The sequence below is a fragment of the Schistocerca piceifrons genome, chromosome 8, assembly GCF_021461385.2.
Source record: "Schistocerca piceifrons isolate TAMUIC-IGC-003096 chromosome 8, iqSchPice1.1, whole genome shotgun sequence".
NCBI classification, from domain to species: domain Eukaryota; kingdom Metazoa; phylum Arthropoda; class Insecta; order Orthoptera; family Acrididae; genus Schistocerca; species Schistocerca piceifrons.
In genome coordinates, this window is record NC_060145.1 from 467,520,311 (window position 1) to 467,808,668 (window position 288,358).

The window sequence follows — 288,358 nt, forward strand, 5'->3', positions numbered from 1 at the left end:
CCAGTATCATCATAAACTAATACAAAAGTAATTAAATTCCACCAAAAAAAAATCAATCTTACTGACCCAAATGCACTAACACTTACTCTGACAACAAGAAATACTATGCCCACGCAAAACATCTACAATGTGGCTTTTGACACTTCATACTTCAAACACAAACAGAAAAGAAAGAAGAGGTCCAACACTCAAAAGAATGATTTTGACAGCACTCACCACACCTTCTGACTGTACTGCAAGCAGTGGGCTCGAACGTCATACTGGACAGATGAAGTCCGCTATTCTAACACCAAATATTGTGGGTGGGTGCCAGGAGGGCCGTATTAAAACTTAGCAATAACTTTCCAAATGATTTATTTCCTTCCACTACAGTGCTTCGTTCACCTAGGTCTGTGTCACAGGGCCCTGCAATGCTGAGGAAGCACCCCAATGGTCTGTGCAACGCAACTGTGTGTCGTGCCGGCCTTGGCCGGCCCGCAGAGGTCCAATGATGTCAGGATGGATGTGCCAGCAGCCGACTCAGCTGCCACCATTCCCGTTGACTCTGTGCTGCTCCACTGGGAGCCACAGGTTGGCCCTGGTGCTGCTTCTTCTTCACTGGTGTAGCTGAGAAAATGGCGGCAATTACCGCCTCTGATACGGCGTCTGAATCTGCGACCATCGGCTCAGAAGTCTCCGACGTGCGTCGGGAGCTGAGACGACTGCCTGGCTGGCTGTGGACTCCGCGTCAGTCTCAGAGAGTTGGGCCAATGACCCTCCGTGGACTGGGACGCTGGTGAACCATTTGTTGCTGTGTGTAGCCTGTGGTGTGACACACCATGCCATCCAGGAGAGCTGCCTTACTTGAATGAATCTCGTTAGAAAACGACACCTGTTTATACTCGGCTGTGTACCTCTGTTTTGCCAAGAGCGTCACTTCACGTCACTTATGAATAACACTTAGGTTGGCCAGTGGCCCTCTTCTGCCTGTGGCTTGCGCCATGGTAACTGCTGCGTGCACCCTCTCCTTCAGTTCTATGCCCCTGTGGCCTCTACTTGCCTTCACAACTGCTGGTATGCGTAGCTTACTGCAATCCGACCTGCACCTGGTTGTAACTCATGCTTTGAACATCGCACAAAACTAACTTTCCCTATCCTAAATGGTGGTGTCACTACTGAAGCAACACCATACCATGGTTTATAAGGCTTGTGCACTACTGAACATGGATATCGTTAGCGATACTTGTGTGTATCTGTAGAACCAAGATAGCGTTCTATGGATTGCGACAGTAACATAGGAGTTGTAATCGAGTTTTGAATAGCTGGTCGGTTTTAAAACGATTTCGTCTCTCTTCCTAAGCCACTCTGGCGCTACAGTCTGGAACCGCACGACCGCTACGGTCGCAGGTTCGAATCCTGCCTCGGGCATGGATGTGTGCGATGTCCTTCGGTTACTTACGTTTAAGTAGTTCTGAGTTCTAGGGGACTGATGACCTCAGAAGTTAAGTCCCATAGTGCTCAGAGCCATTTTGAGCCTAAGGCACACTGGTACCACTTGCAGGACCAACAAATGAGACATGACTATCCATTCCATCAGCATACAGCTATTGGTAAGGTCTTATGCATAGTAGGTGATGTGTGATCGGCAGGCCCATAAAGTATGTGTTGGGGTGCAAAGTTCTGTGGTCAGTTTTCCAACATTTGCAAAGAAAGTCACTATGTCACATCGTAACGGAGGTATGGATATGATGTGGAGAATTGCGATGTCAGTGCATCGATAACCATAAGGAGGATGAAACTTTTTGTTTGGAAAACTGTGTCTGGTCATTAGGAGGATTTAGGTATTGATATTTGCAGAGCCACAGTGTCGTTTGTCACCAGATTAGGAGTGCATTCGTCATATTTAATTGTAATTACAGTGATAAATATGTGTCTCGTTTCGAGTGAGGGGTGCATGGTGGAGGTAGTCAGTGGCCGGTACGAATTGACATTTCCGGTTTATGGTAAGAGCCGTGACTGAGCCTCTCGGTCTGGATAGGCTGAGGTACGAACACTTAGCTGACCTAACTCTGTCGCCCTCCAGATGGGTGAATAGCGAACTATTAGTGTGTGTTCAAATGGTTCAAATGGCTCTGAGCACTATGGGACTTAACATCTGAGGTCATCAGTCCCCTAGAACTTAGAACTACTTAAACCTAACTAACCTAAGGACATCACGCACATCCATGCCCGAGGCAGGATTCGAACCTGCGACCGTAGCGATCACGCGGTTCCAGATTAAAGCGTCTAGAACCGCTCGGCCACACCGGCCGGCTAATAGTATATGTTGGGTGGTCTTTGTGATCGCGTGTGTTACAAGTATTCTCCGATTTTTATGTGTAAATTTGAGCAAATTCAGTATAGAGAGTGTTTTACGCTGGAATATTATCCCTTTCCATGTAAACTGACAGGCTGACTGCTCGTATGACCATTCTACACATTTTCCAAATTTATTTGGTTGAGAAAACATTGATTGTTGAAACCGATGATAGTGGCTAACGGGCAAAATTTTTAACAATCAAGGAAGTAAGGAGCCACTAGATCGGGCGAGGAAGCGGGACCAAGTGCTGGTAGAAGTAACACAACACCTTACTTCTAATGCATTTATTAAAACTAGCTAAAATACAACATACAATCTGCCAAGATAATGAATATTGGGAGAATCAAACCTTAAGAAACTAGTTCATCAACAATTTAACATTGTACCACGCAACACAGTACTGCGTATGCCTTAAGGGCTGCAATCGCAAAGAAAGCCTGAAGAGCCAATTTAGCAAGAATACATACAACGTGTTCAGCCTGAAGGGATGTGCAACTTCCAAGTAAGGGGCCTGGAGAGCCAAATTTACAAGGTAAGAAAATCTTAAAAATATCAACTGGAAAATAACAAGTGCTTATTAACAACTCCACTTTGAGGGCCAGGTAATAAATGTAATTAGTCAAACAAATTCTGCAATAAGTAAGTAATGGCCAGGAATTTATCAGTAAGCCGGCCTTGAGGGCCCCAGTACACTAACAAGGGAGGTTAAGTATTGATTTCAAAGCCTTAAGGGCTGTAGAGCTTCCAAAAGGGGGCCTGAAGGGCCAATTCATGAAAGTGCTTAATAAACAGCTCAGCCTGGAGGGCTGGCCGACGGTTAAGGTTAGGCAATTTCTCAAAAATAGAAGGCAAATCAACAAATTTATCAGTAATCGAGCCTTAAGGGCCACAGTACATTTAGAATCCACATTGAGCATTAAGAACTATCATACAGCGAAGCAATTCCCTAACACTTAGCAACCTTAAATAAATCAATTGATACTATCCAGCTTAAATCCTAGGGGCAACAAAACATGGATATACTTCTAAAATGGTAAACTTGCATAAAATTTAAATTTAAAAATGCAAACAATCGCACACCAGCATGACCAGCAAATTTACAAAAGTCTAACCACAGTGGCTGAGTATGAAATACAAGCAGCTCCAAGGCTACCAATCAGTCAACGTGCCCCAATTTCATGATTTACAATCTTCAGGTAGTACGAAACAGGAAAAATACAAGGCGAGCCCCAAAGAGGAATTAAATGATGCCCTTCAATTACAAATAATTAGACCGCAAGCGTATAGCTGCCACATTTCACAAACTGGCGTAAAAGCCACCAGCTCAATCGACACTGTTCATATAGGCAAACATACAAATAAAATTCTCTATGCCGGCCGAAGTGGCCGTGCGGTTCTAGGCGCTGCAGTCTGGAACCGCGAGACCGCTTCGGTCGCAGGTTCGAATCCTGCCTCGGGAATGGGTGTGTGTGATGTCCTTAGGTTAGTTAGGTTTAACTAGTTCTAAGTTGTAGGGGACTAATGACGTCAGAAGTTGAGTCCCATAGTGCTCAGAGCCATTTGAGCCAAAATTCTCTAATCCTGTAAAACTTTCAGTCTAAAATTGGGCTGATAATAACATACGGTATTAAAACAATCTTTAAGATAAACACATGCACCAACAACTTTTAAGGTGTGCACAGCCACGTACTTCACAAATTTCTTTTCTTTCTCTCACATACATAGAACACGTAGGCTTGGAACTGACTACCAAATTGGTCACAACAATCAATAGATCACCACCAATACATCAGTACCTAATTAGACAGTCTCCTAGTGTGACATGACTAACAGTTCACATTCACAGCCTTTGACTCAACATGTTCTACTATCCTGGTTGTACAGCATCGACCATGCCTGGAGGGGCTACTGCAAATTTTAACCAAGCAATTCACGCTCACGTCGACGCCTAACCGAGAAACCAGCCCAGCAGTACAAACTCCGCAAACGCAGTGCAGAACTAACATTCAACCTTTTCCTTCATAGGTTGAGAACCGGCGAGCTAAACCGGTGGATGGAAAACACACAATGTCAAGAGAAACACATATGATTGTAAGCATTAAAAACTTAATTGACTATGTAAAATGCAAAGCTGATCTGCTATCTGTTATATCATTGACATTAATATTCCTTAAAAGTAGGAGTTTTCTCTCTCACGTAATGTTTTTTTTTTTTTTTTTTTTTTTTTTTTTTTTTTTTTTTTGTTCAGCACATCCCGCATAATGACCTTGCTAAAGTTTAAGGATTCTAGAGATGGAGTTGGAACACTTTATCTTCAGAATTATACTATGCAAACTATTGGTAGCATACTGCTTTGTGGTCGTTATATATAACTATCGAGTAAATGGTATGGTACTCTGCCAACCTTGTGAAAAAGCATGAACCAGAAACCACGGCATCATGCAGGCCAGATTGTAAACAGTACCGTTATCTGATGACTTTGTGCCAGGGAAACGGGCCCAGTTCTTCTACACCACTTCAGAGAGTGACTGCTGTTCACAGACGGTGTCCTGATACGCATCAGGCCGGTGCATATGGGGGCAGCTGCCTCTTGAGAATTGGGCGCACTGGATCACTGACTGACCTCACAGGAAATATATAGTGTTGCGACTATGTATGGTGCAAGTGATTTTTTTTTAGGATCTGTCTGTCTTGTATGTGTGTCTGGTGGTCGAAAGCTATATGCAGGAACCAGAATCGATGATTTTGAATGGTATAGGATAAGGATTATGTATACTACATCGATATGGTATGGCTGGAGGTCGGTTTCACACCAAAAAATTCAAGCTTCCCTCAACAGCAGGAGAGCAGTGTAATTGAGAAAGTGTCCTTGGCGATATTTTCTGTATTTCACGAGCTGTAGTCCACTTTTGTTGGGTTTAATTGTCAGCGCAGTATGACTCCTGTATTTTTTGGATCTGTTGTGGGGTCAGGGCTCGAACCCGGGACTGCAGATTGCAGATCTGAGGCCAGGACGCACCATGCCGTGTTTTGTCAGGAGGCCGAGCAAGTTCAAGAGAGTCAACAGCCAGTGCAGAGTGATACAGCGGTACTCGGCAACATTCGTTTATTCGGATAATTTATAGTCCTTGAGGGGTGAAGTGAAGTGTCAGCATGCCGCCCACGCGCTGTCCCGCAAGTCTAGCCGGCTCATCAGACTCCTGATATGCCGACACTGTGAACAAGACCGCATCGCAGGAAGTCGGCCGCGCTCTCCCAGTCGCCGCCTGCCGATGTTCTATGACTTGCGCCGTGCTGCCCGGGATTCCGGAGACTGCTACAGTCCCTGGTCCTTGCTGCCCTCCACCCTGTTTGGCCTGCTCTGTCCAACCATGGTATGAAGGTGTGTCTACTGGCCACCCGTGGCCCTCGGGTTACCGCTGCTCCCAGGACAGGACCGAACTCCAACCTGCGCCCTCTTGGATGCTGTGCCGCAACTCGCTGCTAGTAGTTCTTGTCGGATGGAAACAACCGCCGCCGTCTCTGGGACTGTTGCAGTGCTGCTGCGCCTCCAACAGCGTACGCCTCATCAGGACGCCGGTATGCCAGGTGGGAAGCGAATGTGGCCTGTAGACTCGAGTGGAACCGAACCCCTCCTGGACCCACTACAGCCCGCTGTCACTGCCCTCTTTCAGGCAGACCATGCGATCTCCAAGTTCGAGGCTGCCGTTCCATCCAGCGCCGGTGTTGTGTTCCCAGAGGAGGAATATAGCCCGAACAAGTACATAGAAAACGGAATACAAGTTTATGCAGTATACTTATAACATTGCTGCCAGACTGGTCCCTATAAGGGAAGACCAGCACAAGTCCGTCCCGACGCTCGACTGACTTGGCACACTCTATCCCAAGCTAAAATTGTCCATCTATTTGTACCAGTTTTTCACTCACATCTAACGTAGTATCAGAGAGAGACAGAAACTATGGAAGGGATAAATTCCATAGTGCCCCACCTAATACATCGCAATAACTTAAAGCAAAGCCGCAGTTTTCTGCCTCGTTGTTGCTCCACTGAAAACAAATTGTGCATGCAATAATGACGTTGCAGCTCTGCGCCTGTGAGTGCCATATGTACCTTGCCTCGCCCGCTGGCTGTTGACTGTTACCACACTATGCCAGCAGCCCCAGATTTCACCACCCAATTGTGCCTTCATTGAATTTTGACAAAATTTCTCTTTCCTTCGACTAAGACTCATACTAGCGCAGCACACCTCCCTCCTTTCAACAAGATTCGTCCAGAATCGAGATATAACAGGCGTGGTCTGTGGCAGGATACATATGCTTTGTTCCCAAAACTAACATTCTAGAGACTAAAACTAACGAGGACATCAAAACATTAACTCTACACCTGCATATTGTTTACACTGGTTACCCATGCCGGAGACAACTGATGTGTTGGCACCTCCCCTACTAGTGCACGTTTCCACGTTCTTCACGAAGCTCTACTGAAGAAAAAGAGGAAAACGGCACACCCTGCGGCTGAAATTCTCACTGTCATTATTCTGTCGCTCTGATGCAGTTGTAACGTTAGAACGTGTTCCAGTACTTTATTAACTTTGATAGATCCTTCCTGTATTTTAATAAAGGAATGCCACGTTTCCATAAACTCTGGATTTAACTGGAGTTTAAATATGTCAGATTCTGGACCAGCTAATATCTCTAGAACCCCTTCTGGATAAAACAACGTTCCATGTGGCAAAGTTAAAGCTGTTTCACCCGTACGTGATGCTGGAAGACGGAAATCCTCCCCCACAATCTCACAAACTGTACCATTTATAATTATTCCACTTTCCTGCAGTTTCAACCTCCTTATTATATCCCCTCTCTGATTGGTACAACAAGCGACCATCACCCATATAGGCGTAAATACCGGATATAACCAAAGCCTCCCTAGCTTCTGGAAGTAGGAATGTGTCCGTAGCAACTCTTTAACACAACCTGAGCCATTCGTAATCCCCAGAAACAATCCAAAATCGCATGTACTACTATCCGTAAAAACTGGTCGATTACGGCAAATCATCACTCATGCCTGTGTACAGTGCTCCAGCTCTGACAGTGGTAGTACTCCGTGAGTTTCTCTGTTCGCCGAAATAAAAAGTACGTCTCGCGTCCTAATCTGCACCCATTTACCGATCTCCTTCTATTTCAATGGATATGGATGAACAGTGTAACACTCAAAATGTGAGTCAACTCCGACTACTGAAAAATTGACATCGATGTAAAATCGCGCCCCATCCATCCTCACCTGTACTAGTGACACATGAAAGAATATTGGTATAGTGGCTCGTGTTAGCTCCACTACATGGTGGAAATTGCCTCTTCGCTAATTGTAATCCTCTAAAAAGATCGTCTGGCGAGATTAACACTGAACTAAGATGCCCGTTTACCATATGATATACTACTTCCTGTAATATCGTAACTTCTATACGTGCGTCACTTAATCGGTCAGCTAATGTCCTGAGCAACCTGGCAATAGCCAACTTACCATCCAATATGTTTAATCATTTATCCAGCACCTCCAAATCGCTATTTATAACTTCCCGTGTCTCTCCCACGTATCGAGTCAACTCCTCCGCTAAGGTTCATACGAGCTTCGTGTTATTCAAAATTTTCGTCTCTAGGTTTAACAAGCGTGTTGTGTGCCACTCTACGGTTCCTCTAACCTCACTGACCGCTTGTTCCACTTGCATTATTGATTGATTCAATACTCGGACATAATCGTCATTTGCTGTACTGAGCACCGTTTTCAATATGCTTCCCCCTGCATTTATCCATCCCCTCTTGCGCCTGGTTACCGCCTGTGGCACACTCTCCACTAAACGAGACAATTGCTCCCTAAGTTTACTATTAGTCAACTGTAATTCTTTATACTCCTCTTCTAGTTCTTTTAATATGTGATTCCTTTCCCCATTGGTATACAATTCCGAGAATGATTCCTGTAATTTTCGTACTTCATTCCTGGTCTTCCATACCTGCATCGTTGTTTGGTGCGACCACTTACGACATTTTACTAATACATCTGGCTGCTGTGAATACAGTACCCCTGACTGCAGGTCAACTGCATCCGTTGATGTCAGGCTCCACGACTGTGACCACAGATCAGCATCCCCATGGCTGTCATCCAGCACGTCCACATATGTTCTGACCCTGAACATGCTTGTACCACCCCTTTTCCACTACAAGTTACTACAACATCATACAACATCCTCCAAAATTCCCGATAGTTCATTCTGCCCCTATCAAATTCTCTGAACAAAAAAGATAGTCTCTCCCATACAATGACAAAAAGCTAAAGCAACAAACAAGAAAAACGCATCTATTATCGGACCCACCAAAATGCGAGAAAAATAGAGAGGAAAATGCAAATTATCCCTTGATACAGAAACACAAAATGTAAACATGCCATACAGTATTACACATACAATAATTTACTCCCTCTGTCACCGTAAGGCATACGAAACGTTATGCGTTCACTGTTGTTCTTCCGCCGAGACCTTCTTCTTCCGCTTGCTTTGCCTAGCCCCTGAAATTGGGTCACTTCCTTGTAACTGAGGTAATCCATCCACCATTCCTTTCAAAGGATTTACTCTATTCACATCGATAATGTATGTTTTTGTTGGCAGCTGCACTTTAGCATTCACGGGCTAAGTCATCTCCACGACCTGGTATGGTCCGTGGTACTTCGACAAGAATTTTTTCGTCTTCCCCTTAGGTGTATATGGATTCGTGATTAATGCCCGTTGATCTACCCTGTACTGTGGTAAAGGTCCGAACCGCCTATTCGGTTCTTCCTGCCTCTATAACGCTTTCGTATTGGCCTTCTGTACCCTCTTCCAGACTTCCACATTGTCCATGCAAATTCCCTCACTGCGTACCCTTTAGTTCCCGATTTAGGACATAGAACATCAAATGGCGATGGCATCTTTGTTCCATAGACCACCTCTAACGGTGACATCTCGACCCCCGAATTTATTTTTGTGTTATAGCTTCATTCAAATGGCTCTGAGCACTATGAGGCTTAACATCTGAGGTAATCAGTCCCCGAGAACTTAGAGGTACTTAAACCTAACTAACCTAAGGACATCATACACATCCATGCCTGAGGCAGTATTCGAATCTGCTACCGTAGCGGTCGCGCGGTTCCAGACTGAAGCGCCTAGAACCGCTCGGCCACAGAGGCCGGCAGTGTTATAATTCGATACCACGTATGGAAAGTATACGTCCCCAGTTATCATGGTTTCCATTCACATAATAACTTAGCGTGTTCGAAATTGTCCTATGTACTGGCTCCGTTCTTCCATTCACCTGCGGATGAAATGTATTGGTCCCTAATTACTTAATTCTCAATAGACGACACAACTGTGACATTAATTCGGACGTGAAGTTCGTTCCCTGATCCATAATTATGGTTTCAGGCATCCCCAACTTCAATAACCAGTTAGTGACTAAAGCTCGTGCTACCGTCCTTGTCTGTTGGTCTGGGATTGCGACCATAGCTAGAAACCGACAAAAGTGGTCAATTACAGTTCAAATGTAATAGTTCCCTGCCATTGTTTTGTTGAACGGCAAACAAATATCTGGCCCGATAAACTCGAATGGTTTCGAAGCCTCTGGTAACTGTTGCAATGGAAATCTTGCACGCGCCACATCCGCTCGCTGCGTACATGGGACAACACTTGCTTTGTGTTGTTACACATCCCTTCTCCGAGTGCGCCACCAAAGTCGTTCTGCTACTCGTCTTTGCATTACTCGACGACGATCTTGACCCGAAAGTACATGATTGTGGGCCTCCTTTAAGACTTCCTCTCTCAAACTCTGTGGTACCACTACCTGCGGTCAACACCTGGTAACTCTACACAACAAATCTCTCTCTACAATGAAACGTGGTTGAGGTCTAAGACCCTCGCACTCTTCATCCTCTGCTTGTGCCCTTTACCATTCCATGACACTCTTACCCATTACTTCTAACGCGTCTAATTTGCAACTTAATGCATCTGCAATCCCGTGTTTCTTCTCTGGCTTATGAATTACTTCAAATTCAGTTAATTTCAGTGTCCATCGTGTTAACCAACTGGAAGGATCCTTGAGTTCCAGTAACCATCTCAATGCTGCATGTTCCAGTAACCATCTCAATGCTGCATGATCCGTCACGAACTTAAACTTCCTACCGTAAAGGTAACAACGAGACTACGTTACTCCATATATTACAGCCAACGTCTCCTTTTCCGTTGAGGAATAATTCCGCTCTGCCCTGTTTAATTGTCTTGAAGCATACGCCACCGGATGCTCATGTCCATTCACCATTTGCCCCAAAACACATCCTACTGCGCCATTTGAAGCGTCACCAGAAACTAATCTCATCTTTAATACATCGAAAGCTTCCTGACATCCATCTGTCCATTGAAATTTAACCCCTTGCCTTAAAATTTCCTTAATAGCTTTGTTAATGGCTTGGCTATTTTAGCAAAATCTTTCACAAATTTACAATAATATGAACATAACCCAATATACGATTGTAATTGCTTCGTAGTGCGTGGTGTCCGAAAATTTTTACTGCCTCTGTTAACCGAGGATCGGCTTGAACCCCATGTTGACTGATTACATGGCCTAAATATTTGACCTGCGTCTGCGCAAAATTACGTTTTCTAAACTTAATGTTAACTGTGCCGACCACAGTCTTCTAAAGACTTCTCTTAAACGAGATTCATGTTCTGGTATATTCTTCGAAAATGCTATAAGGTCACCTAAGTAAACCATACATGTCTTTGGTTTCAATTCCCTTAAAATACCATCTAATAATCACTGAAAAGTTGCTGGTGCATTCTCCAACCCGAACGGCATACGTTTATACTGATAGTGTTCCCCAGGAACACTAAAAGCTGTCTTTGCCCTATCCTCTGGCGCTACTTCAAACTGATGGTATCCACTCCGTAAATCCATCGTTGTAAAATACTTACATTGTCCCAGACTGTCCAATGCGTCCGTGATATTCAGAATCGGATATGCATCCGAAATGGTTTTCGCATTCAGAAACGTATAATAACAACAAAACCTATATTTCCCTGTGCCATCCACCAGCTTCTTAGGTACGTAAACTTGAATATGAACTATCGCTATGCTCTATAATATCAACCCATAGTTGTCTCTCATAACAGCATTCAGTTTATGAATCCTGTCTCAGAAAAACTCCATAGTCTCATTTTTCCATTTATCTAACTCACTTAATTTTTCACGAAAAAAAACTGGTACTCTTTTGTTTTCGGTACCTCTGGCGTAACCCAGCCTCAAGCTGTGAAAATGTCCCCACATTGTTCAACGTTTCTTGATGCAATATGGACGACTTGGCATCCTCTATCAAGTGTAACTTCGCCACTTTCAACATTACATCATCAGACCACTCATTGGCCTTACCCATTGTCATTATACCAACACTTTCTCTGTTGCTTTACCTGAAAAGGGGTTAATCAATGCCACGATTGCTGGGATGAATGGTCTATGACACACCATGACCTTTAATTTACTTTCATCTGAAGTTCCTTCCCCTACTTGCAATGCTTCAAGTCTGCCTGCTAATTCCTCATATTTTTCCTTGTCCCTTATCCTCGCATCTGATAATACCCGAATTTGCTCTGTTAGAGCGGCTACAGCTTCCGCTGTAGTCACTGCCATAGCCTCCGCTGCTGACAGTGTTCCATCATTCTTGCTTATCACTCCACTGTTACCATTAATTTCACTCTGCTACTCCTTAAACTTAGTTCTTGTGGCGATTCATCGTCCATCTATATTCTGAACAATTGTGCTCAAAATGACCAAATCTCTTATAAATAAAACAACTCTTTGGCACCAACTTCGGACACAGTAATCTCTGATATCTAAGGTACCAAAAATTACATCACTATGGCACTATGTTATCATGTCCCACATTTCCCCTGAATCCAGATAAATCTACAGGCTCCCCCGGCCTTACAAAAGACACCTTTAAAGCGTCGATCCCACTTCATACTTAACCCTTCCTAACACAAGAAAGTGACACAAAAACAATAAATCAGACGTCACTCACCCATCCACATCATGCTCGTCCACAGATGAACAGTCCTGCTTTCCTCCCTATACTGGTATGGACGAACACCTTCCTAACGACAAGACGGAACAAGAAGAGCCCGACACCCATCACGAATGCAAACAGACACCTCAACTACCCCTCTACAAAGGCACACCTCAACGCTACTTGCTCGACATAAGATGAGGGAGTGGAAATCCGGTACCAGCGTTGTAACAGACACCACATCTACACCACTGTTGAGGGGTCAGGGCGTTGAACCCAGGACTCCAGATGGCAGAGCTGAATCCAGGACCCACACGCTATATTTTGTCAGGAGGCCAAGCAAGTTCAAGAATGTCAAGGGACAGTGCAGAGTGATACAGCGGTATTCGGTAGTGTTGGCGTGCCCTCTGTATGCTGTCCCACGAGTCCAGCCTGCTCAGCAGACTCCTGGTGTGCCGACGCCACTGCTCCTGTTAACAAGGCAGCCCCGCTGGAAGTCGGCCGCGCCCTTCCGGTCGCCGCCTGCTGATGCATTGCGACTTGTGCTACGCTGCTGTCTGCGATTCCAGAGACTGCTACAGTCCCTGTTCCTCGCCACCCTCCACCCTGTTTGGCCTGCTCTGTCCGACCATGGGACAAACGTGGGTGTACTCATCACCCGTGGTCCTCAGGAAGCTGCTGCTCTCAGGATAGGACTGGACTTGAACCCGAGCCCTCTTGGATGCTGTGCCGCAACTCACCGCTAGTGGTGCTTGCTGGATGGCAACACCTGCCCCCGTCTGTGGCACTGTTGCAGCACTGCCACGCCTCCCGTAGCGTACGCCTCACCTGGACACCGATATGCTAGGTAGGAAGTGAACGTGGCCCATGGACTCGAGTGGAAACGAGTCTCTCCTGGACCGACTGCACGCCTCTGTCACCGCCCTCCTTCAGGCAGACCGTGCGATCTCCAAGTTCCAGGCTGCCGTTCCGTCCTGCCCCAGTGTTGTGTCCCCAGAGGCTGAGTATAGCTTGAACAAGTACACTGAAAACAGAAAAGAAGTTTATGCAGAATATTTATAACGTTGCTGCCACATTGGGCCCTATAAGCAAAGACCAGCACAGGTCCATCCTGACGCCCGATTGGCTTGGCACACTCTATCCTAAGCTATAATTGACGATCTATTTATATTAGTTTTACCCTCGCTTCTGACGTTGTGTCAGAGAGAGACAGAAGCTATGGCAGGGATTAATTCCCACACGTCAGCTACTAACAAATAGCCTCACCTCATGCATCGCAATAACTTAAAGCAACGCTGCAGTTTTCTGTCTCATTGTTGCTCCACTCAAAACAAGTTGTGTGTGCAATACTGCTGTCGCAGCTCCGCGCCTGCGAGTTCCATGTTTACCGTGCCTGGCCCGCTGGTTGTTGACTGTTACCACACTCTGCCAGCGGCCCCAGATTTCATTGCCCAACTGTTCGTTCATTGGATTTGGACAAACTTTCCCTTACCTTCGACTAGAACTGATACTAGTGCAAGCAGATGTTTACAAAGTAGTTTCCCACTGAAATTCTCGTAATTAGTCCTTTTCCAGAAAGTGGCTGACAGCAGTCCCAAACAGGCAGCAACCATTTGTCAAGTAATTTCAGTAAGAACCAATCAGAATGTCCCATTCACAGAAAGATGTCTGATAGTTGCAAGATATGCTTTGTGGAGGTACCTCTACAGACTGGTTTTCCGGCCGCGGTGGTCTAGCGGTTTTAGGCGCTCAGTCCGGAACCGCGCGACTGCTACAGTCGCAGGTTCGAATCCTGCCTCGAGCATGGATGTGTGTGATGTCCTTAGGTTAGTTAGGTTTAAGTAGTTCTAAGTTCTAGGGGACTGGTGACCACAGCTGTTAAGTCCCATAGTTCTCAGAGCCATTTGAACCATTTGAGACTGGTTTGAATGGAACAGGTGCAAGGTATCTATGGAGGATTCCAAGATGGCTGACAGTCATATGATGTCTTCTTTGTTCAGGTGTTCATAGACAAGTCTAAGCAGAGAAGCAGAGCAGCCTTATGTGTTTTGGACAGGTCGGATGCTGTCCCCCACCGGCCATTGTGGCTTCTGAACATCTCCAGGCCATCAGCTACAGGGCATCGAAAATTTATCAGATGTTCATTTTTCTTGTCAGTAGGACATTGGTTCGAATTCTGTCTGTGTGCTTTTTAACGGTCTGTAGTGGGTTTCGAAATTTTGCCAAATGTGCTTAGACATCAGTGTACTTCGAAAAATAAGGGAGATATAAAAGGATTAACCTCGCAGACTTCAGCAGCAAATATAAACTAAGCCCACTCATCGTTTCAGGAGAATGATGAACATGACTGTAGCTTTAGGAATTCCTTCTCTTTCTGCCTTCAATCAAGCAACTAAAACTCGAAAGTAGTGAGCGTCCTATTTGGAGTTTCAGATATATTTTTATGACTTCCCAATATCGTCGTTGTGCTGTGTAAAGTCGGGTATTGCAGCTGATATCGACTGCAGGATTGGGAAATTAATTCGCAACTGACAAATCATATTTTTGTTTACATAGCTTAGAAGCAAATATTCATATAATTGCACAGTCTGGAGATGGTTGCAGCTCCAACTACAATTCTTACAGTGCTTTATGTTCAATTGTGTTTCGAGTAGTAATTTTATAACTCATTCAATTTGTGAAGCAAACTGTTTAATTAATCAAGAATGAGATTTTCACTCTGCAGCGGAGTGTGCGCTGATATGAAACTTCCTGGCAGATTAAAAGTGTGTGCCGGACCGAGACTCGAACTCGCGACCTTTGCCTTTCGCGGGCAGGTGCTCTACCAACTGAGCTACCCAAGCACGACTCCGAGTTCGAGTCTCGGTATGGCACACAGTTTTAATCTGCCAGAAAGTTTCATATCAGCTCACACTCCGCTGCAGAGTGAAAGTCTCACTCTGGAAACATCCCCCAGGCTGTGGCTAAGCCATGTCTCCGCAATATCCTTTCTTTCAGGAGTGCTAATTCTGCAGGGTTCGCAGGAGAGCTTCTGTAAAGTTTGGAAGGTAGGAGACGATATAGTGGCAGAAGTATAGCTGTGAGGACGGGGCGTGAGTAGTGCTTGGGTAGCTCAGTTGGTAGAGCACCTCCTGGAGAAAGGCAAATGTCCCAAGTTCGAGTCACACAGTTTTAATCTGCCAGGAAGTTTCATGTTTAATTAATATTTCCTGTGGCATGCCTTCTGAAGCAGCAGCATTTGCATATTTTTATGACATCTTCAAGATATGTATGTGACAATATTTTGAACACTGCTTAAGCAACAGATTTAATATCTCTGGAACCAGTTCATGTTTAATGACAAGGGGCATTTGTGTGCCACAGTGGAAGAAAGTGCACCAGGGAGACGGAAGACTAAGGTATATATCCACGCAACAGGAAATGCTTAGCCCAGACCTGTGGCTGCCAAGTGCCAGTGCTGCAAGCTCAGTGCATGGCTCCAGTGGATAGAGTATGTGTGAGAAAGCTTTTCTGGTGTATTTACCATAATATTTGATAGTGTAATTAAGTGGTTCGTTTTGCTATTGGAATAAAAATGTGCTGCAATTGTTTAACGTTATCTAAGTTGTTTAATCATCAGTGTCAGTTTCGATGTGTATTGTGATTTCAGAAATAAATAAATATTATTTTTGAAAAATTTGTTTAAATAATTCCTTATGCACACTATATTAGCCTGCCATTGTGAGGCCTTCACAGAACAGCAGCTCAAAACAGAAAGCGATTTTCCTACTATTTTTTCCCTAGACTGCCCACTTGGACTATGTCATGGAAGGGAACGGGAGGATAGGGGGAGAGCAGTAGTAGGGTAGGGAGGGGTAGTTCCTTGCGGGGTATCCATGTGCTGGCAGGGTAGAACCCATGATGTCAGAAGGGGTTTAATTAATTTGATATCATAAGTGGGCCAGAACCCACTTTATCCCACTACTGTCGTTTACTCCCAGTGCCTTGTTTCGACTTATGTCTTTCAGTGCTCCATCAAATTCTTTTTGGCGTATCATGTCTCCCATACCATCTTCATCTATGTTGTCTTCCAATTCTGTAATGCTGCCTTCTGTACACTCCTTCCACGTTTGAGCTTTCCCTTCCTTATTTAGGAATGGTTTTCCATCTGAGCTCTTTATATTCTTACAGCTGCTTCTCTTTTCTGCAAAGGCCTCTTTAAATTTGATTTTCTTGCCGCGTTCTTGGCGATTTTCGGCCACCGTATACTTGCCACACTGTCCCAGACGAATGTAGCGCTTATGTTCCCATATGAGCATTGCTGTCAGTCTCGCTTAAGTATAATTCCCCACACTGTCATTCCATCTTATATACACCTGCAGTGTGTAAAGCTTCTCTCTTGTCCTTCGTGAATCCTAACACATCCTGCCTGTTGTGGTAGACAGGCTGGACACCAACCAGTGAAGGAATTAATCAATCCAGTCAGTGATACCCTTCATTTATATAAAAAGGCACATGGCAGTTAGGATCGGTTTATGGTTATAGCGTTTTGTGGTCTTGTGTAATGTTTTCAGTATCGCTTAGGCGCTGGACACAGATGACTAAAGAACTGAGTCCTTCGGCCCTGGGTGGTGGTCGGACTGGGCTGGGAAATACCTGTCCGTATGTGTAGGCTTCCGGTATACTCTGCGTCCTAGTGTGCCCTCTGCTGTCCTGTATACATCCACGTTCAGGAACAGAATTACGCCATTTTTTTCCTCCCTCGAGCGTGAACTGTATCATCCCATGCATTTTATCCCTTTCGTGGTTGCTGGGACACATATGTCCCACTAATTTTGGACCTTATTTAAAACACTGGGAAGCGAGTTGCATATTTCTGCTCAGTCCTGCCATCTGTTGTCAGCTCTTCTGAACTCGGAAAAAAATTGAGGCACTGGAATTCTCAGTCTAAAGAAGGCTGTGACTGTTGCAGTGCTTTGTGGCGTGAGTTTCCGCGCCAAAACTTCAATTTCTTGTGTCTCGAGACAGTTTTCGACGTATTCTGACTACTAAAAATGCCCGAAGTAAGTATTTTTGCTATTTTCAATTTCTTAGATATTTAAAAATGACAACTACACTTTCTAAAACGTATTTTACTTCAAAAATATTTCTTTTTAGCGTAGCCAAAAACTGAGGTAGGCCTTTTCTGTTTCCTCTGACGGTACCACAGCTATAAAGCCCCCGTTTTCTCAGTTCCTTCATTAGTCTAAATGCTGAAAAGAAATTATCAAAAACCACAGTTCTATTGGAATTAAAAATGGTTTACAGAGTCCCAGCACTACTCTTTCACACATTTGGCAATCTGTCAATTCCCCTCTACTGGCAGCAGATTTACCTGTGTAGACATCAAAATTTGAAATAAAACCTGTGTTTGCATCTTCTTACAGGTTTCATTGGCATGTACTGTTTCAGGCTTGTTCTTCCTTTGAATGCAACCATTGACTCATCAACTGCAAGTGAAGTAGAAGGGAGATATACTTTGAAACAGTTTTTGTTTAGGGCTGAGATAAGTGGTCTGATTTTGTACAACTTGTCATAACCAGGATCGTCTGTTGCTGGCCGAAACAAATTATCATTGCAGTGAAGGTTCTCTATTATTTTCTTATAGCGAGCAAGTGTCATAACATTCGATACTGCATTTACATTTAGATATGGGTCTGAGCTCCAGTAACTGGCTGCTTCAGGTAATTGATGAATACCCATTACTATGATCATACTCAGAAAAGCTTTCAGTTCCTGAACTGTTGCTGTCTGACTTCACTTATTGTCATTTTGTCATTTGGTGATGCTGATTGGAGCTGCAAACGCTAGAAAATGGAGTGCCAAGCGCAGAATTCGGAACATTTCCGACATGTTGTTCTGTTTGAGTTCAATAGAGGGATGACAGCAGTGGAGAGGCCATAAATATTTGCACCGTCAATGGGGATAAGGTCACTTGTCAGAGCACGGCAACATAATGGTTTTCTTATCATTAAGGACGTTCAAAAATGGCTCTGAGCACTATGGGACTTAACATCTGAGGTCATCACTCCCCTAGAACGTAGAACTATTTAAACCTAACTAACCTAAGAACATCACACACATTCACGCCCGAGGCAGGATTCGAACCTGCGACCGTAGCAGTCATGCGGTTCCGGACTGAAGCGCCTAGAACCGCACGGCAACCGCGGCCGGCATTAAGGAGGATCGTTTCGATATTAGTGATACTCCACGTCCAGGAACACCTTCAGGATTTGACGAAGATCGTTTAAACACATTAACCCCCAAAACCAAGAGCTGGCAGATGTGATGAAATGTGTTCACCTGACCATCGTGCAACGTTCCAGAATTCAAAAGCAAAATCCGGTCCAGATGGTATTCCAGTCAGGTTCCTGTCAGAGTATGGAGACACAATAGCGCCTTTCTTAGCAGTCATATACAACCGCTCACTAGACGAAAGCTCTGTTCCTAAGGACTGGAAAGTAGCACAGACCACACCAATATTCAAGAAAGGAAATAGGAGTAACTCATTGACTTACAGACCCATATGACAGACCTCAATTCGCAGTAGGATTTTGAAGCATATATTATACTCGAACATTATGAATCACCTAGAAAAAAACGACATTGATCATAACCAACACGGATTCAGAAAATCTTGTTCAACACAGCAAGCTCTTTATTCCCATAAAGTAATGAGTGCTGTCAACAACGGATCTCAGATGGAGTCCATATTCTCACGTTTCCAGAAGGCTTTTGATACCGTTCCTCACAAGCGACTGTTAATTAACTTCCGTGCATATGGAGTATGGTCTCAGTTGTGTGACTGGATTCGTGGTTTCCTCTCAGTGAGGTCACAGTTCGTAGTGATAAACGGTGAATCATCGAGTGGAACAGAAGTGACCTCTGGTGTTCCGCAAGGTAGTGTCATAGGCCCTCTGGTATTCCTGATTTACATGAATGATCTAGGCGATAATCTGAGCAGCCCCCTTAGATCGTTTGCAGATGACACTGTAATTTACCGTATAGTAAAATCATCAGACGACCAATTCCAATTACAAAATAATCTAGAGAGAATTTTGTATGGTGCGAAAAATGGCAATTGGCACTAAGTAAAGAAAACTGCGAGGTCATCCGCATGGGTACTAAAAGAAATCCGATAAATTTTGGGTATACGATAAATCGCACAAATCTAAGGGCTGTCAGTTCGACTAAACACCCAGGAATTACAATTACGAGCAACTTAAACTGGGAAGACGTCATGGATAATATTGTGAGGAAGGCGAAACAAAGACTGCGCTTTGTTGGCAGAACACCTAGAAGATGCGACAAACCCTAAAATGACAGCCTACATTACACTTGTTCGTCCTCTGCTGGAATATTGCTGCGCTGTGTGGGATCCTTATCAGGTAGGGCTGACGGAAGATATCGAAAAAGTGAAAAGAAGGGCACCTCGTTTCGTGTTATCGCGCAAAAGGGGTGAGAGTGTCACGTATATGATAAGTGAGTTGGGGTGGCAGTCACTGAAACAAAGGCGCTTTTCTTTGCGGCGAGATCTATTTACGAAATTTCAATCATCAACTTTCTCTTCCGAATACGAAAATATTTTGTTGACACCCACCTACGTTTTTTTTTTTTTTTTGTGGTGCTGAAGTCTGATCAACTTCGTTGATTTTTACTTCTGTAGGGAATGGAAGGGGTAAAAATTTTCTCTTTATTTATTTATCCTTCTTTCAGCTTTAGTTTGGGCACACAGAAGGGTCCTTTAACTCGCTGCTTTTGGTGTGTGTTTGAAAACATGTGTGTAGAAGTGCTAAAGAACGATATGTCCTTAAATTATGGAGAATTACGTAGGGATATCATTTACGGAGGCTCAAATACTATCGCCTTCGGTACTTTATATTTGTGGTTGCGTAATGGTTCTACCACACCTACTGTGGTGAGTTGTGGTGTACTGTCACGTATCATGTCCAACTTCCGAAATAAGGTTCGTGCCTTCTCCTTGACCTTGTCTGAGAGGTAAGATTCGCTTAAGGCTCGATGAATGTCATGATTTCGGATCCACCATTGGGCTCCTGTGATCCATCGTAGGCATCCGCTTTGTACAACCTGTAGCTTCTTGTAGTTAGTGGCACACGTAGTACCCCAAGAGGTCGATCCATACAAAATAGATGGTTCGACTGTGGCATGGTACAACTGGAGTTTCGTGTGTTGGCTGAGGTATGAGCTCTTCAGAAATGGGAGGAGAGCTCCCAGCATTTTGAGGCCAGACGTCTTCTTCTCCATAATATGATGACTATACAACAGTTTGGCGTCCAGATGCACTCCCAGGTATTTTACAGTTGTTGCCCAGGGGAGTGGCTGGTCTGATATCCGTAGGCGTGCATTGACGATGGGTCTCCGACGTGTGAAGACAATAACTTTGGTTTTCTCTGCATTGACCGTTATTTTGTTCATGTGGGTCCAGTGGTCCACTAAATCTAGTTGGCGCTGCATCCGTGTGACGAGGTGTTCCATTCTGGTGCCTGCAGTCAGGAGCGCTGTGTCGTCGGCATAGAAACTGGCAGTAACATGTGGCACCGTCGGGAGTTCGTTAATATATAAATTAAACAGCAGTGGAGATATGACCGATCCTTGTGGAAGTCCTTCAAAGACATGCCGTGTTGTTGAATTCTTGTCGTCAATGCGAACATATAATCTGCGATCCTGAAGAAAATTATCGAGAAGTTTTAAGTAGCAGTCTGGTAGGGGAGTGGTACGTCGGAGCTTGACGATCAAGTTGCGTCGCCATACTTTATCGTAAGCCTTCTCTATATCGAGAAATACTCCAATAGTATGTCGTTTCTTGCTGAAATTGTCTTGGATAGATTCCGTGATGCGCAGTAGTTGTAACTCAGTCGATAGCTTCGCCTGGAAGCCAAACTGCTCCGGTCGGATGATGATGTGTGCCACAAGGGTGTCCAGCATGCGTTTCAGTAGGACACGTTCCAGGACCTTTCCCAGCGTCGACAGTAAACTTATGGGTCTGTAGCTGTCAGGGTGTGAGAGATCCTTGCCCGGTTTTGGTATTGGCACTATTCTGGCAATCTTCCATGCCTCTGGGAAGTATCCAGTCCTGAGGCAGCTGTTCACTATCCGGGTGAGAAGCACAACAGGCTTTCTCGGGAGGTGTTTCAGTTCCGTATTGCTGATTCTATCTGCTCCAGGTGAGGTGTGTTTGCTATACTTGATAATCCTCCGAATTTCCTCCGGCGTTGTCAGCCGGGGCGTAGTGTTGATCGGGGCGTCCCGAATAGCTTCCCATTCCGCCGCTGTGTCCTCCTCTGCACGGTAGAGTGCATCATCTCCATCCTCCGTGGGGGGCGTAGTCATCTGTTGTTGGTATGTATCCGCATACAGCTCCGACTGCGCCAGTGAGTCGTACAAGAGGCCATGGGGTCCTCGAATTGCGCTTTTGGGGGGCTGTTGCTGTCTGAGACTTTTAACTATTCGCCATTCATCTTTGGTGCGTAATAGAAAGTTGTCCATTTTGAGTTCCCACGTGTGTTGCTTCCAGTCCTGAACCTTCCGCCGGAGTTCTCGGGTTAGTCTGTGAGTCTCCCGTCTATCATCCGGATGGCGGTAACGGACCCATCGTTTCCGAAATCGATTGCGCCTTGTCTTAAGTTCCTGCAGTGGTGGTGGAAACTCGTCATAATTGACTTCTGGTTGCAGGTGCTCCATGAGTGCTCGTTGTTTCGCATTGTTAATCTTCTTCGTGAGTACTGCGACTGCCACATCAATCGCTTCTCTGGTAGTAACAACCTGGGTTGGTCGCACATTGTTGTTGAGGTACGCTTGGAACTGCTGCCAGTCGTAAGTTCTTGTCGTCGGCAGTGGGAGTTGTAAAGTAGCCCTCTCTATGAGTCCTAACACCGGTCTGTGGTCAAACGAAAGATCATCCAGCGTCCGCAGTTGGAGATTCGGGTTGATGTTCTTGATTATGGCGATGTCTAGAACATCAGGGTCTTGTGTCTGGACGTAAGGTATCCTCGTCGGTTCCCGTGGTCCATGGACGGAAACATGTAAATTCTCAGCCAGTGCAAACAACATATGTACTTTTGGGTTAGTCTTACGGGAATTCCAGGCAACATGTTTACTATTAAGATCCCCTCCAAGGAGGATCTTGTGGTAACCCTCTGTAACGGTGTAATGATCTTCGGGGTGGAGAGGCTTCTTTGGGCTAAGGTAAGCCGCAATACAGGTAATGTTTCCGGGCGTCGTGTGGATTGTTACTGCCGAGGCCTCTAAAGTCTGGAGTTGGGTAAACGTTCTTGGTGGTGACGAATGCATTTTTTGATCAGAACTGCGGTCCCACCACCCTGTTGGTCCCGTCTGTCCGTCCGGTAGATGTGCATGTTCCTCAAGCGGAGATGTGTTTCGGAGACAAATGCTACGTCTATCTTGTGGCGATGTAAGAAGTCCGTGAATTCTATTTTCTTCAGTTTCAGGCCGTTGGCATTCTAAATGCAGAAGTTAAGATTCCTCGTGTGATGCCGTCTATCCGGGATTACAAAAATCAGTTGGTGGTCACATGTGCTTGCTCGTTATGAATCGGTTCGAGAACAGCACCGACTATCCCAATTCTGTATCGTTACTGGTGATGAGAAATGGTGTCTTTTTGCTAACATGAGGAAAAGAAATGAATTGTTGAGCCCAAATAAGGAAGCACCTCCCCGTACAAAGACCTGTGCGGAACCACGAAAGATAATGCTATGAATGTGGTGGAACAGCGGCGGCGTGGTGCACTAAGAGTTCCTCCCCGAGGTGTAACCGTCACTGCTGACATCTACTGTCAACAACTGAGACGTCTTGCAGACGGAATCCAGTAACAACGACCAGGAACACTGCGGGAAGTGATGCTTCTCCACGATAAATCCCGGCTGTCCGCCGATTCCGTAACATCGGCAGGAAACGCTATACAGGAGTTGGGTTTGAAAGTCATTCCGCACCCACCTTATGCATCTGATATTGCGCCCTCAGATTTTCCCCTTTCGCGCTCCATCTAAATACCTTCAAGGAACCTCTTTTCCGGGTGAAAATGCGCTCCGAGCGTGGCTCGGGGAGTTCTTCACTCAAAACCATGTGATCATTACAGTCGCGGAATCGAAACGTTCCCCCAGCATTGGAAAGCTGTTGTAAACAGTGAAGGAGAATATGTCATTGGTGACAAAAGTGTCTGTTATATGTATCTGTTATGTTTATTAAACTTGTGGAGAAAAGCTGTGAACTTATGTAGCAACCTAATACATGCAGATTAAGCTATTTACACAGAGTAAATTAAAACAATTACACTAGTTTGTTATGATATGTACAGTGTGGCACCTAGGACCTGGAGGGCAGCGGGCTGGGGGTAGGTTAGCAGAAACGTGCAGACTAGCGAGGCGGGGTCTGCGGGCTGGGTGCTGTGAAGTTTCGCACGCTTGTTTACTTTAAACGTTCCTGCGAAACTTTGATTAAATGACATGAAAATTGAAATATCTGTGCATGCTGTAGGGCGAATCTAGAGCCATGAAGGCAGTCTGCCTGGGGGTGGAGGGGTTTGAACCTAAGACCCTAGTGGTAAAGATCAGGGGGACAGGGCGGTTTTGAACCTTAGCGCATAGGCGAAATTACATGCTGTGGGTTGAGCGCAGAAGCTTTCGGCCCAGCAGCTTCATCATTGCTGTAAAGTAACTAGTGACGTCATATGCCCTTTCGTAACACTTGTTTAAATGTGAAAATATGTCAAGCTTGTTCCAGAAAGAACAAACACACCCTGCTTTCAGACAGTATGTTCATTCAGCAACGCAGCAAGTGACTAAACTTTGAGCTTTCTGACTTCTTAAATTTTATTCTTGCGTGGAACGGCGAGGACGTCCATGCCAAGAAACCGCATCAGTCGGTCATTCCATATCAATTCCCTAGGTCTCGCTGCTCGACAATCACGTATTTCGGCGAAAACGTATGTGAGCTTTCGCACGTGTCCCTGATGAAGACTGGTAAAGCTTAACGTTCGTCGCGAAAATACTGGGTGAGATATAGTCACTTGTTTGAGTGAATGCACGACTTCGCACAGACCGAGCGTGAATTTCTAGCGACTTGGGCTGTTGCATCTCGGGCATTATTTCCTTCTTCTTCGTAGTCTTCCCGTCACCTCTGATGTTTTTCTGTCGCAAGATTCCACTTGTTACTGCCTCTCTCGTTTCAGAAGGGCGCCTGTGAAGTTTTTCTACCTTTTGGTCTTCGAACGTACATCTGACAACGGCAACTCCCCATCGCACGCCAACTCATATTTAGTGGCAAGATGGTCCAGTGGATAGCGTGTTCAAAATTGAACACGGATAGAGTAGGAAAACAGGAAGAAGGTGTACTGGACCGTGAAAAAAGAAGCAAAATTGAAATAGTGAACGGTGCAATCTTAAGACGTGCAAAATCGAGCGACTGGGAGGAGCCACAGCGTCGTGACTATGTGGTCACGTTGTTGGACTACAACGCGGGATATCTGTGGTCAAATCTCTCTCGCGACCTTTTTCTTTTTCACAAAATTATGAACTGCTCATTCGCTCACAGACTGTTCTCCTTCTGTACACTTGTCAATTCTCATTCTATACACTGGTCATAGAACATGAGTCATCAGGAAAAATATACTACCATCGCAAACAAATGTGATGAATAGTGCGAGCAGATGAGATCCCACGTAAATCTCTCACAGATATGAAAACAACGAATAAATGGGTGTGAACTATAAAGGAATTCAAGAGTCAAAACTTCCAGAGCGTTGAAAACAAACGTTTTGGTATAGCGGAAGGGAAACTGTGTCATTGTGAAACTGCTGCGTTCATTTGTTGCAGCGTATGTGACAAACTATCATGTCTTCATCCTGTCATTGGGAGCCATCACATTCACTTTCAAAGGAACACTTCCTCTGCCAAGGATACATATCCCAATCACACACCAGGCGTGCATCGGTAAGAGATTCCTGTTATATCACACACGTGCTGTCATTAATGCCGTGTATCACACACCAGAAGTGTTTTCCGATCGAGCACTCAGTTGAGTTGCCGCCTTGCCATAAAAAGTTTGCAGATTCCATTCGAGAGCCACTTCTTTCCGACTGCTGATAGAGCATTTGTGTGGAATCAAACTTTATTATAAGTCCCTTCGTTGCTCTTCGCTTTTGAAAGTGGCTGTTACACCACGGCACAGACACAAATCTGAATACAGCGATCAGACATGTCAATGATCGGACAGAGCGCTCATAATTTTGAGGGGGAAAAATGGACACGAGAAAGATTTTAACGCAGATATTCCACTTGTCCAACACCGTGACAACATCAACACGGTGCCATGGTTCTTTCAATTCTCTCGATTTGCACATCTTGTGCTTCGACCGTTCACTGTTTGTATTTTGCTTCTTTTTCCACAGTTCATTGTACCTTATTTTTGTTTTCATTCTTCATCAGTGTAAAGTTTTCGCCGGCTTGTCCACTGCGCCATCTTTGCAACAAGTTTGAAGGTAGGCGATGTGGTGTTTCCCTTGTGAGGACTCAGCACTTCGGGATTGTTCAACATAAAACCTACGAAACACGCAAGAAATCCTATGTACCAACAGAACATCAAAGGCCAAATGTGGCAAAAATTATCGGATGACTCGATGCTACCCAATCCTGTAATGCAGACGGTGGCAAGTGACAAGGAAAAAGTTGGCCAAACCTCCCGTATACGGAGCTTTAGCATTCATATACATCACAAAACGCACCGTACTAGCGTAACACTTACTAAATCTAGGAAAAAGTGTACGAATACTGGGCAGACTGGGTGTTCTAGTGGCGCTGTGCGTCCAATCCGGAGACAGCCTCCTCGAGTGCGGTCACAGCGCACAACAGTTTGTTCACTTCCCATCGCTCACTCACATTGTACCGTGAATTCCTCTCAACGACGCTTCGCTACCATCGCCAACGCTAAACGCTACTGGGTTATTTTCCCTCAGAATCGAAAATAGTAGGCACAGTATTTAAGTAAGTACTAAGTTAGACAAAAAAGGGAGTAAAAGTACATCCTCTTCAGTCAGATATTTCACATTCACTACACTTAATTTCACGAGAAACCCAGTGAAGTTTCCGCTACAGTTGAAAGATTACATAGATGCAATAATTCCATTCAGGGTGAACATTAAGACAAATGACAAACTGGAGGGACATATCTGATTGAAACAGGAAAAAAAGGTCCTATAAACATGTGTCTTTAAATGGCCGATGTGTGTGTGTGTGTGTGTGTGTGTGTGTGTGTGTGTGTGTGTGTACAACGACAGCAAATTGTCACAGTACAGAGCTTTATTCCATCCACGTCACAACAGATGTTCCAAGTGGCTTCCGTTGGATGCAGTGTACGCGTTCAGACGTCGCGTCATTGATTGCCCCACCCTCTCGCACTCTGTCTGAATAGCGTCACAGGTGTCGTGAATTTTCTGTTGAAAGGTCTTCACATCAGGAACTGGTTCAGCACACACAATGCTGTTCGGGTGCCTCCAGAAGTGAAAAATCCAGGGCGTTCCAGTGGACTGATATAGTAGGCCATGCTGCAGGACCTCCGTGTACTATCCGTCCAGGGAAGATATCGTTGATGTGTTGGCGAACTGTATTGTGGAAGTCGGGTGGTGCTCCGTCATGCAGAAACTACGTAACGCGTCGTATTGCCAAAGGCACATACTCAAGCAGCCCTGCCAGATATATCGCAGTAAATCCAGGTATGTTCGTCGGTCGACGCGTTGTGGAACAATGACAGGTCCAAGTATATGGCCACCATGAATCCCTGCCTACACATTGATGATGAACCGATGCTGTTGGGATGCCTCAGCCATTCGCCGAGGATTATCTGTAGCCCACAGGCGACGATTACGTAGATCGATGATGCCAGTTCTGATAAATGTTGCTTCGTCGGTAAAGAGGAATGATGACAGAAATCTCATAATTGTGATAGCGTGGGGAAAAACCTACGACAAACTCTTTCTCTAGAGGGGAATCCGCTGTTGATAATCCACGCACTCTTTATAGGTGCTAAGTATAGTAGCGGTTATCATGCGGGATTCGCATTATCGCTTTCTGTCTTCACGTTGGCGGGCCATTTGTCTGAAGCTTGTTTTAGGGTTCGCCTCAATATTCTGCAGAACCCGGCCCTGCAAATCTGTTGTACGCACAATCCGCCGCTTTTCTGCACGTTCGTCTGTATGAAGAGACCCATGATTACACAAACGCCCAAAAAGGGCTTGAAAGCTCTCGACCGGACCATTTCCATCTGTTTGGCCGTACACAAATATCACCTCGGCTTGTTACCGTCATGAATACCAGACAAAACTGCAGCTTACTGTACGATGCATCAGTCACACAGATTGCAACACGCAAGGAACATCATGTGAACTTTCATTTGTAGGGCTATCCACTGTAATGGACACGTGTTCATAGGACCTTTTTTCCTCCATTTCGAGTGAGGAATCCGTCCCTGCACTTTGTCGGTTACGTTAATGTTCACCTTGTATATGAATACCTATGTGATCAAAGAGGTGCGGTAGGTGCCAACGGGTTGCAGAATATTAGATTTGGGAGGAAATTTAAAGTGACTATGAGATGACGAAACTCATGGTTGTGCAATACGGACACGAAGTACGTGTAGAACAGTTGAAAAACTGATAGGATTTGACTCTGAGGAAGATGATTTTAGTTTTCCGGAGCGGTGTAAGGAAACGTGAGATATACCGACGTTACGACTTATCTCAGAAGATATATAGAAGAAAAGAAAAGCTAAATTTACAACACTCACAGATTTAAACAAATTTTTTACTGTGCTTACTGCAACACAAGCTATGAAATTCTGGAGAAAGTAGGGATAAAGCACAGGAAACGAAAAAATTTCTATGACTTGTACAGAATCTAGACTGAAGCTATAGGATTTGAAGAAAATGAAAATGAAGCAGTAACTGAGAAGGGAGTGAGACAGAGTTGTAGCCTGCCACTGGTAGTATTCAGTTTGCACTTTGAGCAGGCAGTGTAGGAAATTAAGAACAAAAATTTGGAAGTTTCAGGCTTGCCGATGGAACTGAAATTATGTAAGTAAGTGAATGGAAGAGCAGAAGAACGGAACGGGTAGTGTCTTGCAAACAGGTTATAAGATGAAAAGAGCAAAAATAATAGTGGACTGTACCCGAGCTACACTAGGCGATACTGAAGGAATTAGATCAGCAAATGAGACACTAAAGGTGGTAAATAAGTTTTTCTGTTTGTTAGCAAAATAACTGATGATTGACGAAAAAGAGATTGTATAAAATTCAGACTGACAACAACAAGGAAAGCGTGTCAGAAAAAAAGAGCACAAAATTAAGTGTTACGAAGTAGTTTTTGAAGTTATTTGTATGGAGCGTTACGTTGTCCGTAAGTGAAGCGAGAACAAGGAACGATTCAGGTTAGAGGAGAATATAAGCTTTTGAAATGTGTTACAACGGAAGGATGTTGAGACCTACTTGGGCAGATTGAGCTGCCGAAGAAGGGATACTGTACAGAATTCATGAAAGGAGAAGTGTGGTCCATAACTCGACTAAGAGAAGGGATCGGTTGGAATGGCACATGCTAAAGCATCCAGGATACTTTCCGCATGTTAATACCGTGACTGGTAAATTTGACGTCAATTCATCGGCAGGGATAACACATTCGGCTTGAGTGATGTAACCGGAACTGCTCGGATTGCTAATAAGCGCAGGAGGTCGACGTTCCGACGAGTACTGACGCCACTGCCGCGAAGCCTGTCGTACGCCGTACGTCGCCGCTTTGCCCTCACAGAACGTAAGTCACATCTTGGCTTCACCGCATTTTTTCCTTTCCTTTACTTTTTTAGGGGTCCTACCCAAGACCTTTGCACTCAGCTACATAAAACAAATCGTGTAACTGCAACAAATCATAAATATACGTACTTAACAATTTCAGTGAAAGCAACAAGAAAGACTCAGACTTGACGATGTGCAGAAGAATGTGTAGTTGTGTTACAACCGGGGCCGCTATAGACGAAAAATGACGTCCCCTCTTTTTTACCATCATCGGTTTCCACCCACCCCCTGCGCCACCACCATCGTACAATGGCACAACAATTAAAATCTCCTATTATACTTTTAATCATTAAACTAATATGACCAAACGACCTCATCTTCTGGCGACAGTCATCAGTTCAACTGACGCATGAGAAATGATCAGCAGAGACAGAACGAGAAAGAGGGACTGAGGGTGGTATGGTATCAAGTCACAACGTGATCGTAGGCCAGTTTACTTCCGTTTTGTACTCAGTAGCTGCTACTTTACTTTTTAGGTAGGTAGGGGCAATGTGTTTACTTTCGTCAAAGTAAGTGACGATTTATTAAGTAACAGTTCTGTAGCTCTTGAAATCAACGCTGTGTTTTAATTTTCCATCTTTTTTTCTCCTCATTTGCTCAACTTTTCGCTGTTTGATTTGAAAATAATTTTTTCAGCCTTTTGCCGCCCCTAAAATGTTTTCTTCGTAGGCGGCCGCCTAGTCTTGTCTCTTTGTAGTAACTGTCCTGGTTACAGCTGACTAGAGTTTCCAAGTGCAGCAGAGAATAAACTTGCGTTAAATGTATACAACTCTGGTATGTAGAGAGTCTAGAAGGTTAATCACCTAACACATGCTCTGCAGTATTCTCGTACCTGAGAGGCACTATCGATAACTGTTTCGACAGAACTCAATTGTAGCCAAAGGCGCGTATTTGTAGCCAATACACAGATTTTTGAGACGTTGGACGAAGTGCAGTTTTTTACAATTACAAATTTGTAAATGGGACAGTGCCTGTTGACATTAAAATCCTAAAAGTAGCATAAATGTGAATGTCGATGGTTTTTGTTGTGGCAAGCTAGTGCAAGTAGTTCACGAGTTATCTTACTGTAAACAATGCTAACACTGACAGCTGTTTGTTCCATGCTATTTCTTGGATGCCAGCCGGCGATGTTATGTTCTTTTACATTGTGTTATGTTTACACAGTGAATGCATTGCGACGACCCTGTCACTTATTGTGTGATAGTGGACGTAGCAGCACGTGCTTGGCAGATGGTATTTCCCAGTGCGAAAATAGCGGACATGCTCGTGGCTTGTGGTGAACTTAGGAAGTATGAGGTTAGTACGCGTACCGCGGACGCAGAAAGAAATCCCAATAGACAGAAACCTCTTCAACTTCTTCACACAGTTACAGATGATATGAAACGGCGTATTAGTGCTGAAATGCTAGAACGTGTGCATCAATCATTGCATGGCAGACCGCAAGCCCGTACTGACACTGGTGGTAGTCATTTTCAGCACAATTTTTGAGGTTGCTATGGTTCCTTACATGTCAGACCCGACAGAGGTACTGCATTCACCTTTCCTTTTGTCTTTCGTTTGTCCTAGGCCATAATTTAACAACACGACACATCCGGAGATTTGTGTACGGCTGCACATACTCGCCTATGAGAAATTCACATTCGTTTTTGTTACAACGTGAAACAAATGTCATTGTTTAAAATGTTCCTACTACGATACATCGTAAACTTCTTGCACTAGGTTCTTGCAATAAACAGCACTGACGTTCTAATGTAGTCTACTCTGAATTTGGTATCGTCACTAGGTATTGATACCTGGAAATAGTTGTACCTCTTCTAAATAAATATACCTTTGTAACTTATAGCACGCTGCATACGGGCTTCATAGTTGTGCCCCTGCCTACCATTCCAACGTGCGAGATCGGCATATAAATGACGTCTTCGACTATCGAGATATTTGCGGTTCATATGCTTCATCCTATAAGTTAAACTGTGTCGGTCCCAATTGTAGCCTTGTTGTACATAATAAACACAATGAAAAATCTCTAACATATTTGAGCGTCAACCATTACTGAACAGTACTGGTATTATAAAAAAATAAGTAAATTATTATTTGCAGTGCTGCATGACTTGTGTGAATCCATAGATAAATGGCGGAAATGATATTTATAATTTTGTTCCTGTAAAAAATTTTCTATATTACTGAAGTGACATAGCACCACCTTCGACCTTCACAATTTCGTTTATCACGGATATCAAACGGGGGTAGTCGACGTGTTGGTCGTGTAAGGTTGTTTGGTGTAAAAGCTCTGCAACAGGGAGCGAATATCTTCTCAAACAGTTTTAAGTTATAGGTCGTCATAGACTGGTGCGATTCTAACGAATCATTGAACAGTTAAGGCTGTTCACAGTGCCTTTGTTATGGTAACGTTTTCGAACAGAACGTGTCCCCATGGTGGTTAGTTGTACTTTCGATTCATGTAGGCATCATATTCTGATTGTTAAAGAATACGAGGCAGCTAACACACCCTTTGCTTCCTTCGCTGTTTCTGTTATGTGTTCCTCAAACGTAAGCGATTTTCTCCAAGTGAACTCCGTGGTATTTGGCAGACGCGGTTCACGGAATATTTCGACTGATCAATCGCGAAGTTGCTGGCTAAATTCTGTCTTATTGTCGTATGAATAGCCACATAACTTTTGTTAGCATTTATTTTGACCTGCTGTTGCTTAATCGTTTTTCAGTCTATATCATAGCCGTTTGGAATTCGTAGTCAGTGTTAATTGCATTGTCGTCTGCTTGATACATCACTGTATCGTCGTCGAATATGAACTGTGGTATTTAAACAGATAAATATTAAACACTATCGGTCGCAAAATGGAAGCCTGTGCAGCTCCAGCACAATGGGCTTCGCCACATTACTTACTGTATGCTGTTTGCACTCCAGTATTATTCTTGGAACTAGGAACCTTCGTTACAACAGTTGCAACTTGTCGTAACTTTTTTGGTAAGGTGCTAGATTTCCGAACGCCAACAGAAATCGATAATGCGTAAATCGTTATAGGCGCTAAAAGCTGGCTAAAGCCGGAACAGCCGAAATTTTTTTGAAGGACTGAACGGTGTTGAGAAGGGATAGGATAAATACAGTTGGTGTTTGTTGCTGTTGGACGTAGTTTATCTTCTAGCCAAATTGAAATAGATAGTTCCTATGAGTTAGTACACGCAGAGGTCATTCTTGGCAAGCGGAATAAAGTGGTAGTTAGGTCCATTTACTGACCCCCCAACTAAGACGATACAATTTCTGAAAGATTCAAAGAGAACTTGAGTCTAATTTCCCTCATACAATTGTAGTTAGTGGTGACGTCAGTTTACTCTCAATAAGTTGGCAAAATACATGCATAAGTCCGGAGGTAAACGTTAAGCATAATTTGAAGTTACGCTAAACGCATTCTCTGCTAATTATTTCCAGAAATTAGTTGATGAGGCCACTCAGATAGTAAACGGTTGTGAAAACACAGACGACCTCATAGCAACAAATTATCATGAGCTCATAACGGGCATCAAAACGAATACAGGGGTTAACGAACATAAGGTTGTCGTAGCAAGACTGAAAACCGTAACTCCCAAATCCATAAACAATAAACGAATAATATACCTGTTCAAGAATCAGATAAAAATCCGCTTTACGCTTTCATGGGGAACAATCTCCACTCGTTCCGAATTAATAATGTAAGCTTACACGAAATATGGCCTCAACTCAAAGAAATTGTATCGACAAGAATTGAGAGATTTATACCAAAACAAATGACTGAGTTGATCCCCCACGGTACACGAAACAGTTTAAAAAACTGTTACAGAAACAATGAAAAAAGCAGGCCTAATTCAAACGGACGCAAAATCCCCAAGACTGATGATGTTTTACGGAAGCTCGAAATTTAGGGCGGACTTCAGTGCGAGATGCTTCTAATAGTTCCCACAGCGAAACCCTGTCTCGAAGCGTGGCAGAAAATCCAAAGAGTGTCTCGTCCTATGCAAAATATACTACCGGCAAGACACAATCAATGCCTTTTTTGCGCAATGGGAATGCTATCGATGACAATGCTGCTATAACAGAGTTACTAAATACAGTCTTCTAAAATTTCTTCACTAAAGAAGACACAGTAAATATTCCAGAATTCGAATGAAGAACAGCTGCCAACGTGAGTAACCTGAAAACAGGTATCCTTGAAGCAGTGAAGCAGCTTAAATCATATAATAAAAGCAAGTCTTCCGGTGCAGAATGTATACCAATTAGGCTCTTATCAGCGTATGCTGATGCAGTAACTCCATATTTAACAGTCATATACAGCCGCTAGAGACCAAGGACCTGTACCCAAAGGTTGGAAAGTTGCGCAGGTAGCACCAATATTCAGGAAAAGCAATACCATCTATATGCAGCAGGATTTTGCAACATATACTGTGTTTGAAGATTATGAAGTACCTCGAAGAGAACGGTCTATTAACACACAGTCAACAGGTTCAAATGGCTCTGAGCACTATGCGACTTAACTTCTGAGGTCATCAGTCGCTTAGAACTTAGAACTACTTAAACCTAACTAACCTAAGGACATCACACACATCCATGCCCGAGGCAGGATTCGAACCTGCGACCGTAGCGAACGCTCGGCTCCATACTGTAGCGCTTAGAACCGCACGACCACTCTGGCCGGCACAGTCAACATGGAATTAGAAAACATATTTCTTGTGCAGCACAACTAGCTCTTTTTGCACACGAAATGATGAGTACTACCCACAAGAGATTTCAAATTTATTCCGTATTTGTAGATTTCCAGTAGGCTTGACTCCGTACCTCACAAACAGCTTCTAATCAAATTGCGAATGGATTCGTGATTTCCTGTCAGAAGGGTCACACTTCGTGGTAATTGACGGAAAGTCCACGAGTAAAACAGATGTGATTTCTGGCGTTCCGAAAGGTGGTGTTACAGGACCTCTTCTGTCCCTCATCTGTGTAAACGATTTAGGAGACAATCTGGGCAGACTTTTTAGGTTTTTTGAAGATGAAGCTGTCACTGATTCTCGAGCCTAGTCATCAGAAGAACGAAACCAATTGCAAAACAATTGTGTTAAGATATATATATATGGTGAAAAAACTGGCGATTGACGCTAAGTAATGTAAAGTGTGATGTCATCCACATGAGTGCTAAAAGGAACCCGTTAAACTTAAATTGGAACAACTTAAATTGGAACAACTTAATTTGGAAGAAAGCATAGGAAATGTTGTTGGGGGACGGTGAACCAGAAACTGCATTTTATTGGCAAAACACTTAGAAGATAAAGCAGATCAACTAAAGAAACTGTCAACACTACGTTTGGCCGTCTTACTTTGGAGTACCGCTGCGAGGTATGGGATTCTTACCAGTTCACGAGATTAACGGAGTATATCGAGAAAGTTCAAAGAAGGTCAGAACGTTTTCTATTATCGAGAAATAGGAGTGGGAGTCACGGACATGATACAGGATTTGGGTGAAAATCATTAAAATAATGCGTTTTTAGTTGCGGCGAAGTCTTCTCACTAAATTTCAATCATCAAATTTCTCCTCCGCATGCGAAAATATTTTGCTGACGCCTACCTACATAGGAAGAAACGATCATCATAATAAAATAAGGGAAATTAGAGCTCTTGCGGAAAGATATAAGTGTTCGTTTTTTCTCCGCAGTATTCGAGAATTGTTGTGAAGATGGTTCGATGAGCTCTCTGCCGAGCACTTAAGTGTTATTTGCAGGGTAGCCGTGTAAATGTAGATGCAGGTAACAATGTGTATTGTTTATGGTAGATGGTACCACTTCATTTACAGACTTCTAAACATAGAGATATGTAGGAGTAATCTGCCCGTTCAGGTGAAGGCTTACAAGCAATTTTCGTACGTAATAAACAGCCTACGGGGTCCCAAAACAGTGTACGATAAAATTATATCGCAAGCATCAGCATTTACGCGAACATTCAACGAATTGCGTTAAGCCTAGAGCTTAAAGACCAAGTCGTGTATAATTTCTTCACACTTAAGCGATATACATAAGTACAACCAATAGTCCTAAACTTTATAAGCAAATGGTTCTGGATTCTAGTTTCATTATGTGCAACTTTCTTAACGTATACTTGTTTTCAACACACATATTCTTTAAACTACTACAGCAACATTCACATACTTTCAAATCAAGCCAATTGCCCTAATAGGCTTGTAGCCGTAAGGTCATTAACAACCTAAGATTACACGACATCATACTCAGTGCATAATTACTGTACGGAGTTCACGATTTAAACTGCAGTGCCGATGTGAAAGTCGTCATTCATGTACGTTGCGACATTTGAAGGGTTCAGGACATATTTGTTTATTTCAATAATAATCAACTTATCATTTGTTAATGAGGAAACATATCGTTCCATTATACAGGGTGCTCCATTTACCTTGGCCACCACAAATACCTGTTTTTCCAGATGAAAATTACTTAACGTTTCAAATAAATATTCTTTAGCCGTCTTGGGGATATCAATCAGCATGACTGCCTTCGTTATAGCTTTATTTCTTTCATAGATGTGAACAGCGGTATGACTGTTTTAAATGACACCCTGTATTTTTTATTTCGTAATTCATTTCCTGTTCTAAAGACCTATTCAAAAATGTATTACAGTGTACCATTCACTGAAACACAACGTTATCGATTACATAGCACAACATTGACTTTCACTCCGGGATCACAAACTCGTCCATTTTCTGGAGTTGTCAAAAAAAAAAAAAAAAAAAAAAAAAAAAAAAGAGAAAAAAAAGAAGGTTCAAGTGGGTCTGAGCACTATGGGACTTAACTTCTGAGGTCATAAGACCCCTAGAACGTAGAACTACTTAAACTTAACTTATCTAAGGACATCACACACATCCATGCCAGAGGCAGGATTCAAACCTGCGACCGATGTGGTCGCGCGGTTCCAGACAGTACGCCCCTAGAACCGCTCGGACACACCGGCCGGCTGGAGTTGTCTGATAACAAATGAAAAGCAAGTGAAAACATAACACAAAATTGACTTTGACTCTCCTGTACCATTGTCCAGGAGCAGAACATTCAAACGCGCTCGAAGTGGTGACCCTGGACACCGATACACTAGCGCAATCGTTGGATGAAAGAAGTATTTACTGCTTCCACTGTTGCCTGCTGAAGAGGATTACAAGCAAGCACGATATGTTCCTGCGTGTCCTCTGGAGTTGTTGGAATATCGAGATAGACAACGTCTTTAATGCATCCCCAAAGAAAAAGTCCAGAGAATTTAAACCAGGGGACCTAGCAGGCCAAGTAACTGTTCCTTCTAGGCAAATCCATCTGACAGGATACCTTCGGTTCAGAACAAGACGTGCACGCAAGGCATTATGTGCTCTACATCCATCGTGTTGATATCACATAAGCATTCTGGTTCTTAGCGGCCCTCATCCAGAAGAGGAGTTCGTCTGTCGAAGTTGGCATACGTTGTGCCGTTTAGCCTACCATTAATGGAATAAGGGCCAATAATTGTAGTACCAAGCATCCCATACCAGACGTTAACTCTCCACTGACGCTGATGTCCCACTTGTCTTGCATCGTGGGATGTCGCTGGACCAATAATGCATGTTCCTTGTATTTACCTGTCCTTTGTTTGAGAGGATCTTTCGTCGGTAAGTAGAACATTGGAGAACAAGTTCGGGTTGGCGAAGATTTGCTGCTGTGGCCACTGACACAACTGTACACGATTCTGGAAATCATTTCCACGCAATTGTTGATGTATGTGTACGTGGTGAGGATGGAACCAGTGACGCGTAAGAATACGATGTACACTGGTTTTAGGAACGCCAATCTTGTGTTCAAGCTGTCGTGTGCTCCCATGTGGATTCATAGCCACGGATGGGAGAACATTTGCTTCGGCAGCTTCGTTTGTGCGAGTGTTACGACGATTGCGTTGTCATGGGTTGAAACTTCCCGTTTTACGAAGCGTCGCAATAAGACGAGAAAACATCCGTCGGGAAGGTGGGTTCTTGTCAGAATATCACTCTCTGTACAATTCCGCTGCCCGGGGCAGCTTTTCGCCTACCTTGAACAACAACAATAAAAGAAACGTTTGTAGGAAAGACAGCCTTTACTGTATGACTACTCCACACAACAGTATTAAAAAGGACTAAGCTACTGTACTAAATGTACCAATACATAAAAATCATTATTGCAATTACTGTTCTACTAACCTACATTCCCCATAGATGAGTAGCATTTCTACCTTCTCTTCGTTGGTGTACGTTCTATTCACACAGCTCTTCAACTGACGATGGATGACGGAATGACGTGTGTGCATTCTACTTACGTTTACATTTGTCCTCTCTCAGCGTCAGCACGTTGATATGTTCCATTACTCCTAGTACCTGCACTAAGCGCTGGGTTCGTCAACGTCCATGTTATGTTATGTAATTAATAACGTTGTGTTTGAGTGAATGGTGCACTATGATATATTTTTAAACAGGTCTTTAGGAGAGGAAATTAATTACCGATTAAATAAAGCAGGGTGCCATTTAAAAAAGTCATACCGCTGTACATATCTTTGTAAAAAAACAAAGCTACAACGAAGCCAATCATCTGATTGATGTCCCCTTACGGCTGAAGAACATTTGCTAGAAACATTTTGTAATTTCCATCTGGACAAACAGTTATTTAGGGTGCTCAGGACAAATGGGACACCTTGTATATAAAGCTTTCTCAACATCAACCACCGGCCGCTATGGCCGAGCGGCTCTACGGGCTTCAGTTCAGTGCGACCACGCGGCTGCTACGGTCGCAGGTTCGGATCCTGCCTCGGGCATGGATGTGTGTGATATCCTTAGGTTAGTTAGGTTTATGTAGTTCTAAGTCTGCGGGACTGATGACCGCAGATGTTAAGTCCAATTGTGCTCTGAGCCATTTGAACCATTCGACATCAACCAATCATTGACTCGGTGTAGACCACTACCTTACCCACGCGAAATTTCCTATCACAGATCGATAAACATACACTTTACATATTATTAACGCGCACACTGACGAGAGATCGATCAAAATAAGGGCTAAATACATCGGAAACTGACAATATTTCGACTGAGACAGGCGTCGCGTATCAAAACCAATCCTATGTACAACGCAATAAAGAACTTACTTTTTGTACAACGGCTACATCTCAAATACAGATAGAACGAAATGTACGATATAGACGGAAGTACAACTAATAATCCTGGGCTGCTATGGAGCATCAAGACAGATGCAGGAGCTAGTGATCACAAGATCGTTGTAACGAGACTGTATACCATAACATCCAAATCCACCAAAAATAAACTGAATATATATCTATTTAAGAAAAGTATATAAAAATTTGTTTGATTCCTTCCTAGTACTCGTTCTCCACTCCTTACAAACCAGGTGTGGTTTAAATTAAAAGAAATAGTGTGGAAGGGAACTTAATAAATTAATACAAGATAGTGCTCATTCCCTAAGGCACACAGATCAGAACACTGTTGCAGGATCAACCTAAGAACCATGTGAAATTTAAAAGAACGCAAAATCTTCCAGATCAGCCGTGTTTTACTGAAGCTCTAAACTTAGCACGGACTTCAATATGAGATACTTTTAATAGTTTCCACAACGAAACTTTGTTTGACGGTAAATCCAAAGAGATTCTGATCGTATGTAAAGGTGCAGAAGTGGCAAGACACAGTCAATACTTTCACCGCGTGATAGCAATGGTGATGTTAGTTACAGTCAGTACTTTTCCTGTGTGATGTTAGTAATGGCACTAGAGTGGAGTTGTTAAATACGGTTTTTCGTAATTCCTTCACCCATGAGGACTAAGTAAATATTGTAAAATTCGATTCAACAACAACTGTCAACCACTTAGAAATAGATATCTAGGTATTGCAAAGCAGCTTAAATCATCTAAAAAAGGAATATCTTCCACTCCACATTCAATGCCAAATCACGCAAGATTTCCTTTTCACAGATCCAGAAACCTATACCTTTTTGACATTATTAACACCCACACAGATCGACGACCGATCAAAATATGATGAACAAAACAAAATTCGATGTCAGCTTTGCAACGCGAGAAAACAAGCTGTATCCTGGCAAATTTCTGGGGGTCCCCTTTTGTCTAAAACACTCATTCATGTTGGAAATCCAGCCTTCGCTAAACAATTGACAATGGGCCTGGTCCCACGAGGTCACGAATAAAGAGCACTGAACGCAAACAGTTATCCAAGGTCTGCTGTTACGCAGACAGGCATCAAAGCGTAGTAGTTTCCTTGTGCAAGAATAAAACACTTAACGGTTCACTCCTCCGCAGAAAACAAGAGTTACTTCTGTTGCTCGGCATATAAACACACGGAATAAAGTCAACGTTAGGAAAAACCGGCAATCAAGGGAAATAAGCTTACTACATTCAAATATCATATCAAAATATAACCAACACTAATTTAAAATGTAAATTAAATCTTGACAGGACACACCAAACATCATGCCTTCCACAAACCCACGAGCAGTTTGCTCTCTAATACATGCTGCATAGGTTAACCATAGTATCACCAAACAACTAGAACTATAATAAGTATCTAAACTGATAGTGGAATGTCACACTTTGTTTTGTACGATTCTTGAAGCCTGAACAGAATGGAAATACATCCACGTTCATCTCTAAAATCAACACTGTTCTGTTGTACTGCGAGGTATCTGATACTATATGCTAGAATATAGATGTAATAATTACACCAAACGATGCCACTAATGATAAACTTGCTCCAAGTCTTCAAGCATTTGTGTAACTGTTGTTAATACAGAACCAGCATTTGACCGTGAGGACTATCGACAACGCTCACCTTTGCACAAAATTGTAGTTTGCTTCAAGAGATGGGCTGCTATTCCTTCCACACAGACACATTGCTGTTCTCGTTAAATGAGCACCTTTCGTCACTCATGCGCCATGTCTCAGACTCGTCATTTAGTGGCTGTAGGAGCAGTTTTGTAATAATAAATTTACTATCAAAGATTAGTTTTCAAATACAAGTTTAAATGTTTCATTGCAGTCGAATTGTGGAATTGGCGGATCACGTGTTTTAGTTAAATAGACGTTGTAATGACACTCTGCTGGTAATGACGTTGGATACAATGGTTTGGACTGGAGTTGACGTTGTAACTCATCAGAGAGGTGCTGCGATGGGTTCAGGTTGGGGCTCTGGACAGGCCAGTCAGTTTCAGGAATGTTATTCTCCGTCCTATCGCACACGACACAACTTGATTCACCACTTCAAATTTCCAGTCATTCACTGTCTGGTGGCATCGAACTTTGTACTATCTCAGGTGACGATTAGCACTGAGATCACTGGGCAACACAGACCAAACCATTTTTCTGTTAAAGCTTTTATACTGACAACAGAATACTCCACGCTTCTTTTATCGTAACGTCGCCTCTCCTGTCATATTATAGTTCCGTATTACATAGGAGACGTCTAGATGTTTTGATACACACTGTCATTTTCTGGAATCAGAATACTGTTATGGTATATAGAAGCAATACGACCAGGAACTCCAATATAAAATGGCTTGTGTTAAAATTGTGGCACTAATGGATCAGATGCACGGGGTATTACAGCAGCTCTGTGTGGACACCTATTACCATATGCATCTAAATCTGGACATAATAAAAAATTTCGTTAGGATTGTAGTAAGTGGTGATGTTTGACTACATAACATCCAACCATGATCTCTACAAGCAAGAAGACTAGCAAGGAATTAATTTTCTGTACACTTACAAGTTTGCTATGGAAATGAAGTCGTAGGGGAACGATGTGCGTAAAAAATATGCAAAACATTTTGCATTAACTTGGGACAATTTTTTATAATTTTATTTGTTGCTTACCTGTAACCATAAACACCACTTTAAATCCTAAATGAGTCTCCTGCACGAATCCATGCTTAACAGACTATATTCAATCATTTACAGAAATAATCAACTGATTTGGAGCCAGATTCTCTGTTACAAAATTGCCTCAATTCGACGTATTTATATAAAAAGGCACATGGCAGTTAGGATCGGTTTATGGTTATAGCGTTTTGTGGTCTTGTGTAATGTTTTCAGTATCGCTTAGGCGCTGGACACAGATGACTAAAGAACTGAGTCCTTCGGCCCTGGGTGGTGGTCGGACTGGGCTGGGAAATACCTGTCCGTATGTGTAGGCTTCCGGTATACTCTGCGTCCTAGTGTGCCCTCTGCTGTCCTGTATACATCCACGTTCAGGAACAGAATTACGCCATTTTTTTCCTCCCTCGAGCGTGAACTGTATCATCCCATGCATTTTATCCCTTTCGTGGTTGCTGGGACACATATGTCCCACTAATTTTGGACCTTATTTAAAACACTGGGAAGCGAGTTGCATATTTCTGCTCAGTCCTGCCATCTGTTGTCAGCTCTTCTGAACTCGGAAAAAAATTGAGGCACTGGAATTCTCAGTCTAAAGAAGGCTGTGACTGTTGCAGTGCTTTGTGGCGTGGGTTTCCGCGCCAAAACTTCAATTTCTTGTGTCTCGAGACAGTTTTCGACGTATTCTGACTACTAAAAATGCCCGAAGTAAGTATTTTTGCTATTTTCAATTTCTTAGATATTTAAAAATGACAACTACCTTTTCTAAAACGTATTTTACTTCAAAAATATTTCTTTTTAGCGTAGCCAAAAACTGAGGTAGGCCTTTTCTGTTTCCTCTGACGGTACCACAGCTATAAAGCCCCCGTTTTCTCAGTTCCTTCATTAGTCTAAATGCTGAAAAGAAATTATCAAAAACCACAGTTCTATTGGAATTAAAAATGGTTTACAGAGTCCCAGCACTACTCTTTCACACATTTGGCAATCTGTCAATTCCCCTCTACTGGCAGCAGATTTACCTGTGTAGACATCAAAATTTGAAATAAAACCTGTGTTTGCATCTTCTTACAGGTTTCATTGGCATGTACTGTTTCAGGCTTGTTCTTCCTTTGAATGCAACCATTGACTCATCAACTGCAAGTGAAGTAGAAGGGAGATATACTTTGAAACAGTTTTTGTTTAGGGCTGAGATAAGTGGTCTGATTTTGTACAACTTGTCATAACCAGGATCGTCTGTTGCTGGCCGAAACAAATTATCATTGCAGTGAAGGTTCTCTATTATTTTCTTATAGCGAGCAAGTGTCATAACATTCGACACTGCATTTACATTTAGATATGGGTCTGAGCTCCAGTAACTGGCTGCTTCAGGTAATTGATGAATACCCATTACTATGATCATACTCAGAAAAGCTTTCAGTTCCTGAACTGTTGCTGTCTGACTTCACTTATTGTCATTTTGTCATTTGGTGATGCTGATTGGAGCTGCAAACGCTAGAAAATGGAGTGCCAAGCGCAGAATTCGGAACATTTCCGACATGTTGTTCTGTTTGAGTTCAATAGAGGGATGACAGCAGTGGAGAGGCCATAAATATTTGCACCGTCAATGGGGATAAGGTCACTTGTCAGAGCACGGCAACATAATGGTTTTCTTATCATTAAGGACGTTCAAAAATGGCTCTGAGCACTATGGGACTTAACATCTGAGGTCATCACTCCCCTAGAACGTAGAACTATTTAAACCTAACTAACCTAAGAACATCACACACATTCACGCCCGAGGCAGGATTCGAACCTGCGACCGTAGCAGTCATGCGGTTCCGGACTGAAGCGCCTAGAACCGCACGGCAACCGCGGCCGGCATTAAGGAGGATCGTTTCGATATTAGTGATACTCCACGTCCAGGAACACCTTCAGGATTTGACGAAGATCGTTTAAACACAGTAACCCCCAAAACCAAGAGCTGGCAGATGTGATGAAATGTGTTCACCTGACCATCGTGCAACGTTCCAGAATTCAAAAGCAAAATCCGGTCCAGATGGTATTCCAGTCAGGTTCCTGTCAGAGTATGGAGACACAATAGCGCCTTTCTTAGCAGTCATATACAACCGCTCACTAGACGAAAGCTCTGTTCCTAAGGACTGGAAAGTAGCACAGACCACACCAATATTCAAGAAAGGAAATAGGAGTAACTCATTGACTTACAGACCCATATGACAGACCTCAATTCGCAGTAGGATTTTGAAGCATATATTATACTCGAACATTATGAATCACCTAGAAAAAAACGACATTGATCATAACCAACACGGATTCAGAAAATCTTGTTCAACACAGCAAGCTCTTTATTCCCATAAAGTAATGAGTGCTGTCAACAACGGATCTCAGATGGAGTCCATATTCTCACGTTTCCAGAAGGCTTTTGATACCGTTCCTCACAAGCGACTGTTAATTAACTTCCGTGCATATGGAGTATGGTCTCAGTTGTGTGACTGGATTCGTGGTTTCCTCTCAGTGAGGTCACAGTTCGTAGTGATAAACGGTGAATCATCGAGTGGAACAGAAGTGACCTCTGGTGTTCCGCAAGGTAGTGTCATAGGCCCTCTGGTATTCCTGATTTACATGAATGATCTAGGCGATAATCTGAGCAGCCCCCTTAGATCGTTTGCAGATGACACTGTAATTTACCGTATAGTAAAATCATCAGACGACCAATTCCAATTACAAAATAATATAGAGAGAATTTTGTATGGTGCGAAAAATGGCAATTGGCACTAAGTAAAGAAAACTGCGAGGTCATCCGCATGGGTACTAAAAGAAATCCGATAAATTTTGGGTATACGATAAATCGCACAAATCTAAGGGCTGTCAGTTCGACTAAACACCCAGGAATTACAATTACGAGCAACTTAAACTGGGAAGACGTCATGGATAATATTGTGAGGAAGGCGAAACAAAGACTGCGCTTTGTTGGCAGAACACCTAGAAGATGCGACAAACCCTAAAATGACAGCCTACATTACACTTGTTCGTCCTCTGCTGGAATATTGCTGCGCTGTGTGGGATCCTTATCAGGTAGGGCTGACGGAAGATATCGAAAAAGTGAAAAGAAGGGCACCTCGTTTCGTGTTATCGCGCAAAAGGGGTGAGAGTGTCACGTATATGATAAGTGAGTTGGGGTGGCAGTCACTGAAACAAAGGCGCTTTTCTTTGCGGCGAGATCTATTTACGAAATTTCAATCATCAACTTTCTCTTCCGAATACGAAAATATTTTGTTGACACCCACCTACGTTTTTTTTTTTTTTTGTGGTGCTGAAGTCTGATCAACTTCGTTGATTTTTACTTCTGTAGGGAATGGAAGGGGTAAAAATTTTCTCTTTATTTATTTATCCTTCTTTCAGCTTTAGTTTGGGCACACAGAAGGGTCCTTTAACTCGCTGCTTTTGGTGTGTGTTTGAAAACATGTGTGTAGAAGTGCTAAAGAACGATATGTCCTTAAATTATGGAGAATTACGTAGGGATATCATTTACGGAGGCTCAAATACTATCGCCTTCGGTACTTTATATTTGTGGTTGCGTAATGGTTCTACCACACCTACTGTGGTGAGTTGTGGTGTACTGTCACGTATCATGTCCAACTTCCGAAATAAGGTTCGTGCCTTCTCCTTGACCTTGTCTGAGAGGTAAGATTCGCTTAAGGCTCGATGAATGTCATGATTTCGGATCCACCATTGGGCTCCTGTGATCCATCGTAGGCATCCGCTTTGTACAACCTGTAGCTTCTTGTAGTTAGTGGCACACGTAGTACCCCAAGAGGTCGATCCATACAAAATAGATGGTTCGACTGTGGCATGGTACAACTGGAGTTTCGTGTGTTGGCTGAGGTATGAGCTCTTCAGAAATGGGAGGAGAGCTCCCAGCATTTTGAGGCCAGACGTCTTCTTCTCCATAATATGATGACTATACAACAGTTTGGCGTCCAGATGCACTCCCAGGTATTTTACAGTTGTTGCCCAGGAGAGTGGCTGGTCTGATATCCGTAGGCGTGCATTGACGATGGGTCTCCGACGTGTGAAGACAATAACTTTGGTTTTCTCTGCATTGACCGTTATTTTGTTCATGTGGGTCCAGTGGTCCACTAAATCTAGTTGGCGCTGCATCCGTGTGACGAGGTGTTCCATTCTGGTGCCTGCAGTCAGGAGCGCTGTGTCGTCGGCATAGAAACTGGCAGTAACATGTGGCACCGTCGGGAGTTCGTTAATATATAAATTAAACAGCAGTGGAGATATGACCGATCCTTGTGGAAGTCCTTCAAAGACATGCCGTGTTGTTGAATTCTTGTCGTCAATGCGAACATATAATCTGCGATCCTGAAGAAAATTATCTAGAAGTTTTAAGTAGCAGTCTGGTAGGGGAGTGGTACGTCGGAGCTTGACGATCAACTTGCGTCGCCATACTTTATCGTAAGCCTTCTCTATATCGAGAAATACTCCAATAGTATGTCGTTTCTTGCTGAAATTGTCTTGGATAGATTCCGTGTTGCGCAGTAGTTGTAACTCAGTCGATAGCTTCGCCTGGAAGCCAAACTGCTCCGGTCGGATGATGATGTGTGCCACAAGGGTGTCCAGCATGCGTTTCAGTAGAACACGTTCCAGGACCTTTCCCAGCGTCGACAGTAAACTTATGGGTCTGTAGCTGTCAGGGTGTGAGAGATCCTTGCCCGGTTTTGGTATTGGCACTATTCTGGCAATCTTCCATGCCTCTGGGAAGTATCCAGTCCTGAGGCAGTTGTTCACTATCCGGGTGAGAAGCACAACAGCCTTTCTCGGGAGGTGTTTCAATTCCGTATTGCTGATTCTACCTGCTCCAGGTGAGGTGTGTTTGCTATACTTGATAATCCTCCGAATTTCCTCCGGCGTTGTCAGCCGGGGCATAGTGTTGATCGGGGCGTCCCGAATAGCTTCCCATTCCGCCGCTGTGTCCTCCTCTGCACGGTAGAGTGCATCATCTCCATCCTCCGTGGGGGGCGTAGTCATCTGTTGTTGGTATGTATCCGCATACAGCTCCGACTGCGCCAGTGAGTCGTACAAGAGGCCATGGGGTCCTCGAATTGCGCTTTTGGGGGGCTGTTGCTGTCTGAGACTTTTAACTATTCGCCATTCATCTTTGGTGCGTAATAGAAAGTTGTCCATTTTGAGTTCCCACGTGTGTTGCTTCCAGTCCTGAACCTTCCGCCGGAGTTCTCGGGTTAGTCTGTGAGTCTCCCGTCTATCATCCGGATGGCGGTAACGGACCCATCGTTTCTGAAATCGATTGCGCCTTGTCTTAAGTTCCTGCAGTGGTGGTGGAAACTCGTCATAATTGACTTCTGGTTGCAGGTGCTCCATGAGTGCTCGTTGTTTCGCATTGTTAATCTTCTTCGTGAGTACTGCGACTGCCACATCAATCGCTTCTCTGGTAGTAACAACCTGGGTTGGTCGCACATTGTTGTTGAGGTACGCTTGGAACTGCTGCCAGTCGTAAGTTCTTGTCGTCGGCAGTGGGAGTTGTAAAGTAGCCCTCTCTATGAGTCCTAACACCGGTCTGTGGTCAAACGAAAGATCATCCAGCGTCCGCAGTTGGAGATTCGGGTTGATGTTCTTGATTATGGCGATGTCTAGAACATCAGGGTCTTGTGTCTGGACGTAAGGTATCCTCGTCGGTTCCCGTGGTCCATGGACGGAAACATGTAAATTCTCAGCCAGTGCAAACAACATATGTACTTTTGGGTTAGTCTTACGGGAATTCCAGGCAACATGTTTACTATTAAGATCCCCTCCAAGGAGGATCTTGTCGTAACCCTCTGTAACGGTGTAAAGATCTTCGGGGTGGAGAGGCTTCTTTGGGCTAAGGTAAGCCGCAATACAGGTAATGTTTCCGAGCGTCGTGTGGATTGTTACTGCCGAGGCCTCTAAAGTCTGGAGTTGGGTAAACGTTCTTGGTGGTGACGAATGCATTTTTTGATCAGAACTGCGGTCCCACCACCCCGTTGGTCCCGTCTGTCCGTCCGGAAGATGTGCATGTTCCTCAAGCGGAGGTCGGTTGACTCGCGGAGATGTGTTTCGGAGACAAATGCTACGTCTATCTTGTGGCGATGTAAGAAGTCCGTGAATTCTATTTTCTTCAGTTTCAGGCCGTTGGCATTCTAAATGCAGAAGTTAAGATTCCTCGTGTGATGCCATCTATCCGGGATTACAAAAATCAGTTGGTGGTCACATGTGCTTGCTCGTTATGAATCGGTTCGAGAACAGCACCGACTATCCCAATTCTGTATCGTTACTGGTGATGAGAAATGGTGTCTTTTTGCTAACATGAGGAAAAGAAATGAATTGTTGAGCCCAAATAAGGAAGCACCTCCCCGTACAAAGACCTGTGCGGAACCACGAAAGATAATGTTATGAATGTGGTGGAACAGCGGCGGCGTGGTGCACTAAGAGTTCCTCCCCGAGGTGTAACCGTCACTGCTGACATCTACTGTCAACAACTGAGACGTCTTGCAGACGGAATCCAGTAACAACGACCAGGAACACTGCGGGAAGTGATGCTTCTCCACGATAAATCCCGGCTGTCCGCCGATTCCGTAACATCGGCAGGAAACGCTATACAGGAGTTGGGTTTGAAAGTCATTCCGCACCCACCTTATGCAGCTGATATTGCGCCCTCAGATTTTCCCCTTTCGCGCTCCATCTAAATACCTTCAAGGAACCTCTTTTCCGGGTGAAAATGCGCTCCGAGCGTGGCTCGGGGAGTTCTTCACTCAAAACCATGTGATCATTACAGTCGCGGAATCGAAACGTTCCCCCAGCATTGGAAAGCTGTTGTAAACAGTGAAGGAGAATATGTCATTGGTGACAAAAGTGTCTGTTATATGTATCTGTTATGTTTATTAAACTTGTGGAGAAAAGCTGTGAACTTATGTAGCAACCTAATACATGCAGATTAAGCTATTTACACAGAGTAAATTAAAACAATTACACTAGTTTGTTATGATATGTACGGTGTGGCACCTAGGACCTGGAGGGCAGCGGGCTGGGGGTAGGTTAGCAGAAACGTGCAGACTAGCGAGGCGGGGTCTGCGGGCTGGGTGCTGTGAAGTTTCGCACGCTTGTTTACTTTAAACGTTCCTGCGAAACTTTGATTAAATGACATGAAAATTGAAATATCTGTGCATGCTGTAGGGCGAATCTAGAGCCATGAAGGCAGTCTGCCTGGGGGTGGAGGGGTTTGAACCTAAGACCCTAGTGGTAAAGATCAGGGGGACAGGGCGGTTTTGAACCTTAGCGCATAGGCGAAATTACATGCTGTGGGTTGAGCGCAGAAGCTTTCGGCCCAGCAGCTTCATCATTGCTGTAAAGTAACTAGTGACGTCATATGCCCTTTCGTAACACTTGTTTAAATGTGAAAATATGTCAAGCTTGTTCCAGAAAGAACAAACACACCCTGCTTTCAGACAGTATGTTCATTCAGCAACGCAGCAAGTGACTAAACTTTGAGCTTTCTGACTTCTTAAATTTTATTCTTGCGTGGAACGGCGAGGACGTCCATGCCAAGAAACCGCATCAGTCGGTCATTCCATATCAATTCCCTAGGTCTCGCTGCTCGACAATCACGTATTTCGGCGAAAACGTATGTGAGCTTTCGCACGTGTCCCTGATGAAGACTGGTAAAGCTTAACGTTCGTCGCGAAAATACTGGGTGAGATATAGTCACTTGTTTGAGTGAATGCACGACTTCGCACAGACCGAGCGTGAATTTCTAGCGACTTGGGCTGTTGCATCTCGGGCATTATTTCCTTCTTCTTCGTAGTCTTCCCGTCACCTCTGATGTTTTTCTGTCGCAAGATTCCACTTGTTACTGCCTCTCTCGTTTCAGAAGGGCGCCTGTGAAGTTTTTCTACCTTTTGGTCTTCGAACGTACATCTGACAACGGCAACTCCCCATCGCACGCCAACTCATATTTAGTGGCAAGATGGTCCAGTGGATAGCGTGTTCAAAATTGAACACGGATAGAGTAGGAAAACAGGAAGAAGGTGTACTGGACCGTGAAAAAAGAAGCAAAATTGAAACAGTGAACGGTGCAATCTTAAGACGTGCAAAATCGAGCGACTGGGAGGAGTCACGGCGTCGTGACTATGTGGTCACGTTGTTGGACTACAACGCGGGATATCTGTGGTCAAATCTCTCTCGCGACCTTTTTCTTTTTCACAAAATTATGAACTGCTCATTCGCTCACAGACTGTTCTCCTTCTGTACACTTGTCAATTCTCATTCTATACACTGGTCATAGAACATGAGTCATCAGGAAAAATATACTACCATCGCAAACAAATGTGATGAATAGTGCGAGCAGATGAGATCCCACGTAAATCTCTCACAGATATGAAAACAACGAATAAATGGGTGTGAACTATAAAGGAATTCAAGAGTCAAAACTTCCAGAGCGTTGAAAACAAAGGTTTTGGTATAGCGGAAGGGAAACTGTGTCATTGTGAAACTGCTGCGTTCATTTGTTGCAGCGTATGTGACAAACTATCATGTTTTCATCCTGTCATTGGGAGCCATCACATTCACTTTCAAAGGAACACTTCCTCTGCCAAGGATACATATCCCAATCACACACCAGGCGTGCATCGGTAAGAGATTCCTGTTATATCACACACGTGCTGTCATTAATGCCGTGTATCACACACCAGAAGTGTTTTCCGATCGAGCACTCAGTTGAGTTGCCGCCTTGCCATAAAAAGTTTGCAGATTCCATTCGAGAGCCACTTCTTTCCGACTGCTGATAGAGCATTTGTGTGGAATCAAACTTTATTATAAGTCCCTTCGTTGCTCTTCGCTTTTGAAAGTGGCTGTTACACCACGGCACAGACACAAATCTGAATACAGCGATCAGACATGTCAATGATCGGACAGAGCGCTCATAATTTTGAGGGGGAAAAATGGACACGAGAAAGATTTTAACGCAGATATTCCACTTGTCCAACACCGTGACAACATCAACACGGTGCCATGGTTCTTTCAATTCTCTCGATTTGCACATCTTGTGCTTCGACCGTTCACTGTTTGTATTTTGCTTCTTTTTCCACAGTTCATTGTACCTTATTTTTGTTTTCATTCTTCATCAGTGTAAAGTTTTCGCCGGCTTGTCCACTGCGCCATCTTTGCAACAAGTTTGAAGGTAGGCGATGTAGTGTTTCCCTTGTGAGGACTCAGCACTTCGGGATTGTTCAACATAAAACCTACGAAACACACAAGAAATCCTATGTACCAACAGAACATCAAAGGCCAAATATGGCAAAAATTATCGGATGACTCGATGCTACCCAATCCTGTAATGCAGACGGTGGCAAGTGGCAAGGAAAAAGTTGGCCAAACCTCCCGTATACGGAGCTTTAGCATTCATATACATCACAAAACGCACCGTACTAGCGTAACACTTACTAAATCTAGGAAAAAGTGTACGAATACTGGGCAGACTGGGTGTTCTAGTGGCGCTGTGCGTCCAATCCGGAGACAGCCTCCTCGAGTGCGGTCACAGCGCACAACAGTTTGTTCACTTCCCATCGCTCACTCACATTGTACCGTGAATTCCTCTCAACGACGCTTCGCTACCATCGCCAACGCTAAACGCTACTGGGTTATTTTCCCTCAGAATCGAAAATAGTAGGCACAGTATTTAAGTAAGTACTAAGTTAGACAAAAAAGGGAGTAAAAGTACATCCTCTTCAGTCAGATATTTCACATTCACTACACTTAATTTCACGAGAAACCCAGTGAAGTTTCCGCTACAGTTGAAAGATTACATAGATGCAATAATTCCATTCAGGGTGAACATTAAGACAAATGACAAACTGGAGGGACATATCTGATTGAAACAGGAAAAAAAGGTCCTATAAACATGTGTCTTTAAATGGCCGATGTGTGTGTGTGTGTGTGTGTGTGTGTGTGTGTGTGTGTGTGTGTACAACGACAGCAAATTGTCACAGTACAGAGCTTTATTCCATCCACGTCACAACAGATGTTCCAAGTGGCTTCCGTTGGATGCAGTGTACGCGTTCAGACGTCGCGTCATTGATTGCCCCACCCTCTCGCACTCTGTCTGAATAGCGTCACAGGTGTCGTGAATTTTCTGTTGAAAGGTCTTCACATCAGGAACTGGTTCAGCACACACAATGCTGTTCGGGTGCCTCCAGAAGTGAAAAATCCAGGGCGTTCCAGTGGACTGATATAGTAGGCCATGCTGCAGGACCTCCGTGTACTATCCGTCCAGGGAAGATATCGTTGATGTGTTGGCGAACTGTATTGTGGAAGTCGGGTGGTGCTCCGTCATGCAGAAACTACGTAACGCGTCGTATTGCCAAAGGCACATACTCAAGCAGCCCTGCCAGATATATCGCAGTAAATCCAGGTATGTTCGTCGGTCGACGCGTTGTGGAACAATGACAGGTCCAAGTATATGGCCACCATGAATCCCTGCCTACACATTGATGATGAACCGATGCTGTTGGGATGCCTCAGCCATTCGCCGAGGATTATCTGTAGCCCACAGGCGACGATTACGTAGATCGATGATGCCAGTTCTGATAAATGTTGCTTCGTCGGTAAAGAGGAATGATGACAGAAATCTCATAATTGTGATAGCCTGGGGAAAAACCTACGACAAACTCTTTCTCTAGAGGGGAATCCGCTGTTGATAATCCACGCACTCTTTATAAGTGCTAAGTATAGTAGCGGTTATCATGCGGGATTCGCATTATCGCTTTCTGTCTTCACGTTGGCGGGCCATTTGTCTGAAGCTTGTTTTAGGGTTCGCCTCAATATTCTGCAGAACCCGGCCCTGCAAATCTGTTGTACGCACAATCCGCCGCTTTTCTGCACGTTCGTCTGTATGAAGAGACCCATGATTACACAAACGCCCAAAAAGGGCTTGAAAGCCCTCGACCGGACCATTTCCATCTGTTTGGCCGTACACAAATATCACCTCGGCTTGTTACCGTCATGAATACCAGACAAAACTGCAGCTTACTGTACGATGCATCAGTCACGTAGATTGCAACACGCAAGGAACATCATGTGAACTTTCATTTGTAGGGCTATCCACTGTAATGGACACGTGTTCATAGGACCTTTTTTCCTCCATTTCGAGTGAGGAATCCGTCCCTGCACTTTGTCGGTTACGTTAATATTCACCTTGTATATGAATACCTATGTGATCAAAGAGGTGCGGTAGGTGCCAACGGGTTGCAGAATATTAGATTTGGGAGGAAATTTAAAGTGACTATGAGATGACGAAACTCATGGTTGTGCAATACGGACACGAAGTACGTGTAGAACAGTTGAAAAACTGATAGGATTTGACTCTGGGGAAGATGATTTTAGTTTTCCGGAGCGGTGTAAGGAAACGTGAGATATACCGACGTTACGACTTATCTCAGAAGATATATAGAAGAAAAGAAAAGCTAAATTTACAACACTCACAGATTTAAACAAATTTTTTACAGTGCTTACTGCAACACAAGCTATGAAATACTGGAGAAAGTAGGGATAAAGCACAGGAAACGAAAAAATTTCTATGACTTGTACAGAATCTAGACTGAAGCTATAGGATTTGAAGAAAATGAAAGTGAAGCAGTAACTGAGAAGGGAGTGAGACAGAGTTGTAGCCTGCCACTGGTAGTATTCAGTCTGCACTTTGAGCAGGGAGTGTAGGAAATTAAGAACAAAAATTTGGAAGTTTGAGGCTTGCCGATGGAACTGAAATTATGTAAGTAAGTGAATGGAAGAGCAGAAGAACGGAACGGGTAGTGTCTTGCAAACAGGTTATAAGATGAAAAGAGTAGATATAATAGTGGACTGTACCCGAGCTACACTAGGCTATACTGAAGGAATTAGATCAGCAAATGAGGCACTAAAGGTGGTAAATAAGTTTTTCTGTTTGTTAGCAAAATAACTGATGATTGACGAAAAAGAGATTGTATAAAATTCAGACTGACAACAACAAGGAAAGCGTGTCAGAAAAAAAGAGCACAAAATTAAGTGTTACGAAGTAGTTTTTGAAGTTATTTGTATGGAGCGTTACGTTGTCCGTAAGTGAAGCGAGAACAAGGAACGATTCAGGTTAGAGGAGAATATAAGCTTTTGAAATGTGTTATAACGGAAGGATGTTGAAACCTACTTGGGCAGATTGAGCTGCCGAAGAAGGGATACTGTACAGAATTCATGAAAGGAGAAGTGTGGTCCATAACTCGACTAAGAGAAGGGATCGGTTGGAATGGCACATGCTAAAGCATCCAGGATACTTTCCGCATGTTAATACCATGACTGGTAAATTTGACGTCAATTCATCGGCAGGGATAACACATTTGGCTTGAGTGATGTAACCGAAACTGCCCGGACTGCTAATAAGCGCAGGAGGTCGACGTTCCGACGAGTACTGACGCCACTGCCGCGAAGCCTGTCGTACCCTGCACGTCGCCGCTTTGCCCTCACAGAACGTAAGTCACATCTTGGCTTCACCGCATTTTTTCCTTTCCTTTACTTTTTTAGGGGTCCTACCCAAGACCTTTGCACTCAGCTACATAAAACAAATCGTGTAACTGCAACAAATCATAAATATACGTACTTAACAATTTCAGTGAAAGCAACAAGAAAGACTCAGACTTGACGATGTGCAGAAGAATGTGTAGTTGTGTTACAACCGGGGCCGTTATTAGATATTTTGCCGCTATAGACGAAAAATGACGTCCCCTCTTTTTTACCATCATCGGTTTCCACCCACCCCCTGCGCCACCACCATCGTACAATGGCAAAACAATTAACATCTCCTATTATACTTTTAATCATTAAACTAATATGACCAAACGACCTCATCTTCTGGCGACAGTCATCAGTTCAACTGACGCATGAGAAATGATCAGCAGAGACAGAACGAGAAAGAGGGTCTGAGGGTGGTATGGTATCAAGTCACAACGTGATCGTAGGCCAGTTTACTTCCGTTTTGTACTCAGTAGCTGCTACTTTACTTTTTAGGTAGGTAGGGGCAATGTGTTTACTTTCGTCAAAGTAAGTGACGATTTATTAAGTAACAGTTCTGTAGCTCTTGAAATCAACGCTGTGTTTTAATTTTCCATCTTTTTTTCTCCTCATTTGCTCAACTTTTCGCTGTTTGATTTGAAAATAATTTTTTCAGCCTTTTGCCGCCCCTAAAATGTTTTCTTCGTAGGCGGCCGCCTAGTCTTGTCTCTTTGTAGTAACTGTCCTGGTTACAGCTGACTAGAGTTTCCAAGTGCAGCAGAGAATAAACTTGCGTTAAATGTATACAACTCTGGTATGTAGAGAGTCTAGAAGGTTAATCACCTAACACATGCTCTGCAGTATTCTCGTACCTGAGAGGCACTATCGATAACTGTTTCGACAGAACTCAATTGTAGCCAAAGGCGCGTATTTGTAGCCAATACACAGATTTTTGAGACGTTGGACGAAGTGCAGTTTTTTACAATTACAAATTTGTAAATGGGACAGTGCCTGTTGACATTAAAATCCTAAAAGTAGCATAAATGTGAATGTCGATGGTTTTTGTTGTGGCAAGCTAGTGCAAGTAGTTCACGAGTTATCTTACTGTAAACAATGCTAACACTGACAGCTGTTTGTTCCATGCTATTTCTTGGATGCCAGCCGGCGATGTTATGTTCTTTTACATTGTGTTATGTTTACACAGTGAATGCATTGCGACGACCCTGTCACTTATTGTGTGATAGTGGACGTAGCAGCACGTGCTTGGCAGATGGTATTTCCCAGTGCGAAAATAGCGGACATGCTCGTGGCTTGTGGTGAACTTAGGAAGTATGAGGTTAGTACGCGTACCGCGGACGCAGAAAGAAATCCCAATAGACAGAAACCTCTTCAACTTCTTCACACAGTTACAGATGATATGAAACGGCGTATTAGTGCTGAAATGCTAGAACGTGTGCATCAATCATTGCATGGCAGACCGCAAGCCCGTACTGACACTGGTGGTAGCCATTTTCAGCACAATTTTTGAGGTTGCTATGGTTCCTTACATGTCAGACCCGACAGAGGTACTGCATTCACCTTTCCTTTTGTCTTTCGTTTGTCCTAGGCCATAATTTAACAACACGACACATCCGGAGATTTGTGTACGGCTGCACATACTCGCCTATGAGAAATTCACATTCGTTTTTGTTACAACGTGAAACAAATGTCATTGTTTAAAATGTTCCTACTACGATACATCGTAAACTTCTTGCACTAGGTTCTTGCAATAAACAGCACTGACGTTCTAATGTAGTCTACTCTGAATTTGGTATCGTCACTAGGTATTGATACCTGGAAATAGTTGTACCTCTTCTAAATAAATATACCTTTGTAACTTATAGCACGCTGCATACGGGCTTCATAGTTGTGCCCCTGCCTACCATTCCAACGTGCGAGATCGGCATATAAATGACGTCTTCGACTATCGAGATATTTGCGGTTCATATGCTTCATCCTATAAGTTAAACTGTGTCGGTCCCAATTGTAGCCTTGTTGTACATAATAAACACAATGAAAAATCTCTAACATATTTGAGCGTCAACCATTACTGAACAGTGCTGGTATTATAAAAAAATAAGTAAATTATTATTTGCAGTGCTGCATGACTTGTGTGAATCCAAAGATAAATGGCGGAAATGATATTTATAATTTTGTTCCTGTAAAAAATTTTCTATATTACTGAAGTGACATAGCACCACCTTCGACCTTCACAATTTCGTTTATCACGGATATCAAACGAGGGTAGTCGACGTGTTGGTCGTGTAAGGTTGTTTGGTGTAAAAGCTCTGCAACAGGGAGCGAATATCTTCTCAAACAGTTTTAAGTTATAGGTCGTCATAGACTGGTGCGATTCTAACGAATCATTGAACAGTTAAGGCTGTTCACAGTGCCTTTGTTATGGTAACGTTTTCGAACAGAACGTGTCCCCATGGTGGTTAGTTGTACTTTCGATTCATGTAGGCATCATATTCTGATTGTTAAAGAATACGAGGCAGCTAACACACCCTTTGCTTCCTTCGCTGTTTCTGTTATGTGTTCCTCAAACGTAAGCGATTTTCTCCAAGTGAACTCCGTGGTATTTGGCAGACGCGGTTCACGTAATATTTCGACTGATCAATCGCGAAGTTGCTGGCTAAATTCTGTCTTATTGTCGTATGAATAGCCACATAACTTTTGTTAGCATTTATTTTGACCTGCTGTTGCTTAATCGTTTTTCAGTCTATATCATAGCCGTTTGGAATTCGTAGTCAGTGTTAATTGCATTGTCGTCTGCTTGATACATCACTGTATCGTCGTCGAATATGAACTGTGGTATTTAAACAGATAAATATTAAACACTATCGGTCGCAAAATGGAAGCCTGTGCAGCTCCAGCACAATGGGCTTCGCCACATTACTTACTGTATGCTGTTTGCACTCCAGTATTATTCTTGGAACTAGGAACCTTCGTTACAACAGTTGCAACTTGTCGTAACTTTTTTGGTAAGGTGCTAGATTTCCGAACGCCAACAGAAATCGATAATGCGTAAATCGTTATAGGCGCTAAAAGCTGGCTAAAGCCGGAACAGCCGAAATTTTTTTGAAGGACTGAACGGTGTTGAGAAGGGATAGGATAAATACAGTTGGTGTTTGTTGCTGTTGGACGTAGTTTATCTTCTAGCCAAATTGAAATAGATAGTTCCTATGAGTTAGTACACGCAGAGGTCATTCTTGGCAAGCGGAATAAAGTGGTAGTTAGGTCCATTTACTGACCCCCCAACTAAGACGATACAATTTCTGAAAGATTCAAAGAGAACTTGAGTCTAATTTCCCTCATACAATTGTAGTTAGTGGTGACGTCAGTTTACTCTCAATAAGTTGGCAAAATACATGCATAAGTCCGGAGGTAAACGTTAAGCATAATTTGAAGTTACGCTAAACGCATTCTCTGCTAATTATTTCCAGAAATTAGTTGATGAGGCCACTCAGATAGTAAACGGTTGTGAAAACACAGACGACCTCATAGCAACAAATTATCATGAGCTCATAACGGGCATCAAAACGAATACAGGGGTTAACGAACATAAGGTTGTCGTAGCAAGACTGAAAACCGTAACTCCCAAATCCATAAACAATAAACGAATAATATACCTGTTCAAGAATCAGATAAAAATCCGCTTTACGCTTTCATGGGGAACAATCTCCACTCGTTCCGAATTAATAATGTAAGCTTACACGAAATATGGCCTCAACTCAAAGAAATTGTATCGACAAGAATTGAGAGATTTATACCAAAACAAATGACTGAGTTGATCCCCCACGGTACACGAAACAGTTTAAAAAACTGTTACAGAAACAATGAAAAAAGCAGGCCTAATTCAAACGGACGCAAAATCCCCAAGACTGATGATGTTTTACGGAAGCTCGAAATTTAGGGCGGACTTCAGTGCGAGATGCTTCTAATAGTTCCCACAGCGAAACCCTGTCTCGAAGCGTGGCAGAAAATCCAAAGAGTGTCTCGTCCTATGCAAAATATACTACCGGCAAGACACAATCAATGCCTTTTTTGCGCAATGGGAATGCTATCGATGACAATGCTGCTATAACAGAGTTACTAAATACAGTCTTCTAAAATTTCTTCACTAAAGAAGACACAGTAAATATTCCAGAATTCGAATGAAGAACAGCTGCCAACGTGAGTAACCTGAAAACAGGTATTCTTGAAGCAGTGAAGCAGCTTAAATCATATAATAAAAGCAAGTCTTCCGGTGCAGAATGTATACCAATTAGGCTCTTATCAGCGTATGCTGATGCAGTAACTCCATATTTAACAGTCATATACAGCCGCTAGAGACCAAGGACCTGTACCCAAAGGTTGGAAAGTTGCGCAGGTAGCACCAATATTCAGGAAAAGCAATACCATCTATATGCAGCAGGATTTTGCAACATATACTGTGTTTGAAGATTATGAAGTACCTCGAAGAGAACGGTCTATTAACACACAGTCAACAGGTTCAAATGGCTCTGAGCACTATGCGACTTAACTTCTGAGGTCATCAGTCGCTTAGAACTTAGAACTACTTAAACCTAACTAACCTAAGGACATCACACACATCCATGCCCGAGGCAGGATTCGAACCTGCGACCGTAGCGAACGCTCGGCTCCATACTGTAGCGCTTAGAACCGCACGACCACTCTGGCCGGCACAGTCAACATGGAATTAGAAAACATATTTCTTGTGCAGCACAACTAGCTCTTTTTGCACACGAAATGATGAGTACTACCCACAAGAGATTTCAAATTTATTCCGTATTTGTAGATTTCCAGTAGGCTTGACTCCGTACCTCACAAACAGCTTCTAATCAAATTGCGAATGGATTCGTGATTTCCTGTCAGAAGGGTCACACTTCGTGGTAATTGACGGAAAGTCCACGAGTAAAACAGATGTGATTTCTGGCGTTCCGCAAGGTGGTGTTACAGGACCTCTTCTGTCCCTCATCTGTGTAAACGATTTAGGAGACAATCTGGGCAGACTTTTTAGGTTTTTTGAAGATGAAGCTGTCACTGATTCTCGAGCCTAGTCATCAGAAGAACGAAACCAATTGCAAAACAATTGTGTTAAGATATATATATATATGGTGAAAAAACTGGCGATTGACGCTAAGTAATGTAAAGTGTGATGTCATCCACATGAGTGCTAAAAGGAACCCGTTAAACTTAAATTGGAACAACTTAAATTGGAACAACTTAATTTGGAAGAAAGCATAGGAAATGTTGTTGGGGGACGGTGAACCAGAAACTGCATTTTATTGGCAAAACACTTAGAAGATAAAGCAGATCAACTAAAGAAACTGTCAACACTACGTTTGGCCGTCTTACTTTGGAGTACCGCTGCGAGGTATGGGATTCTTACCAGTTCACGAGATTAACGGAGTATATCGAGAAAGTTCAAAGAAGGTCAGAACGTTTTCTATTATCGAGAAATAGGAGTGGGAGTCACGGACATTATACAGGATTTGGGTGAAAATCATTAAAATAATGCGTTTTTAGTTGCGGCGAAGTCTTCTCACTAAATTTCAATCATCAAATTTCTCCTCCGCATGCGAAAATATTTTGCTGACGCCTACCTACATAAGAAGAAACGATCATCACAATAAAATAAGGGAAATTAGAGCTCTTGCGGAAAGATATAAGTGTTCGTTTTTTCTCCGCAGTATTCGAGAATTGTTGTGAAGGAGGTTCGATGAGCCCTCTGCCGAGCACTTAAGTGTTATTTGCAGGGTAGCCGTGTAAATGCAGATGCAGGTAACAATGTGTATTGTTTATGGTAGATGGTACCACTTCATTTACAGACTTCTAAACATAGAGATATGTAGGAGTAATCTGCCCGTTCAGGTGAAGGCTTACAAGCAATTTTCGTACGTAATAAACAGCCTACGGGGTCCCAAAACAGTGTACGATAAAATTATATCGCAAGCATCAGCATTTACGCGAACATTCAACGAATTGCGTTAAGCCTAGAGCTTAAAGACCAAGTCGTGTATAATTTCTTCACACTTAAGCGATATACATAAGTACAACCAATAGTCCTAAACTTTATAAGCAAATGGTTCTGGATTCTAGTTTCATTTTGTACAACTTTCTTAACGTATACTTGTTTTCAACACACATATTCTTTAAACTACTACAGCAACATTCACATACTTTCAAATCAAGCCAATTGCCCTAATAGGCTTGTAGCCGTAAGGTCATTAACAACCTAAGATTACACGACATCATACTCAGTGCATAATTACTGTACGGAGTTCACGATTTAAACTGCAGTGCCGATGTGAAAGTCGTCATTCATGTACGTTGCGACATTTGAAGGGTTCAGGACATATTTGTTTATTTCAATAATAATCAACTTATCATTTGTTAATGAGGAAACATATCGTTCCATTATACAGGGTGCTCCATTTACCTTGGCCACCACAAATACCTGTTTTTCCAGATGAAAATTACTTAACGTTTCAAATAAATATTCTTTAGCCGTCTTGGGGATATCAATCAGCATGACTGCCTTCGTTATAGCTTTATTTCTTTCATAGATGTGAACAGCGGTATGACTGTTTTAAATGACACCCTGTATTTTTTATTTCGTAATTCATTTCCTGTTCTAAAGACCTATTCAAAAATGTATTACAGTGTACCATTCACTGAAACACAACGTTATCGATTACATAGCACAACATTGACTTTCACTCCGGGATCACAAACTCGTCCATTTTCTGGAGTTGTCAAAAAAAAAAAAAAAAAAAAAAAAAAAAAAAAAAAAAAAAAAAAAAAAAAAAAAAAAAAAAAAAAAGAGAGAAAAAAAAGAAGGTTCAAGTGGGTCTGAGCACTATGGGACTTAACTTCTGAGGTCATAAGACCCCTAGAACGTAGAACTACTTAAACTTAACTTATCTAAGGACATCACACACATCCATGCCAGAGGCAGGATTCAAACCTGCGACCGATGTGGTCGCGCGGTTCCAGACAGTACGCCCCTAGAACCGCTCGGACACACCGGCCGGCTGGAGTTGTCTGATAACAAATGAAAAGCAAGTGAAAACATAACACAAAATTGACTTTGACTCTCCTGTACCATTGTCCAGGAGCAGAACATTCAAACGCGCTCGAAGTGGTGACCCTGGACACCGATACACTAGCGCAATCGTTGGATGAAAGAAGTATTTACTGCTTCCACTGTTGCCTGCTGAAGAGGATTACAAGCAAGCACGATACGTTCCTGCGTGTCCTCTGGAGTTGTTGGAATATCGAGATAGACAACGTCTTTAATGCATCCCCAAAGAAAAAGTCCAGAGAATTTAAACCAGGGGACCTAGCAGGCCAAGTAACTGTTCCTTCTAGGCAAATCCATCTGACAGGATACCTTCGGTTCAGAACAAGACGTGCACGCAAGGCATTATGTGCTCTACATCCATCGTGTTGATATCACATAAGCATTCTGGTTCTTAGCGGCCCTCATCCAGAAGAGGAGTTCGTCTGTCGAAGTTGGCATACGTTGTGCCGTTTAGCCTACCATTAATGGAATAAGGGCCAATAATTGTAGTACCAAGCATCCCATACCAGACGTTAACTCTCCACTGACGCTGATGTCCCACTTGTCTTGCATCGTGGGATGTCGCTGGACCAATAATGCATGTTCCTTGTATTTACCTGTCCTTTGTTTGAGAGGATCTTTCGTCGGTAAGTAGAACATTGGAGAACAAGTTCGGGTTGGCGAAGATTTGCTGCTGTGGCCACTGACACAACTGTACACGATTCTGGAAATCATTTCCACGCAATTGTTGATGTATGTGTACGTGGTGAGGATGGAACCAGTGACGCGTAAGAATACGATGTACACTGGTTTTAGGAACGCCAATCTTGTGTTCAAGCTGTCGTGTGCTCACATGTGGATTCATAGCCACGGATGGGAGAACATTTGCTTCGGCAGCTTCGTTTGTGCGAGTGTTACGACGATTGCGTTGTCATGGGTTGAAACTTCCCGTTTTACGAAGCGTCGCAATAAGACGAGAAAACATCCGTCGGGAAGGTGGGTTCTTGTCAGAATATCACTCTCTGTACAATTCCGCTGCCCGGGGCAGCATTTCGCCTACCTTGAACAACAACAATAAAAGAAACGTTTGTAGGAAAGACAGCCTTTACTGTATGACTACTCCACACAACAGTATTAAAAAGGACTAAGCTACTGTACTAAATGTACCAATACATAAAAATCATTATTGCAATTACTGTTCTACTAACCTACATTCCCCATAGATGAGTAGCATTTCTACCTTCTCTTCGTTGGTGTACGTTCTATTCACACAGCTCTTCAACTGACGATGGATGACGGAATGACGTGTGTGCATTCTACTTACGTTTACATTTGTCCTCTCTCAGCGTCAGCACGTTGATATGTTCCATTACTCCTAGTACCTGCACTAAGCGCTGGGTTCGTCAACGTCCATGTTATGTTATGTAATTAATAACGTTGTGTTTGAGTGAATGGTGCACTATGATATATTTTTAAACAGGTCTTTAGGAGAGGAAATTAATTACCGATTAAATAAAGCAGGGTGCCATTTAAAAAAGTCATACCGCTGTACATATCTTTGTAAAAAAACAAAGCTACAACGAAGCCAATCATCTGATTGATGTCCCCTTACGGCTGAAGAACATTTGCTAGAAACATTTTGTAATTTCCATCTGGACAAACAGTTATTTAGGGTGCTCAGGACAAATGGGACACCTTGTATATAAAGCTTTCTCAACATCAACCACCGGCCGCTATGGCCGAGCGGCTCTACGGGCTTCAGTTCAGTGCGACCACGCGGCTGCTACGGTCGCAGGTTCGGATCCTGCCTCGGGCATGGATGTGTGTGATATCCTTAGGTTAGTTAGGTTTATGTAGTTCTAAGTCTGCGGTACTGATGACCGCAGATGTTAAGTCCAATTGTGCTCTGAGCCATTTGAACCATTCGACATCAACCAATCATTGACTCGGTGTAGACCACTACCTTACCCACGCGAAATTTCCTATCACAGATCGATAAACATACACTTTACATATTATTAACGCGCACACTGACGAGAGATCGATCAAAATAAGGGCTAAATACATCGGAAACTGACAATATTTCGACTGAGACAGGCGTCGCGTATCAAAACCAATCCTATGTACAACGCAATAAAGAACTTACTTTTTGTACAACGGCTACATCTCAAATACAGATAGAACGAAATGTACGATATAGACGGAAGTACAACTAATAATCCTGGGCTGCTATGGAGCATCAAGACAGATGCAGGAGCTAGTGATCACAAGATCGTTGTAACGAGACTGTATACCATAACATCCAAATCCACCAAAAATAAACTGAATATATATCTATTTAAGAAAAGTATATAAAAATTTGTTTGATTCCTTCCTAGTACTCGTTCTCCACTCCTTACAAACCAGGTGTGGTTTAAATTAAAAGAAATAGTGTGGAAGGGAACTTAATAAATTAATACAAGATAGTGCTCATTCCCTAAGGCACACAGATCAGAACACTGTTGCAGGATCAACCTAAGAACCATGTGAAATTTAAAAGAACGCAAAATCTTCCAGATCAGCCGTGTTTTACTGAAGCTCTAAACTTAGCACGGACTTCAATATGAGATACTTTTAATAGTTTCCACAACGAAACTTTGTTTGACGGTAAATCCAAAGAGATTCTGATCGTATGTAAAGGTGCAGAAGTGGCAAGACACAGTCAATACTTTCACCGCGTGATAGCAATGGTGATGTTAGTTACAGTCAGTACTTTTCCTGTGTGATGTTAGTAATGGCACTAGAGTGGAGTTGTTAAATACGGTTTTTCGTAATTCCTTCACCCATGAGGACTAAGTAAATATTGTAAAATTCGATTCAACAACAACTGTCAACCACTTAGAAATAGATATCTAGGTATTGCAAAGCAGCTTAAATCATCTAAAAAAGGAATATCTTCCACTCCACATTCAATGCCAAATCACGCAAGATTTCCTTTTCACAGATCCAGAAACCTATACCTTTTTGACATTATTAACACCCACACAGATCGACGACCGATCAAAATATGATGAACAAAACAAAATTCGATGTCAGCTTTGCAACGCGAGAAAACAAGCTGTATCCTGGCAAATTTCTGGGGGTCCCCTTTTGTCTAAAACACTCATTCATGTTGGAAATCCAGCCTTCGCTAAACAATTGACAATGGGCCTGGTCCCACGAGGTCACGAATAAAGAGCACTGAACGCAAACAGTTATCCAAGGTCTGCTGTTACGCAGACAGGCATCAAAGCGTAGTAGTTTCCTTGTGCAAGAATAAAACACTTAACGGTTCACTCCTCCGCAGAAAACAAGAGTTACTTCTGTTGCTCGGCATATAAACACACGGAATAAAGTCAACGTTAGGAAAAACCGGCAATCAAGGGAAATAAGCTTACTACATTCAAATATCATATCAAAATATAACCAACACTAATTTAAAATGTAAATTAAATCTTGACAGGACACACCAAACATCACGCCTTCCACAAACCCACGAGCAGTTTGCTCTCTAATACATGCTGCATAGGTTAACCATAGTATCACCAAACAACTAGAACTATAATAAGTATCTAAACTGATAGTGGAATGTCACACTTTGTTTTGTACGATTCTTGAAGCCTGAACAGAATGGAAATACATCCACGTTCATCTCTAAAATCAACACTGTTCTGTTGTACTGCGAGGTATCTGATACTATATGCTAGAATATAGATGTAATAATTACACCAAACGATGCCACTAATGATAAACTTGCTCCAAGTCTTCAAGCATTTGTGTAACTGTTGTTAATACAGAACCAGCATTTGACCGTGAGGACTATCGACAACGCTCACCTTTGCAGAAAATTGTAGTTTGCTTCAAGAGATGGGCTGCTATTCCTTCCACACAGACACATTGCTGTTCTCGTTAAATGAGCACCTTTCGTCACTCATGCGCCATGTCTCAGACTCGTCATTTAGTGGCTGTAGGAGCAGTTTTGTAATAATAAATTTACTATCAAAGATTAGTTTTCAAATACAAGTTTAAATGTTTCATTGCAGTCGAATTGTGGAATTGGCGGATCACGTGTTTTAGTTAAATAGACGTTGTAATGACACTCTGCTGGTAATGACGTTGGATACAATGGTTTGGACTGGAGTTGACGTTGTAACTCATCAGAGAGGTGCTGCGATGGGTTCAGGTTGGGGCTCTGGACAGGCCAGTCAGTTTCAGGAATGTTATTCTCCGTCCTATCGCACACGACACAACTTGATTCACCACTTCAAATTTCCAGTCATTCACTGTCTGGTGGCATCGAACTTTGTACTATCTCAGGTGACGATTAGCACTGAGATCACTGGGCAACACAGACCAAACCATTTTTCTGTTAAAGCTTTTATACTGACAACAGAATACTCCACGCTTCTTTTATCGTAACGTCGCCTCTCCTGTCATATTATAGTTCCGTATTACATAGGAGACGTCTAGATGTTTTGATACACACTGTCATTTTCTGGAATCAGAATACTGTTATGGTATATAGAAGCAATACGACCAGGAACTCCAATATAAAATGGCTTGTGTTAAAATTGTGGCACTAATGGATCAGATGCACGGGGTATTACAGCAGCTCTGTGTGGACACCTATTACCATATGCATCTAAATCTGGACATAATAAAAAATTTCGTTAGGATTGTAGGAAGTGGTGATGTTTGACTACCTAACATCCAACCATGATCTCTACAAGCAAGAAGACTAGCAAGGAATTAATTTTCTGTACACTTACAAGTTTGCTATGGAAATGAAGTCGTAGGGGAACGATGTGCGTAAAAAATATGCAAAACATTTTGCATTAACTTGGGACAATTTTTTATAATTTTATTTGTTGCTTACCTGTAACCATAAACACCACTTTAAATCCTAAATGAGTCTCCTGCACGAATCCATGCTTAACAGACTATATTCAATCATTTACAGAAATAATCAACTGATTTGGAGCCAGATTCTCTGTTACAAAATTGCCTCAATTCGACGTATAAAGAAAATGTGACCTGTGTCTTCCTATACTGTGAATTTATTTTCATTGGAGTTTCAAATAACTTTTCCATACACAATCGGAAAAACAACTATCTTGGCTACCAAATGTGACACAGACTGTCCCTTCACTGCACAGATTCAGTGTTGAAACACGTATTATAATATGTCCTTACGATAATCTACATGTGTCCTGTGTATAGTAACAATGAATAAGTAGACGCCAATGCGTGGTTGAAATTATAGTGAGTACAGCTCGATTCGTGTTGCACATGTTGCAGCTCTTGCTAGGGCATTCTGGCCTGACGATATTTGTATCTCAATTATCTTCCACTTTTAAATTCTTTCGCATACTGTTGCAGAATATGTAGGATATTTTTAGTGTCTTGTTCTCTTATAACCGACTGAACTATATTTTTTGCATAGTTGACCTATTTTCGTTTATTTACATTTTACTTGCACGTCAAGTTCCGTAGGACCAAATTGAGGAGCAATGGTCCAAGGTCATGGAATATGTCAGTACGTCATATTACAACGTACAAGTGATAACAGATAAAAATGAAATGTTTATGAACCCGAGTAAAGTCAATCCATAAGTCTAAGTAAACGCAACAATACAACAAGAATCAGCTTAGTTTTTCAAGGAACTTCTCGACAGAACGGAAGGTGTGACCCATGAGGAAACTCTTCAGTTTCGATTTGAAGGCGCGTGGATTACTGCTAAGATGTTTGAATTCGAGTGGTAGCTTATTGAAAATTGATGCAGCAGTATACTGAACACCTTTCTGCAGAAGTGTTTAAGAAGTCCGATCCAACTGCATTTTTGATTTCTGCCGAGTAGTAACTGAGTGAAAGACGCTTATTCTTGGTAATAAGCTAGTATTGTTAACAAGAAATTCAGTAAGGAATATATATATTGAGAGACCAATGTCAAAATACGCAGACTCGTGAACAAGTTCGTGAACTTACACCACTGATTGCCCGTACCACCTGTTTCTGAGCCAAAAATAACCTTTTAGAATGGGAAGAGTTACCCAAAAATATAATACCATACGACATAAGCGAATGAAAATAAGCAAAGTAGACCAATTTTCGTTTCGAGCGATCACTCACTTCAGATACCGTTATTTCTGGCGTGTTTTCTCTGTTTTTGTTGCCGTTTCCTCGCCGTTCAGCAGGTCATCTGCAACTGTACAAATAACATTAGCAAATATGAAGAAAGTGGGCTTATATACATCAATGTTATATTACTGAAAATTGCAGTAGTTACGTGGATACAGTTTTGGTGTGCTCCAGGTCGCTACCAGATTTGTCATGTACATACGAGTTTTGGTCCGTCTGCCGGTGATTTTAAACAAAAGAGAAAAATGTAACTTTCGCACCGCGGTCGTAATTCAAAACATTATACCATCTTGCTGTTCGCGTGTGTCATGAGAATATACCGCTTTATTGGGAAAAAGTTTTGAAAATTTTTGCGTTACTTCTGATAATTTCTGTTCCTTATCTATGTCTCTGTATGTGATGGGGGAGTGCTGTGTGTTTGTGTGTGTGTGTGTGTGTGTGTGTGTGTGTGTGTGTGTTTGTGTATTTATTTGTGTGTATGAATGTGTGCATTGTTGCTGTTCTATATCTTGTTTCAGTTCTCTCAGAGCTGTAAAGAGTGTGTTGTTGACAAGTGTGTTTTAATTTATTACATTCTTTCCTTCCACTATAGCCTTTTGTATGTAATAATTTCCTTCTATTTTTAGTCTTCCGTTCAAACTGTTGCCATTTTTTGCAGATGTGTAGAACAGTTTCGATGTCAGTGGGGAAAACGGTTTTTGTTAATTTGGTGCTCTGCGTGTGTGGTCACTCTTCTGAGCTCTCTTGCGCTCTGTATATCTTCTTTGGAGGTTTCTGCTTGTTTGTTCTGTCTATTGGACTTGAGAAAGGTTACATGTCAGCTGCTATATACCTGCATTGCTGAATTTCTCTGAGGATTTTTTAAATCTGATCGTAGCTTTCGTTGAATTGTGTTGTTTGTTCCGAATGTTATTGCGATCCCTTGCTTTTTGATCGTTTCAGATTATATTTCCTATTTTGTTATTGTATGTTAACGTGTACCATCTACTTTTTTCTTCAGATGTGGTGTCGCCTGCTGTATTGTCTGTGTGTTCTGCCACTGTATTTTCAGACCCTTGGTTGTGATCTGTAGTAGGTGGGCGCTATGATTGTTTATCATTTTTGTCTTATTGTTGAGCTTCTTTATGATGTCTTCTTTGTATTAATTTTCATGAGCAATTTGATTATATTTTGTTCCTGTGTGTAGCTTCAGTCTGGAACCGCGCGACCGCTACGGTCGCAGGTTCGAATCCTGCCTCGGGCATGGATGTGTGTGTTGTACTTAGGTTAGTTAGGTTTAAGTAGTTCTATGATCTTGGGGACTGATGGCCTCAGATGTTAAGTCCCATAGTGCTCAGAGCCATTTGAACCATTTTTTTCCTGTGTGTAATTTTCTGATGTACGTGGTGTGCTGTTTATCCTGAGGATCATTTGTGTGTAACTAGCGTACTTATGAGCTGTTGGGTGATTGGATGAGCTGTGGAAAACAGTGCTCGTTGATCTCGATTTTCTGTAGATGTGAAATTCATATTGGTTGTCGTCTCTTGTAATTGTAAGAGCCTGGAAATTTAGTTTCTTTTCTCTTTAATTTCCATTGTGGATTTGGGGGTGTACTTTGTTGATGTTACTGGGCCGGACACTGTGGCCGAGTGGTTATAGGCGCTTCAGTCTGGAAACTCGCGACCACTACGGTCGCAGGTTCGAATCCAGCCTAGGGCATGGATGTGTGTGATGTCATTTGGCTAATTAGGTTTAAGTACTTCTAAGTTCTGGGGGACTGATGACCTCAGATGTTAAGTCACATAGTGCTCAGAGCCATTTGAACCATTTGATGTTACTGGGTAGCTCTTGTATCTTACTTTGTGTTGCATCTATGATACAGATTATATGATCCATATATCGGTACTACTTTATTATATTCTACCCTTCTTGTCTGAATGTGTTGTTAAATATTACGTTCTCTGTATGATGTCCGCCTCCAGTAGCTGTGTGGTCAGTGCGACAGAATGTCAATCCTAAGGGCCCGGGCTGGATCGGAGATTTTTCTCCGCTCGTGGACTGGGTGTTGTGTTGCCCTAAACATCATCATTTCATCCCCATTGACGCGCAAGTCGCCGTAGTGGCGTTAAATCGAAAGACTTGCATACGGCAACCAGTCTACCTGACGGTGCCCTAGTCACACGACATTTTATTTTTTCTGCATGATCTAAGAAAACGGATAAAGTTCCTCTGATGGGGGACCAAATGGGTAGCCTCTCTTACTGCAAATAAAGGTTGTAGTTAAAAATGAAGTAATGCCGTTCTGTGACTAGCCAACAGATGAATGAAATTCCATTTACTTGTTTGTCTGGGAATTTCTTCCCTTTTAGCCGTTGTTCCATAATGTGTATAGTTTCTCTTGTGAGTGTATACGTCTACATGGATCTAATGTCAAAAGATACCATTTTCAGAATTTTCAAAAAAAAAAAAAAAAAAAAGATACCATTTTTCCTTTTGAGGAGATGTTAATGTTCTCTATTACGTCTCCTGCATTTTTCAGGCTTTTGTTTGAGTATGTGTGTGTTTTCTTTAGGAGTTCGTACATGTCTCTGCCCAGTGAGCAAAATTGGGCTTGTCTGAAATTAACCATTGGTCTGAATGGAATAAGAGGTTTGTGGCTCTGTGGAAGGCTTGTTAAGAATGGGGCTTTAGGGTTCTATTGCGTCACTCTTCTTGTTGCCTCCTGTGTGAGGGTGTGTGTGAAACTTTTCAAGAAAATCTTAGGTTCGTTTGGTATCATTGTCATGGGTAACTGGTTAGCCTGGTTATTTCTACCAAGGATTTTTCTGTTTTTCCAATGTTATCTGTCTCTGTTATCATGACTAGAGAATACCATGTGCCTGCGTTGGTAATGAGTGCCTTACGTCATTTTAGTTTTAGGTGTATAATGTTTATGGTTGTGTCATCACATTTCAATCTGATTATCTGTGTGGTGAATTATTCAATCTGTTACGTCATACAATACTGAGGAGCTAATGATTTCCTTTGCTAATTCTAAATGTAGTTTGTATATGCTGCCATTCAATTCTTGCTTGTTCGAGTATAGGGAAGAAATTTCACATTTCAGCAAAGTACACGGAATTTTTTCCATTCTCGGATTCGTGAGACTTAGAGTGCGTTTGTTCTGCCACCCCGCTGCTTGCTGTTTGTTTTCCACATTGAGACCATCGACTATCTCCCAGAACAGATGTACTGAAGCTTATTATGGGGTGTATATACAGATCATTACACTGGGATTACAGAAGAGAATATGCAGCCACCCAACAGCGTACAGACATTTATCTTTTGACATCTGCCCTAAACATTAGCAGCAACACCCAGACGGAACTGAAGCAATATTTGTGAATGTCACGGATCCACTTTACAAGTGTGTTTAAAATGGGGACTAAATAAAGTTTTTTACATCTTAATTCATTTTTAAAACGTACCTAGAACTGACTGAAATAAAGATATCAGAGAAATATTTGTTACTCTTTTATGTTGTTAGTATGATAGTTCTTAATAGCATGTAATTAAAAAACACCTAATAGAAAAAAATTAAATAGAATCTGTCATTGACAATTGCGAGTAATATTTTTTGAAGTTAGTACCATGGTCTCAGTGTGTCTGAGTGTTTTACTGAGCTATGCTGGCAGGAGCAGTGCTTCTGGTAGTTCACTCTTGCCAGACTGGTCACCTGGTGAGTTTCCCCCTAGGGGGCCCTCTCCTTTTCAGTATGTGGGTGGCAACCAGGTGGGCCCTTAGCTACGTCTGACATTACTTCAACTTACTTGTGTCAGGGTTCTTGTGTTTTCTTATCTACCGGCCTTTATTAGCTAACCCTTGGTTTTTTTCTACCCCAACGGTATTAGACTCGAGGCTGTTTTTAGTTTCCCTAATGTGTCTCCAGCAGAGGCGACAGTGGCCAGGATGGACCTCACTACAGTGAAGCCAGCAGAATTCTGATTAACACACAGGCAGGACCGACAAATAAAGTCCAGAATGACAGTAAATGCGTAGGAAGAAAACCTTGATTAAAAATTACCTGGGCCTCCAGGTTCGGCACTGAAGCGTTGGGCGTGTTCCCCATCATTCGGAAAACTTCATTCTGCAAAGAATCCAAGAATAAAGCATCAGATCGGATAGAAATTAAACGGAATGGACCCAGCAAATGAAAACGGTATCTGAATTTAGGTTTATGGAACGTCCAGGGCGTAGCAACTAATAAAATGCAGGTACACAGTGAAATCCATTGAAGCAATGTAGACGTAATATCAGTAACAGAAGCAAAAAGAAAAGTAAAGAAGTAGCAGAAATAGATGATTATGTTCATATTTACGGTGGAGTCAACGAAGAGTATTGGGAAAAAAGGGGGATAACCGTTGCGGTACATAAAAAATGGAAACGCTGCATTAAGAAATAGGACGGTGTGGACGAATGTCTGATGTGTGTGGAAATGACGCTAAAAGGATACGACGTAGCGATCGTTGCAGCATATGCACCCACAAATAATGCTACTCATGGTGAGAAGAATGATTTCTTCAATGATCTGCATTTTCAAAGGGATTTTAATGGAAGAGCCGGCAAACAGGACGCTAGCAATGTTTTAGACAAATTAGGGGAGGATATTGTGAATGATAATTGAGAGACGGTGACAGAAATGTGTAGGCAGTACAATCGTAAGATATGGAATGGATTTTTTCGACACTAAGAGAACCCATTACATAAATGGCCACAGGGAAATAACAGTCTGTAATTGGTAATCCTATAGGGAAGGAAAGTAATGGTACACAAGTGGAAGATTGGAGAGTCTACAGGGGAGAAGACTGTGGATCTGACAATTATCTGCTTCGTTGTGCACTTTGGTTCCGCTTTTAACAATTAGGAGGTGTCAAAACCGCTGTTAACGAGATTAGAAAGAAACTGGACCAACCACAGTATAAATTAAACTTACTGCTTCTTATACAAACTTAGATTGAGTGGAAGGGTGACGATACAGCATTGGTAGTAGCGTATAAGGCCATTGTGAGAGCGACTCATGAAGCTGAATGAGATTTTCACTCTGCAGCGGAGTTAATTAAACATGAAACTTCCTGGCAGATTAAAACTGTGTGCTGGACCGAGACTCGAACTCGGGGCAAGTGCTCTACCAACTGAGCTACCCAAGCACGACTCACGCCCCGTGCTCACAGCTTTACTTCTGCCAGTATCTCGTCTCCTACCTTCCAAACTTTACAGAAGCTCTTCTGCGGTTCGCAGGAGAGCTTCTGTAAAGTTGGGAAGGTAGGAGACGAGATACTGGCAGACGTAAAGCTGTGAGGACGGGGCGTGAGTCGTGCTTGGGTAGCTCAGTTGGCCCGCGAAAGCCAAAGGTCCTGAGTTCGAGTCTCGGTCCGGCACACAGTTTTAATCTGCCAGGAAGTTTCATTCATGAAGCTGTCTTTGAAAGTCTCGGAGTACTTCAGAAATGTGGCAAATTTAAAAGTGATTAGTGGGACGATGATATTGCCGCAAATGTGAAGGAGAAGAAGGAGACCTATAACAAGCGGCTTATGAGCAGAAATACTGATGACAGAAGTAGGTACCTAAGACTGAGGGGAGAGGCAATGAAAGCAGAAATTAGAGCAAAAATTGCTACGTGGGACTTTAAATGTGAAGGAATTAGCAACTGCATAGGAAGTTGAAAGACCAAATGAGCATAGGAGACAATAAAACAACTAAGAACAAACCACAGAAGTAGTATAATCTTACAACTGATCAGCTTATGTAGGTGGAAGACATACTATGAATAACTCAGGATTGCGACGTATTTTTGTTAATAACACTGTACAGGCAAATCCCGCAGTTCAGACTTGTTCAATGACGTACGTGATTCGTGTAAAAAGCAAAATTTTTCGATTGTTTTTAAGAACGCTTTCATACAGCCACATATCAGTTTTTCATAGAACGTTTTCCCGGAAGTTGCTGGCAACCAGATTGTATGTATTTGAGGCCAAACTGGGTCTCCCTCCCCTCTCTCCTGACCCACCACGTAGAGAGTTACAGTATACCCGGGGTAGAGAGATGCTCGACTTGTCAGACAGCTATCGCTGTGGCGAGCAGCGCGAGACAGTGGCTGGCCCTCGCCAACAGTGAGCGGTGGTATTTATTGTCCCGTATGTCTTATATTAAACCAAGTACTTACATGTGTCTTCTTTCCAAAGTAGCACTTAGTTAAAATAATTAATGTATCAAAAATTACTGTATATTCCATAGTTTTTGACGGCATGGCATCACATGTTAATAGTGCAGTGATAGTGTAGTAAGTAGGTGTTTATTGTTAGATATTGAAGTAATTAATCTACGAAATGTCTCGTACGTGGCTGGGGTCATGTTTCTAGTACATACAGAAAACTTCATGACGTACTTAGTTATCCAAATGGTTCAAATGGTTCAAACGGCTCTGAGCACTATGGGACGCAACTGCTGAGGTCATAAGTCCCCTAGAACTTAGAACTACTTAAACCTAACTAACCTAAGGACAACACACACATCCATGCCTGAGGCAGGATTCGAACCTGCGACCGTAGGGGTCGCGCGGTTCCGGACTGTAGCGCCAGAACCGCTCGGCCACCAGCGGCCGGCGCTTAGTTATTCCCTGCTTTTAAGACACTATGATGTCACATATTAATAATATTACAGCAGTGATGTAGCAAAAGTTTATTTAAATGTAGCCTTGTGAAAGGTTAATTGTAATTATGTGTCTTTAATATTCTGACACAGAACTCTGACTTATCTCTGCTGTTGACGATGTTTTAAGATGAAAGATATGACACACACATAGACTCAGGGGAAGCTTGTTTCTTGTCAGGTCTGACAGAAAGTGAGAGGGCAGGGAGTGCAGTACTTGGCGTTTAAACTGTTAGCAACGCTTATCTGCAAAGTGATGCATGTATTTTCGTTGCTGAACATGTAGGCATTGGCTAGTTGATGCTGGTTTGCTACGGCGGAATACGCCCTACCTGAGTGCTTCATTTCGTAGGAGTACCTTTTGTGCCAGCCACCAAGTACGTCATGTCAAAGACGATTTCACGTACATATTTCTTAAACATTACAAATATTTCTATCACTCTCGCCGAGATGGTCTGTTGTAGCCTTCTCTGCTTTGTTGTTCGCAGCCAGGCAATAGGTGGCAGCTGCAGCCACTCAACGAACTGCATTCCGTGCAGACGTAGCACTGAGTGAGTTCGAGGCACTTTATACATTGAAAGCACAGCTGAGTAACTCGTAATTCAAATCGTTGAAATGGATCTAAGCACTATGGGACTTAACATGTGAGGTCATAAGTCCACTAGACTTAGAACTACTTAAACCTAACTAACCTAAGGACATCACACACATCCATGCCTGAGACAGGATTCGAACCTGCGACTATATCAGCAGCGTGGTTCTGTACTGAAGCGCCTAGAACCGCTCGGAGTGTGTTAATTGTTATGTATGCCATACTTAAGCATGTATTTCGTTGATGGTTCCATTGTTGCAATATTATCGCAACAGTCACATTGGCTCTTTCCTGTCATTCGAGTAGCACTTGTACTTTAGTTCAGTCACTGAATACCGGTGTCTACAATGGAAAACGGTTTCCTGTCGTTTCCCTAAAACAGCTCTGTGTGTGCGTATGTTGTTCCATTAACAATTTCCTTTCCCATTCTTGTCCAGTCCAAAATCTAATGACTTCTAAGTCGACATGCACGACGCATTTGCCTATAGCCTAAATCGTACATGGGTAAGCAATGCCCTCTCAGTATCCTTTCTTCAAGGAGCGATAAACCTCATAATTTTGCTATGACATGGCACACTAAATGTTGTTCTCATTTTAACACGCACAGTAGTGATGTATGAAGGTCTCAGCAGGGCCTTTGGTATTTCTGCTAGGTGTTTCCACCAGGCTAACCTCACAAAGATGATGACCATAATTCGCAAAAATCAAGTTTATAGACAATGTTATGTTAGGTAATGAATATATTTGAGACTTACACCTTGTTGGACAAAAATGTCCGCCATTTTATATGGATAGTGGACCATCATTAATTTAGCCACACACTACATATGCATCATGCCCTACACCACAAACTTCCTTAATATGTACCGCCATTTTGCCTAATATACCACGATATCATTAATTCAGCCACACACTGGTCTCTGATGAAGTCATATACCATACAGTACGTCATTATTCGCATCCATTTAGTATAATATGCTCTGACGTTAGTAATTTATAATGTTATTGAGTCTTACCTCGTAATATTCACCACCATTTTGCTGGGACCTTCATAGTGTAGCGAATTGACATTAACATAATGTGACGCAAAGTATCTTTCATGTGATGTTGATGGCAGTGGGGCAAAATTCACGTGATTGACATTACAAAAATATTGTGGAATGACAGATAATATCGTGATAATGTGGGAAAATAAATAAAACAATATTAAACTGTGGAATAATACGAACAACAAGTAAAGAAGGTGGGAAAATATATAAAACTGTGGAAAATATGGAAAAAAGTGAATATTGAAAAATGAGAGTACTTACATATCTACCTGTCAGTGATCTCTGCTGTTACCTGGAATGACGAAAATCAAGAAATATTAAATTTAATTTTTTATTACTTTTACCTACTCGTTAGACCTCAGGTGACATTGCTTAGCATAATTACAATAAATCAATTTCTTATGAATAAAAAACTACACCATGTTCATCTCCCCATGGTGCAGAGCTCATCCACTCAAGTGCTCCAGATGTAAAAGATGAGAAAGTGGGAGGGGTTTGGAAACAATTGATGCACGGGCTGAGGAGGAGAGGGTCAGTGGCAGATGATGGATGGTGGAGGACTGATCATTTCCTGAGGGGAAGGAGATTAGAGTCGGACTGACCTTGAATACAAATAGCACATGTTTAACCTAATGAAGATCTTATCTGTACTAATGACAATTTAGAGGAGTCTCCAAAGACACGCCCATAGTTACAGTCAACCTACCAGCGACAGGATTCAAACTGCAAAAAATACAAGCATTCACTACTGGAAAAAAAAGGTTCTGCGTATACAATCTTTGTGGGTTGGTTAAACTCCTCTGCCAAAAGACAGGTTCTTCGCTCTGGTGATATCTAGGCCATATCAGTGTGTTTGGCATGTCTCAAAATCATCGGCTTTAGTGTCACTTGTTAAAAAGAAACCTCAGCCTTAGCTCTGGAATGAATGAAGCTATGCTCGAATGAAAGGAACCTTTCTTTCTCTCATCTAATGGGCTATGTGTTTGATATGCCCCCTTCCCATTCGAAAATTCGGAGCTGCATTCAAGTTGGCTGCTTTCAAAATAGCCACGAGATTTGGGCTTCAGTCATCTCACCGTACTTGACCTTTCATTTCTGTTTGCCTACATTTTTTTTCGTTTTAGCTGAATGGTTATGGTTACACACCTATGGACCACTATATATTACAAGTACAGTAGAGTCTCGATGGTTCGAGGTGAATGGGACCGGAACCACCTCGAACTATCTAAAATTTGGACTATCGAAATTTAAATGGGAAATGAAATATTATAATATTGTAAGTAATACAGGTCAAAATATGAACTTTCTTAAAGTAACAGTATTTACACAAGCATTTGCATTGGCAGAATAACAATAATCATATATTTTGACAAGTAATAGTGAAGTGTCTTTTTTGGCGAAGCTGCAACGTTTCCTCGCGGCAATGTCACGCCACCGTCTCAGGAGCAGTAGGTCAGTTGGTGTCGCCTCAGGCTGCTGGTCCACGTAGCATATGGCGGCTTCGAGAGCAGCGTAGCCATCGGTGTGACTCATCATCGGTGCAGCCTCTGCCTCGTCATCCTCGTCACCCTCACACTGCGATGGAATATTAACCGTGTCAATTGTAGAAGAGTCTGTCACTTCCAACTGTTCGTCCGAATTCAACCACTCGCCTACTTCCACCTCTTCTGCCTCTTCACACCCTGGCAATCTTCTGATTAAATTACACAATGGTTGATCGTCCTCATCTGCTAAATCTTCAGTTTCTGTATCTGGCATAATTTCTTGTACAATTTTCCTCCATGACTTAGAAATTGTGTCTGACTTTATTTTGCTCCAAGATTCGCTAATCCAGTACACGACGTCCTTCAGAGTCACTTTCTTCAAAGCTCCTACAATGCTTTCGTTGTCTTCGAAATGAAGGATTGAATGTAGCAGTCGCCGTCGATACTTTTTTTTTTTTTTAGACATTCCAGAACGCCCTGATCCATGGGCTGAATGAGACAGGTAACGTTTGATGGGAAAAACAAGGCGCGGATACCGTCGCACTGCACTTGAATGTGAGGAAGCATTATCCATGAGCAAAATTGCTTTGCATGGCAGTCCCCTTTCTTTTAAAAAATTCTTGCAGTCAGGTACAAGTGAGTTAAAAAAACCAGTTCTTGAAGATTTTCTGATTCATCCAGGCATTATTCTGATGTGTATAGGCAACCGGAAGAGCTGAGATGGATACATTCTTGAATGCTCTCGGCTTGGCAGACTTCCCAATCACAACTAGTTTTAGTTTGTGGTTTCCAGTTGCATTTGAAGCTGCCATAACTGTGAGCCGATCTTTGCTTTTTTTGTGCCCTAGAGCCCTTTTTTCTTCACACGAAGCAAGTGTTCTCACTGGTAACATTTTAAAATTTAGCCTAGTTTCGTCACAGTTATATATTTGTTCATTAGACAAATTTTCGTCATTTATGATTTTCTTAAACTCGACGATAAATTTTGAAACGGCCTGAGCGTCACCAGAGAGTTTTTCTCCACATACGTCTAGTTGACGCACTCCATACCTCCTCTTCCACTTGTCGAGCCAGCCCACACTAGCGGCGAAATTGTCATCTCCTTCTTGCAGCTTTTTTCTGAAAAACAAAGCTTTTTCTTGCAAGATTGGGCCAGAAATCGGAGCACCCTTCTGTCTCTGTTGGGTATGAACAATACCTCACTTGTTGTTTCGAAGTCTGACTTCTTTGTACTTCTTCGACTGAGAGATTCGTGTGAGCATTTCTGTGAAGAAAACTGTTCCAATTTAAGTCGGTTTCTTCGCCAGTCACCAACAGTAACTTCACTTACTCCATATTCGAGAGCAAGTTACTTTATTCTTTCTCCTTTGTCAAGTCGTCTTAGTGCTTCTAATTTTAGATGCAAAGGCTCAAATTTCCTCTTTTTTGTTACAGCACTCATCTTTGTAAGGTGTACAACGGAACACACAGTCAACAAACAAAACGACACACAACACTGTACAGTACACGTACTGGAAACTACAGCAGCGTATGAACTCCCCAGTTTTGATCGGCAGCAGTCGGGGTATTTCGTGCCATACTGACAACAGATGTTCGTGCAACAGGGCAGCGAGCTAATCGTCGGTGTTGATTGCATTGTTGTCTGCTTTGTCGCTGAGCTGTACTCTCCCTATCTATCTTTTGAAATGATGTTTTCATTATTTATAATGTCAGTAAAAGAAAAGAAAGTAGATTGTTGCAAATTATTCTTTTTTAAAAAAAAAAAAAAAAAAAAGAGGCTCGGATTATTGGAAACTCGAACTATCGAGACTCAAACTATTGATACTATACTGTATTATTATTTGGTCTTGTTTATATAGAAATATCCTTGTACTCTGAGGAGTCGTTTCTTATCTCTTATGCTAATGTATTCAACATCTGTGTCTGTTGTAATTTATGTTGGGTTTTGTGAAGACGTTCCTCAAAACTTGAAAGGCCAACATTATCCTGACATTATTTCAATAAACGCAGACATGGATATCTTAAGGATAAGCAAGAATAAATCCGTCCTGTCCTTCAGCACACCACATCATAAAACAACAACAGAAAGGAAATAGCTCTTAAATGTTGAGACGAACTTGCGGAACCACACACTTCTTAAATTATTGTTAACAAGCTACAGCAGCTCTTAGCCGCTGGTTTCGTACCAGGCTATTAGATCTTCGTGTTTCATTTCCCAAGTCCGCACAGAAATTTCATATTTTCTGTGATGTTTTCAAAGAAACATAGTATTCCAGTCAAAAGAAGTTTGCCATCGGTACAAGGGTTGTAAAATACCAGGACTGGACGAAAAGCTGGTTGCTGCCTTCTTGTAATACAGAAATGTGTCTTCAAAAGCTGCTTGAAGAAGACATCGAAGACAAAATACCTGGTCCTGCAGGTTGTGTGCATTGATGATTTCCACAAACAATGCATCTCTACAGACTAGAAATATGACACCTACGAATGAAGAACAGGATTTCGGGTACGTAGTATGAGTTAACCTGCTGAGACATCAAACATTTTAGGCTCCTGTACCGCAATCAGTAGAAACGGGACCCTTACAGGATCACTTTGAATCTCTCTGTCTGACCGACACTTAAAACCCATTTTCTCAAGAACGGGTAAAGGCATCACTTTGAAATTAAAGTAGATACTGAGGTGTACAGAAACTTGGTGGTCTAAAAGACGTAATGTTCTCAGTCAACGCTGTCAAAGGTAAGGCCATTTACAGTGATGAGCCAAAATATTGTGACAATCTGCTTAATAGCTTGTTTGTCCGTCTTTGGAACGAAATACATCCCTCATTCTGAGGATTATTGATCCTACAGTTTGATGGTAGGTTTTTGGATGTACCTGGCGTTAGATGTCTACGTACAGGTCATATAATTCGTGTAAATAAGGGTTTTCTGTTTTGTGTTCACCATAATGGCGCTTTTTAGAGACCCAAATAGGTTCCATAGAATTTACATGAGGTGAATTTGGTCGATGACACATTAATGTAAGATCACTACAATACTCCTCAAACCACTGTAGCATAGTCTGTCGCCGAGACACGGACAGTTATACTGCTGAAAAAAGACATCGCCGTCGGGAAAGACACCAAGCATGAAGTGCTGCGTGTTGTTCGCAGCTGTTAACTTGTCTTCGATTACTTCCACAAGCCCCACACACTGTATCGCGCTGCCGCTAACGTCGATGATGATGATGATGATGATTATGATTATGATGTTCGGTTTGTGGGGCGCTCAACTGCACGGTTATCAGCGTCCGGACAAATTCCCAACCTTTGCTCAGTCCAATCTCGCCACTTTCATGAATGATGATGAAATGACGAGGACAACACAAACACCCAGTAGTCTCTAACATCGTTGACGGTGGTTGTGGAGGCTACCATTGACATAGTGTAGCATAAATGTGATCCAGCCGAAGAGCTGACACGTTTCCATTGATCGACGGTCGAATCCCTATGGTCCTGTAACTGCTACAATCGTAACTGCAATATCGTTTTGTCACCATGTGAACACGCAGTGGCGGTCTGCTGTCTAGTTTCTTGTTCAAAAACGTACAATGAATAGTTTGCTCCGAAAGACTTGTGCGTTCTCCAGCATTGTGCTCTTTCGGTATAGATGCCACAGATCACCATCTATCCTACTTCAGAGAGCAGACAGGCCTCCGATCCCCGTATTCTGTGAAGAGTCTTGCACGTTCCAACATTCAACGCCTTGTGGAAGTACCACTGTCATCCTACCTGTTCGCAACATCCACCGTTTGTGTTTCTGACTAGCAGTCATTCCTCGCCAGGTGCCGCTTCTATCGCCTGGACGGGCTTATGTGAATAGTAGGTCTGTGGTCATAATGTTCTGGCTAATCAGTGTATTGTCTCTGTAACCGCTGATTTGACATTAGCAAAGGAAAAAATGTCGTAGGCGGCAGGTGGGCTTAATTTGGTGCGCTGTCCAGGACGTCGATGGTGGGTTTCCCGAAGATTACCTTTACAGACAAGATGAAGTAAGTTGGCGTATTGGCACTAACTTCTATGCAAAATTCTTGCGTATTTAATTATTCATGCGAAACCTGACGTACCGTTCCCTGTTAATTCATGAAATTTCAGCAGGAGTTCGGAAATCCAGACGACGATTTTTACGGATCAGTATACCAACTTTCTCGATCTTTTGAATTGCTTCAGTTTTCAATAAACATTCTGCGCACCTCCTTTAACATGACATGAGCTCATGCAACAGTTTTCCTCAGTTTCACAAGAAACTTAAGGTTAACTCGTTGCTTCATCCCAATACATTGCGGTTTCAGCCAATGCACTAATGCAAGGACATCAACGGATGACTGCGACAGCAAGACTGAATGACGTACAACAGTTTCCGTCCAGCTGAGGGTGGAAGACGCGTAAACCGTATCAAATATGTTCTAACCTGCTGCAGCACACTCACTCAGTGCTTCCAGCAACATGAGTAAAGTTTTCTTACTCAGACGTCTATTTTTGTTCTTCAATATCGCTCTCCAGGCGTTTCAGCTTATCTTCAGCTGTCGGTATGGGACGCACCTCGTAGAAATTTTTCCCTTCTCCAAATCGTTTGTCAGAATACAGAATCCTGATGTTGGTGGAATTCCTGTCGCTTCAGAGAGCTCCATACAAGTCGCACTACGATCTTCTTCAGTAGCGTGTGCCACCAGTTTCAAACTTCTTTTATCTTTTCACGTTTTTGGCCTTCCGTTCCTGGAATTATCGTCTGTGCTCGTACGACCATCACGAAAACGATTGACCCAACGTGAAACTACTATGGCCCACAGTAAACTCACCACAAACTTCCCGTAACGCGTCGGGTTTTTCCAGCGTGAAGTTGCGAACATACCCAGACACACTACCAGAGACTCCTGCGAGGTCCATTTCTACCTCTCACCTATTTTATGTTAGAATACACAGCGAATAAACGAAAACAGGTGCTTCTTACTCAAGCTCCCAACAACATTTGACGTAATTTTCTTTATTGTTGCATCAAAAATCCGCAGTATTGCATTATTTGTGAAATGTCCCTCGTAATTCCCACACCCTGTCCATCAGGATGGTGGAGCAGAAGAGTGACGACCATTCATCTGGGGAAGGTACGCTAGGGTAGCTCAGCGGGACTACCCATTGTGCTGAACATGGACCCTGCAGGCACAGGAGCTGACTGGACCTCGCTGTGTGTCTCGGACCATGTGGCCGCGACAGAGGGTCAGCTGCCAGTCAGTATGGAGTCATTGATTCCTGGAGACCGCAGTGGCGGCTGCGTCGAAAGTAGGACGTCATTTCATGACCCAGATGTGCTGATGAGGGCTGGTCAACCCTGGGGGCTTAAATACCGCTGTCTCGCACAGACTGTGTGGTGAAAATGGTGTTTCTGTGGCGTGTGGAATCGGTTTGTATGTAGCCAGTGTTCTAGGTGCAGGTGTTGCCACACAAAAGGAGCTGGATGTCAGAACTGGCACACAGCCAGGGGTTTCTGCGTAAAGAGGTCGTCGTCTGCTGTTAGTGGATGTAGCAATCCAGTTACTACTCTGGCCTCTGGCAGAGTTACATGCCATTACAATATTAAGCAGGTAGCATAATGGCTGGTCCTATCAGCTTTTGTCCTATCCCATCAATGTCTGTTCTAAATACACTGAGTGACATGGATGTTTCTTTTGTTTTACATAGAATTGCAGAGAAGACTTTTTAACTCGCGGCCACTTCCATTATAGATATCAATACGATTCTTTCTTCTGTCTTCTGATACTCAGTTAGACAGAAACATATTCTCATTCATTTTGTTCCAACACCAAAAGTTCCACTGAAGTACAGAAGACGAGAATTTGGCTTCTGTTTCTTTTTAAGAGTAGTCTATTGTTCTGTGCGTATTCATCTATTTCTCTCTCACTTCTGAATTTATATGAGATAGTAGACATGCGTTATTACTTTCCTTCTTTGAGTCTGATTATCATTTTTACACAGTCATTTCAGTTTCTGTATAGAATAACAAATTAATAAATATATTCCGTATAGGTATTAATAAATGGAAGAGTTGTACGAATTCCTTTAGTACTACACCTAAATATATTACTTTCTGTTTTCCATACTATTCTGTTTTATTTTGTTAGCATTGGTATTGTATCTTTCTTCCAAGACACTATTCACTCCAAGTAACTGCTCTTCGAGGTAGTTAAATGTCTCTGACAGAATAACAAAGCCATCTCAAACGTCTCTGATCTTTTCACTAATCTTTAATCGACTTCGCAATTTCTCCTTGGTTTCTCCTCAGTGTTCTAGCTAAATAAAGCTGGGGGTAGTCTATAACGTGCGTCAGTCTCTTCTCAACTGCTACTCCTCTTTCACGTCCTTCGTATCTTATAGCTGCAGTCTGGCTTCTGTACAAGTAGAGAATAGCCCTTTCCTCGTGTATTTCAACTTTGCAACCTTCAGAAAGTGCACTCAAGTATGTAGCGTTTTCTGATTCCATGTCCCCTTTTACAGGAAACAAATTCTCCAATGGTTGGCGTGGGAAGAGAGGATGCACGTTCAGGTCCCCGAGTGCCACAGTGGTATGCGGGCCGGTCAGTGCTGGTGACGGGGGCCACCGGCTTCCTGGGATTAGCCGTCGTGGAGAAGCTGCTGCGGTCCTGCCCTAAAATTGGCACTATCTACATGCTGGTGCGGCCCAAGCGTGGACAGGACCCTCAGGAGAGGCTGGAAGCCTATGTGTCCAATGTGGTGAGTGTCCCTGCTGTTTCTGATGTACTATGCAGAAGAGCCAAAACTTTATGAGCACTACCTAGTGGAATACCGACGTTTCAGCTCTGACTGACGTGGCTTTGTGGAAACATGACGCATTAAAGAAGGTTCAGAGACTGAACAGAGACGAATGGAGAATCATTATAGTGAGGATACAGGGCGCAAACGGAGAAATCATGTGCGGTAATCCATTTCGCCAAAGAGCAGATCGTTATGGCCTGCCTAGGAACAAACATCTCAGAAACAGCGTAACGTCTGAGGTGTTCACAGTGAATAAAGGTGAAACCAAGAGTAGGCGGCTAACTGTTGGACACCCGTGTCACATCACAGAACCTGGAAGCTGGAGACTTGCCCACTCTGCAAAACAGGATAGGTGGCGATTTATGGCACATCGGTCGACAGAGTACAATGCTGGTGCAAGCAGAAATTCTTCAGAGCACACTTTTAGGATACATCGTTTAACATGGTACTCTATTGTAGACCGCCACCATGTGTTTCTGTGTCCACCCAACGAAATGATTGATTACTATTACGATGGGCACAGGGTCATCGAGGTTGCACCGAGAAGCAATGGAAGGTTGTCGCTTAGTTGCATGGCTCACATTTATTGCTACACCAGGTCGATGGTAAGGGACAGATACACCACCATGCTGAAGCATACCTGTTTGTAGAATGTACCGTGCCTCATATGCAGTCTGGTAGGGGCAGCTTTCCACTCTGCGGGACGTTCACCTAAACTTCCACGGGATCTTCGGTGGTAATGTAAACCATAGCGACAGCTGTCGACAACCTGAACATTGCTGCGAACCACGTGGATCACTTCATGCTTGATGTCTTGCCTGGAGTGATGATATCTGCCAGCAATTATATCAAAAGGTCAGAATCGTGTTACAATGGGTGGATGGTGCATCATAGTGAATCCATGTTGATGTCGAGGCCACCCAAGTCGCCAGATATTAATGCAAAGGGACATATATAGGGCAATGTCGGGTGCTAGCTCTGTGCCCACAAAATACTGGCCCATAATTTATAGAAATTACGTTATCTATGCGTAGGTATTTGGTACCACAAATGTTCGGAAACCTACCAAGTATTTTCAGAATCTACCTCACACTGAACTGCTCCTGTACTGCATTCCAAAGGCAAATCAGTACACTATTAAGACGGCTCATCATTGTATCTTGTGTAATAGTGTTTGGACACCTGACTCCAAGTATGTCAGAATCGTCGTCTCAGGATGATATATAGGATGAGTGAGTGCTACCAGCTGCTCAGTGATCCAGGAATGAGAAACGTACTATTAACAACACCAAAAAATTGCAAATGGTGAATTCGCCACAAATTGATAGTGCATTATCCATTTCATATTGGCCCAATTCCTACATCTACCTACACACATGGCCATATGCATGTAGCTTGCGTGGGGATGGTCTGTTTTACCTGTTGTATTACTATCTCCTGCCCCATATTTCGGGATTGGCGCCAGAAGTGATGGTACGAGAGTGAGGTGTTCCCTAAAATGTACAGACGTGCCCGACATGTGTGACTGTCGTATGAGTAGAACGTTTTAGCTTAATGTTCACTGGTGAAATCATTTCAATTAATTGATATGGATCCAAATACTAGATGAGTAATTTGTTTGGCCCTTCAGAGTGTGTAGGCTCATCTACATTACCCAGTGCCCTACTCTGCAATCAACTGCCTTTGGACTGCAGTGTCCCATTTGTTCCTAACGTTCTAGGGCTTTCGTAATTGCTTTCTATGCCGATTTCCATACCTTCTAAAACGTGCTTGTGAAATGCTTTAAATGCTGTCCATTCTTCCCCACTCTTTACTTTAACTCTGTAGCGGCACCACCGTTTAAGATAGGAAAAAGTTATATTCGGTGCAATATTTCTGAGCTCGCAAGTTACAGCCAGGCGTGGGCCGGTTGACAGTAAGTTACACTTACCAGCGGTTGTGAAGTAGAATGGAGTTCACAGGGCTGTAGAACCACTGAAAGAGTAAACGCAGTGGTTTGCATGGCGCAAGTTACAGGCAGAAGGGGCCCACTGGCCCAGCCTGGGTGTTCTGAGCACATGACTCGGAGAGGTGCATTAGCCTGACAGAGGCGCACAGCTGCATATAAATAGGCGCCGTTTCACTAACAAGGCATTGAAGTATGGCACCTCTCCTGGACGGCAGGGTGTGTCACCCCACCGACTGAACACAGCGTTCCAGTCCACGGCAGGTCGCTGTTCCGATCCTCTGAGGCCAATGTGGTGTCCACAGTCAGCCAGCGGCCGGCCACGCCACAGCTAGCTACTGCGGGCAGTCTTGTTGACTCCCAACACGCACCGGAGTCATCTCGAAGCGAGGGCCGCAGATTCCGACGCCAGATCGTGGGCGCTTGTTATTGCTGCGATCTTAGCCACACCGGCGAGGAAGCCCGCCACAGGCACGTGCAGCTCCCAGCGGGTGGCGCTGAGGCAGCGGGGTCGGAGACCGCTGAGTCAACTGCAGATGCATCCTGACGTTATCACAACTCCGCTGCTGTACAAGGCTGTCACACAGGAGTGTGCTGCATGGGTCGCTGAGGCAGCCATTCCGTGTTAAGCCCTTTCGCAGACAGCAAAGTGGTGTCCTCAGCACTGTGGGTCCCGGTGACACAGACCGAGAGAAACAGGGGCACTGTAGCTGGAAACAATAAATCACTCAGGAAACTTGGACCAGTTTTAATACGGCACATCCTGACAGCTCATCCTCGTCCAAAATTCCTCTACAACTAGAACATTGATAGTATTTTACAGATACATACTAAATCATATTATGATAGGCCTGTACTTTTCTTTGTAATAAGTCGTGATGGCTTATGGTAGGAGGATGTCCCAGTTCTCATCATCGCTATCGAGATAGTAATTTGAAGTTTGTCATATTGTCCTATAGTGACCAGAAGTTTTTCATATTGTCCCATGCACTGGCTCTGTTCCTTCACTGGCCTGTGAATGTCATATGCTTCTCCTTAACTTAGGAATGTGCAGTAGATGACAAAGCTGTTTCATCAGTTCTGACATAAGATTGGTACTGTGATTTGTAGTTAATTTTTCTGGAACCCTGAACTTCACAATAATTTTTTTTACCACTGCCTGTATCGCTGTGTTGGCTTTCTGATTTGGGATGGTTACTAGCCCCACATAGGGTGAGAGCCAATCTGTAATGATTATTACAAAGTGATTCTTTGCCAGCATTTTCTCAAAACATCCTTAGATGCCCATACCGATCATTCCAAATATCTTATTAGTTGCTGGTAGTTTCTATAGTGGAATGCAATGATATTCAGGTCAGTGTGGTCAGTGTACACATGGCACACAATTTTTCACATGCTAATTGACTTCCTGTTTGTGCATGTGCCACCAGTACTGATCATCAACTTGCCATTGAGTGGTTCTTTGACTCTCATGTCTCAATAACGTGTAATCATGTGCCTGTCTCTGTACACCCTCATGGAACACGGCTAGAATCACAATACATGGTCCATGTTTTGTCTTCTTAGACAACTCACAGTTGTGCACAATGTACTGTGTGTGCATTGGAAATAGCTTATGTTCCTTGTCAGCTGGTTGCACTGCCTTCCACTCCACAGTGGGGTGACCCCCTGTCTGTAACATACAAATGTGCCTACTGAGGCCATCTCCATTTTTAAATTACTTCAAATTAAACTCACATACATTCAATGCGTGATGCATTAATCTACAAGGTGAATCCTTCAACCCCAATAACGATTGTAACTTGTGTGATACGTTATCACGTTAACATCTTACCATACAATTAACTATTGATATATGTCATGCCATATATGAGGCTTTGCGTTTCCTCTCCATGGTAGAATCATTTCTCTTTGCTTTCTTTAACTGATGCTAGGCATTGCAATCAATATGTACCAACCAATCGATTTCTTGACAGTATGCAGCTCAGTGCACGATCACTATCAACACAAGAGAATATGAAGTTTTTCTCATAATTTCGAAAAACCAACACTGGACTAGTTGTAAAAAATTCTTTCCATATTCGTTAATGCACCACGTATTTTGATGTCTAGTGCAACATTACTCGTTTTTTTTCCAGTGAATGAATAATACGCCAAGTTGTTTCTGAATATTTTGGGTCAAATTTTCTACAGTAATTTGCTAAAACTAAAAAAATCCAACTCCTTCTCCATCTGAGGCATTATACAATCCAGAGCGGTGTTCCCTTATCAACATCCTATCGAAAGGCCAACCTGAGTTACACTTCTTGCAATGTGAAATGAATCCGCTCCATAGTTACATAGAATCAGGTGTGCCGTGTGCCATCACTTAAAAACTTCCATTAACCATAGCTCATGCTTCTCCACATTCTTTAGAAAAAACAGTCCTGTCATCCAAATGAACCCTTGATTTTAAAACTCATAAAATCCTTTCCAACAAATACTGTAATGTACCGGTCAAAATTTAAAACCCAGACAGCATGCAATGATATTAGTACTGTACTGAAGGAACTGTCAAACGCTAGTTATCCCTCGTCTTCTAGTGCTACTTCTCATTGATGGTAACCACTGCATCGATCTATGGTTGAAAATAACTTGCACCGCCGCAAATTTTTTAAAGTTTCTGTTATATCTCGCATTGGGTGTTGTGGGTTGGCAGGAGAGCCAACACCAGGTTACAAGAGGAAGCCGAAAGGCACGCGTTTTAGCTCACGTAGGCTGGCGTGAGGTCTGCAACAGGTCAAGGAAATTAGAACTTAGAAAAAACGTACGTAGCTGGTGGAATACATGACTTTCATCCATAAATGGTGAACGTCGGTCTGACGGTACATGTATCACAAGATCAATAGCAACTGATAATGGCGCCTTGCTAGGTCGTAGCAAATGACGTAGCTGAAGGCTATGCTAACTATCGTCTCGGTAAAGGAGAGCGTATTTTGACAGTGACCCATCGCTAGCAAAGTCGGTTGTACAACTGGGGCGAGTGCTAGGAAGTCTCTCTAGACCTGCCGTGTGGCGGCGCTCGGTCTGCAATCACTGATAGTGGCGACACGCGGGTCCGACGTATACTAACGGACCGCGGCCGATTTAAAGGCTACCACCTAGCAAGTGTGGTGTCTGGCGGTGACACCACATTGGGCACAAATCTGTAATGGTACAATTAACATATCTATAATCACAGCATAAATGTATGCTTGTTTCCACCCATACCATTTTTCAGGAAAACAGCCATGGGTGCTCCTAAAGGACCTATACTGTTTCAATGAAGTTGTTCTGTAACTGTTGGTTAAAGAACTTCTCCATCGTTGGTTATATAAGATGAGGCACAAAATATGACATACAGTACACTGATGATTGATTTCCTGCTAGCATTGTGTACTGCATCACTGGAAATTCTCGCAAAGAATCGCAAGGATTAAGCAGGTCTATTAACAACTTCTCCAACTCTAATTTTTCCAGAGTGCTTTGTACATATAGGCGCACAGTCACTTCTAATTTCTTGAGGGATGTCTTCCTCGTCTTAGAATCATGTCTTTTGTAGTTTTATTGGAAACGTGAAACTAATCCATTTTAATGTGGTTGATGCAGGCTCTGATACAATTGCATTTCTCTGTTCTGCACATCGAATTCACAGCTGTGAAATGATGTATATGTAAGTTCACCAGATTATTACCATAATAGTAAGAAACCTTTATTAAGAACACAATCGAAAGAAGCTTTCTGCAAACAAGTGTGTGGAAGATACGATATTTTAGGATTACAGGATTACACTGTGAGATAAGCATCAGAAGTAGCTTGGAAATGAACAAGGGCGCGAAATTAGCTAATAGCAAAAGAATGAAATAAACCGTTTATTTCAAAAACAAAAATGGCCTACAAATTAAAATGAATTTTCTCAAGCACTTATTCGGTAGCGGACATGAACAAGTGCTCATAGCTTTTAAGGTATGCACGTTACAGCCACGATTACACAATATTTTGTTTATTGACCATTCCTCCTGAGACATAATGTAGCTCAGCTGATCTTCTGACCAATGACCCAGCTTTGCAGCTGCGGACAGGTTGTCCACAAACGCTAAAACATCCTCTGCTGCTTTACCTGAAAAAGGATCAACTAAGCTAATGGTATAACATCTAGATTTCGTACTGATAAAGTGGACAATGATCTGTCCTATTACGAAGGGATGCATAAGCAAGTCTGTGTTGTCTGCCACTAATTTTGGCTTTTATTCCAAACAGAGTCAACCGCTTCCTGAATGATAACCACCTGTTCTTCTGATTTAAACACTTTAAAGCCCGTTTGTATAAAACAACGACATAAACAGGGAAGGTTAAACCTAATGTGATGTCATTCTACAAAACACTGCTTAATATTTACTCCTGAGGGCTATCCATGCAAAATCATTGCATTCATTGGCATAATGCTCTGGCCTTCTGGTTTAGAAAAATATTACTGACGAGGACTGAGCGCAGGGGACACTACGTACCAATAAATTACACAGTGTACACCTAACTGGGAGCATGTAAGTATATGTTTCTCTCATGTTACCCCTAAATTCGCCCAAATCAGTGCCTGAGCTCATCTTGACGGAACCAACTTTTAAACCAGCTCTCCCGTCTACGTGTGGAACTGTTGAAAATACGAAGGATGTAAAATATTAGAAAATAATTGTCTTGACTTGCTACCCTGCGATGGCGATGCTGCATCCAGACACATGACGCTCGATGTTTCAAACTAACTCCTGATATAAATCGTAATAGTGTGGGGGCTGGGAGAGGATGATAGGCCTCACAGATGGTGTGCAGATGTGCACTACCAGCTTCCCAGCTGTCATGGAATGCTGAACGCTGTATTAACAGCAACTTCACTTATTGAAATGCTTGGGCACAATCTGAAGGCGATGACTGAACGTCAAGAATTGAGTGATAAGAACTTCAGCAAAGCACTTGGTCATGTGAATAGCTTGCACCTAGCGAGGACGCAAGCAAACGAGAATACTGACACAACAGAAGGCGCGCCCTTGCCAACGTTACTCCTGCAGACTTCAGGTGGGCAGCAGAAGTGGGTGCACATCTATCAAGCTATGCCACAACAATGGAGGGCTGGGCATTTGGGTAGCACAATGATCCCAAACCCTGGTCACCTGGACGACGATCTTCATGCCTACCATTCGAGCCCTGGAAGCTTAATATCTAACAGCGAATCATGGACAGCAGCTAGTAGATAATGCATATAACATAGACGAAGCTGAAAAGGCTATGTGGGACCCCTTAAGGACAATCAGCTGCCACCTTGTAGGTGGCCCTGTTTTGATGGCTGCTACCAGCCCTCCGCGCATTAAATCTAGTAGTGACGTTTGGACAGCAGCCAGTAGATGATTCAGCTAGTCATAGGCGAAGAAGTCCGCCCCAGTAGCTGAGTGGTCAGCGTGACGGATTGCCGTCCTCTGGGCCCGGGTTCGATTCCCGGCTGGGTCGGAGATTTTCTCCGCTCAGGGACTGGGTGTTGTGTTGTGTTCCTCATCATTTCATCCCCATCCGGCGTGCAGGTCGCCCAATGTGGCGCCGAATGTAATAAGACCTGCGATATGGCGGCCGGACCTGCCCCGCGAGGGGCCTCCCGGGCAATGACGCCAAACGCTCATTTCCATAGGCGAAGATGAGAGGACTACGTGGATGATCAGAAGCCAGATGCCCCTCTTTCTACCACTTGTCCTGTAATAATTAAATCTAGCATCGATGCATGGACAGCAGCTAGAAGATGATCTAGCTACACATAGACAAAGCTAAGAGGGCCATGTGGGGCCACCTGAGGACGATAAGAACCCACATGAGGTCACCTGGACGGCGGCCTTCCTTTATATGGCTGCCACTCGAGATCTGGAATCATTAGATCTAAATGTGAGGTGTCGATAGCAGCTAGAAGATGATTCAGCTAGACATGAAACTGAGAGGACCATATTGGACCGCCAGTTGCAATGGAGTAGGTCTCGTTGATGGCGGTGATTGGGGACGAGATACAGATAGGCTCCAGTGATGAGTATTTACAGGCACTTGGCCTGGTTTTTTTACGACCCGGCGTCACTTCTAGTAACGTAGACGCCTAAGGAGCGCAACACTGGGCCTCGGGGTGCGGTGATACAGGACACCACTACAGTGGTCTGGCCCTTACGCCATGCTGCATCAGCGCCTATCCAGCCTTGCCAGACAGCTGGCTGACCTGCATGCTGTGGTTTGGCCGTCTGGGTGGAGAGATGCTGGCGCCACTTCTGAGATTTTTATCCCCTACCTTCACCGTATTGTGACGAAACTGGCTTTTGCTGTGAGCTGAGAGTGGCGGAATTTGCATTAACCTCATCCGTTGTGGGCATAACTGATGCAAAGTGCTATCAAATGTAAGGAATTTATCTTAGAGCTATTATAAAAGACAAGAGCAACGGTACAAGCATAGCGACAAAGACAGTTAACAGCATTCCAAAAGCTGTGTTTATATTAGAACACCGATCCGAGCCACACTTGACAGCTGAGCAGTGATGGGAGTGTCGATATAATCAATGCTTTACTTTTTCTCGCTGCCACTGATGAATGTTGATTGTTTTATTGATGAAATGCCTTATGGGCAGGCATAGCTGGACGAAAATGACATCACAGTTATGTTAGTCGTGGACAAACTTTGGAATGAAAGACAGATAAATTGGAAATAACATGTATGTATTTCGTCTGGTGAAAGCAGGCAAATTTAATAAAACAATACAGGTATTCAAGGTTGTGGTAGGAATGTGTAGACTGTAAGATCTTATCGCGAGGTTTTGTTGAGTAAGTTTAGATATACTGCAGGTCATTTAAACCATAGTTTGAAATTAGATGAACTTTGGGAGAAATTATCACACCACAATAGAATTACAGCCGGTGGTGGACCATGCGGAAGTGTGGGCTGATTCTAACTGTAGAGAAAGTTAATAGTGCAGACTTGAAGAAAACTAGTAATCTCTTCACCCCGAGTTCCTTAAAGAATAAAACTCCCACATATAAAACAACTTTACATGTCTGATTATAAATGCCTTAATGTGTTAAATATTTGGCGTTAAGCGTGTAAAATCTTTAGGATGGAAGTGACAAAACTCTAATTATTTTGGTTTCATCAGTTTGGCTTTGTTTACAAACCGTTACACACAGGCCGTTCCCTTGGCTTTGACACATTCTGTCAACTAAACATGGTTTTTATTAGAATTAAAAAATGAGAAAAACCATTTCCCATATTTAAAGTTAAACAGCTGAAGTGGATAGCCGCAGGACGTATTACTTTCATTTGTGCGTTTTAATCGTCATTATTCATTCTTTCCGGCTCGTTGGCTGTTTCCTTGTGTTTTACCCGTGCTGTTTATTTAAGATACTGTTGGGTAGACCTAAACACTTACCGTTTATGAACTAAAATTGTCTGTACTGCATCAGACAAGGGCAGAGCGGCGCTTACAATCCAGTAAAAACGCGCCTGTTCGTCAGCGTCCATTGCGTCGTGTCTCTTGAACTACATGTGGCAGAATGATATAATTCTGCAGGCGCGTTTAGGTGTATGCGTGGATACCATTTGTATGTTGTGTTGCGAATACAGTTGGTAGCAAAGAGTTCAAAATGGCTCTGAGCACTACAGGACTTAACAGCTATGGTCATCAGTCCCCTAGAAATTGGAAACAAACCTAAGGACATCACACAACACCCAGTCATCACGAGGCAGAGAAAATCCCTGACCCCGCTGGGAATCGGACCTGGGAACCCAGGCGCGGGAAGCGAGAACGCTACCGCACAACCACGAGCTGCGGACAGTAAAGAGTAATCAGTAAAAACGTCGTACCTGGCACTGAAGTTGCACTGCACAAACAGCAGAAATTTCGTAAGCGATAAACTTGTTCTTCCTTTCATTATTTTGCAGTGGGTGTTAAGAGAAAAATTATCAAATACAAGGCGACTATAGTCTGGGTAACTTGTACATCACGTTACACTGCGTCTAGACGTCTACACAGTTTCTGACTTTAATAGTTGACTTACTGCGTTAAGCTTTTAACTTAAGTTTATATCTTTCAATGACTAGATTACGACAGTATCTCAAATTTGAAATTCGGGCAATAATCATATTAAATACTAAAAGTCAGTTTAATGTACCACGCAGAAACCATTAGACTGGCAGACTCCAGCTGGGACCTTGTAACCACGTAGGAAGACAGACAACGTAAGTGAGGGAAATGTAAACAGAATGGTAGTAGGAAGAGGTGTTGCTGGTCAGAGAATCAGGAGAGTCAGAGAGAGAGATGGACAAGCCAATATTGCAGGAGAGGAGGGGAGATCATGTATAATCAAGGTAGATATGACAACACAGAAGACCACAGCAGTGAGGGTCCATGTTGATGTGGGACGGTTTATGGAATAAACAGCAGCTTTAAGAAGATTATAGACAGAGTAATCAGAAATCAAATGGACAGGAAAGAAACTGAGACCAGTGGAACTGTTCTAACGCCATGTTACATATATGTGAGTGTTCACCATTGTATGTAGCTGGACAGGCTGCAATGATACACTGACATATCAGAGTAACTCGTTTTTGGAGAAAGTTTCTTTTTACTATACCATGCCTATTACCATAAATTTTTGCTTTAATATAATCGCGAATATCGTTGTCTATTTTAGAAACAGAAACAGAAGTTTCATCTTGTCCTGCCAGTGCAGCAAGATGACAGTGAGTGTGAAGCAAGATGACACGGAAAATCTGATGATATGCATGTCACTGCTCAGTACACTATATGAAAGATATTAGTTTTTGCTTTAAATGTTCTTATTCCACCTTGTGTACTTTGTTCTCAACCAAGTTCTGTTTCGTAATTGTGCTTCTTGAAACTGTTGCAACTTGTCGTTTTTCGTGCATCGTATTTTTTATGGCACTGGCTCTCAAATTTTTTGGTGGTGGAACACATTTATAATAATATATATTTTACGTAGCCCTAAAATAAGTTAAGACTTGTTTTGTGATAGTTCTTTCATTATAACCATTTAATGTGCATCACACAAAATTGTGTACATTATACACTATTGAATTCTACAAGAATATACAAAACTGCTCATAAGAATACAGTACACGTAATAACATTGTACTGATTGCTGTGTAAATGAATAAAATCTTTTCCTTTTGATAGGAGGTATGAAGCGTTCTTTTTTTTTTTTAAATTTTTGACCAACTCTTTAATGTCAGGCTTGATAGAAGAGGGTTGAAGGCGCATGTTATGTTCAGTATCCAGTCTATGGCGTCAATTTGTAGCTGCATATGTTTAGCATCCCATTTCACACTATTATCGCGAATGGGAGAAGAACAGTCAGTTGTGGATAAATCATCAAGTGTCACTGTTTTGAACAATGATTGGATGCTTGATTCTGATGTCATTTCTAAAACAGATTCTGCAAATTCTGTATGAAATGATTATGAACCCGTTAACTTCATTTCACTCTTTTATTCTGCTCTTTAGGAAAATACGTTTGGGAAGATGCTCAGCTATCACAGAGACATTTGATCGATTCTTGAAATATTTTATCTAATAGTCTAATAGTTCTCATGTCACACCAACGAACATGGTCAGTACTAAAAATTTTTCTAGTTCTCTATTGCCAACATAAACAATCCAAACATTTATTTTTTTAAGATAGTTATTTTGTTATTATTGGTATTGAAAATGATTGTCTGGTTTCCACGGGAATACAGATTTACGAGTAATTCGTTAATTTTTCCACAGATAGCCACCAAAAATCTTAGCCTAAACAACCAAGCTACATCGCTCAAATGTTCATTTAATTTGGAAGAAATGTCAGTCATAAAAGCTTATAATAGTTCGAATAATATTGATAAGATGTTACCCGGAGATAACCATGTAACCTTAGTGTGGAGTGGTAGTGTTTTATGATTGGTCCCATAATCTTCTCATAATACTGAAGAGGGTGTGGGTTAACGTAATTGATTATTTTTACTCCTTCATAAAGAACGAATTTTATATTTTTCAGAATATTCTTTATCACGAACATTTGTCTTTAGCACGACACAGTACTACAGTTTTGCACTTCACTTTATGTTAGAAGTATCGCTCCAACTGTTTTAGCAGTCATTACCTTGGCTCCATCATAGCTAAACAATCGTAACAGTCGTGATGATTTATTGCAGATAAATTGTTAACCATGTAAAAATTCTTTCGTTCGTTCGAAAGTGGTACAGTAGAAAGATGCTTCGCAGATTTTTCATGTGTTATGTCTGCCACAAATTATAAGCGACAGTGTGTGCTTCACCCGCTTGTGCAATGTGATAGCTGACTACATATGATGCCTTCATGGTTTTTGTATGCACAGTATGGGTCGCTGTCGCCATGCGTTTTTACTTCTTAATAGTTGTTCTTTCTTATGTATGAAAAAGTTCTTAACCTTTTTTTTTTATTCCACGAGTATCGTTGGAAAATTTCGATCTTCTTATCAGATACCATAGATTTGCGTGTAAATAGTTTGCTATATAATAAGCAGGAAGGTGAACCGTTAGAATAAACAAATTTGAAACTGGTGTAAGATTTGTCACAATTCCTTTTTTTTTCACTTGCAGTGAGTTGTTACATTTCTTACTGTTTGAAATCACGGAGCCTGAAGTCGTTACGTCACCTTAAGTCATGGTCTCGATCGTAAACCTTTGAGGTTGATGTCATATCATCGTGGAGAACTACCTTTGAACTGTAAATAAAAGATTTTGTAGCTGCATCTTAAAGGCACCACTCCGTTCTGTCTTTCAAATCCAAGAGTTCAGTTTTACAATAAATCATAGAATAATATCGAAGAAAGACACTCAGTTTTAAAACTGTATTCAGTAACAAACACGAATCGAATATATTGCAGTCCGAGAGCGGTGCGCGGATTCGCCATGCCGAATTGTACTGTGCGTTGCAATCGCAAACTTGAGTCAGAACTGCCCTCTGTGCTGCGCGGCGCAGGTTCATATTGTCCTGGGAGGGGCGTGGAGGCTGAAGCATTGATAGCGAAAATATGAAATACAGGGAGCTTGAAGTGTTTGACGGAGAATAGTGGAATGTTTTTAGTATGTGTGCCAATGAGACAGTGCGCAGGGAATTAAACAGAGAGAGAGAGAGAGAGAGAGAGAGAGAGAGAGAGAGAGAGAGACAGGAAGAGATTGAGGGAAGGAGAGGAAGAGAAGGAGAGAGCGTCAGCAAAGCCGCTGGATGTCTGTGTCTGTAGTGGCGAGTATCGAGTAACCAGATACCCACTTGTACAAGTTAAATTATTTTGTTTGCAGTTTTTCATAGTAGCAGTACTGTAGTTTTATTATGCTCATTTTCGCCTACTACGCTCTGTGCATATTCATTTATGTATGTTCCACATCTTCTGATAAGGCAGTGGTTCAATTTCCACCAAACTCGATACAAGTATCACCCCTGTGGAGTAAGGTTGGTTGGTTTGGGGGATTCAAGGGACCAGACTGCGACGGTCATCGGTCCCTTTTTCCAAATACCAAAAATACCCACAGAGAAAAAGAAAGTTTAACAGAATAGGAGACAGACGACAGAACAAAAGAAACGTAGACAAGGACCAGACAAAACGAAATAAAATCACACACAGTGTGACGGTGGTTGGCCGACCATAGGAACAAAAAAGGAAAATCCAACCACCGAGAACACATTAAAAACTGAGTTTAAAACCGTAGGCCAAAGGCCAGAATCAACATAAAACAATAAAATAAAACATAAACACTCAGATTAAACGATAAAAACCCTTTGCCCGAATAAAACGCAAAACAAAGCCAGCCATAGCAGGGTCATCTGTTAAAAGGGCGGGGAGCGTGTCAGGCAGTGCGAACGTCTGCCTGAGCACAGCTAAAAGCGGACACTCCAATAAAATCTGGACCACAGATAAAAATAAAACGGAGCCGCAGCGACACAGAGGGGGGTCCTCACGGCGCAATAAGTGGCCGTGTGTCAGCCGAGTGTGCCCAATGCGCAGCCGGCAGAGGACAACAGACTCCTTGCGGGAGACCCGCATGGACGACCGCCACACAGTCGTCGTCACCTTGATTGGACGGAGTTTGTTTGGCGTGGGCAGATTGCGCCATTCAGTGTCCCAAAGTGATAGAACTTTGCGGCGTAAGACTGCCCGCAAATCAGTCTCCGGGAGGCCAATCTCCAGAGATCGTTTACTGGTGGCCTCTTTCGCCAGGCTGTCAACATTTTCATTGCCAGGTATCCCAACATGGCCAGGGGTCCTCACAAAGACCACAGAGCGGCCGCAACGGACAAGAGTATGCAGGGACTCCTGGATAGCCATCACCAGACGAGAACGAGGGAAACACTGGTCGGGAGCTCGTAAACCGCTCAGGGAATCGCTACAGATCACGAAGGACTCGCCTGAGCAGGAGAGGATATACTTTAGGGTACGAAAGATGGCGACCAGCGCAGCAGTGTAAACACTGCAGAAATCTGGCAATGAACGTTGTTCGGAATGGTCCCCTAGAGTTAACGCATAACCGACACGACCAGCAACCATCAAACCGTCAGTGTAAAAAACGCCAGAGCCCTGATACGTGGCCAGGATGGAATAAAAGCGGCGGCGGAAGGCCTCTGGAGGGACTGAGTCCTTCGGGCCCTGTGCCAAGTCAAGCTGAACGCAAGGGCTAGGAACACACCATGAGGGTGCACGCAAAGTGGCACGGAAAGGAGGTGGAACAGTGAAAACGCTAAGCCCAGAGAGAAGTTCTTTGACGCTGACTGCGATCGTACAGTCTGACCGGGGCCTACGTTCTGGCAGATGGACGACCGATTGCGGGAACAGGAGACGATAGTTTGGATGCCTGGGCAAGCTAAAAGCATGGGCAGCATAAGCGGCCAGCAAATTTTGGCGCCTTAACCTCAATGGAGGGACACATTCCTCCGCAAGTATGCTGTTCACTGGGCTGGTCCGGAAGGCACCAGTGGCAAGTCGTATTCCGCTGTGGAGCATTGGGTCCAGCACCCGTAGCGCAAATGGGGATGCTGAGCCATAAGCCAGGCTCCCACAATCCAGACGAGACTGGATTCACGCCTGGTAGAGCCGTAGGAGAGTAGATCGGTCGGCGCCTCACCTGGTGTGGCTCAGGCATCGCAGAGCATTTAGATGCCGCCAACACATCTGTTTAAGCTGCCGAATATGAGGCAGCCAAGTCAACCGGGCATCAAAAACTACACCCAAAAACCTATGTGTCTCAACCACAGAAAGAAGCTCGCCATCAAGATAAAGCCGCGGCTCCGGGTGAACAGTGCGTCGCTGGCAGAAATGCATAACGCAGGTCTTGGCAGCCGAAAACTGAAAGCCATGCGCTACAGCCCAAGACTGCGCCTTTCGGATAGCGCCCTGTAGCTGACGTTCAGCAGCAGCAATGCCAATAGAGCTGTAGTAAAGGCAGAAGTCGTCAGCTGAGACAGACGTCCCCACCGCCACACAACAAGCCCGTTAATGGCTACAAAAAACAGGCAGACACTTAAAACAGATCCCTGTGGCACACCGTTCTCCTGAACTCGGGAGGAACTATGGGAGGCCGCGACTTGCACGCGGAAGGTACGATACGACAGAAAATTTCTGATAAAGATCGGCAGAGGGCCCCGAAGACCCCATCCATGAAGCGTAGAAAGGATGTGATAACACCATGTCGTATTGTACGCCTTCCGCATGTCGAAAAAGACAGCGACGAGGTGCTGACGGCGGGCAAAGGCAGTACAGATGGCCGACTCCAGGCTCATCAGATTGTCGGCGGCGGAGCGGCCTTTACGGAACCCACCCGGAGACGGAGCCAGAAGGCCCCTAGACTCCAGTACCCAATTCAAGCGCCGGCTCACCATCCGTTCAAGCAACTTGCAAAGATCGTTGGTGAGGCTAATGGGACGGTAGCTGTCCACCTCCAAAGGGTTCGTGCCTGGTTTCAGAGTGGGGATAACAATACTTTCCCGCCATTGCGACGGAAACTCACCCTCGACCCAAATACGGTTGTGAAGGTCGAGGAGCCGTCGCTGGCAGTCCACTGAAAGGCGTTTCAGCATCTGACAGTGGATGCGATCTGGCTCAGGAGCGGTATCAGGACAAGCAGCTAGGGCACTGCGAAATTCCCACTCACTGAATGGAACATTGTAGAATTCAGGATGGTGGATGCGAAATGGAAGTCGCCGACGTTCCATATGCTCTTTAATGGAGCGGAAGGCCAGTGGGGAATTGGCAGAAGCGCAACTCAGAGCAAAATTCTCTGCCAAGCGGTTGGCAATTACGTCGGAGTCAGTACAAACTGCTCCATTCAGTGAGAGCACAGGGACGCTGACAGCGGTCCGATTGCCATAGAGGCGTCGAATCTTGGCCCAGACCTGCGATGGAGTGACATGGAGGCCAATGGTGGACACATACCGCTCCCAGCACTCCTGCTTGCGTTGCGGATAAGGCGGCAGGCTCGCGCACGCAGCCATTTAAAGGCGTTGAGTTGTTTGATGGAGGGATGTCGCTTGTGACGCTGGAGCGCCCGCCGACGATCTTTAATCGCTTCAGCGATCTCAGGTGACCACGAAGGCACATTCCGCCGCCGAGAGGACCCAGAAGAACGGGGAATGGCAGATTCGGCGGCAGTAACGATGCCGGTGCTGACCGATTGAACCACCGCATCAATGTCATCATTAGAGAGAGGCTCAATAGTGGCAGTGGAGGAAAACAAGTCCCAGTCAGCCTTATTCATAGCCCACATGCAAGGGCGCCCAGAAGACTGACGCTGTGGCAGTGACAGAAAGATCGGAAAGTGGTCACTACCACACAGGTCGTCATGCATTCTCCATTGGACAGACAGTAAGAGGCTAGGGCTGCAGATCGAAAGGTCGATGGCGGAGTACGTGCCATGCGCCACACTGAAGTGTGTGAAGGAACCATAATTTAAAAGCGAAAGATCGAGCTGTGCCAATAAATTCTCAATGGTGGCGCCTCGACCTGTCGCCACTGACCCACCCCACAGAGGGTTATGGGCGTTGAAGTCGCCTAGTAACGAGAAAGGTGGTGGCAATTGGACTATCAGCGCAGCCAGGACATGCTGCACGACATCACCATCTGGTGGAAGGTAAAGACTGCAGACGGTAACAGCCTGTGGCGTCCACACCCGAACAGCGACAGCCTCTAAATGTGTTTGTAGAGGGACAGACAAGCTGTGAAGAGAGTTAAGGACATAGATGCAGACGCCACCAGACACCCTTTCAAGAGCTGCCCGGTTCTTATAATAACCCCGATAGCCACGGAGGGCGGGGTTTCGTATTGCTGGAAACCAAGTTTCCTGAAGAGCAATGCAGAAGAAAGGGTGAAGGCTGATAAGTTGTCGGAGCTCAGCTAGATGGTGGAAGAAACTGCTGCAGTTCCACTGGAGGATGGTATTGTCCATGGCTGATAAAGGCGTGAAGGAACTGGGGAGGCAGATTACGCCTCCTGGGCCCCTGCTGCTACAGAGTCACTACCTGTGCAATAGCTATCCGTCGCGTCTGAGGGACTGGCGAGATCCAGGTCCTCAGCGGATGCCAGAATCTCCATCTCATCCTCAGACGCAGAGTTGGCAGGTTGCGGTGGGACAGGTGCCACCGCAATATCAGGATTCTTGGGAGCCTTTTTCTTGGACTGCTTTGTGCGCTGTGTCTTTGGACTTTCTGGCTGGGAGGGCCTCACTGGGTCAGTCTCAGGGACCGACGACGACCGTGACGCCCTATGACCAGCGACTGGTGAGTGTTTGAGGTACTTGCGGGTGTCTGCTTTGGCACTGGGCAAAGCCTGGGATGGGAGGGCCCCAAAGGACCCCTTCCTGGCGAGAGGAGCCGAAAATGGCTCACGTTTCTCCGAATGGGAAGGAGGAACAGATGTCCCCGATGGTTGGGGTGGAGTTGCTCCTGAAGTAGATGGAGCAGGAGCAACAAGGAGTGAAGTGCCCCCCACAACCAAGGGGACCGGTGAATTCTGACAGAGCTGAGATCGAACTGTATGTGACGACATGGTAGAGGTTCGAAGCGGTGTTGCAGCAGCAGCGTAGGTGGATTTCTTTGGCACAGGATGTAGCCATTCATATTTCTGCCTTGCCTCAGTGTAGGTCAGGCGGTCCAGGGTCTTATATTCCATTATCTTCCTTTCTTTCTGGAAGATCCTACAGTCTGGTGAGCAGGGGGGATGGTGTTCTCCGCAGTTAACACAGATAGGAGGCGGGGCACATGGAGTATTGGGATGGGATAGGCGTCCACAATCTCGACACGTGATGCCGGAAGTACAGCAGGATGACATGTGCCCGAACTTCCAGCATTTAAAACACCACATCGGAGTAGGGATATATGGCTTCACATCACAACGGTAAACCATCACCATAACCTTTTCGGGTAAGACATCACCCTCGAAGGCCAAGACGATTCCACTGGTGGCTACCTGATTATCCCTCGGACCCCGATGGACGCGCCGGATGAAGTGAACACCTCGTCGTTCGAGGTTGGCGCGAAATTCATCGTCGGACTGCAGAAGAAGATCCCTGTGGAATACAATACCCTGGACCACGTTGAGACTCTTAAGCGGCGTGATGCTAACTGAAACATCCCCCAACTTGTCACAATTGAGCAACCTCCGTGAATGAGCAGAGGATGCTGTTTTGATGAGTACTGATCCAGAGTGCATTTTGGACAAGCTCTCCACCTCCCCGAACTTGTCCTCTAAATGCTCCACAAAAAACTGGGGCTTGGTCGACATGAACGATTCCCCATCAACCCACGTACACATGAGGTACCGGGGTGAATATTCTCCACTGGCTTCTTTAGCCATACGTTCCTCCCATGGAGTGGCCAGGGAGGGAAACGATCTTGGTTCGTATTTCTTGCCGTTGAGGTTAGACCTCGATTGCTTAGAGACTGCTGGTGGAGGCCCACCAGCGAGAGATGATGTACAACGCTTCATTGCGGGTCATCTGTCCTGATGCCACCCACTCCGACCAGGAGCTCTCCCCACAGGCACCACTCAGCCCCAGCAAAGACCACCTGGCAGGATGGCCTTTCCCGGGAGTCCTGATGGCCCAGAGGTATAGGCATCTACTCCTTGGCATACGTGGGGAGGTGAGGAGGTAGCAGCTCAGGCATCAGCAGTGCGATCCCTGTGTAGTCAGGGGGCTACCACTAAGAGGATACATAACGACCCCACCACAACGGACTGGCTACTGTGCTCGATGTTGTGTGTCAAATATCCATATGTGTCAGGAGAGCGAAGATGGAAGTTCATAATGGAGGGCATGTATGCTACCCAGAACACACAGCAGCTGATGTGGCCGGAAGCTCGGTGTAAGGCCAACTCCATGACAATATTGGTTGTGCCAGATCTAAGGGCAAGATCGACATACTTGTAGAATGCACCACGTAAGGCGCCCTTCCCAAAATGGTACGCACTAACAGAAAATTTTGAAATCTAGTGGTCAAACCCCTTAGGGGACCATCACATTAAGGCCGAAACGTTTGAGACTCCTTTTAGTCGCCTCTTACTACAGGCAGGAATACCGCGGGCCTATTCTAACCCCAGAACCCGCAGGGGGGTGTGGGGTAAGAACTGTCTACCCTCAGTGATGTGAAAACTAAGTGTAGCTCACGACATGCAAATATCCAGACTATATTCATCCATTATTTGAGAATGAGACATCAAATTTCTAGCTGATAACCTCACGAACTGGTGATAGGAAACAAGTTTAGCGCTGACTGCATTTTCACTGTTCATGCAGTAAAAGTGCCGCATCAGGCACGACATTTTAATCTGCAGCTGACCCCATTTCTAGCATTTTACAGGCAGTAATCTCATATACCACTCAATGTACTTAGGAAAATATATATGACATGCATTTCAGGAGATATGATGTCACCAACACAGATGTGTGTGAAAACTGCCATATTATTCATGCTGTTTTAACTGATTACTTCGTTGATACTAACTCTATTCACATTTCTCAGGCAGTATTCACATACACAACTGAATATACCTGGAAAATTATATCATTGCATCATACATAGCTTAGGAAATATGACGTCTTACAGCTGATCCGCGTAGAAACGAAACTGGAGGGTGAAATTCGCTAGCGATGCAGGAGAAACATGTGTGCAAATATTTGTGAAATATGTTACATAATTGTGAGATATATGTGGAAAGCGTTTACTCATGAAAAACCACGGATAAAATACACCTTCTTAACCCCTGGATAGATTTCATCCAAACTTTGTACACATATTGCTTACTATTTGAAAATAAATACTGGGGGGGGGGGGCGGGGCGGGTACGAATGAAAAGTTTCCTGTCTGGTGGCTGGTGGCGGTAATAACGTGGACAGAGAATGGGGGAGGAAGAGGTTGACAGGTAGAGAGGGGGAAAGAGGAGATAGACATAGACATGGGAGAAGGCGATGGAGTGAGGCAGGGGGAGGGGAAATCTGAAAGAAAGGGAAAAGGAGTACACTGATAGAGAGCCGGTGACACAGAGGGGGGAACATGATATGTAAAAACAGAGAAGAGGAGGAAATCGACAAAGAAAGAACGAGAAGGATATGGACAGAGAGAGGGGCATCGGAAGATGGACAGAGGGCTTCGGAAGGAGGAGGAGGAGGAAGAGGACAAGGATGTGGACAGAGAAGGGGGTGGGATGAGACTGACAGAGGGGAAAGGAGGAGACATTAGAATAAATACATACCCAGGCAACTCTGGGTACTCAAGCTAGTAACTTATATAAAAACAACATTGATGTAATATTTATAACAGTTGTTTTTCTCAGTGTGTAACAGGACTTGATGTACTTTAGGTTGATATTATTTTGTTCGAGCCATTGCTGAGGCCTAGAGGAGCCCCTGGGCTGTTGAGAGCGCTCTCTGCCTCGCCGAATTACAGTGTTACCTAAAAGTAGGAGCATCAAGTGGGTGATTAGTTAACTTGCCTGGAGCATTGTACTGTCTCTATGCTCCCTACATATATTTACGATCTTATTCTAGTGGCTTCCCTTCATCTTCTTCGCTCATGTTTATAACGATTGTTTTTGTTTTTCCAACATTTAATTGTTTACCCTCCTATGCAACTCTTCTATCCAGGCACTGATATCTTGTTTCAGGTTTTGTTTTCTGGTGAATTCTATCACCAAGTCTTCTGCGAAGCTCAGCTGCTAACATGAATGGGTCTCGACTGCTGCAACGTACTTTCACCATCCACTGAAGAATCCTTAATTAACAGTTCTTGTGTCGGTCCTGGAATTCGCATACAGGCTCCTAAAACACCTATAAAAGACCTCGCTGGCCGCACGTTCTGGCGTTAGGAACTTGATTATTCTGTATAAGAAATAGTAGTAAATAATAATAGTGATGCTGTAACTGTTGGTTGGTAGTATTTACTGACAAAATGCAACCTAACGCTAGATTGCGTACTGACGGCTATCCCGTGTGGCCGTTTTTTAGTACAGCTTTAAAAGAGAGATAGATTATTAACTGATCACCGATGCGTCGGTTCTGTATTGCGTTCAGGAGACGTACGGACTGATCACGCGAATAATTCACCTCCTGACGCGGATTGCCTTACGCAATCAGAATCTTCGATGAAAATACCTAAGGAAACTATTTGAAAATAAAAATGGAAATGAAAGCAAATTAGGGGAATTTCGCAAGAGAAAGATTAACAGATCGGAAGTGGAACATATACTGGTCTCCCAAATACAATCGAGACACCGCGATAAAGAGCGAACCTGTAACAAAGCTCATATACAATTTGAACACCAGTTTTGGTTAGTGGAAGAAAAGAATAAGAAGAAAATTACTGCATCGTAAAATATTAATATATTTTGAACAAATTGGCTTTAAACTTCTAGACATTGACAAACACACAATAAGTGCATGACTTACATCTGATATTTCTTTTGTACACGGCGCAGTCCAATAATCGCTGATTTGCCAGTCCGTTCCTTCTTAAAAATTAAATGTCCTTGCATGTGCGTAAGTACATTGTATCCTCACCCGGGTTACCGAAATGTTTGTTCGTCGTTTCACATAGTTTTTACACAAAATAAAAACACAACTTGTAGCAATGTATGTCCTAACATATCGGCGCCCAAAAGCACAAGGGATAATGAAGTCTCTAGAATATTTCTTAACAAAAGATAGATTGTTCAATCTTCTGTTTCGCAGCTTCTTGCTATCAGTATCTGTGGCAATGATTTTAAATATCTGCGCCCAGCGGGTCATAGTGCTTATTTACAGTATTTAAACGTTGGACGCGCATCTTATTATAGGAGTATATTTAAAAAAATAATATTCCTTCTCATTACTCTCGCGCTGTGATGCTTAGCATCTTTACGAACTACAGCTCCTTGGCTGTCCTTTTCCTTTATGACAAATATCTCGTATGCAAAGTATCTGAAATCCAATAATATTACATTGCTTCCCGCGTAAGGAACGATGACTCCGCGAGGATCATAGTCGTAATATTACTGCTTTCGTGAATCAAGTTAGTATTACTTGCTAAAATTCTTTATGATAGATTTCATATATGACATTAGACAAAGTGGTTGACATAAGGAATAATAGGTAAATATATTCGTACGACTGAAATTGATGGTAACTTGTTTGTAGGGTAATTACATGACAATTGAGCCGTACTCTTTCTATAGTATTATTCAAAGACAACAAATGTTAATTTCTCTGTAAAAGACAATGAAATTAGGATAAAGATATACATACATAGATACATTATACATGGCATAATAAATATTAAAAGATAATAAAGAAATAAATTATTTGACTTCACTGGAAGTCTTGGTGCATTGTGCAGTCTTGGAAAAATATATTACAAAGAATTGACATTCCTGTTTTACAATGACATATTACTGAATAATTTTTTTTACCGTGGTTTCGACGAAGATTTCTTGCAGTAAACACGTAGCACTTTACCGATTTGTGGCTTTCGTAACCTGCAAAAAAAAAGTTTCACTACACTTAAGTAGGTATGACTTAACACTGGGAGTGGTAGAACTTCGGGTATAAATGGTAGCACTGTACTTGAGTGAGGGAAATTGATTGCACTTTCACAGTGGAGGAAACGTAGGGCATCACTTTCACTGTGGAGGTTGAAGTGGTTGTCTGGATGTGATGTTGCGTTGGAAATGCGTCGTGGATCAGGAACTGGAAGACTGGTTCTGCAACGTGTTGAGCCGTTTGGTGTCGGTCTCTATTTCACTTGACACACGTTCGAGCTTCCATTCATGTTCTCGTACATGAAAAATACAGAGAAAATCTGTATTAGACTGTGCTTACTTACTAATAACTTAGTCTAAAAGAAAATTGGTAGGATAACAATTGTTTATGTACATGAGGTTTCATTCTCTTCGTAGTACTTAGTACTCGTATACGCCGGGTGATCAAAAAGTCAGTATAAATTTGAAAACTGAAAAAATCATGGAATAATGTAGATAGAGAGGTACAAATCGACACACATGCTTGGAATGACATGGGATTTTATTAGAACCCAAAAAATACAAAAGTTCAAAAAATGTCCGACAGATTGCGCGTCATCTGATCAGTATAGTTATAATTAGCATAATAAAGCAAAGATGAAGTTCTTTACAGGAAATGCTCAATATGTCCACCATCATTCCCCAACAATAGCTGTAGTCGAGGAATAATGTTGTGAACAGCACTGTAAAGCATGTCCGGAGTTATGGTGAGGCATTGGTGTCGGATGTTGTCTTTCAGCATCCCTAGAGATGTCGGTCGATCACGATACACTTGCGACTTCAGGTAACCCCAAAGCCAATAATCGCGCGGACTGAAGTCTGGGGACCTGGGAGGCCAAGCATGACGAAAGTGGCGGCTAAGCACACGATCATCACCAAACGACGCGAGCAAGAGATCTTTCACGCGTCTAGCAATATGGGGTGGAGCACCATCGTGCATAAACATCGTACGTTCCAGCAGGTATTTAGCACCCAGGCTGGGGATGATGCGATCTGTAACATATCGGCGTACCTCTCACCCGTCACGTTAGCAGTTACAAAACCAGAATCACGCGTTTCCTCGAAGAAAAAAGGCCCGATGACGGTAGATGTGGTAAACCCAACCCATGCCGTGACTTTCTTGTCGTGCAATGGAGTTTCCACGACAGTTCTAGGATTTTCGGTAGCCCAAATTCTGCAGTTGTGGGCGTTGACAGACCCTCGGAGCGTGAAATAAGCTTTGTCGGTCCACAACACGTTACTCACCCAATCGTCATCTTCCGTCATCTTTTGAAACGCCCACACCGCAAATTCCCTCCGCTTCACTAAATCGCCAGGTAAAAGTTCATGATGCCGATGGATTTTGTACGGATAGCATCGGAGGGTACGCCTAAGTGCCAACCAAACAGTGGTGTAGGGAATGCCGGTGCGACGTGCGACTGCACGAGCGCTGATTTCCCCGTATATAGACGAACCCACTACAGTCTCCATTTCTTCCTGAACTGTCTCAGCAGCATTATGTCTTGTGCTCGGTCGGCCACTACTGAGTCTATCGTCTAAACAACCCATGGCTTCGAACTTCGAAATCATTCTCGCCACACCTGCATTTTGCAACGGACTTTTACCCTTTCGAATCCCCTTTCTATGACGATTGGATCGTAACGCTGAACTAGCACATTCCCCATTCTGATAATACAGCTTCACCAAAAGCGCCTTTTCAGGTAACGTCAACATGCTGCGACTGCTGGCGCATCTGATTCTCTCTCTCATTACAGCTCCTTTTATACACGATTGTCATGCGCAGTCACTGACGTTTTGCTGTCCAGCGCCATCTGTCGAACATTTTGTGAACTTCGTTTTTTTGTTTGGTTCTAATAAAACCCCATGTCATACCAAGCATGTGTGTCAATTTTTACCTGGCTATCTACATTATTCCGTGGTTTATTTTCAAATTTATACTGACTTTTTGATCACCCGGTATTAACTTTTCTGGTTTTATTTGGGTAGAGACGTTTTCGTCATTACTTGGCCTGGTCTAAAAATTCGGTAGCAATTGTCAAAGTCGAGTTTTAGACTTTTCAGATTAGTATCTTGGTGATTTTATAAGGTCTATACGTGCTTGACTCATGGTTTTATCAGATTTTATATTGAAAGTATTTCAAACACATTTGGCAGCCGCGTTCGTTGTGCAAAGGGATCTGGATTGTTGAGCGCGCAGCGTACTCTGTGTTACCTCCGTTTGTGACAGTCACGTGATACTAACTTGACGGCTTCACAACGCTAGCAACAGTGCTCTGCGAGAGGCAGGATGTTTTGTGTCTACTAGCCGTGTCATGAGCTTATACGGTTTTTTATCGACTCGGAATTACGGAAGCAGTCAGATGAGGCGACTCCCGCAGCTTTGGTGAAAAATGTGTCCGTGGAAGGCGTACAGTACCGGTTGCGGTAAGTACAACACTTATTCACTTGCACAGTTCGGCTTTCTACATCGTGGTTTCGTGGTACAAGTGTTTATAACATTACTTCACATGAGGAATTTCACACGTGTCCATAAAGTTATCACCCTTTCAGTTCACACGTTATTATTTTTTCGTGTCCACATGTATTTGGTCGTCATGTTAAAGTTCGCACGCACCACTTTTGTGCGTGTCCGTTTATTGCTTGTCTATAGTCGGTTTACACGCAGCAACACATACGTGTCCATAAATTGATGACTGCATTATTACTACAAAGTACAGTTAACATATATGTCTACAAAATTATTTACAAAGAAAAATTAGTCTGTGACTACAAGGCCTGACGAAAAAACGTTTGTCTTATTTATAGTTTGTGCTTGCAAGGCAGTTTACACCTTGTTCGAAATCTTGATATTGTTTTCTTTTTCCAATAATTACTCTTCTCTCAAGTTCAGATCTTTTATTTTCTCTCTTTTAATTACGTCGTTAGTTTGAGGGCATAGTCAATGTGGCTTTATTGATGTGATGAACAGCTCATGTTCAAGTTTCCACGAGGGAAATTGGGTAGCTTGATGTTCCCTATCGTGCAATTTCACACAACAAATCTTAATTGAATTCGCAGTTCGCGGAAAATAAGCATAGCCTGTCAACAACCAACGTGTCACGACCATCCATACGTACAGTCTGTACGTATCAAGCATGCAATCAGTACGTAAAATTCAGTTCTCTACTGGGTAGGGTAGGCAGGTGAGGATACTGATTAGAGGAAAACACAATAGACTTTTTTGGAGTCAAGAGATTTGAAGATACAATGTTAATGCCGTATGAAATGACGAGCCTAACATAAATTGTGCATCATCACCCTAGTTTTCCATGACAAGTAGTTTGCGTAATTAAATCGATATAGCAGTCTCAGTCTCGTCTGATCCAGCTCTCCAATTTCTCTATACATATCTAAAATTCATTACATCATGCATTAGCAGTGAACAGAGTTTGATAGCTATCTTCTCTTTTGAAAAAAAAAAAGAATGGAAACATTCGTTGTATCTCGAGGACCTGAAATAGATGCTTTTGGTACTAAATTGGTTTACTTAATAAATGATCTTTGTAAGTATTTCAGCTGCACTGTGACGCAAAATTCTTATGAACGTATACGGTTTTCTCCGTACAGTAATAAAAATAACTGAACTGCGCACTTCTTTCCTGCAACCTTGATCGTTATTGATTTACTTGTTTCTTATACGCTAAGCTGCTGCCTTTATCTACCGCTTTTCACAGGTAGTCTCATAAAAATTGTGGTCAAACACTCCTTGTAAATAACGTAACATTTACCTCATAAGAGTAGGCGACCTTAATCAATTTTTATTTACGAGCAATGATTCTGGTCCGAATGATCATTTAATTTATTTCATTCAAGAGGAGAGAGCTTTGCTATACTTAAAACTAGTGGTAGCAGGTGGCACTTAGCACGTCCCTACTATGTTATTTATGCGTCTGCTCTTTGGCTTTGGCCGTTCATAGCTCAATTTAACTTAAAACTAACTTACATCTAAGGCAAATCTTGCTCTCCTGTAATAAATGTATTTTATTTCAGGTACTCACATAAATTACTTCTCTTGTGGAGGCATGTCGACAGGGTGTTACTCCTGTGCATTATTCTTATGTACGCTTATACTTCACACATAGTATGACAACTTATATATATATATATATATATATATATATATATATATATATATATATATATATATATATATATAGAGATAGAGATAGAGAGAGAGAGAGAGAGAGAGAGAGAGAGAGAGCAGCTTAACTTAGCAGCTATCTTCAGTGGTTGACTCGGTATTTCTTTAAATCTCCGTGATGAAACAATCCTTTTATTCGTCCAGATACAGGGTCAGCTAATAAATAGCAACCAATGTGCGGTTTTCTTAAGAAAATAAATGGTCCGTCATACAAGCGCTGCCACTTGCGATTCTTATGATGAATCAAATATGGTTTGAAGTGAGTCTTTAATAGCACTTGTTCATTTATACGATAGGATAACACTTTGATAATGTGTTTGTCATGCGTCTCTTTCCTTAGGTTGTCTTGAGTGGTTAAAGATATGAGAGCTTGTCTTAACTTGTCGTCTAAGGTTACTTCAGGGTGTTGTAATTTCGTTCCGCAGCTTCCCCGTGCAGACGTAAATAAGTTGCTAATGGTTTTCCGACTTGGGTTATTTTTACGTGATTAGTATTTTGTATCATGCTAGGCTGAAAACTTGCGTTTGTATCCCATACGAACTGCGCATCACGTAATTGCGTGTCGTTTGACATCGCGTTTGATGCTTGATCTCCCCCCTGTGTGTAAAATATCGTCGGGTTTCCTTGACTATTATAACTAGCGGTGTTAATAAAAGCATGCGGCGGATTGGTCTGATTATTGTTCCCGAGTTGGTGAGAAAATGGCGCATTTTGAGGCTGTAAATAATTTATTTGGTGAGAGGGAGTGAAACGACTTGGCTGACTGTAGTGTTGTGGCCCGTTATAATTGTTCCATTTCTTTCCCTTGTGACGATTTCCATCATATTTCCTGTTGTCCTGATTCTGGTAATTACCGTTGTGATTTATTGGTGAGTTTCCGTATTGTAGCTGTGTGTTTTGGTAAATCGAATTGTATCTATTCTGGTTTGGATATTTACTATATGGTTTTCCATTGCGGCAGTTGAAATTATTATTGCTATACGGCTGAGCGTGCGGTTGTCCTGTGTTATGTTGGTACGACATTCCGTTGACACAGTCTGCTACGTGCTGCTGCAAAGCGGGCGGTCAGTTATTGTAATTATTTCGCGCACTCGCATCCACGTCCTCATAGATCACATCCAAATTGTCAAGAACGGAAAGAAAGGCTGCCTTGTCCTGTACACTCACATTAACTAATTTTTCCCTTATTGGCACAGAAAGTTTTGACTTTAATGTCATGATGATATCTTTACTTGAAATGGGTGTGTCCCAATACTGAATTTTACGTAAATATTTTTCGAAATAACGCTTCAAACCTGCTCCCTTGGTGTTGAAAGGTTCGGCGTTGTAGACCTCCTTTCGGAGTCTGTGTTGTATACCTGAACTCCAGAATTTACTCAAAAATTGCCTTTCGAAATCTGCGTAGGTGTGACATTTGTCTATTATTTCAGTACCCCAAATTGATCCTTCGCCGTGTGCATACCCTAATATGAACTGTAATCGCTGTCTGTCGATCCATGATTCTGAAAAAGGACCTGTGAATGAGTTTAGAAATACCATGGAATGTATATTTCGTTTTTCAGGTATAAAAGGCTGGAAAACTCTGTGTTTCAGCACACTCCCATCTCGCATTAGTTCAACGAGTGTCAGTTGATCGGTATGACCACGTGAAGTTGAAGCTTTATCTCGCGTATTATTTACAGTTGGTGATAATTGTACTTGATACTCGGGATATTGACGAGTATCTTGTTCTGGCGGTAGTGAATAATCGCTTTGATTGTCAGCTTGCAATTCTATAACTTTCCTTTTCAGCTGATCTGTGTCACCGGTCAGCCGTTGCTTCCATTCCGGAAGATCGTGGCTGAAGGCTCCTCTGATTTTGCCTAATTCACTTGGTAAAGTGTCACCAGAAATAACGGGAGCGGTTAGGATTTCTACTGTGGCGGATTAAACTGTACCTTTTAGATCAGAGTGTACCTTACTGTCAATGTACTGTTCCTTGGATTGTATCCACTTTTCAAATTCCCTATTAAGTGTAGTGCTTATTCCTGCGGTGACATCTTCGATCCTTTTGTCAATATTGACATCGGATATTCGCTGAGCAAGGTCTTCTACTCGCTCGCCAATGTGGCTGACACCTTCTGTCAATTGGCCTACTCTTTTTGAAACATCACTGTAATGTTTCAAAGAGTCACTCGCTGTTGATTTACACACATCGACTTGGGTCTGCAAATCTGTAAATTTTCTACCAGTGTTGGTATCGGCGGAATCCATCATGGAAAGAACACTGTCTATTTTTGCATGTACGCTTGCGTTTAGCTCGCTTGCCTAAGCAGTGGTAATAAATTGAATTTTTTCCTCCATGTTGTCATTCGAACTTTTTATTTGTGTTTGGATGTCGGTAATAACAGAATTTATATTGGTCATTCGCACTTGAGTATCCTCTGTCCTCAATTCTAAACTGTGGGACCTGCTGTCTACAGCTCTGTTCTGTTCCTGTAATCTGGCATCAATATCCGCTATTTGGCTTCTACGACAACCCATGTGAACTTCAATGTTGTCAATATTTTGGTGTTGACTGTCCCATGTGTGCCTCAAAACTGGTTTTCATATCAGCAAACCATTTTATTATTTCTGACTTCTAGCATTCACGCGGTTGCGACGCGGACTGTGGTGCCGATACCTCGCGTGTCGCTTCGTCGCCTGTTGTTCCTTCACTGCGAGATTCAAGTTTGTTTACACCTGCGCGCGGTCTAAGTTGTCTGGGTTGCTCATCTGCCATCTTAAATTTAGCGTAGTTACACCACACGAGCCACAAAAGATAATTTATAATTACGGTTTTCACTTTCACCTCAATGATTTCGCGTCCTGATTTCTCAGATATTGCGTGCGCGTTAAGAACAATTGAAACTCTAGCACATGAAGATGCCAATATGGCAACTAGAGAGATAAAATAAATGAAAAACACTTATACCGCACTGAAACTGGTGTAGATAGCGGCTATTTTGATCCACTAAAATATACAACAATATAAATTTTAACTGACTATTTCTAACTATTTTAAGTGAAATGAAGAGGCGGATCGAACAACAAAAGGAAGGAGACAGATGGGAATTAAATAGCTTGAGGAAAAGGAAAGAAGCACAGAGAGTGAATATTCACTAGCCGATTGAATGCTCGGTATGCAAAGCTTCAAACGTAATGAAAAGTCGTACTCACTTTAGTGGTCTTGCGCGCAGCTATTTACTGCTGTTGTGGATTCGTACTGCGGTTTTCTGCGCATACATCCTTTTTTTACTGGTTCCTTTTCCTTGCGCTTCCAAATTTCCTCCAGATGGTAGCATGAAAAATAAAGAGAACAGATTAGTTTTTAGTCAAGTCCCTGTTCGGGCACCACATCCGGCGTTAGGAACTTGCTTATTCTGTATAAGAAATAGTAGTAAATAAATAATAGTGATGCTGTAACAGTTGGTTGCTAATATTTACTGACAAAATGAAACCTAACGCTACACTGCGTACTTTAGGCTACCCTGTGTGGTCGTTTTTGAGTACGACTTTAAAACAAAGAGAGATTATTAATTGATCACCGAAGCGTCAGTTTTCGATTGTGTTCTGGAGACTTACCGACTGATTACGCGAATAATTGACCTTTTGACCCGGATTGCCTTCACGCAATCAGAATCTTCGATGAAAATACCTAAGGGACCTATTTGAATATAAAAATGGAAATGAAAGCAAATTAGGGGAATTTCGTTGAACACATTAGTGGTCTCCCAACAACAAACGAGACACCGCGATAAAGAGTGAACCTGTGACAAAGCTCATATACAATTTCAACATCATTTTTGGTTAGTGAAAGGAAAGAATAAGAAGAAAATTGGCTTTAAACTTCTAGACTTCGACAAATACACAATAAATTCATGACTTGCATCTGATATTTCTTTTGTACACGGCTCAGTCCAATAATCGCTGCTTTGTCAGTCCGTTCCTTCTTAAAAATTAAATATCCTTGCGTGTGTGTAAGTACATTGTATCCTCACGCGAGTTACCTAAATGTTTGTTCGTCGTTTCACATAGTTTTTACACAAAATAAAAATACAACTTGCAGCAATACTATGTATTACGTCTTAACATGTTGGCGACCAAAAGTACAAGGAATAATGAAGTCTCTGGAATATTTCTTAACAAAAGATAGATTGTTCTTTCTTCTCTTTCGCAACTTCTTGCTCTCAAATTCTGCGGCAGTGATTTTAAATATCTGCGCCCAGCGGGTCATAGTGTTTATTTAGAGTATTTAAACTCTGGTATAAGCGTACATTAAAAAAAAAAAAATTCGCCTCTTCACTCTCGCGCTGTAATGCTTAGTATTTTTATGAAGTACAGCGCGTTTGCTGTTCTTTTCTTTTATGACAAATATCTCATATGCAAAGTATCTGAAATCCAATAATCTTATAACGTGCCTCTATGGACCTCTAGGTCTCGGCCTTCAGGACTGTCACACGCATGTTTCATGTTTAAAATGACGGCATGAAAGATCTTGTTTTCTTCTCGACTAGGTATTGATTGACCATCGCAGGTATGAAGACGAGTTCTTGGCTGCTTTTGTGTGGGAGAAAGCTTATCTACCCTTCTTATGGCTGTGTTCAACCTCATTTCTGAGTCCAGTTTCAAAAATCCTGTAGTAGAATTTTTCAGCAACTGACAGTAGTGAAGTGCCTCTATAGTCCCTATGCTCAATGTAGTCGCGTCTTCCCATAATATGGGACTATCAAAACGGTTCTTCTTCCCTTCAACTGTTTTATATAGCAGTTCATTTGCAAAGATTTTAATCATATGTAGTTTGATGTCACTTTTCTTTAAAAAAAAAAAGCTTCTTAATAATCATCTTCTTATAGCCTGGTTCTTTTTAAGTTTTTTTAAGTTTAGATACCTAACGTTGCCGTCCTGCACACGTCTATTTCTGCCAAGGAGTTCGCTTTCATAGCACTGGTTTTATAAATGGTGAATTAATTAAATTTAACGATAACTCAATTGCTGTGCAGTGATTAACTTAATCGTTCTATGTAAACTGTAGCAGCACGAGACGGTGCCCTTAGTTTTTCTGGAATGGTTCTCGGAATATGACATGTTCCATAAAGGAAAAATGGCATAGAGGACACTAGTACGATCAGTTCTAGGGAGCATGAAAACCGATTTCGAGCGAAATAAGAGTAGTTCTTCCGGGATTATAACAGTTATCTTCGCTACGCAGTTTCACTGAGCAATAGACAAGGCGCTGGGTTGTGAATAAAATGAACGTTTCATTTGGTACCTTGTGCAGATGTATCTGTATAATATGCTAGTGGAGAGGATGTGTCTGTCACGATTGTGAGTGACTCGAATCTGTGCGTCGACAGATGGTATGGGTGTTTTAGTGATCTTGACATGTAGCTCGGCATGTGGTTTTTGCTCGGATTAATAAATGTCCACTGCTAATCTTAGATACCCTAATATGTGAATGAGAGTGGAAAGGTACAAGTGTGGCTGAGTAAATCGACACTGGAAGTGCCGAGGATGGTAGTTTCGCTTTTCAGTGAAGTAATCTACACACTGCACTTGTCACACAGCAACTGGAGGGTGACAATTAATTTTAAATAGTATCATGGTTATGTCACTATCATAGTCAAACTTAAAGGATTCAGTGTGGTTTTCACTACTCCTCGTTCCTTCTCGGCCAAAAGTCCTTAAAATAACTTTTCTCATTAACTCATTGAACCAGATCAGATTAGGGACTTTATATCTTGTTTCACATCTTCTCAAGGAGATGTCTTTGATTTATCAGTTTACCATAACATACACGCAATTCTCATTGTCATCAGCAGTCCGCCTTTTATTTGTGCAGATATTCTCAAAGGTTCGAGAAGAGCAGCCTGACTTCGCACGCCACCTGTCCGTGATTGGCGGCGATGTCAGCTCCCCGGACTTCCAGCTGGAAGAGCAGGACATTGAGGCCCTGCGGCGTGACGTGAGCGTCGTCTTCCACTGCGCCGCCAGCGTCCGCTTCGACGACAGCCTGCGCCAGGCCGTCAACACCAACGTGGTGGGCACCAAGTGCGTGCTGCAGCTGGCCGAGCAGCTGCCCAACCTGCAGGTCTGACGAATGTGCAAAATGGCTTAACATGCTCTTAGAGTAAGGGAGTGTATTTACACTGATGAGCCAAAATGCACTCAATGAAAATAACTGAAGCATCTTGTAGACATGGCAGGATATCAATGTAGCTTTAACCAGCGGATATATAAATGATAAGAGTTACAATTCTGTGATCAGCAGAATGGTCACCAGAGTGCATTAGTTTTGTTCATTTTTACTGTTGTTATCAGGGTATGAGCAGCGTCATATGTCTGGTGAACACTGTGAAGGACATGAAGATGCTGTTTACTGGTATGAAGTAGCGGAATCAGCATATACAGAGTTTGAAAGGGGCTTCATTGTGGGTCTCCATTTGGCTGTCAAGTTGAATCATGCAGGACCGTGATTTGTGTTGCATTTGGATTCGATAGTGGTCTGATTTAGGACTGTATGGGGACGTGAGGTTAGTATACTCATCATGGTTCCAGTGGACAGCATCTGACCACCACAAGTGAGAATCACGATGTAGTACACCAAGACATCATAGCCCCTTCACATGTGTACTGGTCGCCAGAGAATGGGTATCCCTGCAACGTTCTGTGTTATCCCACTCCATTGGTTGGGGACTAGTAGCAGCTGCACTAGGAAATTAGTGTCCCGTGCGTGGGGTGCAGGTAACACTGCAACACAGATTGCCACATTTGGAGTGCTGCTGTGCCTGAGAAGTATGGACTGCTAAAGAATGGCATGACATTGTATTTAGCAATGACATACAATTCCTCACTAACTCATATGCCCATTGTCTGCGAGTTCGTGGTGACCTAGGGAGAAGGGCTTTTCTTACAATGTTTTAGAGGGGCACAACATTCTCATTCCTGTCAGTGTGGTGTGAGGAACCATTACATATGACAGCAAGTCACGACCAGTATCGATTGAGAGGAATGTTACAGCACAACTATGTGTCATGGGCATCTTGTGTTATCACGTGTTAACTCTATTGTGACAGTATTATGCCATTTCTCAACAGCACAATGATCATCGAGACAAGACATGTTCTCTGTGAACTGTCTGCAGGACAGGTACTCCTGCGGCCAGCAAGAGGCATAGATCAGATATACATTGTTGCAATAAAACATTAATGGAAGCACCTGAAATGGCAACTTTGCCCCAGTGTCAAAACCAGAATATCAAGAATATAAAAGGCTGGTTTGTTGATTTGGGAGAAGGGACCAAACAGCAAGATCATCAGTCCTATTGGATACGGGAAGGATGGGAAAGGAAGTCTATTAAGTCTTTTCAAGGTAACCATCCCGGCATTTGCTTAAAGTAATTTAGGGAAATCATGGAAAACCTAAATCAGGATGGTCGGACATGGGTTTGAACCGTCGTCATGCCTAATGCGACAAATTATAATGGTTGTGGACCATCTTCACTCAGGAGATAATCCATTGGTTTTATGACACTTTCCCAACCTGATCAGTGCGTGCATCCAGACCAGAGGGGATGTAGTATCATTGTCACAAGTGAACTCATGTTGCCATGTTCTTTGTAAAAATGACTAGACTTTCTAATCACAGAAATGACATAACACACCACCCTCTCAATCATTGAAATTTCATTTCGTTTCTTCCTCCTCCTATTCCAGGTTTTGTACTATTTGTCAAGCAATGTCATATTGGTTCACCTTTGGAATGCAATGGAGTAGCGATTCTACATGGGATCGATTCGACAAGACGTCGGTAGGCCTATACATTGGTCTTTCATCTCTAATAAATAACTCGTATGTGTGTTCTGGAGGCATGCGCCCAGTAGTGTGCCAAAATTATTTCCACAGATTTATATAAGGAAAATTTGGCGGCCAAGTCATCAGTGTGAGTTTACTAGCTGCTACAAATCACTGTAACACGATTGTGGCCTTCAGGTAGCTATCCTGATGTAAGACGCTATCGCGATCAGGGGTGAGGTCATCAGATATGAAGACGTGCTGGTGGTCCACAGTGAAGTTAATGCAAGCTGTAGCTGTCATGGACCCTTTGATTACTACCACAGATCCCATGGAAGTCCATGTGAATGACCAGCATAACTTTGCAGCATCCACATTAGCATGCATCAGTGGCACTTGCACGTTTTGTGCAGCTGTTTGCTTGGATAATGGTGTATCCAGACACGAAGATCGGCCTGGTGTAACAAGAAACTGTGATTAGGCCGACCAGGTGATCCATTGCCATTGTTTCACTGTCCAATCTCGATGATCCTACAGACAACTGCAATGATAATTGACAACGTTGTTGGGTCAACATATGTAGAAGTCTGTGTTCATGAATTTGCTCTGAAACACTTATGTACATATGAGGATTATACTCTGTCGTTAGATCTGCGATGGATCACCCACCACCCATCTTACTTCAAAGAGTGGGCAAGCATCTGACGTCCATATGCTCTAAATAACGTGTAAGGCCAGCGCCCTGTCGCCTTTCATGAGTTCTCCTTTCTACAACCACTTTTGATAGATGCTGACAGTAGTAACTTTGAAACATCCGATCAGTTTTGACATATCCAAGACGCTCGATCTTATGAGCAGATTATATTACATTAATGAATACAATACTTTCTAATGAAGTGGAACGTGTCAGTTCAACAAAAGATTTCTTTATGTGCTATCATTCGAGGCCTTCTCTTTCAGCAGAAGGAGCTGTCATTCAGAAATTCTCTTAATTTCTATTTAAATGTTGACTGCATATCTGTCAGACTCTATATGTTGTTTGGTAAGTGTCCCAAGATTTTTGTGGCAAAAAATTCACCCCATTCTGTGCCAAAGTTAGATTTAACACAAAGTAGTGAATATCAGCCTCTCTTCTACTGTTGAAAGTTTGCACATTGCTATTGCTTTGTATTGGGATGGGTTATCACCAAATATTTCGTATGTGAATCTATACATTGTGAAGCTACTGTGAATATCACTAGTTTGTTAAATAAATTCCTGCCAGATGATCGTGGCTGTTATCCAGCTATTATTCTAACCACAAGCTTTGTGCAATGAATACTTCTTTCCTTAATGATGAATTAACCAAAAATATGATCACATACAGAAGGGATGAGAGGAAACAGGCGTAGTGAGCTAATTTATTTCTAAGTTTATCACCAAAATTTGCATCACATTAATAACATAAGGAACTGATTTCATATGTATCAGTAGATCGTGAATGTGTTTCTTCTAATTTAATCACTAATCAATGCACACACCAAAACATTTATTATATTCTGCCTTAGATACATGATTATTGCCAAACTCTGCATTCATTAATTGTTTTGTAGGTTTTGTACCGTTTGCTGCACAGATCTGTAGGCACTGTGTTACATCAAAGCTTTTTAGAGTCAGTTAATAACTTTCTACAAGACATTACGTACAAATTCCTCAGTGAATCCTTGTTTGTTGAGTATGATTACTATGCTTGTGTCATCAGAAAAAAGAACTAGCTTTGCATCTTCATGAATATTGACTGGCAAGTCATATATATATATATATATATATATATATATATATATATATATATATATATAGAACAGCAAGGGACCCAATATTGAACCTTGTGGGACCCTATTTTTGATACCTCCCCAATTTGAGAAATCTTCTGATTTCTACACATTATGTGAATTGTTTATTTCAGCCTTCTGTATTTGACCAGTTAAATATGAATTAAATCATTTGAGCTCTGTTCCACTCATACCACAATACTTAAGGTTATCTAGAAGAATTCCATGATTTACACAATCAAAAGCCTTTTACAGATCACAGAAAATCCCAACAGGTGATGTTCGGTTGTTATTCAGAACATTTAAAATTTTATAAGTGAAAGCATATACATCATTTTCTGTTGAAAAGCCTTTCTGAACATCAAACAGGCGTTTGGTTGCCACTTTATTTTTGAAAATACTTGAAGCTACTCCTGAATATATTACATTTTCAAGAATTTTGGGCAAAGGTGTCAGAAGTGAGACTTGGCGGTAGCTGTTGGCACCAGACCAACCCTCTTTTTCATGCAGTGGTTCAACAGTAGCATATTTCATGCTATCAAGTAAAAATTTTTGTTTCAGTGAGCTATTACATATGTGGCTAAGTGTCCTACTTATCTGTCGGCAAAAACCATGTAGTAATTTGCCGGAGATGCCACAAATTCCGCAAGAGCTTTAAATTTTGAATGAGTTTATTACTTTTCTAACTTCAGAAAGAGAGGTGAGTACAATTTCTGTTTTACTAAATTTCACAGACATTGCCTCCTCCTTTCTAATGAACATCTGCAGCCTGTTTCTTCCTTTTTTGATTCACTTTGAATGAAAACTGTTTGAATGAAAGTGTCAGTTATGTTAGTGAATTTCCTTATTTTCGACCTGTATTGCCTCTAGAATGATTTGTTTCGTAGCTCCGCTTACTTGCTTTCCTCACTGAGCCAAATGTTTGCAACCCCACCGAACGACGTTCAATCTCGCCGTGGGTTCTGGCACGTCGTTCTAATCAACACCTGACTAACTGCATCCTTTGTAATCGATAGACCATGTTATGCAACAATGACCAGTGGCCACGCCAGTATATTCGTCCCCGCTGCAGGAATGCGTCAAGACCACTCTGTTACCCCTTCTATATCTCCTGTACAAAAGTGGCTTCTCATAAGAGCCCTCTTCCCTGTTCCTTCACCTGCAAGCTATCTACGCCACTTCCACTGCAGTGCACTGCACCCTCCATTCGTCCTATAATTACCTCCTTCTGTAACCAGTGGCGCCTTTGCAATAATTCTCAAACAGCCACACAATAAATTATAGGAAAATGTAGCCAAGTGTCCCATCCCTGAGATCTTTACCCTATAGCCCAAACCGTCAAGATTATCTAATTAACAGGAGTAAGTCAGAACAAAGTGTGATACGATACTTATCAACAATTTTTTTCTCAAACAAACATTCGGATTCAAAGTGCGTGCCAGCTGTAACTAGTAAAATTAAAAATCTTCTAGACTGAATAACGAAGTAAGATTTGACAACTGAACATTCAGTTTAAGTTCCCTTTCGAGAACTGTGTATACAGTTTTGCCTTCTTTTCTGTGAACCTCAAAGTTCGCATTACTTCCATAACCAGTGTGTAAACTGTCAGTGATACATGAGGGAGTTAGTAAAGTATCTGTTATGACTTTAGATCTATGATTCCATTAAGCAGAATATCCACTTACATAAACGATACTGTTTGTATTCAAAATTGCCATGATTTCAGGAATATGTACAGATTTATAATTACAACATGTATTGATAATACTGTTTTACTAATAGACTCTCTAAATATGTTGTTTTTCAGGTATTTATGTACATCTCGACCTCCTTCTGCCACTCAGACCATCAAGTCACTGAAGAAAGACTGTATCCAGCAAAAGCAGACCCCGAGAAGGTTATGAATATTGTTTCCTCGATGGATGACGAACTTTTAGAGCTTATAACACCAAAGTAAGAAAATAAAAACAGCTCATTTTTCCAGTTATTAAGTACATAGTAATCTAGAATGGTTAAAATCAATTATATCTATCAGCCAAAAATTGCAACATGCACCAGTGGCCTTTCGGTCTCTCTGAAATTTAAGATAGCAAAAACATTTATACAAAATATCACATCGTGTTATGAACCGCATAGTAGCTTATACCAGTTTGCAGAAAGTGTTTGCATATTCGCACTCAGCTCACACAGTTCCCATGGATTATGAGGAGGTGTCTGGTGATCTCTGAAATGATGTTCGATTACATCCTAGATGTATCTGACAGAAGCACGATATGGGCAATGTAAAGAGTAGGATGTCAACTGAAATTCACTACTGTGGTCCCCACAGCCCTCTTCCTTTGATGTTGGCGTTATTCTTTCTGGACTTCCCCGTGACTGAATGTAAATACACTCCTGGAAATGGAAAAAAGAACACATTGACACCGGTGCGTCAGACCCACCATACTTGCTCCGGACACTGCGAGAGGGCTGTACAAGCAATGATCACACGCACGGCACAGCGGACACACCAGGAACCGCGGTTTTGGCCGTCGAATGGCGCTAGCTGCGCAGCATTTGTGCACCGCCGCCGTGTGTCAGCCAGTTTGCCGTGGCATGCGGAGCTCCATCGCAGTCTTTAACACTGGTAGCATGCCGCGACAGCGTAGACGTGAACCGTATGTGCAGTTGACGGACTTTGAGCGAGGACGTATAGTGGGCACGCGGGAGGCCGGGTGGACGTACCGCCGAATTGCTCAACACGTGGGGCGTGAGGTCTCCACAGTACATCGATGTTGTCGCCAGTGGTCGGCGGAAGGTGCACGTGCCAGTCGACCTGGGACCGGACCTCAGCGACGCACGGATGCACGCCAAGACCGTAGGATCCGACGCAGTGCCGTAGGGGACCGCACCGCCACTTCCCAGCAAATTAGGGACACTGTTGCTCCTGGGGTATCGGCGAGGACCATTCGCAACCGTCTCCATGAAGCTGGGCTACGGTCCCGCACACCGTTAGGCCGTCTTCCGCTCACGCCCCAACATCGTGCAGCCCGCCTCCAGTGGTGTCGCGACAGGCGTGAATGGAGGGACGAATGGAGACGTGTCGTCTTCAGCGATGAGAGTCGCTTCTGCCTTGGTGCCAATGATGGTCGTATGCGTGTTTGGCGCCGTGGAGGTGAGCGCCACAATCAGGACTGCATACGACCGAGGCACACAGGGCCAACACCCGGCATCATGGTGTGGGGAGCGATCTCCTACACTGGCCGTACACCACTGGTGATCGTCGAGGGGACACTGAATAGTGCACGGTACATCCAAATCGTCATCGAACCCATCGTTCTACCATTCCTAGACCGGCAAGGGAACTTGCTGTTCCAACAGGACAATGCACGTCCGCATGTATCCCGTGCCACCCAACGTGCTCTAGAAGGTGTAAGTCAACTACCCTGGCCAGCAAGATCTCCGGATCTGTCCCTCATTGAGCATGTTTGGGACTGGATGAAGCGGCGTCTCACGCGGTCTGCACGTCCAGCACGAACGCTGGTCCAACTGAGGCGCCAGGTGGAAATGGCATGGCAAGCCGTTCCACAGGACTACATCCAGCATCTCTACGATCGTCTCCATGGGAGAATAGCAGCCTGCATTGCTGCGAAAGGTGGATATACACTGTACTAGTGCCGACATTGTGCATGCTCTGTTGCCTGTGTCTATGTGCCTGTGGTTCTGTCAGTGTGATCATGTGATGTATCTGACCCCAGGAATGTGTTAATAAAGTTTCCCCTTCCTGGGACAATGAATTCACGGTGTTCTTATTTCAATTTCCAGGAGTGTACATACATCAAAGACTACTTATCTCAATACGACCATCGATGGAGAAATGTCATGAAGAGGTTTATGAATGAACTCATTACTATAAATTCAGCACCCTTTCATAGATTTCTTGTGTTATCATTGGCGATTGCGTTGGGTCAGAAGATACGCATGTGCAGAGCTTTCCTCAACCCATTACGGTCAAAATTAAATGGGTAGTTGATGGTCACAAACAGATTGCTCCCAGGTAATCAGCTTCATGAGTTCCACTTACAGTCCTTAAGGATCATGAATGCCAACCTGCCACCGTGTCATCATTTGCCAATCGTGTAATCAGAATATGGTATGCAGTGGCGTGAGACGAGCGCCCCACAGAGGCAGCTGCAGCTGATACTTCTCAGTCAAGTGCCAACTGGTATCGTGAAGCTGTGTGCCCCCCATTCCAGTATTGTCACAAAGGAAAAATACTTGTCAGTAACTGGACTTCTGCCTCTGCTATTTACATGGCCGTCAGACACACCGACACTTCATCTATGGAGGCTAACGAGGTATGGAACTAATAGTCGGTAATGATACCTTGTTCTATATTGAATTGAAACTGAGCACCTGTTAGGCGGCCGCGACGTAGGATACGTCAAACCAGAAAAAGAGTTCGACAATGTAAAATGCTGTAAGGAGTTCGAATTACCGTGTATGTAAGCTACAAAGTAAGAACATACAATACGTACAGGAACCAAGAGTGGAAGATCAAAATGGAAGATAAAGAACGAAGTGCTGGGATTGAAAAGAGTATGAGATCGGGACGCTGCCTCTTCTGATGGGTATAGTTCATGCACTTCACCCTATAGTCAGTGGAAACCACGGGAAAACACTAGTCAGAGCACTAGCATTCGATCTTTAACTTTCAGCTTATCTTGCAGTGACTTGCATGTCGTCAAATAATTACAAAAAAAATGGTTCAAATGGCTCTGAGCACTATGAGACTTAACATCTGAGGTCTTCAGTTCCCTAGAACTTATAACTACTTAAACCTTACTAACCTAAGGACATCACACACATCCATACCCGAGGCAGGATTCGAACCTGCGACCGGTCGGTGATAATACCGATAAGATTATACATAGGGTATTCAAAAGAACTCGTTTTCGTCTTCCGGCAGAAGTATACCGTAAGCTGTTGGAGAAGCCGAGTGTTCCTAGTGATTGGATAAAAGTGCAGGTCATTCCCCTTTCCATGAAGGGTCGGTACGGGCAAATCAATGCTTATAAGGTCGGGCTGTTGTAGAATTTCGAAACATTTTCTATTCTCTCGTTTTACGACATTCCTGGAGACCGAAAATTCCCTCCCTAGGAAACAACAGGAGTTCTAAAAACTGAGAACGTGTGAAACCCAGCCTGTTCTATTGATCCATGAGATGCCGATCTCGTGCTACTGGCACCCAGGTTGATACCCTCTTCCTTGACTTCTGGAAGGCTTTTGATACAACTCCACACTGCTTGTCATCCTGAATGGAAACATAAAACTGAGTTTGTGTCCATCCCAAGGAAGTGTTATTCGACCATTACATTTAAAATATGTATAAACAATTAGTGAGAAGATCTATGAAGATTTTTGAGGAAGACGCTGTCATATATACACGGAAGCAACAAGGAGAGTGAATTGTAACAATGTACAGGAAACTCTGCAGGGGTCAATGCTTGGTGCAAGGCTTGGTAGTTGCCCAAAAACATTTTTAAAAAATTTACATATTGTGCACAAGTAAGCAAATACGCCAGGCCAATGATTTCACCCAGCATTCACATCCATAAAAGTGTCTTGGAGTATGTCTACAGAGCAATTTAAAATGAGATGATTGCGTAAAACTAATTGCAGGAGTAGAAATCCAATTAGCATGCAGGATCAAATTTACCCTTAAACGATTTTTAAAAGCGTAAATGGGCTAGAAACTACACAGATCTAGTACCTATATCCCACATTTCCCTTATCCTCCTGTTTACAGCCCATCACAACCTAGTAATAAAATAGGGCTGCCAGTTACTTGAATTGCGTAAAAATGGGGTCACATTTAGAGATATGCAGTATTTCTATATTTTAAAATTGCGTGAGCTTCTCTTGAAAAGCCGCGTCATGTTGAAACATATGTGCCTCTGAAGTGCATAATATGGGGCCTCACTTGAATTGGCGCCATGTTACAATTAATTGCCTCTGAACTGAGTAGGCAGACACACACACACACACACACACACACACACACACACACACACACACACACACAACTCTGTGTAACACTGCAACTCTGTAAATATTGTACTGTCTCATGACTAAATTTCATCTCACATATTTGCACAGAACACCAAAAGCTTATGTGCATTATTTCCACATCTACCTCATCAGCTTTTCACTGATTTATTAACCACAGCACATCTCCTGATTCTCTCTTTCCACCTCTGCAAAGTACTGAGTTGTCTCATCATTCAATTTTGTCACAGACTTGTGGACTCAACAAGGTAAAATAATGTACAATATTTCAATATCGGCCTCATAATCATCTCTCCGATTTATACATCCCACTAAGGTTTCTATGTCTCTCTCTTCCTACCTCTGTAAAAACTGTACTATCTCTGCATTAAATTTCATGTGATACGTGTGTGCACAGTATAAAATAAGTTGCATACAATATTTCCACATCTGCCTTAAAACCCTCATTATAATTAGTAAATTTTTCCCATTTGTCATGTTTAAATGAATGGGGTAAGATCATTTTAATATATCACAGAGGATATGAGTAGATAAAAACACTATGGAAATATTTTTTTAAAACACTATGTTATGACTACATAACTAGCAAATAGTTCCTGGTATGGAAGGAATGAGGTCTTGGTAGGTCGCTGGAATGAGTTGGCACCTCGTCTGTACACATAAGTCATCTGATTCCCATAAATTCGGGGAGACGGGTGATGAACTCTGACACCAGATTCAATTACATCCCAGATGTGTTCGATCGAGTTCAGATCTGGCGAGTTGGAGGCCAACACATAAATTGGAACCCACCACTGTGTTCCTCAAATGGTTCAAATGGCTCTGAGAACTTAGAACTACTTAAACCTAACTTAAGGACATCACACACATCCATGCCCGAGGCAGGATTCGAACCTGCGACCGTAGAGGTCGCTCGGTTCCAGACTGTAGCGCCTAGAACCGCTCGGCCACCCCGGCCGGCCACTGTGTTCCTCAATCCACTCTATCACCCTCCTGGTCTTATGACATGACGCATTATCTTGCCTGAAAAATGCCACTGTTGCTGGCAAACATGATCGTCATGAAGGGGTACAACAAGTGTACCATACTCCTTGGTCGTCAAGGTGCCTTGTACAACCGCCACTGGACCCATGAATGCCCGTGTGAATGTTCCCCAGAGCATAATCGAGCTGCCTCCAACTAGTCTCTATCCTGTAATACGGATGTCGAGGATCTGTTCCCCTCGAAGGCCACGGATTCGCGCTTTCCCATTGGTACGATGAAGAACGTGTTGGGATTCAACAGATCATGGAATGCTCTGTCAATGCGTCAACGTTCAGTGTCGATGGTCACGTGCTCATTTCTCTTGTAATAGCCAATGTCGTGGTGTGCACATGGGCACATGCATGGGTAGCTGCAGAGACCTATCGGTAGGAGTGTTCGATACACCGTCTGTTCAGATACACTTTTACTCTGCTCAGCAGTAAACTCTGATGTTAGTACAGCCACAATTCACTGCCTTTCCTCTTTTACCAGTCTGCCCAAACTACGACGTCCGACCGCACGGCGATTGGACGTGGTTCCACCTTGGATTCGCCATGTGTTGAAGACACTCACCGCAGCTGTCCTTGAACATCCGAGAAGTCATGCAGTTTCCAAAATGCTCACGCCAAGCCTCTGGACCATCAAAATCTGCCCCCAGTCAAACTCAGATACATGGTGTACCTTCCCCATTGTACACACAGGCAGCACACTCACTGATACCAGATGCACGGCGCTTGTGTCTCACTAGCAGTCATTCCTTCCCAGGTGACACTATTATCACCTGGGCGGATTTATATCGATAGAAGGTTTATGGTCATAATGTTCTTGCTGATCCGTGTATGTAAGCAAGAAATCACAGTCGTATTTGTCTTACAGTCCATATCACTTGTGAACTTATGCTGCCACACGATAGAAATATACACTAATAAGGGAAAACATTATGATCACCTGATTAATAGCTTGTTTGTCCGTCTTTGGAAGGAAATAAATCATTGATTCTACGTATCAGAGATTCGAGGGTTTCTTCGTAGGTTTGTTGAGGTCTGTGCTATTAGATGTCTACGCGCAGGAAATGTAACTCGTGTCAATAGCGAGCGGCCGATTTGCCTACGTGCTGATGACGCACGATGGGGACACAGACGGGTTCCAGAGGATTTACATAATTCCGTCTCTGACATATCAACGCGAGTTCGCTGTTACGCTCCTCAAACCACTGTAGCACAGTTGTGGCTCCGAGACAGGGACAATTATACTGCTGAAAAATGACATCACCGTCGGGAAAGACATCAGGCATGAAGTGATGCGTGTTGTTCGCAACTGCCAGCATGTCTTAGATTACTACCACATGTCCCATCCAAGTGCAGGAGAATGTCTCCCATAGCGTAATACCACTCCCACCAGCCGGAATCCGTGGCGGGCTGCACGTTTCGAGGCGCCGTTTACATCGATGACGGCGTTTGTGGGAACTACCATCGACATAGTGTATCACCTGGGCGCTGATTCAGCCGAAGAGCTGACGCGTTTCCATTCATCGACGGTCTAATTCCGATAGTCCCGTGGCTGCTACAGTTGTAATTGACAGTGCTGTTGGGTCAGCATGTAAACAAGTAGTGGCGGTCTGCTGTGAAGATCCTTGTTCAATAACGTGCTGTAAATGGCGTGCTCCGAAACACAGCTTTGTGCTCTTTCGGTAGACATGATGCAGATCACTACCTGTCTTACTTTACAGAGCAGACAAACCTCCAGACCCCACTTTCTGTGATGGGTCGTGGACGTCCAACCACTTAGCGCCCAGTGGTAGTTTCACTTCCTCCTATCTCTTTCCTTAGATTCTCACGACAGTAGCATGTGAACATTCGAACATTTTCGCCTTTTTGGAGGTACTCGTTCATAGGTTCTGTATAATAATAATTTCCCCTTTGTCAAAGTAGCTTATTGCAATGGATTTCCTCATTTTCAGACCATATCTTCGCTAGAATGATGCCCCGTCCGTGTATTCTCCGCTTTCATGCATTTATTACCGCGTCACGTGCCTGCAACACCACCAGGTGTTGGCGGTAGTCAAATGTTTCGGTTTATCAGAGTACAAAGGGAATCAAGGTTTTCAACAATTTTCGGAATCTCATCTTCTGCAATCAATAGATCGTTGTAATTTACGTAGATATTTCAGATATTTTCGTTAGGCAACAGGTATCTATCTGTACAGGGCTATTACAAATGATTGAAGCGAGTTCATAAATTCACTGTAGCTCCATTCATTGACATATGGTCACGACACACTACAGATACGTAGAAAAACTCATATGGTTTTGTTTTCGCAGAAGAAAAAGGGGCCGTAAACTTTAAACCGTGAGGTTGCACAAAACACGTTAACTTTTGGTGAATTGCGAATTTGCTGCATGAATGCGTGAGGATTCACTACCGCCCAGATTCGCACATTGTGTCTGTTCACTTCACCATTAAGAAAAAATGTTTCTGCCGCTAGAGCGCTCGAGAGCGCAGTGAGACAAAATGGCGACAGGAGCCGAGAAAGCGTATGTTGTGCTTGAAATGCACTCACATCAGTCACTCATAACAGTGCAACGACACTTCAGGACGAAGTTCAACAAAGATCCACCAACTGCTAACTCCATTCGGCGATGGTATGCGCAGCTGAAAGCTTCTGGATGCCTCTGTAAGGGGAAACAAAGGGGCCGGCCTGCAGTGAGCGAAGAAACGGTTGAACGCGTGCGGGCAAGTTTCACGCGTAGCCCGCGGAAGTCGACGAATAAAGCAAGCAGGGAGCTAAACGTACCACAGCCGACGGTTTGGAAAGTCTTACGGAAAAGGTTAAAGCAGAAGCCTTACCGTTTACAATTGCTACAAGCCCTGACACCCGATGACAAAGTCAAACGCTTTGAATTTTCGGCGCGGTTGCAACAGCTCATGGAAGAGGATGCGTTCAGTGCGAAACTTGTTTTCAATGATGAAGCAACATTTTTTCTTAATGGTAAGTGAACAGACACAATGTGCGAATCTGGGCGGTAGAGAATCCTCACGCATTCGTGCAGCAAATTCGCAATTCACCAAAAGTTAACGTGTTTTGTGCAATCTCATGGTTTAAAATTTACGGCCCCTTTTTCTTCTCCGAAGAAAACGTTACAGGACACGTGTATCTGGACATGCTGGAAAATTGGCTCATGCCACAACTGGAGACCGACAGCGCCGACTTCATCTTTCAACAGGATGGTGCTCCACTGCACTTCCATCATGATGTTCGTCATTTCTTAAACAGGAGACTGGAAAACCGATGGATCGGTCGTGGTGGAGATCATGATCAGCCATTCATGTCATGGCCTCCACGCTCTCCCGACTTAACCCCATGCGATTTCTTTCTGTGGGGTTATGTGAAAGATTCAGTGTTTAAACCTCCTCTACCAAGAAACGTGCCAGAACTGCGAGCTCGCATCAACGATGCTTTCGAACTCATTGATGGGGACATGCTGCTCCGAGTGTGGGAGTAACTTGATTATCGGCTTGATGTCTGCTGAATCACTAAAGGGGCACATATCGAACATTTGTGAATGCCTAAAAAAACGTTTTGAGTTTTTGTATGTGTGTGCAAAGCATTGTGAAAATATCTCAAATAATGAAGTTATTGTATAGCTGTGAAATCGCTTCAATCATTTGTAATAACCCTGTATTTGCATTAATAAAATCGAAATGGCACTCTATTGCATTTTGTGTCATATATATATATATATATATACACACACAAATCGCGACACCAAGAAGAAGCTGTGCGACATAAACGAAAGTTGGAAGAATTGTCTTTACATCTGAAAGATGATATCTATTCAGATTTCGCCCCAGTTGCATAATAGTGGCGCTAGTAGCGCAAATCTATTTTTCTCTAGGTGCAGGCAGTAATAGACATGAGCGTGAATGACGTTTGAGACGTCGTGAGTTGTTATTATTCAACAAAGCCTTTAAGCCGCCAAAGATGCTATTATCAAAACCTCACCGGGTTTGAACAATACGAGCAGTTGGATGTCCTTTTGCGATACTTCAGGAAGACATGGAGTTTAGCAGTCACTGTACATTATTACTGCCAATGGTGGTCACCGGAGTGTACAGTGACAAGAGGCCTGAACTCCAGACCGCCACATGTCACTACCGAGAGGGAAGACCACCGTTTTCGGCTTTGGGCTCTGGCGCATCATACTGCATCTGTAGCAGCAGTTTCAACAGCATTTGGCACCACAGTGGCATAACGAACTGTTCTAAATCGGTTACTTCAAGCATAGCTCCGAGTAACGCCACCTGTAGCGTGCATTCCACTGATCCCAAACCACCTCCATCAGCGACTTCGGTGGTGTCAATGGAGACCTCATTGGAGGGTAAGATGTTGTTGCTTCTGATGAAAGCTGATTCTGTCTCTGTGGCAGTGATGGCTGTGTGTCGGTTAGAAGAGTTCAGGGTAGTAAATAGAATATTACATGTCATTCACTCTAAACGCAAAAAAGTGTTCTGAATCTGCAAAGCACTCCATCTTAACCCTGCTGTTCTGTTCGGGTTAATGTTAATAAATTTCATTTTTCATTTTTTAAATGCCATGACAACTTTATGAAACTTAGTGACTTTGACTGAAAACACGTTAGCAATGGACGTATAAAAATACTTTAAGCGCTTTGGTCATAAACATTAACAGTTACATATGTAATGATCTGATCGTAATGAGGTAACACAAATACTATTGCTTTAATGCCTAATATATTTTAGTTTTCTGTTATAATTTGTGGTAGCAATAATTTTATAGTTCCAGCTCACTATGAACAATCAACAAAGCGTCTGCATTTACAGCGGGTGCCTTTTAATTGCGTTTTACCAGAGATTTTAGAATTATTTGAGTCTTTATTGTTTCTGCTCATTTTGAACTGTGACACCATCTCAATATGATAGTCAACTGATGTTGAAATGGCAGAATTAGTAAATTCCTCATCAGATGAGGGAACGTTTACCAAATTTTAAGATCATGAAAGCAACGCATCCGAAGCGAGTGTTCTGGTGACAGTGTCGACGGTCCATAGCCTGTAAAAAATAGTGACAGTCATTTATTTCTGAAAATCGCAATATAGAATGGCAGTTACACCCACCAGCACACCATGGTAACCAGACATCTTCGAATATCATCAAGAGTTTCCAGATATTCAACCAGGAATAAAAATGACATGTAAAGTTCATTTGCAGTATCATTTTGGATAGTGATAAAAATGAAATAACGAAGGCATGAAATTTTGAGGGGCTTAATATTCTTGGATAAACCTAGAAAGTCACTGGTAGTAGAAGACATTGCATCAAGGAAATATTTCCAACGGATAGAATATCTTCTGATAATAGTGAGGTGCCTCGAAACCCTGAAGGTGCAACAGATGTGTCAGAATCAGTGACAACAAGAAAACCTGCTAGAAATGCACGCTGTAAGATTTATCTGGAAAGATATAATCACAAAACAAAAACGCAGTGTGGAAAATACAATAAATATTTTTGCAAAAGTCATGACACATTCTTGAGTCCAAACTGCACTAAATGTGAGTAAAGGTTAGAAAATAAAAGTTGATGAGTAAAAATACGTTAGCCTGTATCCAGAAATATTGTTTCATATTGATGATTTTGTCAATATTTTTGTGACTACTTGGGTCTCAACTGAAATCAATAAGGCAACCAGAAAATATGTAAAGAAAGATAATGTTGTAATGCTTTCTAAGACGGAAGTCTTATTGAAAAGTCTGTTGTTGCAAATTTACCTTACGTGAATATTGAAATAAAATATTTTCTTAAATAATTTTCTGTACATAATAATAATTACTAATATTATTGTTACTGTTATTAAGATTTTCAGAACAGTGCAGTTTACAGTACCACTAATATTATTATTATTATCAACAATGTATTGGTATATAAGAATGTCAACACTGAAACTTTCTTGCAGATTAAGACAATATGTCAGACAGAGACTTGAACTCGGGATATTTGCGTTTCGCAGTCAAGAGATACCCAAGCACGACCCATAACGCGTCCTCACAGAGATAATTCTCTCAGTTCCTCGTCTCCTAACTTCCAGACTTCACAGAAACTCTCCCGCAGACCTCGCAAGACTAGCACTCCTGGTAGCAAGGATATTGTGAAGACATGACTTAGACACAACCTGCAGGACGTTCCCAGAACGAAATTTTCACTTTTCAACGGAGTTTGGGTTTATATGAAACTTCCTGGCAGATTAAAACCGTATGTCATACCAAGAGTCGAGCTTGGACCTTTGCCTCTGCAGGCAAAGGTGCCAAATTCGAGTCCTGGTCCCTCACTCAGTTTTAATCTGCCAGGAAGTCTCATATCAGTGCAAATTCCGCTGCAGAGTGAAAATTTTGTTCTAGATGTCAACAACTGTACGAAAAATGTGTGTTAGCAAAAGATTTTCACAGCGTTATAGCTGCTGTGAACAATACACTTGCAACAGCAAAAGAGAAGAGAACAGCGTCTATGTGTATTATTTTTTCATTAATTTCCGAAAAAGCGTTTGGATCGCAACGAAATCCAATGACCTTATATGTGAGAAGAGGGAGCGACAACGTTCTTCTTTTAAATAACAAATTTTAATGCCTCGTATTGCTCGACTGCATGGTACTTTATGAGTAGGAACTGACGTTTTTATATAATCAGTTTGTCTACTAGACACATATGAAAGGAATATAGTGGTTCATGTCACTATTCTCGAAATCAACTATGTCCATGTTGTACACTTCAACACAAAATATCATGGACATGATGCAGCTGTTTTGAGGAAGTCAAGTTTACTATTACTGACAGTCAAGAATCTGGATGGCAAGTGTATTTGCAGTGCTCGACGTAAGCCAGTACTGGTGCTCCCGCTCGGGTGTTGACATGTCCTCTGCTCAGTATTAGATAGCGCTCACCCTTCATCAACACCTTTTACTCTTCTCTTTGCCCCGATGCTTTAAGTTGTACAACATGTAAGCAAAATAATCCGTGCTCCTCGTTTAACAACAAGTAACTGATAAGCCACACAGGAACAGTATTAGTAAACATATTATGCAATGGATATTGTACTTAAATTTTGTGTCGGGAAAAGGATAACGTGTTGAACAATGACAATGTTTTTGAAGAAGACAATAATGGTAACAAATTTGGTGGCGCAGGAACAGTGACAAAATACTCATAATGACTATTCAGTTTTTATAAGTCTCTACTATCTTGAGCCGAAAAGTTGTAATAGGCAACAAATGTGATTAGTCAGCAAGTTCTGCCTTATCGAGACAACCATCATATATCGCCTTTTCACATGTCCAAGGTGCATGAAGTCAGAGATATGCATGCTTTAAGATACAAACGATGATACTCCGTCACAAATCTGCATGTTTTGCGAATACATTTCTGACAACAAGGAAAAGGTGTGAGTATTTAAGGAACTCAGATGCATACTGTATTGTTGCCTCTTTCTGTCTATGTGAGGCACCCATGTGTAACATGCCAAACCAGCTGTCAGCGATTGCGAAGAGAATGTGACAAGATATACGCCAGCTAAGGATACCTAACGTACTGCACTATGTTAGAAATCCAAGTGGACCATATGATACTCGCGACACCATTCCCCCTGTGTTTTCAATCCCCTAATGAATTTGAATGTGATCCCTTGCCATAAGTTCCCAAAATGCTATATGTGCGGTTTGACATGCAAATCCTTTGCAGTATTGTGTGACTTATTTCCAAATGTGCAAAACACAATTGTATGGGTATCTATCACCTTAAGGAATGTTCTCATATGCTATTTCCTATTCTGCAGTTGAGTTTTTCGACAACCTTCCTAAATTTCAAACAATATTTGATGTTTTACAGAACTCCTCTTTGCGATATATTAATTCATTGTCAAGTGAATTATTGCTTGCTGTTCTCGAAACTCGCAAGAAAATTAGTAGCCCAAGAAAACATTTGGAGCATTCCAGTGAAAAAATTCGATACGTGCTGGCAATTCGGTAGACACTTTATTCCAGTCGGGAACGTCAAGCACATATTCATTCTCTCCCCATGGTTACAGATAAGCATCAAACAAAACTGTAACAATTTGCGCCGCACTTTGCCATTGCTGCCATGTAGAGAATAAAACTGTAACGAATTGCTCTCCAACCTGCAGAAAATGTTACAACATTGGACGTGAACAGTATGTGAAGCCACGCTTTATGTTTCTGATTCCTTGATCTCTGCTACAGATACTTTCAATAAGTGACCGAAAAACTGTAGAAGAATGGCAGCCCATTCTGAGTGAAGAACATCCAGAGAATGTTGAACATTCGGGCCTGGAGGGTAGCTGGCAGAAATTTTCGATCTGATTGACATCAGACTCTGCACAAGCAGGTCCATTTTAGAAATGTTGTTCTGCACAAACCATTGCCTCACACATGATGCTTTATGACGGGGTGCATTGCCATGTTGATACAAAGCAGCTGTAATCTCTAAACTGTTCCTACACTGTTTCCGTGTTTTAATATGTGTTCACGTCTTTCTGTATTTAACGTTTTCTTAAGCGCAATAAGGGAATAACACTCTAACCACAAAAAAAACACTCCGCATATTTTAAAATTACCTCCTCCCCCGTACTTCACTGTTGGCAGACAACATTCTCCATCAGATTGCCACAGGATGTAGCGCGAGTTACGTGTCCAAATTTACCTGTCCAAATCACTCACTTCCATTATCAAATGTTCAGTAGCTTCGCTCTTTACAGCACCTCAGGCACTCTTAGCACTGATTACAGAAATGTAGGGCTTATGTTAAGCTGCTCGACCATTGCACCCTATCCTTTTTGCTTCCCTATGTACACCCACTATGATCAGGAGGCTGTTGGTAACACTTCGGAACTCATGACTGATTCCCACTGCTGATTTTATTACATTGTTTACGTCAACCCTGTGTCAGCTACATCTGTAGCAGGTGTGATTGTTGTGATCTCTCGTTTCCTCTAGCTTGCGTAACTTCCACATGTGAGCAGCTCGCATAGAGTTATATGATGGATTTGCTACTCAGGTGATGTCCAATGATTAGTTGACTTCTAAGTAAGTGAGATATTATGTCCTAGCCGTTCTGCTGTTACTGCGTCTCTGCTAATAACACAGTGTACCCCAAACAGCTTTTTATCCCAGTACGTTCGTCAAGGAAGTTCACTACACAAAGTGTTAAAAAATAAGTTTTCACAATGCATGCACTCACACATAGCATGAAAAGTTTTACAAAAGGCATTTCATTCCCACAGACACCATAACTAGTCAGGAAGATAGTTTTACTCTGACACTGATGTGCTCATGCTGCACTCATGTTACAGTAAAGGATTTTTTGTCTCTTCGTGACACGTTGCGTTTTGTCTTCTTCGTGTGTAACACATTTCCTCTAGCAAACCAATGTCAATGTTTTTATAATGTTTGGACATCGCCTCCGTTGGTCTTCCAGCTGGTTTGATCTGGTTCACCATGATTTCCTATGCAGTAGTTTTACTTAACATAAAATTTAATACTTATATCACCACGCTTCCTGTGGTATGGAAGCTGCGGTGGGTGGCCGGCAGTGGCCTGACAAGATGCTGTGTGCGGTAAGCCGCTGTCATCTAGCTTGCGTAACTTGCTGGTATGCTGTAGAGAATTAGACGGCTGATTCAATGTAAAACTACAATTGTGCCAGCCAGTGTAATCTATGTAGCACAGACGTGCAGAAAGGAAACAACACTTACATTTGGAACTCATGTCTCCACATCTGTTTCCTGCCGTTTGAAATGTAGAAATGAAGTATGATGACAACAGTGATAATCCAAGCATTAGATAGTTTATTACAGTTTACTTCATTCTGCATATCTTGAGAGCACACATGCTTTCTAAATCATTTTCCTTGGCTATGGGGAAGTGAAATATAATGCATATATTGAAAAGACGGCACATGTCGCGTTTTATTTTGCCTTTAAAGACAGATCTGGGAACGGGTGTTGAGTTGATTTTAGACTTTCACATGTGGTAAGAATTCCTGTGAATGTGCGTGCAGACTCCTTCCTCGGCACTAATTTCTAATTCAGCAGAAGGTCTTGCAAGAAGTCATCACTATTTTGCTGACTCTGGAGGGAGGTAGGATACAAAATTGGGACTTCTACTGAGGGATGTTGTGTTATTGTATCTGTTACTGTGCTTCAGTGCCTTTCATCTAGGACATATGTGCAACCCAAAAAAAAAAAAAAAAACTCATGCATGCTGTTTCTCATTCGATATTACGATGACGGTTCCCATGTGGCCGTGACGTTCGTCGATATTGGTCTGCCGCCCAGATAGGCGCTATTCAGTCAGCCGGAGCGCTGATATCCTGATCCTGGTAGGTAGGACGGACCTCCACGTCCTCCCACTTGCGACACAAGCAGGCTGTACTGCTGAACTCTGCGAGTGGTGATTGTATCCACGTAGCCATGTCTGCCAGTAGCGGTTGTTGTTGTCCATAGTGCGTGGGAAATCACAACACGCTTATGCCGGACGTCACTTCGCTGCAATCAGGGAATCGAGAGCGAACGACAAGTACGCCATCAGTCCATCTGACTCTCTGCATGACGAGCCAAACTTCTAGACTACTTGCAGAGCGAAGGAGTGGCTGTGTTTACCCGATGTAATTCGTCACGATCGAATAGCGCTTGCTATTACGAAGGTATGAGCGGTTTTCCTTCGGCTGTGCTGGTGCAACAAGTTTTTTTTATAATTTAGCAGTATTCGCTTTAGCATTTCTGTCGTCACATAACGAAGATAACGTGACAATGTTTGGCTGCTGTGTCCAACTACATTCTGCTCAAGTCTGCTGTGTGGCTCGCCATGTGTTTTGCTCGGACCCACTCTCGGCGGTGAAATGTTTCCATTGCGGCCGCCTTGTGTCGACATTGCCGTAACACAGCCAGATAGCTTCGCTCTCGGACTTTGAAAATTTTACCGGTTTGTTCTGCTCTATACAAGGTTGGCAGGAATGCAATCAACAGTTTTTTTGAAACTCGTGAGCACCGAGGATTTTAGGCAAACTATGCAAAATGTGAAAAAAATGTGTGATGTGAAGTTAGAAAGATAAGGAATTGTTCTGATTGCAAGACCGCAAATGAAGTGCAGAGCCATATTTAATGATATTTGCTGACAGTCGGATTAAGTATACTTAACTTTTTTTTTTATCCTGTACAGCCATTTTAGATGCTTCAGAGACGCCGATTGTAGATTTTCATTATGACTATATGCTGAAGAAACTTAAGCTGAAAAGTGTTAAAATGCGTTACACGTACAGGGTGCCCCATTGATCTCACGAAACAAGCGTCAAACGAAAAAACTACAAGCAACGAAACTTGTCTAGCTTAAAGTGGGAAACCAGATGGCGCTATGGTTGGCCCGCTAGATGACACTGCCATAGGTCAAACATATATCAACTGCGTTTTTTTTAAATAGGAACCCCCATTTTTATTACATATTCGTGTAGTACGTAAGGAAATATGAATGTTTTAGTTGGACCACGTTTTTCGCTTTTTGATAGATGGCGCTGTAATAGTCACAAACATGTGGCTCACAATTTTAGACGAACAGTTGGTAACAGGCAGGTTTTTAAAATTAAAATACAGAACGTAGGTACGTTTGAACATTTTATTTGGGTTGTTCCAATGTGATACATGTACCTTTGTGAACTTATCATTTCTGAGAACGCAAACTGTTACAGCGTGATTACCTGTAAATACCACACTAATGCAATAAATGCTCAAAATGATGTGCGTCAACCTCAATGCATTTGGAAATACGTGTAACGACATTCCTCTCAACAGCGAGTAGTTCGCCTTCCGTAATGTTCGGACATGTATTGACAATGCGCTGACGCATGTTGTCAGGCGTTGTCGGTGGATCACGATAGCAAATATCCTTCAACTTTCCCCACAGAAAGAAATCCGGGGACGTCAGATCCGGTGAACGTGCGGGCCATGGTACGGTGCTTCGACAACCAATCGACCTGTCATGAAATATGCTATTCAATACCACTTCAACCGCACGCGAGCTATGTGCCGCACATCCATCATGTTGGAAGTACATCGCCATTCTGTCATGCATTGAAACATCTTACGTAACATCGGTAGAACATTACGTAGGAAATCAGTATACATTGCACCATTTAGGTTGCTATCGATAAAATGAGGGGCAATTATCATTTCTCCCAATGTCACACCATACATTAACCCGCCAAGGTCGCTGATGTTCCACTTGCCGCAGCCATCGTGGATTTTCCGTTGCCCAATAGTGCATATTATGCCGGTTTACGTTACGGCTGTTGGTGAATGACGCTTCGTCGCTAAATAGAACACGTGCAAAAAATCTGTCATCGTCCCGTAATTTCTCTTGTGCCCAGTGGAAGAACTGTACACGACGTTCAAAGTCGTCGCTATGCAATTCCTGGTGCATGGAAACATGGTACGGGTGCAATAGATGTTGATGTAGCATTATCAACACCGACGTTTTTGAGATTCCCGATTCTCGCGCAATTTGTCTGCTACTGATGTGCGGATTAGCCGCGACAGCAGCTAAAACACCTACTTGAGCATCATCATTTGTTGCAGGTCGTGGTTAACATTTCACATATGGCTGAACACTTCCTGTTTCCTTAAATGACGTAACAATCCGGCGAACGGTCCTGACACTTGGATGATGTCGTCCAGGATACCGAGCAGCATACATAGCACACGTCCGTTGGACATTTTGATCACAACAGCCATACATCAACACGATATCGACCTTCACCGCAATTGGTAAACGGTCCATTTTGACACGGGTAATGTACCGTTCCCACTGGCGGAATGTTACGTGATACCGCGTACTTATACCTATGTGACTATTACAGCTCCAAAGCGAAAAAAGTGTTCCAACTAAAAAATTCATATTTCTTTACGTACTACACGAATATGTAATAAAAAATGGGGGTTCCTACGTAAAAAAACGCAGTTGATATCCATTTGACCTATGGCAGTGCCATCTAGCGGGCCAACCATAGCGCCATCTGGTTTCCCCCTTCAAGCTAGACGGGTTTCGTTCTTTGTAGCTTTTTCGTTTGATGCTTATTTCGTGAGATATTTGGCCCGGCCACTACCAACGGACCACCCTGTATAATATATGGATAGTCTACTATATCACATAACCGCTGCAGTCATTTATGATGCTATTAACAGTGATGTGCACATGCGGTATGAAACATCAGCTTACCTTGCTAATAACATTTATATCATCGCACACAACAACAGAAACGAATATAATTTCGTAGGCTTCTGCGTCAAAAGTAAGTCGAGGTAAAAGTTTTCTGGGTTGGTACCGTGTCATATCGTATAAACTATTGTTGGAGGAACCCTACTTTTCGGCCACGTTGCAGCGGCCTTCTTCTAGGTCTACTGGACCAGTATACCCAGACGAAGGCCGCTGCAACCGTGGCCGAAAAGTAGGGTTCCTCCAGCAATAGTTTTATACCATATGATGCGGCACCATACCCATAAAACTTTACCTCCACTAGAAACGAACTTAGTGTTGTGTTGGCTGAAGAGCCAACACCGTGTTACTATTGGAGGCCGAAATGCACGCGTTTAGCTCACGCAGGCTGGGTTGACGAGGGAAGAACTATACTGACGTGAGGTCTGGAACATGACAAGGAATTAGAATTCAGAAAGCGGACGTAATTAGTTTGATACTTAACTTTAATCCATGAATGATGAACGTCACTCTTGACGGTACATGAGTCACAAAATTATCTGTTCAGAATACATTCTTGAAGAATATGACGCCTTGCTAGGTCGTAGCAAATGACGTAGCTGAAGGCTATGCTAAACTGTCGTCTCTGCAAATGAGAGCGTCTGTAGTCAGTGAACCATCGCTAGCAAAGTCGGCTGTACATCTGGGGCGAGTGCTAGGGAGTCTCTCGAGACTAGACCTGCCGTGTGGCGGCGCTCGGTCTGCAATCACTGACAGTGGCGACACGCGGGTCCGACGTATACTAACGGACCGCGGCCGATTTAAAGGCTACCACCTAGCAAGTGTGGTGTCTGGCGGTGACACCACACTTAGTGTAATGAAGCGTAAATAGTTAGGAGAAATTGTTACAAAATTCGTACGACTGAAAACAAAACTCCAACCTCTTGAAAATGAAGTGCAATGTATAATGCACATAGTAAAAGGTGTGGAACGCTCATCAGCAGAAGAACTTAATGATAATTATTGTTGCGAATGCATGTAAAATATACCGTAAAAACGACTGTGCACTGTGTAATTCGTTCTAAGCAACACAAATTTTGGACCGTAAAGCCATGCAAATTACCAGTTTCAGTGAAATGTGATAAGTGTTTCGTATTTCCAGATAATGTAAATACATTAACTTGGGGTTATTACTAACTGAAGAACGATGATGATGACTCGTTTTATTGCAATGATACACATAACTGAAAGATTTTGAATAACGTAAATATTTGAAAACATAAAAGAATGTGAAGAGTGTGTGTTTGTGAGAGCTAGCGAGAGATGAAGGGAATAAAAATGCATGTAGACAACATTGCACACTTTGAATTCTTCTGATCTGTTTTTTGAACATGGAATTTAACAAATATATCAAATCTGAAACCTTTTTTTTCAGTTCCTCCGTAAAACCTTTTCATGTGATTCATACATGTTAGCATTACATTAGAGAGAGAGAGAGAGAGAGAAATGGCATTTACTGTAACATTAGTCAGTTCTCTTAGCAGCGGCCTGGTGTGTTCTCAGACACCTTCACCACTGACATGAGGATCTGTCTCTCTCTGCACGACAACCAGCAAGTGGCTGCAAATGTCTAAGGAGTTTAGTATTTGACATATTAAAACAGAGAAGGGATCAAACACAGGTGTGTGTGTGTGTGTGTGTGTGTGTGTGTGTGTGAGTATTAACGAAGGTTGCATGTTTATCTATTTATAAGTATTTAAGCATGACACAATAAATTCCGATCAATACTTTTCTGAACCTGTGACCAATTCAGGTGTCTTTGTGCGTATATGCGCTTTTACACAAAACAGAGGTAGTAAAACAAAGGTTACATTTTATTAAATGGAAATATTGCAAATCTTTGAACATGAAGCCATTTTACGCGATTCAGAGACAAGTATCTTTAAACATGAGGCGATTTTTACGCAATGTATGTGGAGCTGACATAACTTTAAGTTATGCCCAGTTAACCAAGCAGCGGAAGCACGCGAAGGTTGTGCAGGACAGTGGAAGCGTGCTGGGTCTATAAAGAAGTGGTCAGTGGACAGAAACCACGCCCTGCTAGAAAAAAATAAACGTTTCAGAATCTGGTCTAAAAATATTGACATTCGGCACGTGTCCCTACAGGTCGTCCCAGCAGATGTAAAACACAATTGATTTTGAGAACTCTGAAACAGATAAAAATGTTACCACACGCAGCAGGATAAGAGAAAGAATCACTCTTTCATCTTTCCCATCATTCACAACACAAATCTACATCTACATCTATACTCCGCGAGCCACCTTACGGTGTGTGGCGGAGGGTACTTATTGTACCACTATCTGATCCTCCCTTCCCTGTTCCATTCACGAATTGTGCGTGGGAAGAACGACTGCTTGTAAGTCTCCGTATTTGCTCTAATTTCTCGGATCTTTTCGTTGTGATCATTACGCGAGATATATGTGGGCGGTAGTAATATGTTGCCCATCTCTTCCCGGAATGTGCTCTCTCGTAATTTCGATAATAAACCTCTCCGTATTGCGTAACGCCTTTCTTGAAGTGTCCGCCACTGGAGCTTGTTCAGCATCTCCGTAACGCTCTCGCGCTGACTAAACGTCCCCATGGCGAATCGCGCTGCTTTTCGCTGGATCATGTCTATCTCTTCTATTAATCCAACCTGGTAAGGGTCCCATACTGATGAGCAATACTCAAGAATCGGACGAACAAGCGTTTTGTAAGCTACTTCTTTCGTCGATGAGTCACATTTTCTTAGAATTCTTCCTATGAATCTCAACCTGGCGCCTGCTTTTCCCACTATTTGTTTTATGTGATCATTCCACTTCAGATCGCTCCGGATAGTAACTCCTAAGTATTTTACGGTCGTTACCGCTTCCAATGATTTACCACCTATGGCATAATCGTACTGGAATGGATTTCTGCCCCTATGTATGCGCATTATATTACATTTATCTACGTTTAGGGAAAGCTGCCAGCTGTCGCACCATGCATTAATCCTCTGCAGGTCCTCCTGGAGTACGTACGAGTCTTCTGATGTTGCTACTTTCTTGTAGACAACCGTGTCATCTGCAAATAGCCTCACGGAGCTACCGATGTTGTCAACTAAGTCATTTATGTGTATTGTAAACAATAAAGGTCCTATCACGCTTCCCTGCGGTACTCCCGAAATTACCTCTACATCTGCAGATTTTGAACCGTTAAGAATGACATGTTGTGTTCTTTCTTCTAGGAAATCCTGAATCCAATCACAAACCTGGTCCGATATTCCGTAAGCTCGTATTTTTTTCACTAAACGTAAGTGCGGAACCGTATCAAATGCCTTCCTGAAGTCCAAGAATACGGCATCAATCTGCTCGCCAGTGTCTACGGCACTGTGAATTTCTTGGGCAAATAGGGCGAGCTGAGTTTCACATGATCTCTGTTTGCGGAATCCATGTTGGTTATGATGAAGGAGATTTGTATTATCTAAGAACGTCATAATACGAGAACACAAAACATGTTCCATTATTCTACAACAGATTGACGTAAGCGAAATAGGCCTATAATTATTCGCATCTGATTTATGACCCTTCTTGAAAATGGGAACGACCTGCGCTTTCTTCCAGTCGCTAGGTACTTTACGTTCTTCCAGCGATCTACGATAAATTGCTGATAGAAAGGTGGCAAGTTCTTTAGCATAATCACTGTAGAATCTTAAGGGTATCTCGTCTGGTCCGGATGCTTTTCCGCTACTAAGTGATAGCAGTTGTTTTTCAATTCCGATATCGTTTATTTCAATATTTTCCATTTTGGCGTCCGTGCGACGGCTGAAGTCAGGGACCGTGTTACGATTTTCCGCAGTGAAACAGTTTCGGAACACTGAATTCAGTATTTCTGCCTTTCTTCGGTCGTCTTCTGTTTCGGTGCCATCGTGGTCAACGAGTGACTGAATAGGGGATTTAGTTGTTGTTGTCTTCATTCCTGAGACTGGTTTGATGCAGCTCTCCATGCTACACCATCCTGTGCAAGCTTCTTCATCTCCCAGTATTTACTGCAACCTACATCCTTCTGAATCTGCTTAGTGTATTCATCTCTTGGTCTCGCTCTGCGATTTTTACCCTGCACGCTGCCCTCGAATACTAAATTGGTGATCCCTTGATGCCTCAGAATATGCCCCACCAACCGATCCCTTCTTCTAGTCAAGTTGTGCCACCAATTTCTCTTCTCTCCAATTCTGTTCAATACCTCCTCATTAGTTATGTGATCTACCCATCTAATCTTCAGCATTCTTCTGTAGCACCACATTTCGAAAGCTTCTGTACTCAAAATGTAGCCTGTTGTGAGCTATTGTTAGTTTACTGTAAAAATCAGTTAGTTCAATTTATTTTGAATTGTGACAAATAAAATATTATCAGTCCAACTTTTCTTTTCTCGTTCACTACTGTCAGAAGCGCGGATTTTAGGCTGTTTACGATAGTAGATAGGCTGATGTGAATGTTTAGTATTGATTGAAATAATGTACCAGTGACTAGGAGGACAGATATTGGTCTGTACGAGTCGGTATTGTTAGGCATTTTTCCGGGCGTAATTACTTTTGCTGCCTTCCACTAGCCTGGCACTGTTCGTACGGAGAAAAATGCACTGAAAAGCACCGAGTGAGTTGGAAGGAAGGCTTGCGTGGGAGCCTGCCGTAGTAGTTTGAAGGTGATGCCTTCCACTCCTTGTTTTAAGGTGACTCATTTGGTTCATTTTTGGTATCGTAGGTAGATGAATTACTTTGACTCTGCTTTGATTTACGTGATTTTTGTGGATGTAGTCAATGAGTGGACTTTTAGGAGAAGTGCGAAGCTTAGCTAGTGAGTTAATGAACACATCGGATTTTCCCGTGTCGTCCGCTGCGTTGTTTCCACTTTTCCGTTGGAGATGAGTGCAGTGGTACAGGCGATCTTACTTATTCCCACAAAGACCTCGAAGTGTTCATTGGCGTTTAGGAGCTGCAGTTGTGCGTTCCTATTTCGACTCTTGAATAGTAAGAGGGTCTCCTACTCGGTTGTCTAGGTAATTCCACTCCTTTTTCAGAAGGAGAGATCGAGGCTTAATCTACAGCATCTGTATATCCTTCTTTTTTCCTTGATCAGTTGAAGGACATTGAGTGGAAACCTTTCTTCTCGCTGCCAGGCCGTAACGAATGCGACATATGCACCTCACGATTTGAGAAAAATACAGATCAATTATCTTTCTGTTGTGGTTGTCCATATAGTCTTTGCTGCTAATAGTGATGGTGGGGAGTTCTTGCACAAGCTTCTCCGGGAATGGTGACCACATCTGGATTTTGTGCTTTAATGGGTTTTGTAATTGAAGACCGAGTTCTTTCGTCGACTGAGGTGCTGTTGACAAAAGGAAGAGAATGATTTTCCATATTGTTTCAAATGGTTCAAATGGCTCTGAGCACTATGGGTTTAAAAGCACAAAATCCAGACGTGGTCACCATTCTCGGAGAAGCTTGTGCAAGAACTCCCCACGACCACTATTAGTAGCAAAGACTATATGGACAACCACAACAGAAAGATAATTGATCTGAAGTTTTCCCATCGCCAGAGTGATTCCACTGGAAATTACACTGCCAGTTTCCTTCCTAGTGCTCCATCTAATACGATCTCCATCGTCGACAGACGTGTACACCACTTACCACTCAACGGCTAACTCGGTAATCCAGCCTGAATTGCAGGCTGCTTAGCTGAGACAACAAAAACAGTAGGGAAAAAAACAGTATCTTCTTAGTCATGTAATTATTCACAGAAAACTTTTTATCAGGTATAATCTTACGTTAAAGATTTAATGCAGTAAGAAAAGACAGGTTAAGCAGTGGAGTTGAAATACAAGGTGAAAGGGCATCAATGATACGATTCGCTGATGACATTGCTATCCTGAGTGAAAATGAAGAAGCATTACAGGATCTGCTGAATGGAATGAACAGTCTGCTGAGTACAGAATACGGACTGAGTATAAAACGAAGAAAGTAATGAGAAGTTGCAAAAATGAGAACAGACAATAACATCAGGATTGGTGGTCACGAGGAGATGAAGGAATTCTACCACCTAGGTAGTAAAATATCTAGTGACGGCCAAAACAATGACATCAAAAGCAGACTAGCATTGACAAAAAGGGCGTTGCTGGAAAAGAGAAATCTACTAGTGTCAAATATTGAACTAAAAGGGGGAAAGAAATTTCTGAGTATGTACGTTTGAAGCACAGCATTGTATGGTAGTGGAACATGGACTGTGGGAAAACGGGAACAGAAGAGAATCCAAGCATTTGTGACTCTGTGCTACAGAGTTTAAGTTAAGGAATGAGCACTTTCTGTGCAGAATCTGAGAGGAACGGAATATGCGCAAATCACTGACAAAGAGAAACAAGAGACAGGATGATAGTATATGTGCTCATGAAGAAATTACTTTCATAAAATTAGAGGAAGCTGTAGAGGGCAAAAAGCGATAGAGGAAGATAGATACTGGAATACAGCCACCAAATAATTGAGGACTTAGGTTGGTAGTGCTGCTCTGAGACCAAGAGGCTGGCACAGGAGAGAAATTCGTGGTGGGCCGCATCAAACTAGTCAGAAGACTGATGACTCAAAAAAAAGCATTGACGTTAGAGACTGTGTTCATGTCTTGCGACAGTGTAACTCATGTTCTACACAATATTGTGTTGTATGTTAAATACAGTAAGATTCACCAAGTAAATACATAAAGGAGACTCTCTGGATGTCAAAGTTTGTGTTGTTTGTCAAGCAGTCAGCCGAGTAGAGGGTCTGAATCAGAGGCTCAGACGGTTCTGCGACCGTGTAGGCTGCACATTCCTCGACTTGCGCCATAGGGTGGCGGAGTTTCGGGTTCCGCTAAATAGATCAGGTGTCCACTACACACAGGAGGCGGCTACAATGGTAGCAGGGGCTGTGTGGCGTGGACTGGGTGGTTTTTTAGGTTAGACAGTCTCGGGAAAGATCAAAAAGGGCTCCAGTCACAAACGGTACAGGGCAAAGAAACGACAAGAATCGACCAAGCAACAGTCGGTATTACAGTTGTAAATTGTCGTTGCTGTGTTGGAAAAGTACCAGAGCTTCAAGATCTGATAGAAAGTAGTGAAGCTGAAATCGTTATAATAACAGAAAGCTGGCTAAAGCCGGAGATAAATTCTGCCGAAATTTTTACAGAGGCGCAAACCAGTTCAGAAAGGATAGATTAAATAAAGTAGGTGGTGGCGTGTTTGTGTCTGTTGCTAGTAGTTTATCTTGTTGTGAAGTTGAAATAGATAGTTCCTGCAAATTACTATGGGTAGAGGTTATACTCAAAAGCCATACCAAATTAATAATTGGCTCCTCCTACCAACTCCCAGACTCAGATGACATAATAGCTGAACGGTTCAAAAAAAACTTGAATCTCATTACAAATAAGTACCCCACTCATACAATTACAATTGGTGGAGACTTCAATCTACCCTCGATTTGTTGGCGAAAATGCATGTACAAACCCGGTGGTAGACGGAAAACATCTTATGAAATTGTACTAAATGCTTTCTCTGATAGTTACTTTAAACAATTAGTTCATGAGCCCACACGAATTGTAAATGGTTGCGAAAAAACATTTGACCTCTTAGCCACAAATAATCCTGATCTAATAAAGAGCGTCATGACAGATACAGGGACAAGTGTACACAAGGACATTGTAGCGAGGCTCAAAACCATATCAAAGAAAACCACTAAAAATAATAAACGCAAAATATATCTATTTAAAACAGCAGATAAAAATCCGCTTGATGCCTTCCTAAGAGAGACTCTCCATTCCTTCCAAGCTAATCAGGTAAGTGTGGACCAGATATAGCTCAAATTCATAGATACAGTATCGACAGCAATAGACAGATTCTTACCGTGTAAGTTAATAAGAGACGGGACTGATCAACCACGGTACACAAAACACTTCAGAACATTGTTGAGGAAGCAAACGAAAAAAGCATGCCAAATTCAGAAGAACGCAAAATCCCCAAGACTGGCTAAGTTTCACGGAAGCTCGAAATTTAGTGCGCACGTCAATGCGACATGCTTTTAACAGTTCCACAATGAAACATTGTCTCAAAATATGGTAGAAAAACCAAAGAGATTCTGGTCTTACGTAGGGTACAGTATTGGCAAAAAACAGCCAATACTGTCACTGCATGATAACGATGGAAATGTTACCGATGATGGTGTCACTAAAGCGGAGTTACTAAATACAGTTTTCCGTAATTCCTTCACGAAAGAAGACGAAGAAAATATTCCACAATTCGAAACCAGAACAGCACTTAGCGTGAGTGACATAAAAGTAGATAACTTAGGTGTTGTGAAACAACTCAAATCACTTACGAAAGGCAAGTCCTCCGGTCCTGATGGTATACAAATCAGGTTCCTTTCAGAGTAAGCAGACAGAATAGCACCTTTCTTAGCAATCATATACAACCGCTCACTTGACGAAAGGTCTGTTCCTAAAGACTGGAAAGTCGCACAGGACACACCAATATTCAAGAAAGGAAATAGGAGTAACCCATTGAATTACAGACCCATATTACTGACCTCAAATTGCAGTAGGATTTTGGAGCATATATTGCACTCGAACATAAAGTATCACCTTGAAGAAAATGTCTTATTGATACATAACAATCACGGATTCAGAAAATATCGTTCTTGTGCAACACAGCTAGCTCTTTATTCCCATGATGTAATGAGAGCTGTCGACAAGGTATCTCAGATCGATTCCAAATTCCTAGATTTCCAGAAGGCTTTTGATACCGTTCCTCACAAGCGACTATTAATCAAATTGCGTGCATAGTGAGTATCGTCTGAGTTGTGTGGCTGGATTCGTGATTTCCTCTCAGAGAGGTCACAGTTCCTAGTGATAGACGGCATATCATCAAGTAGAACAGAAGTGGTATTTGGCGTTCCGCGAGGTAGTGTTATAGGCCCTCTGCAGTTCCTAATTTACATAAATGATCTAGGTGATATTCTGAACAACCCCCTTAAATTGTTTGTAGATGACGCTGTAATTTACTGTCTAGTACATTCCAATTACAAAATGATCTAGAGAGAATTTCAGTATGGTGCGAAAAGTGGCAATGGACACTAAACAAAGAAAAGTGCGATGTCATCCCCGTAGGTACTAAAAGAAATCTGATAAATTTTGGGAATACGATAAATCGCACAGATCTAAGGGCTGTCAATTCGACTATATTTCAAAGACCACATAGATAATATTGTGGAGAAGGCGAAGCAAAGACTGCACTTTGTTGGCAGAACACTTAGAGTATGCGACAAACCCACTAAAGAGAGAGCCTATGTTACACTTGTCCGTTCTCTGCTGGAATATTGCTGCGCTCTGTGGGACCCTTACCATGTAGGATTGACGGAAGACATCGAAAAAGTGCAAAGAAGGGCAACCCGTTTCGTGTTATCGCGCAGCAGTAGTGAGACTGTCACTGATATGATACGCGAGTTGGGGTAGCACTCACTGAAACAAAGGCGGTTTTCTTTGCGGCGAAATATATTTACGAAATTTCAGTCACCAACTTTCTCTTCCGAATACGAAAATATTTTGTTGACACCTACCTACGTAGGGAGAAATGATCATCATAATAAAATAAGCGAAATCAGAGCTCTACCGGAAAGATTTAGGTGTTCCTTTTTCCCACGTGCCAGTCGAGAGTGGAATGGTAAAGAAGTAGTATGAAAATGGTTCGATGAACCCTCTGCCAGGCACTTAAATGTGAATTGCAGAGTAACTGTGTAGATGTTGATGTTGATGTAGACAGAGAGAGAGACTTGGTTGTGGAGTATGGCTAGAAGTAGAATTGCGTAGTCGTGTGAGGGCCTGATTTGTTGCATCCGGAGTCCGTGCAGGGGCTAAACAACACAGGCACCCACCCTCTGGCAAGCATATGCAGATTGTTATAGCCGCTCACCTGCCAAGTTCGTCAACTCTTCATGAGTTATTGTTGTATCTGTGGAAACTCGTTGAAACCTTTTCTGCTTTATAAAGCAGGATAGATGGCTTTCTGAGGCATATCTGGTGATAGAGCGTTGGTGCAGGCCCAAATTTTTCGTAACACACTGTGGGAGCACGTTGATGGACATGGGTTTCCCATTTTAACCTGACGGAACTGTCAGTTACTAGTGTAATCATCAAGACTGGACCGTCGATCAATAGCGATGTGTCGTCTGATCAGATAAATCATGTTTCTTTTTTCATCAGGTCTCTGGTTGTTTGTTAATGAGCCATCATCGTGGTGAGGATCTAATAGAATAACTTATGGGTGTGAGCCAGTGTGGGGCAGTGTTATGGTATTATGGCATGGGGGACATTCACCTGGGGTCGTAAAGGACCTGCAGCAGTAATCACATAAAGTGTGAAAGCTTGCGGAGTAAGTGAAAATTGTTCAGGACCACCTTCAACCCTTGATGCTTGATGTTTACCCCAACAGTGACGTCATATTCTAGCAGGAAAACTGTCTGTGTCGAGCGGTGAGAATCGTGCTACAGTGGTTTAACGAGCATGATAGTGAACCCACCTTGACGTCTTGACTACCACATCTGCCTGACCTTAACTTGATGGAACAACTCTGGGACGCCATCGGATGCATTCCTGTGCTGCAGTTGGACATCTGACTGGTTGCAGCTTGGGTCTGGCTCAAGATTGGTTTCAATCCCCTATGGAAGAACCTTGCTGCAGTGGGAGCGAGGTGCTCGTATTTTGCTCCACCTGTGACACATATTCGAATAATTCCACCGAGTAGGGGGGACTGGGGCAATATGGTCACCTTACGGAATGAATCTCTACAATTGACACATCATTCAGACTTACTGTCTCTAACTTCGCCTTTGGAACTATTGTTGTATATACATTGAAATAACTGTTTACCAGTTTTATAAACTTGAACTCATTTATGTTAGCAGCAATAATCTCAATGTCTGCACAGTGACCACATTGCCCCAGGATCCTGGTCGAAAAATCCAAATAATATTAAATAATAGCTTCTACATGTAAAGGAAGCTATAATTCAATGTAGTATTAAATTTAATACTTGCATAGGGTATACATGCCTATAAAAAGTTACTTAACATTATCAGAAACAAATCTGAAAACAGGCTTTTTGAAATTGAATATAACATTTTCACACAAAAGTTTCATAGGGAAATGCAGTAGTCGTTGCACGAGTTTACTTCCTACATTTGTATAAGTCACAAGTGAAATCGTCGCAGTCTTCATCAACTCTAGCACACTCTTTACGAGACCATTCATGGCAAGGCGAACAACACATCCACCCTTCAGCACTTTTGGACCCTTTATCCTTACAGAACAGGCATTCAGCGCCATCTCCTTCATTTTCATTCTCGCTGCTTGTAACCTTCCGAACAGAAGCCTTCCTTCTCTTGGTGTTGGTTTCGCTTTGCTTATCTGAAGCTGTAAGTTTCCTCCATGATCTATTTTTCATGCTATGCACATTCTTCTTCATTCCGTTTGCCTTTTGTTCTTCTGCTTTCAAAACATCCTCTTCAGCCGGCTGTTCTTATATGGACTGCTTGACATGGCAACTAAGACTCTTTTCCTCTTCTGCAAATGAACCTGAACAAATTTGGGTAGCGGGCTGATATCTTACGAGTAACCAGAGAAGAAGAACTATGTTGTGGTGACATCGGAGCTGGAATATGTGGTGCATTATTAGAAGTTCTACATGGAACTGGTTTTATTTTCAGGTTTTCTGAATTGGAAAATAAAGACCTACCTTTGAGAATAAGAGGTCTCTCAGTAGGCAAAGAGGCAGAAAAATGTTTCTTCTAAAAGTTGATAGGAAATATGTCACATCTTTTAAATCCATTAACAGCTGTTATAGGTGTTTCCGACCCCAGATATGCTCCTCCAAAGAGTTTGCTCACTTGGAATTGGATCACTGCTCGTGCAGGATTGTTGCGGAGAAACTTCATACAGCAGACACATGAAATTTATCAAGTGGAAACACATCCAGTGGCTGCAATTTATGGCTGCAATGATGCGGAACTGCAAATGTCAGCATATCGTTTCCCCTTGCGTGCGTAATGACTTCCAGGTTCGTGATGTGTGTTACGTGAGCATCAAATTTGAGAAGAGCAGGATGCTTGTCTGATGTCTCAGCATGGCTCAGGAAATGGTCATATCATAAAGAAAATTTAAGAATTACAAGGAAATAATGTTCCTGGTGGAGCACCATCAGCGCACTCGGCTTATATTCTGATGTGAGGGAAAATAATACCCGGGGAATGAAATGTCCCCCAGCGGTAATACAAATGGCTGCTGTGGACAGAATTCCACGTTCAGCAGATGTAATGGTCCCTAACTGCTTCTTTCGTTGCAAGGCAAGCACCTCATTTGATTTTGTTTGAATAGTAGTTACACCAGACTCATCGACAATAAAAATTAGAAGCGTCGGAAATTGTTTTTGATCCAAGGTGGTTTTTAATATGGAGAAAAATTTATCTACATTAGGCTTCTTGAACGCGTAAGCTCCAGCGATTGATGTCCCTTGTCGCGACCGCAGTGTCGGTTCTGATTGACGACTCTTGAGTCTGGAGAAGCAATCTCCTCTAGCAAGACGTGATTCTTTGTTCAAAGAATGATTAATTTTGTTTTTCTCAGCTAGTTCAAAACCAACGCTTCTGACATCTCTTACCATAAAACCAAAGATCATTGTTCCCATTTTCATAATGTAGTCTTTCAGTTCATCTCCTGTTCAGGGTTGAAAACAGGTCGTTTTGAACCAAAGACTTTTTTGCCTTCGGTTGCTTCTTTTGACTCATGTCTTCAATGCCATTCACGGAGTACTTGCTTTCTTGCAGCCCATTTCGACACTTCTTACTGCTTGAATAACCCGCTGCACGTTTGCTGGAGTCCAGCACTGTTTTCAAGCCTTGTGAGGTAGATTTCTAGCCGATTACGTATTATCTGTAAGACAAAACTCGAGTTATATATTTTAATGTGTTTAGGGCAAAGTGGTCCCCTTGAAAGAAAGCGGAACCATCTTGCCCCAGACGCTGCAAGGCTAGAAAAAGATAGCGACAACATGTCTAACACATTTTAAAATCTCGAAACATACTGGTGACATAAGTTAAAGGTGCAGTTAACCAGAATATTAACTGTAAATAATAGTTCTTACAAATAAATTCCATTTAATGATAATAAAACTGAGCTTACCTTACTTCGGTTCTTCACAAAATCGATTTTTCCCTTTAGCTTCAAACCTGCACAAAAAGTCACCTCACCAGACATTCAACTGAGCATGGAACAGAAGTAGGACATAGCGTAATATTCCACCGAGCGGTAGCACCACCAACTGGCGACATGTTACAAGGGTACACACTGCCCCGGTGGATCACTTCACATGGGTCTTCCGTACTACTTTCTTATTGACTGCACCGTGTATCAATGTTTTAGTGAGTTTTGCTTCCACGAAGTTGAGCAGTTTGTCGTGGTAACAACACACAGCTCGTATTTACCATCCGCAGTGGTAGAAATGTCGCAAAGACGTTACAGGACCCTTACACGTTCAGTATCATTGTCAATATGTCAATATAACGACCGTCAGAGGCCGAGTACTGTCGTACTGTCAGTGCTAGAAATATTGACGAACAATATTAATGTCAGCCAAAGTTCTCTCAAAATCACCAGTGTGTAGTCAGCGTGTGAGGGCGAGTATTATAATTGTGACCTTTCGCCATTGTGTTCTTCGTATTTTCGGAGTTAGCCTTCTGTGTAACACAGCTGATACATATGGACTTTTAAGCGATTTTTAAAAACGAACAAAGAAATGACGGCTTAATGTATTTGGAGGTAGAGAAATAGCCCATGCATACACAGCTGGTCATCAGAAGTGTTTTTGAACAGATATTTTAAAAATGATTGGTAACAGTGTTTGTGGATATTAACACGCCTAATATCGAACACACGAATGCCCTGTGTCCAAACATTCCCAAGGTACTCCTAATGGCTTGTTCACTGAGATTGCCTATCTTATTGCGATAGTTTGTTTTCTAATTCCTTCTCGTATTAGAAGGATCTTATCATATGTAGACTGATAACAACACTGCAACTGCTGAAACTGAACGAAATTTATAATGAATTAGCTGCAACCAGTAGCCTTTACAGGTGCCTATTTTCCTGCAATGACGTATGAATATACTTGATATCCCTCCTTCAGATGTATACATTTATTTACTTTCTGTGAGCGTTATTTCATAACAAATGCCGTTGCGGAATTTTGCAACGGTGTTTAAGATAGCAATTGTAAGCAGTCGTAAGTGAAGAAATTTCACAACCACTAAATAGATCTGAAGATGGGGGAACATAAAACAAATGTATCCTCAGAAGCCCGTCTATTGCGGCATAATTTGTTTGTGTTAAGTAAGTACGTGGATCAGTCCCACGGGTCATTCCCTCTGTAAACCCAACCCGCGATTTATGGGAATGTGAAAGTTGTGCATGCACATCCGTTGCAACACAGCCCTGAAAACCTGCAAAATACTCATGTAATACATTCATGCAGAATCACTGATGTACTGTGTTATAAATGTCGACCAATATTCTATCAAGCAGGAGGTCATTTGTTTTTGGTGATAAGTGTACATCACAAGCTAGATGAGTATGGAGTAATATGCACATTTCTGAATGTAACTACATGTTGTTATAGGATGCTGGGGAATCTACCAAACACATACGCCTTGACGAAGAACCTTACAGAGGAGCTGGTGGCGAGGTACTCTGACCGGCTGCCTATCGTCATTGTCAGGCCGTCCATTGGTGAGTGGGAAGTCTGTATCACTTTGTGACAGACCCATTTATTTCGAATTTCAGTATCCTTTCCAGGCAGCGATATATAAGGGCTGCTGTTTGAACTCCATTGTGGGGAAATTCATTACTGGAGAGCCTCAGCAATACTGACGATGAGGAAAGGAGTCTGAAGGCGTGAAGTTTATGTTAGGGAGGAAGATGGACTAGCGTAGTCGGAGCAGATGTGACTGCTATTATGATTTCGTGGTGTAATGGTTAGCACAGCTGCCCAGTAAGCAGGAGATCGGGTTTCAAGTCCTATCTGTGCCACAAATATTAATTCATTTCTTTAGTTTTAATACTTATCAAAGGTAAAATCGAGACTCATATGTCTCAAGGAAAATTTAATTCCATAAATCAATATTACTATATAATTAGTGATCTAACGAATTGGTAAGATTAAAAAAGTGAAAAGAACTGAAATGGTTAATATATTCAACATTACTTTTCAATGGCGATATGGAAACTGTATTTTTTAAATGTGACAAAAGGTAAAGTTCATATCCTAATATTCCATCTCAACTAGTATGCAACAAAGGTATACTTCATGGTGATTAAGTCCATTTTATGTATAAGTATTCACTATTCCCGCAGTACTTTCGAGCACTGACACGAACAAGGAACGAGAGCATTTGCGATGTCCAGTGACAGGAATTCTAAACTATCTGTACAAAACACTTTGTAATTAATAGAAAACTTTATTTCTATTAAGGCAAGAAACGATACTTAACTTTCTGTGCGTCCCGTGCCTGCTACATGCATTGACATTCGCAGTATATTACTACTCACAGCACCCAGACTGAGTATCAGTTTCCTATTACTCAGTGCTGGTCCACTCTAGCCCTGTTACCGAATTGGGCGTTGACCAGGGGTGTTGAATTTTGTCTATCTGGAGGTGTGGCGCTGCCCACTCTTTCCACTGGCGCGCGGGTCAGCGCCTTTGTTATGCAATCCCGCGGCACTCAACTGTTCGGTGTGCTGTCGATGCTTTAGGACTCCACATTCCTCCCCCTCCCCCCCCTCCAACACCCCACCAAATGCCGCGACGTTGTCATGCAGGGAGCCGTGTTACGACAATGGCTAATGGTAGGCAGGGGAAAGGCAGGAAACTGGGTGGGGTGAGGAGTCGGGAGCCGCATCTGGGACCGACGCTGAACCTCGAGTCGCGCCCCGTCCTACCCTCTGAGGGGATCGTCCGTCTGGAAACCCCGAAACGGCGCACGACCTTTTCCTGAGCAGGTCCGACGAAAGTCCTAGAGAGCGGCAATGCTGACCGGTGTGCGGACATTTGCCACGCCGGACATGTGCCACGGTGGACATTTGCCACGATTTTACCTGCTCTGAAGGGTCGGGTCCCTAGTCTCCCCCTCCTCCTCCTCCTCCTCCTCCTCCTCCACATCGCTTACTGAGACTTTCCGCTGGTTTACTTAACATAGGACCAGAATCTCTATGGATTTTCCACCACATTTCTAGAAAGAGTTTCGTTGTGGAAACTATTAAATGGATCTCGCATTGAAATCCGCACCAAATTTCGAGCCTCAGTAAAACTTCGCCAATAATGGAGATTTTGCATTCGTCTAAATTATACGTCCCTTTTTGGATGCTCCTGCAGCAGGTTTCTGTCGTGTTTTTTGTACCATGGGGGATCAGTTCTGTCTGTTATTAATTTATTTGGTATGAATCTCTCGAGTGCTGTTGATACTATTTCTTTGAACTTAAGCCACATATGGTATTCACTTACATAATTTGGAAGGATTTGAGACTGTCTCTTAGAAAGACGTCAACGGAATTTTTAGTTGCTTTTATAAATAGATATATTTTTAGTTTTAGTGAATTTGTTTGTAACGAAATTGAGCCTCGTTCTGTGTGTTCACTAATCCCTGTATCCGTCGTGATGCTCAGGATTATTTGTGGCTAAGAGGTCAGGTGTGCTTTCGTAACCATTTAGAATTTGTATGGCCTCGTGAACTAATTGTTCAAAATAATTTTAAAAAAAGCGTTTAGATTAAGGAATTTGTTTTCTATCTACAATATGGTCTGAAAATGTATATTTGTCAACATACGGAAGGTAGATTGAAGTCACTGCCAACTATAATTGTCTGAGGGAATTCGAGCTACTGCGGCAGCAGAGGCGATGTTTGCAGCTCCATCCGGTCCACAGGCTGTGCCGAAGAGACACTCGGGGGCTGTCACACCAGCCGCAAGATCCCAGTATGTTGCGAATCTGGGGACAGAAAATCTGTGAAAGAATCTCTTAATTGACAAGCCCTTATGTAGTTCTGATGGCGGCACAGCAATCCAGCAGGACCTTGAATTAAAGACATGCGAGCGCCCCAATTGCGAAGAATCGTTCATCTCTCCCAGCATCTGGTGCGACCAAATACTCTGAAAGGAATAGAATGATTAGGCGCAAAGCCATACTTGCGGAGGGTGACGGGCGCCGTGCGCTGCGGTGGGTGCAGCAAGTGGAGCAGCGAGCGGGGGCGCCGGCCGTCGCGGCGCTGGGAGCGGTACTCTGCGAGGAAGAGTAGCAGCACTTGCTCCCGTGTGTGGGAGGGTGTAAATGGTTCATCTGTCGCTTGAACGTATGTACAAATTGTTCAGCTGTTCCACTGTGGATGAAACGGAGCACTTGCAAGGTGAGCGATACCATTGGCTGTACAAAACTATTCAAAGTTTTGAGCCATAAAGTGCGATCTATAACCAACACTTCCGGCAAAACTTCCAAGAAAAAAATAGATGACTAAGCTTGATGGCACTACACGGCGTAGTCGAGTTAATGTGAACTGCAAACTGGTATTTGCTAAAAGAGTTCACAACAATAAGCTAGCGAGTGTTTCAAAAGGGTCCAGCAAAGTCAATATTCAGTCGTTACCACGGGAATTGAGACTTTGACCACCCTGAAAACGTTTGCGGCGGCGCCGACAAAGTTTCAAAACAAGCTTTCTCACGTCCTCTGTTCAATGTGCCCGCCCAAGTACAGTTGCGACGCGCTCTTTTTTACGTACAATACCGCAATGTACTTTTTCCAACATTTTAAGAATAAGCACAGGTGACTGTCTAAACCGTTTTGCAATAAAAATCATACCGTGTTGGACGGAGAGGCTATGTCAATGAGCAAAATAATCGGCGCACAAAAGAAATCTGAATGTTTTCAACTGCACGAGACCAAACAGTACAAATGAAGAGCAACAAAAGGTTCAAGTCAGGGTCTGCTTCCGTCGCCTGTGCAATTTGCCTATAGTGCACAGGAAAAGTCTGTAGAAGTTCAGTGACCTGCGCATCGAACTGACAAGATGCGGTAGTAGGATCGAATTGAGAATCAGGACCGACAAGAATGCAAGAAAAAGTGTCAACATTTGCATGCTTCGACGTGGGCTGAGATAGTATTTCCTACTCGTATTCTGACAATAACAAAGCCCAATGTTGCAACTTCTTAGCCACGCATCGTGGAACAGGTTTCGATGGATGAAACAAAGACTGAAGTGGCTTATGGTCCGTCACTAGGTACAACTTACGACTAAACAGATAATGGTGAAACTTCGTCGCGCCATAGATAACAGCGAGCGCTTCGTTCTCGATTTGGGAATAGTTACATTGAGTCTTAACTCGAAAGCCAAAGGAAATGGCCTGTCCTATGAACCAAATCTGTGTGAGAGCACAGCTCTGATTCCGTACTAAGAAATATCCACTGCAAAACCACAGGCTCAACAGAATCGAAATTTAAGTTTCTGGAATGCATCCTGATCTTATTTGGTCCAAACAAAAGGCACAATCTTCCGGCGCAAACGAAACAACGGAGTCGCGTTATGAGCTCTGTTGAGTAGAAACCAGGTGTAATATGTCATTTTCCCAAGACTGCAGTTCCGTCACGTTCCACGGGGCGGGGAGCTCCCGGATGACCAGCTACTGTGAGTCAAGGGGATGAACGCCTCGACTCTTAAGAACATGGGTGAAATTGAAAGAACTTGAATAACGGCACGAAGGTTACTGATATGTTTCTGCGGTGTACGTCCTGACAGCCTGAATAGGAGCAACAACACCATTGCCTTGTTATTCTTCAATCTCACTTGCAACTTTGTCTCTGAGAGCGCGAGGGACGGGACACTCCCGGAAAGCTAAGGTCTCGCCTTGTCCTTCATTGGCATGTGGGCCAAAAATTGTTTTCTCTGTCTAGTACTTCAGAAAATAAATCAGAAAACTCCGCAATCATTTGAGTAACACTGTCTTTTAGGCTGAAAGCAGAAACAGAATGTATATTGTCCTGAATAGGAAGACCAAACAAACAAAAAGATTGTAACACAAAAATACATTCAGTCTCGTGAGCAGAAAATGGTAAATGTCTCTATTCTGGTGTGAGACTGGAATGTTTCAGTTAAACTCAGTGTACCAAGCAGTGGAATGTCCTGGCATTTATAAGCTGTAAGTTAGGTGCAAGACTTTGTCAACTGCGACTTCCAGTACTGTTCATAAGTGGCGCAATTAAACAATGTAACGGAAGCGGCAGTGTCTAGCTGAAGTCGCACGAAGCATCCATGAATGGCTAAATTCACAAATAGTTTGACCGTCGTTGCTCAGCACTTGGATACGGTGAAGGCACATCCTGAATTTGGTCATTATTAGTACCAGTAGCCGGTGTAGAAGAAACTACATTCACTGAGTGTGTGGAGTTCTTTTCCTGTTGTAAGCACATAGACTGTATAATGAGAGACCCGAATAACTTAGAATCCAAGATCAGAGCCTTGCGCATGCCCAAGTTCAGAACTGCAGGGTTCAGAACTCTAGCGGTATGTGGAGCTTCAAATTGGTGTTTATATCGTCGAATAGAAGCAATGTAATAGTTAGCATACAGTCGAGATTCATTGAAAATTAAGTCATCGTATCATTTCTTTTGAAAAATCATTATTCGAGGACGTTTAAAAGGTTGAAATATAAGAACTCCACGTAGGTCGCATTACTACGATGACGAACTTTTCAGGTCTGTTTCAATAATTCGCCCGCAGAGTTAACAGAAGCGGAACTGTTACTATGAGTACAGTGACTATAGGACCGTGGAATTCAATAGCCGGAAAAGTGCCTTGAAGTTTACATTGAACGTCTCAAAGTATCTAAATGAAATAAGAGTTTTCACGACAAGATAGGTTTACGACACAATGAAATGCTAGGTTTTTAGTTCGATTTTGTACCAAAAGCCATAAACCTGAAAATATATGTTGACGAAACTTCTTCCAGAATTATGGACAGTCGCCAACTAACTGCGGACTCTATGCATAAAAACGGAGAAGTCAGCAAGGTGTCTATCACTTATGCAGGTCTTGGCCTTAGGACAATCAGAATTTTCCATGTTCTATTTGAAGTAACTTCTGATCAGTTTCGGAAGACACTTGCCTGTTACAGAACGGTTTTGCACGTAACGTCTGAAAAATGGACCCGAAATAAGTTAACTACAGTCTCTAGACAAACTTTGGATGGCATCCAAGCTACGGCACGAAATGTAAGTGATGTTCTTATTCCATCGACCTCAGAATATAACATTTTCCTCGAGACTATACGAGCTAAACAAAAGGTAATCACCAGACTTATGACCCAGCAGAATAATGAGTACAACAACCAGGCCTTTTTACAGATCTATATTGAGAACTATTTTACTGAGCTGTTCACAGAACCGGAAACTATTGACATTGCACGGGGTAACATGGTACACAACATAGCATCAACCGTTACGCTGGTGGACAAATTGACATTGGTTGAAGGTATAACGTCCGTGTAAATAGAAGAAACAACTACTGATGGCCCAAATCAATAAGTGGCTGGCTTAGATTGCTGACAAATGAATTTTATACTCATTGCTGGCACATGATTGGTGCAAAACTTACTAAGATATTAAGTGCATTACACTCCAACCAAAGTTTTCCTCCGTAGTTCACAGAAGGTTTAATAGTGCTTATATAAAAAAATGCTTCCCTATGCCACCCTGTTGAGTTATCGACCAATCACACTGTTGAATTCAGACATCAAATTATTCACGTGCATAATGAATAATAAAATGAAACCTATACTCCCGCGAGTGATTGGGCATTATCAGTCCAGTGCTGTGACCGGACGCTCGATGCTAACTACACTAGCAGAATGGAGAGACATTACGTATCCTTCGTGGCTCTGGAAGACCAAAACAGCCATAGCATTTATTGATTTCGGTACGGCGTTCGATAGAGTGAACCACGATTTCTTGCTTCTAGTGATTAGAAGTATGGGATTTAACGATGCCTTTCTGCGAATACTTCAAACATACATACGCGGAGCACACTCCAGATGAATAGTTGATGGCCAAATAGCGAAGCCTGTCCACATAACGCGGGCGATAAGAGAGGGGCCCACTGTAAGCGACCTTATACATAAGTTTCGTGGAGTCACTTTTAAAACAGTTCTACATCGAATTGCCAGGTTTATGCATTTTCGACAACAAAACTGCTTGTCACGCCTATGCAGGCATCATTGCAATAGTCACAAACGACCGTGATATATAAGGAGCCTAACTCATTATACGCGAAAATATCAATGCTACTGGTGCACAATTAAATAGAAATAAATCTCAGCTCTTACTACTAGGACCGCGGCAAGATCACATTCAGATCGCTTGTCACCAACAGACGGACGCAAGAAAACACTTGGGCTTTATTATTACAGCAGACCCCAAATCCATCATGAAGCGAAATCGACAAGAAAAGCTCAGCACAGTACGTGTGTTGTTCAAAGAACATGCTGGCAGAAATTTAGATCGTACATAGAAAGCGCATCTTATAAACAGTTACATATACACTAGACTGTATAATGTAAAATCAACCTTTCCGATACCTAATGACATTGCTAAACGTGTTTTAGTCTGTACGGTCTGGTACATTTGGAGGCGGAACCTTTTTTGAAGTACCATTTACAACCATGGAGTTAGTGCGTCACCAAGGAGGATTAGGACTCAAGGATGTACAGCCACAATGCATCGCGTTGTTGATCGGCAGTACGGTAAGAACTTTGCAAAATAATCAAAATACAATTATCAAATAATTGTTTTCGCGCTTAGCACTGCCAGTACAGAATGTACCGATAACAATAGGGATGATAAATTCTCATCTCATTCATATACGAAACGTCTCCTTACAATTGAGCTACAATGAAGCACATTGTCTCCTTCAACACGTCTTCAGTACTGTCAAATTTTACGTAGCGCTCATGAACGGAACCAAGTAGAACATAAATTTCCCCGCCAAAAGTGGACACAAATCTGGAAAAATATTCACGGTCCTTGGCTAGGAACCAGTATAAGGTACGGTATTCTCAACGAAACGAGCAGTCTTCAGTTGTGTGAGCTACAGAGGTGCAACTATATACACACTTCAGACTTCTTGATAGGTCTTTCCACTGCAATTAACATTTGAGGCGACGTACTGGTTAAGTGACAAGCACATCAAGACACCCATAGATGAAGCAAAAGTGCCAGATTTTATTTTCTTTACTTGACGTCTTAGTTTAAAAATTCAGGAGATTTGTGTATATGCACCTCTTTTGTTTATTTCACTTTACGTTAGGATTTCCAAAGAGACATATGTTGCTAGGCGTGGTTTCATTGAAGATGGAAAAGCACTGAAGTAATTATTGCTCAAGTATCATTCATACGGCAACAACCATATCCTCCTTGTATACAGAAATATAAACTTCATTATCACGAATAGATTTCAATTTCGCTTTATCGTTCCAGTTAATCACACAGAAGATATTGTTTTGGAAATCAGGAAGAATGACAGACTTCCGTTATCATTAGACAGCCATGCGGTAGCGGCGTTGACGATGCACACGTCGACGAGGCATAGTGCTTCAATGCTGTTGCAGGTAGAGCTCACAGCAGAATGGTTCTGCTGGCGTGCACTGCCCGCTTATATACAGAGCGAGTGACCTTGGTTACGTAACGCGCTGATAACGGACTTAGATCTGCGCGCACCAGCCGGAGTGTGTTATCCCGGAAGCGCGCTATAGTCGTTCCAGCAGCGCGCGCCGCCGTTGCGTCCGGGACCTGGCTCCGAGCCGAGTCGAGCGGGTTGCGTCAGCCACTCACTAGGCGCTCAGCGGGCAGTGCAGCACTATGCTTTAAAATTTTTTCAAATTGTTGCATCCTTGAGCCCCCGGTTCGCGATGTACGACTAGCGGTTACAGAGGTCAAGGATCACACTTTATTAATAATTATAGTACAAAGTAATATCTCCAGCTGTTGTTCCTGCTGCGGTCTTCAGTCCTGAGACTGGTTTGATGCAGCTCCCCATGCTACTCTATCCTGTGCAAGCTTTTTCATCTCCCAGTACCTACTGCAACCTACATCCTTCTGAATCTGCTTAGTGTATTCATCTCTTGGTCTCCCTCTACGATTTTTACCCTCCACGATGCCCTCTAATACTAAATTGGTGATCCCTTGATGCCTCAGAACATGTCCTACCAACCGATCCCTTCTTCTGGTCAAGTTGTGCCACAAACTTCTCTTCTCCCCAATCCTATTCAATACTTCCTCATTAGTTATGTGATCTACCCATCTAATCTTCAGCATTCTTCTGTAGCACCACATTTCGAAAGCTTCTATTCTCTTCTTGTCCAAACTATTTATCGTCCATGTTTCACTTCCATACATGGCTACACTCCATACGAATACTTTCAGAAATGACTTCCTGACACTTAAATCAATACTGGATGTTAACAAATTTCTCTTCTTCAGAAACGCTTTCCTTGCCATTGCCAGCCTACATTTTATATCCTCTCTACTTCGACCATCATCAGTTATTTTGCTCCCCAAATAGCAAAACTCCTTTACTACTTTAAGTGTCTCATTTCCTAATCTAATTCCCTCAGCATCACCCGACTTAATTAGACTACATTCCATTATCCTTGTTTTGCTTTTGTTGATGTTCATCTTATATCCTCCTTTCAAGACACTGTCCATTCCATTCAACTGCTCTTCCAAGTCCTTTGCTGTCTCTGACAGAATTACAATGTCATCGGCGAACCTCAAAGTTTTTATTTCTTCTCCATGAATTTTAATACCTACTCCGAATTTTTCTTTTGTTCTCCAGTTAGAGTTACATTTTCTGGAGCTAATCCTTGACAGGTATGGGGGAAGCATCGTGGCCAGGCAGCGGAATTCTCGACCCCTGCCCTCTATGCCTCCACCTCTCTAGTGCTGATGAGCAGCCGAGAAGAAAAAGTACATTGATCTTATTGCCTTAGTTCCAAGGTAAAAAAGAAAGAAAAATAATAGAGAAAGAGTCGGATGGCTGACGTTTTACGAACGTAAAGGACTAGCGTTCTTTTCCTTATACCTGTGCAGATAATATTTTAAACATTAATTCACTACAAATTATAGAGTTGTAGGCTTTTCTGGGTTCCACATTCTTTCAAAAGATTCCATTATATAATAGCCTAATCTTTAAACAAACAGATAAATGGTCGTAGTAAAAATATTGGAATGGGCAGTAGTTATTTGTAATTACGTCGACCGCCAGCTAGTGTCTCTATAGTTTTCAGCTAAGAGAATCGTATCACCTGACTGACACATTTTTCTAAGTCCTTAAGCACAGTTTACTCGACCAAGTGGATGTGCCTTCCAGTATCTGCTGTTTACAGTTTATTGCTCGTTCTTCAACATCGGTGGCCTATTAGAAAGTTACGCTAATAAGAAGAGGTCGGTAGATCCTTGGTAGCCCGCCAGCTTACTGAACTGATATGTGTTATACGCATCGGATCTCACTGCAGTCGTATTTTTGTTATTAGTTTTATAACGCGTCGCAAATACTTTGTGCTTTATTTACTATTTGTTATTAAATTATATTTTCTTCATTTTACGTTTTTCAGAATTCTCTTCAGCAAATTACAAATTCAGCTGTTGAGAATTCTCCCAGCAGCTGAAACATGCGGTCGTGCAAGCAATCATCGTATGAAATGACAAATTATGTTTTGGGAATTTGATATCTAAAAATAACCTTTCTTGGAAGGTAATAAGAATAAAAATAATGATCCTTAGAGAGTGATATCCACTTGGTCTCCGATAAAACAACAAATAATCTTCCGTGGACTGTGACATTCATCTATCTTTCCATAAGAAAAAAACAAATCATATAGTAGCATTTAGATTTGTATTTTGAAATTAATATCGGTGGGCTAATAAATATGTAGCCCACTTCCACAAAAATTAAATTAAATAAAATGAAGAGTAGGCTATGTGTAGCTTCAGTATTTTGCCTACATGCCATTGGCATCAAGGACGGCTAGGATGATTCGAGGCATAGAATTTGCAAGTCTCTCGAAAAATTCCTCATCCATGGTAACCAAATCCCATATAGCAGTCACGGCTACCGCAGGTGAGTCTGACAAATTGTATCACAGAGTTTTCATCAACTGAGCCCATACCTGCTCTCTGGGACTGAGATCATTCGGCTTTCGAGGCCACAGAAAGTATTGACTAGTATTCTCCCTCGTTTGAACCTATGAACCCTAATGCTAGTGTGTGCTGGATAATAATCATGCTGGTAAGTGAGACGGCCTCCAGGGTGCGAATGTCGATCTCCAATGTGATTACATTTTGAAGGAAACGTTCACAGCATGCCGAATTTTACTTGCCTTGGATACGTTTCAAGGTTTCTGCACAAATGTAAGTCATTTCACACTTATGTGTCCGCTTGTAGCACGTGTGGCCACGAAGTGCGCGTCATATCGTTGCGAATTTGTGCGGTAAACAAGAGCACCACCTTTGCTCGTGGTTTCAGTCGTGCACTCGTCGTGGAAAGTGACTTTCCTCCAGTCGACATCTTCCCACGAACTCACATTTGCTAGTCTATCCACGGCTTGTTCGTCTGACAACAGTTCTTTGATAAAAGCACGACGGGACTTGATTCTATCTTTCTTTGATCATGCGAGAGCAGTTTTCGACAAGACTCGGAAATGTGAAGCTCTCATTAGGCCCCGGATGATTGACAAAGGACCATTCTGGTCCGCCCTGGCCAATTCTTCATCGTCCGCCCTGGTCTTTCAGGTATAGGAGGTCTCTCTCGCTCAGTATTATCTTTAAATCGTCTAATCCATCTCCTTGCTGTGGACCATCAACGCCATAACGACGTCCTGCCTCAGATGCACCGTTTTCAGAGAGAGCAGTTATTTGCTCGCGAATATTCAAGCAGACGTGTGACGTATGCCAATTACCTGATATATTTCTCTTAACTAAGACCTGTAGAGACACCAGCTGGCGGTTGAAGTAATTACAAATAAATACGTCCATTTGCAATATTTTTTATGACCATTTGTCTGTTTGTTTGGAGATTAGAGTACTATAAAACGGAATCTTGAAAGAATGTGGAACCTATGAAAGCTCACACTGCACAATTTGTAGCGAATTAAGGCTTAAAATATAACCTGCACAGGTGTAAATAAAAAAGTTACAGTAAACTCCAATTAGATTCGGCCACTAATGCTTTAGTTCGTATACCATCAGCCTATCCACTGAGCCACTCAAGCAGATGTGAAGCGATCGTCGTTGTAGTAATTCTACAGACGTGGAGTTCTTATATTTCTACCGTTTATACGTGCTCGAAAACTAATTTGCAAAAGAAACTATATGATGAGTTAAATTGCATTGAATCTCGACATATGCTGTATACCAACTATTATATTGCTTCTATTTGACGATGTAAACAGCAAGCTGAAGCTCCATAGAGCGCTTGAGATGTGAACACTGCCACTTCTGAACTAGGGCATGCGTAATGCTATGTTCTTGAACTTTAAATTATCCGGACAGGTAAATATATTTGTCTCTCATTGCACATGACACGGTTTTCGGTAAGGAAAGCAAGTAGTGTTGAACAAAGGATAAATTTGTGTTTTATGATTGGAAAAAGCGGGGACAGGATTTCACAGCAGACGTATGCACTGACACTTTTTTACGATGCCCAAAGCGCTGTGGTCTGTTCGCGCGTGGTGGTCGGTTGCCAAGCCATACCTGTAAGTCACTTTGCATTACACTGCAGACGGGAGCTACGTCGAAGTTTCCCATGAATTTGTTCACAAATCCTGCTCTCAGGCACACTGTGCGTTACTGCAACACGAATCATTGTGTCACTATAGTACAGACCACGGATATATTGAAAACGACGTGTGACCCATTGACGGTATGTCTATTCTTCAAATAGTAGCAAATCCAGCCTACTAGTCGTTAATAACTTCTGAGCGAGGTGGAAGGTTCCAGCGACAAGAAATAATAAAGTTTCACAGCACCTCGCACTTGATGTTTAGGACAATGAGAGTTGAACTGTGCGTAGTAGTACTCTTTCCATTCCTCTTGTTGTTCATCAAAAGCTCGGAACGGTGCAATGCGTCGAGGCGCAGCATCAACTGCAACATCTGTTGATTCTGGAACTGAATGAAATACGTTAGATCAAAGCCAGCAGCAACAGAGGGCATAGGCGCAGCTGGTGTAGGAGGCGGGTTAGAGGCTATGATTACACGAGGAGCGCTGCAACAAAGTAATTATGCACAAATAGCGAAATCATCGTGGCCAGTCTGCAGTAAAGAAAACAATTAGTAGCAATGCGCCTCTGAAAGTAAAGAGAGAAATATTAGTGACGCGCTTTAACAGAATGGTGAAGAGCGAAGACAGTGTTGGTTCTCGAATCCTCGTCACCAGATGTTCTGTCGGCCAATGTCGGAGTCAGCAGTGAGACAAAAATAAGGAAGGGGAGAACTTGCGATGGCCGGTAGCAGGAATCCAAAACGATCTGTACATAACGCTTCAGGATTAAAGCTACGCCGGCCGCGGTGACCGTGCGGCTTTAGGCGCTTCAGTCCGGAACCCCGCGACTGCTACGGTCGCAGGTTCAAATGCTGCCTCGGACATGGATGTGTGTGATGTCCTTAGGTTAGTTAGGTTTAAGTAGTTCTAAGTTCTGGGGGACTGATGACCTCAGATGTTAAGTCTCATCGTGCTCAGAGCCATTTGAACCATTAAAGCTACACTTTATTTCTGAATCTTATGTTCTTGTGCCTCCTACATGCGATTACATTACTCGCTACTGGTACTCAGTAGAAGTGTGTGACCGGATCGGAGCCGACCATCTGTGGCCGGTTGATTGAGTCAGTGTTGACAGGGGGCGCTAGACTCTTGTTTCCCTGGAGGTGTGGCACTGCCCACTGTTCCTATTTGCGCACGGGTCAGCAACTAGGGCTAAGAGGGGATATTAGACATATAGAAAGAATGGTGCACGAATTGTCACAGATTTGTTTGAGCCATTGGAGTGTGTAACGGAGACGCTGAAGAAACAGACCAGTGGCTTCAAGACCGACGCAAACTTACCCATGAAAGATCGTAATTTATATTTCAGTTTCCAACTTTAAACAACGAATCTACGGATGTACTACAGTTTCTATCTTCTAGGAATTGCTATGACACGATTAGATCAATGAGAGCACTCACAGAAGCGATTAGCACGCACTCGATCCGGGAATCGAATGTTGGTCAAATATGATTGTGATCCCATGCTGAGGTGCTAACCTTATGTAGCTGTTCAAAACGATATCATCTTCTACTGTTACGCAATGGAAACTTGGGGGACGAGGGGACGTGTGTGAGGAGGGGGATCTATATTCCTTTAATTCCCTTTTTATAAATTATTCTGTTGTTTTGTGGAAATTTACTGTGGTGTGTATGTATGGAAGGTGGTGTTGGCTACTAGAGAAAACAGTATTCGTTTAAATCCCATCTGTAATAGATAGCATAGGACATATAAGAGTGGCCCAGACGAGTGGATACGATCTGTGGCAGCAATGAGAGAGGAGGAAACGACCCACAGTTACTTCCAACAGGACGGAACAACTGCACATACAGCTGGCCGAGCCTCGGAGCACACTTACACAATCTTCAAGGCTGACAGAGTTGTCGGCAGACGCCAGTCTCTTCCTTGGCTTAGCTGGCCATCCAGGTGGTTACTCTGCGTGCGGAGCCCTCAAGTCTACAGTGTACCACAACAAGCCTCGCAGTCTTCGATAACTGCAGCAGTGCTGAGAGTGCAGCAATTTCAGCAGTCCAGCTTCGATCCGCCTTCAACAACTTACTCATCAGGTGCCAGCAGATGACTGGTGGTCACTTTCAACCTATGCTGCAGGAAGATTAGTGCTGTAGTTTCTTTCCTGTGCTATGTTGCTTTGTGCCCTGGAACGCTGTTCTATGAGCTATTTTTATTTGCCCCCATCTTGTTTTATGGCTTAGTTGCATGACATTTATTGCACTTTATAAGTTAGGGAGAGGGTGTCAACTATTTTGTAAATACCGTATTCCTCTCATTCCCTCAGTAATATAAGTTTCTTCCTGGAAATTTCAAGAGGATTTCAGACATATGATGCCAGATGCTGGGGAAAACGGCATTTCTTTCGTTTCCTCTGCAATATGAATGACGTTTCCCCAAGAATCTGAATCCCCCCCTACAAGCTAACATTTTCTTATGGACTTTCATTATAAATATACACTAAACACTTTTCTAGCAAAACGTATAACATTTGTTACAAAGAAAGCGATTGTTTATCATATTAAAATGCTAATATTTACCTGGATACCAGACACAAAAAAAAAATGGTTCAAATGGCTCTGAGCACTATGGGACTGAACATCTGAGGTCATCAGTCCCCTAGAACTTAGAACTACTTAAACCTAACTAACCTAAGGACATCACACACATCCATGCCCGAGGCAGGATTCGAATCTGTGACCGTAGCGGTCGCGCGGTTCCGGACTGAAGCACCTAGAACCTCTCGGCCACAGCGGCCGGCCAGACACAAGATCTGCAAAGTCTGATAATTCACGTTTTCCTTAAATAATATACAATTTTCCGCGGCTGCATAAATATGGGGTTTGACTACGAAGGGCGAAATGAATGGTGAACTTATTACCAAAATTAGCAGTGTACGAGCAAAATTATGTGCCTCGGAGACCAGGTCTGAATGCATAATGGTCAGAGAAAAGTATGTAAAAAGTCTTTCCATACTGGGTTAGCCATCTATGATGACTGGGAATGTGAGTTGAATTCAGAAGTTAAAACAGCTGTGCAGAATGCACTTCAATGAAAGTCAATACAGTGTCGACTATTAAATAACACAAAACTTGACTAAATACCCCGATTTATGCTGCACACAACATTTCCTATCTCCCTGTAACGTTTACTTTATGAACCAACATCATTATAATATATTACAGGGGGAATGATAGGAATGCACTGTCCCCCAATTGTCGATGTCCCCAGTAACTGACATCACCTCTCTCATTTATGCACCATAGTAGATTGTGGGACAACAACATTGTGATGTGTTATAGAGGTAGTAAAAGAAATGCACTTTTCAGCTCATGTTTCCATTGTGAAACAACAGAAGACGACATTGTTTGAACCGCAAGATGAAATTAGTACCTAGCTTTGGAGCTCTATAATGTCTGACTGACTTTGGTATCACATGAAATACTGAGTAATTTAGACATGGGAATAGTATGTTTACTTTGAGAATTCTTGTCCACCAGTGCACTTCAGCTTGTAAGTTACATCAGCAGTAGCGCTAATGAGTACTGTGAAATGTTGCAAAACCGGTTATTATGTAATTTGGTGAATTTAATATGTGGTATTAAGATCGAACCTTGATGGCGAACCTTGAGCGCCAAAGAAACAGTTATAGGTTTGGGTATTCAAATACAGGCAGAATACGGTGCTGCGGTCGGCAACGCCTATATAATAAGTGTCTGGCGCAATTGTTAGATCGATTACTGCTGGTACAATGACAGGTTATCAAGATTTAAGCGAGTTTGAACATGGTGCTATAGTCGGCGAGCAATCGATGGGCCACAGCATCTCCGAGTTAGCGATGAAGTGGGGATTTTCACGTACGACCATTTCACGAGTGTACCGTGAATACCAGGAGTCCGGTAAAACATCAGATCTCCGACATCACTGCGGTTAGAAGAAGAACCCGCAAGAGCGGGACCAACGACGACTGAAGAGAATCGTTCAGCGTAACAGAAGTGCAACCCTTCCATAAAATTGCTGTAGATTTCAACGCTGGGACATCACAAATGTCAGCATGCGAAGGATTCAACGAAACATCGATATGGGCTTCCGGACCCAAAGACCCACTCCTGTATCGATGATGACTGCACGACACAAATCTTTACGCCTCGTTTGAGGCCGTCAACACCGACATTGGACTGTCGGTGACTGGATACATGTTGCCTAATCGGACGAGTCTCGTTTCAAATTGTATCGAGCGGATGGACGTGTACTGGTGTGGACAATCAAGGTTCGATCTTAATACCACATATAAAATTCACCAAATTACATGAATACATAGACCCTACAAGTCAGCAGGATACTATTCAAGTTTATGGAGGACCTGTAATGCTGTTGAGAGTGTGCAGTTGGAGTGATATGGGACCCCTGACATGTCTAGATACGACTCTAACAGGTGACACGTATTTTAGCATCCTGTCAGATCACCTGTATCCACTCGTATCCATTGAGCAGTCCGAGTATTTTGGCAGTTCCAGCAGCACAATACCCACACATTCAGATTTACTACAGATAGGCTCCAGGAACACTCTTCTGAGTTTAAACGTTTCCACTGGCCATCAAACTCCCCAGACGTGAACATTGGTATGGCTTGCAACGTGCTGTTCAAAAGAGCTCAACCACCTCGTAGTCTTACGGATTTATGGACAGCCCCGCAGGATTCGTGGTGTCAGTTCCCTGTAGCACTACTTCATAAATTAGTCGAGTCCGATGCCACGTCGTGTTGCGGCACTTCTCCGTGCTCGTGGGGGCCCTACAAGAAGTTAGACAGGTGTACCGGCTTTTTTTGGCTCTTCAGTCTATAATTTATTTCCGTGGTGTCCATAACCAAGTTGCAAGGAGTTTAAAAAGACACACAGAGAACCACGATGTAAAAATACATAATTAGAAAGCCTACTGTGCTTTCAGATTGTAATACAACATCTGGAGTTGGTCACTAACAACTTTTGTTTATCCTTAAAGCATTTATCAGTAGTGGTAACCGAAAATCAATATGTATTTTATTTTAATTTTATAGAACAATTCGTTTATGACAGCAGTGTCATTCGTGTTTTGTACCTATAATCTGAGAAATTTTGAGAAGTAATAGAATGTTATCTTTCTATAAAGTTCGGTTCATTGATTGCAATGAGATCTTACCTGCATATTTCGATAAGTAACCTGAACGTCCACCCTACTTGATAAATGGTAATTTTATTTCAGTGGCAAAGACACTATTTGTGAGATATCGACTTTTCATCTCTGTCTGTTGCACCATCATGGTGGTCTTTGATTCATCTCTGTCTTGTTACAGCAACATCTTAGCTCATGTTGTGTGTAAACATAGGAGAAATATGTACTTTTAGTTTTACATCGCAATGATATAAAATCTCGTCAAAACAACTACTTCCTTACTAAAATCGTGTTTCGTCATTTACTTTGACATTTGCCTGACTAGGCCCAATCATTTCTACAAAATAGTAATAATTGTCAACCAGTATCATAGCTTACATTTTTATAGCGCAGAAGATGCTATATGAAATTCCTCTCAGCTAAATTTGTGCTTCAAAAGAGGAAACATTAATGAAATACTTACCAAGCCATCAACTGATGACAGCTCGTTCTGTGAACTGTCAATAACATACCTCAGATTGAAACAACACCATTATACAGGGTGTAAATTTTAAGTTGACAAACCAGAATAACTCGAAAAATAAGCTTCACACCAAGAAATGTGTAGAATCCAAAGTTGATTATTTTCGAGGAGGACATCCGCTGGTGCTAAAATTAGCCCGCCACCCCAGCCCCATGGGAGTGTGGTGGGAGGCAACTTTAAAATTTCAAATGGAACCCCCGTTTTTTATTGCAGAATCAGGTTCTACATAAAAAACTACGTACATTTTGTCTTAAACGTTTGTTCAGATTCTTGGTAGTTGGCGCTGTAATTCAAGAAAATCCATTTCTCAGTTTTGCTCGGAAAATTGTTACGTATAAATAAAATATACTTATTTACTTCTTAAATTTTGATTCGTTAAAACTAATGATGATGATGACGATGATGATGATGAAAACTAAAACTTTCCCTCTCTCCCAATGGGGTGGGGTTTGAGAGAGGGCAATTACAGTTTTACAACTGTTGACCGAAATATTAATTTTTTATGTAGATTCATAATGGGGCAACATTTGTAAAACTTGTACTACTGCTAATTACATGTTATAAAAATGTGTGTGTATCTGTGTGTATATGGATGTATGTGCGGATTTTCCACATTTGGTCCTAAACCACTGGACTGAATTCAGCCACACTTATTACACATACTGCCTACCAACAAGCAACAATCGCTGTGCATGTAAGAACCACCTATCATAGTGAAGGAGATATGACGTCATAAACACTGAGACGCACGAGAAACTGCCGCATCGTGCATGATGTTTATATTTATTACTCTTTTCCGTTAACTCTATTCGCAACCTATTTCGTTGACAGTATCCGCATATGCCGATGAGTGCACCTACAAAATTGTTTCATTATAAAACACAAAAATTGATAGGATGACATAAACAATTAAATGAGTGAAAAAATCCCGCATCATGCATGAAATTTGAATACATTCATTCCTTACTTCTGAGACACTCCTACAGTCGAGTCAACTTAAGGAAATACCTGACACCTGGCAGCCATTTTGTCATCTTTCAATTGCCAGGCGCAAGCGGCTGTAGGCGAAAACTATACCTGTATACAGAGGTATGAAGAGGCGCTGCCATGGAGACGTTTACAAAACGCGTTATAGACACGCAATGCAGCTGCCCCAGTGTACAGAAACTGACCGAAATCATGTTTCTTATTTTGGATAATTGACTCATACATTTGTCCATTATGCTTATTTATTTGTACGAATGTTTCATAATCTCAAAGGGGTTTTCACAGACAAATATAAATGAATTTTTTCGGCACTTTAATACAAACACAGATAACTTTTTCCATTTCGAATGGAATACTGGCAACACGAATACCCAGGGGAACGCCAGGTTTCCCTCAGGTAGTATTCGATAAAAATCGCTATAAACTATAAGGTGGCCTTCTTATTCACTGTCAAGAAACTAACCTTATTTGTTTCCCTCACACTCGCTCTCACTACTCAAATGGCGCCTGTCTTCCTTTCCCTGTTTGTTACTTACAGGAATTGGAAGATGGCTGCTGTCCTCAAGTCCCCTACGAGCTTCGAATGACTGTGATCTCTTACGTTTCGTACACGATTGTCCGTCCCTTCCTCAAGTGAAAGAGACGAAAGTCAGCACATAACTTGGAACCATTTGCACTACTCAAGTCTGTAGTAGATAAATTTCATAGCACAGAAGACTACTTGAAGAAAAAGCTGTTTTGAATAACTTTCTTTCCGACAGTTGGACCAGTCTGGAAAGAGCCGCTAGAAGGCTGGGCAGCGAATATGAATGGACCAATCGGCTTCTTCATAGCTGGTGGAAAAGGCGTGCTGAAGGTTATGATGGCACACCTCAACCTCACAGTCGACACCATACCGGTCGATTGCGCGGCGAACGTCATCATCATCGTGGCGTGGCATGTTGCAGAGACGAGGTACGCATTACATCGAATTACTATCCTTATGAGCTATTAGATACTATGCTTTATAGCATGCTTTATGCTATCATAGTACCGTTTAAGTCTGCCATGTTTTATCTTAGGACAGTTGTTGAAACAGCGTAAAGGAAAGGGGAAGTTACTGTCTAATATCCTACAGACGACATGATCGTTGGAGGCGGTGCACAGACAATAATCGTAAAATGATGGCTAAGGAAACTTACCAGTGCGGATTTGTAGCATGGCGAGCGGAAGCTGTTACTTATGCCGCAGGTGACGAACACACACACTCAGAGCAATGCTAAGTGTCCTCTATGTCATGCTGTAGTGTAATAGCGTGCAGTTAGTCTGGGTTTTCCTAGTGAATGGTGTCTATTGAGTCAATCGCCGTTTATTCACTTATCACGTATCCTTCGCATCGATTACGGGAGAGCCTGTCTAACTATATTTTCCGATCGCACATTGACCAGCTTCGATATATAGGTCGTTCTCTGCTATGTGGAGTTTAGTTAAGTTTAGATTCACCTACACGCGCAGCAGTTCATCGGCCGACTGACTGACTGACTATTTCGTGTCGGTCTACACACGTTATGACCGACTGCGCTCTGCGTTTACTACATTGCCCTGTTGTTGTGAACGTAAGGTGTTGTGAACTTAAGATAAAGTTCATATGTTGTACGACATCTCGCTTGGTTTTGCACTGAAACAAACACAGGTGTTTGCCACTGCTCTTTTAAAAGTAATGAGGCCAAAATAAATAAAAAGGCCGAGAAGAAACAGTTGACAAAGAACGGCATCAGCATCCCCTTATGGATCATGGCTTCCTCGACGGAGATAGGAATTTACAATTGAATAACATCGTTCTATAGTGCATTGAGGAAGATTGTAGTGACACATTTTTTTTCGTCTTGAGTACCAGACTTTCTGCATCTGACCCTGTTGTAACACTTCTGGAATGCTATCATGCACTTGGTCTATGCCCACGAACAACCACCCCTTAATTTAAGGGAACTGTGTGGGTACCATGTACCACTAGAAAGGTTTCAAGGACTTTTTAATCCATGTCACTGAGGATCGTTGCAGTATTGCGTTCCAAACGTGCACCATCACGATATTAACCAGCTTGTCATTATGTTTCAGCTACTTTCTGACAGTGCATGGTGTGGAACGGAAGCCCTCCTTGAGAACACTAACCGACATTTGGAGGTTAGAGTCTCCTAGAAAGTCAACGGTGATTCTGAAACTTAAAGTATTCCCTGATTAAAGGATAGTGGCTATAGGTGGTTGTAACAAAACGAAACCTCTCGAGAACACAGCGCCCAGTGTTATGGGAATGTTTTGGACTTGCCTGCTTTAATTTAGAGATGTTTGCGTTATATGCTGTGCCCGGGTGCAGAAGGCCACCTTTAGTGAGTACGTCATCAGGTATTTAGAGCTCTGTAGTTCTTGTAAAGTGCCTGTGGAACACAGGGCTGCAGTGCAGAAGTTGATCTAAGAATTTGACGTGTTAGGTTGCAGAGGGATGTGGGAAATAAAGTGGGTTGATAGGTCTCCAGTGAATCAGCAAAGGAAGGGGTATATGGGAAAGAGTGACAAGAAAAAAAGGTTGGAATGACATGATGTGTGTTAGGACATCAAAGAATAAATACCATGACAATGAAGGGAGGTGTAAAAAAGGTGTAGGGGAACACAGAGACTGGAATATATACAATAAGTAATTGAGGGCGTAGGACTTAAGTGCTGCTCTGAAGTAGGGCACTGCTTCCAAGGAGCTAAGCCGAATGTGTGGCACTCGTTCCCAGCACTTGCTGTCCATTCGTTACGCTATCACTCGCTCTGAGTGGACGAGCACTCGCTGAGTGCCAGTCTCGGTGAAAACATGGAATTTAGTTACGTCACAATACAGTTTGAGGCCTACAGAAGACGGCTGGGCTTGCTTTCACTGAAACTCTGTGGCCCATTTACATCCGCGCGTTATCCACCTGGCTATGCGAGCTGCGTAGGTGGATGTAATGTTTGGCGAGGTAGGGTCTGTTATCTTCAGCTATTTCCGCCAAGCTACGACGAGCGTATCCGACCTGTCTCTGGCACACCACAGCCGAGTGAACACACGGAAATAGGTCGTGCTCGTAGCGCTCTGCTATGAGGTGGAGAGTTCGACACGGGAGAGCAAGGCGTGGTGGGCCGCTTCAAACCAGTCAGGAGACTGGTGACTAGACAAAGCGTTCCTTTTAGACGCTACCTCAGAAATCGTTAATTTTGTTATGAGTGACTAGTCGCTGAATGCCGATTTTCAAATGCATGTTTAGCTGCCACAGGTTTACCTGGATAGCGATGGCGCAGGTGCCAAGTTGACGTAGCTAATCTGTAGAACCATAGGATGAACCTGTTGTGTGGACCCTACCAGCGGAAGGTGTGTGAGAATTAACCAAAAAAGTACATTTTAGAGCTATATTTCAATTAACAAAATATAATGAAGAATTTAGGCTTATTTATGTATGTAAAACGTTACGGTGTGATTAACTGACGATAATCAAATTAATGTTGTTTTTTGTGGCTATTGGGTTGTATGTTATGGCGGTCTGTAATATAAGATATGGGCAACACAATGATTAAAAAACAGCAACATTTATTAGAATAACGGGCAACGAAATATTTTGCTTTGAGTGGCGATTTATGTGTGGCTCCGTAGTCAAAGTCTGTTCAGTAATATAACCTAACATAGTCAACGAGAACTGTCTAACCTACAGAAGTTCAGTGTGGACTGCATAATTCACAGTTTTGTGTTCTTGATCTGAATACGAACATCACTTTGGTACCTCGCATTTACTATCCAACGTTCACTATTTCAGTGTGGCTGGCTGTAACAGTAGGAACTACTACTCTGTGTTGGCTGTGCAACTGTAAATGTGCAAACTGATTAAATGCAACTGATAATTGCAAATCGGCAAAGTCGGGCTGCAACTGGCTGTGTGCCTGCATTATCCGTGACGCAGAATTATGACCCTTGTGCTCTATTTCGGGGAAGAAGAAAGTAGTTAATGGCTGTCATAACTAGAAGTTCATGGAGTCGACTACTTGAAAATCTTGATGCAGATGCATAAATATGTCCCACCTATGAGCCCCATATACGTGGCGACAGACCAGCTCTGAGTGGTACCTGCTGTGGAGATTGCCTGTATGGTGGTGCCATCTAAAGCCGTCGCTGTGCACCGTGTAACTTCGTACACAGCACGTATCTACAAAAACACCTAAACACCTTAACACACTCTTTTTGTCTCTCTCTCTCTCTCTCTCTCTCTCTCTCTCTCTCTCTCTCTCTCTCTCACACACACACACACACACACACACACACACACACACACAGGCGCGCGCGTCCACTTTTTATGTCAAGATTCAAATATTATTCACATGTCTATTATCACTCATAATTTGTGTCTAAAGTACTACTGTCGACTCTTGAACTAAGTGTAACAACGCTCTTCCTATGTGTAAATTGTTCTATAACTGTACCAAACACATGCAGTTAAAAATAAGACGCTAAGCAGGCACCTGACACTTCTATTTTCACATGAATGAGTCTACATACAGAAGCGAACTTGTGCTAAGCATATGCTGTCTTAAATACTGCGCCAAATAGTCGATCTGTGACGGTCGACACACACCAAGAAACAATTTGCAGTTCTCTGTCAACGACTGTAAGTGGGCAGTTAACGTATAGCTTAAAACTGAAACCTAAAATATGACTATGGACTTTCAAATGAAAGGCCAAAATGCTGTTTCCATTTCTAAATTGCATTTAATATTTATCAAAATATGTAAAGATATTGACATTCCAAATTTAGGACTACTTGAGGATATGTTACGGCTCGTACAAATACTGAACTTCCTTTCTCAGATATTTTTAATTTCTTTTTCGATAATGCTTCCCCTGACTAAGCACCATTTTAGAGAGAGGGAAGAGGGGGGAGGGGGGGGGGGTTGAAAGTAATGCATCATGTGGACACTATAACAAAATATAATCAAGGTCATTTATTGGTTAATATAAGTTTTTTCTCACAGTACTCTGGAACCCATCCATGATAGCATGTTTATCCACTGTCATCAGATTTTTCCGACAATTTAACAGAGAAATCCCATCTAAACAGGATTCGTTTTCATTAGATATTTAACGGGTTGTGTCGCATAAACTCCATATTTTCGTATCACACATGGATAAATTTGTAATGCTCCAATTACGAAATGGAAATACATGCCACGGACCAGGGCAATGACGAATAAAAGATAGGAAAGTTCGATACCTCGAATATACAACCTTTGAAGGAAAATAAAATTATTTATCAAATATATACAGATTTCGAGTACAAAACATATTTAGTTACTTACTGTAATGTTCAAGTATAATTACAGTTCTCTAATCGTGAACGAAATTGTGATCACTGTTCCAATATAATTTTGCCTGTATTATTTATGAAAATATATAAATATTTCAAGTACAAAACATATATGGCTCTAATATCAACCTAATTGTTATGCAACATTAAAGAATACACATGGCAACCATAATAGCACTACTGACTTGGCTTACAGCTTAAGATGTACTTTCCAACGAATTTAGTTCGATTATAGTTTCACACTGTAACGAACCCAACATTGTGAAATTTGAAACTTTCCATGAATGTAGCTTGTTCCATGAAATTTCACTCAAACTGTTAGATATCTACAAATTTCTGCCACAATATTTCAGCTGCGCTATTTAGGACCCTGCCAGCATATGTGTGATGCACCCAGGTGTCACTGCTTGTTCACATACGCTTCCCCTTGAGCCAAGGCCGGCACTACCACTCGGTAAGATGGCCGAAGCAGAGGTGTTGTTGGACAGGGCCTCGTGATTCTTGCATGCGAGGTGTGCCGTGAAAAGAGAGGGTAGTGACTTCTTGACGGCAGCCGCGAGGGCGCTACGACGCTCATGCCTGTGGTGGCTACACAGTTGTTTATACTAGTCAGTCATGCACCTCAGTTCACTCGTTAGTTTGGAGCACAAGCCACTTCCTAGAGAGAGCTAGAGAGAACATGGCAGACGTATGTAGCGGCATGAGTCTTCAGTGTGGTTCCAGTTACGAATGTTTCTATGGGCCATTGTGGTTGATAATTGCTGTTGGAACGCCATGTAATTGGACACCAAGTGAGGTGACATTTCCTGTGTCCATACCGATTCATACAATTATGTGGCGCATGGCCTCTTTATATTCGTGGTACATCTTAGCGTCTTCGAGTATGTCTGTGACCATTGATGGGTTTATATAGGGCAGTGCAAATTTGACGCTTTGAAAGGCTTTTTTTAACGTTACTCATATGTGAATAGGAAATGTTCTGTTGCTCTGGGGCTCATCCAAATTTACGAGTTCTTCTGTTTTGTCGTCTGCAAGAATCATTCGCTGCTCAGCTTTTAAGGTATTTATGTTTCAGTTTGTACAGTTTCAGCTGCTGTAACAATACAGAAAAAATCAGAACGTTATACAGTGACAGTAATCGAGGTTGTCTGTTGTATACTGGTCAAGTGTCACATTATTACTTGGATATCTGAAATGTCTGCAGTAGCATGTAAGCATAGACATATAAAATGTCGATGTCTATGTTGTTATAATGTCTAAAATTTCTACGAAAAATACGTAAGCACACACACACGACCACACACACACACACACACACACACACACACACATAAAATGTTTACGTCAAGCCTCAAAATATTATTTCCCCTTCCAAATAACCACCATAATTAGATCCTAAAACATGACTGCGATCTCTCTAATTAGTGCGCCGGTGCTGTTTCTGTGTCTGAATTGCCCTGTAACAGTACAATACACATGCAGACAAAAATAACATGCTACATATGCAAAGTTCACTTCATTTGAGGCATAAATAATGTTTCCGCATCGTCCTATAAGAGCACAATACACATGCAGATAAAAATAATGTGCTAAGCATTGAGCTGTCAGTTCGTTTCCGGCACAAATGCAGCTAAGTAGAAAGCGAACCTGACCAAATCTGAAACTGTATGAAACACATGTTCTCTTAAATACTATTCTAAGCACGCAAGAAGTTATAGTTGACACAGGCAATTATACACTCTGAGGTAAACGGGTCAAATGACTCTGCGCACTACGGGACTCAACTGCGGCGAGGGATTAGCCGAGCGGTCTCGGGCGCTGCAGTCATGGACTGTGCGGCTGGTCCCGGCGGAGGTTCGAGTCCTCCCTCGGGCATGGGTGTGTGTGTTTGTCCTTAGGATGCTCTAGGTTAAGTAGTGTGTAAGCTTAGGGACTGATTATCTTAGCAATTAAGTCACCATAAGATTTCACACACATTTGAACATTTTTTTGGACTCAACTTCTAAGGTCATCAGTCCCCTTGAACTTAGAACTACTTAAAACTAACTAACCTAAGGACATCACACACATCCATGCCCGAGGCAGGATTCGCACCTGCGACCTTAGCGGTCGCGCGGTTCCAGACTGTAGCGCCTAGAATCACTCGGCCACACTCTGAGTTACTCTTCCGTAACTGTCAGTTACCAGAAGAGAGCATTTGATGTATAATTTACACTTAATACATAAAAGTCACTGTGAACTTCCAAATGAAGTGGAATAATGCTATTTCTGAATTTTCTGTAACATTTGTCAAGATGTGTCAAGATACTGGCATGTCGAATGCAGGCCCACTTGAGGCTATGCAACTGGTGGAACTTTCATCAGATGCCGTTTTTATAATTTCTTATGTAATGCACCTTCTTAGGGGGGAAGGTGATGATGCATCATATTGTACATTGTTGTTGTTGTTGTTGTGCTCTTCAGTCCTGAGACTGGTTTGATGCAGCTCTCCATGCTACTCTATCCTGTGCAAGCCGCTTCATCTCCCAGTTCCTACTGCAGCCTACAACGTTCTGAATCTCTTGGTCTCCCTCTATGATTTTTACCCTCCACGGTGCCCTCCACTACTACCTTGGTGATCCCTTGATACCTCAGAACATGTCCTACCAACCGATTCCTTCTTCTAGTCAAATTGTGCCACAAACTCCTATTCTCCCCAGTTCTATTCAATACCTCCTCATTAGTTATGTGATCTACCCATCTAATCTTCAGCATTCTTCTGTAGCACCACATTTCGAAAGCTTCTATTCTCTTCTTGTCTAAACTATTTATCGTCCATGTTTCACTTCCATACATGGCTACACTCCATACAAATACACTCCTGGAAATTGAAATAAGAACACCGTGAATTCATTGTCCCAGGAAGGGGAAACTTTATTGACACATTCCTGGGGTCAGATACATCACATGATCACACTGACAGAACCACAGGCACATAGACACAGGCAACAGAGCATGCTCAATGTCGGCACTAGTACAGTGTATATCCACCTTTCGCAGCAATGCAGGCTGCTATTCTCCCATGGAGACGATCGTAGAGATGCTGGATGTAGTCCTGTGGAACGGCTTGCCATGCCATTTCCACCTGGCGCCTCAGTTGGACCAGCGTTCGTGCTGGACGTGCAGACCGCGTGAGACGACGCTTCATCCAGTCCCAAACATGCTCAATGGGGGACAGATCCGGAGATCTTTCTGGCCAGGGTAGTTGACTTACACCTTCTAGAGCACGTTGGGTGGCACTGGATCCATGCGGACGTGCATTGTCCTGTTGGAACAGCAAGTTCCCTTGCCGGTCTAGGAATGGTAGAACGATGGGTTCGATGAGGGTTTGGATGTACCGTGTACTATTCAGTGTCCCCTCGACGATCACCAGTGGTGTACGGCCAGTGTAGGAGATCGCTCCCCACACCATGATGCCGGGTGTTGGCCCTGTGTGCCTCGGTCGTATGCAGTCCTGATTGTGGCGCTCACCTGCACGGCGCCAAACACGCATACGACCATCATTGGCACCAAGGCAGAAGCGACTCTCATCACTGAAGACGACACGTCTTGCGGTGTAACGACGCCTTAGGTTTTCGTTTGATATATGACCATGTGCAGACTTCGTCACCTACGTCAGTTACAACCCACTTCAAAAATGATTCATATTCTTTTTAAATTGTCATAGAATGGTTCTTGAACGAAACTGTAAAACATCAGTTGAGTCGTGTGCAGAGAATTACATCACTTGGGCCAATTGATTTTCGTAACTTTTTCGAATTTAAATTTCGTTTGTTTCTCCTCAGAAATTATATTGACACACGTTATCTTGATCTAATCGATATCAGAACCACACATTAAATAAACTTTTTAGATTCAAAGTTTCGGCCAACGCTGTCTGAATCAATAATCTTGTCAAATATATTATTAATCCGTTCACATAACTCTTCATAAATAAATCTTCAAGACACGTGTTTCAACTTTAGTAGCATACACTATTTTATTAGCTTCCTAGACATACAGATGTGAACTTGAGCGTTGACAGACAGTGACTAACTTTTCAATAAGGTTAAGATCATTATGACGTCATTGTTGTACAAAAATAGTATAAAAATTCATTTTTAATTTTTCTGTATTTCATTTACAACTAAGATATTGACACTATCTAGTCTCTCGGTTAAGTCAGTGATATCGTTTCGCATGCGAGCTTTTTCCTCGCGCGATTCCTGGATATGTTCTTCTAACCTTTTACAATTATCGGCAATCTTATTACTAAGTCCTACTAATTTTTCTTGCATTTCAACTTTAGAAGACTCTATTTTATCACTTAATTCTCGACTGGTTTCATTAAGATATTCCTGCAACCTGTCTGTTGATTTTGTTAGCTCCCCTTTAAGTCTAGCAGTAGATTCCTCGTTAGACTGTTTTAATTCCTGTTTTAGTTCCTGTTTCAATCTAGCAGTAGATTCCTCATTAGACTGTTTTAATCTAGCCATAGATTCTTCGTTAGACTGTTTTAATTTCTGTTTTAGTTCCTCTTTTAATCTAACAGTAGATTCCTCGTTAGACTGTTTTAATCTAGCCATAGATTCTTCGTTAGACTGTTTTAACTCCTCTTTTAATCTAGCAGTTGATTCCTCGTTAGACTGTTTTAATTCCTGTTTTAGTTCCTCTTTTAATCTAGCAGTAGATTCCTCGTTAGACTGTTTTAATTTAGCGATCGCCCTAAAAAGGGCTCTCATGCTCCTATCGGACATAGATTGCTCTTCGTCTGACATTTCACTTCCCGACATTATTGTAAAATATTAACTATTTACACACGCAGACTTGGAATCAACAATCCTATAAAAGCACACTTCCTATATACAACACTCCACTTCCAACTTGAAACAAACTCACCGGACACTAATATTGTAATTTGTAGTTCTCGATGATTAGTGTGCTGCTATGGGCTGCAGATGTAACAGCCGTCGATGCAGCCGCTGAGATGCTGCGACCCCGCTTCCGCAACCGGCCGGACGCTGAGTCGAACACCGGAAACGTCGCTGGCTGCAACCACGCCCGGCACCGCCGTAGACAGGCGAAGCCCTCAGCAACACCTCTAATACCAGCCGGAGGAACGCCCCGCAGCTGACGTACTGGGCCTATTAGTTTAGGGAGAAAAAAGGTTGTCGGGGTTTGCAGCGTTCAGCTGCTGCCCAACAGATGCGCCTTCTCGTGGAACCACTGCGTGACCGTACTGCTTGGCTGCGCCCCGTCAGATGCCCACACCCGCGAAGTCGCCGCTGGCTGGTGAAGGCTCCACGAAACTCGCGTTGACTTCCGAAGGACTCTTGATGTTTTGTTTCGTACCTGTGTGCCTTAATTGCACACAAGTCCTGTTTCTAAGGTCGCCACGGTGCGGTGTAACGACGCCTTAGGTTTTCGTTTGATATATGACCATGTGCAGACTTCGTCACCTACGTCAGTTACAACCCACTTCAAAAATGATTCATATTCTTTTTAAATTGTCATAGAATGGTTCTTGAACGAAACTGTAAAACATCAGTTGAGTCGTGTGCAGAGAATTACATCACTTGGGCCAATTGATTTTCGTAACTTTTTCGAATTTAAATTTCGTTTGTTTCTCCTCAGAAATTATATTGACACACGTTATCTTGATCTAATCGATATCAGAACCACACATTAAATAAACTTTTTAGATTCAAAGTTTCGGCCAACGCTGTCTGAATCAATAATCTTGTCAAATATATTATTAATCCGTTCACATAACTCTTCATAAATAAATCTTCAAGACACGTGTTTCAACTTTAGTAGCATACACTATTTTATTAGCTTCCTAGACATACAGATGTGAACTTGAGCGTTGACAGACAGTGACTAACTTTTCAATAAGGTTAAGATCATTATGACGTCATTGTTGTACAAAAATAGTATAAAAATTCATTTTTAATTTTTTTGAAACACGACGCAACAACTCGGTTCCAGGATCTTCTGTTGCTCCTTGGCTGTCGACCCGCGACGTATAGCGGCCAGCAATTTCCTCTCTGGTCGCGGCAACGAAAATGCTGTCCCCGTTCGTTGCGCCGATCTCTCCGTACATGAAACACATAAAAAAAATACAAACTTTTAGATAATTCACATTTATTACAAATAATAAGAAAACACATAAACAAAAACTAAATTAAACTTATAGTCACCTGCAAACTGGGCTGACTTGGTGGATGGGTGACGTTTAATTTCGTCCCACTACAGTCTCCATTCGTCCCTCCATTCACGCCTGTCGCGACACCACTGGAGGCGGGCTGCACCATGTTGGGGCGTGAGCGGAAGACGGCCTAATGGTGTGCGGGACCGTAGCCCAGCTTCATGGAGACGGTTGCGAATGGTCCTCGCCGATACCCCAGGAGCAACAGTGTCCCTAATTTGCTGGGAAGTGGCGGTGTGGTCCCCTACGGCACTGCGTAGGATCCTACGGTCTTGGCGTGCATCCGTGCGTCGCTGCGGTCCGGTCCCAGGTCGACGGGCACGTGCACCTTCCGCCGACCACTGGCGACAACATCGATGTACTGTGGAGACCTCACGCCCCACGTGTTGAGCAATTCGGCGGTACGTCCACCCGGCCTCCCGCATGCCCACTATACGCCCTCGCTCAAAGTCCGTCAACTGCACATACGGTTCACGTCCACGCTGTCGCGGCATGCTACCAGTGTTAAAGACTGCGATGGAGCTCCGTATGCCACGGCAAACTGGCTGACACTGACGGCGGCGGTGCACAAATGTTGCGCAGCTAGCGCCATTCGACGGCCAACAAAGCGGTTCCTGGTGTGTCCGCTGTGCCGTGCTTGTGATCATTGCTTGTACAGCCCTCTCGCAGCGTCCGGAGCAAGTATGGTGGGTCTGACACACCGGTGTCAATGTGTTCTTTTTTCCATTTCCAGGAGTGTACTTTCAGAAACGATTTCCTGACACTTAAATCAATGCTCTCTTCTTCAGAAACGCTTCCCTTTCCATTGCCAGTCTTCATTTTATATCCTCTCTACTTCGACCATCATCAGTTATTTTGCTCACCAAATAGCAAAACTCCTTTACTTCTTTAAGTGTCTCATTTTCTAATCTAGTTCCCGCAGCATCACCTGACTTAATTCGACTACATTCCATTATCCTCGTTTTGCTTTTGTTGATGTTCATCTTATATCCTCCTTTCAAGACACTGTCCATTCGTTCAACTGCTCTTCCAAGTCCTTTGCTGCCTCTGGCAGAATTACAGTGTCATCGGCGAACTTCAAAGTTTTTATTTCTTCTGCATGGATTTTAATACCTAACCCGAACTTTTCTTTCGTTTCCTTTACTGTTTGCTCAATATACAGATTGAATAGCAACGGGGAGCGGCTACAACCCTGTCTCACTCCCTTCCCAACCACTGCTTCCCTCTCATGTCCCTCGACTATTATAACTGCCATCTGCTTTCTCTACAATTTGTAAATAGCCTTTCGCTCCCTGTATTTTACCCCTGCCACCTTCAGAATTTGAAAGAGAGTGTTCCAGTCAACATTGTCAAAACTTTATCTAAGTCTACAAATGTAAGAAACGTAGGTTTGCCTTTCCTTAATCTTTCTTCTAGGATAAGTCGTAGGGTCAATATTGCCTCACGTGTTCCAACATTTCTATGGAATCCAAACTGATCTTCCCCGAGGTCGGCTTGTACCAATCTTTCCATTCGTCTGTAAAGAATTCGCGTTAGTATTTTGTAGCTGTGACTAATTAAACTGATAGTTCGGTAATTTTCACATCTATCAACACCTGCTTTCTTTGGGATTGGAATTATTATATTCTTCTTGAATCTGAGGGAATTTCGCCTGTCCCATACATTTTGCTCACAAGATGATAGACTTTCGTCAGGACTGGCTCTCGCAAGGCTGTCAGTAGTTCTAATGGAATGTTGTCTACTCCCGGGGCCTTGTTTTGACTTAGGTCTTTCAGTGCTCTGTCAAACTCTTCACGCAGTATCATATCTCCCATTTCATCTTCATCTATCTCCTCTTCCATTTACATAATATTGTCCTCAAGAACATCGCCCCTGTATAGACCCTCTATGCACTCCTTCCACTTTTCTGCTTTCCCTTCTCTGCTTAGAACTGGGTTTCCACCTGAGCTCTTGATATTTATGCAAGTGGTTCTCTTTTCTCCAAAGGTCTCTTTAATTCCTGTAGGCAGTATCTATCTTACCCATCATTAGATAAGCCTCTGCCGGTCGTGGTGGCCGAGCGGTTCTAGGCGCTAAAGTCTGGAACCGCGCGACCGCTACGGTCGCAGGTTCGAATCCTGCTTCGGGCATGGATGTGTGTGATGTCCTTAGGTTAGTTAGGTTTAAGTAGTTCTAAGTTCTAGGGGACTGATGACCTCAGATGTTAAGTCTCACAGTGCTCAGAGCTATTTGAACCATTTTTGATAAGCCTCTACATCCTTACATTTGTCCTCTAGCCATCCCTGCTTAGCCATTTTGCACTTCCTGTCGATCTCATTTTTGAGACGTTTGTATTCCTTATTGCCTGCTTCACTTGCTGAATTTTTGTATTTTCTCCTTTCATCAATTAAATTCAGTATCCCTACTGTTACCCAAGGATTTCTACTAGCCCTCGTCTTTTATCCTACTTGATCGTCTGCTGCCTTCACTGTTTCATTCCTCAAAGCTACCCATTCTTCTTCTGCTGTATTTCTTTCCCCGATTCCTGTCAACTGTTCCCTTATGCTCTCCCTGAAACTCTGTACAACCTCTGGTTCTTTCAAACCTCCGGTTTGTACATTAGGAAAGTATAATCGATGTTATTAATTGGATTACATAGTTTTTATTAGATTTCTTTGGTGTCACACACGTTGTACTATGTTTTTCAAGGGACGTTACTTTTCTTCGACACTTTGACATAAAAACTGTAGAAAAGCGATGTATTTTGAAAAAATGTGTAATACGTTTTATCACTTAAGATACATTTGTTCGTAATAATCAGAGATAAATATGTAATGTTGCCATTGCGAAATGTAAGGACACAAGGTAGCCAAAGTGAATAATGGAAAAGTTTCCACAAAGAGAGAAAAATTTCATATTTCAATACAAAGATAAAATTATTTATCAAATACATAACGATCTCGAGTACAAACTACATGTGGCATTACTGTCACAACCTACTTGTTTTGTACATTAAAAGAGGACACACATAGAATATTCGATTATAGCAGCACTATTGTTCCAACTTAGAGCTTAAGCTGCACTTATCGAAGAGTTTACTTCATTTATTGTACCACACATTAAAGAATGCAAAACTTGTCCGTATTATGTGTCCAAGTACATAAAAATCGTTCCTATAACATTACGAAACATACATGCAACTGCTGCTGACGTAACTTACAAAATATTGTCGTAGATGATTGGTTAACAGGGAAAATACACACCGAAAATTCAAACAGTTTATTTTAAACCATAGTATGAAGGCTTTCACGACCGGATGACATATCTTCTTTATTTTAAACAACAAATAAACCTGATGAAGGTTCAGTAGAATAATTTGGCCTGCTCCAGAGCACTTATTGCAAGATAGTGGCCATTTAATTTACAGATCAGATGTTAATCAGATGTTAACCAGAATTATTTCTCCAAACCGATACAAGTTAGCGATTCCAGTCATACTTGATAATACTATTTACTTAGAGCAAATATCTTGGGGCAACTATTCAAGTTTTAAACTTAAAAATTATCGAAAGCAGGAAGCTAAAATCTACAGTAATTGTAATACAATTGAAGAACGAACACTTGACAAGATTGGCTAGTAATCAGTTCTGGATATATGCCATTGGAGTATTATACCAGTTTCACTGTGGAAGCTTTACTGGTCTTCATCATCTTTCCAAACACACAAAAAACAAGTCATGGCCATGTGTTTCATACATAAATACAGTTAAGCCTAATTAACAAACGTGAGATCCTCTATGGCAAAAATAGCTGCAACAAACATAGAAACTTTGCAATGAGTTTCGAGTAAAAAGAATAATGGAAACTAGAGATGATGGCGTAGTTCCGTTGAAATTACTTTGGAAACGTAAGTAACCAAAAACTGTTTTGCCGACGCACAATCTCATATTTGCAGGAAAAAACTAAAAAAGACTGCTATAAAACTGTGTACAGGGGAACGTAACAAACAATACACCGCGAATTAATAGGTTTTGGGAAGAGGAGTAGAGAAGGGACCTGCCAGACCAAGATAAAAAGTTAAATTCAGTGTTTAGCTAGGCATAACAAGTAAGGAAAGAAAGAAGAAGAATACATTTACTAAACTATAAATCAGGCGTCTGTGACGCATGAAGGTGGGGGCGACAGTAAGCTATAATTGTATATTCGAGGATAGGGGTGGGGTGAGGTGAGAGGAGGAGGCAGTCTCAGACTGTATACTCTCCCAGAGCTGAATCCAGGATGTGAGCTTCATCTGAGCAGCCTCCACACTGAACACTGGCCATTACGATACTGTATCTCGACCGCTTGTGCTCTGTTACTGGGCTGGACTACTCGCATTACTCTCCTACCAATGGAGGATAAACTATTGTTACCACAGTCGATAGCACGGTGGATTCGTAATCGGACATCACCTCCATGTGCAGTCGACCTCAATTAGGTTCTCTGTTATTCCAAGCGACTTGAGGCGAGTGCCTGGGTCTTTGCTCAAAATTCAGACTTCTATTCCACTCCTTCTCTTTCTTCCTTCCATCAACAGTTTCTAACGACCGTGGCTTCAATTCTATACTTCCTCCGTTTCATATTTTTTCCATACTCCGCAATGGTTATACTTTTCAAAAGACTGTGCAATTGAAATTGAATATGAAGCTAGTGTGATGTCTTGTCCGTTAACTTCAAAATGCAACATTAAATATATGAAATATTCGACCACTTAGCAAAGGCCTCCGCTCAAAACGGCATGTTTAAAAACATATTATTACTGCCATCAAACAAGAAGATTACATTATGTAGATGAACAAAGTGCCAGTGTGAAAAGGGATACCCATCTTCGATACGCAATAGCGGGAACTATTACCGACAGATACAGCCATATATTCCATCCAAGCCCTGTTTGCACATGATGCAAATAAAAAGTTTATACGATCCATTATTCGCACGAAATTAAATAATTGATCATCCCCCAGCCTTCTTCACTGAATACCAGTTCAAGTAACACTCGTTGTGAATGTGACGAAGTAACAGTATGAGATATGCATAAGATTTATTTTTTTTCGAATGTAAGCTGTAAACAAACCAGAAGACTGTTTCCAGACAACAGTTAATCACATACCATCACCCGCCTGGATAGTCGCACGTTGTAGCACCCCGCTTTCAGGATTCGGACAAGGGACTGTGTCCCACTTAGTGTGGATATGGTTGTTAGGACGTTTCCTGCATTCCAAGAGGTAAATGATGGGCTGGTACCCAGGTCCCGCCTCAAGTGCACGATTCGCAAATATTCCGGAAGCGTTTACAGACTTGCGCATGGATAACTCTAGACACATTATCCACTTGGTCGGTGACTAGGTAGCAAGAGGATGAGACCTTGCCACCTCCTTAAGTTATCTGTGCCAGCTCTAAGAGTAACGATGGCAACCCTGCATATATGTGGGCGAAAGCCCCAAGAAAAAGAAAAAGTTGTTAACCAGATACCAGCAGTTATGAGTAACTAAAATAGTAGGTCTGTTTCATCTGAACAATACATAATTTAAAAATGATTGTGAAATTTTTAGTAAATGTAACTTTTGTCAGTGAAATCGTACAAAATATTTTAAACACTAAAGGTCTGGGGCAATTTACAGTTCACTGATCTACACCAACTTGTCGTTTGTTACAGGCAGCCGAGTCCATATGTTTGCAACATAACTACGGGGGATCAGAACCGCATCACCTGGGGAGACATTATGAAGCATCTGATGAAGATAAATACGACAGAGGTTCCTCTGAGACCAGTTCTGTGGTATAATGAGGCAATTGTGACGACTTCACTTGTGTGGTACACAATCTGCCACTTCTTCCTCGAAGTATTGCCTGCACATATTTTCGACTTCTTCATCCGTCTCTCTGGAAGGAAACCATTGTACGTACAAACATACAGTGACTGTAGAAATACGCTCAAGTACTCATCATAATAGTGATTTACTGTCATATTATAGCAGTACATTTTAGAGAGTCTGTGATCAATTGGAATATCCTGGCACCATTATCATGAGAATCTAGAATTGGCACCAGTTTTAATGTCTACGGAACTTACGAGCCGTTGGCTATTTAATATGACAATACGTAAACTAAATCTTGGAAACGGTAAGCGCATACAACATTATATAAGAATAAACATAGGATTTTTATTAGGCTCATAAGCATTGTGATAGTGATGAGCCAAAACGTTATGAAAAACTTACTTAACAGTGCGTTGATCCACATGTGGAAAGCAATACAGCAGATATTCTGCGTGGCATAAATTCCAAAAGAACTTGGTAGGTTTCCGTTCGTATGTAGCATTGGATATCAAGGCAGGAAATTCCGTTGGACTTCGGGCCAGTGGCTAGAGAGCATGGAACTCGCTCCCATACCGTCCCAGACACTTTTCATTGGTGTCAGATCCGGTGAATTTGGTAGTAAAAACACCCCCATGGGTCTACTATCATGGTCCTCTAACCACTGTACCACGATTCTGGTCTCATGACAGGACAATTATACCACTAATATATGCGATGGCCATTATGGAACACATCAAGCATGCAGTAATGTTCACGTGCGCCGTAGCTGTCGTGGTGCCTGTGGTTACTACCACAGGCGCCATGGAAGCTCAGGTGATTGTCCACTGTAGCATAATAATGCACCCATCATCTAACATCCGTGGTATTGTGCCTGTTTCCAGCAGTCGTTAGCCTGGATATCGGCGTATCTGGACACTGCTACCAACCTGGTGTACCGAAAAACGTGTTACATTTGACTGGGTGACATGTTTCCATTAGTTCACGATCCAGTCTTGATGATCCTGTCCTCCCCGCATCGTAATTGTCGATGTCGTTTGGTCCACACTGAAGTCGTCTTCTGCGGATCCGCAACTTCAGTGATGTGTACTGAATGGTTTGGTCTTAAACACTTGTGCCTGTACCAGTACTGTAGTCTGTCGTGAGGTACGCCATATATGGTCACCTACCTTACTCTGCGATGAGGCTTTGACGACCACATCTTGTCGCCTACTTCTGGTTTCCCAATTTCTCAACCATTTCCCACAGATGATCGCGACTGCAGCTCAGAATAAGCCTCCTAGCTTTGTCCATTATCAGAAGCTCGTTTCCAGCCACCTGCCTGAAACAACCTGTCCATTGTCAATGCATTTCCGCGTTCGCGATGATTCCTCGTTCATGTCTGCTCTGCTCATACACATACCTTCCATCAACCGACATTCTCTCTGCCGGTAGTTACTAATAATTTTATGTGTCATCAGTGTATATAAATTTTTGTATGTACAACGTAAGAACATGTGAAGCACAAGAATGTAACCGTCTCCTATTCTATACTCCTGTTCTGCAGTACCTACTGATAAAGATAGTAACCCTCCCTGTTCTCCTTACAGATACTATTGCGAGAGCATTCCTAAATTTTTTCGATTACAGCTGCAGAATTAGCCAATATTTATTTCATAAGAATTCTGACTATTATGGAAATTTTCATTGTATCTGCAGATTAAAATTTTGTACTGTAAGTTGTAACATTATACCTTTCGTTGACCTAGACAGAGAATAAAATAAGGCCACACCTCTTTATTTTGAGATTCTCATCATAGTGACGTTGTGATATTCCCACTTGTCATTGCATTAATTCAACGCAAGCTATGAACTGTAGTCAGCAGAGAAGGCAAATGGGGACATCGTGACAACTTTAGAATACACAATGTAAGAAAACGTTGCATTCCACCAATTTAGGGAGGAAGAAAATTGCTAGACATATTGACTACAAATTCCTCAGAGTAACCCTCTGCGTGCAGCAGTTTGCAAGCAACGATTCAGACACACTAAGGAGTAATGGCAGGACCATTCCGTCTCTCACCATAATTAGTTAACTATTTAGGAAGGGTTGGATACTGCTACACCCAGTTTCTTCACTCCTATTCCAACTTCGTACTGCATATCGACTTATTGATGATAGGTAGCCAATCGTCTACATCTTGCCATGAGACAATACGTTACGCTTCTGAATTCTCACAACACTTACTCAGCACTTGCATTGCTGCTCTTCTGTATTCAATCTTCATATTAATTTATTGATAAAATGCAGACAGTCAGTTACACTTTTCCATAATGCAAGATACAATAAGACACACTTGTGATCTGTTTACCGAACGAGGTGGGGAAGCGATCTGCACAATGGACCCGAATTTTGGAGGAAAATTGCTCAAATAAACGTCTGGCCTTCCAGGCAAAGGAATTCATCGGTTTTCCTAAACAGCTGCAGGCAAATTCATGGATGGTTCCTATGCAAAGGACGCGGTCAATATTCTTCCCTATCCTTTGGTAATCCAAATTTGCTCTCAAACACCAATGTCTTCACTTTCAGTGAGACCTTACACTCTAACCTTCAAAACTTTCTAATTGACTATAAGTAGATAATAAAGTACACTTCCGATTTCTTAGTTACACTCATGCACCCTTTCCTCACTGTTCTACTGTCTTGAATCTCTATGTTGACTCATTAATAACACATAGTCAGTTGTCTATGGTTCTCCATAATACAACAAGTTACGTTTCTGATCTCTCACCTGCGCTCCTTTCCTTGTCATTGAAACTCATCCTTCATCGGTCTCCATATTGACTTACCCAGCGTGACACATTTGTGTTTGGGAGGATGATGAATCAAATGCCCCCCAGATCAACAAATTTAGGTATTCCTTGGATTCCATAGGTCATTCCTGGCAAATGCAATGATTGTGCCTTCAAAAGGAGCATGGCGTTATCATTCCTTAACTTTTCATAATATTAGTTTTTACACTGCCTCCAACAAGCTTGCTGCAGAAAGGATGTTAAACTCCAATTACCAACACTGAGTAACCGATAGTAGGTTGCCAGATACAAAAATCCAAGCAAATACCAGGATGGGACCTATGAAAAAGGTATGGCCAATTTCCTTCCCTAATGTTTCGCAGTCCATGGATGAATGGATGATCACCATCTCTGATGATGTAAGTGTCATAACAATTTCCATATCGTCCATATTTCTTCAAAATACACCTAAGACAAAAAAAACGATGAACCACTGATGAATTATCTGAATGGAACAGAAACAGGTAAATATGACGTACATATACTGAGAAACAAATGGTTACAGTTTCAGATAGTTTGTATGATTTATGCAAGAAGAAGACCTTCACGAATTGAGCGAGTCAGTAACACATTGGTCCACAAGTGGCTGGCATAGATTGACAGTGTTGCTGGATATTCTCCTCGGGGATATTGTCAAAAATTCTGTACAATCCACGCGTTAGAATCTCAAAATCCCGAGCTGGTTGGAGAGCCTTTACCATAGCGCTCCAAATGTGGTCATCTGGGGGGAGATCACTCGACGTTGCTGGCCGAGGTACGTTTTGACAAGCACAAAGACAAGCAATAGAAACTGAGACCGTGTGCAGTCGGGCATTATCTTGCTGAAACTTAAGCCCAGGGTGTTGAGCGACAGTCGGGTCAGGTTGGTGTACCACTGCTGTCTGGGGAGTGTCCCAACACATCTTCGCTGATCACTGGTGCTGAATCGGAAGTGAGACTCGTTACTGAAGACAATTTCACTCTAGTCAATGAAATTCCAGTTCGAACAAGTGTATGGAGGCTCCAAGGACAGCAGTGGGATACCAGCCTGACTGTCGCCTGCCACACAGCCCGATAACAAGGGGCGATGGTCTGGGGTGCCATTTATTGTCTTATCAGGACCCCTCTGTTTGTCATCCTTGGCAGCCTTACAGTACAGCGATACGTCGGCGATATTATACACTCCACCCTCCATTATATCTCAGCAAGGGAATGCCTATTCAGGCAAGGCGAGAAATTCTACTCCATTTCTTCATGCATGCCAAACCCTATCTGGGCCACCGAGGTCATCAGATCTCTCCATAATTGAAGAAATTTCGAACGTTATGTGTAAATCCCTCGGACCAGCTCGCAGTTGTGACGATCTAACGCACCATTCAGCAGACGTTTGGAAGATATCAATCAGAAGCAAAGCCAGAAATTTCCTCAATTAATGCAAAGATGAATAGCTGCTTGCATGAGTGTCAGAACTCGACTATTGACTTTCTCAATGTGTGAAGCTTTTTCTCTTGAAAAAACTACCTAGTTTATCCTGAAAATGTAATCATTTATACAATTTTGGTAAACATTTTTGGAATAGTGATCAATAAAGTATTATATTTTAACTAAAGTTCAGTCTTGATTAAAAGACTTATGTCTCAATAGCATGGGTGACTGGTTTCGGTTATATTTATATTACCTTCTTCTGGCATGTGAATTAAATTTAGAAAATACTAGAGACCAATCTTAAAATAAAATGAAAAGTGTCTAATGACTACAAAATTTTAATAAGATAAAATAAAACTTATTATACCCATGGCTTCCTTGGAGGATGGTAGGAGGAGCTCTCCTAAGCTGTTATGAAGTCAACTGATGCTTATGAGTGCTGAACATGAGCTTAAGTATGCAGAGGCTTCGCCTACTTCCTCTCACACTACTTCACAACTGCCAAACAGCGTTCATAATATGACGCTATCGTCAAAGTATAAAAGTACGAATTACACTAATAACATAAAATTGATTCATTTAAAATGTCTGATTAACAGATAGTTAGTATGCGTAAAACTTATTTATATTTTAGATAAAAACGGTAAACTACGATGTGTAACAGCTGTGCCCTCTATGGGCAACCTTAATACTATTACAGTGTCAGTTAAATCAAAGATGTAAAAATCCTTGGAGTTGTGGTATATATCGATTATACCGAGTCGCCTACATCACAATGGCATCTCTGATGGATGTTGCACAATCGTCTTACTTTAACTGTAATTTTCATGGTGACCATCTTTATAACAGTAGGGTAGCAGCCAAGGGTACGTTCCGCATTATGTATGTCTGAATAATTGATGAGACCGCTGATTAAATATTCAGAACTCATCGACTTAATAGTTTTTATAATAATCAATCTTAATTTAATAAAAATTTTATATGTTGTATAGCATATTTTTCAAACATAGGTTTTGCCATAGGTATAACTAATTTTACATTTTAAAACAAGAGAGTAGGTTCATCTTCATTATAAAATTTCGTCAAAAAGGTCATAAAAGTAGTTTTTGCAAAAATCTAATTGTTCATTGCGCAGCATTGATGATTTGGTTTTTAAATGAGTACATATCTCGATTTCTTCGAAGATATTCATAAGTAAGCCTTTATTTGCAGAATGAAGAACTTGCCGATTCTGCTCAACTGTCTCCTCAGCATGATTATTAAATGTTATGTGATGGCCGAATACAGATTTTGTTCGTGAGGTACCCAATGTATGTTCTTTGTACCTTACTGCAAAATTTCTACCTGTTTGGCTGATATATATTTCCTCACAGTCTCTACATTGGATCTTATATACTCCTGATTGGTAAATTTTTCATTATCTTTACTTATGGTATGTCTTAATTTTTGTTGTATAGTATTGTCAGTTGTGAATGCTATTGTTATTCCAGAATTTTTGAATAAATTAGTAATTCTATCTCATATGTTTCTCATGTCATCTTCATATATTTTGAATTACATATTAGTGGAGTACTTTGTGATTGTTGCACTTTATTAAAAATGGTATCTAGCTGTCGTGTGTCGAAAGAGTTGGTTTTCGCAATTTGTCTTAAGATAGTCATTTCCTTTTTTGATCTCATTAGCTTCCAGCAGTAATTTTAGTATTGGTGTATCATAGACTTAAAAAATGCTTTTTTATATTTGTCAGGATGACATGATGTGGCATTAACAATAACATCAGTGGTTGTAGTTTTTCTGTATATGGTGAAGCAATGTTTCCCATACTTATAGTGAGATCTAGATTTTTTTATTTTCATACCCCACTGTAAATTGTAACTTCAGATGCATAGACTTTAATTTTACAGCAAGCATCTCAATTTAATTTTTTGAACCATTATAAAGCACTAATGTACTACATATTGCTTGTAATATATGATTTTGTTTGCGATATCAGGGTTACTTTTCAGCAAATGCATCTCAGTGTGGTTCACGAAAATGTCTGCAACTGTTCCAGCCAAAGAATTGCCCATTGCTAAGCAATCTTTCTGACAATAGATTTTAGTATTAAAAGAGAAATAATTGTAGTCTAAAGTGCATTCAAGCAGATCTATAAATTCGATTATTTCATCATTAGTCACACTTTTGTATTGTACTAAGTTATCTCTAATTATGTTAATCGTCTCATTAATAGGTACATTTGTTCACAAGTTTTCAATAATGAGGCCAACCTTGCACTAGTTGGGATGTCTACACTCCTGGAAATTGAAATAAGAACACCGTGAATTCATTGTCCCAGGAAGGGGAAACTTTATTGACACATTCCTGGGGTCAGATACATCACATGATCACACTGACAGAACCACAGGCACATAGACACAGGCAACAGAGCATGCACAATGTCGGCACTAGTACAGTGTATATCCACCTTTCGCAGCAATGCAGGCTGCTATTCTCCCATGGAGACGATCGTAGAGATGCTGGATGTAGTCCTGTGGAACGGCTTGCCATGCCATTTCCACCTGGCGCCTCAGTTGGACCAGCGTTCGTGCTGGACGTGCAGACCGCGTGAGACGACGCTTCATCCAGTCCCAAACATGCTCAATGGGGGACAGATCCGGAGATCTTGCTGGCCAGGGTAGTTGACTTACACCTTCTAGAGCACGTTGGGTGGCACTGGATCCATGCGGACGTGCATTGTCCTGTTGGAACAGCAAGTTCCCTTGCCGGTCTAGGAATGGTAGAACGATGGGTTCGATGACGGTTTGGATGTACCGTGCACTATTCAGTGTCCCCTCGACGTTCACCAGTGGTGTACGGCCAGTGTAGGAGATCGCTCCCCACACCATGATGCCGGGTGTTGGCCCTGTGTGCCTCGGTCGTATGCAGTCCTGATTGTGGCGCTCACCTGCATGGCGCCAAACACGCATACGACCATCATTGGCACCAAGGCAGAAGCGACTCTCATCGCTGAAGACGACACGTCTCCATTCGTCCCTCCATTCACGCCTGTCGCGACACCACTGGAGGCGGGCTGCACCATGTTGGGGCGTGAGCGGAAGACGGCCTAACGGTGTGCAGGACCGTAGCCCAGCTTCATGGAGACGGTTGCGAATGGTCCTCGCCGATACCCCAGGAGCAACAGTGTCCCTAATTTGCTGGGAAGTGGCGATGCGGTCCCCTACGGCACTGCGTAGGATCCTACGGTCTTGGCGTGCATCCGTGCGTCGCTGCGGTCCGGTCCCAGGTCGACGGGCACGTGCACCTTCCACCGACCACTGGCGACAACATCGATGTACTGTGGAGACCTCACGCCCCACGTGTTGAGCAATTCGGCGGTACGTCCACCCGGCCTCCTGCATGCCCACTATACGCCCTCGCTCAAAGTCCGTCAACTGCACATACGGTTCACGTCCACGCTGTCGCGGCATGCTACCAGTGTTAAAGACTGCGATGGAGCTCCGTATGCCACGGTAAACTGGCTGACACTGACGGCGGCGGTGCACAAATGCTGCGCAGCTAGCGCCATTCGACGGCCAACACCGCGGTTCCTGGTGTGTCCGCTGTGCCGTGCGTGTGATCATTGCTTGTACAGCCCTCTCGCAGTGTCCGGAGCAAGTATGGTGGGTCTGACACGCCGGTGTCAATGTGTTCTTTTTTCCATTTCCAGGAGTGTATATTGTGGATTTGTTGGGCTAGTTCATAACTGTTTTTGATACTGAAATTGCTGTCATATGCATAGAATGCTTTCAAAATTTCATTAAGTTTCATATTTAGTTTATATGAAGGACTACTTTTGTAATTGACAATAGGTCATATAGATTTCTCTTTTTATGCAATTTCATCTGTGATCTTAATTTAGGCATTTGGGGATTCATAATTTTCATCATATTCTTTTCTCCAGGGATCAAAAGATGATTATTCACATCGACTAATTTTCTTAATCTTTGTGTGGAACTTTGGAGTGGGGTCTTTAGATATTTGAACGATCCCATTTTATTAAAAATGAGTGTTTTATTTACATAATCGTCTTCTTTAATAATAACTAGGGTATTTCCTTTATCGGCCTTCACTACAATTTCTTTTTCTGCTAGTAATTTACTATTGATATTTTTAAGTGTTTTATCTTCAATTTTTCTATGTGGTTTATTTTTCTCTTATAGAATTAAATCTTTCGTTTTTATGGCTACCTTACATGTTTCGGTTTTATTTGTTTTCGATATTTTTCTTGTTTCTATAACATCAGCAATTATGTGTTTAACATTCGTATTATTTAGTGGGGGAGTTAGATTATATTTTAAGCCTTTTGTCAAGTAGCGACATTTTGGACTCTGTGAACTGAATATCTGTAAGATTCATTGTCCTTGGATAAAATTTATGTATGTCGTTAACCTTTTCTAAAAGCTTGTTTTGTTGTTTAGCTACGAGTAAATCAATTTTTCTCTGATGTTTTTGGGTAATCGCTTTACATAAAAAGTCTATTTTCTCATCAGTGCTGCTTAGTAAAATAGAAAAATCAAAGGTGAGAGTTCATTACTTAACCATAAATGCAGACTATACATTTCGACATTTAAATGATCTTTTATCTTAAAAGCTTCTCAAATATCCGATTTAATCCATAAGACTCTACTCTTTTGTTGTACATATGTTATAATACTAGATTTGGATTGGATATTGATTCTAGCATACTTTGGTATGATATGTTTCATGAGGCAAGTTTTCTTAAATTTAATTTTCTTACCAAGTTTCATAATTTTGGTTCTAATATTTGTAATCTTTTTGTAATTTCCGATTCCCTGACTAGACAAACTTTGTACAATTTTGCTAAACATTTTTGGAACAGTCATCAATAAAGTATTATATATTAACTAGAGTTCACTCTTGATCACAACACTTATGTCTCAATAACATAGGTGACCGGTTTCTCTTATATTTATATAACCACCTTCAAACCTGTGAATTAATTTTAGAAAATACTAGAGACCAGTCTTAAAATAAAATGAAAAGTGTCTAATGATGACAAAAATTTAACAAGATAAAATAAAACTTATTATACCCATGCCTTCCTTGGAGGATGATAGACGGTGATCTCCTCAGCTACTACGAATTCAACTGATGGTTATCAGTGCTGAGCATGAGCTCAAATATTGGCTTCTACCCAACTGTTATAAAGAATGTCACTATGAAAACTACAGTTAAAGTAAGACGATTGTGCAACATCCATCAGAGATGCCATTGTGATGTAGGCGACTCGGTATAATCGATATATACCACAACTCCAAGGATTTTTACATCTTTGATTTAACTGACACTGTAAAGGTATTAAGGTTGTCCATAGAGGGCACAGCTATTACACATCGTAGTTTACCGTTTTTATCTAAAATATAAATAAGTTTTACACATACTAACGATCTGTTAATCAGACATTTTAATGGTTCAATTTTATGTTATTAGTGTATTTCGTACTTTTATACTTTGACGATAGCGTCATATTATGAACGCTGATTGGCAGTTGTGAAGTAATTTGAGAGGAAGTAGGCGAAGCCTCTGCATATTTAAGCTCATGCTCAGCACTCATAACCATCAACTGACTTCATAGCAGCTGAGGAGAGCTCTGCCTACCATCCTCCAAGGAAGCCATGGGTATAATAAGTATTATTTTATCATGTTAAAATTTTGTCATCATTAGACACTTTTCACTTTATTTTAAGATTGGTCTCCAGTATTTCTTAAAATTAATTCACCAGTCTGAAGATGCTTATATAAGTATAACCGAAACCGGTCACCAATGTTATTGAGACATAAGTGTTGTGATCAAGACTGAACTTTAGTTAAAATGTAATTATTTAGTTATTTATTTATTCAGTAATATTACTGAGTGACTAGAACAGAACAGTAACTGTCGTGGGTTGTATGAAACTAAAAACTAATAAAAAGCTGCAGAGATAGACTCTTCACATTTTTCTCCAGCTTCTCTCGCTGCTGTTGCTTTTCTTGTTTTTCATGTAATTAAATTGTTACTTAGAAATATGATGCGTTAAGTATATTTTGGAAAACAAAAACAAATTTTACCATATACTTGAGAAGACAATCATAGACAAAAAGAAAGATTGCGATAATAAAGGAGTTCCCTGTACCTGGCTATTTTAAGTGGGAGAGCTTCAGCATAAACTTGGAGCCTTTCTCATGTGAAGTAGGATATTATATTCAGGTATGGTTACTGTTGTATGTATGTATGTCACGAGATCAGCACTATGTGGTTTGTGTATCAGGTATGACAGTACTGTTTGTATCTACAATTACTTCCACATTTTCTGTCCTAAGTGAGAGAGGAAGCTCAGAAGTATGACCTTAAGCCTCGAGCCTTATACTGCGTATCTGTGATGTGTGTTCGTGTAGCTGGGGCTCATTTTATGGCATATGTATTTTTATGTACAAAATTACACATTTTCAATTTGCAACTTATACATTTTACATATTACACAATTACATGTTTGAAATAATGCTCAAACGAACTAAACAATTACTTGTTTTACTTTGAAACAATCAGAAAATTCGTTGTTTTATTTCTTATTAATAAATAATTTCTTATTTCCACATATATATTACTTGAAGTATTGTTGCAGTCTTGTGATACACTACTGTGCCGTATCTCTTGATACTTGTGTGTTCTTCTTATCATTTATATCTGTACATTCATCTGTTTTCATATCAATGTTTGAATCTCTTTTGTCCCATGTATCATGTTGTGGCGTAAGTTGGATCTCGGGTCGTGATCTCATATGTGGTCGTTACTGCTTGTAAGTCTTCTGTAGCGCTCTTGATATGTCATCAGTGACGCTGTTAAGCATGCTGCATTTGCATGGGTTTCTTAAAGCTTGCCCTTCGTCGTCGGTTCCGTCATCGGAGGGTGGCACATTGTAGTGTTACGTGTGTGGGGGACTGAAGGTATGTCCCCCACATTCACATGTACCATTTCGTCTATGGCCAAAACGGCTCAAGAGGGTCGTGGCACGACAGGAAGTGCACCATACCACGGCTTGGGTCAACCTCTCTGGGCCTTCCGACGTTCGCAGTAAACCACATGACTGGCCACCAATCCACGGCCGTCTTCAAGACACGCCGCGACGGCTAGCGCGCGAGGCGCCACCCCAAACTGCAACGGAGACAGCCCAGTGTACTGGCAGTGTAGGAGTACAGTCAACCTAAGCTTCAGCGCTCCGTAGTCGCGTTTCTGTGGTGTGATCTTTCATGACGATTAGGTTCTTTTTTAGACTTGTCGTGAGTTATGTAAAAACCAGTGTCACTCAGATTTCGTATACGTCTAACTATTTCTGCTGTCTAGGTACCTAGCTATTCCTCGGCACCCACCTCTGGCGGATCCAACATCCCTAAATTGCTCCTGGCAAATTCCAGGACTGTTCTTTCGAAAAGGGCATGGCCGTGATCATTTCCTTTCCTTTCGTAACATTAACCTGTGCAATGCATCCAATGATGTTTCCGCCGACAGGACCTTGATCTCCAGTTACCAACACTGGCTTATCATTAATAGGTAGCCAGTCGTCCACACATCATCATGATACTAGAAACAACTGTATTCCTCTGCCGCAACCCCTTCCCCACACGCTGTCTTCATTCTTCTTCTGTGTATCTGGTAGTCTACATTTCTCAATGATACACGACACCCTTACTTACACTTGCGATGTTTCACTTCCACTCGCTCACCTGTATCTTCTCTACGCTTCGGTCCTGAATTTTTATGACTTATATATAACAGGTCGACAACTGTCTACAGATTACCGTAATCCATGCAAGTTATGAAAACTGGTGTATGTACACTAAGGTCACAAAAGTCATTGGATAGCGGTATGCACGTGTACAGATAGTTGCAGTATCACGTGCACAAAGTACGAGGGTAATCCCAAAATTAAGGTCTCCTATTTTTTTTAAGTACATAGACCTGTTTATTTCTACAATGGTTTACATCAGTTTACACCTTGAACATTTAGCTATTTTTGGACATAATCATTTCTGTCAATGCATTTTTGTAGACTCTGTGGCAGCTTTTGTATGCCCATGTCATACCAGCTCGCCGCCATGCTGTTCTTTCACCTAGTCGCCAGAGCTGAATCGCTTTCCACCCAGATGTTCTTTTAACCTAAGGAACAGGTGATAGTCACTGGCGCCAAGTCAGGACTATAGGTAGGGAGGGTGATTATGTTCCACTGAAACTGTTTCAGGAGAGCAACGGTTTGCCGAGCGATGTGTGGGCGAGCGTTGTCATGAATAATGTGTACGCCCTTGCTCAACGTTCCTCTTCTCCGGTTCTGAATTGACCGTTTGAGTTTTTTCAGAGTCTTACCGTACCTGTCAGTGATAACTGTGGTTCCAGCGATTCTGCTCCGACGACAAGGTGAAAGAAGAGGTTCATAACTTTCTGAAAAGCATGGCGGCGAGCTGGTATGACACGGCCATACAAAACCTGCCACAGCGTCTACAAAAATGCATCGACAGAAATGGTGATTATGTCGAAAAATAGCTAAATGTTCAAGCTGTGAACTGATGTAAACCACTGTAGAAATAAACGGGTCAATCTACTTATAAAAATAGGAGACCTTACTTTTGGGATTAGCCTCGTTTAAAAGGGCAGTAAATTGGCGCTGTCATTTACACTCAGGTAATTTGGGTAAAAACATTTCCGACATGATTATGGCCACGTGGTGGAACTGACAGACTCTGAACGCGGAATGGTGATTGAACCTATATGCATGGGACATTCCACCCTGCTAGTCGGTAGGGAGTTCGATATTCTCAAATCCACAGTGCCAAAAGAGTGGCGAGAATACTATATTTCGGGTGTGCTTCTCAGCACGAACAATATAGTGGCCGACGGGCTTCACTTAACGACGAGAGCAGCGGCATGTACGTCAATTTGTCAGTGCTAACAGACATGCAACACTGGGTGAAATAACCTCAGAAATCAATGTGTATGATGAGAGCCTTTTCTAGCTGCTCAACATCGCCTGCAGCACCTGTCTTGGACTCTTGACCATATCGGTTGGATTCTAGACGACTCGAAAACAGTGGCCTGGTCATATGAGTCCCGATTGCAGTTCGTAACACCTGATAGTAGGGTTCGAGTGAGGCACAGACCCCGCGAAGCCATGGACCCAAGTTGACTTCAAGGGACAGTGCAAATTGGTAGTAGCTCTATAATGATGATCTGTGTTTACAGGGAATGGATTGGGACCTCTGGTCCAGTTTAACCGATAATTGACTGGAATTCGACATATTCTGCTACTTGGAGACCATTTGCACCTATTCAACGGCTTCACGTTCCCAAACAACGATGGAATTTTTATGGATGACAATGCACCATGTCAATGGACCACAATTGTTCGCTATTGGTTTGAAGAGCATTGTGGACAGTTCCCGCTAACGATTTGGCCACCCGAATCGCCCGACATGAATCCCATTGAATATTTATGAGTTATAATCGAGAGGCCAGTTCATGCACAAAATCCTGCACCGGCAATACATTCGCAGCTGTGAACATAACTCAGTATTTCTGTGGGGGATTCTAAAGACATCTCGAGTAGATGCCACGTCGTGTTGCTCCACGCCAGGCAAAAAAGAGACGCGACACGATACTAGGAGGTACCCCATGAGTTAAGACACCTCAGGGTCGACATGTATGTATGTATGTTCCATATCCCCTTCTAAATAACTTCATCGAATTCGACCAAGCTTGGTACAAACTTCATTTACTGTGTGGAGAGGATCACTGCAGGCGTAAAAGCCACCCACCTACCAAACCGATTGGGGTGGGTGTGGGAAAGGAGTGTAGCCCATGACACGAGTTTGATTGGCTGATTTGAGGTGAGAGGACCAAACAGCGAGGTCATCAGTCCCATCTGATAAGGGAAGGAGGGGAGAAGGAAGTCGGCCCTGAGGTTTAAAACGAACAATTCCGGCATTTGCCTGAAGCGATTTAGGGAAATCATGGAAAACGTAAATCAAAATGGCCGAACGTGGATTTGAACAGACATACTCCCGAATGCGAGTCCAGTGTGCTAACCACTGCGACACGTCGTTCGGTCAAGACGCAAGAATAGCGGTTATTTGATCCTCCGCTATTTGAGAATGGGAGTGTATAGAATTTTCAAGAAGCATTGCACGTAATTTCAAACGTTTACGAAACTTCTTCCCTGCTGACGACGCCACAAAATAACGAAAGGAAAATAAGTTTACCACTTGCCACGTCTTCACTGTTCATGCAGTAGAAATGACTCATAAACATGAAGTTTTGATTTATTATCTCTTTACTGCTAATCGTATTGGTGACACGTTTTGCAGATAGTGTTCACATACACCCCTGAATGTACATACAAAAGTATACACTGTACGATACATAGTTCACGAAATATGAAGTCATGTACTGAGATGTGTGAAAAACTACACATTATGCATGACGTTTTACAATACTGGCCATTAGAATTGCTACACCACGAAGGCTACAGACGTGAACTTTAACCGACAGGAAGAAGATGCTGTGATATGCAAATGATTACCTTTTCAGAGCATTCACACAAGGTTGGCGCCGGTGGCGACTCCTACAATGTGCTGACATGAGGAAAGTTTCCAACCGATTTCCCATACACAAACAGCAGTTGACCGGCGTTGCCTGGTGAAACGTTGTTGTGATGCCTCGTGTAAGGAGGAGAAATGCGTACCATCACGTTTTCGACTTTGATAAAGGTCGGATTGTAGCCTATCGCAATTGCGGTTTATCGTATCGCGACATTGCTGCTCGCGTTGGTCGAGATCCAATGACTGTTAGCAGAATATGGAATCGGTGGGTTCAGGAGGGTAATACCGAACGCCTTGCTGCGATCCCAACGGCCTCGTATCACTAGCACGCATCTTATCCGCATGGCTGTAACGGATCGTGCAGCCACGTCTCGATCCCTGAGTTAACAGATGGGGACGTTTGCAAGACAACAACCATCTGCATGAACAGTTCGACGACGTTTGCAGCATCATGGACTATCAGCTCGGAGACCATGGTTGTGGTTACCCTTGACGCTGCATCACAGGCAGGAGCGCCTGCGATGCTGTACTCAACGACGAACCTGGGTGCACGAATGGTAAAACATCATTTTTTCGGATGACTCGCCGACCGAAGTGGCCAAGCGGTTCTAGGCGCTACAGTCTGGAAACGCGCGACCGCTACGGTCGCAGGTTCGAATCCTCCCTCAGGCATGGATGTGTGTGATGTTCTTAGGTTAGTTAGCTTTAAGTAGTTCTAAGTTCTAGGCGACTGATGACCTCACATGTTAAGTCCCATAGTGTTCAGAGCCATTTCGGATGAATCCAGTTTCTGATTCCAGCATCATGATGGTCGCATCTGTGTTTGGCGACATCGCGGTGAACGCACATTGGAAGCGTGTATTCGTCGTCGCCATACTGGCGCATCACCCGGCGTGATGGTATGGGGTGCCATTGGTTACACGTCTCAGTCACTTCTTGTTCACATTGACGGCACTTTCAACAGTGGACGTTAAATTTCAGATGTGTTACGTCCCGTGGCTCTACCCGTCATTCGATCGCTGTGAAACCCTACATTTCAGCAGGATAATGCACGACCGCATGTTGCAGGTCCTGTACGGGCCTTTCTGGATACAGAAAATGTTCGACTGCTGCCCTGGCCAACACATTCTCCAGATCTCTCACCAACTGAAAACGTCTGGTCAATAGTGACCGAGCAACTGGCTCGTCACAATACGCCAGTCACTACTCTTGATGAACTGTGGTATCGTGTTGAAGCTAGAAGGGCAGCTGTACCTGTACACGCCATCCAAGCTCTGTTGGAGTCAATGGTCAGGCGTATCAAGGGCGTTATTAGGGCCAGAGGTGGTTGTTCTGGGTACTGATTTCTCAGGATCTATGCACCCAAATTGCGTGATAATGTAATCACATGTCAGTTCTAGTGTAATATATTTGCGCAATGAATACCCGTTTATCATCTGCATTTCTTCTTGGTGTAGCAATTTTAATGGGCAGTAGTGTAAAATATAACTAACTATATTCACAACACATTTCGCAGGTGGTAGTTTTCTATACCACTCGATGCACTTGCATGCACAATCAAATCATTGTACGACAAAATGCGATAAATATTGAGCTGCATGAGAATGAAATTACAGGGAGAAATTCTGTAGACATGAAGGTGAAATATGTTATAAGTAAAGTGAAGAAGGAGGGGGACAAAGGGAAGGAAAGGGATTACTGATGTCAGCTGCTTTGGGACATTACATTAAATCAGTGGCAACGAGTAAAAATGTGTACCACATCGGGATTCTAGCTCGAGATCTCCTGCTTACTGGGCAGGTGTGTTAGCCACTATGCAACACGGAACACATTGCTCCTTGTAACTGTGCCGCCAATCTTTGCACGCTTCACGGTCAATCCACACTCCCACTGAACGCCACCTACCTCTGTACATTTCCTCCTCGCTCGCTACTCTGAGATTTCTGGAGGAGGTCAAACACACCTTTGCACCAGCGCTGAAGAAGGTGGAGTCACTGCCCATCTAGATGAATCAATTACATGAATGCGCAGAGTCTGTTCTTTCGGACGAAACGGTGATAAAGCCATCGGTAAAAAGCTCATCCTAATATCCTCAGATGATTTCAGTCGAAGTTGGTATACATATCAATTTCAGTCTGTAAAAAAAATGCGTTAAGACTAAGAACACCAGCCTCCTCTTGGAGTGAGTGTGGCGGAAAAAGGAGAAAAAACCGGATAGACGTTGCATTAGGATAGTTCGTGCACGCCAAAAGTGGATTCGTAGTCATGATTAATGTTCATCAGTATCTTATGACTGGTATGGAGTATCAGATTATCATATCAGAAGTATATGGACACACCACTTAAAGCTGAATTGACCAGTAGATGTTACAGAGAGGCGGACCCGCAAGTATAAAAGCAGGCAGGGAATAACGCGTTGCCAGATAAGAAGTAACAGAAGAATGGGTCGGTGATGCGCGGTCAGTCAAATCGGAAGTGGAATAATCAACGGGTGTCACCCGAGAAACAAGAGGCGGAGCCCCTCCACGCCCGCAGCATAAGAGAGGTGTCGCAGGATGTGGGCACTGCGATGTTTGCCTACGTCTGGTTAAGGTTAACAATTAATACGCGCTCATATGGAGACAGATTGGGTCAAAAGTCGAAAGAAGGGTAGTGGTTTGAAGGGCAGAGGGAAAAAAGTGCCAAGGTAAGAGCCAAGGGAAGAAAAATCTCTGCGATAGATAGGTCGGGTGGAAAGAGCAGTAGCGGATATCTTACTGCCTGCGATAGGTCATGCAAGGGTAGGCTTTGTTAGCAGTGGGTATCACGCATGTAGATACCTTTGACGTTGTGCGGCGCTGTTGCCCGGCGGCTGCCGATGGGTGAAGTTGTTGAACTCTCGGTCAGCGTCAGCAACCTGCAACAGTTAGGTTCATCATCGTTTTGTGTCCGGTAGATCGTGTATCAGAAGCACAGTGCAGAGTGATGTGGGCGATTTCTTTGTGTGTCAGTGGGCAAGCTCGTCGCTTTCCCCGCTGTAGCCTATTGGTCGGCTTTAATAGCAGTTGGTATTTCCAGTCAACGTTACTGATATGCACGGGCTTGCCGACGTTTGTCGCTTGTTGGTGTATGTTAGCGTGCCATAGGTGGTTATGCCCTAACTAGTAGTGTCTTTGGCCGCTTATGTTTCCACCTATGGTTGTGATCGTAGTTTCCCAGAGCAAGGATGAAGGAATAGTTCGAATGCCTCCTTTACAGTCGTGTGGCGCGTTTTTTGATTACTTCCTTGAGGGTTTCAGGCGGTATTCATTGTGAAGATACGCAGTACGTGTGTAGCGCCGAGTGTTGCTAATGATTCGTAGCACTTTGTTCTGTATGATATGCAGGCGGCGCAGTCGTGTAGGAGCTGCGTATCTCCAGACGGGAGCTGCGGAGAAACAACTCCTTTGAAACCTTTTACAGCTGCCCAAATCGATGAAGCGATTATCAAGTGGAGAAGCGAAGGAACCACCACATCTAAACCGAGGTCAACAGACCTACTGACGGACACAGAGGCCTTGAGCATTTCGGGGGCTGGTAGTAAAAAGTCGCATTAATCGACGGAAGGAATCAATCACAAGCTCCCAAGTGATTCCACCAGCTGTCCAGCTAACAAGATGACTGTGCACGGTGAGATAAAAGGAATAGGGGACAATGGCCGAATGGCTCGTCGTAGACCTGGAACCATTGCTAAGCGAGGCTTGAGGTTGTGTAAAGCACGGCGCCACGGGACAGTTGAGTGATTTGGAGCGACGCCTTACACCATAATCTGTGGCACATTTTCTCAGGTGTTTCGGTTGGTATTGTTTTTAATGCGTCGGTCTGTTTCCCGTTACAAGCAAAACGATTTTCGTGGTTATTCGATAAAGTGATCACAAATTAGTCTACAGCGACATTTGTTTGATTGGTGTAAATTGAGAGAGACGTTAAAGAAGACAAATAATTGCCAGTAGTCAATAGTATAGGAACCGGGTGGTGCGATTATTCACCCCCACTGTAAATATGACATAGAGGTCGTAGGCATAATGAAAGAGAGTTGGGAATGCATGAGCACCGTCAGCATTCCTTTGATCAGTATTTGTACAGCCAGAAAAACACCAAAATCTGTAACACTTTCCGTAATGAAGAATAATCTGTGGTGAATATGTATGCCGAGAAATGGATTAATCCTTCGAGTGATGCAGAGTTTAAAAATATTTCACACAGATGCGCGAGATATGTAGAGCTTTACCGCACTGTTCACTTTTCCCCACGTGCTTTGCGGAGTGGAATGATCTGGCATTTGTAGCTCTTAACCTGCAACACATAGATCGACCTGGTAGTCCTTCCAACATCCGCAGCTTTATCCCAGACAATGGTACTGCCTACAAAGAAAACAGAGTTTAGTAACACTCGCTCGCCAACTTATGTTGTATGGTGGAGAATACATACAACATTTAACCCACATCCAAGTTCCATTCACATCGAAAGAACGCTTGTCTTTAAAAAAGATCCTGTATTAGCTTAAATTCCTCGTGACTGGATGGAGTAATAAAGCTCTCTGTGATATGAAACTCTTCTATTGTAACGATCGAGGCAGGAGTCTGTTAAACATCTCGATGGAACCACACCACTGCGTGTCTGCTGCTCTTCATTGGACTGCATCTGAACCTTCATTAATGTTTCTTTTTTGTGTGGTGTATTTGGTGAAAAATCAAGTTTAATACTACCTTATTTTTCGCCAGGGCACTTTATAAAATTGCCTCCCCACCTTCAGATGCATGCTATACTATTCTGGGATAATTACAAAAGATAGATCAATATAATGCTTGTTAGTATAATAAATGTATGTCACCATCACCACAGAATTATGAATCAAGAGAGGGACCTGAGTATACCTACCCAATACGATTCTAGTACCCACAACCAATCATGTAACGTGGTTTTATGGGTGGTAGTGACGAAGGAAGTGTCAAGAATTAAAACTAAGTATACATTATCTGTTTGTGTGCAGAACGCCAGTACGTCCTCACTTAAACAAAAACAGCCGCATTATTTCGAAGTATATACTCGTATAATTACATATTACTTTTTCTTGAGTGCACCATAGTAGCTCTAATGCAATGTTAGCTATACAGAATACAGAAAATTGTCTAGTATGTCCAAAGTGTCACATATATATGGTAAACGGTTTCCAAACCATCATATTTTTTGCAAGTACATCAACATGTAAGCACTCTCCTTTAGCAACTGCAAACATCTTGGATCCCTATTTTATATTCAGATTTTTCCCTGTTTTCCATATTTTCATTTTTTTCAAATCTTTCTTATTTTCCCGTATGAAAATGTACAATAATATGGGTCCTCGTATTGCTTAACATGTTTGCTTAGCATCCTTCAGTGATTTGGGTACTTCCAGCAAGCCAGAGAGAATCTACAAAGTGTCTGCAACATTACTTGGATGGGGAATTATAACTGCTATGCATCGTAAAGATAGTATATATATTTTACTTTCATGCAATGCACACACATACAGTTTAGTGGAGTGTGCAAGTTGCCTCCGGCCTCCTATTAAAATGTCTTGAAACATCTGTTAATGCAAGATTCAACTGTTCCTTGCAGTAGTATTGCGTAGGGATTAAAATGACGTGATGTTTTAGCAACCCTTCAGGAGACCGTCAACACCAAGCAACAGGAGTATTGCATGACAATTATGCGTTTTCACACTAAAATCCTGTTTCTCTAATACTGGTGAGTGTAGGAATTAGAATCTGTGTGTTACTGGCGGTCTCTGTGTTAAAAGAAACAGATATTTTTTCAGTGTTACAGCATGAAATCGTGATTAGTAAACATAATTTTCTTATCTCCTCTAATGTGACAAACATAAAGTGAGTTTACCATTTTAGTCTCCAAAATCTTTGATGTTTTTTTGTGTCCCACAGACGGGGTTTGGGGGGGGGGGGGGAGGAGGTGTCAGAGTGTCCATAAACACTATGCTGTTTCCTTGATAGTTTCCTCGCTTACAGAGGGCGTGGAACCATACTAGATAGTTATATCTCCCCATATCTCACGTTTAGTGGAAGAGATCGGGAAAAAGTAGCCTGAGTGTCAAATTTGTTAGGTGTTGACCCAGCGACAGCATGTAAGCATAAAGTTTCTCATTGGGCGATACGACCCTATGCGGACATACATTTCTCCTCTTTTCAAAACTATTATTTTCAAAATGTATAACTGTCTTCCTCTGATTCACTTGCATCCAGTGACGTTTTGTTCATTATTATACAGTATTTACAACGTATTACAATTTATTCTTGCCAGTCTAAAGTGTTTACTTGGTCTTTGAATATAAGATTTACGAAGATAGAGTAACGACTCTAACTTTTCAAACATTGTTACCCGCAAATTTTTGTACGTGTTTAAGGATTTCTTGCCCCAGCTGTTGTTGTACCCCTCCTAGTATGAGTGGGCTCAAGATGGCCCAATAAATACTTTGAAAATATGTGTCTCTCTTAAGTTAAAATCTTCTGCGTTGTTAGGTCAAGTTATAATTCCTTTTAAAATAACCGACGTTTAGACCCCTCTGCTGGGATCTTCTTCAGGATATTTCGGTGTCCAATATTGCTAGAACACTGTCAGAGACCAGTTTTCCCGAGGCTGTGCTGCAGAATTGAGAGTAATAGTTAAAATTCCTGTGGCTGCCATTAGTGAGCCATCGTCATAGGCTAATATTCCCGCGCAGATACCGAAGAAGGGGCGTTATTAGCTAAACTCTTGTGGATACTATTGGTGTCTCATCATCATTGAATAGAAAAGCACTATTCCACACTTACGCTGGAGAAGGATTATTCGTTTAAATTCCTCCTGCTACTACTGTTTGCCCATCATCATTGGCTAGATGCGAAACGGACAGAGTAAGAGAGGTGGAATGTTTAACCAAAGTATTATTGTCCGCCGACGTGACATGCACATCGTTGGTTGTATTGTTAGCACAAAACAGCCGCATATTTACTTCCTTGGTGGCAGGTAGCCACGATGCCAGAAGCCTATAGCCGTCCTTTCTGTTGAATTACATACATTCTTGGAAATTTCAACCGCTTCTAGGACATTTCTTCTATATATATTGGTTTCCTTAGCCAGCACACGTACGTTATTAAAATCGATGTCAGAGCCACAGTTCCCATGATGTTCCGCTACCCGATTTTACACTTCGTTTTAGCCGCACGTGCTATTCGTGTCCCGTAGTGCGTCCTTTAACATTTCTTCCCGTTTCGCCTGTATACACTTTGCCACAGCCACATATGACTTGATAGACGCCTGTATTGTGGAGGCAATAAGGTGCATCCAATTTTGTTCGGAAAAGAACTTTATTTTGCTTTGTCTAAAGAAAAGGTGTCTGGATATCATTTTTCTTTAGAATTCCGCTTATGCGGTCAGTGACCCCAGGAACGAACAATATCTTGAGAAGATAGTACCTCGTCTTTCTTAATAGCGTGATTAATATTCCGCCTAAATGTCCTGTCGACTGAACAACTATCAAACCATTTACCTCCATTGTCTTCTTTAAAAAATCCAACTCAGATTCCAGGTTGTCATCATCGGTGATACGCAAGGCACATGAAGACAGTGTGTTGAGCACTGCTTGCTTCTGGTCGGGTGGTGGTGCGAAGTGGCATCTAAATATCTGTTTGTGTTGGTTGGCTTTCTATACACTCCGTGAATATACTGTTATCAGATCTTCGTATACCAACACATCTAGGAACGGCAAACCGACCTCATACTCAGCCTCGATGATAAATTTGATTTTGAGGTGAATTCTATTTCAGAAATTATGGAACGCATGAGGTTCTTCTTCGCTATGTGACCACTTAATAATTGTATCATCCACATTGCGGAGACAGCAAGAAGGTTTCAGAGCGTCACTACTTAATGCCTGTTGTTTGAAATGTTCCATAAAAATGTCACCTGCAATTGGAGGTATGGTTGAGCCCATAACAAGGCCGAGCCTAGTGATTGAGTTCACCACTGTATTGTAAATGGCTCGAAAGGAGACATAATTCGATTAAGCCACAAACAACTGTATCAACTCTCTCCATTCTGGTCTCCATTCTATCTTATACTGGTACGTTAGTATATAACGATGTCATATCAACGCTAACGAGCATGTCACCTGCAAATATCTTCACTGGGCGTATAATTTGTAAAGGAAAATGTTTCGAATCTTCGACAAAGGTATTTGTTTTACCAACTAGATGTCCCACTTCACCAGATAAATGACGTGCTGAAAGATAAGTTGACAAGTTAATCCCACTGACAATAGGCTTCAAAGTAACCGATATTTTATTGATCTCGGGGAGTCGATACATTTACTCATGTTGTCAGTACTACTGACTCGTGCATGTGATGTTATTTATATGTGTTTGACGACGTTGGTGTTGATTCCGTATTTAACATTTGACGTTGCCACTATGGGTGCAGTACATTAGGATTTTGTTTTTATGAAACAGATCTGATGATAGTCATTAAAGACCGAAACCGGTATTTTGTTAACAAAAAGTTTGTGACCATAGGCGTAAATTAAAGGAAACTTATTCCATACATTGGTTAAAATGGAAAAACTGCTACTTTTTGTGGTGTTTATTATATGCGCATGGTACTTCACACATACACATACAAGATAGATATGTGTTTTTGATATTTTGTATACTTTAGTATGAATTAAAAATCCTATAAATGAAAATAGTATTAAGCTTCGATTTATAACCACTATGTTTGATACCACACGAATAAGAAATGGTAATAAAGTGCCATATACAAATCCAATAAATGGCAATACAGCTGTAGTTATAAAGTTATACTAACATGCTAAACAGTTGATCAGTACAAGCGAGGTATAATGCATTGCAGAGAGTTTTACTCTTGGTCATATCAGAGAGAGTATAGTACTTCCTCCAACATTGTGAAATTAGACAGAGGCCTCTCTTTTTTTTTAATTTCTTTCCATGTCAATGGAACAAGGACTTGGTCAAACATTATCTGAAAATTCCACCACACAACGTCACACACACTTTGTAAAAACGACCCTAAATCCTAACATATCGCCTAGATCTGTGTGTGGCACTGTTAAGCTATTTCTATCTCGAGGATTAAACCCAGTTTCAAGCATACATACACAGCATATGAAATTGTACATTGTGGAGGGCTACTTGCACCGATTTAGTGGTCTTCTGCCTATATGGATACTGAGCAAAGGAAAAGCGATTGTTCCCATGTGCTCTAATCTCTCATCTTATTCCTACAACCTCTGTGTGACATTTATATCGGAGGTCACCAAGGAATTATCAGACCACGTGCCACCGCCCCAGAAAGGTGACGCTGCTGTTAGACACTGTATTGAGAGAATTGTTACACACACATAATCTATAATAGACTCAAGAGATGGCTATGGTGATGGTAGACCATGTGCAGCGATGCGAAGTGACAGATCAGGGTCATGAGAGTGACAGCATCCCTGGTGGTCGTTAACTAGTGGCAAAGAGATATTGTCCAAACCACCCTTTTCTGTGGCATATCTTGGAGGCTGTGGTGCACCTACACACTCTCTACAACTGCAGAATTGTGGGGGGAACTGACTGGTGTGGACACATGTTAGCGTAATAAAAACTTCCTGAGATTTCTACCCTAAAGTCAATCATAGTATCAACATGGATAATGTAGTCAGGGACTCGTTCAACAGTGCATGTCTTCACTTACATTCCTATTGAAATCAGAACACTGATGTACTGTATATGAGTATGACATGGCTGTAGAAATGTTCCTAATTCCCACTGTTATTTACATATGCGCAGTAATATTGTGCTATCTAACTTCTGTTAGGTGAGCTGATAGTGTGTCAGCCATCGTTTCTTTTAACATACACCTAACACAAGGTCCACACATATCTATCCATGATAAGTAATAATTTCTATCACCACACTAGGCTGTAAATTGTTTAAATATGTAAATTATTTAAATGGTGCACTGTGTTGCTTGTTAAATATTTATTTATGATCTCAAAAAGTGGATAGTTTTTGGAAAAATCAGTAAAATTCTGAAAAATTCCCCCAGTACTGTATATACCGATGGAGGACGGCTTATATGATAAGGTGCTTGCTGAAATGTCATTGGGCACAATAGTCTGCTACTAACTGCAGAAAATGTAATTATTTAAGAAGCTGACACATATGTCAGGTCTGCAGATGGGCAGCATACAAGTGAGGAGCCTGTCTGATAGTGTACAGAGCACAAGTGACAAGTTGGTCTGATGGTTGGATTGGTGGGGGATAATCGGCGTTTTTGGGAAATACATAATTATGATTGGGTGTTGAATACTGACAATAAAATTGGTATACCATTAATTCCACTAACTGTACAATACGTTATGACATATTGTTATAAAGACAAGTGGCTAGTTTGTGGGTAACAACTGACCCCTTGTACCTTGATAACACTGACTATGAGGACATTAATACATTGCCTTGAAGGACAACTGTCTGAGGAAATTTGGCAAGGAGGACATTGAACCTTTGGAGAGATCTGGCAACAATGTGTCCTTGGCCTATGAACTTTGAGAGATATGACAACAATGGATGCTGTGCAAATACCTCTACTGCCCCACTACTCACAATATGTATCAACCATGCAATTACTCCAGAGTGCAGCTATCCTGTGAATCAAAATTCCATAGTTACATGTGATTTACAGAACAATATGTCTGTTACACACTGAAGGCAGAAATGGGGACAAAGCAAGATTTCATATGGTACATAGCAGAAGAACATAGTATTATCAAGAAAATACACAGATGATTCAACAGTTCCCTACAAATTGTGTTATGGGAAGAAAGTAAATATATTTTGTAATTTTTTTATCTTTTACTAAGAACAGTTTCAATTTTAACCTTAAGGTTATGAATCAATAGAAAGGTCAGACACAAGAAGTATGTAATTCACAACATGGATCTACAGGTGAATTACCAGTAGACAGGAAGATTTTAATTCAGCACCAAAAGTAGTCATATGTCCTTAAGCATTTTATTTTATTTTATTCTGTTAATGTGAACTTATAAATCCCAGTAGTATTATATCCATTTTAGTTGCAGTTAAGGCTTCATATTAAACGATGAATGATAAATAAGTTAATATATTCATTTTTATTTATTATTTTATGAAGATCTATGAGTTCCCTAAGAATGTTGAACTGTTAAAGAAGAAATTTTGTTTTTCTTTATTTTGGGACATCCAAGAAATAACAGGACTTAACAGATGGCTTGACAGTTTAAGTAAGAAGTTGATTAGGTAAAATAATATGGTCATACAGGCAGCACACTAGCAAAGGCAATAGGAGACGAGCACAGATATTGGCTACAATGGGAGATGGGAAGGAATTTTAAATAGCAAACATAGATGTTGAAACTCAAGTCTGGAAATCGAAACGTGGCGTGATCGAATCTTTGACAGATATTTCATTCTCTTTTTAACCTAGCTCTTAGCTGTCAATGAGGTGAAGATTCGCTATCCGCATTAAGTTGTAGATTTCATTTCCCTGTTAGCATAACTGTGGTAGGTTATGGATGTAGTCATGTAAGAGGAATAGACTACGAAGAATTCCGCCAGGTCACTAAGATACACGAGGTTATCATCATTATCTGATACATAAAACTGTAAATGTCTACACATACAGATAAAATTGTCTACAGCATAGAAATTTACTCTGATAATTACTTTTTTCAGCTTGGTGCACGTAAACAATCGTTTAAATTCGGCCAAGATCATGGTGCGGTATTATGTGCTACATGAATGGACATTTATCAACAAAAACGTTGTGTCTGTGTATGAATCGATGGCTCCTGAGGATAAAGAAATCTTTTATTTTAATGTTAAAGAACTTGATTACTACGACTATTGTAAAAAGTCAATTATTGGAGCGAAGCTGTACCTTCTGAATGAGAGCATCGATGATATACCCGGTGATGTGAGATACATGAGAAGGTATGTACTTCATATCAATTTTAATTCTTATAATATAATTTGAGGAGTGTCAGAAGATTTTTTTCTGATGTTTCTAATCAGATTAACTGCATTTGCTTCCTCCAGAACCATAAATATTTTAAAATAGTCACGTTTACATACATTTAAATTACATATTTCCTTATATCTATTACATGAAGTCAAGTGTTATTGTGTTGTATCATTGTGATGAGTCACACGCACACAACACACATGGAACAGCATGAAAGAAAATGTTATATCATGTGGAGCGAGTAACTAACGATGACGGCAGATAAGTGTGTACCCAAAGCAAAGCTCATTTGCAACCTCGTAGTGATGCTACTAGCACTACTCTTATGACAATGACGGGAAATTTTAATAGACATCATGTTTAGATCTAGTATTATGCGCACCAGCTTTCGTTCTCGGAGTTTCTACTTTTTTCCGTCAGCATACAAAAAATTACAAAAAGTCGATTTCCATGCGTCCTCATTGCAAGCCAAAAATGACAACAGTATTAGGTTACTTCACTTCTAAGAATGTAGGTACCAGCTTCAAGTTCTTTTTCTTAATCTCAAGCCACTGTTTCCAAGAGGAAGAATAGCGTTTTGGCAGTAAGACATGACCCATCACTGGGTCCTTCGCACCGTGTAGGTCTTCACTGATTAATGACAGGAAAGCTCGGCATGCAGTCGGAACTCTACTGACTGGGCAGAAATAGTAGGAACCACTGTCAGCTGCTGCTGCACTGGTGGAGCTGCCTGGTCAGCTGCCACAGCTGTGTGGAGCATTGTGCTGTCACTGGGACATGTCAGTACACAATATAGGGCAGGAGCTTGTCAACACAGAGCCGTCAGGTGCCAGACCCTTGACACACGACAAATTATGGGTGGCATAATATGGGCAACAGTGCCTTAATGAATTCTGTCGTAGTCATGCAAATCACCGGCTCTTCATCGGCTTACATCGTCAATGTGTCGACGTGGAAGAGCAAAGTCGTTTGTGATCCTTCCCTTGTGTGTTAACCCTCCTATGTATTTGATGTGGTTGTAAGTTCATACTGGCCGTTGTTTAGAAGGGTTCAAAATGATGCAACTGATGGTGAGGGGGAACTGTAACATTGGCATACTTAAGTCTCTCACTAGATGCCAGCGGTCTGGACGACTGCAAACTTTGGTGAGACTTAAGGTGTAAAAAGAGGATTATGCATCAAAATCATGGCAATGGAAGTGCCACGTTCGATGCACCAGTAGCCGATATTTCGCTGAAGTTAAGCAATGTTGGCCATGTCTGATACTTGGATTTGTCTCTGACTGAGTCTGCTGTGTGCCTTTTGAAATTTTTCCTTTGGCTGTCCAACATAGGGGAGAAGAGAGATGGTGGTGCTGTGTCTCTGAACACCAGTCCTTGACCAATTTCCTGGATTAAAATCTAAACTTGTCTCAGTGTCTTATGAAGTGAGAGAATGCAGCACTGTTGAATGCAATCCACCCACTGACTGTGGACGTAAAGGCAGGTCTTCCCTTTGGGCTTACAGGCACCTACAATAAACAGTTACACTTAAACACACAATGCAAATATTTCATGAAAGGAAGGTACCTATGAATATGAAGGCAGGCAAACACGCTTCCAATACAGGTGGTTGAACCTGCCCTTTGGGGTCTAGCAGACAATCACGTCATACGACTTTACTTGCTTTAATGAAAATCATCACCTGGCTGTTGCTCGTAGTGGAGAATAACTACTTTTCCTAAATTTCGTTAATGAAAGTGTGCCAGGTGTCAGAAGCAACGTAAAAACATTTAGCGACCTTAAGAACTTCACTAAAAGTAGGATCGGCTGTGGCTAATGCTTTAGCTGTCACTTCACTCTCAGGGGAAAGGGGTGGGGGGCTAGGTACACAGCCACAACATGAATTGATGATTCTGTGCAGTTACTCACTGGGCGGGCTTCAAAATGATTAGTATACTACACTACAAGCCAAACACATGACTGGTCGTAAGCTTTAAAAGGCAGTACCACCTAACCATATTGTTGGTACAGTATATGAACTTTTGCATATGCCAGCAATAACTGACTCGTGAAATAAAGCATAACCGATCATACTTCTAATTTTCCATTGTTAAGCAGAACAAGAAAAAGAAAACCTGGAAGTGGGGCAAGTGAAAAATACCCTCTACCAAAATCTTCACCGTAATTTTGCAGAAATAGATATAGATGTAGGAAAATAGATGCGTTGATTAGAAGAGTAGACCAAAATTGTTGATCCAAGGCTAGAAACAAGATTGTTTATTCAAGACAATACCATAGCAATAACCAATAATTTAGCCACAGTTGTGTTTGAGGTTCTAGAACTCTGGTACTGTGGAGTGAATCTTGTGCTGTGTGAGTGTTCACTATCTAGAAGTAACGAATAAATGGAAAGTATGGTTTCTTTTGACTACAATGGATCCGATTTTCAGAAGAAAAATCGTTCGCTCTGTTGGTTCAGAGCGCTGTCAGCTGGTGATCCTGTGATAATGCCCTTAGAGCACATTCTAGTGCTCGCATTTTCTGCTATGTCGCTCACTGAACTATGCCAATATTTTTATTTAAGCTCTGCATGTAAACTATTGTACAAGCTTAGAGTATGAAGGGTTTTGGAGGAAAAGCTGACATATCGGTACCGTAGCCCACTGGTCAAGTATTCTGACTGGCGGTTTGTCAAGTTGGATTCGATCCCCACTTCTACAATTTTTTTTCCTCTTTTTTCATTTTATCATGTTCCTCGCAATGTTGAACTACTAGGCACCAAGTTTAAGACTTCGACTGTCACAGACGTGATCTCAACATTCAGTAATTGAGTGCGCCATATATTAAATATTAAAAAAATTATATTTGTTCTTCAATGGTGTGCTTTGCGCCCATTTCTGCCATTGGGCATTCGGAATAATGTGGTCATAACGATCGTCATATTCCATAAACGGTTCAAGATAATGTAACGAGGTTTCTTTGCAAATGATTGCAAGAAAAGGACTACATATGTCACATATAAAAACTTTTTTATTCACCGATTCACTCGCCCACGGCAGCGAGACGGCCGACAGGACGAGATGCGTAAATGTATCAATAGTGCTTAAGCTATCTACAGCTTTTCGCGTGAAGTATGAGGGATTTTCGAGTGGCATTTCATGTACAAGTCTCATAGACCATCTGTCAAGCACACTGATTAAAAATTCATTGGATCCGGTCCGACTCCCATTGCTAGAACTGTTTTGATTTTTCAAAATTTTATTTCATTTCTCATAAAGTTAACGATTAATTATAAATTTATGTCGACTGAAATAGTTTAGTTTTTATAAGTTACATTAATATATTCAGTTTAATTACAAATACAAACTTTTTAGATCAGATGGGCATAGGCCATAATGATGCATGTCCTACCACATCAGGGAATGGTGCATTGGTATTGTGTTGTATTTTCCCTGATAAGGTAACGGTGTTCTTTTTACCCCATGTAATTGTATCTGCAGTGTAATTAGTATTTAGTAACTACAGTTTCTAATTGAAATATCACTCTTTCTAGGATGTACTATCTGCACGTTGTAGTGCGGACACTTTTCTATGGTCTGTTACTCTGGGTACTGTACTCGATGTCAGAGCCAGCACTGGAGATGGTTGAAACTGAAATGGAATATTTGACTTCTGTGTTTTATGGAGCTCCTATTATTAGAGCACTCGCAGACGATGATCCTGTTTCTTCTACAATGTTGCCAGATGACGTGGTTGATGTGATAAACAGCTGAATACTCTGTTGTCAGTTTTGTTCAGATAATTAGCTTCAATATTACACTAGTAACTGACTCCAATAAAAATTCCTCATTCCAAAATCCTTTATGAAGGAGAAACTTTTTTCACAAAAAGAAGAGTGCAAATTTCATAAACATACAGCACTGATAAAAAATGGTAATTGGTATGGAACAATGGAATATTCAAGTTAAAAACGTGGTTGAAAACTCTGAAATTACCCAAAAACGCTGCCTGTCCTCTTACTTTAATTGAATCTACACTGGTTTCAAAATTTTTGAATTACTGTACTTCATGGAGTATTTGTTTTGGTAATATAGCGTCATAACATTATGAATATGTAAACTGTAAGATTTTTCTCCAACTGGGAGAATTTTGAAAAAAAAAATACCGCAGAAAATGAAGCTTAGTTGGGTATGTGTGCCTCATTTAAATTACTAAGCAAATTAATTTTGAAGAAAATCAATTACGTGTTCACAGCAGTTTTTTATACCCCAACTGAAAACAGTTATTGTCTTCTGATTGTTAATATTTACTAGCTATTTCTACATTCTTTACCTCTGAGTAGTGATTTAAACTGACCCACTTCAAAATTAATCAACATCCTGAATAAGATTTCTAATCCTGTGTGCATAATTGTCTTTTTCGGATGTTTATACACTGACACAGTTCATGCAGATTGGTAATGAGCCAGATTATAGAACATCCTACACAGTCACCGATTTTACCACTGATTCACACTGCCACAAGGTGTACTGAATACTCAGCAGCCACTGACTATAACCTAACTCACACACAGAAACAAAACAGTGCCACTGATCGTCTTTCAGATAGTTACAATCAGATTCAAAAGTCAAATATGAGTGTAGAATATGCAAATAAAGTAGCTAGCCACAGTAGTCATTGAAATATATTTGAACTATCCAGGCATTTCAACATCTGCATCAATGTTTATGTCTTCAACTTCATGCTCAGTCGCTAAGCCACTGTTGAGCTTATGGGGAGGATACTTTTCTTTATGCCACTTATCAGGGATTATGTTTGTTCCCTGGGCGTATGGTGCACAGGGAAATCTACTGCTAAAAATCCTTTGTGTGCACGTTAATAATTTTTACTTTCTCTTCCTAGCCCATATTTGAGCAAAGCGTGACATGTAGTAGGCACAGAAATTAGAGTGATGATGGTCAAATCGCAATGAATCTAGTTCATTTAGGACGGAGACATCAAATTTCAAAGAATCATAATTGCTGACTCATGAACACTATTAAAAAAGAATGAGTAATGGGAAGAAATACACACAGTACATAAGAAATTTAATACTTTCCTGAAATTACTGAATTATTAATCACAGTTTTCTTTACAGTTGGTCAAGAACTATTACAGTGAGGTGACCACCAAGCACAGTCCTAGTACACAAACTGCACCTTCGGCACTGTGTCTCCATTTATGATGAGACCATACCACACTTTATTAAGAACAATAGCATAAACATTGCACCTGCCATCGCTGTTTACATTTTTGGACTGATTTTCACCATTATACCCATGTTTACATTCTAAAATACGTCAGTAAATAAAATGTATTTCGTAAAACGTTGGAAAATATTACAACTCTGGTAGAATTGTGTGTGACAGCATAATAACCTCCAACTATAAAATTTGATTTTTAACAGCACTGTCATTATGTATTCTAACTTTGAAGCTTGTACCCAAAGCGCTATCATCATCACATGATCAACTTCTAATTGTTACTTTGCGATTTGTAGTGCTCTTAATTTTTTGGTGTCATCTGTCTGCAACCTCTGCTTGTCCCGCAAAACACTGTTTATACCTTTAGTATTCTCGGCGAGTATGGAGGTGGAATTCAGAAAGAATGGCTCTATATATTATCATAATTTACGAGGTATGTCAAATTGTGTGATTAAATACTATAAATTAATGACGTCATGCATACTGCGGATAATGGCGGTAACAAATACAGGTGTATCCCACATTAAACAACTAACACTCTGCAACAAATAGATACCAAGTATACATTAACACTACATTATCAATGTATGGAGAATGAACATAAGACTGTCCCCAGGACACTTGTAAATAAAAGACAGAGCAAAAATACACTCAAAACGCGTTGATGAATGTACTAAATTTATGCTTCAAGAACAATTGCCACTACTAGCACAGGATGAGAGTATTCATTTACTTTCTCTACGCTGTGTAGAACATTATGGAAAATGGTAAGAAGAGGCGGGCTACAGAGTCATGTGGCGACTGTCCTAATGGGAAAGGCAAGCAGGAACAGAAATGATGCAACAAATTAAAACTGTAAACAGGAAATTCATTTCACCTTCACTATCCAAGTGTACAAACACTAACCACAAATAACGCAGCAAGTAATAAAGTCCAGTTCTCAGTATCAACAAGGATGACGATCTCTAAACTAAGGACAGACAATGGTGTCAAAACAGCGACTAGGCAGTGTATGTGTAGCACCATGTTGTGAAGTTTTGTGGCGGCGTTCGTAGCGACAAACAATTCGCTGTAGAAACGGCTTACGAAGTCACCGCTACACTTTTAATAGCGGGCCGACCGGTCCGCTGGAACAGTGAAGAGAAAGATCAAAACCCAAACACTCTGATTAAATAAAGTCGGTACTTATCTTCATTAACGAAGATACAGTAACACAGTAGTGAACTCCGTGTCTACAGAAATCTGTCTAGTTCAAGTCGGAGCGGCTAGGTCAGCGTCGGCTGACGACAAACAACAACTCTGCTGCGATGAACACACAACTGACTAGCAAGTACACAATTCCGTGGCTAGTATACAACTGAGCGGCGAATACAGAACTGTCCTAGCGCTCGCGACTCCAGCGCTTAAGAAGCCAGAAGCCAGCGGTGGCGCGCGCAGACTTGCGGCGATTTCCTGTATCGCTGGCGCTGCTTATGCGGACGGCGTCCGGACTTTGATGCTGCCAACCTTTTGGCAGCGGGCTCGGTTGGCATTACTGGCTAGGATATAACATGAAGAGTCTCCAAATGCGAGTGGGACCATCAGGCTGCTGCCAGCCATCCTATATTATGGTGACAGAGGGCACTCATGGTATACAGCCAGTGGAGGTGAGGCTCAGCAGGTGTGCTCACATTGGGTCTGCTGAATGCTGTACGACCTCAACTGGATTCAGACAGAAATTTGCAACTGAGTTGCCAACTTAAGAAGCCCATGGGGTGGTAGCAATATACGGTACGATTATATTTTTACTTCTTTTACTTCCGTCAGCCCCTCTGTTACATTGGATGGAGGCTTCGCAAATACAGCACAATTTTTATATGACAGGTGGTATTAAAATGAAGTCAGTAGTGACAATATGTGTGAGTAAATACTGACTTACGAACTTATAAAGTTAATACTAGCAGTAGTTGTGCAATTGCTGCCATTCTAGTGACAATACTAATAACAATAATAATAATAATAATGCCAGTAATAACAATAATAATTTCAATAATAACAATAATAATGACAGTGACAGGTAGAAAAATAATTTGTGGGTGTAGAAAACGAATGTTTTCAGATATAGTGACTCCTGGGGAATGGAAGTTCAAGGAGACTACTTCATTTAATAATACTGGGAAATGAGGAAGATCTGGTGGGAAGAAGGTTGTATAAGGCTAACGAGAACATACAGAAACAAAAGTAATCATTACTGTTCCTTTAGTAGATACGTCATTAATGTCTTCTGAAGACGGAGATGTTATTCAGTTCTCTGGTTCATGGGATTCTTTGAAGAGTTATGGTTCCTGCTACTGAGGAGGACTTCGAGAAAGAGTCTGAACGATAGAGTGGCATAGAAAGGACTTCGCTCTGAATAGGCTACACAAGCACTTCATATATAACAAATAAAAAATCTGAATACTTGGGAGTAGGACTCGCACACTGAGGGATCTGGACAAACTCAGTTATGTACGTAGACGGTTCATCCATCCCACCCAATCCAGACTTTCGAGGATTTTTCCCTGTTATCGATACTGATAATGGCAAGATACCAAATATTGAACGTAAGTGGCCAAATATTTTGACTGCATTGACGCAGAAGGTTACATTTCATACACTGCCAGGAACCATAGACCTTGGTATGTGAGATAAGTGTCAACTTGATACGTTTACCAGTTCCTGTAAAGTAGGGTTCTTTGCAGTCGGCAGACAGACAGAGAGGTAAGTGGACAGACAACAAAGTTATAAGAATTCCGTTTTTACCGACTGAGATACGAAACCCGGAAAAAGGGTGACAGTGAAGACGTGAGACATACATGTAACCCTCCGCACTCGACTTACCTGGTTGTCAGTAGGCGTCTTCAGTCCATGACTAAGGTAGACATTGGCTGCTACAGTCTCTCAAGTATGGAGGACCTACAGCACCTGATCCAGAAAAACCTCTGTATTTGGGTGCCATATCTCGATAACCTAACAGTGATTACAACCTGTCGATAACTGCTGATAGGACCTTGAGCAAAGGAGGTGGTTCATTACTGTTCCCTGTCACCCTGGCTGATGGCCCCTCCACCTCCCTACCCACTAATGATATTAACACGCCTTGACCGCACCAACCAGCAGTAGTAAGAGTCCCACTCCACTCAGCAGTATGGGTGTACAACTTGGGCATTTTGCTTCCTCACCACCCATCAGTGGCCCTATGTGGCAATGGCTGGATTGATGAAATGTCCCATCTTCCACCACAATTTATGCCTCTGAGCGCATACATGGGTCACCTTTGGCACTTACCATTGTGTCAACACAAGTTACATTATGCATAAGCACTTGGAAGAAGAAGTAGTCTGCAAACACTCTTCAGGTAGGAGTAAACTACGTAGCAAACATTTTATTTGATGATTCATTATATATCCAAAGACATTAAAAGATTAAATGCTATCATTATACCCTTATATTTGTAGGCCTGCAAATATTTTAAGATGATATAAATGATGTTGTGCTAAAACAAGCAGTTGCTGTTATGGTAGATGGGAACAAGTTTTGAATTTTCAATTTCAAAGTTTCTAATGCAATAGCACGGGATGCAACATTCTGCAACATGCTGGAGGAAACGTAGAAGACAAATTCTTCGTTGTCACAATATCACCACCATTAATGGTGTGGACAGGCGGATTGCAGATATTTACCGTAAGAAACACTCTGTTGGATTTGTATGGACATGCAGTTTACATTAAGGTAGTGTGGGCCGAGAAAGTTACCAACTTTTCTAGGTGTGGATCCTGTCGCAAGAATAATCATGTGAGCTCACGATTTTCCACCACAGAAAAAACTGTATAAATATTTCAGTACTCCTGACGGGATCAATGTTTGACATTATTCAGTGTAAGGGTTATGATCTGATTGTGTGTGGAGACTAAAATTTTCTCATAAAGTAACTGTTTTTTTTTCACTTATTTTCTCCTGTATAGTGTTATTTCAGGTAACAAAGTTGGATCCAGACCGCATTATGATCTGGAAACTCGTACACACTGTATGTATGTGGTGGTACAATGCAGTTTTAAGGCTCAGTAGCAGGTGCATAATGTCACGTTATCGCTCATACACTATCTGTCCAAAAGCATCTATGGTACAGTTCAACAAAGCATATGCCCAATCCTGGTTGCAACTAACAGGATGAATGCTATAAACATTCACATCATGATGCACCTTAACAGTTAAGCTACAGTCCACTACAGCAATGGAGGGCATTGTGTGATTATCATTCATGCATATGATTAATAGGTTTGGACACTATAACATAATCACAAAACCACCTACATCACCAAACCAGCTACATCTCAGCAGTCCCATACAGTGCTGAAGGACAACACACATCAAGTATAGCTCACATAGTGCTGGATGTGTCAGACTGTTGATACTTTGAACACATTTGAAGAAATGACATGGGGAAGATAGTCAATCAAAACAACTAATTCTTGAGATTTTTTATTGAAAAGGTAATAAGACACATCAGCAGCGGCATAGAAGTAGCAGAATACAAAAGTTGTGAGCAGCTGTGTTCTTACAAAAGACGCAACATGGCATGTGTAGTAACATGATTTGAGCTGGCATGGATATGGGAGTAAGTCAACAAGCCACTGAGGTAGCAGCTCCTACCATGTGGCCAACCGTTCAATACAGTGTTGTTGATTCGGTAGTGACGTTTCTAGTAGTTGTTAGTAAGATAAAATGCCTCCTAAGCCTCTTATTTACAATCTGGTGAGTCATATCTTCCATCTGCAAGTTTACTAGATTACATTCAGTAGGAAAATACAGTTTTGTGTTTTATTATGACCTCAGGGATTTGTATTATTCTTTGGTGAAGGCTACGTCTAAATGGATATAAAGCTGTCATAGTTTTGAAGAGAATCAGGCACAGAAGCTGCACTCAGAGTTTTTGAAACAAAATTGAGTAATTAAAGGTACTTTCCTTTTTGGTTTAACCCACATAGTGCAGATAAAACAAACCATCCTGCGTAAGGCCGACAAATATGCTTTGGGCAAAAGACAAATATCTGTTATGCACTGTTTATCTTTGAAAGGTCGGTTCGCGCAAGTGTATGCAAAGATATTCAGGATATCACAGGATCAGCACAAAATCTTATTTACACTTTGATTGAAAAAAATAAGTAAAGAAAGGGGAGCTTGTTTCTCAGATCAAAGGGTAATAATCCTCAAACCCACGTCCACACACTGAAATACATCGAACATTACGCTGAGTTCATAAAGACCCACATTTCGTCATTTCCTAAAAAGAAAAGCCACTATTCACGCATTTCATATCTGAGGCCCAATCTCAATATCCAGAGAACGTACTGCAGCTTTATGAAAATAATGGTATACTCCAAATCAGACATCAACCAGTGCTTTTATCGAAGCAATTTTAAGACATCGTTTCCCAAACGCTCCTCCTCGAATTGACACTTGTTTGACATGTAGCCGGAAAAATAAAACAAAATGAGATATGGGACTAGAAAAGCTGCGTTTTATTTCTAGAAGAGAGCTAGGTCTCAAGAAGGCTGAGAAAATTATGGAACTTTTGAGTGAGGGTGATGCTGCATCATGTTACACATGCACCATCGACAGGTATCATGAACGCCAATTCTCACCACTGCAACATATTTCACAGTCGTCAGCTACCGAACTTTTACGTTAATGACGCTGGAGATACTAGCAAGAGTTTCGTGTGCTTGTGGCATGCCTGCATTGCTGGTCCTGAAGTAAATAAGGGGACGTCTTGTCTTCTAAGGGTCCTCACGTATGATATGATGCAAAAAAGAATTCTGCGTGATTTGATAAATGCGACAGCCAAAACAAAAATCGGGAGGTTTTAATGACTTCATTCTAGGCAGTGGGCAACAGTACGATTTATAATGTCAAATTGAACATTTTTATTGTCAGGGCTTTCTTAGAGACCACACGATATGGTAGCCGATGTGTAGTGGCCAGTTTTCGTTCCTAAGCGTTGGGCCAGCTCATTCCGTTATGTGGAAGGGGAGGGTGACAATGTTTCCCACCTTTCGGCCGGTTGGTGGTGACAAAATCGAGGCGCATGTCCTGCAATATTTCTCAAACTTTCCTGTAAAAAAACTCTCATTTTTGTGTCACTTACACACTTATATGTCTGGCTCATGAAGTTGTGCCCTAGTTCAGTTAATGATCTTAATTTTTATGATATTTATACTGAAGTAAGTCACTGTGTGAAATTCGAAAAAGTTTGCAGTGAAAAATACAGGTCATTATGATATAGCGATTGGTGCATACTACATACTTTTTGTTGCACATGACATTTAGGCAACATATTCAGATTTTCTTCAGTCTTCAGCACAGGTCTTTGTATGTCACCAATCCTGGGAAAAGTGTTCCGGTGTAGCAGACCCATTTGCGATCGTGCCCATCTAGCTATAAAGCAGGAGTGAAATATCCGCATCATTCCTCATATTTTCGTAGTTTGAGATACTGAAATGACATTTTAAATGATTGAATGCAAAGAGGAGAGTGTTTTTCCATATGCTTGTTACACCAAAATTCATTTTTGAACATGTTATTACACTGAGGGCAGAATTTTTCGATGAAAGAACATAACTTTAAAGGTCCATCGGTAGCTGGTGAAACAAGAAATGCCATGGTTTTCAGAACAGTATCGGTAGTATATCTGTGTGGGTTCTAGGCCAAAGACCAATTATTTCAATGTTCTAAGATTTAATAACAAGATTTAAGTTTTGTCATTTCCAACATCTTAAACATTTCTCTGTATCCATAGAAGAAATATTCATTTGACTAAAAAACTTATTCGGTTATAATTTCATATTCAAAAAGTAAATATAAAAACAAAAATTCTAAAACTGATGTAAATTCAGTAACATGAATTGAACGATCCTTACTTCCCATTTTACCTCAACAAATAAAATTTAATCACACTATTTTTTCTACTTTATCATTGTATCCTGAAAAGATTTTAGTATAATACTCAGGAAGAGTAATTTTATATTTATCGCCTTTTCATCATATTTTGCTATCAAAATTTCAGCTTTTAAAACATTGTAGCATTTGATATTTTTCAGATCTGTTAATTTAGTGACAACTTCTGCATAGTCATTACTATAATTGTTAAATTCACTTATCACACTTTTAATGAAGTTATTTATGTATAGTCTATTTGCTTTTATTTATTCAGAAGAAAATTAAAATTTCTAATTTGGAGGTTTAAAACTTTGAAATTGAAAATTTCAAAACTTTTTGGAGATTGAAATGTTTTCAGTTTTTATCTTCTCTGCATTTCTGAAAACATTTAAAAAGGAAATATAAAAATGAAGGAAACAATTTTATAACTATTTCAGTTTTTTATTTATGTATGTGATTAATAATCTTCAATTAAAGTTCTGTGTTGTAAATCATAAGATAAATTTATATTACCATACATAATTATACACGCAGTAGTAACATTTCGTATTTTTTATTGAAAATCCACATTATGTCATTATTGTTTCCTGAATAGTTAAACCATTTATTCTTCCAGCCATATTTATTACACTGCTAGGACGATTTTGAGCAAATCTGAATGGAGTTACATTTACATCGTTATTTAATTTTGTTATTCTTTTAAAATCTGTAAAACCATTGTAAGCTTTTAGTAATTTATTTGGGGGTCAAGATTCCAAAATATTTTTAGGAAAATCTTGATTTGTCCCATCTTTTACATAAAAAATTTACAGTTTAACATAGTCAAATAAAGAAGAATCATTTAATTTATTATTCTTAGCAAAACAATGAAAGTAACGTAAGAGATATAAACTTCAGCAGAATTATAATAATTCGTGTATTTAGTTCTAAGTCTCTTTTTATATTTAATTCAGCAAAATCTATTGTTTGTAATTGAAAGGAATTGTAATAATAATAAGGAATTATATATATATATATATATATATATATATATATATATATATATATATATATATATATATATATAAGGAATTATAATAATTCGTGTATTTAGTTCAAAGCCTCTTTTTATATTTAATCCAGCAAATTCCATTGTTTGTAATTCAAAGGAAGGAACTGGAATTCTTGGATTCTGTATCTTTCTTTTTCTAGTTCATATGTAGTTCTGTTTCATATTTAACAACAATAACGTGAATTTCGATAATTTTTACAACATTTTTATCTTCCTTTTGAAGTGTAACATCATAATTATTAACAGGACACTGCATTATAGAATCTTCTTTATCTCTTCTTCAACTCTAAATGAAAATTACTGTTAAATTTTCTTCCCATATTATTCTTTTAATTCCTTAAGAAATCCACTAAATAACTCTAATGGATAAGGTACTATAAGGTATTTGACTTGTCAGGATGATGGTGGGTGGGCGTGAGTGTCTTAGGGCGGGCCAGTGATCAGCATTTGGACATGGTCGAATAATTTACTTTAACTTTTATTAAAACTATTTACATACATACTCAGAAGCGTTCAGTGTCCTCGCAGCCTACCGACCCGAACGCGACGCGGAAGCCCGGTGTCTGACAACGCAGCAGGTTGTCTGATGACAACAGCCGCCCGGCCGACAGAAAGACCCACTTTTATTCTGCGATGCAAGCTGACTCACGCGGGCAGTGGCCTGGCATTGCGGAATGAGCGGTGACGGAAATATGCCTACCGCGCTGGAGGGTGAACGATCGCTTGCTTACTTCACCCGTTACCTTACAGTACTTCACTTTGTTTGATATTTTTAATTTTGTGATTGTTAAGAATGTGTCCTTCCATTTTTGATTCATTTGATAGAGATGAATTTAATCGAATAAGAGTTGGTGAAGAATTAAATGTATGCTCTATTCTAGATAAAAATTGTTTCCTTTTTTAATTGTAATAACATCAAATAATGTTAACACATAATTACGAATCAGTTTCATATTCGATTTATCCCTGTATGCATTGAAATCCAAAAATTATGGAGCAGTGTTTGTGGGCACGGAGCTAGCATTCGATAGCGTCCTACATGTGTCCAATTTCATTCAGATCTGGCGACTCTCGTGTCATCGAAATCAATGTATATTCACTACAATGCCCCTGTAAACACTGTAACACAATTCTGACCTTGTGATGTCATCACACGAAAGGAAGACATCAAGCATAATTGGATCCAGGTGGTTCACAGCAATGCACACGTTGTTGTTAGCTGTCACTGTGCTTTACATTACCACCAAGGACTCCATAGAAGTTTATGTAAACGTTCCCCAGAGCGTAACCCTGCTCCCACCTGACGTATGAGGCACCGTTCACATTACGAACGACCATACATCTGAATGGTAGCGTATCTGGCCCTGACCATTTACGTGGTGTAGCATTAAATGTGAGTCATCCAACCAGGTGACACGTTTCCATTGATTCACAGTGCAATCTCATTAATCCCGTATCCATAATAATCGTAAGTGACGATTTCATTGGATCGACATTGAAAGATGTCAGGGTTGTCTGCAGTAGAGCACCAAGTCAAACAATTTACCTGAACCTGCCCACGCTTGGGCCACACCAGCATGTAGGTAGTGTCAATGTCAGTACAGGAGCACAGCAGCTTCTCCACGATGGCCATCCCCAGGAAGCTGGTGGCCGCCATTAGCAGCACTGACCGGCCAGCATACCACTGTGGCACTCGGGGATCTGAACGCACATGCTGTCTTTCCACTGCAACCGTTGGAGAGACTATTAGACTGGAACTACACATTTCGGACATGAACGGCGAGCAGTAGTTGAGAAGGGAGCGACGCACGGTTGTGGGCTATTCCCAGCTTTATTCAATTTGCACACTGAACAGAAACCAAATAGAATTTCAGAAAGTCGATTGAAGACTGGTGGAAGGATCAAAGACTTTGCGATTTGTGGACAGCTTTCTTATTCTGTCAGAGACAGGCAAGTACCTAGAAGAGCAATTAAAAGGAATGAATAGCGTCTTGCAAGGAACTTTAACAAAAGTAAAAGATGAGTCATGGAAAGTAGTCGAATTAAATCAGGCGATGCTAATGAAATTAAATAATGGAATAGGAGACTAAAATCAGTAGACTTGTTTTGATATTTGGACAGCAAAGTAATTGTTGGTGGTCGAAGTTGAGAATAAATAAACTATAGGTTGGAAGAAGGGCGAGAAATATTTCTGAAAATACAAGAAATTTGTAAATATTGAATATAAATGTGAGTATAAATGTGAGTATTGTTTGCATGAAAAACAGTTCACCCTACAACAGAATTGAAGCTTAAGAAATATGTTGCTACGGAAGAATGCTGACCATTATGTATGTGGATGGAGTAACTAATGTGTAGGTATTGCAGCGAAGAGGCGACAAGATTTCTTTCAGTTGACTGAAATAGGGTACTAGTTTATACCAGACATTCTAAGGCATCAAGGAATAGTCAGTTTGGTAAAGAAGGGAACATAGGGCGGGGGAGTATAGTAGACTATAGATGGGATCTACAACTGCAGATTGAGATCGAGGCTTGAAAACAGTAAGCAGGTTCAAATGGACATCGGTTGCGGTAGTTACACAGAGGTGAAGAGGCTTGTACAGTACAGAATGACGTGAAGAGCTGCAACAAATGTGTGTTATTACTGATTACACCAATACCAATTGAACTTATATCGTTCTAGTTTCGCTGCGGAAGTGACAATGATTCGAGAGGCTCACAAATTTGGCCATAATTTGAATTTCAGAATCTATTTTTAGAATCAGAATAAACAAGTGTATTGTAATTGTAATAAAACTTGACATTATATGTAAATTGGAGGTAGTAAGCGGAAGAAAGGAAAGAAAAGAGAAGGGATCACTGACATCAGCTGTGTAGGTGGCGTTCGATGGGAGTGTGGCTCGGCAGTGGGGCGAGCCGAGGTGGTCCACGCAATGGTGATTCCACTGTGTCCCGGAAGGCGTATTGGTTACTGCCCCAGGGTAGTAAGCAGGAGATACCGAGTTTCAATCCTGGTTTGGTACACATTTTCATTCGCCGACATCGATTCCGCTTAAGGTCCCAATGTAGCTGACAGCAATAATTCCTCACCTTTCCTTTCCCTTCTACCCCACTCCATCTACAATTTACATATAACGTATAACAGCTGCCGATCCTTTTCGGAGATGTCCAAAAGAACAGACACTACACTTTCTTATAAACTGAACATTGTTTACATTCATTTTGATTCAGAAAAAATATCTCTATGGATTGTTTTTAGGGGTGTAGTAGCAGGTTGTTTTGTTGGCTGCAGATATACAATGCTGAGTGCTTTGACAGTTTTGTCAGGCATCTCGTGATTAATTTGCTCACGAAGGCCATTAATTGATTCCTTTTCAAAGCATTTATGTTATGTGTTTCACAATTTTTTATGTATTAGACTGGAAAACTAATATTCGCTATAAAATTAGAAGCCACTTATATTCCTATAAACTAATAACAATCATTTTTCATGACCAGATTTGACCACTATTTATTATTTAATGTCTTGTTTTATTTTAACATGAGCTTTCCATTGTATGTATTATGTGAACTTTCAGAAAGCATCTATTTTGTAAAATTGTAAAATATAAAATCATTACCAACATTTTTATCAGCAGCAGAAGAATTGTAATTGCTCACTGCCACTAATACAAACAAACAAGATTGAAATACATTCATAAATTACTCCGTAGAATCTTGGTATTAGGACAACCCAAGACAGAATTATTATTTACAAATTTAACATTATATAATAGTAACAAAAGAAATTATCATTTATATGGAGGAAATTAATCTAATAACTATTGGAAACGCAGTGTGTTCCAGTTCCGTTACGACTGTGGCTATGAAAAATAAAAGCCAAGGATTATGTTCACAAAATGAATGTACTTTTTCAAAATGGTGTCCCCATGAATCAAAACACAGCTCCAATAATGTAAAAATATCTTGAAACAGTCACACAGCTCTTTTTATAGTTGCATTTAGTACTCCAGTACAGTTATCTAGGATGTCCGTAATTGTTCAATTTGCGGTACAACCACAAGTGTTGCGGGGCCAAATCTGCCGAATGCGCAGGCTGACCCAGGACTGTGATCCATTTGCTGGGCGAAATCTTGTGAAGAGTCTTCGCTTTATGGGGTGGAGTGTCGTCGTGGAGAAGCAACCATCAACCTGCCTCTCGGTATTCGGGACGAATTCAACGAATTCTCTCCCACAAACTCTGGAGGACTCGCAAAATCTGATGTGGCCTCACTGCTGCAGTGCCATTTTCCGACGAGTATCAGCCGCGTACTGTCGCATTCGCAGCAGGGATGCGTGCTGCTACAATGCTGGAGCTTTGAGCTGCCCACAGACGTTGTCGAATCTACAAGGAACGTAACGCTGCAACTAGCCCCGCCATAGCACTGCAGTTTGGAATTTCACACAAGCAGTCTTAACGGAACTGGGACTCACTGTGTGAAAGGTTGTTATGTAACAAATTTACATGCTGTGAGAGATTCAATCACTATGGAATATCTACCGTCGGCCGTCACCACACAATACTTTTCAGAAACAGTTCCGTCCTGGATTCTATATCTGGTTGTTGTTGTGGTCTTCAGTCCTGAGACTGGTTTGATGCAGCTCTTCATGCAACTCTATCCTGTGCAAGCTTCTTCATCTCCCAGTGCCTACTGCAACCTACATCCTTCTGAATCTGCTTGGCGTATTCATCTCTTGGTCTCCCTCTACTATTTTTACCCTCCACACTGCCCTCCAATACTAAATTGGCGATCCCTTGATGCCTCAGAGCATGTCATACCAACCGATCCCATCTTCTAGTCAAGTTGTGCCACAAACTCCTCTTCTCCCCAATCCTATTCAACACCTCCTCTTTAGTTACGCGAGTTACCCATCTAATCTTCAGCATTCTTCTGTAGCACCACATTTCGAAAGATTCCATTCTCTTCTAGTCTAAACTATTTATCGTCCATATTTCACTTCCATACATGGCTACACTCCATACAAATACTTTCAGAAACGTCTTCCTAACACTTAAATCAATACTCGATGTTAACAAATTTCTCTTCTTCAGAAACGCTTTCCTTCCCATTGCCAGACCATTTTATATCCTCTCTACTTCGACCATCATCAATTATTTTGCTCCCCAAATAGCAAAACTCCTTTACTACTTTAAGTGTCTCATTTCCTAATCTAATACCCTCAACATCACGCGACTTAATTCGACTACATTCCATTATCCTCGTTTTGCTTTTGTTGATGTTCATCTTATATCCTCCCTTCAAGACATTATCCATTGCGTTCAACTGCTCTTCCAAGTCCTTTGCTGTCTCTGACATAATTACAATGTCATTGGCGAACCTCAAAGTTTTTATTTCTTCTCCATGGATTTTTCTTTTGTTCCCTTCACTGCTTGCTCAATATACAGATTGAAAAACGTCGGGGAGACGCTACAACTCTGTCTCACTCCCTTCCCAACCACTGCTTCCCTTTCTTGCGCCTCAACTCTTATAAATGCCGTTTGGTTTTTATACAAATTGTTAATAGCCTTTAGCTCGCTATATTTTACCCCTGCCACCTTCAGAATTTGAAAGCGGCTATTCCAGTCAACATTGTCAAAAGCTTTCTCTAAGTCTACAAATGCTAGAAACGTAGGTTTGCCTTTCCTTAATCTATCTTCTAAGATAAGCCGTAGGGTCAGTATTGCCTCACGTGTTCCAATATTTCTACGGAATCCAAACTGATCTTTCCCAAGGTTGGCTTCTACTAGTTTTTCCATTCGTCTGTAAAGAATTCGTGTTAGTATTTTGCGGCCGTGACTTATTAAACTGATAGTTTGGTAATTTTCACATCTGTCAACACCTGTTTTCTTTGGGATTGGAATTATTACATTCTTCTTGAAGTCTAAGGGTATTTCGCCTGTCTCATACATCTTGCTCACCAGATGGTAGAGTTTTGTCAGGACTGGCTCTCCCAAGGCTGTCAGTAGTTCTAATGGAATGTTGTCTACTCCAGAGGCCTTGTTTCGACTCAAGTCTTTCAGTGCTCTGTCAAACTCTTCACGTAGTATCATATCTCCCATTTCATCTTCGTCTACATCCTCTTCCATTTCCATAATATTGGACTTGTATAGACCCTCTATATACTCCTTCCAACTTTCTGCTTTCCCTTCGTTGCTTAGAACTGGGTTTCCATCTGAGCTCTTGATATTCATACAAGTGGATCTCTTTTCTCCAAAGGTCTCTTTAATTTTCCTGTAGACAGTATCTATCTTACCCCTAGTGAGATAAGCCTCTACATCCTTACATTTGTCCTCTAGCCATCCCTGCTTAGCCAATTTGCACTTCCTGTCGATCTCATTTTTGAGACGTTTGTATTCCTTTTTGCCTGCTTCGTTTACTGCATTTTTATATTTTCTCCTTTCATCAATGAAATTCAATATTTCTTCTGTTACCTAAGGATTTCTATTAGCCCTCGTCTTTTTATCTACTTGATCCTCTGCTGCCTTCACTACTTCATCCCTCAAAGCTACCCATCCTTCTTCTACTGTATTTCTTCCCCCTGCCATTTGTTCCCTTACGCTCTCCCTGAAACTCTGAACAACCTCTGGTTTAGTCAGTTTATCCAGGTCCCATTTCCTTAAATTCCCACCTTTTTGCAGTTTGTTCAGTTTTAATCTGCAGTTCATAACCAATAGATTGTGGTCAGAGTCCACATCTGCCCCTGGAAATGTTTTACAATTTAAAACCTGGTTCCTAAATCTCTGTCGTACCATTATATAATCTATCTGAAAACTGTCAGTATTTCCAGTCTTCTTCCATTCTATATAGACAAGAGGTTTAGGCTACATGTGTCATGTAGAGACCAAAGTTGTGCACAATACTGATGTTGTGGAATATATTTCAAGAAGAATAAAAATCATGGAAACAAGGGAAACCTGAAACATTCATTCATTCAAGACTTTATAACGTGAGAACCAAATGTACCTGTTTACAACCAGGAATCATTGAATGAAACATGGAAACTGCGCTAAGATGAGTGCAGAAGAAACATCAGACTTATCTGTAGCAACTATTCCTCATATTTCAAGCAAAATTGTAACTGCTTGTTGTCGCAGCAGGATATTGTGAAAATTAAATTAGGTCGATAAAAAGTACCGATATAGGGGCAGGTTAGATAATCAATCGAAAACCCGAAGTGGGACCTCAAAATGCGCTTCCAAATCCTGAAAATTTTAAGAGAATTACTACAGAACAAAATAATAGAAATGGGAATATCATTTATTTTGTTCCCAACTTACGTGGGTGAGGCTATAGCAACAACGTGGATCCGGTGATTAAGGCCAAAGCAGCTGGCCCTGTAATTAACAGCAGTCTACCACCCTCCTGTTGCAAGGTATGGATCCAGAAAATAACGACTAGGAAGGCACCCAACTGACATCTTTCATTCTGCCATAAGGGCCAGCTTTGCTCAAAGATTCCGACAGTAAATAGAAACTCTCTCAGGAATCTAAAAGTTCATGTGAGCACAAAGTCGATGAGTAATGTGGTAAGATTTCTTACCAACCATGGTTCAACTGCACTGGCGTCCAAAATTAAAGCAAGAAATGGAAATTTTGCTAGGTTGCTTTTTTTTTGCCACAAAACAGTGTAAACAAGTGATAGTAAATTAGATACAAGGTAAAGAACAAAGAATGTGATCAGTTGCAACATGCATAATGGTAGACAAAATGTTCTTCGTTTCTTTCCAACTTAACGGATTTGCACACACATTCTGACAACTGGGTAATGTGCTTAGTATGGACTGTTATGGTTTCTGACAATACAGGCCCGAAAACGACGTGACACGCTGTGGATGATGTCATCAGACTCATATTGAGGTAATAACGCCTATTCTTCCTGAAAAGCTGCTCAGAAGTCTTGGAGGCGGTTGGTGGGTGCTGGCGTGATGCATACCGTCTCCCCAGAACATCTCAGAAGAGGTGTTCGAGTGTTCAACATAATCCCTACCTTCCCCATTAGAGATGCTCCTCGATATCGGTCTCTTTCCACAATGTTTAGGTCCCGAAATCGCGTTCTACGTTCTCTCCAGATGCGAATTCGTCGAGAATCATTTATCACAACAAATCGGGACACATCTGTGAAAAGAATATTGGCATCCAGAATGAAATTTTCACTCTGCAGCGAAGTGTGAGCTGATATGAAACTTCCTGGCAGATTAAAACAGAGTGCCGGGCCGAGACTCGAGAAAGGCAAACGTCCCGAGTTCGAGTCTCGGTCCGGCACACAGTGTTAATCTGCCAGGAAGCTTCAGAATATTGGCATGTTTACGGCTCCACTCTAGACATTCCCTTTTGTGAAGACGCACCATATAGCAGGTTTCCAACAATAAACGCCACTCTGCTGAAGTCTTCTGTGAACCGGTTGCCTCGATACATCTCTTCCAGGAATGAGGTCAGATGCCAGTCGCCTTGCAGGATTAGGGCGGTATCGTCGTGCTCTTACAGGCAAATAACAGTCCACTCCTTCTGTCACAAGTGGTCGGCCTTGCCCTAGTCTCCGGGATACAGTGTTCGTCTGTATTAACTGTTGAATGTAGTCTAGCGGTAGCCTCTTTGGCTAATGATCAGAAAGACTGCACTCCTCGATTCCAAACCCGCCACTGTTTAAATTTTGATTAATAGTCAGCATTGGCGGCCGATGACTTCATGCATAACAAGTCACCCAGCCAAAGGGGGCAGGGGGGCGGACGGAGGTTAAGGGCACTCCCTTGGCCTAGGGGTGGGAAAATGCCCATAACGGTGGAAGAATAAGCAATGATCAGCGGCATTGAGGATTCAGAAGGCAATGGAAACCACTGCTTTAAAGACATTTATCGTGTATCTATAGGACATGTGGCCTATAATTGATAAAGTGTCATGATGATCTCTCCTCTGGCAAAAGAGATTCCGGAACAGCCCCCCCCCCCCCCCCATTCAATCTGAACTCCGGCGGGAGGAGACTGCCAAATGGGGACGTGACCATGAGAAAAAGACTGAATAATCAACAAAAGGCTAACGTTCTACGAGTCGGGGCGTGGAATGTAAGAACTCTGAACGTGATAGGGAACCTAGAAAGTCTGAAAAGAGAAATACAAGGGCTTAATCTAGATACTGTAGGGGTCAGTGAAGTCAAATGGAAAGAAGACAAGGATTTCTTGTCATAGAAGTATGGGGTAATATCAACAGCAGCAGAAAATGGTATAATGAGAGTAGGATTCGTTATCAATAGGAAGATAGGGCAAAGAGTGTGTTACTATGAACAGTTCAGTGATAGGGTTGTTCTTGTCAGAATCGACAGCAAACAAACATCGACAACGATAGTTCAGGAACACACGCCGACGTCGCAAGCTGAAGCTGAAGAGATAGAAAAAGTATATGAGGACATTGAAAGGGTAGTACAGTACGTAATGAGAGATGAAAGTCTGATAGTCATGAGTGATCGGAATGCAGTTGTAGGGGTAGGTCTAGAAGAAAAGGTTACAAGAGAACATGGAATGAGAGAGGATAAAGACTAATTGAGTTCTCTAATAAATATCAGCCAGTAATAGCGCATTCTCTGTTCAAGAATCACACGGTATACTTGGAAAATATCGAGTTATACTGAAAGATTTCAGGTAGATTACGTGGTGGTCACACAGAGATTCCGAAATCAGATACTGGATTGTAAGGTTTACCCAGGATCAGATACAGAATCACATCACAATGTAGTAGTGATGAAGAGTAGGCTCAAGTTTAAGACAGTAGTCAGCAAGAATTAATACACAAAGAAGTGGGATACGGAACTGCTACGCAATGGCGAGATACGCTTGAAGCTCTCTAAGGCTATGGATACAGCAATACGGAATAGTTCAGCAGGCAGCACAATTTAAGAGGAATGGACATCTCTAAAAAGGGCCGTGACAGGAGATGGCAAAGAACTGCGAAGGAACTATGGGTAACAGAAGTTGATCGATGAAAGGAGGAAGTACAAAAATGCTTCGGGAAATCAAGGAATACAAAAATACAAGTTACTGAGGAATGAAATAAACAGGAATTGTAGGGAAGCTAAGACGCAATGGCTGCATGCAAAATGTGAAGAAATCGAGTAAGAAATGATTGTGGGAAGGACTGACTCAGCATACAGGAAAGTCAAAACAATCTTCGGCGATACCAAAAGGAAAGGTGGTAATATTAAGAGTGCAACTGTAATTTCACTGTTAAATGCAGAGAAGAGAGAGGAAAGAATACACTCAAAGCCTCTATGAGGGGAAAGATTTATCTGTTGTGACAGAGGAAGAAACAGGAGTCGATTTAAAAGTGGTAGGGGATCTAGTATTAGTATCAGAATTGAAAGGAGCTTTGGAAGACTTATGATCAAATAAGGCAGAAGGAGTAGATAACATTTCATCAGTATTTCTAAAATTATTGGACGAAGTGGCAACAAAAAGGATTATTCACTCTGTCGTGTAGAACGCTTGAGTCTGGCGACGTACCATCTGACGTTGGGAAAAATATCATCCGCACAATTCCGAAGACCGCAAAATCTCAGAAGTGAGAGAATTATCGTAGAAACTGCTTAACAGGTCATGCATCCAAGTTAATGACAAGAAAAATATACTGAATAATGGAAAAGAAAGTTGAGGATGTGTTAGATGGCGTTCAGAGAGGCAATTGTGACGTTGCGATTAGTAATGGAAGCAAGACTAAAGAAAAATCAAAGCACGTTCATAGCATTTGTGGACCTGGAAAAAGTTGGATAATGTAAAATGGTGCTAGATGTTGGGTAATAAACAATACGTACAATAGCCGAGAAGGAAAGATATGAGTGGATAAGCAAGAACGAAGTGCTCAGATGAACCTGTCACTTGTGAGGTGATATTTTTGTAACACAACTGGTGAGGTTGGGTTAGAGATACCCAATAATTTCCATGGCCCTCATACTTCAGTGGTGAAGGAGAAATGAAAAGTTTCTACATACATTGCAAAAGTAACTTTTATTGACATCTCTGAACAACTATTGGCAGCAGAAAATTATTTACAGAATAGACAATTTTTCAAATATATGTAAGTCCATAACAAATTTTGCAACATGTCACGAAATACATATATCTGCAAATTTTTTATATACAAATAAATCAAATTTGAATATTACAGTATAAAGCAACAATGAACCTTTATAAAAGCACATTATTTTTTGACGTTATTACAAACAGAAGAATTGGCAAGCCATTACTCTACGCAATCTCGGCATACAGGAATCGTGCAGGCTCCGCAAATCGGTACGTTGCAGCCGTTACAGATCTTTTTCGTTTTCCTGTCAGAGCCTGGTGGGCACTTCTTTGCCCAAGTCTCGTCTGGCTCTACATGGAACTGATATCTTGAGAATTCTGCTGATGTTTAGACGCAATTCACGGGGCAAATGGTCGTTTTGAAGTCGGCGATTGAGATGAGGGTCTTCGAGTTCCTTGGCAGGATTTTTTATGTATTTCAATCTGGTTAGTTCTAGATTCACTGGGAATCCACAGTAGATAACATAGGTATTCACTAGGCTAATGTTCATTAGAGTGAAAAATATGGCTAATGGCCATCGCCTTGTGCGTCGACTTGTTGAGTATACTGTGCATTTCTCATCTAAGGCGTCGATCCTACCTTCTGTGTTGTTATAAAAGGCAATGATTTCTGGTTTCTGGGTTTCTGGATCAGTTGACTGGGTATGGTGCATTGAGGATACAAGTAGGATGACCTTGCCTTTCTTGGTACACAAGAGAGTAGAGTTGTCTCCTTTGTGAAACCATAGAGAGCTTCTCCTACTTCTCTTTCCTTGGCAGGTAAAAATTCTTTCGGTATTCCTTGTTCATTTTTTCGCAGTGTTCCTACGTATGTCAAGCCCCTTTTACGTAGTTCCTATACGAGGGCAATGGACGAAAACCAATTATCTGCTGTGATATTGCCGTTACTTCCGATTATGGGTTTGGTAAATTGCAACACTGCTTGAGTTGGCTTGGAAAATGTCTTCTCCTCGTCAGTGAGTGTTCTGCCAGCACTACCCATTCTGGAGTTAATGTAGGCGTTTAGCAAGTAGTGGGTTTTTGCATCTGCCAAAGCCATTATTTTGAGTCCATATTTTCTAGGTTTACTGGAGATATACATTTTAAAGCGGTATCGACCACGAAAGCCCACCAACATTTCGTCAATGCAAGCGCACATTCCAATTGAGTAACTATCCATACAATTTTTCATAAACTCTTGGAAAACCCATTTTATAGGAGCTGTTGCATCACATGTTTTCCTCACATCTCTGTCTGAGGCGTCATCAAAACGTATACTGAGCAGTAACACCAAGACCCTCTTGATGAAATGTCACTACCAGTACCGTCGGTTACAAACATAGCTTGACGATCTTCATTATCAGATTTGAATATGGCTGTGAACATGGGAATCCCCAAAAAAGCCTTGAACTCGATCAGATCCAAGTCTTTGTAATCAGTTCTTGTATCATCAGACAACTTTTCCCTCATGAGGGCCGATTTTTATTGGTTTGCAGAATTATTTCATTCAGTATTCTCTCACTAAAAAGTAGCGTCCGAGCAGTCTGGGGTCTACAAATCTGACCAAGGGCTTTAGCAGGGCCAATTATTCCCGGCAAATGTGAAATGATATTATGTTTCCTTGTGCGAACATTTGAAGCTGGAGGACTTTTGGACCAGATGAAACGGTTCTTCCAATAATACTTCTTTAGCTCGTATTGACGATTCTGCCTTTTTGAAAGTGGTTCGTTTTCATCTGATGACTATGTGTCTGTTTCAAAGGAATGTGGTGGTTGTAGTGAACTTGGTGATAATCCAGGAACTGTAACATTAGGTATACCATGCCCTTCATTCTCAGCTTCACTTACTTCTTGCTCTGATTCGGTTTCATGGGCACTCTCGAAACCTTGTTCTATAACATTTTCATCCCCACTACATTCACTCTCAGACTCATCCAGTATAGATCTCGGCCAGTCACCAAATCCAGGATCACTAGGTTTCATAGACCACCTTCTAGATGGCATGTCAGCTGAAAATCGGAAAACGAGAAAATTTCTGGGTAACTAACGTGGTTATCAATAAGCAGAGTTTCTAGTAATACCAAATCAAATAAACTCACTGCTTTGATGAGAACTTCATCGAGGGTTATTAGTTATCACAGGAAACCTGCTAGATGCCATACTACCTATAAAATAGAATACGAGAATGTTCCAAAAAAAGTTCCGCAACTGGTGAGGTTGGGTTGAAAATATCCAGTAACTTTAAAAAATCGCGTATAAATTCAAACAGCTCACCGCTCTGTTGAGTACAGCGCTTCAGGTCGACTTGCAACAAACTGACTTGAAGGTATAGGAACAAACAACGATGTACTCACGACAATCTGGTAATAATGGGGCTTCAAAGATTTAGCTGGGTATCTGACAACCAACATCACCAGTTACGGGTTAAAAAGGGTGTAAGACAGGGATGTAGTTTCTCGCCCCTACTGTTCAATCTGTGCCTCGACGAATTAATGGTGAATATAAAAGAAAGATTCAGGTGTGGGATTAAAATTCAAGGCGAAAGGATATCAATGATACAATTAACCGTTGACATTGTTATCCTGAGAGAAAGTGAAGAAGAATTACAAGACTGGCTGAATGAAATGAACAATCTAATTAGTACAGAATATAGAATGAGAGTATATCGAAGAAAGACGAAAATATTGAGAAATGGCAGAAATGAGAAAGCGAAAAACTTGACATCAGGATTAATGGCCACGAACTAGATGAAGAAAATCTGCTACATAGGCAGCAAAATAACCAATTATGGACGGGGCAAGGAGGACATCAAATGCAGACTAGCAATGGCAAAAAGGGCACTATGAGCCAAGAGAAGTCTACTGGTATGAAACAAAGGCCATAATTTGAGGAAGAAATTTCTGGGAATATATGCCTGGAGTACAGCATTGTACGATAGTGGAAGACGGACTGTGGAAAAACCGGAACAGAATCGAAGCATTTGAGATGCGGTGCTACAAACGAATGTTGAAAATTAGGTGGGCAGATGGGGGAACGAATGAGGAGGTTCTGCGCAGAATCGGAGAGGAAAGGAATATGTGGAAAACACTGATAAGGAGAAGCGACAGGATGACAGAACATCTGTTAAGACTTTGGGGAATGACTTCCACGGTACTAGAGGGAGCTGTAGAGGGCAAAAACATTATGGAAGACAGAGGTTGGGATACATCCAGTAAATAATTGAGGACGTAGGTTGCAAGTGCCACTCTCAGATGAGGAATTTGGCGCAGGGCAGGAATTCGTGGCGGGCCGAATCAAACCAGTGAAAGGACTGATTAACACCACAAAAAAAAAAACTGTCACCTCATCTGAGAAACAACAGAACGATTCACATTAAGTCAACGCACCACAACCGAGCGAGGTGGCGCAGTGGTTAGCACACTCGACTCGCATTCGGGAGGACGACGGTTTAATCCCGTCTCCGGCCATCCGTGATTTCCCTAAATCGTTTCAGGCAAATGCCGGGATGGTTCCTTTGAAAGGGCATGGCCGATTTCCTTCCCAATCCTTCCCTAACCCGAGCCTGCGCTCCGTCTCTAATGACCTCGTTGTCGACGGGACGTTACACATTAACCACCACCACCAACGCACCACATCAGTTTGCGACTCTCCTACTTCCGTTCTTCCTGTGGCCCTCCACAGCAGTGTCTGGTAGGCGTCTGCTCTGTGCCATTGTGCACCGACTGAGACCGTGTACACAGCTGTTGTCGGTGTGGGAGCACCATGCAAACGCTACACCGCATGATAGGTGTCCTTACGTCATAGTTGGCGTGTTTTCCGTTCATCAGAATGCTGTCTTCCGTGCAGAACATGATCATAACGACATCTGTTGACAGTTTGTATGATTATATCGCGAATTAGACAGAGGACGGTGAAATAGCAGTTTGTTGCTTTAATTTTGGACACTAATGTATTTCCCACTTTACACTGTGCAGATATCAAGGATAATAGTCTTTGGGAATGTCAGAAGAAAGGATGACGATTTGCGAATAACTTATTTCATTGGAGATACTTCGAAGGATAACAAATATGCTAAGTCATTTTCTGAAGATGCTCAAAGACATAAGGGCATTTTAATGCTGTACAGCATCTGTCGTCCATTTTTGTTCATGTTTTCTGCTGACAGTAATCTTATGATGTATATCCTCCAAGCTTAGATGAGTTTTTTCCTGTTGTGTTCTTTTACTTTTATCCTTGATGCCTCGTCAATATTTTTAGCATTATGTTACGCATTGGATGCCCAAATGTAAGCTTACACTGTACGGATCTTTACTATTTTGATATTTCTATCGTTTTTTCTATTTTGTACGAATTTTTAGGTGGCATAGTTCTCTGAATCCAACTAAACAAAATGGGAAAGCACAGGTCTGCCATCTGAAAGCAAGTAAGGCCATAGAAAACAGGCATAGGGTTCAAATGGTTCAAATGGCTCTGAGCACTATAAGACTTATCTTTTGAGGTCATCAGTCCCCTAGAACTTAAAACTACTTAAACCTAACTAACCTAAGGACATCACACACATCCATGCCCGAGGCAAGATTCGAACCTGCGACAGTAGCGGTCGCGCGGTTCCAGACTGAAGCGCCTAGAACCGCTCGGCCACACCGGCTGGCCAGGCATAGGGATATCGTAATTCGTACAGCTTTGCTCTTTATTAATACTTTTACGCAACGTACTTATAAATCTGTTATTCTATACGGAAAGTAAAATGATTGTGTAAAGACAGTAATGAGGAACAAACAGGGAAAGTAATAACGTATGTCTAATGTCTGAGATAAATTCAGAAGTGAGAGAAATAGACAACTGAATATAAAGAGAACAATACACGAATGTTAAAAGGAAACCGAAACAAATTTTCGTCTCCTTTATTTCAGTGGAACTTTTGGTGTTGGAAGAAGACGAATTAAAATACCAGATTTGGGGTAAGTTTATTATTTCCATTCTTTGGTATAGTTATTACATCTATACTCTTACTATAGTATCTGATGCCTCGCAGTACATGCGTTGAACAACAGAACGGTGTTGTTTTGGTAGATGAACGTGGATATATTTCCATTCTGTTCATGCTTCAAGTATAGTGCAAAACAAACTCAAACATTTCACTAACATGTTTAGATCTTTATTAGTTCCAATAGTCTGGTGATATTATCGTACTATGGAGTACATAAACTGTTCTTGAGTCTGCGGAAGGACTGATGTTTGGTGTGCAATGTCATGATTTTATTTACGTGTTAAACTGGTGTTGGTTATATTTCCTTATGAGATTTAACTGCAGTAAGTTTATGTCCCTTGATTGCCCTTTCTTCCTAACGTCGACCATTGTACGTGTTGGTCTCCCCGGTAGCAGAAGTAACTCGTTTACTGTGCAGGAGTGAACTGTTGAGTCTAATTCTAGTACAAGCAAACAAATACGGTGTGATGTCTATCGGTGTGAGAGCAGATCTTGGATTACTGGGTGTGTTCAGCGCTTTCTCTTTCTGGCCTCGTGAGACGAGGGTCCATTGTCAGTCACTTAGAGATGGCTGTATGGCAGAGAGGGATGACTGTTTAGATAAAAAGGAACCTCCGAACATTTGTCTCGATCCAAATGGTTTCCTCGCGTTGAAATGCTGACCTTGAATTTTGTGCAGGTTTATGGATCTGTGATCTGAAATCTTGCGTGGTTTGGTGTAGAATCTGAATCACAGGACTGTCCTTTGTTAGGTGATTTTAGCCACTTTGCTGTAACTGGGAGATCCATTTCTGTGTTGGCAGTTGTTCTTGATTCGAATTTTGCAATATTTGTTTAGTCATATTTTGTAAAGGAATTACAAAAAATCGTGTTTATTAGTTCTGCTTTAGTGGTACTGTCGTTGCTAACATCACAATTGCTATCACGCAATGAAAGTACTGACTGTGGCTGACATCACCATTGTTATTACGCAGCGAAAGTACTGTTTGTGTCTAGCCACTCGTGTACTTTAATACGACCTTAATCTCTTGGCATTTTCTGCCAAACTTAGACGCAGAGTTTCGTTGTGGAAGCTATTAAAAGCGTCTCACATTGAAGTCCGTGCTACGTTTAGAGCTTCATTAAAATATCGCTCATCTCGAAATTATGCGTTCTTTTAAATTTCACATGGTTTTTAGGCTGATTCTGCAACAGTGTTCTGACCTGTTTTGTGTACCTTAAGGAATTAGTACTATCTCTTATTAATTTAATGAGTATAAGTTTCTGAGCTCCACTCCATACCATTTCTTTCAAGTTAAGCCACATCTGGTTTGGAAGGAGTAGAGAATGAGCCTTAGGAAGGAGTCAAGCGAATTTTTATCTTCTTTTTTTAAATAAATATATTTTGAACTAACTTTTGGTGGATTTGGATGTTATAGCGTTCAGTCTCACTACAACGATCTTGTGATCACTACCTCCTGCATCTGCCATAATGCTCACTACTTGCTCAGAATTGTTTGTTGCACTTCCATCTAGATCATACCTTTCTTTCGCCCTGTATTCGAGATGTAGCAGTTGCACAAAGAGTAAGTTTGGTATTACGTTGTATTTAGAACTGATTTTCTTACACTATTTCTGTCAGTTTCGAAATACTGGTGTTAGTTTCCGATTTGTTTAGCCCGTATTTTGATCGATCACGCATCAGCGTGCTCGTTAATAGTATGTACAGCGTATGTTTATCGAGCTGTGATAGAAAATTTCTTATGACTGATTTTTTCGTTGTGGTAGTTGTGTGTTTGGAGTCAATGGTTGGTTGATGTTGAGACAGCTTTCTATATAGCGGAATGATACGTATTCTCATTAGCAAATGATAAGTTGATTATTAATGAAATAAACAATTTCGTCCTGGGCCCTTCTAATGTTCCAACGTACATTAATGACAACTTTTACACAGGCACCGGCAACTCAAATCTGAACTCAGGACAGTATTTATACACTGAGTATGATGTTATGTGTTCTTTTGTTGTTTATGATCTTATGGCTATAGGGATGTTGGGGAAACAGGCTGGATTTGAAAGTGTGTGAGAGTTGTTGTAGTAGTTTCAACAATATGTGTCTTGAAAACAGTGCGATGTTAAGAAAATTGCACATGATGAAACTAGAAACCAGAACCATTTGCTTACAAAGCTTAGGACCATTGGTTGTACTTAGGTATATTGCTTAAGTGTGTAGAAATTATGCAGGGCGGGGTCTTTAAACTCCAAGGCTTAAGGCAATTTGTTGATGTTAGCGTAATTGGGTAAGCTTGCGATATTATTTAACCTTATACTGTTTTAGGACGCCTAGTATGTTTATTATATAGGCAAATTGCCTGGAAGTAATAGTAGGGTAGGGTAGTTATAGTAGGACCTTGGCTGCACCTGAACGAGCTAATTACCCCTGCATATGTAACATTTCATCTGTACGTATAAAAGTCTATAAATTAAGTGGTAGTAACCTCTGCCATAAACGATGCAGATTTATTATGTACATCTACGCAGCTACTCTGCAAATCACAAGTGGCTTGCAGAGCGTTCGTCGAAGCACCTTCACATTAATTTTCTGTTCCTCCAGTCTCGATTACCGCGCGGGAAAAACGAACACCTGTATGTTTCAGTGCGAGACCTGGTTTCCCTTATTTTATTCTGATGATCGTTCCTCCCTGTGTAGGTCGGCGTCGACAAGATATTTTCGCATTCGGAGGAGGAATTTGGTGACTGAAATTTTATGAGAAGGTCCTCCCGCAACGAGAAACGCATTATCTTTATGATATCCATCCCAAATCGGGTATCACGTCCGTGATACTCTGTCCCTTTTTTCTCGCTAGAACAAAAAGTGCTGCTCTTCTTTGAACTTTCCCCGTCAATCCTACCTGGTAAGGATCGTACACCTCGTAGCAGTACTGCGAAAGAGGAGGGCCAAGCGTGGTGTAGGCTATCTCTTTAGTAGATATGACGCATCTGCCAATAAAACGTTGTCTTTGGTTCGCCTTCCACACAACATTTTTATGTGCTCTTTCTAATTTGTTAGTAACTGTAATTCCTAAGTATTTAGTTAAATTTATGGTTTTTAGATTTGACTGATTTATCGTGTAACCGAAGTTTAACGGATTCCTTGTAGCACCCGTGTGGATGACTTCACACGTTTGGGTATTTGGGGTCAATTGCCAATTTTTGCATCATACAGATGTCTTAGCTAATTTTTTTGCAATTGATTTTGATTTTATGATGACTTTACTAGTCGATAAATTATAGCATCAGCTGCAAATAAACTAACATGGCTGCTCATATTGTCTCCTAAATCGCTTATATAGACAACTAACAGCAGAGGGCCTATAACACCACCTTGGGAAACGTCATAAATCACATCCGTTTTACTCGAGGGCTTTCCATCAATTACCACGAATTAGGACCTCTCTAACATGAAATCACGTGTCCATTCGCGTGACTGAGACAACATTCCATAAGCGCACAATTTGATTACAAACCGCTTGTGAAGTATGGTGTTAATATCCTTCTGGACATCTAGAAATACGGAATTAATTTCAAATCCCTTGTCAATAGCACTCAACACCTCGTGTGAGTAAAGAGCTAGTTGTCTTTTTCAAGAACGATGTTTTCTAAATCCCTGTTGATTATGTGTCAATAGACCGTTCTCTGCAAGGTAATTCAAAATATACATGCAAAATACATGCATATCGACAGTATTGCTTTTCTTGAATATTGGTGTGATCTGTGCAACTTACCAGCCTTTGGGTAAGGATCTTTCGTAGAGAGAGCTGTTGTGTATCTTAAGTATTGAGCTACTGCACCTAAGTGACTGAAGTTGCTTCAGCTACTTCGAGGACATCTATATCTATGTTATTCATGTTGGCAGCTGTTATGGATTCGAATTCTGGAATATTTACTTTGTCTTCTTTAGTGATGGAATTTTAGAAGGCTGTGTTTAGTAACTCTGCCTTAGCAGCACCGTCATCAATAGCATTTCCATAGTTATCAAGTATAGAAGGCATTATTTTGTCTTGCCGCTAGTATACTATGCGAACGACCAGAAACCCTTTTGCATTTTCTGCCACGTTTCGAGACAAGGTTTAGTCGTGGGAACTACTACAAGCATCTCGCATTGACGTCCGCTCTAACTTTCGAGCTTCTGTAAAAGATCGCCAGTGATGGGGATTTTGCATGCGCTTAAATTTGGTATGCTTTTTTCGTTGTTTCTGTAACAGTGTTCTAATCTGTTTTATGTACCATGGGGGATTAGCTCCGGCTTTGTTAATTTATTTGGTATAAATATCTCAATTGCTGTCGATACTATTTCTTTAAATTCAAGCCATATCTGGTGCAAACTTACATTGTTAACTTGGAAGGAGTAGAGATCGTCTCTCAGGAAGGCATCAAGCGTATTTTACGTGTGGTTCTTTTCTTTTTCACAGCTATATTTTTCGTTTGTTTTTGGTGGGTTTAGGAGCTACGGTACTCAGTCTCGCTACGACAGCTCTATGGTCACTAATCACTGTATCCGTTTTTATGCTCTTTATTAAACCAGGACTATTTGTTGCTAAAAGGTCGAGTATGTTTTCACAAGTGTTTGCTACTCGAGTTGGCTCACGAACTAATTACTCGAAATAATTAGCAGAGAATACGTATACCATAATTTCAGATGATGCTTAATTATTACCTCCGGACTTAAGAATGTATTGTTATCAACTTATCGAGGATAAATTGATGTCACCATCAACTATAATTACCGCGCGAGGTAGCAGTGCGGTCTTGGTCGTCTTGTCACGGTTCAGCGGCTTCCCACTTCGGGGGTTCGAGTCCCCCCTCGGGCATGGGTGTGTGTGTTGTCCTTAGCGTAAGTTAGTTTCAGTTACATTAAGCTACATTAAGTAAGCCTAGGGACCGATGACCTCAGCAGATTGGTCCCATAATCCTTACCACAAATTTCCAATTTTTCTAACTACAATTGTATGATTCGAGTGTATGTTTGAAATTAGCCTCAAGTTTTCTTTTAACCTTACAGAAACTGTATTGTCTGAGTTGGAAGGACAGTAAACGGATCCAATTAGTATTTTATTCCGGTTCCCAAGAATGACCTCTGCCCATACTAACTCACAGGAACTACTTATTTCAATTTCGCTACAAGATAAACAATTTCTAATAGTAACAAAGACGCCACCATCAACTGTATTTAGCCTATCCTTTCTCAACATCGTTATGTCCTTCGTGAAAATTTCGGCTCAACTCATATCCGGCTTCAGGCAGCTTTTAACGCCTATAACGATTTGAGCATCAGTGCTTTCTGTTAGCATTTGGAACTCTGGTACTTTCCCAACAAAGTTACAACAAATTGTAATTGTTCTACCGATGGTCTCTATATCTGCAGTACACGCCACAAAGACCCCGCTGTCCGTGTAGCCGCCTCCTGCGAGTAATGGGCTACTGCATCTAGCTGAGGGAAACTGTCAGCTACAGATAGCGCATGGAACCTGTTTGTCAGACTGGCAGGGGACGCCTTACGTTTGGTCTTCCCGAGAAGTCTTTTGCGGCCTACTTCACCCCGACACAATCTCTCATTCGACCACGAGTGACGGGTCATCCTCAATGCGAGGATTAACTGGGCTGGCCATCTGACAGGACTGATAAGTGGATCGTGGGTCGTTCACCATAACATTCTAAAGTGGAACCACTGGGTCGTTCACCATAACATTCTGAAGTGGAACCACATGTTTCAAATACGCTTAAACGCATCATCCCCTCTGTCAAATAGCAACGCCGGAAATGCATATCCTCCTATTTCCATCTATTGTACTACAAATTTGTTTTTCTTATTTTTGTTACCTGAATATATGACATTTCTGTGTCTTTATATATTGTAATTGTTTTACTATTTGTATATATATATATATATATATATATATATATATATATCTATATATATATTTCTTTATTTATGCATTTATGTCGATGTATAATTGGTTTGTTCTGTAAATATCATTTCTATTTTTATGCTGGGTCTTGCCTACGGAAAACTATGCTATCGAACGAATACATCGATAGGTCGTGTGGAGAACCAAAGTGTTTAGGATCTTTGGTAGTGTTAACTCTGTCGCGCGGAGCGCGGGCAGAGGGGAGTCTGGCTGGGGTAGTGCAGTGGAGCAGGTGCGTTGTGTGACGTTCCCGCGAGTTGCCACGTTTTCGGGGTTGAGCAGCATGTAATTGCGCTCGACTTGCTGTGATAGTTTCTGACACGGTGTCGCGGTCGGGAAGCATTAGCTGGCGCACATCAAGAGCCCGTTTCGCCTGGTGACCGTGTCGAGAAGAAGGCGCGCCAACATCCAGCTTCTGCAAAAGCGACGGCCGACAATGAGTGACTGTCGCCACCTCCTCGATCGACGGCTTCAAACCTTCAATCAACCAACAAGGAAGACTGGAAGGACGTAAAGTTTTAGAACTGTATGGCAGACCTCAGCTTTTCAAACTGTTCAAATCACAAAATTACAGCAACGTAACATGAATCTTTGTTGCTCAATGTCCCAATTGCATTACCAACCAGGATCCCTTCCTTTTCCAGAATGAACCCGAGTGTCGTTAAAATTTATACGCCAGCATCATTCGATTTCACTGCTTTAATTTCAAAGTTCAGTTAAAGTATTCATAGCTGGCTACAATATTTAGGTTACACAAGCACAAATTACGAGTGCAAGTTTTGTTACCATATTTTAGCTTATCTGTGACTGCAGCTCAGCTTGGTACGTACTAAATTTTACTATTGTTAATTGTTCAGAATCATTTAATTCAAGTTCAAAGTTAAATCTCTTATTTCTAAATTGCGTAGATTCAAGTAGCTTTTGAAATGATTGTTGAGGTAGTCCAAGACTAACCGTATCTTACTGAATTTCGATGTGCTTCAGAAAGAAAGCTTAATATTAACTTTAGTCACTAAATTAACTTTCGATTTTCCGGTTTTATTAACTCTTTTGCTGAATTAAGTCAGAGTGTAGCGAAATTTATTACTTCTGACAAACTTTCAGTTTTCACACTACACGTGTCAACCTTCAGTTGCCACGCTTCTAGTGCTAATTATATGTGTAATAACCTTTCTTTTTCAGTTACTATAGTAATTGTCCTTAGGACTGACGACCGTAATTTCCCCCAAATCTCAAATATCTAATTAGCGCCAATTAATTGTTAATGTGACGACTGCACATTTACTTTCTTTATTAACTTTACTCCTTTTCAAAATTAATTTCCACCAGTTTCATTTGCATTTTTCCTTTCATTTAGATGTAACCCTTTCCTCCCTCTTTACCGACAGATTAACTTCAGTGACGATTGCTTTTCCCAAATTTCCATTAGGTACACACGGTTTAATTTTTCACTGTCATTAAGGTCGATAAGTGAGGGGAAGGTTACATGTGGCGACCGTGACAGGACAATCTTCGGATTTGAGGTTGTTCTGGACACGAATTTTGCATTGTGCAAATCTTGTAATAAAGTACTGGTTACGAAATTGTCGATACGTCAGCGAGAATATTAGTGTGAGGAATCATAATTAGATTCGAGATTTGGCATTTATATCGAGAATTATTAAAATGAGTGAAGGCAACAATTACCAAAATTTGGTAGACTTGGATACGGAACAATCGGTCGAACAGTGGGAAACGCGCACCGCAGAACCCATTATTCAGGGGCAGGCGGCTAGCATGAAAGACGCGACCGCCGAAACGCAACAAAGAGCAGAAATGGAATTCCAAACTTTAGAAAATGTTTCGGAATCGAAAGTGAAAATCAAATATGAATCCCTTGATGACGAATACGGGGGGACAATTAAAGAGGAAGCCGCTACGGAAGTAAAACCGGTAGTTTCCGGGAATTTAACTGATTTATTGAATGTTTTGATTAACGAAATCACTAGTCAGTCTGAAAAAATTGAACGGAAGCTAGACAATCGGAACAAAGCTATTAATGTTGTTAACAACAATGCTGGAGTTGTTAACACAAAAGTCAAAGAAGATATTGTTGTGATTAATACCGAAATCGGTAATCTTAAACAGGAAATGATAGGCGTTCAGGCGGAAGTTGCGAGCATAAATACTCGTTTTTATTCCGAAATTAGCAGAATCGAGAAAAGTGTAGGAGAAGCAGTTGCTCCGATCATCGACAATAAGGTGACGGGACAAATTCAATTAGTGATAAAAGGGGATCAAAAGAAAGTGGAAACTTCCGAAGTAGATACCAAAGTGACGAAGCAGGCTTATACCTGCGAAGAAAAAAAAAAGGGAAGGAGAAACGCTTGCGACAACCACTTGCCAAGTAATTACGAGAGTGTCGAAATTAGAAAAGAAACTTGACGAAAAACAGAGCTATGTGCCAATCTGTGCACATAGTTCGGAATTGTTGACGAAAGAGGATCGGTTCGACCCCTTGAAAAAAGGCGGTATACACCCGACGGATTTCATTAAAAATTGTGAAAGAGTTTTACCCAGATCATGGACTAATGAGAGAAAAATTAATGCGGTTATTGATGTGTTGGCTGGTGATGCCAAGCGTTGGGGCTTAAACCTCAACATTACCAACCTGACTTTTGACGAGTTTAAAAATTTGTATCTGGCTGAATACTGGTCAGAGCAAAAACAGCGAAGTGTCTGGCGCGAATTTGTCGTATCGAGGCCTTTCGATGCGAATTCGCGCGGCTCGATGAAGGAGTTTTGTGAGGGCTGGATCCGCAAGTTGGAATATTTGCGTGATCGCGGCACGGAATCCGAAATAGTCTGAGAACTCTACAAGAAGCTTCCAGATGACACAAAACGCTACATAGGAAGCAATTACAGGATAATCAATGATTTCTTGGAAAGAGTTGAGAACGAGGACAATTGGCGCAATAATCGCGACAGCGGTAGAGGCCGTGATAACAACAACGGATACCACAGCAACCACAACAACGATGTTGTTGTTGTTGTTGTTGTGGTCTTCAGTCCTGAGACTGGTTTGATGCAGCTCTCCATGCTACTCTATCCTGTGCAAGCTTTTTCATCTCCCAGTACCTACTGCAACCTACATCCTTCTGAATCTGCTTAGTGTATTCATCTCTTGGTCTCCCTCTACGATTTTTACCCTCCACGCTGCCCTCCAATACTAAATTGGTGATCCCTTGATGCCTCAGAACATGTCCTACCAACCGATCCCTTCTTCTGGTCAAGTTGTGCCACAAACTTTTCTCCCCAATCCTATTCAATACTTCCTCATTAGTTATGTGATCTACCCATCTAATCTTCAGCGATAACTATGGAAATAATGCATACCGCAATCATGGCAGCAATAACAATAGTGGTTCGGGCCGTAATAACAATCGGTACAATGCAAGTAATAACAGGAATGACGGAAACCAGTATCATACTAGCGTGATACGGGCTTCGCAGAATAGTAATAACGCCAGAGAGTATGATCAGGCGCCTCAGCAGCATCCGGGGAGCTTATCTGCTGGGACGAGACAGGGAAACCATTAGCCGCGCCGGTGAGGGGCCGACCGGGCGTGGAGAAATTTTGGAGGCCCAATAACAGGAGAAAACCCAGGTGTCGTCGTTACGAAAATTCCGTATGGAATATTCAACGGTGGGAGAGTGTGCCAGTGTTAAGAGAAAGGAGTGCACCCACAAGTAATAGATCAGCTGTAGACACGGCAGTAGAAAATACATTCACTGTCAGTGAGAACAATTTAAGTAGTGTTCCGGAAAACGATTATAAAGTGGCAGCTGTAACACCCACAGCGGAAATGGAGATTGAGTTTAAGAATGATTCGCAATTGTTGAGAGAAGATCAGATGTCGGATAACACGTTCGGCATTGAGCGAGAGGATGCAGAGAGGGATGAGGTATCGTTAAGGCAGTTCGGTCGCTTATACGACGAGCCAAGAGATTATAGGGGCCTGTACGGGAGAAGTGTTTATGGGGAGCGCGGGCAGGATTTGCCGCGTCTCGTCCCACAGGAAGATAGTATTTCTGAAGTGATAGAAAGATCTGGCCCTAACCGGAAGACTTTACTAGAAATAGTTGATGTTAATGGGGAGCACGAGCAAGATACGTCGTGTTTCGTCCCGCAGGAGTTGGATGTTGAAGTAGTAACGGAAAGTTCTGACCCTAACCGGCAGACTTTACCGAAAGTTATAGTGGTAGAAGTAGCCGACCCATCCGACGCAAACCTCCAGTTTAAACATTGCGAGAGTATTAAGGAGAAAGATTGCGAAAATTTTAGTGATAGCCGGACACGATTGGTAGAAAAGCACATAGATTACAGCGTGAATGAGGTTAGAGCTGACATTATACGGTCAGACGATAGCAGTGTGGGTTGCGCAGATCTAGAGGAAGTAATTGCAGATACTACTGGGCACATTCCTCCAGGTAGATTGGCAGATGAGATCAATCTGACCAAAGAGGAATCAACGAAGGTGACAATTAATGAACTGATAGCAAAGCAACACTCACTAGTTTACGAGTTACAGGAAAAGGTTTCGGTATTGGAGGCGAAGCTACAGACTAAGCTTCAGGACAAATGTGTTGAAATTAAAACTGTATGTGAACAGAGGCTGAAAAAGCCGCCAGATAAGCCAGATTTAGGATCAAAGCCGGATGGTTTTTTCTCGAATGACCTGGATATAGACGAGGATTTACTGTGGGAAAATAAAGAGACAGTCGAGGACAAGTGTAGACAGACAGTAGTGTCTGTTAATATGCACGACTTACAACTAAATGTGTTGATTGACACTGGTGCAGAATTGAGTGCTGTATCTGGGAAAATGTTTGAGTTACTGAAAGACAGACCTGACATCGTAGTTATGCCAGTAGCAGGAGTGAAAATTATCGGTGCTACTGGGAAGGCCAGTAAACCGGTCACAAAACAGATTTTTGTCAACTTCGAGATACGTGGGGCACGATTTGAACAAGAGTTTGTCGTCGTGCCAGACTTAACTACGGAATTAATTATCGGGTTGGATTGGCTATTAAAGTACCGTGCAGTGATAAATTGCGAAAGCAAAACTTTGACATGTACGTCACAAGATAAAGCAATAGTAGTTAGTTTTGACGAGGCAGGAGACGGTGTGCATAGGCAATACCAGCTTATACGCATTGTTAACTGGCCGGATGACATTGACGTAGGAATGAATTTGAACTCCCGTTACGTGAGGACTCTCGGCATTGACAAAAGTGTAGAAAGTGAATTGGAAGAGATAATGAAATTCCCTCCACGGATTGACATTAGTATTGGTGTCAAAAAAGATCGTTTGCGAGAAAGTAATGAAGCTAAAAGCCGATGCTCGCATACGTCGTCATGACGCCAAAGCGCGTTTTGCTAAGTTGGCAATCGGAGACTTAGTACTTGTAAAAGCTCATGAGAAATCGAGCGAGATAGACAATGAAATCTCTAAATTTAAGTTTGTTTATAATGGACCATACAAAGTCATTGGTATATCTCACACAAATGCTTATTGCTTAGAGTATCCAAGCTCTGGAAAACTATTAGGATTAGGTATACGGAACATTGTAGACTTGAAATTGTACCAACCTAGGATTGATTAATACCACAGAATGGGTAATTCGTACAGTATGTAAATATAGAGTGTAAGATTTAAACGATTTTCTAGATTGCCATGCTTTTGCCTGACCAAGAGGACATTAAAGAAGTTGTAATTAATAAGTAATTAATTTTTACTAAATGACTTAAGAGAGAGTGATTATTTATCAATTGAAAAATCCAAGCTGCTAGTTTAAGTTTTCAGCTGAGTCACAGTAGATTAAGCAATGTAAATATGATTATGTAACTAGCTGTAAGATTTCATGAATATGTGTTTTACTAGTGATTGCCGACGTACTTAGACGCTGTTTTAAGTTTCAGGCTAGTACATGCGTGTGATGATGGACAGTGTTGAGTTATCCACTGTGATAGTGTTAATGGACTCCTTGAGATTACTCTGGAGTGGGTTTTTCCGAAAGAATTCAGTGAAACGGACGTTCTGGAAATGCCGTTACAAGGGCGAGTGAGATCAAGCGTGCCGCACAGGCGGGCGCAACAATACTGGCGAGGCGAAGCCGCTGTCGCCTCTTGTGCCGCTGTCGGCTCTTGTGCCGCTGTCGGCATTCTTTGTACTTGCGGGTACGGAAGGCGGAATTGTTTTTCCTCCCGGACGGCCCATGTGAAAGAATTCTGCTGTCAATATTTATGTTTTTGTCGATCTACTGTATATTATTTTCTTGTTTAGCCTTAAGTGGACTCTCATGGCGAGAGTATTAATAATGAAAAGGTTATATAAACTGTGTATTCTATGTAATAAATTATTAATTTGCGTATTTTGATTTACCCGTTTTTATGCCCATATACTCTGATTAATTTTGTAAATAGTATTCCATTTCTTAATAGTGTTACGAATTTTAATAATTTTGGGATATATAAACCATTTTCTACGAATTTTAATATGTTGTCAACCTCTTTTAGTTTGTGCAAGATGACAGAGCGGAATAAGATTAGGAGGGTCTCCACTCAATTATTATGGTCTAAAAATTGATTTATGGTTAATTAGACGAATGCTAAATTCTGTTGATGTTTTGAGCATATGCATTTCCGCTGTTTCTTTTTTGGGACATTTTCTAAGTCAGTTTACGTTACACGAACATCCTCAGGCAATGTGGGGCACGTGTAACGCCGGAAATGCATATCCTCCTATTTACATCTATTGTACTACAAATTTGTTTTTCTTATTTTTGTTACCTGAATATACGACATTTCTGTGTCTTTATATATTGTAATTGTTTTACTATGTGTATATATATATATATATATATATATATATATATATATATATATATATATATGCATTTATGTCGATGTATAATTGATTTGTTTTATAAATATTATTTGTATTTTTATGCTGGGTCTTGCCTACGGAAAACTATGCTACATCGATAGGTCGTGTGGAGAACCAAAGTGTTTAGGATCTTTGGTAGTGTTAACTCTGTCGCGCGGAGCGCGGGCAGAGGGGAGTGTGGCTGGGGTAGTGCAGTGGAGCAGGTGCGTTGCGTGACGTTCCCGCGAGTTGCCACGTTTTCGGGGTTGAGCAGCATGTAATTGCGCTCGACTTGCTATGATAGTTTCTGACACGGTGTCGCGGACGGGAAGCATTAGCTGGCGCAGATCAAGAGCCCGTTTCGCCTGGTGACCGTGTCGAGAAGAAGGCGCGCCAACATCCAGCTTCTGCAATAGCGACGGCCGACAATGAGTGACTGTCGCCACCTCCTCGATCGACGGCTTCAAACCTTCAATCAACCAACAAGGAAGACTAGAAGCACGTAAAGTTTTAGAACTGTATGGCAGACCTCAGCTTTTCAAACTGTTCAAATCACAAAATTACAGCAACGTAGCATGAACCTTTGTTGCTCATTGTCCCAATTGCATTACCAACCAGGGTCCCTTCCTTTTCCGGAATGAACCCGAGTGTCGTTGAAATTCATACGCCAGCATCATTCGATTTCACTGCTTTAATTTCAAAGTGTAGTTAAAGTATTCATAGCTGGCTACAATATTTAGGTTACACAAGCACAAATTATGAGTGCGAGTTTTGTTACCATATTTTAGCTTACCTGTGACTACAGCTCAGCTTGGTACGTACTAAATTTTACAATTGTTAATTGTTCAGAATCATTTAATTCAAGTTCAAAGTTAAATCTCTTATTTCTAAATTGCGTAGATTCAAGTAGCTTTTGAAATGATTGTTGAGGTAGTCCAAGACTAACCGTATCTTACTGAATTTCGATACGCTTCAGAAAGAAAGCTCACTATTAACTTTAGTCACTAAATTAACTTTCGATTTTTCGGTTTTATTAATTCTTTTGCTAAATTAAGTCAGAGTGTAGCGAAATTTATTACTACTGACAAACTTTCAGTTTTCACACTACACGTGTCAACCTTCAGTTGCCACGCTTCTAGTGCTAATTATATGTGTAATAACCTTTCTTTTTCAGTTACTATGGTAACTGTCCTTAGGACTGGCGACCTAATTTCCCCCAAATCTCAAATATCTAATTAGCGCCAATTAATTGTTAACGTGACGACCGCACATTTACTCTCTTTATTAACTTTACCCCTTTTCAAAATTAATTTCCACCAGTTTCATTGGCATTTTTCCTTTCATTTAGATGTAACCCTTCCCTCCCTCTTTACCCACAGATTAACTTCGGTGACGATTGCTTTTCCCAAATTTCCATTAGGTACACGCGGTTTAATTTTTCACTGTCATTAAGGTCGATAAGTGAGGGGGAGGTTACATCCGGTTTGCTCATTTCTCTTTATCTTCTTCATCTATCTCTATTAGCTACGCAGTCTTCTTTTTCCTGTATATTTCATTAATTATGTTTCATCATGTCCCAATTCTTTTCCTCCCCTCACCATCAGTCCCCCTCATAGCCCCTGCTGCTTGGACTCCTATCTAAAATCTGTCTCTATCATAATGTTTAATTATAGCAGTACTTATCATCAACGAATATAAGCTGAATATGTATGTATTTTTCCAAGTGTGACTTTGTGATTGTCCATTTTACCTTTTGTATTAGATGTAGCTTAACATGCCTAGTAAAACGTATGAAAGTAAAATAAGTAGAATGCCTGGTTAGATGTAAGAGAGGGCCTGATTGACATTTCAAGAAAAACATAGCAGCAACAGTAAACTGCATGAACTGTGGCGTAGCCCAACCCGTTTTTCTCAAAGGCCATCTTGCTTATCGTTCAGAAACAAACTCTGCACCGCAGTTAACTCTAAAAGCTTATGAAAAATACCTACTCTAGTAACTTTCTTCCATATGTTAGTGCACCACAGTGTATAGAAAATATTAATTCGCAATTGCAGAAATATGTAATTCAGAATCAACTGAGCACAAAACACTATTTCATCAGAAATTTTATTGCATCGGATTGCCTATAACATACAAATGTAGAAACAGTAACTGAAAAACATTTCCAGAAACGCGCCCTTAAATCTTTCCAATAGCGATTTTTCACCTGACGAAATCTTAGTAAGTAGAAACGACAAACGGAAGTTCAAGATAGCACGTCTTAACTATTAAACAGTTATACATACATTATCTTGAGGAAGCGATCATTTTCATCTTTTCTAATTTATTGGAAATTCGTGGTTTGCACACATATTTATTGTCACTTTTCTGCCGGCCGTATGGTCGTGCGGTTCTAGGCGCTTCAGTCGGTTAGCGCGCCGATGCTATTGTCGCAGGTTCGAATCCTGCCTCGGGCATGGATGTGTGTGATGTCCTTAGGTTAGTTAGGTTTAAGTAGTTCTAAATCTAGGGGACTGATGACCTCAGATGTTAAGTCTCATAGTGCTTAGAGCCATTTGAACCATTGTTGTCACTTTTCTAAACAACTAACTTCTGTTAGAAACGGACCATAACAGGTATAATGCGGCATCATTCATTAGCTGCATGACAAATCAAAACTACTGAGATACATCGTGCCATGAGCGAACATTTTACGTCGGAAATTTGTACTGGGGTGCAAAGAGCGCACAGGAAGTAATGTGACGAAGTCCATTGTGCTGGGCCTGCATAGAATCCTCTTTTGTGACCGATACTGTTTTAATATTTACTTGTGTAAGAAACCACAGTTGTATCCAGTTCACATTCGACGACGATACAGTGATGTATCAAGCAGACGACAATACAATGAGCATTGACTACGAATTTCAAAGAGATCTAATATAGACTGAAAAACGATTAGTTCAATTGCATGTCAAAATAAATGTCAACAAAAGCGGCTATTCATGTGACAATAAGACAGAATTTACAAGCAACTCTGTGATTGTTCAGTGGACACATTCCATGAACGTCGTCTGCCAAATATCACGGAGTGCCCTTACAGAAAGATGAAGATGGATTTACGTTCGGTGAGGACAAAGCAGCGTTGACCGGTGTACGACAGGCCTTACAGCAGTAACCTGAGTGCTCGTCGAAACGTCGACCTTTCGCACACATTAGCAGTCCGAGCAGTTCCGGTTGCGTCACTCAAGCTACATGTGTTACCCTTGACGAACTGGATTGAGGTCAAACGCATCAGTCACACACTGAAGAGCCAAAGATAGTGCTACACCTGCCTAATATTGTGTAGGGCCCCACGAGCTAGCAGAAGTTCGGCAACATGTTGTGGCATGGACTCCGCTAATGTCTGAAGTACTGCTGAAGGGAACTGACAACACAAATCCTGCAGAGCTGTCCATAAATCCGTAATACTACGAAGGAGTGGAGGTCTCTTCTGAACCCGCGTGGGGTAACCGTGCCGTCGAGGGCGCATTGTGTCGGCTCGCGCGGCTCCTCAAGTCGGAGGTTCGAGTCCTCTCTTGGGCGTGTGTGTGTGTGTGTTGTCCTTCGCGTAAGTTAGCTGAGGTTAAGTAGTGCGTCAGCCTAGGGAACGATGACCTCAGCAGTTTCGTTCAAAAATGGTTCAAATGGCTCTGAGAACTACGGGACTTAACATCTGAGGTCATCAGTCCCCTAGAACTTAGAACTACTTAAACCTAACTAACCTAAAGACATCACACACATCCGGACTGAAGCGCCTAGAACCGCTCGGCCACACTGGCCGGACCAGCAGTTTGGTGCCACAAATTTTTCTCTTCTGAACAGCCTGTTGCAAAGCATCTCGGATATTCTCAATAATGTTCATTTCTGGGAGTTTAGTGGTCTTCGGAAGTGTTTAAACTCAGATGAATGCTCCTGGAGCAATTCTGTAGTAATTCTGGACGTGTGGCGTGTCGCATTGTCCTGCTGAAATTGCAAAAGTCCGTCAGAATGCACGTGAATGGATGCAGGTGATCAGGCAGGATGCTTACGTCAGAGTTGTATCTAGACGTATCAGATGTCCCATCTCGCTCGAACTGCACATGCCCCACACCATTACAGAACCTCTACCAGCTTGAACAGTGCCCTGCTGACATGCAGGGTCCATGGGTTCATGAGGTTGTCCACATACCCGCAACCGTCCATCAGCTCGATACAATTTGAAATGAGACTTGTCCAGCCAGGCAACATGTTTCCAGTCATCAACGGTCCAATGTCTGTGTTGACGGGCCCAGGCGAGACGTAAAGCTTTGTGTCGTGTAGTCATCAAGAGTGGGCCTTCTGCTTTGAAAGCCCACATCGATGATGTTTCGTTGAATGGCTCACATGTTGAGACCTGTTGATGGCCCAGCACTGAAATCTGCAAAAATTCGCGGAAAGGTTGCATTTCTGCCACGTTGAAAGATGCTCTTCAGTCGTCGTTGGTCCCGTTCTTGCAAGATCTTCTTCCGGTCGCAGCGATGTCGGAGATTTGATGTTTTACCGGATCGTTATTTTGACGGTACACTTGTGAAATGGTCGTACGGGAAATATCCATTTCATCACTACCTCGGAGATGCTATGTTCCATCGCTTGTGCGCCGAGTATAACATCACGTCCAAACTCACTTAAATCTTGATAGCAGCAGTAACTAACCTGACAACTGCGCCAGACAGTTGTCTTACAAGGGAGTTGCCGACCGCAGCGCCGTATTCCGCCTATTTACATATCTCTATATTTGAATAAGCATGCCTATACCAGTTTCCTTGGCGCTTCAGTGTAGTATTAACATGCGGAAAGTTTCCTGCATGCTTTAGTATGTGTCATTCCAACCGATCCCTTCTTTTAGTCGAGTTATGGCCAAAACTCCTCCTTTCTTGAATTCTGTGCTGTATCTTTCCTTCAGAAGTACAATTTACCCAACTAACGCTAAGCAAGGCTCCACGCAAGTAACTTGAAAAAATACTTCATATTACTTAATTGTGTACTTGATCTTAACAATTTTCTCTTTTTCTGGACTTTATATATTCTCTGTTTCGTTCATCGTCACTTCTTTTGCTCACCAAACAGCAAAACTTAGTGTCTCATTTACTAATCTAACTTCTTCAACATTTCCTAATGTTATTCTGGCACATTCCATTACCCATGTTGCACCTTTCCCGCTGTTCATCTTATAAACCGTTTGCAAGACACTACCCGTACCATTCATCTGCTCTTTCAATCACTTACTGTTTCCTACATATAAAGGTTGAACATTAATAAAATCGACGAACTGCACGGACCGACTCCTGACTCGAAATGGAGGAAAACAAGTCGTGCGAACGTGTGTCCGGAAATGTATCGTTGCCACGGTACGTGACGCTGACTAATGGAAATCCGTCTGTCCACGTGCCGTCTGTTCCTTGCGTTTTATAGGCCGAGTGATTGATGCAGCGTGCTGTAAGTAGCAGAATTGTCGGGTATTCGTGCCGGGAACAAGCCGAAGTGGTGTTTGTGTATGGCCAAGCAAGGATTCTTGCCGGCCACGTACTAGGACCTGTGATTATTCCACACCTCTACCTGCACTCCCTGCAGAATACCAGCCTGGGCTACTTGGGAATGTGCCTTCGGCAACACGACAGTTATGTGAATGACAGAGGACCACTTAGGTTCTGCCAACACCTCATCCTCCTCTGATGTTGGATAGGACGTGGGGGCCACCCGACTGGAACGCCCTGGACTTTTACCTCTCTGGGGATCTAAACAGCGTTGTGTATGCTGAACCATTTCCTGATGTACAGACCCGTCAACAGCAAATTCAGGACACGACTGACACAATCCAGATAGAGGCTAGAACGTGCGAAAGAGCTCGGCAATCCATGACGCGACGTGTGAACGTATACATTGCATTCTACGGAGGCTACTTGGAACATATTATAACGTGGATGGTATACAGCTCTGTGCTGTGTTCCGGAACGATTTTGTTGTCGTTACACACATACGCCGACCTTCTTTCCTCCATTTTCTGTCGGGGCTCGTACCTCCAGTTGCCGGTTCTGTCAATGTTCTCCCTGTATGGGTTGAGAAGGGACCTGTATGGCTGCCGGATTTCGGTTCCCAAGAATAATTATTATGTCCATTTAAACTCCCAACCGTACTGGTGACTTGGCTGTCGAATTACTGCTTGCTGCGTAAAACGATGGTTAATGTCAATGAAGCCATTTGGCGTGAAGTGAAGTGTAATGAATGTGAACTATTCTACTGACCAGGACGTAATTACTCCCTTTTTTATCTAATTTAGTTCTTATTTAAATAATATGTGTCTACTGTTTTCGATTCTCGGGACAGTGACTTAGGAAAAATTACCCATCTGCGACATATGGCCAAGAGAGCGGTGTGCAGACCACATGCCCCTTCACATCCACATCCAGTGACGCCTTTGGGTTGAGGATGACACGGCGGCCGGTCGGTGCTGCTGGGACCTTCACGGCCTGTTCGGGCGGAGTTTAATTTTGTAGTTTTTAGGTGGTCGCGACGCGTCGTTGAGAGGAATCCACGGGAGGACGTGAGTGAGCGATGGGAAGTGAACGTACTGTCGTGTACCGTGACCGCACTGGAAGAGGTTGGCGAGGCATTGGAACCACAGCTCCACTGGAGCACCACCCGTTTTGCTTATCATTCGTACACTTTCACATAGATTTAAGAAGTGCTGCGCTAGTACGATGAGCTTCTGATGCGTTTTCTCGAAATCGATGTTCAAACACTTATGATCCTTTTGAATGCTAAAGCTCCATATACGGGAGGTGCTGCAGATGGAATTAGTTTAGGAAACGAGATTAGATGACATTTCTTGTTTGGGCAACAGAGTAAATGATGATTGCAGAAGTTGAGAGGATACAAACCGTAGATTTGCACTGGCAATAAAATCGTTTGTGAAGAAAAGAAATTTGCAAACATCCAATAACAATTTAAGTGTGTTACGTATACATCTACACTCCTGGAAATGGAAAAAAGAACACATTGACACCGGTGTGTCAGACCCACCATACTTGCTCCGGACACTGCGAGAGGGCTGTACAAGCAATGATCACACGCACGGCACAGCGGACACACCAGGAACCGCGGTGTTGGCCGTCGAATGGCGCTAGCTGCGCAGCATTTGTGCACCGCCGCCGTCAGTGTCAGCCGGTTTGCCGTGGCATACGGAGCTCCATCGCAGTCTTTAACACTGGTAGCATGCCGCGACAGCGTGGACGTGAACCGTATGTGCAGTTGACGGACTTTGAGCGAGGGCGTATAGTGGGCATGCGGGAGGCCGGGTGGACGTACCGCCGAATTGCTCAACACGTGGGGCGTGAGGTCTCCACAGTACATCGATGTTGTCGCCAGTGGTCGGCGGAAGGTGCACGTGCCCATCGACCTGGGACCGGACCGCAGCGACGCACGGATGCACGCCAAGACCGTAGGATCCTACGCAGTGCCGTAGGGGACCGCACCGCCACTTCCCAGCAAATTAGGGACACTGTTGCTCCTGGGATATCGGCGAGGACCATTCGCAACCGTCTCCATGAAGCTGGGCTACGGTCCCGCACACCGTTAGGCCGTCTTCCGCTCACGCCCCAACATGGTGCAGCCCGCCTCCAGTGGTGTCGCGACAGGCGTGAATGGAGGGACGAATGGAGACGTGTCGTCTTCAGCGATGAGAGTCGCTTCTGCCTTGGTGCCAATGATGGTCGTATGCGTGTTTGGCGCCGTGCAGGTGAGCGCCACAATCAGGACTGCATACGACCGAGACACACACGGCCAACACCCGGCATCATGGTGTGGGGAGCGATCTCCTACACTGGCCGTACACCACTGGTGATCGTCGAGGGGACACTGAATAGTGCACGGTACATCCAAACCGTCATCGAACCCATCGTTCTACCATTCCTAGACCGGCAAGGGAACTTGCTGTTGCAACAGGACAATGCACGTCCGCATGTATCCCGTGCCACCCAACGTGCTCTAGAAGGTGTAAGTCAACTACCCTGGCCAGCAAGATCTCCGGATCTGTCCCCCATTGAGCATGTTTGGGACTGGATGAAGCGTCGTCTCACGCGGTCTGCACGTCCAGCACGAACGCTGGTCCAACTGAGGCGCCAGGTGGAAATGGCATGGCAAGCCGTTCCACAGGACTACATCCAGCATCTCTACGATCGTCTCCATGGGAGAATAGCAGCCTGCATTGCTGCGAAAGGTGGATATACACTGTACTAGTGCCGACATTGTGCATGCTCTGTTGCCTGTGTCTATGTGCCTGTGGTTCTGTCAGTGTGATCATGTGATGTATCTGACCCCAGGAATGTGTCAATAAAGTTTCCCCTTCCTGGGACAATGAATTCATGGTGTTCTTATTTCAATTTCCAGGAGTGTATTTGTATGTAGTGTAGCCATGAATGGAAGTGAAACAAGGACGATAAACAGTGTACACAAGAGGTAAATAGAAGCTTTTGAAATGTGGTGCTACAGAAGAAAGCTTAATACTGAGTGGATAGATCACGTAACCAATGAGGACGTATTGAATACAATTTGAGGATAAAAGCAATTTGTGGCACAACCTGACTATAAAAAACGGGTCGGTTGATAGAATACGTTCTGAGAAATCAAGGGATCACCAATTTAGTATTGGAGGGAAGTGTGGGTAGTAAAAGTTGTATAGGGAGACCAATAGATGAATACAGTAAGCAGAAGAATGCGAGTTGCAGTAGTCATTCGGATTAAAGGAGACTTGCGCAGGACAGAGTAGCATGGAGCGTTTCATCAAACCAATCATCGGACTGAAGACCGCAACAATAACAACAACAACAACAACAAGAAAAACATTGATCTGGATGGGTATTGCACTCATAACATAGAAAATATATGAGTATGAGTGCGATATTTGCAAACGTATAATCTCACATATTTTGGGGAAAAAGGTAATGTTAATTAAAGCGAGAAGAAGAAAAATATGTAAATTATCATACCAAAAAAGTTTTTATCGAGCTAGTCTTTTGACTTTAATGTGACATATGGGCTTTGTTTCCCGCTCCCCTTTCGTGACCTCTTATCACACAATCAATGAATGTCATAACATACTTTCGCACGGAGCCCACAGTCGCAACAGTAATCCTGAGGCACGGCCTTGACACGCGTCCTCGCGTCACTTCTGCCGCTTGTGCACTTTGTGTTCACCACCATTGTCTTAACATTTCCCCTGCTGTGAAGTCGAAGCCCTTACTCATTGTTATTTATGGGCTCGTTAAGAAAACAATAGTTTCCCACGTCCGTCTCTCTCCTTCTCGCGCACACTTGACATGTCTGCGACCTGCAATCTGGTGGAAATACTATGTGACTGGCAGTATCGAGTAAAGTGATTAATGTTCAGTTGCGTCTTGGAGTCCCCTCTGAAAATCTCGCTTCATGATTGCATCTCATAGATAGCCATAATACTTTTATGTATGTCATTTATTTTAATCAGTAACATTAAGAGTAATTTTACATTCTACGCACAATATTTGTATTTTGCGACTAAATTCTGTCACATGTTTTTATAGTATACGGCACGTTTACTTGCTTTTTGCACGTCGGTGTTGTACAGCGCCTATCACCCCAAACCTACCGATAAAACAGTCTGTTGAGGGATACTGCCTGAGTATTTTGGTGTCGGGTACTCGTGGTCTCCAATTACTCGGTACAGAATAACAATCCAACTCGTGATGATGTCCAGTGAGATAAAATATTTAATTTTTAGATCCCTTAGAGGTGGCGGGCATGCCAGTTTTCTACCATATACAAGATTCAGGAAACAATATCGTACAGACGTACTGCCGAAGCTGGCCCCCTATCCACAACGCCCCCACTGCCACCCCACACATCTCCCGTAATTTCTGTTATTCTTTTCTACACAAATTTCTCAGATCTTATGATTTTGTCAGTACCCGTAATGCAGATAAAGCATTATTGATAATATTACTTAAACGAACTGTAATGAGGAAATACTATATTGCATACAACAAATCAGACGTATCATTTCAGGGTATTTCTAAAAATAATGGAAGTAAAACAATATGTAACTGTTCATGGAAACAGTTGTACTTTGGTTTTAGTCTGATGTGTAACAAATATCATTTGATTTTCATAAATTATTAATAGTGCACACACTATTAATTAGAGTGAAAGGACAACAATATACCTTCCTTGGAATGGTGTGTTTATTATACAGGGTCTTACAATAAGGTATGGCCAAACTTTCAGGAAACATTCCTTACACACAAATAAAGAAAAGATGTCATGTGGACATGTGTCCGGAAACGCTTAATTTCCATGTTAGAGCTCATTTTAGTTTCGTCAGTATGTACTGTACTTCCTCGATTCACCGCCAGTTGGCCCAATTGAAGGAAGGTAATGTTGACTTCGGTGCTTGTGTTGACATGCGACTCATTGCTCTACAGTACTAGCATCAAGCATATCAGTAAGTAGCATCAACAGGTTAGTGTTTATCACGAACGTGGTTTTGCAGTCACTGCAATGTTTACAAATGCAGAGGTCGCAGATGCCCATTTGATGTATGGATTAGCAAGGGGCAATAGCCGTGGCGCGGTACGTTTGTATCGAGACAGATTTCCAGAACGAAGGTGTCCCGACAGGAAGACGTTCGAAGCAATTGATCGGCGTCTTAGGGAGCACGGAACATTCCAGCCTATGACTCGCGACTGGGGAAGACCTAGAACGACGAGGACACCCGCAATGGACGAGGCAATTCTTCGTGCAGTTGACGATAACCCTAATGTCAGCATCAGAGAAGTTGCTGCTGTACAAGGTAACGTTGACCACGTCACTGTATGGAGAGTGCTACGTGAGAACCAGTTGTTTCCGTACCACGTACAGTGTGTGCAGGCACTATCAGCAGCTGATTGGCTTCCATGGGTACACTTCTACGAATGGTTCATCCAACAATGTGTCAATCCTCATTTCAGTGCAAATGTTCTCTTTACGGATGGGGCTTCATTCCTACGTGATCAAATTGTAAATTTTCACAATCAACATGTGTGGGCTGACGAGAATCCGCACGCAGTTGTGCAATCACGTCATCAACACAGATTTTCTGTGGACGTTTGGGCAGGCATTGTTGGTGATGTCTTGATTAGGCCCCATGTTCTTCCACCTACGCTCAGTGGAGCACGTTATCATGATTTCATACGGGGTACTATACCTGTGCTGCTAGAACATGTGCCTTTACAAGTACGACACAACATGTGGTTCATGCACGATGGAGCTCCTGCACATTTCAGTCGAAGTGTTCGTACGCTTCTCAACAACAGATTTGGTGACATATGGATTGGTAGAGGCGGACCAATTCCATGGCCTCCACGCTCTCCTGACCTCAACCCGCTTGACTTTCATTTATGGGGGCATTTGAAAGCTCTTGTCTACGCAACCTAGGTACCAAATGTAGAGACTCTTCGTGCTCGTATTGTGGACGGCTGTGATACAATACGCCATTCTCCAGGGCTGCATCAGCGCATCAGGGATTCCATGCGACGGAGGGTGGATGCATGTATCCTCGCTAACGGAGGACATTTTGAACATTTCCTGTAACAAAGTGTTTGAAGTCACGCTGCTACGTTCTGTTGCTATGTGTTTGCATTCAATGATTAATGTGATTTGAAGAGAAGTACTGAAATGAGCTCTAGCATGGAAAGTAAGCGTTTCTGGACACATGTCCACATAACATATTTTCTTTCTCTGTGTGTGAGAAATGTTTCCTGATAGTTTGGCCGTACCTATTTGTAACACCCTTTATATTTACTTCGCATTTCCTTGGTCTGAGCGAAGTAAGTCACTGAAGTTACGTTTTGAAGCTGTGTCTTATTCTGACGACAAGATGGCTAAAACTGACAGCCCTATTTTGCTCATACGCATCTTCAGCTGTTTTTACCGTTTTTAATTTGAAACTGTACTCGCTTGCATTGCCACCAGTGGCCCCAAAACTATGTCTATGTTCTGATAAGCATCACTTAACTAATACTGTGAGAAAAAAATTCAAAACTTCCGGTGTCCGTGGGTATCATGAGCTCTTTCACCTGGAACGTTAGAGTACCTATTTCGTTAACTTCCTGCGCTGTACCTTTGTCTCCGTTATATTAGGCGCCAAAATCAGCTACACTTTTTTCAAGATTAGATTCAGAGTTGCCATTTAAGGAATTTGATGAAAGAAAGATAAAATCAGATAAAATGGTGTGATATGTTTTCCATTTCACTTATTATTCTGTCAAATACCTTGAACCACTCTAGCTCAAATAGTCATTGCTCCTGTTGCTAGCTGGCAAAAGTCGCCAAAAGTCGGAAGCAGTGGGTGAAACTGCTTACTTCTTCCAACATTAGCTCGTCGACAATAGAGATCCAAGAATACTGTAGCAAAGTACCGGGTGGTTATAATTAAACTAATGGTGTTCCGAGTGCTGCATTGTGAAGAGGCCAACATTGCACTCTTTCTGCCATCAGCTGAAAATATGGCGCTGTATGCAGTTAGAATGTGGAACTGGAATGTTACCTGTTTTGAGGTTACTATACTATTTGTTGCTAGGCGGTTTCATTTGTTTTTTTTTCTTTTTTGCGGAGTGACTGTTGGTAGAATGTACACTGAAACAGGTTGAAGTTTTCCATACGAATCGTAGCTACTGATAAGAATGACCGTGCAGTGCTGGTAAAGTTGTTTTATCAAAACGACAGCAATAGCAGCGCTGCAAAGAGGGAATATCGCCGACTGAAACAGCTGCGAAGAGGTCCATGCAGTAAATGGGCTAAACATTACGATCAGGAAATTTGGTGAAACAGGTTAATTAGGTGGTGTAGCAGGGAGAAGGAGGCGCCCTATTCTCATACGCAGTTGAAGTTGCTGTAGCTACAGCAGACCATGCAGCACGTGCGCCAAATTCGACACATTTTGCACTGGTATCCCTAGGAGTGAGGGGTGGCGTGCCTTTACGATGCACGCAGTGACATGCCCCCTCTCATATTTATATCTTACTCTGGATAATTCGATTTGGGGAAGTATGGCCGAGTATTGTCATCACAATGCTAGTATTGAGAACACAGAAGATATGAATATTTTCCTCTCTAATAGCATGTGGTGAAAAGTTGCTGTTGCTTCACACACGGACTTCCCACACAGCGTCTCTCATGGTCCGGTGACAGGCGGGTACCGCTGATCTTGAAAGGGTTATACCGATGGGTATGAGGGAGTCGACTGGATGCTGTCCAGACGCCGGCATTGTCATAAGAGCGGGGGCGACACGCCCACAGGGGCCTGAAGGAGCGGCTGGGGCTAGAGATTCCGTTACTTCGTAGAAACTTAGTGAAAACGCTTTCTAATGGGCTATCAGCGAGGCGTGGGAGTAACTTGTGATCCCGGGCAGTCTTTGCGGGCAAATTCCTGTGTTTCCTGCAAAATCATAACTGTGATTGGCTTGCTCAGGGAATAGCTCTGTGACGTAGCAAAATAGGCGCAGCAATTGGCGCCAAGTATCTCCATTGGTGGAATAGTAGTGCTTCGGCTATGGAGTTGAAATTTTCCGCCGGTTTTCGAGTTGCTGAATGGCACGTTTAACCACGGCCACTGTCGTGGGGGTGGGAATGTTCTGTGTTCGGCTTGTATGGGTGCTCTTGTGAGGGTCGTCTCTCGCCTTTTGGTCGGAGTAGGTTACAAGACTGAGCTCTCGCTACTCTGGACAGTCTACCTTCCGTTGGCTGTGTAATATACTTTCATTTCATTGTAACTGTTTGACGAAGTTGCTGAAGTTTTGACTTAAACGTAACTTTCCGAGTACAGTTGGTAATTGAGCGTTCTGCGTACAAGCGGCCTATGTTGTCCGTCTTGAGCAGTTTTGGCTAAAGTTGACTGTCTCAGAGTTACTGTGTGACTTCGCTTGTTAAAATCAATCACTGTATCGTCAGTGATTGTGTAGCGAGCCTTATTCATCTCCCTCAGAGGCGCATTTGTGTTGCTAGGAAGTCTTTAGTCTGGAACAACCAGACCAGGATAATTTGTTTCGGGCTATACTCACAACATTAACATCACCAAGACGGGACGCCGAAGCAACCGGTCATCGCCTCCGGTCTGCCAGATCGTTTCCTTGCAGTTAAGAAGACAGCTTGGTAATGTATGTCCACAGCACCGGCAGATTGGGGAATTTTGATAGGTGATAATCAGGGCTCAGCGGAGCGCGCCTGTTCATCTTTTCTTTGTTCTGTGTTGGGTATTCATTGTCTGAGTTCTCCCTACTGTAGCAGCAACTAATGGCTGGGTGTTTCTCTTGAGATTTGAGTTGCAAGGAATTGGCTCCCCATATCACTTGGTCTTAAATGTCACAATCTAGTTCATAGACAACTTCACCTTCACATAATATATTTGAGTATCCAGTTTGACGTATTGTAAATGTTTCGTGTGTTTTGTTTATTATTTTGAGTTTATTCATAATAAATCAAATTGTTATTTTCGATAGAACTTTCGTTCTGTAGATCGTTAAAGCAACACTTTTATTTCTCACTATGTTAATGATTAATTAATTTCTATCAAATTAAATTATTGCTGGTGCCAAACTCTTTTCTATTCCACTTGCAGGGTCTATTACAGTCAGTTCGCGTTTCTTCTTAATCCAAGTGCAACAGCAAAAATCGGAGTTAAAAAGGGAGGCTTAGAGCATCATTTCCATATGAAGATGCTAGAAGAATTTAGTGTTAAATACACTGTTAGCCCCAGCACCTCGCATAAAATGGTGACCCTTAGCCTCGGATCTTTCCTGTGAATCGCTGATAAGCAAGCAGTATTCTCAGTAGGAATATTCAAAACTTATTTTACTTAATTTTTTCTAATGATTAATACACAAGTGTTTTTATGATAGTTCCACGTTTAGTATTTAAGTAGCGGCGCATGATTACAGTTTTTTGTTTTCGTTGTATATATTTTTTTGTTTGTTCATTGTTTTTTGTGGTTCTTTGATGTGGTGTCCGTACCACATCACACTTTGTCAGCTTTGTGTTCGGTTTCTGTAGCACAAAAAATCGTGCATGTAATTACAGCGTTGGAACGGCGTTGTTGAAATTTTATGTCTATGTTTAAAAATATAGGGAGTAGATTATTTTTATTGTGCATTTTAGATAAGTTTGTTTTTCATTAATGTTCACGAGAAGTCAGGAACGATTATTAGCGAGCGAAGCTAAAACAAAAGAGGGTAGCATAATGGATAAGGGGCAGGTTATTGACGGGGATAGGTTTGGAGATGAGATGGGCACATTTTTAGCTGGACAGGACGACAGGGTCATTGATGAGAAGGGTGATTTTAGAGCAACGTCGCGGCCGTGATTATAATAGTGAGGTAGAGGATGAAACAGAGACAGGTGCACAGGTCGAGACGGTAGCAGAAGTTTATAGTCAAACGAACGAGAGGAGACAGAGGCCAGCTCTAGCGCCCAGGTGTCCAGAGTTACATCGTCCATGTGTGACGAGGATTAAAAAGATTACATTAACCCAATACTGAGCTTCCTACGACCAATGAAAGAAGAGATCACGAACAACGCAAGAAGAAGAAGTAAGAAGATGAGAAACAGCGATAGAAGGAGAAGGAAGCAGCTGAGAAACAGCGTAAGAAGGAGAAGGAAGAAGCAGACGAACAGCGTAAGAAGGACACTCATGCAATAATTTCGCATATAGGGGAAATTCGTGGGTAATTACTAACAATAAAAAAGAGTATAGTGAAGTAAAGCAAATGTCAATGGTTACACAAAAAGTAGTAGGCCATGTCAAGCGACAGCAATAGGGGCAATGAAAATTGCAAAAGCAACATCTCAACTCGCAGGGCGCTTGCGACGTGCGAAACAAGCCCACTCAAAATCCCTAGCTTTCTTAAAAACCCAAGGTAATATCGCGGTTACGAACACCACGAAACGAATGGAAGAGGTAGAGAGTCGGACAGCAAAACTAGAGCGAAACAGGTACACGAGCACTGTGCGTTCGGATACCAATGGTGGAGTACACAGAATTGTGTCGCCGAGGGAAAGCCCGCCGTGCTCTAGCCCAGTGACAAGAGTGCGGAACTAACAATTCGTACGCAGAAACAGCGAGTAATAGCCCAAATAATTGCAACCCACTTAGGAGAGTAAATGCTGAATGCCACTTCCACTGTGCTACAGAGGTAGCACATCACAGTTATCAGCAAGATAGATCAGGGCACTCAACAGACGTGCGAGTATCGGAAACGAGTGACAACACCAGTGCCAGGATCGGACAGGATTTTGATAACAGTCACTTTCTGTCGATACTAAAATTCCAAAAGTTCAGAGATAATGGAGGGTCGATGCATCCCAAGAGCTGGGTGATGCAGTTCACAAATTCATTACCGTCATCATGGCCAACTCTGGTAAAATTATAATTCATGTGTGGACACATCGAAGGCCAAGCCGCGGAAAAGATGCGGGGTGTGGCAGCGACGTGTCAGACTTATCAGGAATTTGTTGATGCGTTCCTGCGGATCTACTGGTCAAAGGAAATGCAAGACAGGATTAAAGAGGAAATAATATTTTGTCCTTAACCTAAAGTGTCCGGACAAAGGAGCGCAACCAAAGTTTTTGTGATTTACTCAAGAAGAATCAATTTTTAGATAGTCCATATAGCAAGGGAGAAATCATCATATTTTGTTTTTCCAAATTGCCAGTTAGGTACCAACAGACAATTGTCGGGAAGTGTGGATCTGACATAGAAGCATTCAAGAGTCTATTGCGTGACCTCGAAGTTGTCTTTGATAAACAAGACGCAAAGGACAGGAAGAAAGAACAGAGTAACAAATACCAACGACCAGCAAGAGAGGACGACAACAGATGGCATAATCGCACTGGTCATTTAGGAAACCAGGGTTACGGAAATCAAGGTTACGCTAACCAAGGTTTTGGAAACCAAAGACACGGAAACCAGTACGTCAGGGAACAGGATCATGCTACACAAGCAAGATGGAACAGGAGGAATAACGAACGGCAATGCGACCGCAATTGGAGAGAGCGAAATCAAGGGCAACAGGAGAACCAGCAGATTGAAATTACACTTGCAAATCCTAATGCACGCCAGAGGAGGGGGCGTCTAACAAGGTATTGGTGCTAGTCCATAGACTCCACCACATCTCTCACATAAAGAAGTTCGTGGAATAATAGTAGTTTAAGTGGTGTACATAGTGTAATAGGCAAATATATGAATCTTTCTTCGGGGAACAATAATCGTTGCATTAATAGATTAAGATTGTTAAAGTATTAACACGCTGTGTTGTCTTGCAAAAGAATTTACTGCTGCTATCCTTTTTGGTTTATGTTCGCGACTTACAATGTCAATAGAGTAGGCTGCACTACTATGCCATGAACAATGTATTTGTCCTTTCCTGTGTGGTGTCCATGCTGAGGGATAATAAAGAGTGAGGAGATGTCGCACAAACCAGCGCATACAAAAACGTGCTCCTAGAAGAGATCTGGGAAGTCGTGATACGCTCCATAGCGGCCCCAACCAGTTCGCGGGACGTTCATACCAATACTTACAGGCACGCGTCAGTGCACTGCAAGATTGTGGGATATTGTGTGATTTCCAGGATGAATATGGGCAGTATAGTTTTTGTAGAGCTGGGCCAGCATCGTTGTCTTGCAAGTCAGGGTGAACCTGTGAGCGTTTGACTCCAAAGGTGCACTAGACGGTAGAAATGAAGGCATAAAGCCTACCATAGTAAAGTGCTGGTTTGGGATTTAGCGTGTTGCTCGAGACTGTCACAGATGAATAACCAAGGAATTATACTTGGAGATTCGTGACTTACTGTGTAGCTGGCGTGTGGTGGGCGACTGAACCCTCAACAGGAACCAGTCCTGGCTTGGTCATATTACACTGACTCTGGAAAAGTGCACTTTGATCGCTAAAACCGCATCACATAGCCGGCTGGAGTGGCCGTGCTGTTCTAGGCGCTACAGTCTGGAACTGCGAGACCGCTACGGTCGCAGGTTCGAATCCTGCCTCGGGCATGGACGTGTGTGATGTCCTTAGGTTAGTTAGGTTTAAGTAGTTCTAAGTTCTAGGGGACTGATGGCCTTAGAAGTTGAGTCCCATAGTACTCAGAGCCATTTGAACCATTTTAACCGCACCACATAGGAAAAGAAGTTGAATCTATAAATTTATTGTCTTGTATAGCCATAGCTAACTCAGTCTCTCGAGTTTCTGTAAGCCTAGTGAGAACTCTGAGGCCGTGTCGTATGGCGTGCACATCAATGTCGTCGTCAATAGAAGCGAGCAGCTAGACTTCTCAGCGTAACAGGATATATGTAAGGGTATTGTATAAGGGAAAAAAAGTACCATGTACTGTTGTTGTTGTTGTGGTCTTCAGTCCTGAGACTGGTTTCATGCAGCTCCCCATGCTACTCTATCCCGTGCAAGCTTCTTCATCTCCCAGTACCTACTGCAGCCTGCATCCTTCTGAATCTGCTTATTCTATTCATCTTTTGGTCTCCCTCTATGATTTTTACCCTCCACGCTGCCCTCCAATACTAAATTGGTGATCCCTCGATGCCTCAGAACATGTACTACCAACCGATCCCGTCTTCTAGTCAAGTTGTGCCACAAGCTCCACTTCTCCCCAATTCTATTCAATACCTCCTCATTAGTTATGTGATCTACCCATCTAATCTTCAGCATCCTTCTGTAGCACCACATTTCGAAAGCTTCTATTCTCTTCTTGTCTAAACTATTTATCGTCCATGTTTCACTTCCATAAATGACTACACTACATACAAAAACTTTCAGGAACGACTTCCTGACATTTAAATCTATACTCGATGTTAACAAATTTTTCTTCTTCAGAAACGCTTTCCTTGCCATTGCCAGTCTACAATTTATATCCTCTCTACTTCGACCATCATCAGTTATTTTGCTCTCAAATAGCAAAACTCATTTACTACTTTGTCTCATTTCCTAATCTAATTCCCTCAGCATCACCCGACTTAATTCGACTACATTCCATTATCCTCGTTTTACTTTTGTTGATGTTCATCTTATACCCTCCTTTCAAGACACTGTCCATTGCGTTCAACTGCTCTTCCAAGTCCTTTGCTGTCTCTGACAGAATTACAATGTAATCGGCGAACCTCAAAGTTTTTATATCTTCTCCATGGATTTTACTACCTACTCCGATCTTTTCTTTTATTTCCTTTGGTGCTTGCTCAATATACAGGTTGAATAACATCGGGGATAGGCTACAACCCTGTCTCACTCCCTTCCCAACCACTGCTTCCCTTTCATACCCCTCGACTCTTGTAACTGCCATCTGGTTTCTGTACTAATTTTAAATAGCCTTTCGCTCCCTGTATTTTACCCCTGCCACCTTCAGAATTTGAAAGAGAGTATTCCAATCAACATTGTCAAAAGCTTTCTCTAAGTCTACAAATGCTAGAAACGTAGGTTTGACTTTCCTTAATCTTTCCTCTAAGATAAGTCGTAGGGTCAGAATTGCCTCACGTGTTCCAACATTTCTACGGAATCCAAACTGCTCTTCCCTGAGGTCGGCTTCTACCAGTATTTTCCGTTCGTCTGTAAAGAATTCGCGTTAGTATTTTGCAGCTGTGACTTATTAAGCTGATAGTTCGGTAATTTTCACATCTGTCAACACCTGCTTACTTTGGGATTGGAATTATTATATTCTTCTTGAAGTCTAAGGGTATTTCGCCTGTCTCACACATCTTGCTCACCAGATGGTAGAGTTTTGTCAGGACTGGCTCTCCCAATGCTGTCAGTAGTTCTAATGGAATGTTGTCTACTCCAGGGGCCTTTTTTCGACTCAGGTCTTTCAGTGCTCTGTCAAACTCTTCACGCAGTATCATATCTGCGATTTTATCTTCATCTACATCCTCTTCCATTTCCATAATGTTGTCCTCAAGTACATCGCCCTTGTATAGACCCTCTATATACTCATTCTACCTTTCTGCTTTCCCTTCTTTGCTTAGAACTGGGTTTCCATCAAAGCTCTTGATATTCATGCAAGTGGTTTTCCTTTCTCCAAAGGTCTCTTTAATTTTCCTGTAAGCAGTATCTATCTTATCCCTAGTGAGATAAGCCTCTACATCCTTACATTTGTCCTCTAGCCATCCCTGCTTAGCCATTTTGTACTGCCTGTCGGTATCATTTTTGAGACGTTTGTATTCCTTTTTGCCTGCTTCATTTACTGCAAATTTATATTTTCTGCTTTCATGAATTAAATTCAGTATTTCTTCTGTTACCCAACGGTTTCTACTAGCCCTCGTCTTTTTACCTATTTGATCGCTGCTGCCTTCACTATTTCATCCCTCAAACCTACCCATTCTTCTTCTACTGTACTTCTTTCCCCCATTCCTGACAATTGTTCCCTTATGCTCTCCCTGAAACTCTATACAACCTCTGGTTCTTTCAGTTTATCCAGGTCCCTTCTCCTTAAATTCCCACCTTTTTGCAGTTTCTTCAATTTTAATCTACAGTTCATAACCAATAGATTGTGGTCAGAGTCCACATCTGCCCTTGGAAATGTCTTACAATTTGAAACCTGGTTCCTGGGTCTTTGTCTTACCATTATATAATCTGATACCTTACAGTATCTTCAGGGTTCTTCCATGTATACACCCTTCTATCATTATTCTTAAACCAAGTGTTAGCTATGATTAAGTTATGCTCTGCGCAAAATTCTACCAGGCGGCCTCCTCTTTCATTTCTTAGCCCCAATCCATATTCAACTACTACGTTTCCTTCTCTTCCTTTTCCTACTCTTGAATTCGACTCACCCATGAATATTAAATTTTAGTCTCCCTCCACTACCTTAATAATTTCTTTTATCTCATCATACATCTCATCAATTTCTTCGTCATTTGCAGAGCTAGTTGGCATATAAACTTGCACTACTGTTGTAGGCGTGGGCTTCATGTCTATCTTAGCCACAATAATGCGCTCACTATGCTCTTTGTAGTAGCTGACCCATAGTCCTATTTTTTATTCATTATTAAACCTACTCCTACATTATTCCTATTTGATTTTGTATTTATAACACTGTATTCACCTGAACAAAAGTCTTGTTCCTCCTGCCACCGAACTTCACTAATTCCCACTATATCTAACTTTAACCTATCCATTTACCTTTTTAAATTTTCTAACCTACCTGCCCGATTAAGGGATCTGACATCCGTATAACGCCAGTTTCCTTTCTCCTGATAACAACGTCCTCTTGAGTAGTCCCCACCTGGAGATCCGAGTGGGGGACCATTTTACCTACGGGATATTTTACCCAATAGGACGCCATCATCATTTAATCCTACAGTAAAGCTGCATCCCCTCGGGAAAAATTACGGCTGTAGTTTCTCCTTGCTTTCAGCCATCTGCAGTACCAGAACAGCAAGGCCATTTCGGTTAGTGTTACAAGGCCAGATCAATCACTCATCCAGACCCCCTGCAACTACTGAAAAGGCTGCTGCCCCTCTGCAGGAACCACACGTTTGTCTGGCCTCTCAATAGATACCCCTCCATTGTGGTTGCATCTACAGTGCGGCTATCTGTATCGTTGAGGCACACAAGCCACCCCACCGATGGCAAGGTCCATGGTTCATGTACTAGGATAAATTAAACTTTAGGATTTAGCAATAACTATATCCTTAATGTTGTTGGGGTTTTCTACCACAAGTAGGGATGTTTGGCGCGCGCCTGTTGGGATGCTATTTTTCAGGTCACCAAACCACAGACCCGTGTGGGAGGGATGACGGGCGAGCAAATGTAGAGTAGTTGCATGCTCTTTATAGCTCAGTATAACTTCAACCTGCATAATAACATAATTTATTCAAAAGACATAGAATGTAGATCGTTGACAAATGGTAGTTAATTCTTGAGCATGTCTACTGTCGATCTAAATAAGTGATAGTAATATTAGTGCGGGCTGGCACATTTAGTTGTTCATCCAATACATAGCATCAGTTGACACACACCATGTACAGTAGTGAGATCGGTCTCCACACAACTATCAAGATAAATTATTTCCATGTCTAGATTAGATGCACGAAGATTTTTGTTATAATGATAGCTATAGATTAATAACTATAAAATTAAAATAAGAGTATCTGAAATGACAGGCCATCAATGTATCGTTATGTAAATTTATTATAACGTAGAAGGTCATGGGAAAATGTTAACCATAATATTTTTGTCAGAATTGTACAGATGACGGATGTCGTGGCAATGCAGAGACCAAATGGAGCTAAAAACAAGAGGTCATTGGCTACCAGCAAGGAAGGGAACAAGAGCGCGCCAGCTGACGAGAAGGGCGCGGGAGGGTCCAGTCCTATAAGCTGACAGTCACCGGGCCGTATACCTGAGGGATTAGGTGGGGGACAACCCTCGCCGGGCCACAAGCGAAAATGAGGCTGGCCATTGACACTGACATGCGAACAGCATGCAACATTCTGCGGGTTCTCTGGACGCCACAGCCGTTTGGAGGAAATCCTTGCAACAGACCACATTCTCGTGAGTACATGAAGAGATCACGTACGGTGTCAGAACTTGCTCCTCATGTGCCTCAGGACAGGAAGGGACGCAATACATACTTACCTTTTTTGAGTTTTTACAACTCTCTAGCATTGGCCAATCTGCATACACAAAGCAGTGTTGTGCCTCAAACTATAACAAATGATTTCTCTCATTTCTATCTTCTCCTCTCACTTAGAGAGCAGTTGTAGCAATCGTCGATCCTAGTTCGATCCTGTATGGATGACCTCACACACTTGTGGGGTCACTCCACGTGCCATCATCCCTCTGCAATATTGGGAAACATAAAGTACTATCCAGGGACAGATGAGATCTGGATTAATGATGCATCCCAACCAGTAGACCTCAGAGACAATTAGTCGACGTGAGGAGAGAATATGTCTTCCTACCGTACTGCTGTGATCATTAGCGTGGGTCTAGCTGCAATCTCAGCAGTGTACTGCAGATGCTCCAGCACACCCTATTGCTGTGGCAACAGTGTAGCAACAACACCAGACATTTAGCACTATGTGATGTCAGTACAGTAGCCCCATTCCAAAAGCCCCTTCCGATGCTCAAGAAAAGGAACCACGTGCATCAATGCATATGACTCAATACACCAATCCCCATAGACAAACCAACGAAATTGTGAAGTGCTTCGAATATTTTTAACAATGTGATTTAGTGCCTCATTCTCAGCATAGTCGTGAACATTGTGCATGAACATTGTGCAATGTGCAACCACAACTTGACACCCCAAGAACCCTTTTTTTTCTTTAGTTTCTTTCTCTAGTGTTGTTTTTGTAATGCATGTTATACCTTGTATGTGTTTGCGTTTTGCATTGTAATTCTTATGTAATTGATTGAGTAGGGCACTCAAATTATATTGTTCTCTACACCATGTCTTTTTCTTGTATTCTGTATTTATTGTTGTGTGTATGCAAACAGTGTACCTGAAGTCCCCATAAACTGAACCAGATACCACCACTGCCATTGTGAATGGACCATCAGCTCAGGGAACAGTCTGTAAAATTTTGAACATGGCTGACGTTTGCAGCAACCATATACAAAAATTTGAAAAATATGTAAAAATCAGCCAACTGGTTGCATAGGTTTTCTGTATACCTTGATCAGATTTCGTCACCTCTAAGGGTGACTTCAGCAGAAGGTAAGATAATTACCTAAAATGAAAATATCTGATAAAAGTTACATTAACGTAAACGAGTGTAAAACAAATAGTACTTACATGAAGAACATATCGTCAAATATGTTCAGTGATTTAAGAGCTAAGTTGCTCAGGTCATACATTAAAATATAAAACATATGTTCTTCATAAGGTCAAACATTAGAACATAAGGAACACTGGTGTGGTGTGAGGAGACTGACTGTGTGGCAACTAGTCACACTGCCAAGTAAACAAAATGTAGGGCGCGCCACAAGTGGGCCACTAGTAACGTGAGCAAAACAATTTTGTATATTACACATTTTCTGAAGTAAATCATACATATAGCCAATATAGCTTTTAACAAAAACTAATTTTACAAATTATTGAGTAACATTTATAAATGAGCTTCCAACAGGATAAAATAGTACAAAGTTCACTACGTTTTACATAGCACAGGTAGAACCAGAGCTAAATACGACTGGAATTACATACGTAATCATCTCCGGGGGTACCTCACCATGAGTACCGCCCTTCGATAGTGGCATTCGCCTCTGATCTAAGTGTTAGGGATTTTGCAGGGCCAGCCAGAAAGCCAGCTAGCAGCAGCAGCAGCGGTCCAGCCAGCTGCAGCAGCAACAGCAACAGCGGTCCAGCCCACAGCGGCAGCAGCTGCAGTGTTCCTGCGAGCGTTCCTGACTCTGCGGTCGCCTCCCACCAGCGACAGCGGTGTGGGGCTTCGGCCCCAGTCGGCATTTCGCCGCTCTTCGTCCGTCTTCATCCGCCAATCTTCGTGAGTCCCTTGTTTTCTTCTGTAGTTTTGTCCTGACCTCCTTGTCGTCATGTCAACCCCCACCACCACTACCACTACCACCACTGCCGCCATAGTCTACACCTCTCCCTCCGCCGCCACCACCACAATTACGTGGTGTGCCCAATCGCCCCACCCCCCTCATTCCACCCCACAACTTCTCACTCTCCCTTCTCCTTCGCTCTTTGTCGCCCCATCCCCGGCTCATTCCTCCCACACCTCATCCTCTGATCCCTTCCCTCCCCTCCCTGCAGCCCCCACTACGGTAGTGGCCCGGAGGGACACAGCCCACACCCCGCTCTCGCCCTCACCTCCACCATAGCCGTCATCTTCATCATCGCCATCGCCTTCATCGTTGCCATCCCCGTATCTGGCATCAGCTCCAGCATCCTCGCCGGGACCTGCCACTTCCCGCCACCACCCAGTTACTCCTGTCCCACACGCCTCCTAACACCCTTCCATCACCACCAAATGCCCCAGTGGCACCCCTGCCTCCTCTGCTTCCAAAAAGGCCCAGCCTTGTCCTCCTTCCCCCCAACAGGATGCCATGGATGACACACCACCTGCCACTGCTACCTCCTCATCCTCCTCCCCCTCCTACAAATACCTCCACTCCCGTCCTGATCCCATCCTCCTCGAAGCCCAGAACCTCACGCAGCCTCCTCTGCCACCACTTCCCCGGAGCCTCCATCTCACTCCTCACTGAGACTCCGTTCTCATCTCCTCCCCCAGCCCCATGATTCATACAGACATCCTGTCACACATCCTCGTTACGCAGTTTGGCCCCAATGCCTCTCTCAGGCCTGCACCTTCCCCATCACCCTCCCACCAACCCCAACCCCTGTGTCACCTGCTGACCCTCACTGCCGTGATCACTCGGCTTAGTCTGACGATCATGGAGGAGGAGTTGTTGGCAGAGCTCAAGGCACCCCCATTCTTGGAAATACGGGCAGTCTGCTGCATCATCAACCCGCAGGCGCCACCTGCCTTATGCGGGTGTTTTCAGAACATGCCCCATCCATCGACCGTCTCATGAACGATGGTGTCCTCCTCATTCTCCAAAATGTCCACCGCTTCCAGAGCCCCCACACCCTCCAGCAGATATCACTCGCCAACTGATGCATCTTCCACCTCAACATGTGTGCCACCAACTCCCATAATCAGTCCCATTTCACCTTCTCCCATCTCGGCACCCTCATCTAAATCTCTGTCATGGTGTGACAGCACCGTATCTTGTTCAATAACATCCATTCCCTTCCCGCCAACAAGAACCTCTTCCTGTATACCCTCGCAACCCACTGCGTGGATGCCTTCCTCTTCAATGAAATCTTTCTTCAGCCCCAACACACCGTACACACCACGCCCCACCTCTTCACTGCTCTGATAATCCACTCCAGATAGCACATAGCGGATTAGCCATTGGTGAGCACCACCAGATCAATGTCAGCTCCATCGTCTCCTTCCCGACCCCACAGAACACCTGATCCTTAGTCTCTTCTTGCCTGGCCTTACCACCACCTGCGCCCGCCATCTATATCCGCCCCAATGACCTATTCCTTTTGACCCTCTCTCACATTGACCGTACCTTCTCCTCCAATGTGATCACCGCCGACCTCGACATCCATAATCGTTCCACCGCCCAGTTATGGCGGTTGCATCGGTTTCTCTCTTCCCTCTAAGGCGACCATGTCCCCATTCCCCAGCACACCTGTCCTGAATCCAACTCCACTCCCGATGTCATCCTCTCCTCCCCTAACCTCCTTGTTGTTGACTGTCTCCGTGTCCTCCTCACCATTTCAGACCGTTGTCGTCCCCATCCCAACCCTCGTAATGACCCTCCCCTGAAATATGTCCATGATTATTCCTGTGCCGACTGGAATGCCTACCAGGATACCCTCTCTACCCAGGTCGATAGCTACCGCCTCACCTACCACCAGCCTGATGACATTACACATGCCACCTCCTTTCTCCAGCAAACTTTGTCTGAGGCTGTGGAGGCCCACGTCCCTTCTGTCGCCATCCACCCCCGACACATCAGAAACTTGCTCATGGAAAAGAAACGCCGGGGCTGGTGACAGACATGCACCCATCTTAATGCTACACTTCCTATCAACACGTCCAAGTACTGGTCAGCCTTCTGCCGCGTTAACGGACCTAAACCCCCTCCCTACTACCCTCTCCTTCATGATAATCAACTCTTCCCTGACAAACTTAGTAAGGCCAATCACTTTGCCTCCTACCTCTCCAATGTCTTTACCATCCCAGACGATCCCCAGTTCGATTACTCCCTCTTCCCAGATGTCTGTCTGCTGCTGCTCCTTTTATGACTTCCTCACTGTGAGGATGTTCGGTTGGAAGTTTGTGGCCCGTTGGCCTTTACTCCCCTGGGAATCTTGACGAATCTTCTTTCTGTACTGGTAGGTATTTCTGGACTGGCAAGGAGTGCCGGTGACCTATTTCTTGGGCTTGTCGATATGACGATTTTTCTTCTTCTTCTTACTTGTTGCTGAGGGCTCTCCCTCGGTTGGGATATTGTGCAAAATGCATCCCGCTTTATCGTATTCTCCGTTGACCAGAGCGATGATGATACAGCGCATTTGCCACTCTGTGAAGATAGGGTAGGACTCAATCAGATTGAACTCCTCCCTAGAAAGACCAAGAAGGCCTTCTGGATACCCAACTGGGCGATGTGGGAGTTGTGGTTTAGGATGGTTAGGTGGAACGAAAGGATAAGGGTTGTCGTGGTGGGGGTACATACCATCGTGAAGCGATGCAGCGATCTTCTGCGTTACAGCACTTGCGCTGTACATATCTGGAAGCGGGAGGAATGGGACTTCTTCT

General features: G+C 42.2%; 1 protein-coding gene across 2 annotated transcripts; it reads left to right on the top strand.

Annotated features, from left to right (window-relative positions):
• The first annotated feature begins 29,213 nt into the window (after window positions 1-29,213).
• Window positions 29,214-222,580, top strand: LOC124711714 (fatty acyl-CoA reductase 1-like). 2 transcript variants are annotated; one of them, XM_047241924.1, is made up of 9 exons: window positions 29,214-29,269; window positions 83,368-83,604; window positions 116,731-116,979; window positions 122,300-122,445; window positions 155,587-155,696; window positions 175,232-175,424; window positions 191,722-191,964; window positions 218,509-218,766; window positions 222,332-222,580. In XM_047241924.1, the coding sequence occupies exons 2-9, from the start codon at window positions 83,383-83,385 to the stop codon at window positions 222,549-222,551; spliced, it is 1,641 nt and encodes a 546-aa protein (XP_047097880.1). In that variant the 5' UTR covers window positions 29,214-29,269; window positions 83,368-83,382; the 3' UTR covers window positions 222,552-222,580. The 2 variants fall into 2 exon arrangements, with proteins under 2 accessions (XP_047097880.1, XP_047097879.1); XM_047241923.1 differs by lacking the exon at window positions 29,214-29,269 and adding an exon at window positions 53,687-53,766.
• Window positions 222,581-288,358: the final 65,778 nt, after the last annotated feature.

Bases quoted from the DNA above. Each gene is read 5' to 3' on its own strand.
- LOC124711714 (XM_047241924.1), top strand. From the start codon at position 83,383: ATGGTTGGCGTGGGAAGAGAGGATGCACGTTCAGGTCCCCGAGTGCCA. The intron at 122,446-155,586 runs GTAAGAAAATAA...ATGTTGTTATAG, and splicing joins TTAGAGCTTATAACACCAAA to GATGCTGGGGAATCTACCAA. The intron at 155,697-175,231 runs GTGAGTGGGAAG...TCTTTCCGACAG, and splicing joins CATTGTCAGGCCGTCCATTG to TTGGACCAGTCTGGAAAGAG.